At 40.7% G+C, this 245,394-nt stretch overlaps 1 protein-coding gene across 12 annotated transcripts; it reads right to left on the reverse strand.

Annotated features, from left to right (window-relative positions):
• Positions 1-13,494: 13,494 nt before the first annotated feature.
• Positions 13,495-235,769, reverse strand: UNC13B (unc-13 homolog B). Of its 12 annotated transcripts, XM_067744045.1 has the most exons (41): positions 235,442-235,767; positions 181,900-181,929; positions 179,035-179,134; positions 175,032-175,149; positions 173,760-173,883; positions 164,719-164,792; positions 159,171-159,228; positions 120,509-120,743; positions 107,135-107,449; positions 104,981-105,071; positions 53,628-53,675; positions 51,004-51,050; positions 48,552-48,630; positions 46,282-46,356; positions 45,569-45,788; positions 42,872-43,099; positions 42,098-42,239; positions 39,969-40,138; positions 39,402-39,517; positions 38,892-39,055; positions 36,172-36,322; positions 34,668-34,736; positions 33,163-33,252; positions 32,692-32,820; positions 27,139-27,266; positions 26,411-26,496; positions 22,049-22,175; positions 21,819-21,915; positions 21,446-21,589; positions 21,046-21,123; positions 20,498-20,575; positions 20,168-20,256; positions 19,776-19,928; positions 19,527-19,650; positions 19,360-19,416; positions 19,097-19,177; positions 18,029-18,176; positions 16,489-16,545; positions 15,581-15,673; positions 15,241-15,400; positions 13,495-15,076 (listed from the first exon to the last, which is right to left on the reverse strand). In XM_067744045.1, exons 1-41 carry the CDS (start codon positions 235,461-235,463, stop codon positions 14,791-14,793), a joined length of 4,881 nt encoding a protein of 1,626 aa, XP_067600146.1. In that variant the 5' UTR covers positions 235,464-235,767; the 3' UTR covers positions 13,495-14,790. The 12 variants fall into 12 exon arrangements, with proteins under 12 accessions (XP_067600146.1, XP_067600152.1, XP_067600147.1 ...); XM_067744051.1 differs by lacking the exons at positions 16,489-16,545; positions 53,628-53,675 and adding an exon at positions 109,584-117,635 and having other exon boundaries at positions 235,442-235,769; XM_067744046.1 differs by lacking the exon at positions 53,628-53,675.
• Positions 235,770-245,394: the final 9,625 nt, after the last annotated feature.

The raw sequence follows: 245,394 nt of genomic DNA on the forward strand, positions 1-245,394 counted from the left end.
AAAGAAAGGGGCTGAGAAAATACTTGAAGAGATTGTAGTTGAAAACTTCCCTAATATGGGAAAAGAAATAGTCAATCAAGTTGAGGAAGCGCAGACAGTCCCATACAGGATAAATCCAAGGAGAAACATGCCAAGACACATATTTATCAAACTATCAAAAATTAAATACAAAGAAAATATATTAAAAGCAGCAAGGGAAAAACAACAAATAACATACAAGGGAACTCTCATAATGTTAATAGCTGATTTCTCAGCAGAAACTCTAAAAGCCAGAAGGGAGTGGCAAGAAATATTTAAAGTGATGAAAGGGAAAAACCTACAATCAAGATTACTCTACCCAGCAAGGATCTCATTCGGATTCAACGGAGATAATAAAACCTTTACAGACAAGCAAAAGCTAATAGAATTCAGCACCACCAAACCAGCTTACAGCAAATGTAAAGGAACTTCTCTAGAAAGGAAACACAAGAGATGGAAAAGACCTACAATAACAAACCTAAAACAATTAAGAAAATGGTAATGGGAACATACATATTGATAACTACCTTAAATGTAAATGGATTAAATGCTCCAACCAAAATACATAGACTGCCTGAATGGATATAAAAACAAGACTGTATATATGCTGTCTACAAGAGATCCACTTCAGACCTAGTGACACATACAGACTGAAACTGAGGGGATGGAAAAAGATATTCCATGCAAATGGAAATCAAACGAAAGCTGGGGCTTCCCTGGTGGTGCAGTGGTTGAGAATCCGCCTGCTGATGCAGGGGACACGGGTTCATGCCTGGTCTGGGAAGATCCCACATGCTGCGGAGCGGCTGGGCCCGTGAGCCGTGGCCGCTGAGCCTGCGCGTCCAGAGCCTATGCTCCACAACAGGAGAGGCCACAACAGTGAGAGGCCTGTGTACAGCAAAAAAAAAAAAAAAAAAAAAAAAAAAGAAAGCTGGAGTAGCAATTCTCATATCAGACAAAATAGACTTTAAAATAAAAAGTATTACAAGAGACAAAGAAGGACACTACATAATGATCAAGGGATCAATCCAAGAAGAAGATATAACAATTGTAAGTATTTATGCACCCAACATAGGAGCACCTCAATACATAAGGAAAATCCTAACAGCCATAAAAGGCGAAATCAACAGTAACACAATCTTTTTTTTTTTTTTTTTTAGTATGCGGGCCTCTCACTGCTGTGGCCTCTCCCATTGCGGAGCACATGCTCCGGACGCACAGGCCCAGCGGCCACGGCTCACGGGCCCAGCCGCTCCGCGGCATGCGGGATCTTCCCGGACTGGGGCACGAACCCGTGTCCCCTGCATCGGCAGGCGGACTCTCAACCACTGCGCCACCAGGGAAGCCCCAGTAACACAATCTTAGTAGGGGATTTTAACACCCCACTTTCACCAATGGACAGATCATCCAAAATGAAAATAAATAAAGAAACACAAGCTTTAAGTGATACGTTAAAAAAGATGGACTTAATTGATATTTATAGGACATTCCATCCAAAAGTAACAGAATACACTTTCTTCTCAACTGCTCATGGAACATTCTCCAAGATAGATCATATCTTGGGTCACAAATCAAGCCTTGGTAAATTTAAGAAAATTGAAATCATATCAAGTATATTTTCTGACCACAACGCTATAAGACTAGATATCAATTACAGGAAAAAATCTGTAAAAAATACAAACACATGGAGGCTAAACAATACACTGCTAAATAATCAAGAGATCACTGAAGAAATCAAAGAGGAAATCAAAAACTACCTAGAAACAAATGACAATGAAAACATGACGATCCAAAACCTATGGGATGCAGCAAAAGCAGTTCTAAGAGGGAAGTTTATAGTAATACAATCCTACCTCAAAAAACAAGAAACATCTCAAATAAACAACCTAACCTTACACCTAAAGTAATTAGAGAAAGAAGAACAAAAAAACCCCACAGTTAACAGAAGGAAAGAAAACATAAGGATCAGATCAGAAATAAATGAAAAAGAAATGAAGGAAACAGTAGCAAAGATCAATAAAACTAAAAGTTGGTTCCTTGAGAAGATAAACAAAATTGATAAACCATTAGGCAGGCTTATCAAGAAAAAATGGGATAAGACACAAATCAATAGAATTAGAAATGAAAAAGGAGAAGTAACAACTGACACTGCAGAACTACAAAGGATCGTGAGAGATTACTACAAGCAACTATACGCCAATAAAATGGACAACCGGGAAGAAATGGACAAATTCTTAGAAAAGCACAACCTTCTGAGACTGAACCAGGAAGAAATAGGAAACATAAACAGACCAATCACAAGCACTGAAATTCAGACTGTGATTAAAAATCTTCCAACAAACAAAAGCCCAGGACCAGATGGTTTCACAGGCAAATTCTATCAAACATTTAGAGAAGAGCTAACACGTATCCTTCTCAAACTCTTCCAAAATATAGCAGAGGGAGGAACACTGCCAAACTCATTCTACGAGGCCACCGTCACCCTGATACCAAAACCAGAAAAAGTGGTCACAGAGGCCAATATCACTGATGAACATAGATGTAAAAATCCTAAACAAAATACTAGCAAACAGAATCGAACAGCACATTAAAAGGATCATACACCATGATCAAGTGGGATTTACCACAGGAATGCAAGGCTTCTTCAATATATACAAATCAATCAATGTGATAAACCATATTAACAAATTGAAGGAGAAAAAACATATGATCATCTCAATAGATGCAGAAAAAGCTTTTGACAAAATTCAACAACGATTTATGATAAAAATCCTTCAGAGAGTAGGCATAGAGGGAAACTTACCTCAACATAATAAAGGCCATATATGACAAACCCACAGCGAACATCATTCTCAATGGTGAAAAACTAAAACCATTTCCTCTAAGATCAGGAAAAAGACAAGGTTGTCCACTCTCATCATTATTATTCAACATAGTTTTGGAAGCTTTAGCCATAGCAATCAGAGAAGAAAAAGAAATAAAAGGAATCCAAATCTGAAAAGAAGAAATAAAGCTGTCACTGTTTGCAGATAACATGATAGTATACATAGAGAATGCTAAAGATGCTACCAGAAAACTACTAGACCTAATCAATGAATTTGGTAAAGTTGCAGGATACAAAATTAATGCACAGAAATCTCTTGCATTCCTATACACTAATGATGAAAAATCTGAAACAGAAATTTAGGAAACACTCCCATTACCACTGCAACAAAAAGAATAAAATACCTAGGAATAAACCTACCTAAGGAGACAAAAGACCTGTATGCAGAAAACTATAAGACACTGATGAAAGAAATTAAAGATGATACAAACAGATGGAGAGATATACCATGTTCTTGGATTGGAAGAATCAACATTGTGAAAATGACTCTACTACCCAAAGCAATCTACAGATTCAATGCAATCACTATCAAACTACCAATGGCATTTTTCACAGAACTAGAACAAAAAATTTCACAATTTATATGGAAACACAAAAGACCTCAAATAGCCAAAGCAATCTTGAGAAAGAAAAACAGAGTTGGAGGAATAGGCTCCCAGACTTCAGACTATACCACAAAGCTACAGTAATCAAGACAATGTGGGGCTTCCCTGGTGGCGCAGTGGTTGAGAGTCTGCCTGCTGATGCAGGGGACACGGGTTCATGCCCTGGTCAGGGAAGTTCCCATATGCCGCGGAGAGGCTAGGCCCATGAGCCATGGCTGCTGAGCCTGTGCGTCTGGAGCCTGTGCTCCGCAACAGGAGAGGCCACAACAGTGAGAGGCCCGCGTACCGCCAAAAAAAAAAAAAAAAAAAAAAGACAACACGGTACTGGCACAAAAACAGAAATATAGATCAACGGAACAGAATAGAAAGCCCAGAGATAAACCCACACACCTATGGTCAACTAATCTATGACAAAAGAGGCAAGGATATACAATGGAGAAAAGACAGCCTCTTCAATAAGTGGTGCTGGGTAAACTGGACAGCTACATGTTAAAGAATGAAATTAGAACACTTCCTAACACCATGCAGAAAAATAAACTCAAAATGGATTAAAGACCTAAATGTAAGGCCAGACATTATAAAACTCTTAGAGGAAAACATAGGCAGAACACTTTAGAACATAAATCACAGCAAGATCCTTTTTGACCCACCTCCTAGAGAAATGGAAATAAAAACAAAAATAAACAAATGGAACCTAATGAAACTTAAAAGCTTTTGCACAGCAAAGGAAACCATAAACAAGACGAAAAGACAACCCTCAGAATGGGAGAAAATATTTGCAAATGAAGCAACTGACAGGGGATTAATCTCCAAAATTTATAAGCAGCTCATGCAGCTCAATATCAAAGATACAAAAAACCCAATTCAAAAGTGGGCAGAAGACCTAAATAGACATTTCTCCAAAGAAGATATACAGATTGCCAACAAACACATGAAAGGATGCTCAACATCACTAATAATTAGAGAAATGCAAATCACAACTACAATGAGGTATCACCTCACAGTCAGAATGGCCATCAACAAAAGAAATCTACAAACAATAAATGCTGGAGAGGCTGTGGAGAAAAGGGAACCCTCTTGCACTGTTGATGGGAATGTAAACTGATATAGCCACTATGGAGAACAATATGAAGGTTCCTTAAAAAACTAAAAATAGAATTACCATATGACCCAGCAATCCCACTACTGGGCATATACCCTGAGAAAACCATAATTCAAAAAGAGTCATGTACCAAAATGTTCATTGCAGCTCTATATACAATAGCCAGGACATGGAAGCAACCAAAGTGTTCATTGACAGATGAATGGATAAAGAAGATGTGGTACATATATACAATGGAATATTATTCAGCCATAAAAAAGAAACGAAATTGCGTTTTTTGTAGTGAGGTGGTTGGACCTAGGGTCTGTCATACAGAGTGAAGTAAGTCAAAAAGAGAAAAAGAAATACCATATGCTAACACATACATATGGAATCTAAAAACAAACAAAAAAAAACCATTCTGAAGAACCTAGGGGGCAGGACAGGAATAAAGACGCAGACGTAGAGAATGGACTTGAGGACACAGGGAGGGGGAAGGGTAAGTTGGGATGAAGTGAGAGAGTGGCATGGACTTATATACACTACCAAATGTAAAATAGCTAGCGAGAAGCAGCCACATAGCACAGGGAGATCAGCTCGGTGCTTTGTGACCACCTAGAAGGGTGGGATAGGGAGGGTGGGAAGGAGACACAACAGGGAGGAGATATGGGGATATATGTATATGTATAGCTGATTCACTTTGTTACAAAGCAGAAACTAACACACCACTGAAAGGCAATTATACTGCAATAAAGATGTTAAAGACAAAAACAAATGGGAACTAATGAAACTTAAAAGCTTTTGAACAGCAAAGGAAACTATAAACAAGAGGAAAAGACAACCCTCAGAATGGGAGAAAATATTCGCAAACAAGTAAACGGACAAAGGATTAATCTCCAAAATGTATAAACAGCTCATGCAGCTCAATATTAAAAAAACAAACAACCCAGTTAAAAAATGGGCAGAAGGGACTTCACTTGTGGTGCAGTGGTTAAGAATCTGCCTGCCAATGCAGGTGCACATGGGTTTGATCCCTGGTCCGGGAAGATCCCACATGCTGCGGAGCAACTAAGCCCATGCGCCACAACTACTGAGCCTGCGCTCTAGAGCCTGCGAACCACAACTACTGAGACTGAGTGCCACAGCTACTGAAGCCCACGCGCCTGGAGCCCATGCTCCGCAGCAAAAGAAGCCACCACAATGAGCCCGTGCAACGCAATGAAGTGTAGCCCTCACTCACCGCAACTAGAGAAAGCTTGCACACAGCAAGAAGACTCGATGCAGCCAAAAATAAATAAATAAGTAATTTTTTTAAAAAAAGGGCGGGGGCTTCCCTGGTGGCACAGTGGTTGAGAGTCCGCCTGTCCATGCAGGGGACGCAGGTTTGTGCCCCGGGCTGGGAAGATCCCACATTCCATGGAGCGGCTGGGCCCGTGAGCCGTGGCCACTGAGCCTGCGCGGCCGGAGCCTGTGCTCCACAACGGGAGAGGCCACAACAGTGAGAGGCCCATGTACTGCAAAAAAAAAAAAAAAAGGGCAGAAGACCTAAATAGACATTTCTCCAGAGAAGACATACAGATGGCCAAGAAGCACATCAAAGAATGCTCAACATCACTAATTATTAGAGAAATGCAAATCAAAACTACAATGAGGTATCACCTCACACTGGTTAGAATGGGCATCATCAGAAAATCTACAAACAACGAATGCTGGAGAGGGTGTGGAGAAAAGGGAACCCTCTTGCACTGTTGGTGGGAATATAAATTGATATAGCCACTATGGAGAACAGTATGGAGGTTCCTTGAAAAACTAAAAATAGAATTACCATATGACCCAGCAATCCCACTACTGGGTATATACCCAGAGAAAACCATAATTCAAAAAGACACATGCACCCCAATGTTCACTGCAGCTCTATTTACAAGAGCCAGTTCATGGAAACAACCTAAATGTCCATCGACAGATGAATGGATAAAGATGTGGTACATATATACAATGGAATATTACTCAGCCATAAAAGGGAATGGAATTGGGTAATTTGTAGAGATGTGGATGGACCTAGAGACTGTCATACAGAGTGAAGTAACTTAGAAAGAGAAAAACGAATATCGTATATTAACGCATATATGTGGAATCTAGAAAAATGGTACAGGTGAACTGGTTTGCAAGGCAGAAATAGAGACACAGCTGTAGAGAACAAACGTATGGACATCAAGGGGGAACGTGGGTGTGGAGCGGCGATGGTGGTGGGATGAATTGGGAGATTGGGATTGACATATATACACTAATATGTATAAAATAGATAACTAATAAGAACCTGCTGTATAAAAAATAAAATTCAAAACAAAACAAACTGCCTGACTTAACCCTTGGAATAGCTGAAACGGAAAACCTTCCTTGATTGGTCTTGATAACAAAGTCCAATTCTCTTCAAATTCTGTCCGTGGCTTCTAATTTCTTCCTGACTGTGGCTATTAATTCTAGGGAACGTAAGGGATTTGAACATAGCTACTGCATCTCTAGGCAAGGCCATGTAGCTGAAAATTCCTTGATACAGGTAGAGAAGAAAGAATGGTGCAATTTCAGTGAGATTCATTTCATACTCTCCAAAGCCAAGGACATGACTCAGCAGAAGACTGGCAGATTCCAAGACAAAGGACTAGATGGATAAGAAAAGGTATTCACAGAAATAATATTTTCTTTTCCACAGCATTTAGGTAACTGGACAGTTTACAACTTATGTTGTTGAAGATAACTACTGCACACTAAAGGAGAAAATAGTATGTAGGAAATAATATTTGTATCTATGATTCAGGATGATAGAGAAGGTCACAGATGGACAAGAGTACTCAAAAAAACGCTTTTCATGAGGAATTCATCAGATACTGCAAAATGCTGCCACGCAGATTTTATTATATAAAAGATAATAAGAAAACCAGGAACCCATGTTTTATTTATGGACTGAAAAAATTGGCCAGGAATAGTCCATCACAGCTTTTCTCAAATTTTAACATGCATCAGAATCACCTGGAGGCTGGGTCCCTTTCTCCCCCTCCCCCCGCCCCTGCCCAGAGTTTCTGATTTAGCAGGTCTGTGGTGGTGCCCAAGAATTTATATTTCTTACAAATACAGGTGATGCTGATGTTGTTGGTTCAGGTCTAATACTTTGAGAACTGCTAGTTTATCATAAGGTCCACATTATACTGGATACACACACACTTGTTGCAAATTATGGCAATTTAGTTAACTCTCTACTGTTGACTTTGGAAATGATACTCTCCCCACCAACCTAATAGCCAAAAATAACACTGCTCAGGAAGAAGTTATAGCTAGTCAGGTAAGGAGACAATCTATTTTACAGCACAAATATATGTGTTTGGGCATTTGACAGAGGCAACCAGTGACGTATATCTAGCAAGTAGGAAACAACATTGCCTTTAAAAGCCTTTACCTATCTTGAGGCAGACATGAATTTTGTTTCTTGTACTCAAAAAGAACACCCTTTGGATCTCTCTGTACCTTACACATTACCCAGGGTCCCATTCTCATTCTTCTTTTCTCACTATTCACTTTCCCTGAGTTTTCTTACCCATCCTATGGCCTAATTAAAAAAAAAATCTATATATCTATATATCTATATCTATATATCTGTCTGTCTGTCAGTGGTTAGTAACTTTGTTCAGGTTAAGAAATTCCTTTGAGGGTTTCCCTGGTCGCACAGAGGTTAAGAATCCGCCTGCCAATGCAGGGGACACGGGTTCAAGCCCTGGTCCGGGAAGATCCCACATGCCGTGGAGCAACTAAGTCCGTGTGCCGCAACTAAGCCTGCGCTCTAGAGCCTGCGATGCACAACTACTGAAGCCCGCGTGCCTAGAGCCCATGCTCCGCAACAAGAGAAGCCACCGCAATGAGAAGCCTGCTCACCACAACTAGAGAAAGCCTGCTTGCAGCAACGAAGACCCAAAACAGCCAACAATTTAAAAAATAAAATAAATTTATTAAAAAAAAAGAAATTCCTTTGGGAATTTAATTAATGCTATAGACACTTCATAAAAATAAACATATATATGTATACATATACATTTTATATCCAATTCAAGACATTCAGAGATTCTCACTCAATTCCATAGGCGACAGGTTGAGAATCCCTACTTGTATGCTAATGTTTCAAAAATATGTATCTTCAGCCTGAATTTTTATTCTGAGCTTCAGTAGTACATATCCAAATATCTACTTAACATCTGTATTTGGATGTCACACAATTGCCTCAAAATCTACATGTATTGAGGAGTGACTGTTTAATAGGGATGGGTTTTCCTTTTGGGGTGATGAAGAAGTTCTGGAACTGGATAGTAATGATGGTTGTGCAACACTGTGAACATACTTAATGTCACTGAATTGTACACTTTCAAATGGTAAATTTTACATAATGTGCATTTTACAATAAAAAATTTACATTTACAAAACTGAAATTATCTCTATTCTCCACCTCCCACACACCCAAAATTTGTGCTTTCTCTTATATTTCCTGTCTTTGAACATGTTACTAGTCTTACCATTTACCTAGTTGCCCAAGACAGAAACCTGAGAGTCATCTCTGAAAATGCTCTCTTTCATTCTCCCACTTACAATTAATCATGAAGTTCTGTACGTTCTTCCTCATTAATAAAAAGTTAACTTGGAATAGTCCTCTACGACTATCCCCAAAGCTTCTACTTAAGTTCAGGCCACCATCATTAGCCTCACAGTCTCCAGTTTCGTACCTTCCCACCCTCCACCTCAACCCCCCTTCAACTGGCTATTCTTATCTTGCCAGAGTGAGTTATCTTTTTGCTTAAAAACCTACCATTGCCTTCAGGATAAAGTCTAAATTTCTCTTCATGACCTGGCCTCTGCTTACTTCTCTAGTCTTATCTCTCAACATCCTCCTACACAAAGCCAAATGTCTAGTGACATAAGCTACCTGCAATTCCCAGCTCATCACCAACTTTTTTTTTTTTTTTTAAGCCAAGTGCCAAGTGCACATACTACTCCAAATTCCTAGAACTTCATTTCCGTCTGTTTAGACCTGGCTAAGTTCTACAGTTAAGATTCAATTTACATCACCTTGCTCAGGAAGCCTTTCAGATGCCCCAAAGATGATGTCTTTACTATGAGCTCCCTTACTATGAGCTTCTATGTTCACTTGTATCTTAACATTTATACTTTAAGTTGAAGTCATCTGTCTCCTTTAAAGACCACATTATCCTTGAGGGTAGGGACTATATATCAATGCACCTCCAGTACCTAAAACAGTATCCAGCATGTGGTATGTTCTAAATAAATATTTTTGAACGAAGAAGTGATGCCTTAGTGAATAATAGGAACCCTGATATCAGAAGTCACCCAACTTTCCAGTGACTTCCTACCTTACTCTGTTAAAAGCCAAAGTCATTACCATGGGCTCTGACTTCATCTCCTACTATTCTCCCCTTCATTCACTCAGTTCCAGCCACACTTTGAAACCATGACTGGAAAAATATTTCAGCCAAGGAGCCATTTAAGCATGTACAGGAAGGAAGGAACTAAAATATACTGAGCCTCCAGCATGTATCATGCCCTGTGCCAGGCAATTTCATGTGTCATATCATAGAATCCTCACAATCACTCCGGGAAAAGGCATTGCTCTATGGCCATTTCACAACTAAGGAGACTAAGTCTTACAGTAGATTTCTGAATTTGAACAGAGGGAAAACTTTATTGGAAAGAGTCCATAGTGGTAACTTTTCCTTCCCTAGATACCTTTTATGCTGGTTATTCTGTTTGCTCTGCCTCCTCCCAGCCAACTCCCTCTGCCCTGTTCTGGGAAGCTGATCTCTATGAACTACATTACCCAGACTACCTTGCCCCTGGGCTTCTTGAAGGTAGTAGCTGGAGACCAGAGGGCGAGAGGAGAAAGGTTAGGGCATTTATTTCTCTACTTCCATGCCGCCTTGTCTAAGTTCTTGCTCTTGTCAGGCAGTCTGTCTTTCAGATTGTAGTTCTAACTGGGCGCTGGTAACAACACTTCCCTTTCTTTCCCTTGAGGCCTAGGAGTGCTACTGACTCACCACTTCCGGGTTTCACCATTTCTTTCTAGTTTCTGTTAACACTGACCATACCTCTGTAAATCATCCTTTGGTTAAACTCTCTTCAATTAAATTCTTTTGAATGCACAAACTTTTTCCGCAAGGACTCTGACTGATACACTAGGAAAACAATAAATGGCATGTTATTCTTCTCCTTTGGTCTTACATTCATTCCATTTCCAGTATCTACAGTCAAGTCTCCTTCCTCTCCTCTAATCTGAATCTTCCCATACTTCCATGTCTACATGGCCTTCTAAGAAGTCTCTAAATACTCTATTACCTACAGAGCGACGCTGCTGTTACCGTTATTATGCTGAATCTAGTGTGACATTAGCACGCTGTTGTCCTTGTAGTTCTAAGACTGTTTAGCTTTGTTAGTCTGACCTTCCTGGCAGGGCAATAAGCTCATTAGGGGCAGGGAACTTTAGCAATTATAATCTCCAAACAAACATATTTTAGCTCGAAAGAACCTTAGAGTTTACCTTGTCTAACCACCTTATTTTACAGATGGGAAGGTTCAGGCTCACATACGGAAAGGCTCTCTCACAGCTGTACAGTGGCAGACTTAAGTGCATCATCTAGGTTCTCCCTATTACTTCACCATGCTGTGATGCTGTGCTGGGTACTTAGTAGGCACTCAGCATGCTGATAACCCACTCTTAAATTCATACAAGGGTTTTTGTTTTGTTCAGTGCTAGGCTCCATGCCTAGATGAGTACCTGGCACATATTATGTGTTCAGCAAATATTTATTGATTTTGAACCCAGGACACAGCAAGACAAGTTCCTTGGAAGTTATCAGAGCTCAGAGGATCATTTGTAATAATGACAATAATCCCTTATACATGTACAGTATAGTTTTCAAAGTGTTTTCACATTTAAATAAGCCCATTTGACCCCTCTGAAGTAAACATGGCAGGAATTCATAGTCCATTTAACAGATGCAAGCAACAGCCTCTGAAAAGTTAAAAGTCAAGGTCCCCTGAGAAGTATGTAGCAGAGCAGAGACTACTGTTCATGTTTTCTGACTCCCACTTCAATACCATCTTCACTACTCCATGTTGCTTCTTCAGCTTAGCCATTCTGCTTCAAGATATGTGAGGTTCATTCACGGAGCTAGTCCAAATATTCACAATGACTAGGTGAGTTATATACTTATGCTGATAGAAATGATTTTGCTTTTTAAAAAATCCACTATTAAAGGTACTTCTATTCTACTTCTGATTAGATACAGCCTGCAGAATACCCCCAACTCTCGATACTACAAGGCCTGCTATTTCCCACAGAGAGGAGGGTTATGATCTATGCGTTCTGGAGTGAAGGAGACGGCACTTTTGAGACATCACTTCTGGTACAGACCAGAGCCAGGCCCTTTTAAAACCAGCTGTTCAAAGAGAAACAACGCCTTGTTCTTGGCCTGATCCCACCAGAGAGGAGTTGGCACATGATTTCTTCAAGATCAAATGCACCAGGAAGCTAACTGCAGATATTTTGATTGAATTCTCTTATAAAAAACACTTTAATACAGATTTCACCCTGGGTTTTAGCTACTAGTATGATCTCGGATCCTAATCAGGGCATCACAGAAACCAAAGATAACCTAAACATATATAACATATATCCAACCTCTATGGATTTCAGTTTCCATTAAGAGCTCAAAGTATTGGCACAGAAAATTATCAAAAGTCTTATATCAGGGATCTCAAACTCAAGTGTCTACCGCATACCAGGGAAATAATGTAAAGCCCAGAATGACAAAATAAGGAGTAATGGAGTCTATGATGAACTACAGAAAACTAATTTGCTAGTTGCTTCTCAGCTCCAACCACCTGTCACTTTGTGGGAATGTCAGCTAAGAGTTAATAGTTCTTCTGATTATTTCCTCAAAAGCTAGAAATACTCATTTTTAAAACATAAAATCTGGTTTTAAAAAGTTAGCTACTGATTCAAATCTGCAAGCCTTTTGTAAGCTAGTCAGCCAGAGTTTGACTTTTCCTTACGAAGTAGGTTTCTTGCTCCATATGACAGAGGAATGAGAGCAAATGTGCCACTTTCAAGTCAAATATGGTATAGGATTCATGGCTTCCCTCTCAGACAATCTGGATAGTGCTGGAAAAGTGGACAAAACTCCCTGAGTTAATAGGAATGTACCTTAGCTGGAGGTTTTGGGGGTATCTGCTTTATGAAGTAACCAGATAAATGGATGCCCTCTGGGAGGTATTTGGGGCATAAAGATCCCCTTTGCTAGGTATCTGGGCAGGTAAGTCCTCTCTGGAGCATCTAGGAAACCCGTATACTCGAGTATGGGGATGGGGAGTACTGGGAGAACAGTTTACAAGAAAGTATGAAGACGGACAGCTGTTGGGAAGTACACAGAGTGCTAGGAATGCGAGATAGTATGGGGGTACAGTCTCTCTTCAGTGTTGGGAGGGAAAAGGCGATACCCTCTCCTCGGGCGCCACCTTCGGGCGCCTCTTGCTCACCATCGCTCCGCAGCCACCGACTCCAGCGACCGCCATCTTAACGCACCTTTGCGCACAGGTGCCCCGGAGCCACACGATCCGGGCAGAGTAGAGCCCCGCCTCCGGCCACGCCCCTCCTCCCCAAGCCCGCCTCCAACCACGTCCCCTTTCTCAGCAATCTGCCCCCTCTCCCCCAGCGGTTTGAGGCTCCACCACTTGGGGGTGGGCGGTGGCGGGTGGAGAGCAGGAAGGGACCACTTGTCTAAAACCTATCATTATATAAGGAAGTCATTTCTACAGCTTTCCACACTTTAACAGAATTATCAGACCCCAAAGGCTGCTATAAGATAATTTATTACAGACTAGCCAATAATCTCTTGTAACAATGGCACATACAATAATTTAAAACAGCAAAGATTCCTAGTTTCTTATTTCATGTAATAGCCAATGGACAATGCAGAGTCCTCAGGAAGTCCAAGAGGCTGCTACTGAGGTTATCGAAGGGCCTTCTCTGAGCAAGGGGCCTGGGAAGTCCACATGACCCTCTGGAAAAAGTTTGTCTCTGACCTCCCAGGGAGTGTTGAGCCCCCCCCTTCCTCCAGCTGGTACAGAGGGATCACAGTCCAAGTTCCTTCTGTAGGGTTGAAGGTCTATGAGGGGAACTGCAGCTGACCTAGATGAAGGGGAGTGAGGACAAAGGCTGGATTCTTTCTGCAAGGGGGAGGACCGTCAGAAGGCAGTGGCCATAGGTGAAGAGGACTCTTTCTAGATTGATTTCCACAACTTTTGGCTTTGTTCAGGGCTTTTTCACGAAGAAAATACAGTCCTCTCTCCTGGATCCTTCAACTAGCTCTCAGGTGCATACACTTAAGAAGAGCTTCTCATGTCCTGAAGCATCACTCCTCTTCCTAAAGGAGTGAGGTAGGGGGACTCATGGGCAGGTGGCCCCTGGTGCTTGGGTTCCAAAGAAATTCTGCTCAGGGCTCTGAAGCACCATGGGAACCTGGTTCTACTCATGACAGATAATCTGGGCAAGGGATTAGCAGAGCTCATTTCTGAAAGGTTTCTGGTTCAGTTTCAATGCCTTGTACTCACTTGAGCTACTCTACACCAGTAGATTCTGCTCAAGGGACAGGCTGAATTCTATTCTGTGTGCTCCTGCCCTGGCCATACTCCAATCCAGACCACAGGGCTCAGCAATACCTGTAGACTCAAATGATTACTTACCTAATTAGGCACAAGCTCCAGGCCCTCTAAACTTGTTCTTCTAGTGATTGGTATGTACGGATTTAACTGGATAAGGTGTGGTATGGAGAGGGGTAGAGAAGGGTTGTGGGAGTGGAAGAACCTCTGCCAAGAATGGCTGACACTCTCAGAAACGTCTACCCCTCTGTGGAAAATCTCCCTGCCTGGTAACCCCCACAGCCCAGCTCCCAGCATCACAAACCTGCTGGTCAGGGACTCATGACCCTTTCTGTGCAAAGCCATACTCGCATCACCCCAAACTTTTCCTTCAACGTCCTTAACGGAATGAGTCAACCTCTTGACTACGAGGACCCTAAGAAACACAGTAACTCCCACTAGCCCTGACTTGTGGAACTGGTGCCATCTGGTTGGCACAGGAGCCTAGGTGCTCAGCTCCCCTCCTCCACGGAACGAGACTCCGATTTGAGCTTCACAAACTCTCGGGCCACTTCGTCATTGCTCCTCTGAGACAGAATCCGGAGAATGGTCATGCCTGTCTCATCCATGTGGATCTTCCGGCCCAAGGGGCACCAACAGGCACAGCTGCCCTTGGCTGCCACGTCCCTCAGAGGCATCACAGCCAGCCCCAGAACACGATCCTCCCGGGCAAAGCAGTAATCCTTCACACATATTTGCAACTCATAGGCTTCTGGCCCCTCTTCATTTCCCAGGAGGCTGTGAGCACAGGGTAGATGGAAGGTGGGAGACCAGAGCTGAGGGCGTCCTCAAATGAATTCACCCCAGCTGCCATCCAGCCCATCCCTTCTTTCCCCTCTCAATTCTTACCCCCCAGATCAACCCCATCCCAGAGTCCTTCAGGCCCCCATCCCATAACTTACAAGTGAAATGTCTCATTGTACTTGGGGGCCCAGTTGTTGCTTTTTGACTTGGTTGTGAACTTCCTCTTCTTATCACTTTGGTGAGGGCCAACCATGGTTACTTCCACAAAGGGCCGGAACATACCGGCTGTCTGCCACTTGAGGTCATTGGCAGCCACCACTGCACAAACATGGGAAACCTGTGAGAGATCCCATCAAGCATTCCCAGTTCTTGAGCCCCGGGTGGCATTCCCCTTGGAGGAGGGCTAAGCTGAAAGGCTGGGATAAGCAGTCCCTGCCTTTGACTGATGAGGCCACTGGGCAAGAAAAGGTCTGGGGTCTGTAAGCCCATGCCACTCACCTTTCACTGTGACCTTGTGCTCCCCAGTTCCAGGATGTGTAAACAAGTCCACCTGAATAGAGACTTCTCCCACAGAATCATCCACACCGGACCCTGAGGGACAGATGGACAGATGATTCCCCCACTGGAGAACTTTAAGACTTTAGACCTAATTATTCCAGGTAAAACCGTGGAGTTGGGAGGCTACTATCCTACATCCTAAAGCAAGAAGTAATCACCCACAGAAGCTATGGGGAAGTAAGTAATGGGAGAAGGAAAAGAACGGGGATAAAGACTAAGACTATGTATTAAAATACAAATCAGGGTGACAACATCTTAGGTGAAACCTCTTCCAGAACTGCACCTGGAATCTCTCAGATTCCCCAAACCTCTCCCAGCCTGCAGAATTTTTCATTGAAAGTTGCTGGGAAAGGACAGTGCTGCCACCCTGTATTTTTGTCTGAGAATTATGTCCACCCCATGGTGTCTCAGCAGAACAATGTGGGTCCCATCTAGCCAAAAGCAGCACCTTCCCACCTGTGGAGGCCCCTTCTTGGGAGGCTGCCCTGCACAGAATGACTTTTTCCTACTCAAACCTGGACCTCTCTGCAAACAGCTCCCCAGTCCCTCTGGCCAATTTTCAGCCTCCCCTCTGCAGAAGCCTCACTCTATTTTGGGAAAACACCAGTACCCTACACCCCAGATAAAACTTCTTTGTCCTTAGACGGAGGGGTGGGGGAATTCTGAGGACAGCTATTGTTAACCCTGTCTCAGACTGTATGAATACACTGCCCATCTCTGAAACTTGGGATAGAGCCTCTGAACTCTGATACTTGGTTCCCCCAGCCCCAACATAAGCAGCTCATTCTAGTTCACAGGTGACAGTGTTAGCCCATATTAGATTCACATCTGCATGGTATATAACGTACCCTTTTCCGGCTGAATGTCCTCATTAGCAGTAAACCTAATACCTTTCCCATCATGCACTGAGTGAGGACAGGCAAGTCAAGAGGTAGCAGCAGTAGGACAGAGAAAGAAGAATCAGTTAGAGGTCTAAGGAGTTAACAGCCATTCAGAGCAGCTCTACACATATTCTGAGGGAGCACGGAGATGGGGTAGGGTGGAGAGAGAGGTCAAAGAACTGGGGTCAATGCTCGAATGCTCCAAATTATACTTAACAGTTTGAAGATCAACCAAATCATGGACAGAAGCAGTAGAACATACAGAGAGAAGGTTTCTGAGACCCACAGGGCACAAAAGAGAAAGTTGTAGGCTCTAATTTCCTAGGCCCTTAAATGATAAAGCAGTGGGTAGAAAACGTACACTCACAGTTGCATCCTCCCTGCAGTCACCACCCCTGCCTGCTGTTACTTCATGTGTGCCCATTCGAGCGTCTCCTCATCTTTATATCTAGCTTAAAGCTCAATGTTTCCAAAAGGCCTTTTGGATTAACTCCTATCCTCCCTGATGTTACAGGCCTTTACATGTACTCAGCTCTGTGAAAGATCCCTGTCTCCTTGAGCAAGGCTCGTAACTTCTTTTGCTCTGCCTTCTCACTCTGGACTTGAAATACGAACATACGTGGAAAACGGAGCAGTACTGCAGGTCCCTTGTATTTTTCACCTTTCATCAACTCTATTCTAACTGCTTAGATCCCTCTTCCCCTCTGCGTCAGCTCTGTGCTCCAGATCCACAGCTCAGTAAGGCCTAAGCCTTCCCACTCCCGCCTCCACCAGGTTCACTCCTCCAGGCTTCCCTGGAAGGAGCAACAAGAACTGCGCCTTGAAGGTCCTTTCCAGGAGGACCTTCCCAGGGTGAGGGTCAGAATTTCAGTCTGAGCCATGTCTAGGCAGATGTGTTTTGTTATGAATGGGCCTGCCTGGAGGCAAGGAGGGGTTCTGAGAACTGGAAGTCACTGGGAGAAAATCAGCTGCCTGGGTTCCCTGTGCACTAGCACCACCCATGAGGCCGGAGTCTCAGCTCTGCAGAGCCCCATGATCCGCACCCTCCCTTCAACTGCTCCCGTGGTTTGCCTCTCTTAGTCTTCTCCTCACCCACACTGGAGAATCTGGAAAGTCTTTTGCTTTCTCTCCCCTGGACAGCTTCCAACTTAGGCTCCCAAAGCTATGAATCTTCATGAGTGTCTCAACCACTCATTCTCAAGGCTTCCTCACAGATTTTTCCTACCAAACAGGTATACTCCTTGAGCTCAACACACATGCACTGGCCAGATGATGTCTGGGAAAAGAGAGCTCAGGCACATTTCCCAGGTCTCTGTGATTCTCCTGTCTGGTTTGAGTGTGGGTTGGGGGTAAGTACTGGGATCCTGCAAGAAATCCTGGTGTCTGGGTTTGAAGGGCTTTCTGGAGAAGTACTTGGATCCTCCCTGAGGGCTACAGGATACTGACTCCCTAGGGACAGAGATGTATCAGGGAGGGGAGGTGGGGACCCAAAGCCCTTAGGCCTTACCCTGGGCAATCTGTGAGCGCACAAAGGTCTTGATGAGCGTGTCTGTGGTCTGTGTGTACAGAGACAGGGCATAGCGTAGGGACTGCAGATCTGGGCTCTTCTCCAGGAAGGTTTTCTTCAGGCCATTGCCTCCTGCATGAAAGTATTGCTGAAAGACAAGAATAACTGCTAACTGCTACTGCCTCATCCCCTTACAGAGAGGCAGCTCTCCAACAGTGTTACTCAGAGAAATGACATTTGAGCAGAGGCTCAGCGAAGATGCTGGAAGAGGATGGTGAGCCATTCAATAAACAGCAATATCAGGAATACCACACAGAGCCAGAGTCATAGTCTCTCAGGTGAAGAGTATTATTTGAATATCTGGCAGGAGTGGTAAGGGATGGCCACGTTTCTGGACGTGATTCTTGAAGGATGACTCTATCTGGACAAAGATATGTGACAGAAGCATTTCAGGAAGAGAGTAGTCAGAAGTGTTGCTTTACCCCTGGGAACGCTTAGAGCACTTTATACCTATGGCATACCTCTCCGAAGTGCCCTAAATCACAGCCCACACGTACCTGCCTTATTTATCACTTTACCAGGTTATAAGTATCTTGATGCTAGGAACTATATCTGATTCTCTCTGCATCCTTCATAGTGTATAGTGCCCAGAACACATATTGCCTGGTGGAATAAATGAATGTGTAATAGGAAAAAAAATCCTTCGAAAACCCAAATGATTTTAAACATAAGTGAAGAGGTCAGCCAGATGTCGGGTATTAGGATCTGGAAGATTAATTCCCAGTGGAAAATATTCATGAATGACAATGAGGTACAAAGTGAACTAAACTGTCCGCAGAACCCAAGAATAATGTTCTAGGTCTGTGGCGATTCACCCGAGACCACACAGGAGGTACCTTTTTGGTTGGTCCCCAGCAGGAATATGGAATAGCAGAGAAAGATATGGACACAAAAATCACTCTCTTCTGGATGTGGGGTGGCAAGAGCCCAAGGGACACCTAATCTGGCAGAATGGAATGCCAGGACCAAGTGGTAGTAAGATTGTCTAGAGGAGGGGGAGGTCTCCACCTTGATGGTGTCCAGGGCGAGGTCAAGGACAGCACACTGCTTTGGAGTGAGACTCCGGGTTTCCTCTCGCGCCATGTGGTCCTAGAACCCCAGAGAAAGCAACAGCATCAGGACAGCTTATGGCTGTCATCAAAGTCTTTCCCCCACCTGTCAGCCACAGCTACATGTTCCTCTCCTTCCCCTCTGCTTCAGTCTTCAAAGCTCAAATTTCCTTCCTTCCAGGCAACCCCCAGCCTCAGAAGGACCCCACACATCCAGAGTACCTTGAGTTTGGAAAGGTGGCTCAGCTCCTTGGCAGCAGTGAAGATCAACTGGGTGCCCTGGGCAGAGAGCGAATCAGTCAAAAGCAGAGAACTCCAAACTCAGTCAGGAAGCATGGGGGAGGTTTAGGGAGACACAGCAGGACGAAGTGGAAGGGAGGTGTCCTTACCGTCTGGTCAGTAAGTGGGGGCAGAACAATCATCCTCTCCATTGTATTCATTACCACCCGCCAGAGCTCCTTCAGTACCCGCTTCAGGACCGTCTTCTCACACACAGTGGCAAAAAGTGTGAGGCTGCAGGACCAGGCAACAGGTAAGGATGGGGTAAGTGCTTGAGAGCTCCCCCTCCCTGAGAGGCTCCTCTGTGACTGCTTCTGCCCTGTTCGTCCCTAAAGGACAGTCCTCAGTGCTGTACTCACTTGCCATCCAGGAAGTCCATGAGGGGCCGGAGCACACTATCTGCATCTTGAGTCACTGAGGCCCGGGCGCTGGGGGATGCATTCCCTGGGCCCCGCACCTGGCCCAGGATGTCGGCCATTTGTTGAACACACTCATCAATCCGCACCTGGAAACTACACATGTGCCCACAGTGCAGCCCTCCCTGCCCCAAATGCACACTGTCCCTAAAGCAGCACCAGCTATTTGGTCCCACTCCAGCATACTCATGGTGTAGCTCCAACAGGGACAGCCAGCAGGAAGAGGGGGAAGATCCGCATATGTGCAGCTGGGTGGATGAGTGTGGGGCAGGGGATCTGGGACTGGCCAGGCACCACACCTGGCTCTGAGGGCTGTGTGTTCTGGGGCCACCGACCTGTTTCCAAACACCATGCTGAGCTCATCCAGAACCGTATTCAGTTTCACCTGCAGCTCCTTCAGACTGTCTGCAGCTTCAGGGTCCAACTGTATCCACAGGAGGCAGGCTTCGCTAAGCTGGTTCTCTTATGCTTTCCTCCCTTCCTGTGCCCCCACTCCTCCCTCCTAGGGCCTCTACCCCAATGCCTACTCAAATCTCTCAGCTCAAACCACTCTAGACCCCAAGCTAAACTCCTGGTCTATACCCAGTCAGGAGAGGGTGGAGTTCTGTGGCCAGGGAGCTCAGGAACAAAGGGAAAGTACAGCAACCCCAAACCTTAAGACTTACCTCCTTGCCTCCCATGGCCTCAAACATTTTCTCCAGCTGGACCCTCAGTTGCTGCATGTTGTTCATCAGGATGCAAGGCTTTGGGGACAGAGGGAGGTGTTGAGTTTGGCTCCATTCAGCACAGAACTCATCAGGCTAGAGTCCCTCCCTCTCTCACATTACTCCAAAAGCCACAGGGAATTTACAACACATATTACATGTGTCTCTCCCTAAGCACTGAGATCTGGAACCAATGCAGACATCTCTCCTTGAATGAAGACTAGAAGCAAATGTTTCTGCTTTTAAGCTGGGTGGGGGGCCCCAGGTGTTCATGGGATTACCCTTTATAACTCTCTGAATGTATTAAAAAGAAAGAAAGAAAGACTAAGCAAAGGCCTAGCTCAGTAGAGAATAAACTACCAAATGGAGGCACAAAGGAACCCCTCATCAGGTTCTTATTATTTTGTGGCATAATCTCAAGCACAGCCCTGCCGGGAATCACACGTCAGGAGAATCACCCCACCCTTAGCTCTGAGGAGAGCTTCAAAAGCAAAAAGCCTAACCCTCACCATTTTCTCCTTTGTGCAATAAGCTGGGAAGTTCTTTGATAAGATGTCTGCATATTCCATCAGCACCTTCCCGATGGTCTGAGAAAAGAGGAGAAAAGGAAAGGAGAGGGAACCCTTAGCTCTACCCACAGGGATCTTACCTGAGGTTGTACTTCTCATCCCAGAACAGTAACAGCAGGTATGCAAAGGGGAATGTCAAAGTAAGGCACAAATCTCCCTCTCAACCCCAGAACGGCACTGAAACAAACCCACCTGTCTGCCCCGGACTCAAGTAAAGGAGAATGGGGGTAACGCCAGGCTTAACCCAAAGGCCATCACAAAGAGGGGTTGAGCTCAGGCCTGTGGCTAGGCTGTGATGTGATGGAGGTAAGAGGGGAGGGGTAGGGAAGGTCATGGTCACCTTAGCAAATCTCCTCATGTAGTGGGCAAGGATGTTGGGGTCTGGGCATTCCAACTTCCGGATGATCTCAAAGCTCTGATTGAGCTGTGTGAAGACGTCCACCACAGAGCAGGAAAAGAGTGCGTGCTCTGATGTCTGCTGGAACTAAGGAAGGCCACACACAGGGTCATCTTCAGCTGCTACCTTTTCCCAAGTCTGTAAGGTTCTAAAGGGCTCTCTGCCCAGCAGGGGTGGCTCAGCGGCCCGCGACAGCCCTCCTTACGGACTCCACAAGGCAGGGACAGCCATCCTGGTTGAGCCCAGGAACTTCTGCTGATAGCTAATTGCTGGGAGACCTGGCCTGACCCCTGTGAAGCCCAAGCCCCCGACTTACCCCATCCTTCTTATCTCGTTCCAAGGCCCCACGCAGAAATTCCAGGGACACATCCTCATTCTCATCCAGCCACTGTAGGACAAACTGCTCAAACCACCTGCAGCCAGGCAGGAAAATTGGGGGTTGGAGCTAGTGGTTGGCATATACCATGTACCTGACTGTAAGGATACTGGCCTTGTCCAACCCCTAAGCGCCCCTCTTCCCTCTGCAGCCCCCACATGATGACTCACGCTGGGTACTCAGGCACCTGCCCCTGGAGGGCAGGCAGATCCCGCATGTATTCATTGTGGAGCCACTTCACCTTGAAGTGCAGGTTCATGTAGTCAGCACTCTTACACAGCCGGTCTTTCTCATGCTCTAGTGGTACGGAGGAAGGCTGGGTCAGGTCCTGGCAGTAGAGGCCATGGTTCCTGAGCTTTCCCAAGGCGGCAGATCTAGTCAGGTGGCTCTATCAAATGTCTGAGAACAAGGGTGACTCCCAAGCACCTCCTCACAGCCACCTCCCTCTAACAGTGGGTACTCTGCTAAAAGCCTGGCCCAAATCTTTTTTTAGAGACTAAGCGAGACACCCAGATAAGGCCCACAGTCTTCCTGTGCTGGCTTTTGGAAGTGCAAGTGAGGTACTGGCCTCTGGTGAAGAAGAGGAGAAAAGGATGTAGGTGCTAAGGCTGATTAGTGGGGAAACTGCCCAGGACTGGAGAGACATGACGGTTTTCCAGGGCTTTTCTAATCCTGGTACCTGAGCCATTTCCTCAGATGAGATGAGCAGTCGTATATGACATAAATGGGTCACTGACAACCACACAGACACAGGGAAAACCAAAATGGGTCTGAGCTGACAGAACGAGCAGTTGAGCAGCCACGGTGTAACACAATCTTGAAGTAAACTGAAGGGTCCCAGAGCAGAGTTGGGACACTGAAAAATGAACCCTCAAAGAAGTATGCAGACAAGTCAGTTTGGAAACACAGCCAGATGAAAGGGCCATCCTGCTACAGAAAATGGGATGCTTATGGACTTGAAAGGTTATATAGCTGAATCTGCAGAGCCTTCTGGGAAGTCTAGGATAAAGATCACCCACAGCTTGCCCAGAGAGTCTGGCACTGGCCACACCCACAGGCTTTCTTCATTTACCCCCTTTAGAGATGAAGCATTAGTTTGAACAATAAAAGCCAACTGTGTGCTTACATATAACAATGGTGAAAGCAAGCAAACTGGGGAGAGTACTGAGCAACAGAGAAGGGAAGATCATTGTCCTTGGGAACTCTACTGCTCAACTCAGAGTTGCCATGGGTGACGCTCCTCCATGTCAAGGCAGAAGAGCCAGTCTAGGGCAGCCGGCCCTTGTGAATTAATACAGCAGACACTCAAGGAGGAAACGGGAGCCCGGGATTCAGCCTCAAAAGGCTCCCTTGTTCCAGGAATTTCATCTCCTGGCATTGTAGGCAGCACCATCTCAACCCAAAGTTGCATTTGCAGTCTCTTCTATGAAGCAGTGAGCAAGAGAAGAGGAAACAGCAGTAAAACTAGAGGTGAAGGGACAACAACAAAAAGTTCTTACCACCCAGAAAGAGGACTTTTCGTATACGAATGACAGTGGATGCTTGTGACAGAGCAGAGACACCAATGAGCAATAAAGAAAGTGAAAAAATCAGGGACATCAGAGAGACTCTCTCAGGGCTTGCCCCTTCTCTCCCACCCTGCTGTCCTTAAACCAGGCCAAGAACCTAGAAACGTGAAAAGGTACCAGCAGGAGGGCCCTTCCTCCTTCCTGTTCAACAACCCACTAGAAGGGAAGCAATGCTGCCCCATCACTCCAGAGCTCCCTAACTGCTTTCTTCTAGGGACCTTCAAGTTACTGTATTTACAGAGAATTCTCACTTTCTCTGTCAATCCATCATCTGTACTCTGGTCCAAAACCCCAATTTCTAATTAACTTCTGTGGTACAAAAACACTGGGCACACTTTAAACTGTTCTAACAATAGTAAGACTCCCATGGAGTCATGCTCCAGTAGTCGCTTGAGGTTGCTGACGGTGGGGTGTGGTGATCAGGGCTTGGTTAACCTGTCAAAAGGGGCAGAAGGGTATCTAAACCTTCTCCTGCCCGTGACTGCCACAATCCTCCCTCCATTCATCTTTCATCCTTGGAGAGTTCTTTCAACCTCATGATTTCAACTTTCCAGCTTGCTGATATCTCCCTGGTTCTGGTAATGTCTATACGAGGATTTGATGGAACGTTTCACTTTGCCTGGGTTTAACTCCAGTCACCACCTTTTGCCATTTTAACATCTCCAGCTGAAGCTGGAGTATACACACTAATCTTACCCTCTTGTTCAATGCCGAGCATCATCCTCCAGTCTTCCTTCTTCCTCTTTATTCACATCCAACTAACTCACTAATCGCTGTTGATTTCATCTCCAAAACTCCTCCGGAATTTATCCATTTCTTTCTAGTTACACTTTTACCTGTCTAGGTCTCATTACCACCTTCGCTAACATGCATTACCACAATAGTCTCCAAACTGGTCTTTCCTCCTCCAACCTATTCTCCATACTGTAGCCAGAGTGAGTGGCCTTTCTATATTAAAAATCTAGTTATGTTAATCCCTTTCTTAACATGGGATTGTTGTTCAATGCCTCTCAACTGCCTCAGGGTAGAGTCCAAAATCCTAAAAAAGGCTTAAAACCTCCTGTATGATCTAGCTCTGTCCTACTTCTCTATCTTCACCTCTCCTCTCCTCCCCTACACTCTAAAGTGCTAGTCACACTGAACTACTGCTTACAGTTCCCCAAGCATGCCAGCTCTGTCTAGACCCCAGGTCTCTGAACATACTGTATCCTCTGCCTAAAATGCCTGTCTCTCCCTTCCCTGTCACTAATGCTCTCCCTCCCCACCAGCTAAGTTTTATCATCCTTCAGGTGTCAGTTTGTACATCACCTCCTTCAGAAAGCCTTCCCAGGTAGTCCTCCCAGGTCCAGGTTACATGGGTCTCCTCTCAGCACCCTATGCTTATTCCTTTAGTAGCACTTAAAAACTTTGAATTGTAACTGCCAGTTTATAGGTCTGTTGTCTTGACTGATCTGGGAGCTTCTCAAGGGCTGGGGCTATGCCTCATTCATCTCAACTAGCACAGTGCGTGGCCCAAAGAAAATACTCAATACGCCTGGTGAATGGGGTGGGGATTTACTGCAAAGGGGCATGAAGAAACTTTCTGTTTATATGTTAATTGGGAGAGTAGTTACACAGGTGTACTTATTTGTCAAAACTCATCAAATTGTACTCTTAAAGTGTTTTTATTTTATTGTATGTATATTACACCTCAATAAAGTTGACTTTAAAAATACTGGGTGAGTGATAGCGTTTTCACAGTTGGAGTCAACACTATCCTTTTATTAAACAGGTCTCCCTTTCTCTTGCCCTCCACCATTCTGACAATCACTAAGCCCTGTTACAACTTCCTTCCAATGTCTATCAAATCGCATTCTTCCTCTAATTCCTCTGCTCTAATCCCAGCCCCATCCGCTCAGCCCTAAATGATTACACTATCTGCACTCTGCTTCCAGTCTCTCCCTGTTCCATCTGCCCCCGTTTTCCATTGAGGTAAAATCTTATAAAAATACTACTTTGTTAACATTGCATCTCTGCTCATCAGCCTTTAATAAATGCCAGGCAGTATGCTAAGTATGTCACATACACCTCAGTTACTTCATTAGCTCAATGAAATAGATGCTATCATCACTCCCATTTTATAGATGAGAAAATGGGAGCTCACAAAAGTTAAGTAGCTCAGTCTAAGAACACACTGTTGAGTAGGTGGTTAAACTGAGATTTGAAACCAGGTCAACATTAGTTCTTTCTCTTGAAGCAGTTCAAACCTTTTGTGTTTGTTTTAAACATATATATGTTTATTATATACAAACATATACATGTTTTAACATATATAAACAGACAGGAAATGCAGCTAAATAAGTGAGCACAGATGGGTATAAATGGGAAGGTCTGATACAGGTAGGGAGTGATATCTTTGTGGACCAAAGTGGGAAATGAATAGAAGAATAAGCTGAATGAACAAGATGAGTAATAATTGGTCTGTGACCCTGTTCTATAGGAGAAGTGAGGGAAGAAGTATCTTTCTGGCTTTGTCACACCAATCCAGAACAACTTTCAAGGAAAGTCAGGCCAGGCAGTCTACAGCATGAGAAAATAATCCTTACCTATCTATGTATTTAAGGTTCTGAGATTCTGTAAAACTGTAAAGATAAGTTTCATAAGACCATTCTCTAATGAGCGGGCCACTTGAGAACACCCAGCATGGGAAGGGTTGATCTCTGGGCTGGGAGAGTTTTAAATAGGCACTTGCTCTAAAGCTGGAAGGAGGAACCTACATCCACACAGCAATTTCCATTATTCCTTTGGCTGAAGCTTTGCCTACCCAGCGTCTCCTGAGGCCTATCACCCACCATGCCTAAAATCACTCTAGTTTCTCACTGTATTATTCACCCAGAACTTGTAGTTGTCTGGGAGAAGAAAGGGACAGCAAACAAGGTGCTTGGACTAGGGGTCTGCAGCCCACTGCCTTGGGCACACCCTTACCCTCCAGTGCATATTTCATGTCTTGGGCAAAGAGTTGCCACATCACTTCTGCGCTGACTTTTCCCACATTCAACTCCTGAGGAAACCTGGATGATGGAAGAAGCCACAGTCAGAGAACATGGCAAGAGCCATTTGATTTGATTGCTTCCACGGCTAACATGCCTATTTCTTGGAGGTCAGATCGAAGAGAGGAGAAGCCTAGGAAACAGGGCTACTAGGCTCAAACTGCAGAAAAGGGACCCAGGGGCCAGGGGTAGGACAAGTGAGGGCAGAGGATCCCCTCAGGCAAGGTGGCCCTAGGGGAGATGATGCCTAGAAGGCAGGGAATTGTGGCCAAGAGGAGAAGTGTTGGGGTTGGAAGACAGGCCCAGGCTAAATAAGCAGGAGGAGAAAGGGCAAGGAGGTGGGTATAAGAAGGCCCACTTTATTCATAGCAGACAGACACATACACACATGCTCTCTGGATCCCCTGGGACTCCTATGGCAGCCATTCCCAGAGGTCTCTCACTCAAGGGAGGCTGGCTCAGTCTGGGCAGGGCCCCCCATTATGTTTCCACACCTGTCTCCAGAAACAGTTACCCAGACAGATACAAGGGACAGAGGGACAGATGAACGAACAGGAGGAAGAGGTGGCACTGCAAACACATAGAGATAGGAAAGAAAGAGGCTGTTAGACAGATGGACAAACAAACCACTAAACAGATAGGGCCAAGTGAGGTGATACTTACTGGTTCAAAACGAGTGTGTAGGAATTCTTATCTTCCTCTATGATTGATACAACAAGCGTGATGAGTTTGGGCCAGAAATCCAGGTTCCTAATGCTGGGCCCTTGTTCCTCTGGAGGTAGCTCCTGATTCTTGTTCCCAAGGAGATGGTGATAGACAGTGAGAGTCAGAGTAGAACATGGAGAGTCTTCCTCTCTCTCTTCCCCACTCCATGCCCCTTCCTTGAGAATCAGGGACCCTTCCTCTCCTACAGCCTGTCTTCCACAAGACCACACCTGTTCTAGCAGAGGGGTGACCACTGGGAGGTCCTTGGACATGAAGAGTCTGTCCTTGAGAACTTCTCTCCCCAGCTCCAGGGCACTGTTCTGACAAGTTCGGTCAGGCATAAAGATGCCTGTACCCCTTCCTCCTTCTCCCAGTACCTATGGATATAGTGACTTCTTGGCTGAAGTACGCAGCCCTTCCAGTCTAAGTAGGTCTAGTTCCATGTGACCCCCACTGGAAGTCCTTCTCTTCTAGTGATGGCCCTCCTCTAATATCACCCCCTGCCCCACCACACACATGTACATCTCAACTCTGAAAAGCTCCTTCAAGTTCTGCAGGAGCTACGTAACAGACCTAGCATGCAGGTTGGCCCAGCCTTCAGTGAAGCAAAACTTCCCTTAACTTCCCTGAATGTTATTAGGGGGAAGAATTGCATCTAGAAAGTTATTTGCTTAGCTGGAAAAGAAAAGACCATGGAGAGCCAAGAATACTCAATGGGGAAAGGATAGTCTCTTCAATAAATGGTAATGGGAAAACTGGATATTCACAGGGAAAAGAATGAAATTGGACCCCTATCTCAAACCACCCACAAAAATTAACTCAAAATGGATTAAGGACTTAAATGTAAGACCTGAAACCATAAAACTCCTAGAAAAAAACATAGGGAAAAAGCTCATTGATATTGGTCTTGGCAATGATTTTTTGGATATGACAACAAAAGCAAAAATCAGTAAGTGGGACTACATCAAACTAAAAGGTTTCTACACAGCAAAAGAAACAATCAACAAAATAAAAAGACTACCTACAGAATGGTGGAAAATATTTGTAAACCATGTATCTGAAAAGGGGTTAATTTCCAAAATATTAATATATAAGGAACTCATACAACTCAATAGCAAAAAAATATCTGATTAAAAAATGGGCAGAGGACTTAGACATTTATCCAAAGGAAATATACAAATGCCCAACAAGTATATGGAGAGATGTTTAACATCACCAATCATCAGGGAAATGCAAATCAATACCCCAACGAGATAACATACCTGTTAGAATAGCTATTATCAAAAAGAGAAGAGAGGGACTTCTCTGGTGGCACAGTGGTTAAGAATCCTCCTGCCAATGCAGGGGACATGGATTTGAGCCCTGGTCCAGGAAGATCCCACGTGCCATGAAGCAACTAAGCCCGTGTGCCACAACTACTGAGCCTGCACTCTAGAGCTCGTGAGCCACAACTACTGATCCCTCATGACACAACTACTGAAGCCTGCGTGCCTAGAGCCCATGCTCCACAACAAGAGAACCCACTGCAATGAGAAGCCCACGCACCACAACGAAGAGCAGCCCCCACTTGCTGCAACTAGGGAAAGCCCACGTGCAGCAACGAAGACCCAACGCAGCCAACGATAAATAAATAAATAAATTTATTTATTTTTTAAAAAAAGAAGAGATAAATGCTGGCGAGGATGTAGAGAAAAGGGATCCCTGGTGCACTGTTGGTGAGAATATAAGTTGGTATAGCTACTACCAAGAACACTATGGAGGTTCCTCAAAAACTTAAAAATATCACTACCATATGATCGAGCAATCCCACGTCTAGGTATATATCCAAAGGAAATGAAACCACTATCCTGAAGAGATGCCTGTACTCCCATGTTCATTGCTGCATTATTCACAATAGCTGAGACATGTAAATGACCTAAGTGTTCGTTGATAGAGGAATGGGTAAAGAAAATGTGGCACATAGATACAGTGAAATATTATTCAGTCATAAAAAAGAAGGAAATCCCGCCATTTGTGACAACACGGATGAACCTGAAGGGCATTATGCTAAGTGAAGTAAGTCAAACAGCGAAAGACATATACTATATGATCTCACTTATATGTGGAATCTGAAAACATCAGACTCATAGAAACAGAGAGGAGAAGGTTGTTGCCAGAGGCTGAGGGGGTGGAGGAAATGGGGAGATGTTGGTCAAAGCGTACAAACTTTCAATTACAAGATGAATTAAGTTCCAGGAATCACAGGTACAGCACGATGACTATAGATAACAATATATACTGTACTGTATACTTGAAAGATGCTATGAGAATAAAGCTTTAATGTTCTTACCATAACAGAAACAAAATGGTATTTATGTGAGTGAAGGATGTTAACTAACCTTATTGTGGTAGATATTTCACAATATACACGTGTATCAAATCAACACATTGTATGCCTTAAACTTACACAATATTATATGACAATTATATCTCAATAAAGCTGGGAAAAAAGAAAGAAAAGGCCTTGGCTGGGAAGAAACAAAGGAATACAATGGTGGATGGCAAATCCCAGATAGGACAAGTAAAGGTCACCACTGAAAGACTGGAATGGACATTATTTCCCACTGAGATAAGAGCAAAATTGGAATTGCCCAGGAGCACAGGAATAGGGCTTTTATGTAGGATGCCATATATCATCACAAATCTCCACAGTCCTTAATAAACCTGCATTACCAGGAAATTACTAGAAACCAGGACAGAATCCACATTTGGTTGATTCTGCCTCCTTAATATCACTGAAATACATCTTTTCCTTTTACTTGGCTCAGGCTCTTATCATTCAAGGATCTCCTAACTGGTCTTTGATCGTCAATCCAATCCTTCTACCACTCAGTTGTCAGTGATCTTTCTGGAAGGAATCTCACAGTGTTACTCGTCCACCCTTCAAAAAAGGTCCAGCTCCATAGCTTGAAATAAAGGTCCTTCCGAATACAGCCTCTCTCTCAACCTCATACCTAACCACTCCCTTCTGTTGCAGCCATCACCACACCACTACCACCAATTATTTGGTGCTTACTGTATGCCAGGGACTCTGCTAAGAACTCTGCATGAATTATCTCATTTAATCCTCATAACAACTCCATTGGGTAGAAATTATTATCACCTTCATTTTACAGATGAGGACTCTGAAGGACAGTGAGGTTCCATGACTTGACCAAGGTCATGTAGCTATAAACAGCAGAACCAAGATTTGACCCCAGACAGCTGAACTCTAAAGCCTGACACTGTAACTGGCATAATTAAATTGCTTATACTCCTTTGAATTAATAAACTCATTTACAATTCTGTGTCTCCAAACATTCCGTTTGCTCTATATGGTATCCCCCTCCTCCCCAGCCCCTTTCTTTAGCTAATTCATACTCATTGCTCAAAATTTATGTTGAGCTCTACCTTTTCTGAGAAGTATTCCCTGACACCCCTGGTCTGGTTAGATGCCTCTCTCTGGGCTCCCAGAGCACCCTCTGTGAACCTCTCATATACATGTAACAAACAACTACAACTACAATAAAATATAGTAAAAATAAAATAACAAAAACCAATAAATGTAGTAATTTGCCCCCACCTTCACCAAACAATGAGCTCCCCCAAAGCAGAAATGTGTCTTAATCATCTTTACATCCCTAGTGCTCGACCTGTTAAAAGAATGGATAGATGAATGAGCCAATGACTGAAGGTCAGTAGAGGGAAATAAAAGATACCAAGGGTTTACTTCAGTACAAATAATGAATAATGAGAAAATGAGAGTGAGAGAAAGTAAAAAACAGTTAGCAAAATACAAAGGCTAAAGAAAGTCCCTGAATGGTTTGTAAGGTCTCTTTCAAAGTCTAGGTTCATCTCATGCTAGGGAATAGAGACCAAATATTCAGACAGACCGCTGCATACTTGAAAGATAAAAGCTGAGAACAGTGTCTTTCCCCTACCAGAGAGAATCCACAGATGGATGACAGAGCCTCAAGTGTGGCAAGCTAAACAAAGACCCCAGGAAAACCTCCCATGGACTTCAGAACCAGTGGGAGGTTTTACAGACCTAAAAAGGAGAAAGTTGTGGGACTTGCCTGGTAACGCAGTGGTTAAGAAGCCGCCTGCCAATGCAGAGGACACAGGTTCGAGCCCTGGTCCGGTAAGATCCCACATGCCACGGAGCAACAAAGCCCGTGTGCCACAACTACTGAGCCTGTGCTCTAGAGCCCGTGAGCCACAACTACTGAGCCTGAGCCACAACTACTGAGCCCGTGAGCCACAACTACTGAAGCCCGCATGCCTAGAGCCCATGCTCCGCAACAAGAGAAGCCATCACAATGAGAAGCCCGCACACCACAACGAAGACCCAATGCAGCCAAAAACAAATAAAGGAGGAAGTTGTAAAGATAGTACCTGAACAAAAAGCAAATTTGACAATGCAAAGGGGGAGTATGAACAAGATTTTAGTCTTTACTAAGGCGCTCCTGGGAAGAATTACAAATTGGATGTCTTCACCAAAGGGTAAATGTCCCAGAGATTTAGGTTGTCCTCCCATCATTTGCTATCCAAATCCTACTGCCTTTCAAGGTCTATCTCAAATACCCTTGATTTATGTAGCTTTTCCCAATATCTCATCAAGAGTGACTTCTTCCTCCTTCACATTTATCTCTCTTTCAAGTCCCTTCTAACAGACTTTGGTTGGAGTTATACATATGCTTATGTGACTGTGAACTAACTGAAGGAGCACTATGCTTCCTCAGAGCTGGCCTAGAACAAACATTCAACACATATTTGTTGGACTGAAGGGAATCTACTCTACAAATGTGTGCTCAGCAAGACATTCCTAAAATATCAACTGTAACTGAGTAATTAGACCCAGAAGGAAGTCCTGGCTTTGAAATAAGACAAAAAAGGATACCACTGGAAGGATTTAGAAAAACATACAAAGTCACCAGGTACTGAGTTAAGATCCCAGCCTAAACCAGATGAAGTAGCTCAGCCTCCCAGAAGGACAGGGTTAGCCTTGATAGTCAGCTAATGAGTATGTCTCAGAAGACCATGCAGTGCAGAGAAAAGTGGTCAGAGGGAAAAGTTAAACATCCACAAGCCAGTAGCTTAGATCTCAGGGGAAGGGAGCCTGGAACATAGAGGGGTTCACATGAGTCAGAATAAAATTAACCTTGGGGGAAACCAAAGACTCTGGGAAGGACTAAGAATTCACCTACTCACCCCCTGAACTGTGCTCAAATGTAGGTCACTTTTCTTCAATACCAAAGTAAAACTTATTGTTGCCACTTCTGTTCAACTCAGTTATGTCACATCTTGTCCAGTGATTCCTGTCCATCCACAAATGTCTCACGTGGTCTAGATGGTCCCCACTCCACAATTCACTCACTCTCTAGAACATCAAGGACTTTATCCTGAGCTCCCTTCCACCATGACCACAGCAAAGGGAAGCTGAGGCTCCAAGAATGACTGACAGTTGGCCCCACCTGATCCCGAACCTCTTACCAGCTGGTACTGGCGGCTGTACAAGTCATGGCAGTTGTTGAAGATATACTCATATGTTGAATTCAAACAGGCTTTCACACAATCCTTTACCACCTGGCTGGCTCTTGGAGGGCTCTGCAGTTCTTGCACCTGCCAATTAATAAAAAACAATATGGGTCCAGGGTCCTGCTCACCTGAGTGGTCTCTCCTCCTAGAACTGCCCCCAAATTATTCCAGATTCCTTCATCCCTCTGTAGGTCCCTGGACCTTGCCCTGGGATGAAATTGTCAGGACAGCTGATGGGGAGAACTGCCTAGCCCAACCTCCTTGACCCATGGTCTTCTTAAAAGTAACTCAGGAACAGATACATGGAAATGTGGGCTTAAAGGTGATAAATCCTATAGCCTTTGACTATGCCCAGTGATTCTTATTCTCCATGTCCCTGTGGCCAGGTCCCCAGCCTGGCACTGCCCAGCCCAGTTCATCTCTTACCTTCATTCTGAAGAAAGTAATGCTGGTCAGCAAATCCACTGTGGACTTTAAGTCCTGAAGTCGCTCAGGGCTCCCAGCAGGGAAATTATTCTATTGCCAATCAAGCAAATGTAAGAAAGGAACAGAAGAATATGAAAGCCTTCCCTGCCAAAAGCAATGAAATCAGAAGCTTCCCTAAGTGCTACCCACTGGGATCTTCCCTAGTTGAGAGGAACAAAAAAGCTGTAAGACCACAGGTCTCCCTCTCTTTTCCACAGACACAGGCCCTTGCCAAAAGCAGGGGTTAATAATCCCCAGCCCAGAAAGCAACACATCCTACCCCCAACCCTACTTCTACTTCCCATGCAATGTGTGAGCATTTGCACAAATGAACATACACTCACACACACACACACACACACACACACATTTTTCTTGGGTGAAGATTCTTACACCCAAACAGTGAGTTCTTCAAAAGTTACAATCTAACTGTATATCCTGGAATATAAGTGGAGCCATGCTACAGACCAGACTGGGATCCAAGACATGTACTTTCTGTAGAGTGGATCCCAGTTACTCCACCGTTCTGGAGCCAGCAGATGGCAAAGCTCTGAGCAGAACTGCTTTTGGAGTGAGTTCCTTAGGATCTTTCCACCATGCCTCACTTCATTCTCCTTGGCAGGAGTTTTAGGAGGAAGCTGCCAAAGAAAGCTTAGGGATGATGCTGTGCCACTCTCCATTTTAAGGGTTGTTTTTTTAAACCTTCAAATGGCTACTTATATGCCAAATACAAGATATACAGTCAACTCTCCATTATTCGTGCAAATGGAGGGCACTGAAAGTGCAGATAATTAAAATCTCACTTCTTTTTGACTCTGAGATTGTTTTTATACTTACTTTTTAATGTGGATATATTGCCTGTTCTGGAAATTCACAACACTTTAAAGCAAGTAATGAAGTCATTCTAAGAAGGCCTAACTTAGAAAGAATGGAAAAACTGCCCATTTCCCCGTCCTGTCCTACGCACCCACCCTCCTACTACATCTATTTCCTCCCTTCATTCTAGAAATGGACATGACATCTGCTACAAATTACTTGCCCAAGCCAAGATACTCTCTCTCCCCTTACCCAGATTCTCACACCTCTCCTGGAAAATGAGGAGAATATGGAAAGATGCAATAAGGAAATATAATTATCTAATTTTTAAAGGGGCCTTTCTGGAAGAGATTATCCTTAGAAAACTCCTTGATGAATATGTCATCAGAGAGTTCGGTAGAATGACATGAGTGGGGTTAGAAAGCCAACTATCTATAAAAAGCAGCCACACCTGCTACTATTTACACACTGCATGGTCCTTGGAGTTTGAAGAACCACAGGTGTCAGTGACGTTGGCCATATATGTGGATGTGATGACAAAGACCAATTTTCTTTGCCTTCCATCTTTATAGTCATGATTGGTCCACAGTCTCTCTAGACTGATCTTGATACTACCCTTTGTCCCACCCCACAGCCATGTCTTCACTCACCCTGTATGTAGAGAGGTCAATCCTCAGTGAGTTGTGCAGTTGGTCCAGTAGTTTTACAAATCTCTCTTTCTGAGGGTGATAAACAAATAATGAGGAACAGAAATAATCTATTTCCAAGCTCTCTAGACTGTAGCAAAAAGAGAACCATCTCTGGGTGAGAGGGAGACACTGAGCTGGGGACATACCCTGTCCCATATTTGCCCATGAGGAGAACAACAAACCACGCAAAAGAGAAATGGGATAGGTCTTTCCTGTTCCATCTCTTAGCACTTAAACTGGGGAACCTTCTCACGCTGGCAAGAGGAAAGCAAGTCTCTGGGAGGGGAAACAGCTTTCTATACAAATCAAGAAGAGATGACCAGTGCATCTCCATCCCTTTGGGACTCTAACTCATCTTAGTCAGATAAAAGGAAACTCTAAACACATTCTCCAACTTGTTCCTGTGTCTGTGGTGTCCTAACTTATCTTGGAATAGCTCTTAACAGTTAAACAGACACAGCCTAGCAGTGACGACGGGAGAGAGAAATAGTGATGCATCTGGAAGGTGATCAGGGAGACACAAGGGGATTTCTCTTTAAACCACATTCCATATCATTTCCCTTAGTTTATACTTTTGAAATGTTAAAATAAATAACAAATACTATTTAATAGCTTATTTTTATAGAAAAGGTATAATTAAACGTGGAATCATGTTCCTGTAAGCTGTTGGTGCAGCACTCCTAGAATTCACATACTGATAATATTATATATAGCATTAGATATTAGTTAAGTCAATACATAATGTGGAGAGACAGAATGGAACAGATATTTGACTGGCTTAATCAATGATACTAATTCATCTACAGAAAGACTATCAACAACATCAAAAAAGTGGTCAGTACCAAGAAAAAGGGCTCAGAGATCCAGTAGATTTGGGAGTATCAGTAATTTTATCCCTAAAGAGGTAATATTTGTGGTGAGTCTGATATATACCATCCAGTTTACACTGAACTTATGTCAGGTGACATTATGAACAATGATTCAACTTCACAAGTACCTTAACAACAGGAAAGGGCACATCCTGGATCAGGAAAACTGTCCAGACACTAGAAAAGGGACAGGCTCAGGTATGCAACTGGTATTCTTGCTTAGACATCAGTCTCATATGAACTTAAGTGGTATGAATCCGTCACAGAGAGACTGAATAATATTAAGCAGGTTGCTTTGTGAACCTGCAGGACTGAGGAACATGGTGATTCAACCAAGCTGTCGGCCCAGAGAGGTTCTCCCTGAGCACAGGTAGTGCCACAGCCCACAAACCACAGTGGTGCTGTTTCACCTTTTCTCACTTATCCACGTCTGAGGAGAGTCTACTAGTATAGTCTAACTACCCATAAGGAAGTAAGTTCATTATCCAGGTGACAACTATCTGAATTTCAGGCATATCAGCTCTGCAGTACTGACTAAAAAATCAAACTTTGTTAACTGATAACAATCAGGTTACATGTTTTTACGTCACACTCACCCCAAAGTTGGAGGCTGCAAAACGATCAGACGCAGAGACATTGGTGGAGGCGGTTGTGTGGGCATAGTAGGCATTGATGTTGGCCAGTAAGGTGCTCATCACTGCTGGCACGCCAGGACACATGTACTTGGATGACAAACATGCAAAGTGCCTGAAAAACAGCACCTTCAGCCTCAAAGGCTCTTCAGGGTTTGCAGCAAAGGTCAAGTAATCAAAAGATCTCACTCATGTGTATGAAGCTTCCGATCACCTTGGCATACAAGGATTTTCATAATTTACTCACTCAAATATACATCAATGAATGTGTACTATGTGCCAGGCCTGGCACTAAGGGCCAGAATCCAAAGAGGTGACATTCTGGCAGAGAAAGCAGGTGTTAGAAAGTAAGTCAATAACCCAAGGCATGCTATGCAAAAATTCTGTGGACACACACAGGAAGATCACCTAAATTAGAATGGCTGGGGGCTAGAAGGGATTAGAAAAAGGCTTCCCAAAGAAGAGATGGTTGAAACAAGTCTTAAAGGATTAGTAAGAATCAATCAAATGCAGAAGCGTGCAGGCAAAGGGAAACTGTATTGCAAAACAAATATACTTATGGAGAGTCATTCATTTGGGAAACCTCACTCATGGCTACTGTTCAGGTGTTTGATAGAGGAATACTACGAAATGCAAGAGGAGAAGTAGACAGAGAACAGATAATAAAGGAGTTTATCCTAGATGCTATAGTAAGTTTTTAAACAAAGGCATACTGTGATCAGATTAGTCTTTCAGAAAGGTCACTTTGAAGGTAAAAATTAGAAACGAAAACTTGGAGAGAGATAAGACTAAGAGAGAAAGACCAATTGAAGAGTTACTGCAGTCACTCAGAAAAGAAGCAATGAAGCACTAAATGGAACAGAGAAATGGTTAAGGGCACAGACCCTAGAGCCAGACTTTGGGTTTGAGTCTCAGCTCCAGCGCTCAGTGACCTTGGATAAATTACTTCAACTTCTTCATGCTTCAGTCATTTTATCTATAAAATGGGAATAATAATGATATGGGGATTAAATGAGTTAACATTCATAAATTACTTAGACCAGTGCCTGGCACATAAGGAAATGGTACATAGGAGTTGTTGTTGTTGCTGTTATTATTATTATTATTATTACTGAGCTATAGCAATACTGATAGATTAAAAACATATTTAGGAGTAGAATCTAGAGGTTTTAGAGACTGATTGAATGGTGGTAGTATGAAAGAAATGTTTAGGCTGACTCCTAAATTTCTGTTTGGATAACTGTGTAATAAATTGTTCCATTTACTAAAATAGGGAATATAGGAAGAACAGATTTGGTGGAGATAATGTTGATTTGGATTTTGGTCATGTTGAGTTTGCAGTGCCTATGAGAATAGCCAGGAAGCAAATGAAAATGGATCTGAAACTCAGGAAAAGGTCTGGTCTGGAGAAAGAGATCTGGGAGTCCTAAGCTCAGAAGTAGTGACTAGGTCATAGGCTTGAATGAGCTCATCCAGGGAGAGTGAACAGAGTAAGAATGGCAGAGGGCCCATTCTCCAACCTCAATCCTCGACATGTTTCTTCCATCTAAACTAAACTTCTTGTAATTCTTTGAACAGTCTATGCTCTGCTGCATCTTAGCATCCCTGCACATGCCCTACCAGAAATACCCTTCCTCCTTTTCTGTATTTCAAGTGTCAACTCTTCAACAACTTTCTTCAAAGCCCTCCCCTAAAATTTAGATGCTCTCATAATACACTGTGATTAATTCTACTATAGCACTTATTATATTATATTGTAATTGTTTGTTTACTGGTCTGTCTCTCCTGCTAGACTGAGTTCCCCAAGCACAGAGACCCCACCTTATTCATCTTTGTGTTCTCAGCATGTGGCACAACGTGTGACACATAGAAGGAACTAAGTAGAAGTTTGTAGAATAAATGAAGCACAGCCAGGGCACTAGCTACCCTCTGCTTACCTAGTGCTGCTTCCTGTGCAGCTTCCTAGTGCTGCTTCTAATGGCAGCCTTTCCAATACACAGACTACACCTCTTCTCATAGTAGGTGGGAATTTCTTTTATAGGAGTCTTGGTCAACTGCAGGCACAGCTGCTTTCCCTACAGTTCAGTGCTTTTTCCGACTCCCAGGCCAGTTTATGAAAGCTTGTCTGTCACACACATATACCTGAGCACACATACCCTGTCTGCTCAGGCCTGTGATGTTTGGGCAAGTCTGTCCTTGTATACCCTCCCATGCCCTTTTCTCTTCCTACCTGTGAACTCCGGGGTAGACAGACTAATACCTTCCCCCTGAGTTACTGACAAACACACTCCTTTTTTTTTTTTTTTTTTTTGCGGTACGTGGGCCTCTCACTGTTGTGGCCTCTCCCGTTGCAGAGCACAGGCTCCGGACGCGCAGGCTCAGCGGCCATGGCTCATGGGCCCAGCCACTCCGTGGCATGTGGGATCTTCCCGGACTGGGGCACGAACCCGCGTCCCCTGCATCGGCAGGCAGACTCTCAACCACTGTGCCACCAGGGAAATGCAACACACTCCTTTTATACATATACTCTCTTTGCACAGATCCACCCTACCCAGCTCAGAGAGGAAAGCAATGAATCACTGCATACTACCCCACTGAAGACCTATCCACTCTGTCAGTGTACCTCCATTGTTAGCTACTCCAAAGGTTAGCAGCCATTTCCTAGAGCCCCAGGGGAGCCTTACGTCATAGCCTGATATATGGACTCGATGCCATAGCGCATGGCAAATTCATCCACAATTTCTTGGGCAGTCTCATCAAAGTACACCTTCCATGCATCGTCTCCTCGAGCCTCAGGGATGTGGACTCCTCCACTGCCCTGAATGTCTGTGAGGTAATGGAAGAGGTTCTGTAGAAGACAGAGTAAAATATATATTGATATTAAAGAGTTAAATATATGTTGGAGAAAAAAAAAACCTGCTGGTAAAGACCAGGGGAATGTGAATAGGATTCTATAGAAATTCTGTCCTTCAAGTCATTGCTCAGTAACTCCTGTGGCCCCAGTAGGCTGTTCTCACATTAGTGAAAGAGAACTGAGGCTGGGACTGTTATATGGGCTGTCCAGGGTAGCACAGTGAGCCAAGAACAAAATAAAAATAGGCTCCAGATCTTCAACCATCTAGCAATCCTACTTATTGTCAAAGGCCCCTCCCAACACTGCTTTCTGGCATCCCATCTACCAAGAGCTGGCTCACCTCATGGAGACATGTATACTGCACATGATACGGGGCTACCTTCTCCTCCCCCTTGATCTCCACATTGATTTGTAGTCGGATAGCCCCTGAGACGGCTGATTTGTCTGTCCTCTTCTCTAGGAAGGAAAGAAGACTGGATATTGACACCAATGCAACTGCAGACAGCATAGACAGCCCCCAACCTGGCTTAACCCAAGGAAAAGGAGGCACTGACCCAAGTGTTCACCTAATAGGTGAATTAATTTCAGTGACCATATAGTCCACAAATACCCCAGAACTGGCTGGGTGGGAGAAAAGAAGTGCCCAAGGGACTAAAGGCATTAGGGCTGAGTATGAAGATAAAAAGACCTTCTGAAATCTGGAAACTGTCCAGCCAGAGTGAGTTCCAGACACCCCCACTCCTCTGTCCCCCATCTCTATGCATGGTCGGTTCTCTGCAGAGAAGCAAGGCTCTGTATAGAGGTGTGCTTTGGGGACTGAGTGGTGATTTTGGTAGATAGGAGTTTCCCCAGGTTCCCCATTCATGCTCTCCCTTTCCAGAAACTTTCTCTGGTCCTGCTTCCTCACCCAAGTTGTACCAGACGTCCATCTCGCCACTCAGTGTTCGAACCTCAATGATGGTTTGGCCAAGGAAATCATCAGACTCTCGCTTTAGCCGCTGCTTTACTCTTGACTTGATGTCATCATCCTCATCCCACACACGTACCTTAATGCGGTCAGAAGAATTGTGGCACTCACTGTGAAAGAATTAGGAAGGCTCTGTTATGAAGAGACCCAGGAGCCCGTACTCTTATTACTTCCAATTCCCTCCCAAAGCTCTATCAGCTGCACTTGAGGCCCTGCAGAGGAAGAGAAGGAGTCAAAGAACAGTGGTACTCAAGTCCCAAGTGAGTCAGGCTATCCCAGCAAATGGCTCTTCATTCCTTAGCTTGGGTAGCTTTCTACATACCATTATCCAGTCCTTATTGCCCTGGGACAAAAGCGAGGAGGGGAGGAGTAATTAGGGACAATTCTGATTTCCTATCAGCTAGCTGTACCAACAAAACCAACAGAAAACAGCCAGACAGATGCCACAGAGCCCTAGGAAGCAGCTGCTAGTTGCCTCCCCAGAATCCTATATGAAGTCCATAAAGGTGTTAAATGTTCATGGTAAGTCCATCTGGTCATATATGCTTTAGCTTTCTACCTAACACCCCCATCTATCTAAGAATGTGCTTGGTGAATTTCTATCATTCTTTAATATCCACTTGAATGATCATTTCCTCCATGGTGTTTGCTTTGGAGGAGGTAGTTTGCCCAGGTTCCTCCCTCACTCTCTTCTTCCCCAGCAGTTGCTTTCTGGATCCCTGTTGCCTTATCCAAAAGTTGTACTTGGCAGAATCTCCTGCTCCTTACCCTATGTTCTCAAAATATCTTTGCACATTCCATTAAAATATTATAGTATAGCTACTGGTCTTCTGAAAAATAATAGACAAATCATCAATCAGCCTCTTGAAGCCAGGGATGTCTTACACATTTTTCGATACACAACATCATGTATAGTGTCTTATACAGAATACAAATTGCTTGCTAAATGATAAAAGTGGGCAAAATTGACTATAGAGCCAATTCATTTAGAATTAATCATAGGTAATATTCAAGCAGGAACTATTCAGCTTCTTGAAAAACAAGTGCTCCCCCCAGTAACTATTGTCTCTGGATTAGAGACTGATTTTATAGGCCCCAATCCCCTTCCCCAATCCCCTTCCAAGGAGCCAACAGAAAAAGGTCTCTACATAAGCTGCCTGCTTGGCTGATTCAAATTCCTGGTCCTGGGCTTCCCTGGTGGCGCAGTGGTTGAGAGTCCGCCTGCCGATGCAGGGGACACGGGTTCGTGCCCCGGTCTCGGAAGATCACACATGCCGCTGAGCGGCTGGGCCCGTGAGCCATGGCCGCTGAGCCTGCGCGTCCGGAGCCTGTGCTCCGCAACGGGAGAGGCCACAACAGTGAGAGGCCCGCGTACCGCAAAAAAAAAAAAAAAAAAAAAACCCCACAAAGTCCTGGTCCTAGGCATTAGGGGGTGTGACAAAGCATCTGGATTCACCAGACATTAGTCCAAGTCCTCGGCTAGAGCTTGCCATTTTTCAACAACCATCCCTCATTGTCATACGAAATAGTCTATAAAAAAGTGAGATAATGAATAAAGTAGTAGGGAGTGGAAGCTGAGGCAGAAAGAAAAGCAGGGCCCTTAAGGAAAATGGAAAATTCTCCAAATCCCAGGTTCCCATCTTCAAGCCAGAATTATCCAGTTGTAGGACAAAGATGTTCCCTCCCCACTTCCTAGAAGAGCCTAACCCTTCCTAGGCAGGATGGCAGGGCTGGAAGATACACAGTTGGGTGGGCAGTCCCTGGTTCTGTCACTCAGCAGTAGTACAATAAAATCTTTCTAGCACTAAAAAAAGCAGTATGTGACGCCCAAAGCCCCCTTTAATAGCCCTAGTTAAGACAGGGCTTGGGTACAGTAACCCTGATACAATAGCCTATGAGAAGAAACCCAGAGAAAGAACAGCTGCTACCCAATTGAAGCATGTGAGAAATGGGTTTTCTCCACTGCCTCTGACCCATCTCTCTTAGAGCCCAAGCCCAGAACAATGAGATTTAATGCTGCTCCCAAAACATACACAGTCCCAGGTAAGACAAAGCCCACTATGACTTACAAATGGAACTTCTCCTCCCAGACAGGATTCAGGTTCCCAAAAATGGTCTTGGTACGCTTCTTGGTTTTGCCCACTTGCACAGTCACATAAGGGTCACTGGATCCTGTCTTGTCCTTGGCTTGTAGGCCCTGGGCACACACCACTGCAACCCAAATGCACATAGAAGGAGGCTTCAGAGTACACTCCAGAAGTCATAAGCCCTCCAAAGTACGACTCATATTTCCCATCTTAGAGCAGCCTCTATCTGCTCCTTGCACAGGAGCAGATTTTCTCACTCCTCCACATCTATCCTTAGCCCTAAGCCATGAGCCTTTCCCTCAAAGCCTAGCCCAAGAATCCTACCTCCCCACTAGAGCCCTAACTGACCACTTACCCCAACAGGTCCTTATCTGTTCTGATACATGCTTGCTTCAGCCATATCCACCCAGTTAGTAAATCACTGGTTAACTATTCACTAATCTCCTGCCTGTCCCCTTACCCCCACCCTCCCCGCTCTTATAATATCAAACTGTTAACCAAGTCTATAACATCAGACTGTTACCAAATCCTGGTATTATCATTCATATTGTTTGCAGGTGCCAGTCTTGCCTCTCCCAGCACCCCCTGGCATCAGAGTCTAGGAGAGGAGCAGTGATGAATAATGAAGCCCTCCCTCTTCCTTCATTCTGTGCTCCTTCTCCCCAGCCCCTACTCCCTCACACTCAGGATGCTTCTTCCCCAGGCTCCTCCCCATAGCCAAGGCCCTCCTGTCCTCTCAAACTCTGGCCTGCTCACCAGTTATGGTAATCTTGGCCGACCATTTGGAGGTGCCATCCAGCACACTCTGCTTCACTGTTTTCATCTGTTGCACATGGGCAACTTTGCTCACATTGAAGACATCCCGGATAACTTCAAAGATCTCCGGCTTATTCCGCTCTCGGATCTTCATGCGGTCCTTCATGGCCATGATAATGTTCTGTGTCCGGTCCTCCGCTCCATGTTTAGAGCTCTTTTCTGCAGCCCCTGAAGAATGGCCAGAGACAGAAAGTAGGGTAACCAACAGGCCACCTACCAGACCAAGGATCAGGCTGAAGAATGGGGCCTGGGAGAGGTCACTGAGCCATGGGAAAAGCTTAGGAAGACACTGGTATGTCTCTGGGAAAAGTTGATCTCTGTGGGGCCCGCTAGAGTTTAATGCCTAGCTAGTGGAGTTTAAAATGCAACTCAAAGAGTAGCAAAAAGTTGATCATTGTTATGGGGGTGTATTATTCTATTCTCTCTATTTAGATATATGTTGAGTTTTTCATCAAAAAAGAAAAACAAAATATGTAGCTCAGTCTGCACTTGGCTTTGTCTTTCTTCCATCTGCATGCTTGTTGAGAGACACCCTCCAAGTCTAAGGCCAAAATATCAAAATGGGTATCCCAGTTATCAAGGAGGGGTTGTGTATGGGCACAACAACTCCACCAATCTCATCCGAATGCCAAGCCACGATACAGATCTCAGAATTCGTCACAGCACATAGCTGGGTTCTGCCCCATAGCTCCAGTGTCTTTAATCTCAGAAAATAGTGTGGTATGGTGAGAAAAGTATGGCCTTTGGTATCAGACAGACTTGAGTTCAAATCCTGACTCCACTACTCCCTGCTGGGTAAGTAGGCTTCTTCTAAGAGAAGAAAATGTCACTTATCTCTCAGGATTTGTAATAAGCATTATATTAGATAGCATATATAAAGCATCTAGCCCAGTGCCTGCCATCTAGCACTGGGCTAGATGCTTTATTTATTGAGTAATAAACAGTCCCTATTATTGTTACCATCATTATTATCCTGGCAAGGCCAAGGGTCTTTTTCACCAGCCATGACCCCAGCCAGCTCATCTCAAAGGTCAGTAAGCTTCCTCTGCTGTCCTAAGGATTATGGCAGAACAAAGACTCCTCCAGTGTATTTCACCAACCAGGCTTCTCAGGGCAGAGGACCCATCCTTCCTTTATTGATCCTGCAGACTGGCTCTTAACCTCTCTCCAGTCTCCAAAGTCTTAGGCCTTAACTACAAAACTTGGAGCAAAGGACAAAAGTCAACATCTGCATCCTAACCCTGGGAGAATGGAAAGCAAGTTTTCTGTCCAGTGAAGCCTACAGAAGGGCATTTAATTCCACTCTGTGCTTCACAGAAGCCTTAGTCAGAAGATATTTTCTGATAAATGAAAAATGACCTGGGCTGCATCCTACTCTTGCCATTTAGCATATCCCATGCAATGCTATTTACCTGGACTGGGACCTCTGAAAGGCTCTTAAAGGGAAGATGGACACCCTGGCTACAGAGCACCATTTCAGAGGCTTCCAGCAAGCAGCCTATGCAGCCAGTTGCTAGTTCTTGCAATTAAAGCAGGGGTCTGCTGGCACCTGTGCTTGTCGCCCCTCATGATGGATTTGGGCAAAGTCATCACCAGCACCCAACTTCTGCTATGTTCTGCCTGTCTCTTCATGTCTACTATAGCCATGCCACTGGCACCAATCTAGCGTTCTTCAAAGAAAGACATTTTAAGTCAACAATTCCTTGAGGCTTCTTCCTGGGCCCCTTTTATGTCACATATCTTTCCTTGGGACAATGAACTGCTTGTGAGTCTAAAGGCAACCTTCCTTTCTCCTACCACAATCCTTGAAGTTTTCATTGCTATGGCTTGGCTCTGAGTAACACCTGAAGACCTGGAGGGGCAAGAAAATACTTTTCCACATCCCACATCCCCTACCCCTGCTCTTCCTGGGGTCTAGCTACAGCAGTGCAAGCCCAGCAGGAGTGGAGCAAGGAGATAAGAACTTAGAGTGCTACCACCTCCTGTGACAGAGAATTGTTGCTTTTCCTGCTCCTGTTTTCCCCATTCTATGATGGCAGCACAAGTCACATATTTAGCAAGGGCCATGGGAGTCTGGCACATTCTCCATCTGGATCTCTGCCTAATCCATTTGAAACTTCTGTTCTTGGCACTGTTGTCTAAATGCTCCAACTATAATCAAGGAATAAATTTCAGCTTCCCTGAGTCCTAGGGTCTAGACCTCAGGAGGTTCCTCTATGAGGCCTAGAACCTCACAGAACTCTCTCTTCTCATTAGTTTTAAACATGCTCTAGTCACTTGGGCTGATTAAACATGCTCTAGTCATTTGGGCAATATGGCCACCATAGTGTGTACAATACTCAAGCATAGCCTCTGGGATCATCTGAAACCTAGAAGGGATTTTTATCTCCATCAGAGGACCACAGAAAGCTCAACGGATTTTTCCTAAAGGTGCTTAAGAGAGTGCTACAAGACCTGTTATTTGGAATGGCAATGTCTCTTGACTTAGGACCCTACTTTCTCTAAAAAGGAAAGAACTTCAGAATCAGGTAAAATAGAGGGATGATGTCCCGGCCACCCTAGCTCTTTGTTGCCAGACTCTTTTGGAGAGTCCCTGCTGCCCATGTTTGCCACCCATCACCCCACAGGGAGACTCACGCTGCAGGCAGTCGGCATTGAGCAGGTCCTGGCACTTCTCGTGACACTTGACTCCACACTCGCTGCAGCGCATGCCCTGCCGGGCAATGCCCCAGAGCAGGCCTTCACACTCATAGCAGTAGGTTGGGGTAGTGGCCGTCCAGACCTCAAAGTTGTGGGGTGTGGTGCACGAGATGGGATAGATTAAGGCCTGCAGGGTTTTCTTATACACATGGGATTTCTGAAAGACACATATCCCATCACCCACCAGCAACTTCAGTTCTCTGCTGGGAGATACCAGGACTAAGACCCTTGCAGGGCTCTCAAGACCCCGGTTTCTCCTCCAGCAATTGAGGAGATGCTTTAGCTTGGCCCAGCCCACAGCCCAGCCTGGCAGAAAGAAGCCCTCCACATCATGTGCTCCTGGTCATCCAAGATAGGTCTGACCTGAATGCTGGGCCTGAGCCTTGTCCCAGTATTCAGGCTTTTTTAGAGAAACAAAGGGAACTAGGCTTACCATAAAACCCTGACATTGGTGGTCACATACTCCAACGTGAGATTAAGGTTTACTCCTGGTCTGGACCCTTGCCTCGGGGAGCAGTGTAGAGAACTTGATGCTATCTGTTTCATTAACAGAGTGTGCCCAACACTTTTGAATTCCCGGTAAGTTTGGCTACAGAGATGTTCACTGGACCATAGGCCAGTGGACTCTTGAAAGCCCATGGGTCACTTACCAGCTCTTCATCCTTGAGAGAGGTGCGTGTAGCCATTGCAGAAGTAATTCCTGCCTTCCGGGACTGGACCAATGACTGTGAGAGAAGACTTGCTGTCAGCCCTGGCTACTACCAAGGGCTAGGCAAAGCCCTGGGGAGGGAGTTTCAGTGACCAAAGCTATTTGATGATAACTCACTATGTTCTCTCTATTTTTACTGTCATTCACAGGGGATTGCCATGGATAATAGGTAGTAAGAACCTGAGGTTAATATCCAAATCCAAGGCCCTAAGGGACTGTTCTAACAATGACAGAACAGCACTTCTCTCAGGGTACCTATCATCCAAAGAGTTTTTAGGTATCTGACCCCACAGAAACTCCTTGTTTAAAGGAAGGCAAAGGAAAATGAAAAGATTAGAATTACAGTCCGAAAACAGGTCATGAAGAATAGGATAGACACACAACTCTGACAGAGTCACAGTCAAGAACCATCACTGGGAACTATGATTCTATACTATATCCTCTATTCTCTGGTATCACCCCCTGCCCACACAACCCCAGGAAGCTGTGGAGGCCAAAAGCCCAAATGAGCAGGGCACTTGAGAGTGAAAGGGGCAATGTAGCCTCACTGAAATCAAGCAGGGTAGGGGGTTAAATGTGACAGCTATGATGTCCTGCTAGCCAGGCTCTTATATGAAGAGGCCCATGAATCTGCCAAGCCCAAGCTTCAGGGACAGCCCCTGGAGAGGCACATAGTTTCCCTAAAGCAGGGGACACAGGCAGACAGAAGTCACTGTATCAGCCTAAGCGGGCAGAACAGTTGGGATGTGCCCAGGTGCTTGGGATATGGACTCTTATAAAGCATAGAAAGGGGCTCTGGAGACACTTACCATAGCCTGTGCAGAGGAGAGCAGAGAAAGGAACAACATGATGTTAAAGCCCCACAAGGGCATGAAAGCTTTCAGAGACAACTGAGAGGTTTCTTCCCTATAGTCCAAAGTAGGAAACATGTCCCAACCCCCTCTGCCTCTATCAACTAAAAACTGTCTTCAACCCAGACAGCTGACCAGGGCCCAAGGCCTAGAAGGCGAGTTATGCCATAGTGCGAAATATGGGCAAGGTTAAAAGACAGAGGAGGGGAAACAAGAAGTGAATGAGATACTGCTATCCAATCAGTTAAACAAAAAACAGCTGGTGAGCAAGGAGGGAGAAGACGAGAAAAAGTAGGAAGAAAAGAAAGGAAGAAGAGAAAAAAGAGGAGATGAAAGACAATGAAAGACGTAATAAAGAAGAGATGACATCTGAATTTATCTTCATCCAACCAGCTTGATGAAGAGTTGGTGGGAAAAGAGGTGCACTAGAAAAGAAGAAAGAGGGAAAGATATACAAATAGCAGGGGGAAGAAGAAGGAAAGAAAGAAATGATGAAGAGAATATGGCAGAGGATACTTCTACTCAGTCAATTAAGTAGGGAGAAACTGGTGGAGAAAAAAGAGCACAGTATGGAGGAAAAATCAAAAAAGGAGTGGATAGAAAAAACAAAATAGACTGAATAGGGAGAAAAAAAGAAGAAAATAGGAGTAGAAAATGGTAATAAGAAAAAGGGTTCAAGTCTTACTGAACATCTGGCTCTGGGACTCTGAGATGACCTGGGTACCACTCTACCCCCCACTACTCACTAAACTACAGAAAATTCCTTGAGCTGATTCTGCCTTAGGAGATATGAGCCCAGATAGGAGCTTCTGGTCATGCTGGAGGTCTGAGATCAGCTTTAACTCCTAAGCCTGTTTCAATTCAATTCCACAAATTGTTATCACTACCTCCCAGTGCTAGACACAAGGGTACAGAGATAGTCTAGAAAACCTATGCCTTGGGAGACTTCACTTGACCTCCAAGAAGGAGTCACATTTGTCATGCCCATCACACACGAATCTCAATTATCTAGTTCAGGACCAGAGGAAGTTTCCATTACAGGTCATCAGAGAAGGCTATAGAGATACCTAGAGGAGATGGATAACTAGAAGATGACCCTGGAGCCCAGCTTTGAGGGTCCAAGCTATAAATGTTCTAGTAGGAGCTTCAACTAATGAAGAACCTGGGGCTCTGACAAGGGAGTGAGGTAATGTAAGGTCCTACTGAAGCCATCACTAAGTTTCAGTAAAGCTTTAAATGATTGATCGTCAGACTAACACTTGTCACTAAAGGCCCCACTTCCAGTCCTGAAAGCTGGCCAAGTCCCAGTGGGGGATATCCCAAGGCTACAGCCTAAGCCTTCACAAGAGTCCTTACTCACCAGATCGCTGACAAGCGGCAGTGGCTTCTTTCTGCGTAGATCTGGCATGCTGTCAATGCCATAGAGTCCTCCAGCTGGCCTGAGGAGAGAAGAAAACATATCAGTACCTTTAGTCTCACCTTGAGTTACTGGCAGGTTCAATGTTCCATCCTCCTTGCTCATCTTCTCCTCAGAGGAAGATGAACTGACCTCCACCGTGTGCCTTTAAGAGGGGTAAGGAGGACAGAAAGTGAGTGAAATAAAGCCATGGGATGACAAACAATGGAATCTGCTCTCAGTGTCTCCTTCTGAGGTTTTAGCCAAGGATTGAGAGCTCTTTTATCCCACTGTGCCAGTCCAAGGCTCCTTTGTTTATGTGAAGGCCCTTGTGCTCCATAAAGCAAGGTGGGAATTGGTGGTTAAGATAGCTCCTCCTTACACTCAGGCCAGACTAAAGATAAGTCTTTCCTGATCTGCGCTAGAACAGAGCCCACAGGAATAGCTCTACAGAAGAGCTGCTGCCTAGGTGAGCAAGACTGACAAACAATAACATGTAGAAGGAGACCTTCTCCAACCTGAGTAAAAGAGTCACCAGTTCTGTCTATCCAAGCCTCCTGAAGAAAAAGGGTCTCCACGGAAAGGGGAGCCTGCATAATCAAATGGAGGCAGGGGAAGCAGATGAGAGACTTCCAAAAGATCATTTGGGGGAAAAAAGACCATTTAAGCAGGAAACAGCAAAGTGACTCAGAGTCTGGCCTAGCCCTATGGTCACATCAACAGGGACCAGGAAAAAATTACAGCTGGAGAAACTTGAGATCTCTAAAACTTTTATACCTTTTCTATACTTACTAATTTTGTTGCTGTTTGTCTGTTCCTCCATAACAATATGCAATAAAAATATAGAGAATTTCCCCAAAAGAACACCCTTCTCACCTTGAGATAACCTGGATTTCATCCCCAACTCTTCTACTAGTTCACTACATGTCCTCTGCCAAACTTCCTTCCTCTCTTTGGGTCCTGGTGTCACTTCCATAAAATGAGGGGGATGAACTATAAAACCTCTCTGACCTTTTGGAAGCTATTCTGAGCTTCAATTAAAATAACTCATGTACTTGGTTTTAATGAAAGCAACGAGGTGGGGAAAGCAGGGTGGCTGGGTTGTACACCACAGCTGGTCTGAAAAGAGAAATGTCACAGAAGAGTAAGTGTGTACTGCCAGCTATATAGGCCAAAAATGGAGCCACAAATTGGGTCAAGGCCAGGAATTGGAACAGGCAACCCGATATGCTGATTTCTAATAATCCAGCTTCCTGAATACAGGCAGTGAACTTTGTTCTCAATGAGACTACCACACCAACGGTAGATCGAAAGTTGTGACAACTTCCAAGGACTAAGCTGAAGGAAAGGAAAGAAGGCAACAGGGAGGCATTTAGAAAATCACTGCCTGGCTCCATTTAAAAATAGCCTGGATATGTTCCACTGGCATGTATGGATTTGAAAATCATTTGAAGAAAAAAGCTAAAGCCCTGAAGAAGGGCTGTTGAAGAAGCAACGGGCGCCACAAGTTTTTGGCTAATTCTGAAAACTATAAAATGCAGTCCTTAAGCCGAGAAGTTTTTTTTTGCAACAAAAGTGAGCTTTTGACAAAAGAAGGGTGGTTCTTTCACATGTTTAGCTCTTGCTATAAAAAAGACAAATCACAAGGAAAAGGAGCATTTAAAAATACAGTAGAGAACTTTATGATCTAATCTTTTCTCTTCCCTGGTGACAAGGAAGAGGAGGCAGCCACTGAGCATTTCTATGTCCGAAGGCCTGTGTGGGACAAGGAGGGAAGGAAGGTTCTCAAGCTCCTGAGGAGTGTATGTGGCGGTGTGGGTGGCGCAGGCGCTTGAACGCTCTTCTCTCCCAAGCACAGTCAGTGAGTTATAGGCAGCAGTCGAGCAGTTTGAAATGCCTCTCTGGTGCAATCACATGGGTCTGAAACTCCCAGACAGACAGAACACACAGAGCTCCTACGGGACGCTACTTACGTCTTCACTACAGTGGAATGGAATAAGTAGATGACTCACAACAGCTGAAGATCGATGGAGCCCAGGGAGTAATCTAATCAGCAACACTATCAACAGTGGAATAGAAGGAAACTGTCTCTAAACGCAGATGTGTTTCTAGTTTCCTCATTCCCATACATAAAGGGTATATCACCACTATGATGCAATATATCAGAAATTCCAGAGGTAAGGATAGGGGAGCCCCAAAGTTCCCTCCCCTGCAAAGCTCTCTCTTCTGTCTCTGAGGAATCAGTCTGCAGACTTCTGTCTTCTGCCCCAGAGAACCAAGCAATCTCTACAGTGGAATCTCTTCCTTCCCCAGAATCCAGCTGATGAAGCTGTTTCTCCTGCTTCCCAGGGGAAAAACTAGAAGCAGCATAACAGACTGCATAAGATCCACAGAAACCTTGTGGTACAACACTTACCCTTCTGGGAGCCACTGGGGCAAAGAGGTATCACCATCATCTGCAATCTTTAAAGAGAGAGAGAGGAAAAAAAGTTAGATCCTGGGAGAGATGGGAGATTGCCATATTTCTTTGGTCAAGCAGTGAGCAATAAAGTAGGAAGCTCAGAGCAGTGTAGGTCACATACACCATGTGGTGACATAACCAGCCTGATGTGTAAGCCAATTCCATGATCAGCCAGGGCAACAAGCAGGCTGCTGAAATGAGTGGTACTTCACCTCCCTTCTCCCCAGTGAATAGGGAGGATATAAGGCCAAGCTCACAGAGATCCCAGGACTAAGGTCCACTGGGAATGTGAGAGCTGCCAGAACTTTCAGCCCCTCACACAACCCACTGGTATATATAATAGTAAGCCAAAGCCAGGAGAAGGGTCCATGCAGGCTTCCACGCCTCACTAAAGCAAAAGGACAATTTCACATGGAGGCCAGTCTTCTTCCAGCTATATTCCTAAGTTCTGTTGGCTGCCCCAGCGTCAGACCTGGTCTTTCTGGATTCCTATCTCATCTTGTGATTTGACTTGGCCTAGGTTCCTTGAAGCTCTAACTCACTGACACTGAGTACAGTCTACATTTGATAAGCTCTATTTAACAAGAGAACCCAGGACAGATTAGATACTCAGATTATCACTCTGTTGAATTTTATGAGCTCTACAAGAAGTTGAAAATTGAGGCACCAAATAACTCAAGGAAGGAACAGTTAGAAAACACGTTTTAAAGGTTTCTGTAAAGAGACCCAAAGCAAATCCTTCAAGCAGTGTACAGAGAGAGTTCCAAAGCTGCCAGGGCTCTCCAGAGAACCAATGGTCCATGCTGTTTAGGCTCAACAGACCTAGAGCTAGTGGGTCTGGGGCTTCCCATCCTTCCTTGTACCCCTCCACTCCCAACAACTTCCCTGCCTCCTGAGACCTGGGTCCAGCTAACTATCCTGAGCAAATGAGCTCCAGAACAAGGGAGGCAGAAGTAAGCTGTTAAGGTCTGGACAGGGGCGAAGTTTTGGGAGGGCTAAAGATGGGAGAAGTTACAGACAAAATGAGGCGAGAGTACAAAAAGGAGAGGTAGGAAAGGTTAATGAGTGATGTAAAAGTGGGTAAGAATGACGCTGGATCAGCATCAGGCTTCAGATGAACTTCGGATTTAAGACCCTTTTCAGTAAGACCCTTCTCAGGTCGCCTGTACTCTAATCAAGCCTATCTGTCTACTGCCTATAGCCCTTCATGACCACATTTCGCTGCTTCTGCCTGCTGCCCTGGTTCTGAGTGGGATGATGTGGTAGAGGGAGGGCCAGGCCCAAAAGGCAGCCAGAAGTGGTTGAATCAAGTCTCCTAAGCTTCTTGTGAGGGGTAGCCCATCCCTAAATCCCCAGATCCTACCAACCAGAACTTATCCTCCCTTTGGAAACAGTCACCGCACTGAGCAGATCTTTATTTCCTACCTAGAATTAGATGTTTGCCAGAAACCACTGGGCTTAAGGAAACAAAGTCACAAAAAGCCTTTGGCAGCCAGAGTTCACAGGCTCAGATCATACACATTTCCTGTGCTTAGAGGGGACAATGGGTCTGCAGAAGCCTGCAGACACAGCATAGAGCATGCACACGCAGGGCACAGAAGGAGGGCCGGGGGAATGAGAGGAGGTCTAGACAAAGTGCCTATAGGAGGTACATTCATAGACACCACTTGCACCTGAGGAAGCATAGGTGAGCACAGATCCTGCACACAGAGCTACAGAACATGTGCACACACCCATCTGGGGGAGGATTCAGTATTCACTAGGGCCCGAATCACTGGCAAAAGAAACCCTTACTGTCTTCAGGAACCAGTGCTTGGAGGCACAGAGCGTTAGTATACCATGCATTCACATGGCATGGGGAAACCACATCACAGGTCTACAGAAGCTTGTGCTCACAGAGAGGCTAGGAAGCCTGCTCAGAAGCACACATTTCGGCCCTAGGCAAGAGGTACAAAAAGCCTACAGAAGCTCCTGCTCTCAAATACAAAATGTGAATGCATGCTGGGCTCAGCAAGGGTTTACAGCATATGCCAATCTGCAGCAATAAGTAGAAAACGGACACACACTGTGCAAAGTAGGAAAAGAGGAAGGCAATCAGTATCTGGGGGAGTCAAACTGAGCACAGGTATAAGCACACACATGCTACATTGAATGTGCACCATGCTGGCACATACATTCTCACACTGCTCCAGGGATGTCTGCAGGAGCACACACAAGCATGGAGCATGCACACAAACTGCTTTCAGGAAAAACAGACTAGCTGCATGAGCCAAAGCTCACGAGGCACAGATCATAAGCACACGTGCGTACACACACACACACACACACACACACACACACACACACTGTGCTCAGGAGGGAGAGGAGAGAATTGACAACAAAAAGGGCCCTAAAGGGCCAGAGCACAACCTGAAGGGCTCCTCGCTTTCCTTCTGCAAGGAGAGAAAGAGCAGAAAAAAAGGGCAGAGAGGTTAGTAGATTCAGTTGTAAGTCAGCTAAACCTCATGGAATATGGAGAAGAGGGAGATGTCCTCTGAACAACTGGGTAGTTCACAGAGTCCAGCTCCCAGAATCCTTACCTCCTGTATTTGCTGGCCCCTGCTTTTCAGTTGAGAATCCAGATTTGGCTACAAAAACCAAAGGACAAAGTCTACCTGAGAATTTCAGTCACCCTTTCCCCCCTTTCCAAAGTGGTCTGCGTGCAGGGTCAGGGCCACAAGACCAGCTTTGTTTGTTACCAAGGGTCACTCCAACAGGCTATCTGAACTGACTGAACACAGAGTGGGTTCCTTCCTCAGAAGCTCCATGAGTTCACTCTGAATCTGGGATAAGTCCGCAAACCCCAAAGGCCTGGTAGCTGAGCTCTTTCCATTTTGTAATACAGTCTTGGCCACGTGTTTGCCCAACAAGCCCTGGCTTTCCCAGAGCCTAAGTTAAGTTAGGCCAAGTTAAGGCCTAGAATTAAGGCCAGGACCAGGATGCTCAATGGCCATAGATTTGGAGGCACCAACAGGCCACTGCCCTTTCACAAGTCACCATGATCTGGACAATAAAACCATGACTGCAGTCCCAGGCTTGACTATCTACCAAATCCAGAACAATACACCAAAGGAAACTGACACTTCCAGAAGGACCCAAGCAAGCCACAGGAGAGGAAGAATAAAGACCAGAGATTACTCCTTTCCTATTCGTCAGAGACTACACTGCCTTCTAGGCCACACGTGCTTCACGAAGGCTTCCTTCTCTAAGGAAAGTCCACTTACCTGGGCCCATCAGCTCCCCTTTTCTTTTTTCCTCATCCTTTTTAAAGACCCACTGATATTACATAACAAGTAGAAGGGAGAATCATGGAAACTAACTCATAAGTTCCTGATTTTTCAAGCTACTTCTGATGACCTAATGGGTCACCTGACTTGACAGAAGAATGAATTCAGGAACAGGAATCCTCCAAAACAGTGCAGCTTCAGAAAAGTGGGTGAGATAAAAAAGACACTTCCTGGAAAGCAGACATGTCTCTTCTACATCTATTCCCTACTTCCTTAGAGCACTCTATTCCCTTTGAAAAAGAAAACTAGGCAAGGAACACTTTAACTGACCCTGTGACTCAAATTGGAAAGGATTCTCTCTTCCTCCACTATCTTAAATATCAATACATTGTACACATCATGTCAAAGTTACTTCGATTGTGTCCTTCTGTTCTTCCCAGAGTTCCCCATAATGTCTAAAGAAGAAAATTCAATCTATTGACAAGGCCGTCAAGGCTCTCCATGACCTGGCCTCTTGCATCTATTGGGTGAGCTCAGACTGATTCTTAAGACTTAGCTCAAAACAAAATTAATCTGCATATGGGCTCCTCAGTTACTGAGTTATTGTAATCCTGTCTCAGTCCGTGGGTGGGGAAATAGTCTCAAGAGGTGAACTACAGAAACACAAAGGCCTTTTTCTCTTTTCCCTACAACTTCCTCCTTCATATGGTACATCTTTAACTTGTGCTCATCGTTTTACCCCAAGGACCAAAGCTGAGCTGGCTTGAGAGGAGACTGTGTCTGTGGTTAAGAGACCACAGATTAGTGTAGGGAAGTGCATTCTGTGGTTCATATGGAGCTTTAACTTGGAGGCTAGCTTATTGGGTGTGTGTTGTTTGAGGATTCCTTTCATTTTCAGGCACATAAAATGTCTTGGCACCCCTACCGTGGTGCAGGGTGCCCCTTTTGAGAGTGTTTTCCAAGAAGCTTTAGGTAAGGGTGACCAGGCAGGGCCAAATTGTGTTGACGGGCTCCATGCACAATTAAAAGACAACAAAACAGTTCACGTTGACATCAGATGGAGGACGTTTGGTAATCTTTGATCCCCATTTGAGACTTCTAAGTGTCTTCCTCCCTTTCCAACATGAAAATTCAGTAAACTTGAAAGAAAATCATCTGTGAGTTCCTTCAACTTGTAACTCATAGTCATGATAATCCAGAGGGAATATGCACTGGTGACTTTAAAGGCTCCAATCTTTGACAGTCCCAAAGCAGTGCAGCTCTGTAGAAGGTAGTGGAAGAAAGTTTTCTTTCTACTTTGTTGAGGAAATTACTTAGGAATTTAGATGGGTAAAAGGTACCCTTGCCTTATTCCACTTTCTTATTTTCTTAGCCCCCTTTCCTTTTGAAATGTTTAACTGATTTCATGTCAGAGTAGGGAATGCATTCTCCATCCCCATCCTTTGCCCTCCCAGGAAGTCAGTGTATTGATCATCTTTTTGGGCTTCCCCTCCAAAGGACCTTTTTCTGCACTGGAAGCCTCCACACTTAGCTCTTTGTTTTGTTACTGCTGTGTTTAGATTAATTTGGACAGATCTTTGTGCCACACAGGAATTTTTTGTTTTTTTAAGAAAAATCTATAGGTGAAAAATTACTGATTAAACTGTGTGTGCGTCTATATGTGTGCAACATAAAAGTACATTAGCACCTAAGGAACATGAATCTTGGTTCCTGTAAAACTGCAAATTGATATGGTATTAATAACAAAAAAAGACTTAGCTCAAATATTAATGCCTCTATGAAAATTTATCTGCCTTCCTCTCAAAAACAGAATTAGATGCTTCTCTACTATGTATACATGGTACCCATGCTTTTGTGCTGCACACTTCTATGATAGTATGTTGTTAGTATGTTTCATTGTTAATTGTCTGTATAAACATCTCCCTTTATACACTGTGAATTTCTTGAGAGCAATAATTACATATACTATATTATCACACCTTTGTAGTCTGAGGGTTTAGCACATCTAGCGTTTTTCTGTAGTAAAAGGAACTTGAACTTTCAGGACTTAGAGAACAAAAGCCTTTCTAAGAACATGTGTCTTCCCTCCCATCAGGAAACGTGCACAAGCTTTTTAGATAGCCTCATCCACCAGAAGGCAGAGAGCAGAAGCAAGAACTACAATCCTGCAGCCTGTGGAACAAAAACTACATTCACAGAAAGATAGACAAGATGAAAAGGCAGAGGGCTATGTACCAGATGAAGGAACAAGATAAACCCCAGAAAAACAACTAAATGAAGTGGAGAGAGGCAACCTTCCAGAAAAAGAATTCAGAATAATGATAGTGAAGATGATCCAGGACCTCCGAAAACGAATGGAGGCAAAGATAGAGAAGATGCAAGAAGTTTAACAAAGACCTAAAAGAATTAAAGAACAAACAAACAGAGATGAACAATACAATAACTGAAATGAAAACTACACTAGAAGGAATCAATAGCGGAATAACTGAGGCAGAAGAACGGATAAGTGACCTGGAAGACAGAATGGTGCAATTCACTGCTGCAGAACAGAATAAAGAGAAAAGAATGAAAAGAAGACAGCTTAGGAGACCTCTGGGACAACATTAAACACAACAACATTCGCATTATAGGGGTCCCAGAAGGAGAAGAGAGAGAGAAAGGACCAGAGAAAATATTTGAAAAGATTATAGTCGAAAACATCCCTAACATGGGAAAGGAAATAGCTGCCCAAGTCTAGGAAAAGCAGAGAGTCCCATACAGAATAAATCTAAGGAGAAACACGCCGAGACACATAGTAATCAAATTGGCAAAAATTAAAGACAAAGAAAAATTATTGAAAGTGCCAAGGGAAAAACGACAAATAACATACAACGGAACTCCCAGAAGGTTAACAGCTGATTTCTCAGCAGAAACTCTACAAGCCAGAAGGGAGTGGTATGACATATTTAAAGTGATGAAAGGGAAGAACCTATAACCAAGATTACTTGACCCAGCAAGGACCTCATTCTGATTCGATGGAGAAATCCAAAGCTTTACAGACAAGCAAAAGGTAAGAGAATTCAGCACCACCAAACCAGCTCTACAACAAGTGCTAAAGGAACTTCTCTAAGTGGGAAACACAAGAGAAAAAAAGGACCTACAAAAACAAACCAAAACAATTATGAAAATGGTCATAGGAACATACATATCGATAATTACCTTAAACGTGAATGGATTAAATGCTCCAACCAAAAGACACAGGCTTGCTGAATGGATACAAAAACAAGACCCATATATGTGCTCTCTACAAGAGACCCACTTCAGACCTAGGGACACATACAGACTGAAAGCGAGGGAATGGAAAAAGATATTCCATGCAAATGGAAATCAAAAGAAAGCAGGAGTAGCAATACTCATATCAGATAAAATAGACTTTAAAGAATGTGACAAGAGACAAGGAAGGACACTACATAATGATCAAGAGATTAATCCAAGAAGAAGAGATAACAATTATAAATATATATGCACCCAACATAGGAGCACCTCAATACATAAGGCAACTGCTAACAGCTATAAATGAGGAAATCGACAGTAACACAATAATAGTGGGGGACTTTAACATCTCACTTACACCAATGGACAGATCATACAGACAGAAAATTAATAAGGAAACACAAGCTTTAAATGACACAGTACAACAGATAGATTTAATTGATATTTATAGGACATTTCATCCAAAAACAGCAGACTACACTTTCTTCTTGAGTGTGCACGGAACATTCTCCAGGATAGGTCACATCTTGGGTCACAAATCAAGCCTCAGTAAATTTAAGAAAACTGAAATCATATCAAGCATCTTTTCTGACCACAACGCTATGAGATTAGAAATCAGTTACAGGGAAAAAAACCTAAAAAACAAAAAAACACAGAGGCTAAACAATACATTACTAAATAACCAAGAGATCATTGAAGAAATCAAAGAGGAAATCAAAAAATACCTAGAGACAAATGACAATGAAAACACGATGATCCAAAACCTATGGGATACAGCAAAAGCAGTTCTAAGAGGGAAGTTTATAGCAATACAAGCCTACCTCAAGAAACAAGAAACATCTCAAATAAAAAATCTAACCCTACATCTAAAGGAACTAGAGAACGCAGAACAAACAAAAACCAGTTAGCAGGAGGAAAGAAATCATAAAGATCAGAGCAGAAATAAATGAAACAGAAACAAAGAAAAAAATAGCAAATATTAATAAAACTAAAAGCTGGTTCTTTGAGAAGATAAACAAAATTGATAAACCTTTAGACAGACTCATTGAGAAAAAGAGGGAGAGGACTCAAATCAATAAAATTAGAAATGAAAAAGGAGAAGTTACAACAGACACTGCAGAAATATAAAGCATCCTAAGAGACTACTACAAGCAACTCTATGCCAATAAAATGGACAACCTGGAAGAAATGGACAAATTCTTAGAAAGGTATAACCTTCTAAGACTGAAGCAGGAAGAAATAGAAAATATGAACAGACCAATCACCAGTAATGAAATTGAAACTGTGATTAAAAATCTTCCAACAAACAAAAGTCCAGGACTAGATGGCTTCACAGGTGAATTATATCACACATTTAGAGAAGAGCTAACACCCATCCTTCTCAAAGTCTTCCAAAAAATTGCACAGGAAGGAACACTCCCAAACTCATTCTGTGAGGCCACCATCACCCTGATACCAAAACCAGACAAAGACACTACAAAAAAAGAAAATTACAGACCAATATCACTGATGAATATAGATGCAAAAATCCTCAACAAAATACTAGCAAACAGAATCCAACAACCCATTAAAAGGATCATACACCATGATCAAGTGGGATTTATCCCAGGGATGCAAGGATTCTTCAATATACACAAATCAATCAATGTGATACACCATATTAACAAACTGAAGAATAAAAACCATATGATCATCTCAATAGATGCAGAAAGAGCTTTTGCCAAAATTCAACACCCACTTATGATAAAAACTCTCCAGAAAGTGGGCATAGAGGGAACCCACCTCAACACAACAAAGGCCATATACGACACACCAAAGCAAACATCATTCTCAATGGTGAAAAACTGAAAGCATTTCCTCTAAGATCAGGAACAAGACAAGGATGTCCACTCCCACCACTATTATTCAACATAGTTTTGGAAGCCCTAGCCACAGCAATCAGAGAAGAAAAAGAAATAGAAGAAAACAAATTGGAAAAGAAGAAGTAAAACTGTCACTGTTTGCAGATGACATGATACTATACATAGAGAATCCTAAAGATGCTACCAGAAAACTACTAGAGCTAATCAGTGAATTTGGTAAAGTTGCAGGATTCAAAATTAATGCACAGAAATCTCTTGCATTCTTATATACTAATGATGGAAAATCTGAAAGAGAAATTAAGGAAACACTCCCATTTACCATTGCAACAAAAGGAATAAAATACCTAGGAATAAACCTACCTGGGGAGACAAAAAACCTGCATGCAGAAAACTATAAGACCCTGATGAAAGAAATTAAAGATGATACAAACAGATGGAGAGATATACCATGTTCTTGGATTGGAAGAATCAACATTGTGAAAATGACTCTACTACCCAAAGCAATCTACAGATTCAATGCAATCCCTATCAAATTACCAATGGCATTTTTCACAGAACTAGAACAAAAAATCTAAAAATTTGTATGAAGACACAAAAGACCCCGAATAGCCAAAGCAGTCTTGAAGGAAAACAATGGAGCTGGAGGAATCAGACTCCCTGACTTCAGACTATAGTGCAAAGCTACAGTAATCAAGACAATATGGTACTGGCACAAAAACAGAAATGTAGATCAACGGAACAGGATAGAAAGCTCAGAGATAAACCCACGCACCTATGGTCAACTAATCTATGACAAAGGAGGCAAAGATATACAATGGAGAAAAGACAGCCTCTTCAATAAGTGGTGCTGGGAAAACTGGACAGCTACATGTAAAAGAATGAAATTAGAACACTCCCTAACACCATACACAAAAATAAACCAAAATGGATTAGAGACCTAAATGTAAGACCAGACACTATAAAACTCTTAGAGGGAAACATAGGGGCTTCCCTGGTGGCGCAGTGGTTGGGAGTCCGCCTGCCGATGCAGGGGACACGGGTTCGTGCCCCGGTCTGGGAGGATCCCACATGCCGCGGAGCGGGTGGGCCCGTGAGCCATGGCCGCTAAGCCTGTGTGTCCGGAGCCTGTGCTCCGCAATGGGAGAGGCCACAACAGTGAGAGGCCCGCGTACCGCAAAAAAAAAAAAAAAAAAAAAAAAAATAGGAAGAACACTCTTTTACATAAAACACAGCAAGATCTTTTTTGATCCACCTCCTAGAGTAATGGCAATAAAAACAAAAATAGACAAATGGGACCTAATGAAACTTAAAAGCTTTTGCCAAGCAAAGGAAACTACATACAAGATGAAAAGACAACCCTCAGAATGGGAGAAAATATTTGCAAATCAATCAACGGACAAAGGATTAATCTCCAAAATATATAAAAAGCTCATGCAGCTCAATATTAAAAAAACAAACAACCCAATCCAAAAATGGGCAGAAGACCTAAATAGACATTTCTCCAGAGAAGACATACAGATGGCCAAGAAGCACATGAAAAGCTGCTCGACATCACTAATTATTAGAGAAATGCAAATCAAAACTACAATGAGGTATCACCTCACACTGGTTAGAATGGGCATCATCAGAAAATCTACAAACAACAAATGCTGGAGAGGGTGTGGAGAAAAGGGAACCCTCTTGCACTGTTGGTGGGAATGTAAATTGATACAGCCACTATGGAGAACAGTATGGAGGTTCCTTGAAAAACTAAAAATAGAATTACCATATGACCCAGCAATCCCACTACTAGTCATATACACAAAGAAAACCATAATTCAAAAAGACACATGCACCCCAATGTTCATTGCAGCACTATTTACAATAGGCAGCTCATGGAAGCAACCTAAATGCCCATAAACAGACGAATGGATAAAGAAGATGTGGTACATATATACAATGGAATATTACTCAGCCATAAAAAGGAACGAAATTGGGTCACTTGCAGAGATGTGGATGAATCTAGAGACTGTCATACAGAGTGAAGTAAGTCAGAAAGAGAAAAACAAATATCGTATATTAACGCATATATGTGGAACCTAGAAAAATGGTACAGATGAACTGGTTTGCAGGGCAGAAATTGAGACACAGATGTGGAGAACAAACATATGGACATCAAGTGGGGAAAGCGTGGGGTGGGGCAGTGGTGGTGGCGATGGTGGGATGAATTGGGAGACTGGGATAGACATATATACACTAATATGTATAAAATGGATAACTAATAAGAACCTGCTGTATAAAAAAATAAATAAAATTCAAAAAAAAATTTAAAGAAATAAAATAAAAAAAAAGAACATGTGCCTTGCCTAAGAGAAAAGATAGGTCACTTAGTCAATAGCCTGTACCATTTTCCAGACCCCAAAGAACTGCTGTACTAGTCCCTTCAGTTTGTCCCACCCACTGGACAAACATTTTCTTGTTTAAAAAAACTTTTTCTTGTTAGGAATCAAATTTTTTGTGCTTCATAACCGCCTAAAATGCCTTAGGATTTTTCCACTGAGATTTAGTTTTCAATTTAAGTGATAAATGTCTATATAACACCTTCTTTGCAGGAAAATTCCTGACCCCTAAGAATGATCTCACTGTTCCAGATAGTCTACCTTATAAGGAAGTGACATACTTCCTCATTGTTAAAACAATCGTAACTCCATTACTTGGGAGTCAAAAGACTTGAGGCACTCATCTTATCTGAGCATGCATTTCCTTATCTGTAAAAAGAGGATAAGACCAGCAATCTCCCAGGCTTATTGTGAGGATTCATCTCTTAAATACTTATTGAGAACCTACGGCACATTAGGTACTGTTCTCATGCTGATGCAGCAGTGAACCCTGATCTTGAGAAGCTTCTATTCTAGTAGGAGGAGCAGACAACTAATAATGATGATGAAGATGATGATAGTAGCTCACACCAAGTGAACACATTACACATCTGGCATTTTATTTGAGTAAGCTCATTTATTTCTCATAACAACCCTACTGGGTAAATACTATTATAATCTCCATTTTCTGTTCATTAAAATGAAGATAGAGATGTTAAGAAACTTGCCTAAAGTCACAGCAAGTGGCAAAGCCAAAATTTGAAACGGCATTCTGGTTCCAGAATCTGGAACTATGTGTACTGTATCATGTATGATGGGGACTCTGCTGAAAAATTCAGGCAAGGGGAAAAGATATTGCCCTCTGTGGTGATGTTACGCTATTAAAATTTTATAAAAGATTGTCAGGGAGTCCTCATTGATAAAGCGACATCTAAGCAGAGACCTGAAGGAAATGAGTAAAGAAGCTATTCAGAGTGGTAAGAGAAAAGTATTCCAGTGAGAACATACAGCAAGTGCAAAGCCTTAGGTGAGAGCATGACGGGTGTGAAGGAACAAATTTGCCACAGAGTACCATTTCAAATAGGGCTTTACAGGCCCTTATAAGCACTTTGGCTTTCATTCTGAGTAAGACAGAAAAATCACTGGGAGGTCCTGAACAGAGAAGTGATATGATCTGACTCACATTTTATGAGGATTACTCTGGCTTGGGAGAACAGACTGTAGAGGGACAAGGGTAGAAGCAGGGAGATCAGTTAGACTACCACAATCATCTAGACAAGAGAAAATGGTGACTTACATAAAGATGTTAGTGGTTAAGATTCGGGATATTTTTTAAAGGCAAAGCAGGCAGAATTTACTAACTGATTGGATATGGGTTGTGAAAGAAAAGAAGTCAAGAATGACTCTATGGATTTGGGCCTGAGCAGCTAGCTGCAAGAATAGAGTTGCCATTTACTGTTAAGGAAGACTATAGGAAAAGCAGGTTTGGCAGGGCTTTGGGAGAAGGATCAGGAGTTTGGTTTTGGATACATCAAATCTGAGATGCCTATTCACAAGGAAATGTGGATGTTAAGTAGATGTGGAATCTGCTGTTCCTGGACAATATCTGGGCCAGATATAAATCTGGAAATGCTTATGAAAATCATGCGATTGAAACATATTACCTAGGAGGTGAGTATAAATAAAAAGTAGTAGTCGGGATTGAATCCTGGGATACTACAAGGTTGGGAAGATAAGGAGGGACTAGCAAAGATGACTTGAGAAGGAATGGTCAATAATGTTGGAGGAGAACGAAGACAGAGAGGTGTTCTGGAAGCCAGGTGAAGAAAGTATTTCAAAAAGAAGAAATCGGGCTTCCCTGGTGGCGCAGTGGTTGAGAGTCCGCCTGCCGATGCGGGGGACGCGGGTTCGTGCCCCGGTCCAGGAAGATCCCACATGCGGCGGAGCGGCTGGGCCCGTGAGCCATGGCCACTGAGCCTGTGCGTCCGGAGCCTGTGCTCCGCAACGGGAGAGGCCACAACAGTGAGAGGCCCGTGTACCGCAAAAAAAAAAAAGAAAAAAAAAGAAGAAATCAAGGGACTTCCCTGGCGGTCCAGTGGTTAAGATTCCATGCTTCCAACACAGGGGGCACGGGTTTGAACCCTGGTCGGGGAACTAAGATCCCACATGTGGTGTGGCGTGGCCAAAAAATTAAAAAAAAAAAAAGAAATTGAGGCATATGAATAGACTAAAGATCAATGGAATAGAATCGGGAGTGCAGAAATAAACTCTTACATTTATGGCCAGTTGATTTTTGACCATTCGATGGGTAAAGCATGTTCTTTTCAACAAATGATGCTGAGATAACTAGACATACACATGCTTAAGAAGGAAGTTGGACCCTATCTCACACCATATACAAAAATCAACTCAAAATGAATCATAGACCTAAATGTAATAGCTAAACAAAACCATAAAACATTTAGAAAAACACACAGGAGTTAATCTTTGTGACCTTGGATTAGACAGTGGTTTCTCAGCTATGAAACCAAAAGCAAAATTAACACAAGAATAGATAAATTGAACTTCATCAAAATTTAAAACTTTTGTACTCTACTCCATACCCATATTATGATGGCTATTACGAAACAAACAAACAAAAAACCAACCAGGAAGTAACAAGTGTTATTTAGCAAGGATGTGGAGAAATTAGAACCTGTGTGCACTGTTGTTGGGAATGTAAAATGATGCAGCCACTGTGGAAAATAATATGGCAATTCCTCAAAAAAAATGAGAATTACCATATGATCCATCAATGCCACTTCTGCGTATATATCTAAAAGAAATGAAAGCAAGAACTCCAACAGATATTTGTACACCCATGTTTATAGCAGCATTATTTGCAATAGCCAAAAGGTAGAAGAAACCCAAGTGTCCACTGATGGATAAATGGACAAACAAATGTAGTATATATACATACAATGGAATATCATTCAGCCTTAAAAAGGAAGGAAATTCTGACATATGCTACAACATGGATGAACCTTGAAGAAATTATACCAAGTGAAATAAGCCAGTCACAAAAGGACAGATATTGTGCAAATACACTTATATGACGTACTTAGAGCAGTCAAATTTATAGAGACAGAAAGTACAATGGTGATTGCCAGTGGCTGGGGGGAGGAGAGAATGGGGAGTTAGTTTAATGGGTACAGAGTTTCAGCTGGGAAAGATGAAAAAGATCTGGAGATTGGATGGTGGTGATGGTTGCACAATGTGAATAAACTTAAAATGATTAAAATAATAAATTTTATGTTTTGTATATTTTACCAAAATAAAATTTTTTTAAAAATTATGCTTCAAAGGACACCATCAAGAAAGTGAAAAGACAACCTACAGATTGGGGAAAAATATATACAAAATATTTGTATAATTTGTATATAAGGGACCTATAGCCAGAACATATAAAGAACGCTTACAACTCAACAGAAAAAGACAAAGAACTCAATTTAAAAACGGGTAAAGGATTTGAATAGACATTTCTCCAAAGAAAATATAAAAACGGCCAATAAGCACATGAAAAAAATGTTCAACATCATTAGCCACTAGGGAAATGCAAATCAAAACTAGAAGATACCAGTCACACCCACTGGGATGGCTATAATAAAAATAGAATGGCAAGGATGTGGAGAAATTTGAACTCTCATACATTGCTGGTAGAAGTGTAAAATGGTGCAGTCACATTGGAAAACAGTCCAGAAGTTCCTCAAAAATGTTAAACAGAGTTATCATATAACCCAGCATTCCATTCCTAGGTATATACCCGAGAATTGAAATATATGTCCATGCAAAAACTCGTACATAAATGTTCATAGCAACATTATCCATACTAGCCAAAAAGTGGTAACAAAACAAAAGTCCATCAACTGATGGATGGATGAACAAAATGTGCTATATCCATGTAATGGAATATTATTCAGCCACAAAAAGAAATGAAGTACCCATACATGTAACAACATGGGTCAATTTTGAAAAAATTGTGCTAAGTTGAAGAAGCCGGTCAGAAAAGGTCACATATTATATAAATCCATTTACATGCAATGTCCAGAATCCATAGAAATGGAAAGTAGATTAGTGGTTGCCAGAGGCTGGGGACAAAGAGGATTGGAGAATGACTATTAATAGATAGGGAGTTCTTCTTGGGGGTGATGGAAATGTTCTAGAATTGATCGTTGCATAACTCTGAATATACTAAAACCACTCAGTTGTACATTTTTAAGGGATTTTTTTTTTTTTTTTTTTGCGGTACGCAGGCCTCTCACTGTTGTGGCCTCTCCCGTTGCGGAGCACAGGCTCCGGACGCGCAGGCTCAGCGGCCATGGCTCACGGGCCCAGCCGCTCCGTGGCACGTGGGATCTTCCCAGACCGGGGCACGAACCCGTGTCCCCTGCATCGGCAGGCGGACTCTCAACCACTGCGCCACCAGGGAAGCCCTTTTTAAGGGATTTTAAGGATGAATTTTATGGTATATAAATACCTAAAAAGCTGTTATAATAAAAAGAAGTAATCAATTACATCAAGTTGCTGATTGACTAAGAGAACTAAAAATGGACCAGAAGTTTGGCAATATGATGGCCTTGACAAAAGCTATTTTGGTAGTGGCAGGAATGAAAAAATGGAATTTTAATGTAATACATGTGAGAGTACTTCAAATAGTGCCTCTTACGTACCCCGCCCCACCCCCCCCAAAAAGGAAGAAAAAGCATTAAAAAAAAAAAGAACTCAAACTAAAGGTAATATACTACTAATCAGCTTAGGTCCTAAAAGGTCTCAAGCACAGCAGTGAAGAAAGTTTTTTCAAATGTTTTGTTGTGGTAGCAATCACTGTTGTATTGAATCAGTTTACCAGGTTAGGGTGACTGCTCTTGTGGACTCTATAACCCGAGTGTATTGGTGGTGAGAGGCCAGCCTGTGTATTTATGTACCTTCCTCTATTCCTCCTGCTTTATGGCATGGTGCTGGAGTCAGGCTGGACCTAGCACTGAAGAGATGCTGCCACTGCCTGGCAGCCTCTCCACCACCCCCTCTGTAGCCCACAGACCAGACTGGATCTTGGTAAGCACCCAGAACTCTGACTTGATCTCTTACTGGTGTTTCAGAAAATCTCCTTCGTCTCATTATCTCTGCTGCTGTCACAAGTTCCTGCATCGTCCAGCAGGATGTCAGCCCAGAAGGGAAACTCTGCAACTTGAAGAATTGGGCCCCAGAGCTCTGGATGCTCATGCTAACATCAACTCTAGGCAAGGTTTAAAGAGTTAGTAAGGAAGTACTGTTTTGATATTTGTAGTTTCTACTGTTGCTGTAATATAATAATTTCTAAATGCCCAGGGAGAAAGAAAAGGGGCTACAAAGTTAAAAGGAGAGAGAAATCACTTGTAGTTGAGGAATTATAGAAAGCTTCCTGGAGGAGGTGATACTTTGGCTGTATGTTAAAGAATTGAGTAAATTTTGCTAGGTTGATGTGGTAAACACAGTACCTTAGGCTAGAAGGAAGGATGTATATGTCAATATGCTGAAGACAAAGTATAAGGCAAATTTGTGAGACAGCAGTTTCTTTCTAGGTGGAGTACAGTGGGAGAATGGGAGATAAGCCTGGACATGTAAACTAGAGGCCAACTGTAGTGGTCATGCCAAATGAAGGAATTTAGACTTTTTTTGATAAGCTATAAAGAGTAGCTCTAGGGATATTTGAAAGGAACATGATTTTAATTTTTCAATTTAATTTTATGACTTGGTATTATATTCACATGATTCAAATTCTAAAAATTATAAAAGGGTATACAGTAAAAAATCTCCTTCTCATCCCACTAGTTTTTCACCTAATACCTTTCCCCATAGGCAATCCTGTATCAGTTTCCTATGTATCTTTGTGGTTTTTTGTTTGTTTGGGGTTTTTTTTGGCCGTGCCATGTGGCTTGCAAGATCTCAGTTCCCTGACCAGGGACTGAACCTAGGCCACAGCGGTGAAAGTCTGGAATCCTAACAACTAGGCCACCAGGGAACTCCCTCTTATGTGCCTTTGTGAGATATTCTATACATATATAAACAGACATTGTGGGTTTTTGTGTGTATTCTTACCCTCTCCTATTTATACAAATGTCAGCATCTTATACATACTGTTCTGCACCTTGTTTTCTTTAATATGTCAATATATCTTTCCATTTCAGTAACGAGGTACCTCTTCCTTTTTATAGCTGCATGGTACTGTATTCCATAGTTTGGATGTGCCAATAAGTTATTTAAACAGCCTTTCTTAACGAACATTAGGTTGTTTTCAATCATTGCTATTAAAAACAATGCTTCAAAAATAGCCTTGAACATATGTCCCTTCCACAGGTGAAAATGTACCTGCAGGGTATATTCCTGGAAGTAGTGTTGGGGCTCAAAGGGTATACATAATTTTGTTAAATTTTACCAATTGCCTTCCATAGAGGTTATACCAATTTCCACTCCCATCCCACTGGCAATGTATGAGTGCCTGTTCTCTCACACCTTTGCCAACACAATATGTTTCATAATTTTATTTTGCCTTAGAAAGATTAATCAGGTTATATGCATAAGAGGACAACCCCATTTACATTTAAAATTAGATGAATAAAGCATATGCTCTTTGGATAAATTTAATTTTGATTGGGAAAAGTAATTTTAAAGCTACATATCATCTCCATGCTGCCTAGAAAAAAAGTTTTCTCATTTCTTGTAGCCAAAAACCATTCCATTCTCTAGTTCTTAGGTAAGCACCCTTCAACTGGAGATGGAAGAAAGGGAATATGACCTGTGGAGAGCACAGTCAGGCTGGACAGCTCCAAGTTAGAAATAAGGTTCTGTATTGTCAACTCCAGTACTAGGAAGAAGACAGGTCGGGATAAGGGAAATTGCCACAGTGGCCTATGAGGTGGAGCTGCTGGAGAAATGGTAATCTTATCTCAGCAAGAAGCGCATGGAGAATAATTCTAAAATGCCACATAGGATTGCATCAGCCCCCCTAGCTCCTGTGAGAAACATGCCTCTTTTCCCCAGTCCTGCCTCCTACCCCACGCCTACTTTACACCAGAATATCCTAAAAGTCCTGCAGCTGTAAACTATTTTTGCCCAGATGCCCCTCCTTCTTTCGAAAAGGTATTTCTAAAGCTCCCACCAATAAACTGGAAGCTCCCTACGGACAAGAACTCCTTTCCTGTTGCTTTTCAACTCTGTCACTCCAATTCCCACAGGATTCGCTTAACATCGGTATTCCAGTAACTGAGACTGATTCAAGCTGCGGACCTCCCCCATCACCTTGTGAAACTCACCACCAAGCTGGGTCTCATGCTGGCCTGATGAAGGCCCTACCCAGCCAGGTGTAAACCCATTAAACAGAGACTTGAAATACCTGGGTGCATGTCTTCTACCGAGAGATGGTCTGTCTTCTGTACTAGCTCGTGCAAAAGTTTTTTCTGCCTCAGTCTTTTCTCTCTTAGAACATCTTTTAAATTGTTGATGCATTTGTTGAGGTAGACGGTCTCTGCACACATTTGCTCTAGGCTTAGTCTGCCCTGTTTGGGAGATTCAGGCCTGGAACAAGTTTCACTTCCCAGACACGGAGCCAGAGCAAAACCTGGCGATGAATATGCAAGAGGCAAGTTATTGGAAGCCAGAGAGAAGTTGCTGGGATACTGAGAGGTTTGGTCTCCCTGTGTAGAGATGCCCACTCCACCAGACACCACATTGAGCAAGCTCTCACTCCCCTGACTCCCAGGGCTCTCCACTGAGAAATCCTGGGCACCCCCTGAACTCACTGTCCCAAGAAGTCTATCACTGTTCTCTGACTGGGAACCACTCTCAATGCTTTCCAGGTCCTCAGGAGTGATGGACCCACTGTTCTCCAGCTTCTGAAATACTCCGTGCAAAGCTGAACGAAAGTGGTAAATTGCTCGGCCCAGTTTACTTGTGTAAAACTTGATTTCTACATCTTCATCCTCCTGTGAGCCACCCAGACAAGAGGACTTTTCAAAGACATCTTTAAGGACCTGCGCAGCACGTTCCTCCTCTTTATTCAAGTCAATATGAACCATGTCATTGAAAGTCTCAGGTCCTATGATGATTTCCTCTATCACGTTGTCACAGCTCAGAGTTGCAAACCTTCTGGACTTATCTGTCAAAAGGTCCTCTAGCTGCTTTGAGCTCAAAATATCAAGCCCAGCTTCACAGGCCAGGAGTTTGTCCTCTGTCTTCAGCAACCCAGACAATGATAGGCAGCTGCTGGCCTCGCTTTTATTACTGCAGTTGTTTTCTATTTTTGCTGCTTTATATGCTTCAAGTCCTTGGTTACACTGTTTGAAAACCTGGGATTTCCCAGAATCCTCCTCCTTTGAGGTTAACTCTAGGGAAGGTTCCTCAAATTGATGAAGGTTGGACAGAGAAGCCTCTCTCCCTGTCAGTTCACCACAGGCGCCACTGATAATTTGGGGTGTTCCTGATGTTCCTTTTACTTCGTCCCTTGGCTTAGACTCATCACTTGGCTTTGCTAAATCGTTCTTGGGTGGGAAGCAAAGGCCTTGCTGTGCAGGAGTCTGGAGTTCTCTATGTTGATTCTGAGCCCTCATTTGATATACTCCTGTTATTGGTCCTCTGTCCCCTGTTTCCACCTGAAAAACTGGTTCATCCAGGTTTAAAGGATTCAAATTACAATCCTGAAGTTGTTGTTCCAAAAATGATAGAGACTCCTTTGGGGGATTCTTACAGCAGCACTGTGGCCGGCTTGGTTCGTCTCTGGTGGCAATCCGGATCCCTAAGCTCTGCAAGAGGATGGATTTCTGCAATATAAGGTCTCTGTGCTCTAGATGGGCAAGCTTCACAACAGTAGGCCTGGGGGCTGGCGCTTTGCCTGCTCTGTAAGCCTCTTTAATGTACCTATTGCACTGCATGCCATTAACACAGAGGTGTTTGGCCAGGAAGCTGTGCACCAGCTCCATGGTATTTTCCCCATCTTGCTCAGGAAGTCCATACAGATACAGAATGGCTTCCTCACTAGGTCGGTCCACATGGGGTTCCTGGGCCTTTCCCCCAACACTCACCTTGGCCAGGGAGCTGCTGCCCACCTGCAAGCCTTCTATTTCACTCAGAACTGAGTCTACACAGCTAGAGACTTCTTCCACTGAACCCCGGACTTGGCTCAAGTGCTGCCGCAACTCAGCAATTTCAGTTTGGAGACGGCTGATGCCTTGCAGCTCTCTGATGATATAGTCCACTACATCCCCCAAAGGTTCTTGCTGTTCACGGCTACAGCCTTGGCCAGGGCCTCTGGACAAAAGGGGTTTGGCTTGATCCCTCTCTGACGGCTCTTGACAGCTTGTGGTCATGCTGGCAGATGAGAGGTCCTGAGAGCCAGACCCTGAAACACAGGCAGTGGAGCCCAGAGGAAGCTGGCTGCTGGCCTGCTGCCCAAAGCTGCAATGCTGGGCCAGGCACCCATCTCTATCCCCACCAATGGCTGAGGCTACTGACCCACAGTGAGGGGACATGAAGCTGTCCTCTGGTAAGGATCCAGCAGGGCCTGAGGACTTGCTCTTGAAGCCACACAGAGTCTCCACCTTAGCTTTATCTGGGGAAAGCCTGGAGGAGGATCCCAAGGTGACCATGATTTCTTCCTCTGACTCTTGCAACAATCGCTTCATTTTCTCCCTCAGGGTCTGAGTGATTCTCAGCTTCTTCCTCTAGTTTCTGGTCAGGATGGTTAACAGAGATTGTGTTAGAAGGCAATACCCTGACCTGTTCTTTTCAGTCTATTTTTAGCAATTATTGCTGGCTGATGCCTTGGGCTTGGCCCACAGTGATGCCTAGAATGGTCCCATGTGTGGTCTCAAACCTGGCACATGTTCCTGGGTCCTAGTTTGACTCTAATCCTGCAGCTGGTGAAAAAGGAAAATAGTGCACTTGGATCAGAAGGCAGCAGGATAATATGAATCAAGCTGTCAAGCGGGAATAAGAACACTACTTTCTAATACTGTAGGAGTCAACAGTGACCTGCCTCCCACTGCTAGACTTAAAGGTTATAAGCAATCAGTTCTCTCTCCTTGGCTTCCCATCAGAGTTTTGCTGTAAAATCAGATCAAGTCCTTGTGTTCTGAGCAAGTAGCCAAAGTCAACAGGATCGAAACAAACTCCTGGGAAATAGGTGGGGTGAAGTCAGCAAGTGACTGAACCTTTACAAATTCAACATGAGGCTCAGAAATGAACATATAGATGTTTAACCACCAAAGCTCAAATCACATACACAGTAAAAGACAAGACGTGGAATGTTTCTTTTTTTTTCCCCCTCCAGTTTGTTGCTCTGGTGAAGGCTCAACTACTTAAAGGTTTGCTCCTGCCTGTGCTTATAGCACAAAGTGTTTTCCCTTTGTTTAGTGATAGCAACCCTTCACTTGGAGAAAGGACCATGACAAGAAAGTGATTTCCTAGCACTGTCCACTGCTGGAGTAACAGAGGGTTGCTCTAGCCCCGCTGAATGGCCTGGAGAGAACAATGCACGTGGCAGGCGGGGAGCTGATTACATCAGAGAGAGGTCCAGGGTGCTCTACTGTTTTCCAAAAAGGTGAAAAAAGACCTGCCACCAGTCTTGCCCCTAAACTCTGAGCTACCAGTGACTGTAGCTTAGGCAGAGATGACTGTTACCTTATGTGGGGTGGGCATCCATTCCGTTTTTACTGGGAACATGTAGCCTGTAGGGAAGGAGCACAGTGGAAAGTACAAAGGATGAAGCAGAGAGCCCAGGAATGCATGGGACTACCAATACTCTCTGGCTCTGCTGGGTCAGCCCGGGACAGGTAAAATGAGTTGGTGGGAGACATGCTACCCTTCATGTTCTTCAACTGGAGATGGTTTCTCTATTTTCTAGATTTGACCTAGATTTCTAAATCTTCTAAAACCCCTGCCTCCTTTTCTTTTCCCAGTACTCAAGTTAACCCTAAAAAGTAAAAATTGTCTGTGAAGAACATAAGCTGACTGCTCCCACAGCAATTCATTTGCTGGAAAGGCCATCAACTATAGTCTTTGGGTCTGAAAATTAAAAGCACTGTGCTTTTGAGTTACGTCTATTAAAAAAAAAAAAAAGCACTGTGCTTCTGCAGACTAAGAAGAACCAGAAGAACAAGTCACAAGACTTGCGATAAAGATGAAGCTGACCCCTTTTACTGGAAATAACCAGGCCAAGAATCAAGAGACAGAAACTAGATTAATTCCCTTTTCATTTCTTCCCTTCTTCTCTCTAGCTCATGTAAAAACTCTATTTCATCTAGGAATTCTTCATCTGAGAACTCTATCCATCCTGTGAGGCATTGGAGAGGCCTAATTATTGCTTTTTAAGCATTATTGCTTTACTCTGATGTTTTAAGGAGCCAGGATCAGCCATTCCCCTAATGTGGTCAACTCAGTCTAGTCTGTGTGTGTGTGCATGTGTGTGAGAGAGAGACAGAGACAGAGACAGAGACAGAGAGAAACAGAGAATGCTCTATGTGCACAGTCAGAACTACTGGGTCTCGGGCTTAGTGCCCAGCTGCCTAGATAGCAAAGCCCCCAATTCTAGGACTGACTCATCAAATTCTTCCCTCTCTCCTCCCAAAAGTACAAAATCTACATTTCCAAAGCCACCCATTTCTTTTCTCCCCAAGGTGCAAGGTCTGGGTACCCCGATTTGGTCTTGGCACCTGGTATTAGCTTTCAGCAACGTCCCTAGACTGATGGACTAGAGTTGGCAATTAGCCTTTCAAGTTTTTCTCAAAGAGAAAGACCGCTTACTAAACCAAGATGGAAGCTCTGCATATGACCACATGAAGCCATGAGCAAGTGCTACTAGACTGAGAATCCAGAGACATAAGTTTGAGTCTTGCTTCACCAGTGACCTTGGATTAAACACTTCTCTCTGTGCCTTAGTTTCCTCATCTGTAAAGTGGGGGAGATAGTCACAGGAATGTTATAAAGCTAAAATGAGAGACTGGTAATTAGTAAACTGTAAAGCATTGCAGTGTTATTATTACTGACATGGCAAGACCCTGGGACAAAGAAGCAGGAAAACCAATATCTAAGCCAAGTGTGCAATTGCCTAAGTGGTTTGACTTGAGTGAACCATGACTTCTATCCCAGCCCCAGACCCTTACCTTTCCCAGTCTCTTCTAGTGGTCTATAGCAATGCCTGGAACCCTACCATTACAGTGTCACTCTTTGTTAGTCTTTCTTTTTTCTAAAAGTTTTCTTTTTAAGGTGAGAAAAGGGAGGAGCAAAATATTCACTCCCCAACATTTGATTCAGGTGACAGGAGGCTTGCCCTCAGGCAGCCTGAAAGCATGAGGAAGGAGAAAACTGCTACAGGAGGCAAACTTTTCCTTTCTAATGCTAGCGAGACCCAGAACTCATTGCCAGGTCCTCCAAGGCCAGCCCCACTTTGGTCTAGAGGAGACTGTTTTTCAGGAACGAAAATGAAGCTGACTCTCCTGCTATGGCTTCAGTGCAGGCCAGGTTAACTTTGGGCCTATCTGCTTCTGCCCCTCAGATTAATATTCCAGATAGGGTTGGACAGTCTCGCCAAGTTCCCCTCCAAAAATGCAGTGCTTGCAACACTGGCTGGCCAGCCACACAGAGGGCAAATGGCTCAGCCACTGTATTCAGAGGATCCTGAAGGACTAAAGGCAGAGCTGCCTGGTTTCCTACATTAGTGACAAACAGGAAATTTCCAGCTAGAGCTGCCATAGCAACTCCTCCCAGCCTCAAACAAAGATGATTGCTTTCATATTAAACAAACAAACAAAACCCTCTAAACCTTCTTCTGAATTGGTAGCTAGAGCCCGCAGATGAACTCTAAACTTAAGAATCACCTCCGAGGGATATGGGTTCCCTAAAGGCACCAAACCCACTCAGTCATCCACATATTTAGGCTTTGAAACAGGGGACAGAGCTCACTGTGATGCCACACAGTGAGAATCAACCAGTCACTTTGCTCAGAACCCAATAGGATACCAGAAGCCAGAATGGGCTGAAAGGGCAACCTGCAGAGCCAGGAGGTCCAATTCAAGGCCACCTCCTTCTTCAGCCTCTCTTTGCTACTACTGTCCACAAGAATGAAATAACAGGGACCAAAGTGTGAGAAAAACAGTTTGACCTCTAAATCAGTTCGATCGATGTGCCAGGCACTAAGCTATGTGCCAAGGATATAAGGCACAGTTCCTGGTCTCTAATATATTAAAGCTTGGAAACAGAGTTAGGCATATAAACAATCACAAAATAAAGTGATACATGTTATAATAGAACTTGTAATAGCAAGCAAGCATTTAATTCCAGGGGTGGGGAATGGGAAGGTGATGAGAGGCCCAGAAAAACCACAACAGGAAAGGCCACGGAGAAGAAGTAATATTTGAGCTGAGATGGCATAAGGAGGCCTCGGGGCCCAACCAGCTCAAACCTAGCCCTCTAGTTTCCTTCAAGGTACCCAGTGCTGTCACTCTGCTCTATCCTGTTGGCCTATCCACTCAAGTCAACTCTCCATACTTCATATGTACATGCTCTAAAATGACCATACCTTTCTGCAATCTTTTCCTAAGGAATGCCTAAGGCTGGGAAAAATAAGGCAGCCCTTTCAAGGGTTATCTGCTTTTGAAAAGGGAACATAGCAAAACAAAATGAATTAATCAAAAGGAATAAAGCTTCAGTGATGGAAAACTGAGAACTATGTCAGGGAGTAGACCCCTTAAATCACACCGAATCAGCACCAGCCTACCAAAAAATGTCAAGAGGAAAAAAATCCCTCCGCTTTCTGAAATGGCTGATTCTTTCCTCTCTCTCTGACTTATCAGTTAAATGTTATTAGGAATGTGGGTATTCCTCATAAAATTGCTTCTGACCCAAATCTTGGCTTGGAGGAAACAACTGGGAGACCTCTGGGAATAGGCCAGGGCTCTCTGTACATATATCAAGCGGCCTCTCATTTTGTATGAAGCAAGCCCAGAAGGCAAAAAGCCAAGAGCTCTGAGCCTTCTACCCCACACGTCACCCACAGCGGTCAGATCATTCCTGGGCCATTTACCAATTATGTTGTATGGCTAATATGGTGGGAAACGAATTTCTAGGGCCACAGCAGGTAGGGGTACTCTTCAGATATTAATCTTTGGGAAAGAATCAATGCTTACAGATAATCTTGTCAGAGAAAATGATCAGGGTCACAAGGTATAAAGAGTGAGTATAGCCAAAGGGAATAAAGAGTGCCCAAATTAAATGCATAGCAAAGTCCCTGTCCTGTAGTTCCTAGGACTTGCCATCCCTCCTCATCTGCATTAGGAGGAACCCCACTTATAGGCCAGAAGCTGGACATGGTAAAGGAAAGAAAACTTCATGCGTTGTATCCAAGAGGGGAGATAGAACCTCAGGGAATGTACAGTAGCATGAAAGAGGATGCAGCCTTCAGAGGGCTGGTATATCAAGAACTCAGAATGAAAACTGAATGCCAGTCAGCAGAGCTGGGTACTCTGCGCCCTTCCTAGGGCTCCCTTTCAGCAGTACCAGGGTTTATTATACCAAGAGTATAACAAACCATAAAACAAATACAGATGCACCTAGAATCTGATGCTCACGACAAAGACTCTCTTTGACTAAACTTGAGTCAGTCTCCTCTGAGTCCTCTTTCTGACCAGGCTCCTGTCCTTGGGCTCTGTTTAGTCCAATTTCAGCGAGAATCTTGCTGGGTCAGTTTAGTGAAAATTCCCTACCTTTGGTATCTGACCAAATTCCTTATCCCTCACCCTGGGCTGATTCCAGAAAAAATCCTGTCAAGTCAGTTTAGCCAGATGCCTCCCTTTCCCGGATGTTTCCTCTTAATTTTCCATCCAGTGACCCTCACCCTGTTCCTTGACTATAAATTCCCACTTATGCTTATATTCAGAGTTGGGCTCAGTTTCTCTCCCCTATTATAATACCCCAATATAATAGCCCCCCTGAATAAAGTCTGCCTTACCATTTCTAACAAGTATCAGAACAAATTTTTTCTTAAGCACTCATCATGCTCTTTTTTCCTTACTACCTATGACTCTTGTGAGTAGACCAAAAAAGCCATGTGAGCAGGAATCTAGCCCCTGAACACTCTCCTATCCATCCCCCCAAGCCTCCATATTCTTTATCCCCTTACTCTGCTATAGTTTCTTCATAGAACTTACTACCACCTGATAGATCATATATTTTTTAGTTTATTATCTGTCTCTCTCCTCAACCTCTATCCTAGAATGTGAGCAGGGACTCTGTTTTGTTCATTGCTATATCCCTAGCACCTAGTACAGTGCCTGGCATATACGGTGCTCAAACTAAGACAAAATAAATCTTGCCATTGAATAAAAGGATCCGGGACACAAGATAAGAAAATGCTAGAGTTGGAAGAGTTCTTTAGAAAATAGCAAGGCCTGGAATCTCATACTGCATTGTGATCTAGCCTATGGAGTAGTTTTTTTCGTCTATCATACGTTTTTCTAAATTTTAATTTTGGAAATCTTTAGGCAGGGCCGCTATTCTGGCTTCCCCAAAGCATTATTACCCAAGTTTATAACACCTGACCTAGAATGACACTCTTGTTGTTAATCTGTTTTACTTTGGGAGACACCTAAATGGGAGGTTCTTGCTTAAAGACACACAGTAGGTATGAACTCCATTACATTGAAAACTGTGCCTTATTTTTTAGTTCCCAATGCCTAGCACAGGGCATTACTATGCCAAGCATATGGCCTGGCACACAGTGAGAACTCAGTGCCATGGAAAGAATAAATGAGTGATGGCAGAGCTGATTTAGAATCCAAGTTTTCTGCTTTCTAGTCCACTTCTGTTCCCATAACAACATACCGCTTTCAAGTTCTAGGTTTTCTTCCAGACTGATGGCTTACAATCCCCTTTCATTGTAAAACTAAGTTGGAAACCTCTCCCCAAATATACTCGCTCACAGTTTTAGGGGACTCATTCAGGGTAAATAAACACAGTAGTGGCAGTACCAGCCTCTGCCAGACTGTCAGTTAGCTTGTATCTTTCTAGCATACGAGACTGGTAGAAAGAGACCTTGTGTGGCGCCTGTCATCCCCAGGGTTGCCATCATGGGGCTTCCACTTGCCCTCCAGCTGGAAAAGCTGCCCTGATCCCTGTGCTGATTATGGCTCTAGAACAGCACTGTTCAATAGAAATACAATGCGAGCCACATATGTAATTAAAAATTTCTAGTAGCCACATAAGAAGTAAAAAGAAACAGATGAATTTAATTTTAATACATTTTATTTAACCCATTATCTAAGATATTATTCTTTCAACATGTAATCAATAAAAAAATTTTATCAGGGCTTCTCTGGTGGCGCAGTGGTTAAGAATCCGCCTGCCAATGCAGGGGACACGGGTTCGAGCCCTGGTCTGGGAAGACCTCACATGCCACGGAGCAACTAAGCCCGTGGGCCACAACTACTGAGCCTGTGAGCCACAACTACTGAGCTCGTGTGCCACAACTACTGAAGCCCACGCACCACAACAAGAGAAGCCACCGCAATGAAAGCCCGCACACTGCAACGGAGACCCAATGCAGCCAAAAAATAAATAAAGTTAAAAAAAAAAACAAAAACAAACTTCTAAAAAAAATTTTTTATCATATATTTGCATTCCGTTTTTCATACTGAGTCCTTGAACTCTGGTATGTATCTTACATTTACAGCACATCTCAATTTAGACTAGCCACTCTTAAAGTACTCAACAACCACATGTGGCTGGTGGCTACTATACTGAACATCACAGTTTTTAAAGGTTAGGGCGGGGGACACTCTAGAGAGCCTTCAAAACATGGCAGCGGATGCAAAGGGCAGACTGTCATCTCAGGGGCAGTAGAATGTTCTATTCTTTCAGTCTTCCTTTAACCTGTTCACGGTGATCCTAGCTCGAAGCATCATATTTCCATTTTGTGACAGGCTCAATCCTCCTCAAGGCTGCAAAGAACATAGTACTAAGGCACCAATCTGCAGAGGATTAGACCTTATCTCTCTCAGCCTGACCCTTTCTAGATACCCTGTAGATCTGTGTAGCTTCTGTCCAGTACTCTGAGCAAAACCACAAGATAAACCTAGTTACTTCAACAGAAGCTACCCCTTCACAGGGAAGACTTAGAGACCTCTCACAGACAAGAGCATAATCTCAATGCAGCTGGGTCAAAGGTGTGCAATCCCAGACAACTCACACTAGAGGGACACATTACAATAGTAAAATTACATTTGTTTAGAATTTTACAGTTTACAAGGTTTCTATTTTATCATCACAACAATCCTGTGAGGTAGGAGGGAAGGATTACTATTCTGATTTCATAAATGAGAAAAATAAAGCTCCGAGAGACTAAATGACCTGGTCAAGGTCACTGGGTAGAGCTAGGATTTAAAAGGGGGTCTTCGATATACAAAGGTAGTGCTTTTTTCACCATACATGCAGGACACAAATGGACACATTATCTGTTATCCATGTGTGTGCACATTTAAAACTGAGAAAACTTAAGATGACTTTCCTGTTTATATGGAATATGCACACGAGAAGGATGAATTAATACTCACATTAGACAGAAGGACAATATACATACATAAACACACTCTCACACATTGGAAAAATGGAAAGGTTTCTGAATATACACAGCCTATACAAGAATAGGAACGTTACCTGGGTACATGCATACGTGTATGAGATAAAGGGACCTATGTATCTATATACATATGCACATGGAAGGAAAGATGGCTTGTGTATATTTATATAAGATGAATGAATGAGTTGTCTATGTATATGTAACACACAGGAGAGGAATGGACAGGTTGTTTATAAACATATGGACATATCAAGAGGGAGAAACAGATTCTTCGTATACAGGTATGCACATATCCAAAGGGCTGGATGGGTTATTTATATACATACAGGAGAGTACCAAGGAGGAATGGATGGTCAGATTATCAGCATATAAACACGTGCATGTGAAGATTCTACCCTTAGTGCTGAGTATGCTGTTTTTCACTCATTATAATGACCCCCCACCAGCAAGTTGGCTCAAGCAGTTATGTAATTAATGTAGCTGCTCCATATTCCACCCACAAATGCTTTGCTTTTGTCCCTGCTTCTCATTCAGAGTCAGTCATATACTCAATACCACTTACCTTGCTGCTGCAATCAAAATAAGAGTTAAGGAAATGAAAAGAAAAAAAAAACACATTAAAACCACAAATTCTCAAGTTTTAGAAATGCAAGTGCTGTCTTTAAAAGGAAATCCATTCAGAAGCACTCCTTGGTTTGAGAGAGAAGCCACAGGATGAACTTTCTAAGCCACAGCACAGCTGCTTGCCCAACCAACAAACAGAGCCAAGGAGCTATTATTCTCAGCTGCACCCAGCTGGCTGGCTCCCTGGTGCAAAGTTGATGATAGGAAAAATGCCCGGCAGAGAGATTCCCCCAGGGCTGGGCAGGAGTCTTGTTGGCTGCAAATCTAGGAATCCAATCTGGTCCACACTTCTCTGCTGAGGGGGATTCTGATGACCAGCCTGCTGAAGGTAATAGCAGCCAAACTTCAACTGGACGTGGAATTCTAACTCAATCGATTCCGGGTTTTGAGACTGAGACAAAAAGCAGGGCAGCTACTGCTCCTGCTGCTGCTCCTCCTCCTCTCCAGCTGCTTCCTGCCTGCAACCTCCCATAGGGCACCAGCCCTCCTCACACATTCCTGGCGCACACACCCCCTTCCCAGCACACTCACGCACACAAAAATCTCGCCAGCAAGCTCACTCAAACACCCTTGGTGAGTGTCTCTCCCTCTCCCTAAATATAGATCTTCCTCTTTCCCCTCCCCTATTTCTTCCTCTCGTGCTTCTCCCCCCTCCTTTCTTTTCCCCTGCCTATCCATCTCTCTCATGTCTGGGCTGTAGGATATAAAGAGGCATAACACAGAGCCCTACACTCTGAGGAGCTCTCGGTCTCAGAGGCAAGACAGAACACAGCAAGAAACAGCCAGAGTGTAATACAAAGGGAGGCGTCCCTCCTACTGAGACAAGCTCTAGGTTTTTTGGTTTGGTTGGTTTTTGGGTTTTCGTTTTGTTTTCGTATATATATAATGTACTGTCTGCATTTGGCAAAGCTGGAGAACAGGTAAAGTACCAAGGGCAGGTAACATCAAACAACACCATGTTCTCAAAGTACATACCTAGTCCAGTTCTTCCTGAACAGCCACAGCAAGAGAACCAACGGGAAAACGAGAACTCCCTTAGGCCATGCCAAGGCAATGATTAGACAGAAGTAGAGGAAGCTGGGCGGGCTGAGGTAGACCCTCTACTGCAGAAGTCAGGACCACAGAATGTTTTGGAATCCAGAATTAGGAACTAAGTAACCTAAAGTAATACCATATTGAGCTAAAGCGATGTACGGTTTAAGACCCTGGTTTCATAGTCCCAAATTTCCCAGTCCTTTGCCAGTTGCAACCCCACCTCCCTGGAGACTGGTTGGTCAGGTGGTTCTCATGTGGCCCTAATTCCTAATAACTCAACAATTCTAGTTGAATTATCAGGAAATTCTAGTTGAATTTCATCAGGAAATTAAATATCCTTATCTTCAAAGAGCACTCAAGTTGTTCATTGCAACATAATGCCAAACATAAGCCAGGGACCCTTGAAGCCCTGGACCACTGACAAAAACATGAAATATATGATACCTCTCCCTACTCTGCAATCACTGGACAGGAAAAACACTGTTTGAGCCCAGAGAACCTCAGAATTCTTCTCAATATAGGGCTTCAATCAGCCAGCGACAATCCAGTGAAGCCATTCCTATTCTACCTCCTCTGAGCCTGATCTAATAAGATAAGCTCCCCTCCTCTTCCTCAGGCTAACATCAGGTGGGCAAGTTTGATTCACCCATCAGGCCCAAACCAGGCTCTCAAACCTTGCTACTTCTGCTGCCCTGCAACATTCCTCACGACAATGCACAACAGAACAAGGCCCTGTTAGCCAGGAATCAAGCGGTCTATGAGGGCCACCCTGGAATCTGTCATTACAGAACAGGCAGCCCTATATGGTAGATAAAACAAGCTTTTAAATTAAGAATGATTTCCTTGGCTTATCCAAGATCCTGAGGAGAAAGCGTTGAATCCAGAGCCAACATTTGCCTCCCTACTGCCTTCTTCCAATAACATTGCTTCCCCCTCAACCAAGGAAAAGAATTTAGATTCCAAGAGACACTACACAACCCATTTCTTAACCAGCCACCTCATTACGCAGCCAACACTGACAGCAAAGCAAATACCTCCTAACCCAGTCGAGAGCTGGCTGGATGACAGAAGAGATAAGGGCTGACAGTGCAACCATAACCACATCTAAATACAGAAAGGAAAAAAAAAAAAACCTGAAAACTGTCAAATTTCAGTGGAAGTCACGGCAAATTTACTGTGAAGCTCCTCATATATTTCAGCCAGGAGAAAGAGGTAAAGGGTTTAAAACAAGAAATATAGGGAAGACTGATTAAATCAGAATTCCCTCCCCCAACTCTGCAGCCACTCATAAAGAGCTCAGAGCAGTGGCTGTCATGACCAGGTTTGGGTCTGAGCTTCCTAGACTCAAGAGAAGATCAAATTCTCAAGACTGGGAAAGATCCTCAGAGGTAGGACATTGCCCAAAGAACCTACTTCTTCCTGCCTCATCCACCAGTGGCTCCAGGACCTGGCTAGGACCTCCAGAGGCTATAACTGAGGCTAATGTGACTGTCTTGTCCATCTGCTTACTCAAACACATTCAGTTCATCTTCTAAGCAGTTTGGGTTTTCCAGGAAAACAAAGGCTCAGACAGAGAAAACGTGTTTAGGACGCGAGGCACAACAAATCAGCTATCTCTAGTTCCAGTCTTCAAACTTCACAAGAGCCCTCATATGGCTCTGACCATAAATTACCTTTGTATCTTTCCACCTTCCCACCTTTCAGCAAAAGAAAGAAGGGGCATAAGTGGGAAAGTGGTAAACAGCAGTCACTGTAAACTCAGTAAAAAAGCAGGGCTCCTTCTGTCACTGTTCAACCGAGCCCAGAGAGTACCAGACATCATACGACCAAAGGACAATCAGACCTCCTTAGTGGACTAGTCTTTTGGGATAGACGCAATTTCTGTTTCCTGAGCCATGTGAGCAAACTGCAGCTCCCTTGTGTCAGTGGATCTGTCTCTTGGGAATCCTGGGCAGGCCAAAAGGATGGGGGTGCATTACAGAGGTAAGAATTAGCACAAGCACCCACCTTAGCTGGGAAGCTTCCTCAAAGCAGGGCTGTTCAAGAGCTGGCTGGGCAGAATTAGAAAAACAGATTGGGTTAAGAAGGAAAAGGCATTTATCCAGAAGCTGTGAAATGCTCTGAACAGACATTCTCAAGGTCTGGTTCCCAATTTAAATCTTTGCAGGGATCTTCGCCTAGAGACAGATGAGTCAAGATGGAAATTCAACATGAGACACTGACACTCACGCAGAGTTGTGGGAAGGTTCAGAGCTGCAGGAGCTCTAAAGGGGAACCAAATGGGTGGGTTAGTCAGAAGACCACCTGGTGCACAAAATTCATCTTCAGCTAAAGCATCTGAGTGGTGTCACAAGGATACTGGAGGAGGGGCTCGCAATTCTCTCCTCTCATACAAACCAATCTAGGTCTTGTTGGGGCCAGATACAACTGGCTCTGAAGCAAAGAATGTGCCTGCTCCACACCTGGCCTGCCTTTCAGGTGTCACTGCCAGAGAGTGGCTGAGTCAGAACCAGCAGGTGCCTACCTTTTCTTCCAGTGTTAACAATCACATATGCAGGGTGCAGAGGATAGGTGGGACCCAAGTCTGACTTACACAGGAGTAAGCTTGTGATGCTTCCTTCTCTACCACTAAGTAAAGCCAGAAGCACACGAACAGGCCAGTATATGGTCACACAGCTGGGATCTGTTTCATGAGGAAAACAGTTTGTTCTGGTGGCAGAGAAAAGTCTTTTTTTCCCCCTGTAGAATTATGTCCTCTATAAACTACTCAGAAATTACATGCAGCAGAGAATGATGGGCAACGGGAGGTGGTTTTCCTTCTTCCTTCAGGAACATGCCCCCCCCACCAGGGGAGTGAGGAACCTGGCAGAGATGGGCTCACTTTACTGATGTGCTAAGACATAGCTGCTACACAGCCTAAATCAGACTTGACAAGTTGCAAGGCAGGCCTAAGGAGTCACAAACTGCTGACAAACTTCAGTTCTATAACCAGGTCAAGCACCATCTCTGATAGCAAAATCCTGAACCTAAAGAGCTGATAAACTCCTCAGGACTGCCCAGCTAAACAGTTAGGTTTCTAGCCTATACCTCCATAGCTTGTGGTCCCATTTCCATTCGAGGAGCAAATGATCAAAAGATCATATAAGCCAAGCAGTTTACATGTCCACGGCCCTCTTACATAAACCTAGTCAAAGTCATAGCCCCCAGATTTAGGACTAAGGCTGGTGCTGAACTAGTATCTGCTTCTATATGTCCCAGTGCAATCCACAAAGTGCACTGAGCCTGCCTCGATCTCTACACCACAAGGAAGCCAAGGGACCATAGGCTGAGGATTCTCTAACGGGAACCCAAAATTTGACTCTTCATGGGGAAGTGAACCTCTTGTACTAAAAACAGACTATGTTCTAACTGGCTTAATATTGATCAAATATCCCCTTCAGTTCTCTGTGGCTTGTTCTGAGATATACCTTAGAGTGAACCCAATTCTGGAAAATTCTCTTGCTGTAGGCCCCTATTTCTACAAGCTTTTCAAAATATGTCCCTAGCCACTTCCCTGGTAGTCCAGTGATAAAGAATCCGCCTTACAATGCAGGGGACGTGGGCTTGACACCTGGTCAGGGAACTAAGATCCCACATGCCGTGAGGCAACTAAGCCCGCGTGCCACAACTACTGAGCTCACACGCATCAACTATAGCCCACATGCCACAAACTACAGAGCCCACACACCCTGGAGCCTGCACACCACAACTAGAGAGAAGCCCGTGCACCACAACAAAGAGCATGTGCGCTGCAATGAAAAATCCTGCATGCTGCAGGACACGCAATGAAAGACCCGACGCAGCCAAAAATAAAGTAAATAAATAAATAATAAATAAATAAATCTTAAAAAAAAAAGTCCCTAGCCAACATACAAATCTCAAGTGTCTTGGGACTCAATGAAAGGACCCCAAAGAGGAGGGTTTTTCCCTGTAGTATTCTCCATATATTCAGAAATATCTGGTACAAGGCACTGAGTTATAGGAAACTAGTTCATGTGCAAAAGGGGAAGAGAAAACTTAAGGGAGACCTAATCTTAGCTGGGGATCTCTGACAGATTAACAGGGAAGCATAGGGGAGAAAGGGAAGTACTCAACTGGGCAAGTCAGGAGAGAGAAAGAGCTAGATTCAGCCTGCAAGCAAGGGATGCCAAGGGAAAGCCTGTTGCTGGGGTTGGCATTGGAGTCCTAGGCCGCCAGCTCACCCACGCCAATTGCAAACAGAGATGACCTCTCTGCTCAGACACAAGATCCTTGGAACCCCTATATTCTAATTCTCCATCCAATGACAGAATCCCCTGCAAAACCCTTTGTCCCCCTATCTCATGTCACCAAGACTAATCTATGTTACCTTCCTACCTATAAAATCTGTCCCTTTCTCTACAACCCTTAGTCTATGCTTCATTATTTCTCACTCAAGCGGCTGTAAAATATTCATCCTCGTCTCTATTCCTCCAGAACCACCTCCCTCTCACCCCTCCCTATTCCCAATCCATTCTTGACAATTTGTTCGAGGGATATCTCTAAAATGTAGATAGATTTTTGTCACTCATTTTCTTAAAATCCTTCCGTGACTGCTCTCAGGAAAAAGCCCATGCTCACTCCCTGGCATATTATCAAAGCTGTTTCTTGACCTGTCCATGTCTAGAGGGATCCAAAGCACCCTGACTCCCTAAATTTGGTCAAACCGAATCCCTTACACTCACTGAATGTGCCATCCCATTCTTTTTCTTTCCATATGACCCTGTTTAGAGTGCTATCAGAGAGTAAAAACCAGTATGGTGAGGATGCTTAAAACCTCATCAAGGGCTTGTCAGAAAGCAAGACTTGGAACCAAAACAGTAAAAACTACTTTGGTGTCTGTTATGGGTTGAACTATGTTTTCCAAAATCCATGTGTTGAAGTTCTAACTCTCAATACCTCAGAATGTGACCTTGTTTGGAGGCAGGGTCTTTACAGATGTAATCAAGTTAAAGTGAGGTCATTAAGGTGGGTCCTATCCAATATGACTTGTATCCTTATAAAAAAGGAAATTTGGATATGAAGATAGGCATAGAGGAAAAACAGTATGAAGAGACACAGGAAGAAGAAGACCATTCACAAACCAAGGAGACAGAACTGGAGTAGATTCTTCCCTCATGGTCCTCAGAAGAAACTAACCCTGCTAATACCTTGATTTTGGACTTCTAGCTTCCAGAACTGTGAGACGATAAATTTCTGTTGTGTAAGCCGTCTAGTTTGTGGTACGTTGTTATGGCAGCCCTAGCAAATTAATACAGTATTTTTGAACATTACTGATACAATTCTACCAAAAATTTTTAAAAATAAATAATAGAATTAATACTTATTAAGTACCTAAGCGTAATACCAGGCATGATGAAAAGATTTAATCCTTGCCGTTAGGGAGTTCATAACCTAATGGAGGAAATGTTATGATATGAAGCGCTGTTATACCCATATTATGAGAAGTGTTAGAGCTTGTGCTTAGGTGACTGATAGTACCATTTACTGATAAAGGACATACATGAAAGGAGATGGAGGAGAAAGAAAAAACAATGAGCACAGTTTGAACATACTGCATCACGTGCCTGTGAAAATTCTGGTGACAATATCCATGGGCACCTTGTCATAAGTCTGGAGCTCAGGAAAGAGGACTGAGGTAGAGAAAGAAATTTGGGACTCAACAGTGTATGGATAAAAACATGGGTGAGATTATCTGGAGAAGAGAATGCGGTTGAAAACAGAACCCTGGGAATCACCAAGTTTTAAGGGGCAAGCAGAGGAAAAGAAATGCTGTAAGGGAAGCAAAGATGGAGCTGTCCGAAATAAGAAAAGGACTTGGAGGGAGAGATATTGCAAAAGCCAAAAAGGAAGAGTATTTTGGGTAGAAACCAGTCAACAGCTTTTATCTCACTTGTCATAAGAAATGCTCCAGGATGTTGGTTTTCATCCAGAATGCCCTTCCTAACTTACCATCTTTGCCTATTTATGTCTGAATGCCCTCAGGTGTGGACCAAATAAACACATTTCCCTAGCATGCTTGAAGATGACAACCAGCAAAGGGAAACAGAAGCCTACAGAAATGGGGAAGATTATTTGTTACAACTTACCTCTTCCTTCTGGCTTCAAGATGTCTTATTTTATACACTGGGACTGTACTTCAGGACGTGCCTGTTTTGGAATGGTGGTAAATCTCTGCTGCATTGTTTATGGAAAGAACACAACTTGCCACTTACAAGGAGTCATGGATCTCCTTAATGACCTATGCTTGTAAACACAGGAAGCAAGTTACCCCTTGATTTCCATCTTTCTAAGCTATTACTTTATTTCTTGAACATTTCCTGATATTTAATAACAATTGTTGACTTAGCACCCTCTGGGAATTCCTCTGACAAGACTTTTCTGACTGCCTTAACTCAAAGGGCTTGCTCCTTACTTTAAAGTCTTATGACAACTATTTTGTTATAAGCATTTATCATTCCCTTTGCAACCAATTACAGCCTTGTAATATCACTTCATACTTTTAAGCAATTTCCCCACAAAACTTTGCTTGACTGTCTAAGTATCAGAAGCTATGTTAGGGACTGTAATTAGTTCCTGACCTCAAGTGCAATCTAGGAAAGGAGTTAAAGCCTACATATATGCAAGGAAAATGCAAGTAGAAAGCAGAAGTAACAAGAAAATAAGTGGCCAGGAATAGGATCTCTGAATCACTGAACTCTTTTTTTACATAAATGTACTAGGCCCTCAAGGCATATTAAACAGAAGATATTCCAGGTGAATATTCACTCTTAATTCTTTTTTGGGGGGGGAGCACAGGCTCCGGACGCACAGGCTCAGCGGCCATGGCTCACGGGACCAGCCGCTCCGCCGCATGTGGGATCTTCCCGGCCCGGGGCACAAACCCGCGTCCCCTGCATCGGCAGGCGGACTCTCAACCACTGCGCCACCAGGGAAGCCTCTTAATTCTTAAGGGTTCAGACTCAAACTCCTGCAAGGCCTCCTACCTTGATAAATCAGGCTGGGCCATAAAGACATCTTGAACAGAAGAACAATTCAAAAGACAAGTCAAGCAGTTTGCAACTTGACCCTTTGCTCCTAGGTCCACATCCTTTACTAGACATCTGAATTTCTCCCTGTGCAGGAGGAGGTACTAAATAGAATATCAAAGGCCCAAATCAGTTTTCTCAACCTGCCTTTTCATGCCCCAGTTTATTCCAACTGCCAGTTTATTCCTCCAGCATTACAACTGGAGTGCCTATTCTTTGGGCCTGGAGTGAGAGGGCAGCCTTTGCAACTCCTAAAGGTTAGCATGAGTGACTAATATGTATCATAAGAGACCCAGGCGAAATGTATGAGAATTTGTAAGTGAAAATATTTGCATCGTTCAAGGTGTTGGTTTGGAAGAGAATCAGGGAACGCTCTGTGAAAGAGGTGATAGCTGAGCTTGATCCTGAAGGATGAATAATATTTGGATATGTGGAAACGGAAGAGAAGAAAAGGCAGACGATACAGGATGAGCAAAGATATGAAAAGGACAAAAAGGAAGGTGTGATGCTGGAAAGGAACGGAAACTAACATATACTGAATGTTAACAACATGCCAGGTCTTGCTCTATATGTGTTATCTTATTTAATCCATATCTATCCACTGAGGCAAATAATATCCAATTCAGAGATGAGAAAACTAAGTTTCTAAGATACTCAGTAACCTGCCTAAACCTAAGGTTACACAGCTAGTAAGTGGTGGAGCCATATTTCAAATTCAGGCTCTTTCTGATTCCAAGGCTCAACTTCTTTCAACTGTATAATGTGGCCTCTGGGTTAACAAGGGTTAGAAAAGTAGGTTAGAAAATCATGACTGGTCATGGATGCCAAGCTAAAAAGTTGAAACTATAATTTAACTACCAGTGTAAAGAAAAATTAATGTTTTTTGAGGGGGGAAAAGCCTTTCATTCATTCATTCAATCATTCACTTATTCACTCACTCACATATCTGTTAAGACTTGCTGGATGCCAGGCATCAGGGATATAAAGTTAAGTAGGCACAGTCCCTATTCTGTATTTCCATGCTCTTTTCATCTAGCTTTTATTTAAGTTATTTATTGAATTATAACATACATACAGAAAAGTACACAAATCAAGAGTACCTTAACGTAAACAGAATTCAGATCAAGGACAGAACATCATCAGAATTCCAGAAGCCCCACTGCACTTATATCTAGTTACTACCGACCCCCTCACCCCAAAATAATCACTACCCTGAAGTCTGACACCACAGATTACTTTTGCCTGTTTCTGAACTTAATATAAAAGGAATCATGTAGTAGATACTCTTTTAAGAAATACAAAATCTTGAGGGCAAATGCTTATACAATTCCAGGACAGTGTGATAAACACTAAAATTGACTGTATATGAAATGCTATAGAAAGATAGAAAAATGAGTATCTAACTCTATCTGGGGACTTTCCAGAAGGCTTCAAAGTATGTGACATCTAAGTTGAACCCTGAGCATAAGCGGTAGCCATGACTAGTGCTCTGTTTTAGGAAGATAAATCTGATAGTGGTATACACAATGGATTCCAAGAAAAATAAATAAAAGCAAGGAAACCATTGGGAGAGTAATACACTATAGTCTAAGCAGTAAAGAAGACCTGAATGCAGAGAGGAACAAAGAGGAGACTGATAAAAGAAATCACAGAGAGAAAAAGAGCAAGATCTGGCAAACGATCTAATGTGGGAGGCAAGAGAGGAGGAAGTGACTGAGTGGGTGACTGGCAGAACGATGGTGACTTTCATACAAACAGAGAACAAAGGAAGAGGAATAGGCCCAGGAAGGAAGTTTCAAACATTGGGAAATTGTGGTGACAATAACTAGTAAATAACTAGATATGAAGGGTAGAACCTAAGGAAAAAAGGGAGGGTCAGAAGTATATATTTGGGAATCATCTGCTTAGAAAGGCTAGTTGGAAGTCTACTGGCTGCCTAGCACAGAGGCCAAGATCAGGCACAGTACCGGCCACACGGTAGTTCAATTAATGTACGTCAATTAATGACTCTGGGTTAGAGGCTGAGGAAATGCAGATTTGAGATTAAAAGAGATGCCTTCTGTAGAAAGAAGAGACAGAGACAGACAGGAAAGGAGACAGGCAAGGTAAGAGAGGAAGGAAGAACTGGAAGAACCCAAGAAAATAGGAAGCTACAAGTAGGGAGTTGCAAAAACACTGTGGAATGCTGCAGAGAAAAAATGAGCATAAAGACTGAAGAAAAGTGTCTGATGAAAAAAAGTGTTTAAATATTTAACTGGTAATTACTTCTATCTACTCTCTGGCCTACAAGCTCACAAATGATAAGAAAATGTCTTGCAAATGGCCCAACAGCACCCAGTGGTACCCACTTATTAGCTGGCTTGATTTAAAATGGAATAATTGGGCTTCCCTGGTGGTGCAGTGGTTGAGAATCCGCCTGCCGATTCAGGGGACACGGGTTTGTGCCCCAGTCTGGGAAGATCCCACATGCCGCGGAGCGGCTGGGCCTGCGCGTCCGGAGCCTGTGCTCCACAGCGGGAGAGGCCACAACAGTGAGAGGGTACTGCAAAAAAAAAAAAAAAAAAAACACCAGACAGGAGCTCAGTCTGTAAAATCCTCATCTAAGATGGAATAATTATATTAGCTGCTTCCTTTTGGATAACTTTGGCAAAAGAACTTTCTCTTACAGAGCAAGAATTCCTTCACAGCCAGGATCAAATGTTCCCAATCACTGTGTGGTCACATAAGCAGCAAGAGTCAGAGAAAGTAGGAGAAAGCAAGAAGGTCTGCTTTACTTGTTATTTGGAAGCAAGTAATTTTGTACAGAGGTATCAATCAGACTTATTCCATAAAAGTTTACAAAGTACCTCCCTTTATTGACACTATGTCCAGAAAACACCGCCAGCTGGAGCTAAGGCCTGATGCTGGTATCTGACACCCTCCTCGGACTCTAGGTAGGCTAATGATATCACAGCATTTCTCAGAAATGTGCTGATATGCTCCTCAGAAACCGGAGCCAAACTCCAACCTTCAAACAAGCTGCCCCAAATTCCAGTCCCAGATGTGATGTCTTATAATTCACAAAGTTCAGTCACAGCCTAGAGCGAGATCTAAGGTTTATAGAAGACCAATCACTGATATACCCAGATCCAGGCCATAAACGTGTTCAGAATATTTCAGAGGGGGTGGGGAACCTGAGAAATGTTAAGCATTTCTCCTGACAAGTACACAAAAGCAGCTCTTGAAAAATGTTCCCATAGTGCCCAGGGTAGCCTTTGGCCTGCTCCCCTAGACTCCTCAGGCAAGGCCCTCCACTGACACTTTCCTCGCAGGTCCCAGAGAAGCACCAGTACATAGACAGCCTCATCTGAGTGATCCACATGGCAAGTTTTCCCACGAACCCCCATGACATCTGGTAGTCTAGATCCCTGTAAAAGCCTGAAATCCTATGGCACTGGCTCCTTGCCACTTTAACCATCAGACGCAGTTTCACTGGGTTCCCACTCAGCAGCAAAGGCTCCAGCTGTGATCAGAAACACCTTTGGCAGGTTGCTAAGGCCTAGGCTAAGAAGGTCATGAGAAAGCCCTGGAAACCAACACTTCTGTAATAAGAGGCCCACTGGTGACTTAAGCAATGGTTTATAGAGCTTTGCCCTCAAAAATGCATTTTTCTATGATCTCACCAAAACTCTGTGAGAGGGGACAGTCATTATCCCTAATTTATAACTAAGGAGACTAAGAAATAGGAAGTGCTTTATTCAAGTTCTCTCAGATTTTGAGACTAAGCTACTGCAAGAACCCAGCTCTTTCTATTTCTAGTTGAGCCCTAAATTTTATTAGTAATAGAGATAAGAGTAAACAAATACAAAAGACACTGGGCATCATGAATGGGTCTGCATGTACCAACCTAGAGAACACATTTCCCACCAACTAGACCTCGGGAAATAAAGACTCACACGTGAGAAACACTGAAGCTTCTGTGCCATCTTCTTCCCCCTTCTGCCTTGTAAAGTATTCATTTGCTAGGGCTGCCATAACATAATACTACAGACTGGTGGTTTAAGGAACAGAAATTTATTCGTACAATTCTGTTGGCTAGAAGTCCAAGACCAAGGTGTTAGCAAGGTTGGTTTCTTCTAAGGCCTCTCTCCTTGGCTTATATAGGTGGCCATCTTCTCTCTGTGTCTTCACATGACCTTTCTTCTGTGTATGTGTGTGTCCTAATCTCTTCTTACAAGGACACCAGTCAGATTTCAGTATGTAGTTTGGATTTTTCATCCAAATTACCTCAATATATCATACCTCTTTAAAGGCCCTATCTCTAAATACAATCACATTCTAAGATACTGGGTGTTACGCCTTTTAACATAGGAGGCAGGGAGCAGGGGACAACTCAGCCCATAAAAGGCAAAAAAGGTAAAATCAGGGTTTTGGTGGCATAGGGAATTTAAAAGGCAGGGGAAGAAAGGAGATAATTCAGAACCAGAAGCCAGGCACCCTGATGTTTTCCTTTCCTTTGTAGAGAGCCTTTGGAATAGAGAAGGAACATTCTATCCAGCTGGTGGCTTTAGAGAAAGAGAACTAAGCCAATCTCAGCTTTCATCCCTGCTCTGGCCTGTTGCCTAACAGACATGGAGTTCATGAGCAGAAGGATCATTTGAGTCCTTTCTGGGTATTTCTGCTCTGTTCACTGCCGATGGGGGTAGGAAAGGTAGAAGGTTTTTATTCATGTGTGAAAGAATACTTAAATCTTAATTTCTTAAGGATATCATTATTACTACCGACTCAGCTTCATCTCTGCAACTTCTTTCTGCCTAAGATTTTAGTTTTTACCAAAACAGTTAAGTTCCAAAGACTGAGCTAGATTGGCACATTAGAAGAACAGAAAAGGAGGGGCTGAGACTATCAGGCTATAGCAAGAACTGGCAGCTCAAGAGCATGCTTTTATTACTAACCAACCAGGCAAGCTTCTCCCACACCCTATAAAAACAAACAACTTCTTTTTGCTTCAGAGGCTCAGGTGATATTGTCAATTTCCCCACAGACATTTAAGAAGCAAGCAAAGAGAGAATTCAGAAAAGGGAAATTAAATAGACATCAGAGAAGATGAGCATTGGGGATGGTTTCTTAGATGTTAAAACAAGGAGTGTGCAGGAGTGTCGAATATTGCAGCAAGGTCCAATAAGATAAAGACTTAAAAACAAGCACAGGATTAGGTAGCGATGAGCTCACTGACTGACCTTCACAAACATAGTTTTAATGAATTGACAATGAAATAATCTGAGACAGACCTTCCTAAAGCACATTCCTTGGAAAATGATTCCTACAGGATGCTTTTCCAAAACAGAGTTTCATAGTCAAAAAAGTTTAACGCTGTGCATTTTTTATTCCCCTCTTGAAGAAACAAAAGAAGCCTAAAAATTTTAAGTTTCTGAGAAGTCCTTTGATAAAGCAATCTATCGGTGTTGCACTCTACTGGAACTCAATGTTTTCCAAATTTCTTTCACCATGAAACTCTTTATCACATGATAAAGAATCTATTAACATTTCTAGAAACTGGAGTCCTGAGAAACACACTTTGAAAAACAGGGTTCTAAGATTATGGTGGTAGATAGTAGTGTTAAGAACCTAGGCTCTGCAGTTAAATAGGTCTAGATTTGAATCTGGTTCTAACTCTTGCCAGCTAGGTGACCCTGGACAAGTTTCTATCTTTCTAAACCTCAGTTTCTTAATCTATAAAATGGGCCTAATAACGTAAGCCTAATTCATAGAATTATTGTAGGAATTCAGTTGGGTAATACATGTAAAGCACTGACAATAATAGTATTCAATAATGTGATTACTGGGCTTCCCTGGTGGCACAGTGGTTAAGAATCTGCCTGCCAATGCAGGGGACACTGGTTCAAGCCCTGGCCCAGAAAGATCTCACATGCAACGAAGCAACTAAGCCTGTGCGCCACAACTACTGAGCCTGCTCTCTAGAGCCTGTGAGCCACAACTACTGAGCTCCTGTGCCACAACTACTGAATCCCGCATGCCTAGAGCCTGTGCTCCGCAACAGGAGAAGCCACTGCAATGAGAAGCCCGAGCACCATAGGAAGAGTAGCCCCCGCTCGCCGCAACTAGAGAAAGCCCGCACGCAGCAATGAAGACCCAACACAGCCAAAAATAAAATAAATAAATAATAATTTAAAAAATAATGCAATTACTGTGATGATGATGATGATGACCACAAGGACTATGGAAAGTAATTGAGATTAGAAGGAAAACTGTGATGTACATACTAAAGTTTTCGATGAGTGAACAGGGAGTTATGCAAAAGTTGGGATCTAATTTCAACAAGGAAGGTGGGTGTGAGAACGGCTTATGCAAGGATCTAGTAATGGCCTCAAAGTGTCAGAGAGAGCCAGAGAAAACCAAGCCTCACTCCTGACCCAGAAATACATGAGGCATTAAAAAAAGGCACAGTCTTCATACAAAAGGGTTTTAGCGAACTGCCATGTTTCAGCCAGTAGAAAATGTATCTGTTCTGGTCTCAGATATCAGGTAAGGACTCCAAGGTTTGCCAAAGGACAGAAGGGGCCCAGAGGTCTCTTGTCCAAGAGAGGTCTGTCTGGTTTGTGAAACAGTAGTAGGGCCTTTTCTTAGGTAGGGCTTACCATAAAGTTTGAAGTGGGATGCTAAAAACTGTGGTTAAGAGAGGTCTGAAAGTATTGGGGCTTACTACAGGATTTGTATTGCGACACTGTGGTAGTAGCAAAATATTAGAAACAACTTAAAGATCCATCAACAGAGAACAGAGTGTACAAATTATAATACATCTACAGGAGGAAGTACCATGCAGCTATTAAAAGACTGCAGTAGCTCTATTTGTAATAAGGAAAAATCTCCAAGATGTAGCAGTAAATGAATAAAAGGTGAAGGACAATGTGTATAATATACACACGCACGCATGTGCACACACACATGCTTATAAATGCACAGTTTACCTCTGGACTGATTCATAAGACACAGGTAACAATGAGATGGGGGAGGTGGGGCCTAGAGGCCTGGAGTCTGAAGTAGGAGGGAAACTTTGCATTATACATATCTTTTTAATATAATTTTATATTTTTACATTTCTTACTTATTCGAATCATTCTTTAGTGTTTTTTGTTTTTAAAATGTTACAGTAGCAATGGTTAGGGAGAAGGCTGAGAGACTGTAAGAAAAAGGAGGGATAACTGTGGTCTCCACAAGGGCAATGAGCTGAGGTAGTAGAAGTTAAGACAGGCAGCCATGATCAGAGCAAAATCCTGGAGTTTAAAATTATAGAAAGAGGGCTTCCCTGGTGGCGCAGTGGTTGAGAGTCCGCCTGCCGATGCAGGGGATGCGGGCTCGTGCCCCGGTCCGGGAAGATCCCACATGCTGCGGAGTGGCTGGGCCCGCGAGCCATGGCCGCTGAGCCTGCGCGTCCGGAGCCTGTGCTCCACAATGGGAGAGGCCACAACAGTGAGAGGCGCGCGTACCGCAAAAAAAATTTTTTAAAAATTATAGAAAGAGTGCTTTCCTTGTGCAACTAAGCCTAAGACATGGGGTCCTCAAGGGCCCTCCCTTATTTTCCCAAGGGGAATCCATTTTTTAGGGCTTCAATAGTAGCACAAGATGGACGTCTCTTTGCCTGGGAGAGAGTCACAGGTAAGAACAGAACTTGGACGAGACAGCTGATTCGTCCTATCTTAATGATCTTTCTTGAGAAAATGCTTATCCATCTCAAGCTGACTGGCTGCAATCTTGGCTCTCCTGGGACGGCTCCATTTAAACACGAACTTTTTTTTTTTTTAACATCTTTATTGGAGTATAATTGCTTTACAATGGTGTGTTAGTTTCTGCTGTATAACAAAGTGAATCAGCTATACATATACATACATCCCCATATCCCCTCCCTCTTGCGTCTCCCTCCCACCCTCCCTATCACCCCTCTAGGTGGTCACAAAGCACTGAGCTGATCTGTGTGCTATGCGGCTGCTTCCCACTAGCTATCTATTTTACATTTGGTAGTAAACATGTACTTCTAATCTATTTGCTCAGTTCCATCTCTTCTTACTGACTCTCCTCCGTCAGCTTTCTTTAGCAACCTAAGAGCTTCTGCCAAGGCTTCTTCATGGCCTACCTCCATGCCTTCTCCTTCACTGTCCCTTCCACCTGGAACACCCACCCACCTGCTGCCACTGCAGTCTCCGTTTCTAGAGCTAAAAAGTCTCACCTCCTCCCCCAGATTTTTCTGCAGCTAAGCCAAATAAGGTACAGAATCACATCCATTCCACCCACACTACCAACATTACTACCTCAACAGCATTAGCAATGTCAGACACTCATTAAGGACATATGGCCAGGTACTCAGCCAGTCCATATACAGAGGTGACCTATATGACCTCTTCCCTTAAGTTGCTGACAATCTTACAGGAATGGCATAAGGGTAGCTAGGTTTGTACGGCACTTACTCAAAGTCTGTTGAATGCACTATCAGCTAAAGAAGTATAAATGACCTATAAACTTATGGGAAATATTCAAATCACAAATAATCAAAGAAATGCAAATTAAAACAATGGGATACCATCCTTCTGCCAAATTGGCAAAAAATGTCTAAAATGATAATACTCAGTGTTGGTGCAAGACATCTAAATATTGAAAGTATAAATTGGAAAAACCTTTCTGAAGACACATGTAGAAGTTTATCACAAGGCTTTAAAAGGTATATATGTTTTTTTTTAACATCTTTATTGGAGTATAATTGCTTTACAATGGTGTGTTAGTTTCTGCTTTATAACAAAGTGAATCAGCTAAACATATACATATATCCCCATATCTCCTTCCTCTTGCATCTCCCTCCCACCCTCCCTATCCCACCCTTCTAGGTGGTCACAGAGTACCAAGCTGATCTCCCTGTGCTATGTGGCTGCTTCCCACTAGCTATCTATTTTACATTTGGTAGTGTATATATGTCCATGCCACTCTCTCACTCCGTCCCAGCTTACCCTTCCCCCACCCTGTGTCCTCAAGTCCATTCTCTACGTCTGCGCCTTTATTCCTGTCCCTAGGTTCTTCACAACCTTCTTTTTTTTTAGATTCCATATATATGTGTTAGCATATGGTATTTGTTTTTCTCTTTCTGACTTACTTCACTCTGTATGACAGACTCTAGGTCCATCCATAAAAGGTATATACTTTTTTCTTTTTTTTTCCGGTACGCGGGCCTCTCACTGCTGTGGCCTCTCCCATTGCAGAGCACAGGCTCCGGACACGCAGGCTCAGTGGCCATGACCCACGGGCCCAGCCACTCCGCGGCACGGGGGATCCTCCCGGACCGGCGCACGAACCCACGTCCCCTGCATCGGCAGGCGGACTCTCAACCACTGCGCCACCAGGGAAGCCCCATAAAAGGTATATAGTTTTAAACTCAGCAACTTATTTGAATATACTTTGAGAAAGCTAAGTTAAAGAAATAATCAGAAATGAAAAGAAACTTATGCATAATGATACTCATCATAATATTATTTACAACAGTAAAGAAATAAGAGGAATTGTTAAGGAACATCTATCAATACATGATGGAATATTGTAATCTATTAATAATCATTAAATCATGCTTTCAAAAAATATTTAATAGCCCAGAATAAAGCTCACAAAACAATGCCTAAGTGAGAAAAATTCTAAGTCCACACACAGTATTGTCCAAACTCAGTAACTTTATATTAATGTATATATAAATTATACAACATAGCTAATGTTAATAGTTAATATTTTGTTGTTATTGGCTTTAGGTGCTAGGCCTTGGGAAACTTTTTTTAAAGAAATAATTAAGAGAAGATAAAGAAGTACATGGAGACTTCTGTGGAAATGCTAATGGGCTTTTCTGACGTCTTAAGCATCCATAAAAGATTGGCTAAACACTCTGCCAGGTTCTATATTGGGCTCTAGAACACCAGCAATAAAAACCATAGCCCTGGCATTCAAGTATCTTACAAGTACACGGGAAAGATGTAACAGTAAACAAGTAACTCCATTAAATGCCAATTTAGCAAAAGTACAGTGTCTCCCCTTATCCTGGGACTGTGTTCCAAGACCCCCAGTGGATTCCTGTATATATATATACATATAAAGTTTATGTATAAAGTTTAGCTTATAAATTATGCAGAGTTAGAGATTAACAACAATAATTAATAAGATAGAACAATTGTAACACTAGAGTTGTCCCTCAGTATCCACAGAGGATTGGTTCTAGGACCCACCACAAATACCAAAATCCAGGGATGCTCAGGTCCCATAGTTGGCCTTCAGTATTCAAGGTTCTGCATCTGCAGATTCAACCAACCAGAGATTGCATAGGACTGTAGTGTTTATTTTTAAAAACCCACATATAAGTGGACCCGTGAAGTTCAAACCCATTTTCTTCAAGGGTCAATTGTATACTGTAATAAAAGCTATGTGAATGTGGTCTCTCTCTCTCACACAAAATACCTTATTGTAAAAACTTAACGCTTTTTCCATTTTAACTAAGCACTTATCACACACTGTGGCCATAACTCTTTCAGTTTGAGGTATGACAGCAAAATTAGCATGAATTTCTTTTTCCTTTTTTGCAATTTCATGGATAGAAGATTCATCCTTACTATAGATCTTAGCAACTTCAGCATGTGATTTTTTTCTTTCCTTATTAAATCAATAACTTTCACCATTTCACTTAAAGGAAGCACTTTACAGCTTCTCTTTCATATATATGAATTGCCAGACATATACACACTACTATACATAAAAGATAACTAGTAAGAACCTACTGTATAGCACAGGGAACTCTATTCGGTGCTCTGTAATGACCTATATGGGAATGGAGTCTAGAGGAGAGTGCATATATGTGTATGTATGGCTGATTCACTTTGCTGTTCAGCAGAAACTAACACAACATTGTAAGTCAACTATACTCCAGTGAAAAAATTTAAAAAAAAAAAAGAGGAAAGGTAAAAAACCAAAATGAATTGCCAGCATCATCACTCTTGCACTTTGGGGCCATTATTAAGTAAAATAAGGGTTACTTGATCATAAGCACTGCCATCTTGTGAGAGTCGATCTGAGAACTGAGATGGCTAATAAGTGTTTAATGGGCTAGACAAAGGGATGATTCACATCCAGGGTGACATGGAGTAGGACAGCACAAGATTTTATCACACTACTCAGAGCTGCATTCAACTTAAAACTTAAGAACTGTTTATTTCTGGGGACTTCCCTGGTGGTCCAGTGGGGTAAGACTCCATGCTCCCAATGCAGGAGGCCCAGGTTCAATCCCTGATTGGGGAACTGGATCCCCCATGCTGCAACTAAGAAGTCCGAATGCTGCAACTAAGACCCCGTGTGCCACAACTAAGACCCAGTGCAGCCTAAATAAATAAATTTTTTTTTAAAAAAGAATTGTTTATTTCTGGAACTTTCCATTTAATATTTTTGGACGGGGGTTGACTACAGGTAACCGAAACTGCACAAAGCGAAACCATGGATACAGCGAGGGACTACTGTATGCACAGAGTCTGGAAGCTTTACCCAAAAAACTGACACCTGACTGGATTTAAAAGATGTGAATGAAAAGTTAGCCATGTGGAGAAGGAAAAAGAGTATATTCTATGCATGGAAACAGCGAGTGCTTTGAACAAAAAATTTTACATGTTGGAAGTGTTGACTAAACAGAGTAGCAGAAAGAAGTAAAACTGGAAAGGCATATAGGGTCTGTATCAGTGCCTTCCAAATTCTTTTTGGGAAGGATCTGGTTTTTTATTACTAATATGTCATGGACTGATATTTTTGGTCTATACCCCATTCAATGAGACAAGGCCAGTGATCATGTGCTTGATGTCATGGCAATCCAAATTGCCTCTAAATGCTCCCTTTCAACTTCAGCACTTATTTCATCAAAGACTAGAACCAAACAGTTCCTGGACTGGGCTTGTCCATGGACAACAATGTGAGTCACACTGAGCTAGATCAAAAGATTTTATTATATCATGAAGACACTGTGCAATAATTGAAGTGTATATATATATATATATATATTTTACTTTCCTCTTTTTAAATCACAGTTCTACTAGATAATTTACAATCCTAAGAGAAAGGTACTATTTTCTCCCCATTTTCTGGATTAGGAAAATCTGGCTTATTAAGGTCAAAAAACTTTATTATAATGGTACACTGAGAAAAAAATATTAGCAACTCACACCACAGGCAAGAATTAATTTCCCTAAAACAGTAAAAAGCTCCTAGGAATCAAAAGCTCAATAGAAAAATGGGCAAAGAATATAAATAGACTGTTCACAGAAAAGTAATAGCCTTTACTTATATGAAACATGCTTAACTTTACCAATAATAAGATATGCAAATTTAAACTCTACTGAGAAACCATTGCCTAGAAGACTAGCAAAAAATCCAAAAGCTTAACAAGTCACTCTATTGGTGCGTCCGGGAAGAAAAAAGTACCCTCATGATGTTACTAGTAAGAGTATACGTTGGTGATGGTACTGGCACAAAAACAGAAATATAGATTAATGGAACAGGATAGAAAGCCCAGAGATAAACCCACACACATATGGCCACCTTATCTTTGATAAAGGAGGCAAGAGTATACAATGGAGAAAAGACAGCCTCTTCAAAAAGTGGTGCTCGGAAAACTGGACAGCTACATGTAAAAGAATGAAATTAGAACAGTTCCTAACACCATACACAAAAATAAACTCAAAATGGATTAAAGACCTAAATGTAAGGCCAGACACTATAAAACTCTTAGAGGAAAACAAAGGCAGAACACTCTATGACATAAATCACAGCAAGATCCTTTTTGACCCACTTCCTAGAGAAATGGAAATAAAAACAAAAATAAACAAATGGGACCTAATGAAACTTAAAAGCTTTTGCACAGCAAAGGAAACCATAAACAAGACAAAAAGACAACCCTCAGAATGGGAGAAAATATTTGCAAATGAAGCAACTGACAAAGGATTAATCTCCAAAATATACAAGCAGCTCATGCAGCTCAATATCAAAAACACAAACAACCCGATCCAAAAATGGGCAGAAGACCTAAATAGATATTTCTTCAAAGAAGATATACAGGTTGCCAACAAACACATGAAAGGATTCTCAACATCACTAATCATTAGAGAAATGCAAATCAAAACTACAATGAGGTATCACCTCACACCAGTCAGAATGGCCATCATCAAAAATCTACAAACAATAAATGCTGGAGAGGGTGTGGAGAAAAGGGAACCCTCTTGCACTGTTGGTGGGAATGTAAATTGATACAGCCACTATGGAGAATAGTATACGGAGGTTCCTTAAAAAACTAAAAATAGAACTACCATATGACCCAGCAATCCCACTACTGGGCATATACCCTGAGAAAACCATGTTCAAAAGAGTCATGCATCCCAATGTTCATTGCAGCTCTATTTACAATAGCCAGGACATGGAAGCAACCTAAGTGTCCGTCAACAATGAATGGATAAAGAAGATGTGGCACATATATATAATGCAATATTACTCAGCCATAAAAAGAAATGAAATTGAGTTATTTGTAGTGAGCTGGATGGATCTAGAGTCTGTCATACAGAGTGAAGTAAGTCAGAAAGAGAAAAACAAATACCGAATGCTAACATATTCACTTTGAATGCTAACTGATTCACCTTGTTATACAGCAGAAACTAACACAACATTGTAAAGCAATTATACTCCAATAAAGATGTTTAAAAAAAAAAAAGAGTATATGTTGGTGGAAGGCAGATACCCTTTAGAATAATCATTAACGCTTTTCACAAATATCCTTCCCTATCTATTTCAAGGTATACTGTACCATTTGCTTGAAGTTAGACATGGTTATGTAATTTGCTTTAGCCAGGGAAATGTGAGCAAAAGTGACATACTGTGTCTTTGGGGCAGAAGTTTTAAGAGTGAGAATGCAATCTCCTATGTTCTCTCTCATTTGTTATTTTTTCTTTCCCTCTACCACCAACATTGGCAATGTTCTAGAATCTGGCTGATCCCTTAGCCTGGGTTGCAGAGAAGATAACTTAAAGCAGAACTCTTCAACATACAGGATGATAAGCAGCATGAGCAAAATAAACCTTTGTTGTTTTAAGCCACTGATAAATGGTGAGCAGTATTTACTAAAATTACAAATGCATATCCCCTCAGATATACTTGCACACAGCAAAATGACATACATAAAAGGTAATCATTTGCAACATGGTTTATTACAGCAAATGACCAGAAACAACCAAATGAACATCAACAGAAGACTAGTTAAATACTTGCAGTACATTCATACAGTGAAATATTATGCACCTGTTTAAAAAGAAAAACATTCTCTTAGAGCTAATATGGAAGAATCTCCAAGTGAAAAAGCAAGATGTTCCCAGTGTGTATAGTATGCCATCTTTTTGTTTCTAAAAAAAAGGGGGGGATTAGAAAATACATTCATATTTACTTACACCTATAAGGAAATTCTATAATAATAAGAAACTAACAAAAATTATCTTAGGGCAGATAGGTGGAACTTCCAATTACTCAGAAAAAAGAAAATTCTTGGTGCCATACTTAACTTCTTACTGTCTCGCAACCTCAATCAATCTGTCAGCAAATCTCATCTTAAGTATAAATGGTATGCTTCTGCCTCTATCTTAAAGTGCTATCAGATCCGTCTTTAAACTGGCTTATCTTCCTCCTCTTGGGCACATCTAATCAACTTCCAGTTACATGACCTGTGTTAAGAATATATTTGCTGTTGTTCTGGTATTCAATTAAGTTGCAATGGTTTTTGGTTACTCTTAAATAAACCATGCTTTTCTCTAAATGATCCCAAGCTTTGGCAACTGTTTTTAGCTATTCTTTTTGAGAGACTCTGAGCTGCCTCTTAAAAAGTCATAACAAACTGCTCCAATATATTCTTGTTTTTCTCATTCAGAACTTTTCTTCTACATGAAGTTATTTTACTTTCATTTATTATAAGAATTATAAGACCCTTATGCTGAAAAATTAGAAATAAAAAATTGATGGGAAATCTCTTCCTTATAGTAGTATGCCAACTAATGAATGTAGAAAGGATAATGGAAATAGAAAGATACCATTTGGCAACCACCGTTATTGGTGGTAGATTCAGACAGGAGTCATACATGGATACTTAGCCTGTACATGGAGGTTTGATGAGGAACAAGACACTGGCATGGTCTCAGAGTATTGTACCACAGAACACTTACCAATTACAAAAGGAAAAATGGTGTCGCAACAGTAGAGAAACCTGGCTGATACAAACATAACTAGGTGATTTTTTTTTTGGCTATGCCATGTGGCATGCAGGATCTTAGTTCCCCGACCAGGGATCAAATCAGTGCCCCCTGCATTGGGAGCACGAAGTCTTAACCACTGGACTGCCAGGGAAGTTCCTTAACTAGGTGATTAAAGTTAACATTACAGGGGGTAGGACAGGTTGACAACATGTACTTTCCGATGCAGTTCACTAAAATGAGTTCAACATCATTTTTGTGTAATCCCTGCCAAGAAAGTATGGCCTGAGTCTGGACATGAGGAAACACTGGATGGACCCAAAATGAAGAATACGTTACGAAATGAAAGGCCTGTACTATCTATTGAAGATGCGAAAGACTGAGGAACTGTTCCAGATTAAGGGAGATTAAGAGACATGACTGCTAAATGCAACATGTCAGCCTGGATTGTATCCTGAACCAGAAAAGAGACATTGTTGAGACAGTTGGCAAAATTTGCATGGGGACTTGATGAAAGTATTGTCATTGTTGATTTCTTGATTTGGATAGTTATATTGTGGTTATACTGGAGAGTAGCCTTGTTCTTGGAAAATACAAACAGGAGAACATCATGCCTCCAACCTCCTCTCAAATGGTTCAGAAAAAAGATTAATCATAACGGATGGAGGGCAATGAAGCAAAAATGTTGTAAAATGTCAACAACGGAGGCATCTTGGTGAGGAGGATATGGGAGTTCTTTATTATTTTGGCAACTTTTTTCTAAGTTTGAAATTATTTCAAAATAAATTACTTTTTAAGTGTGTTTACACATGTGAACATGCTTGCATTTTTAGTATCTGCCAGGTATTATACTACGGACAGCCACCTGTCATCATTTAAAAATCTCCTTTCACTAACACAACATTGTAAAGCAATTATCCTCCAATAAAGATGTTAAAATAAATAAATAAATAAAATAAAAACCTCCTTTCTGCCTGAAAAGTGACTACTGACACACAGATAAGGACACTTCAAACTTGCAATGCTGCAAATGAAAACTATTTCTATTTTTACTTTTTTACACTGTTTTAGATATTAATGTGTTGATGTTTGGGGCCTTAAATTAGGGAAGCCCGTAGAAACTTCTGAACACTAAATTTCTGAGTAAAATTTCTGGCCCTGTAGAGGTCAGCCAGTGGTACTTGAACTGGCTCGCCAAGGGAAACAACAACTAATCCTAAGAGGCCCTGAAATAGTCTTCTATCCTAAACTCAAAATAAAATGGCCTCACAGGTGATAATGGTACTGAAAATAGCATTTAATTTTACTTTCAGGCTCTTAACCCACTAGGTCTACTTGATTTCCATTAATCAGCATAGAGGGAAGCCAATGGCTACCTGCCCATCTCTTAAGGCTCTAGCTTACTTGTCATGCATTCCCAGAAGCACACTGTAAGATGACTAATCATTGACTGCTTCTTCAGCACCATATGTCTCCCAATTTCAAAGGAAAAACTGTCCCAACTAGAACCAGAACAACAGATTTCCTACCTCCTGCAGCTGGAGTCGAACCTTGGTAACTGCTCGGATCCAGTGCGCTCTGGCTTGGGTAAATGGCGAAGATGCACTCTCCTCGGGAACACTTGTAACAGAGAAAAGAATGTTCCTTAAAAATCAGCCCAGGCCACAAGATGACAGTGCTCAAGGCAAAACTGCCAAATACCTAAAATTAAAAGGTTTGTTGTATTCATGCCTATACTTATCTAGTGATTCAAGCCACTAAAACAGCATAGTCCTGAATATCCAATGTGAAAAAAATTCCTAAAATGACAAGTCCTTTTAGCTTTTCATCTGTTCCCTCTCTTTCTTCCCACTTTTCCACTCACCTGATGAGGCAGCTCATTGGGACAGTCAGGGATCAGGATACCAGAAGCATTGGCAAGGGCCCTAAGTCAATGACTAACATAGAAACCATGCAGAGAGGTGTAGAGTAACCCTCTCCCCCTACCTCTCAAGACCACCAGTCTCCCTTGAGAGTTCTACATAGCATCCTTAGGGCAGAATTTTGTTCCTGCAAAGCATTCCTGCTCCACTAAGCATTTTGGAAGGCTTTCCAATTCCTAGACTACATCAAAGTGCTAAGTAAAAAGGCAGAGCCCTTGTCCTGCTGTGATCTTGTTCCTTGAGCTGCCTCAGGACCACCCTCAGCAAAAGGAACAATAAATATAACAAAGTAGCTTTGAGGCAGAAACAATACCCTGTATTTGAACAAGTCATCATCATCTTAACTGTGGAACAGTGGTTAATTCTTGGTGATGATGCTTCTCCTCTCTCTCACTGGGGTCTACTGACAAGGCAGTAAAAAAGGACCCACCATCTAGACACATAAAATATATGCTAGGCTCTGATGCCACCTAACTGGTTCAATTGTTTTAAAACACTTGTGGGCACTTCTGAAACGGGCCTGGACGTCACTTGCACAGCTAGGATCTGGGAGGACAGAGCCATTAGAGAAGGCCAGGCACCTTCTGCTGCTCGACCAAAAACTCTACCCAGACAACAGTATCTTTAAAGTCCAAGGTCGACAAAGAGCTATCTTTCAGTGGGTCGTCAATCCACTAAAAAAGCTGGTCCAGAACTCAGTCTCCCTGATGTCTTGTCTACTAGATGAGCCACCAGAAATGATTAAAAATCAGGAAAACAAACAGAAAATAAGTTTCTACCTTCAAGTGGTGGAGTAGAGGCATCAACCATTCTCTAACTTTTACCGCATAATCAGCATTCACTGCTCTGATCTTCCCGTGACCTTGAAATTTGAGAATTTAAGTCACACCTAGCCCTTATCACTCTACCCCAGTGGTTTTCAACTAGGGACAGTTTTGCCCCTCAGGAGAAATCTGACAATATCTGGAGACATTTTTGGTTGTCACACTGAGAGTTGCTCCAGGCATCTAGTGTGCAGAGGCTAAGGATGCTACTAAAATCCTACAATGCATACAACAGCTCCCCGTAACAAAGCATTATCTGCCTAAAAATGTCAACAGTGCTAAGAATGAGAAACCCTGCTCTGCCCCAACCTATCAGCAGCTCACTGACCAATTTAGCTCAATAAGAACAATACTCAAACTCTGTACTAAGCCTCATTATGTGACTGTTAAAAGGACAAGTTTAAAATTTTTCTCCTTATGGGTACCAACTGCCAGACATACTGCTAGGCCCCAGGGAGACAGACGGGTGGGTTAGATCTGGCTTCTAGACCAATTCTTTAACTCTTTCCCAGTTTTGTCAGCCAGGGAAAAAACAAAACAAAAGAAAAAAATAATGCTCACAAAAGAAATTTAAACATTAATCGGGTGGGAAGCCTATTTCATTCAAAGCAGCTCCTCTGAATGAAATGACCTGCAAGGCTCAGGTCAGTTCCAGACTCAAAGGCTGTCATATGTGGGGTCAACTAGTGAGCCAAGAACTGCAGACTCTAGAAGGCCTGGTACACTGCAGTTAAAATGTTCTTCAGAGATCCTCAAAATACATTGGAAATTACACCAAAAAGCAAAGGAAGCAGTGCAGAGCTAAGCCTCAGTATCCTGATCACAACCACACCCAGCTGCAGGGAAACAAACAAAAAGCAACTGCATTCTGTTCAACAATACCATAGGGCAGGTACTGAGGAAACCATGTGAGCTCCTCAAGGTAGCCATCACCTACCTCTCCTGGGGGCCTAGGATGTGGTCTCTGTGTAGCACCAGATCTGGGGGTGGCGGGGTTGTAGCATCTTCTTTCGTCTCCTTGGGTTCACATGCTCCTCCCTTCTCCTCTTCACGTGCCACCTCCAAGGCTTTCTCTTGTTCTCCAAAACCTACTTGGCTGTCTCTGGAGAAGCTGCCAGAGCTGTGGCAGGAATGAATCAAGTCCCTCTCCCGGCGGTCATCATCTTGTTCGTGACACTGGTCTAGTTCACTCAGCTGAGAGCTTCCTTGACTCACGTTACAGGAGGAGCCATACCTACTACTGCTGGTGGGGCTGTGAGAATGAGAGGAAGACACATCAGTAAATACATACAAACTAAGGATCAGAACAAAGTAATGGATAAATCCAGGAAATAATGATTCTATCAGTGGCAAGGATCACAAACAGGAGGTTTCTGGGAAGAGAGGACCAAAGTTCACAATCTAGAAGAACTAGTCTCTGTTCAGCAAAATCACAACAGGAAAAATAACACAACATGCTGGGTTCTCCAATAGCACTTAACCTCAACCCTGCAGTTGACTTTGAAGAATTCTTTATCTTAACATGCTATTCTGTAAGTAGGATTAAGAATTATTAAAATAGCCTGTTTATGCCTAAAATTCTCTACTCGGACTTCTTAAAAAACTTGTCCAGTGGCTGTGATTAAAGTTTTCTAATTTCCACAGAATAAAATGGATGGATGAACTCTACTCCCTTTTTCTACTACCTATTAAATTGAGATCCCCTTTTCTTCCTCTCCAATTGTAAATGTAAATGTGTGTTCCTCAGAATGAGCAAAGGAGAGTGAACATGTTCCTTCAATTATCTCTCAGCCATCTGTATGAGGTAATGGAAGCCACTGGGAAATGGAGGCTAGGCCCAAGAAATTCCTCAGGGGAATGGTCTCATCAACATGGATGTTACAGTGGTATCCCTGGCAGCACAGCGAATGTCCCAGAGATGAACCTGCCCACCTATAACTGAGTTGCTCTCAGGACATGGCTCAGTTTCGGGCAAAGTGGACACAGTCCAACTCCAAGATTTGAGTCAGGGCCATATTAATGCATTTCTGTACCTGAAGAGAGGCCAGCCTAACCCTCTCTCAACCACCTGAATTCCCATACCCGGAAAGGAAATTTGTTCCCCTGGTATAAGAGGCAGCAGCTATAGCAAATGTGGCAGTGAATCGTGACCAGAAAGAATACTATTCAAAGTTACTCCCTTAAGCCGTATACTGAATTTGGGGGATTCAGTCCTATTCAAAATGGAGGGACTTGGGGATGATCTATCAATATAAGATCTATCCTAGCCCATTTGGATAGTTCCATCCCAAGTCAGAGGCCCTTTGTTTTACTTCTGGTATTCTGCTGGAAAGCTTCCGTGCAAAAGGACAAGGAATTTCCTTGCCAAAGAGTCAAGCTTTAACTAAAGGGCTTATGCTTACTCTTGGCCAAATGAAGATAAATCATTATTGTTTTCCAGTGATATTTTCCCTATGATTCCTCCCAATTATCTGGTATTTCCAGGCTGATTTCTGATTCTTCATCCCATGCAGGATAGGTACCAAGCCACTGTTCTGAGTAGTTCCCAGCACACATATACACATGAACATGCGTGCGCACATACTCACATAACCTCCAAAGTACTTGACCAGCCTCTTTGGACTGGTTTGGGCCAGCGTTCAAGGCAGCATTCTTAAAATGCCCTGTATGGTGCTTCTTCTTAGGGGAAATAATAGTATCCTTTGCAGGTGGACCCTGCACAATGATCCAGACTGAATAACTACAGCAAACGATAGCCCTGAGCTCCTGTGAGACTGTACTGAAAGCACTTATCAGACACCAGTCTCATGGGTAGTAAAATGCAGAGACTGGAAGAAGCTGTGCAAATCCATACGGAATATATATAGTATAGATTATTCCAAGCCATCCTTTGCATTTTGTATTTTACTTAATACCCTCATTGCCACTGGAGAAAGCATCTTAGAAGACTTGGAAAAGCAAAGCAAAGTAGGTCTCTCCTAGCTATTACAGATGTAAGTGCCAAAGGCCCAAGGAAGCATTCTAGCCTATCATGTGGTTGTAATTAATATATGCCACTCAGTGACTTGCTGCCTCTTCTTGCCCTCCCTTCTCCATTCTGCATTATTCAAGGCAGAGCAAACCAGAGTGAGTAAATCTCATGACCTAGTCTTCCCTTTAAGCAGGAAGCTCCTTGTTCCAATAAATGAATTACATTTGGCAGAGAGAAGATGACAATATCCACCTATTATTTCTTCTTACTTAACCCCTAATTAACATGAAGCTCAGGCGCTGGGAAAGACACAGGAAGGATAAAAAGCAGGCTATGATTAAGCTACCACTAAGTCACTGCATCATAAATGGTCAATTCTTTAAAATCATTTATGATGCTTTAGTTGAGAACAGGCCTTTTGCTGGTCTTTGGTTCCTTGATGTCATGTAGAACAACTGGCTGCTGTACATTTGAATCAGAGTCAATGCTAGCAGGCGCTGTCTCCTCTTCATGTGTTTCTGGCTGGTGAAGTAGCTCAGAGACAGTGCAGTGTTCTTCCTCATGACTCTCTGAAGGACAGGTGGGGTCAGAGAGGTTATATTTGGTACCCCCGTGTTCTCCAGATGCTGGGATTTCCTGATGGTTTTCCACTTCTCCAGGCCCTGAAAGCTCATGAGCACATATACTTGGCCTGGTCTCCAGCTGCCCAGAGGTCCCAGAGGGCTGAGTCAAAACCTTAGCTGGCTCAGCACTGGCCCCAGACACTTGAGAAGACTCCAAAGTTTTGTCAGCCTCACTGAATTTAAGGTCCTGATCACTGCTGATAACCAAAACTGGAGAGGAGGATTCTGCAGGCATTTGTTCAGGGTCCCATTTGTTCTGTTTCGGCCACAGGAATGAAAGATCCAGCTTCTTTGCAAACCTTAGTTTTGAATCACTTGCCACTGCACTACTCCCTTTCCCCTCATTACCTCCCTCAAATAGAGTTGACAACTTCTTAAAACTGGACATTAAACCAGTCTCTGCTGCCCTATTGCCAGAGGAGGAAGGCGAGGAAAAGAAAGAGCTCAGTGGTTTCCGATAGTCAGTAGCAGAGGATGGGAAATGGAGTTTTGGCCAATTGATCATGTTTGGGATTTCAAAATGAGGACTTGGCTGCTCCGTTTCCTTGGGGACTGCGGGTGGACCTTTCTGGGCATCAAGTATCCCATAGTTTTCTTTGGCACAAAGCACAGGTTCCTCCAACGGACAGTGAGAAAGGTACCCTTGGGTTTCCAGTGTGGCACTCTGGCCAACACTTGCCTCACTGAACACTGTAGTATTGGTTTCTAGTGAATTGGTTGCCTGTAGTTCTAAGAAGTCTTGGTTTGTGGAGGCAGATTGCATATCTGGCTCTGGCTCAAGAGGAAGAGGTAGGTGAATTGGAGGAGGAAGCTCTTTGGCAATCCAGGTAGGTTCTGGATGCAACTGTGCTGGCAATGAGATATGCTCTGCTTCCAATGATGCCTCTGTGTCTGTACCCTGCAACATCCCCATGTCTCCTTCATCACTCAGAGACAATACTCCTTGCCCAGTATCGTCCCCTGAGACAGAAGATGCAGCCTCAATTGTTTCAGAACGTTGGGGTTCTGGAATATTGTCAGGAATATTATTGTTTTCCATTTCAGTTGTTAGGTTAGGATCATCCGTCAAGGTCTCCGAGTCTGACTTTGCACTAACCACAGTCATTCTACAGTCACTGACTATAGCTTCTGAATTGAGTGCTCCAAAGGTAGCTTCTTTCCACAAATTTTCGGGAGGTACTGATTCTTCAGTATGTCTGGAACCACCATTTTGAAGCAATGCAGTAGCTGGAATAGATGATTCTTGTTTGTATGTCTCTGGTTTGGGACTTTTAAAAAGTCCAAATAACTCACCTGTGAGAGGCTGAGATGATGCACCAGAAGGAAAAGAGAAAAAGGAGTTTTTCTTTGGAGGTTTAGGAGAAGAGAAAAGCCCAGAGAAAGTTTTAGGAGGTTCAATTAAGGACCCAGAGAAAGATTTCACTTTGGTCACAAACCCTGAAAGCATTTCTACTGAAGATTCCAACATTGATTTGTCTTCCACTTTATCTGCATCTTGACTCTGGAGGTGCCCTGTACATCCTGGCTCCACAGGGGAAGAAGCTGGCTCCAGGATCTGTGTTAAGATCTCATCGGGGGCCTTTTCTAAGGGCAAGTTCAGTGGGTCACTAGTAAATCTTTCACTTTGGTGGTATGTAGTACATGCGTCAAAATGGTTGAGCTTTTCAACCAAATGGCTATCATGTGAAAAAGAGCTGGCTGGTGAGTCACTCAGAAAGGCTTCCTGTATGAAAGCCTCTTCTTCATGGGGAGATACCTCAAGGGTCTCTGGACCAATGAGCAGTGTTTCAGACTGTGCCTGCAATTGTGGTGAATGAGGAACAATGTCTTTTCGTGACTGACTTACCTGGAAATCTTTTAAAGATGTCCCTGGTCCATTACTGGAACCTAGTTTTCCTGGATAGTCGTTTTCTACATTGAGCTCATCTGCAAGGGAGGTAACCTTAGTGATGTTGCTAATGGAAACACAAGGAGCCATTTGCTGTTCATGAACTACCTCCGGGACTATGCTACCTCTAATGTCATTAGAATCTTCTCTAGTCATTGTATTACTCATGTCTACAAAAACACTTGGCTTCTTACAGGGCTGGGAAGTCACTGGAGCAACAGCTGAAAGGCTGTGTTTTTCCCCAGGAGTCTGCTGCTTTTCATCCAAAAAGGACAAGTTGAAGAAACTGAAAGAGCTATTAAGAGAGGTATTCTTCTTGCTGCCTGAGTTAGCAGTGGAAAAAAAGGAAGGAAGTGTGAATAGCCCTTCTCCTTGAGATGTGGTTCTTGGTAGAGTAGTAAAGGCTCTGTTCTCAGATTTTTCGGATCCAGTCAGGAAAGAAAATATACTCTTTCTGGTTGGTAATTCTGGTTGTGATGGAGATGTTGTGGCAGTTGAAAAACTCTGGTCTTTGTCAGAAAAATGATCTTGTTCATTTGAATTTCTTCTGCTCAGAATATCTAATGATATTTTATCACTTCTTGGAACTTCTGTCACTGTAGACACACCACTAGTCTCTACTGAAGAATCTCTGGAGGATTCTTTGAGACAACCTGTTGAGAAAGATGAATTTGGTGACTGGTAGAGTTGGTGGTCTCTGGAGGGTGCCTCTTCGTCAGTCAAATGATCACCCTGGATCTCCCTAACTGATGGTTCCTTTAGCTCACTGTCATCAATAGTAGTCTGCTTGTTCAGATTTCTAACTCGAACCTTCCCTTTAGAGGAAACTGGTGCAGCAGGAAAGTTCCCAACATCCTGTTTAGTTAGATGTGCAGGATTAGGACTTGACTTGACCTCATCCTTATTAGTCATTGAAGAAACAGACATATTTTCAGTTGTCTGTTTAGGAGATACATTGGTTTTAAAGAAATCCCCAAGGGAACCAAAAACACTTGAAACACCAGGAGATTCATTCTTTTCCTGAGATGATATCTTTCTATTTTTATCACCATTCTTTTCTAAATTTGGTGATCCTTCTTTATTCACCTGGGTTTTAAAGAAGTTCAAAAATCGAGATTCCTGTTTCTCGTTTGCTACTGCACTTACTGAAGAGTCTTCTCCCCGACCAAAGAGTTTCAGTGCACTTTTAAATAATGTTGTCTCAGACTCTTTGGAAGACTGGTCCTGAGGAGGCTCACAATTCTTGCATTCATCCCTACTAAACTGTGATATAAGAGGAATTGAAACAGGATCAGCTGTAATCATCTTGTCATCTTCTATATCTGATTGAGCCTGAGAAGTTGTTTGGTTTACCTGGAAAACAGATTTTAACAAATTTTGTTTTTTCACATGAACGCTTTTATTTAAAGGGAATTCTTTCTTCATATTTTTAGTAAATTCTGGTCGCTGAACATTGGATACCATTTGTCTCTCTGAATCCTTCTTGAGAAGACTTTCTTCCTCATTTTGGGAGTTACTCTCTAGTTGCTTACTCAAGATTAATGACTGAAGACCATCATTTGTGATCTCTGCTAAGTTTGACTGCTGATCTATTTTCTGCATGGCTGAAGACTCTAAGGATTCATTCTTATCAAAATTCAAAGTACTTCCAGTTGAAGCACCCAAAGCAGAAAATAACGAAGTCACTTTGTTCAATGATGACATCTCTTCTGTTTGCTGTGGGATGTTAGTCTTATTTTCAGGATGAACCAAAGAGGCAGCTTCTTCAGAAGAAGACTGGATCCACTGGAAACTGGAAAGGTTAACTGACGAATCCTTCGCTAGAGTCTGATTCTTATCTCCCTTTATCATTTGATTTTTATTTAAGACATGATTACCAATCGTTCGGGGCTGATTTCTGAGATCCAATGTACACTCAGAGTCTTCAGAACCACCCAGGCTTTCTTTAAAAGATACAAAATCTCCCTTTGACTTTTGAGGAGTATAGCCTGAAAAATCTAATGGTTGATCCCTTTGGCCATAACTTGACTTTTCAAGTACTTGTGAAAACATTCCTAAATTTAGATACATTGGTCCCTCACTTCTTGGCAAAACTACAGATAAATCAAGAGGGTCATCAATTGGTTCCTCTTCAACATACCACAGTAATTCATCTTCCCTGTCAAGTACTTTAAAACTGTAAGCAGGAATAGTGCTATCATCTAATGTAATATTTGATAGATCATTTGTCTGTAAGTCACAACTCAAATACTCTTCATAAGAACAATCAGGTATAAATAAATATGCATACTGCCCAGTAGAATCAGTAAGGAAAGAATAGATATATTGACCATCGTGGAACATAAAATATCCATAATCTCCATCCTCCGATGGCCACCACACTCCATTTTCAAGACATGACAACCATTCCTGGTATTCATAACAAACACTTGAATAAACAAAGTTTTCATCCATTCTTAATGAGTCTAGATCAGCTACGGGGCATGTACTCTTCTCATAACCTGAAGAACAACTTAAGTCAATGGGCAATTCTTCTAGTGCCTTCTTAGTCTCATTAATTGGAAGATAACCAGAATTTCCATATAATGAGTTAGCTGCCCACATATCACCTCTCAATAAGTAATCTTCATTAAATGCTAACTGGTTGAATGATTCATGTAGTAAGTCACACCAAACGACACTGTTTAGATTTGTTCTCCACTCCAAGATATTTGCATTTTGATCTTTTTGGCAAAAATTTATTGCTGGATTTTCTGAGTCAGGCCACAAGAAAACATCGGCTGATGGAAATGTATTTTGATTCAACATATAATAAACTGGCTGAAGTTTTCTGGAATTTTTAGAGAAATCTTTTATATCAGAATCCCATTCATAAGAGAAAGGATTGTTCATCTCTTCAAAAGCCTGATAGTGGTTTGATTGACTAAGAATGTTAGTATTTAGCACAGGTGAATTTAACTTGTTAGAATTTTCATGTAGTTTTGCCTCAAGAGCATGGTGTGGTGTCTGCCTCTTAGCCAAAGATTTCTCTAATAGGTCCTGCTGAGCAGTTGGAGTGCAGTGAAGTACACTGTTCTCAGAAGAGGGGAAATTCTTTTCACTTCGTTGGTTTTTCCATGTAGGAGGGCAATAATGGCTATCAACCCAAGCATCAGATAATGGTATGTTTTCTTTAGGTAAAGATAAGCAGCTTTTTATGAAGCCAGAAGTTTCCTGTTTTTCATGGTTCCTCTGGTTCTCAAAAGTCACACATGAAGTAACAGGGATCTCATCCAAGGATAAATGTTTTTTTCCATTCAAACCCTTTAGGTCACCTAAAGACATGGACTTTGTTTCATCTGGCTTACAATCAGTCATACTGCTATTTGATTTCAAGTTAAATATTCCAGAGAATAAGCTCAGTGTATTATTCCTGTGAGGAGAGTCATCTTTCTTCACATTTAATTCTTGTTGATTAGACAAGTTTTCAAGAGAAGAAAACCTGTTAAACAGGCCAGAAAGGAGGCCTCCTTGGGTTCTTTTCTTGGAAGCTTTATCTACAAGTTTGTCATCACTCATTTCATCAACCAAGGTGGGTTTCGAAATGGTAGAAGTAAATGCTAATGAAGAGTCTGGTACTGTTGAGGATGTCACTTGTGTAAAATTCTTACTTTCTCCTAAAGAATCTGAAGGTATATGCTCTTTGGACACAACTCCAGGAATGTTTAAGGTATCTCTTTCACAGTTCTCTATTGCTGTGTGGTCACTTGAGTGTAATTCCTCTATACTCCCAAATTTCCCAAGATCATTAATAATATTTGGAGCCGAATAAGACTTTATTTTATTAAGTGTGACATCTTCAGGAGTATTTATTTGGTCACTCTTATTAGACGTCTTTATATCACATTTCCCTAGATTACTATGAATATTTGGAACTGAACTAGATTTTATTGAACTAAGTTTGGCATTTGCATGGCAATTTCTTTGGATCTCTTCATCAGTGGTTACTGCTGAGCCATGAAAACTCTGGTCATTGACAGTTTTATGGCTGTCAGTGAAAGAAAATTTAAACAAAGGGAGCATGCTTCCTTTCTCTCTTACATCCTGCTGCTTTTCAGAATGACTAAGAACTTTGAAAATTGGAATATCTAATTTTCCACTAAAGGAAAAGGAATGCCCACCTTTCTTAGGGCCCCTTTCCCATCCATCTTCCTCCAACTGGTGAATTTTCATAGAGTCTGACAAAGTCTCCTTTGAATAGGTCTCAGGGGAAGTGAGCAAAAACTGGCTAAAGGATTTTCTGAGTGGCTCAAGGAAATCATCATCACCAGTAATTTTGTCCCCCTCTAATGGCTTTGAAGATGGCTCTTTATTTGCAGTTCTGCTGTCAGCTTCACAATGATGTCCTAAAGTATCTTTGGCACATATTTTTCGTTGATCTGGTAACAGAGACAGATCTGTACAGGGTTCTCTTTCCAACGGACTCGCAACATCATCTTTCTCATTTGCAGAATGAGCTAAGTTAGAATGTTCAATGGCTGCTTGGGAAGACAACAAATCCTCACTTAGGGGCATTTGGTAGTGAGGAGTTTCTCTATCACTCCTATCCAAAGTGACAATGTTACTGTCATTGCCAAGGGTATCTTCCCTTTGATTTGACTCCGAACCACACGCAACAAAGTTTTCCTTTCTCGTTGGCTTGCTCCGGTCATCATCTTTTTTGGTTTCATCCTTTTCCAAAAAGATTTTTAATGGATTTAGCATGCTGCAAACAGACTTTATAACTGAACTCTGACTCTGTGAAGCAGAGTCCCTTCCAATAGTTTCTGTTGGATCCTGAAAGTTTAAACTTCCAGTTTTACTGTCCATGTGCTCATTTTCAGAGGTTTTGTCATGTTTGCCAACGTCCTTATTGTCAACTGTTTGAGAAGATAATGGAGATGGAGATTGTATGGAAAGACCCTTCTCTGATACTGACTTGGCTCTGGGTCTAGATGGCGAATTAATCGCCTCTGTCTGATTAAGAGTTTCTGTTTTCTCTGGAACTAAATAAACCAGCTTTTCCACAGAGGTTGTTAGATGCTTTGTGCCTGAACCCACCTTTTCTGTGAGTGAACTGAATAAAGAACCAACAGCACATTTTACTCCATTCAGCTCAGGGAAAGAGATGGCTTTGTCCTTGTCATTCTTGGCAATGTTTAAAGATGGTATTTGATCCCCTGGCATTTTCTGTTCTGCATTATTAACAGTACTATTGTGTTTAAGTGTTTCTTTAGTTTTTGAAAGGGAGCCAAATCTATTAATCTCCTCTTCCTTCTCTGCTAAATATTCTGACACTGTTTCTACCAAACACTGAAGCTCATCCATTGTATCAATACAGTCCTCCTTGGGTTCCTCAATAGAGGAAGGGGTCATCTCTTCCATGGGGCACCCAGACAGATTTCCAAGTGTGTCTGTAGCACAATTCATCCTTTGTGATGCGAATGCAGGATTTGCTCTATAATATTCGTCTGGAAAACCTCCAATAGGATGGACATTGGATGGATGACATGTTGGTGACAGTAAATCTTCCTGCTTATCAGAAACGGGGGAACCCAGAAGTTCATCAGAAGTACTGCTGGCAGAATCTTCAAGAATATCTAATGGAGTGAAATTAGTGACATGCTGGTTTAAGCCAGATGCCTTTTCACAGTCCTTAGAACAACCAGAAAGATCATAATCATGACTTTCCAAGTTAGTGGTCCACATGCCACTCTTAACCACAAATCCATTTTTGTAGGGACGCAAAACTGGGTAATTTTGTTCCTTCTTCTCAACGTGGCAAAGGTTACAATTTTCAGTGTTAGGATATGTACTTTTCAAGTTAGTCTTAGTTCCTGATTTATCATCATATTGGCTTTTTTCACTGCCTTCAAAATGACTATATAAGGGTGTCTTTTTCCTTCTCCTATCTATTGTATCATATTTCTGAGGATATCTAGAGAAAGTAGATGTTTCAAACTTAAGGTCATAATTAAAGGCAGTAGAGAATTCTGTCTCTTGGCTTTGAGATGGTATCTTTTTCCAATTCTTATACTTTGGTTGTATTTGTTGGCTGTAATATTTATCAGTTTTTGAAAGAGTTCTCACATCTTTTACCCCTTCGTCCTTTAAGTTTATGTTACTGTTTTCTAGAGCTTCTTGTGACATCTTCCCCTCTATCTCCTCATATATACCTTCTTGCTCTTCACAGTCAACATCAGAGAAATATGAAATAATCCTAATTTTGTCATTTTGAACCTGTAAGCCTTGTCTGATGTAAAGAGATAAAAATGGAAGAATAGTAAGGCAAGAAAAAAAGGAAAAACAGGGAAAAGGAAGAAAAATTATAAGATTTAGTACATATTCAATGAGAAAACTAAAATTAATAAAATTATCAATTTGATAAAACCATTCAGACTGAAAAGACAAGATAAGGAAATCCACATGTTCTTACATCAGTATTATAGCAATGTAGTCAAAAAGTTTTTCCACATTAGAAAAAGAATACCTATAACAACTTTAAAATACTTCACTTGCTACCATTAACTATTTAGGATCCTTTTGTTTTCTAAGAAAGAAAGAAACAAACAAAATGAACATATTCCATCAATATTTAGAATATATTTACAATGCCAAAGTTTAGAACTGTTAAATAATCCATAAAAATATATCAAGGGATTTCAAGAAATCTAAATTTGTTGATGAATTTGGATCTGAAAAGCCGCCAAGCTGTTAACTTGCTGAAGGTTGTATTTTAGGCAGTACAGCCAAGAATATAGTCAAACATACTACTTTTAAAAAAATATATATGTATAAAAGATAATAAAAATAATCTTTGACTACCATAAGTCAAACCCTGTTATAGTACCACAAAGAGAAAATTATTTAAAGCATCATAATTTGTCGTTTGTGAAATCTAAAGGCTATATGTTTTGAGGATCACAGTGAAATGAAAACCTTTCCCTATACTGATTACAGAATCAGAAGCTACACGCCCAACTTAAGTCAGTGAATACAGAAGACAGCCAACCTTACTTTCACTGAAGTTAGAGACTGCCTATTTCCTGGGTACTGAGGTGGGGGTGGAGAGAAGGCCTGCAGACTCGGAGCTTGTCAGCTCAATGTGTTCTTTTATAGATCTAACAGCCATTAGCATTTATTTAGGAAACAGAAACAACATCAAAGTGGTCACTTAGTCACTAAAAATCGTCAAGAGTGAGAAACAGAATACTAACACAATCTCAGGTATCATCCCAGAGACCCTTAATTACAAAAAGAAAGGTAACTTTACATTGCAGAAATCTAGTATGTATACCAGATTAACCAAGAGATCAAACTAAACGTCAACAATAATGAGACAAGGTAAAATGTGACTGCTGAGGCATTGTGAAGGAAACATCTATGCAGTGTTTTTTGCCAAAAATGTTTAACCTGATTCTAAACATGAAAAAACAATCAGATCAAACCAAATTAAGAGGCATTCTCAAAACTGGTTGGGACTCTTCAAAAAATGTTAGTGCCTCAAAAGACAAAAAGAAAAAAAAAAAAAGTATGGGAATTTTGTTAGGTTATAGGAGACTACAGAAACAGGGAAATTACATGTAATGTACCATAATCCTTAATTGGATCCTGCATCAAAAAGGAAAAAATATATATAAAGAACATTATTGGGACAACTGGAAAATTTTAAATATGGTCTATATGTTAAATAATATCATTGTATTGTCAAATTTCTTGAGTGTGATCATAATATTAAGGTTATGTAAGAGAAAGTCCTCTTTCTTAGGAGTTACATGCTGAAGTACCTCCTGGTAAAGTAACATGGTATCTGCAACTTACTTTCAAATGGTTCAGAAAAAAAAAATGTATGTGTGGGACTTCCCTGGAGGTCCAGTGGTTAGGACTCTGTGCTTTCACTGCTGAGGGCCCAGGTTCAAGCCCTGGTTGGGGAACTAAGATCCCACAAGCTATGTGATGCAGCCAAAAAAAGAAAATGTGTGTGTATATAAACATATATTAGAGAGAATGAGATAAAGTAAATGTAACAGAATGTTAATACAACTGGCAAGTCTAGGCAACATGAATATGTGTGTTCATTGTACTGTTTCTCTAAATTTTAAGTCTGATTTTTTTTAAAGTTGGGTGAAGAGTAGGGAGCATATATGTATGTATTTGCTTTTATACTCATAAATATATGATGATGGTCTACGGAAGGGTAATAAGAAACAAGGGTGGTAAGAGAACTAGGAGACAGGAAGGTGATGCAGTAGAGGAGGACAACAGGTGTGGGTGGAAAATTCTTTGCTGTATAGTACGTAGCACACCTTAATATATTTTTACATGTAAATGTTTTATGTATTTAAGAAATTAATAAAAAGGTTTTCTTTTTTTAAGTCCAGCAAAAGTACTGAATCTGCTATAGTGAGATCATGTTGGTTTTCTTCTGAAGTTCCCAGGGAAATATTTAGGTAGGAAGAATTATCCAAGCATGTAACATCTGTGATTTTCTTTTTTTAATCTTGGTGAAAGGTGTATCAAAATCACTGGCTGGGCAGAGAGATGAGCAGGCTTTTTTCAGCCATCCACCCCAAGTGGGCCTGCCCTCACCTGATGATCATAAAGAAAGTTCTTACTGATGGATATGCATAAATGTGAACATATGGAAGAGGAAAAAAAAAGACAGAATCTACATAAAATGGCTGCAGGTTGATCCACCATACTGCTATATTTCCTCTGTCACCTCAGGTTAAGGTACCCAAATCCTTGATGTCAGTTGCATCCTGGGACCTGCATACTAGGAAGAGAAAGTGCTTTGTTCCCAATACCCACCTGAGGGCCCGCCGCTCTGGATAATCGAGGTCATAACTTTGCACAGAGTCATTGCAAGAGTCCCGGGAACTGCCCTGAAGCAGCAGCTGCTGTGGCAATCGCGCAGGCACAGGGAATTGGTGCACAGAAGCATTGGGCTGGGAAGTCGTATGGTAAAGAGGTGGGATGCTATTGCTGGCCTCACTGCGATAGTCACTATCTCGGTCATCAACGGCACTATCAGGATCTTCAAAAGCTGTGGAATAAGCAGAGTCAGTCAAAGCACCCCAGCTTTACTTAGTTCTTCAGAATTTTTTTCTGCTTCTAACTGTTGTAGCCACAAGCCTGGACCTTGAGAACAAGAGCAAACTGAGCTGCACATGAGCCCAGTGACCTCAAGTCATGCAAAAAACTGTCTCAATATCCACAAGTCTCTCTCCTTATCGAATGAGATAAGACATTTGGTTTAATTTTAGTGCTGATTCTTAGAGGAGTTCCAAGTTGCATTTTCCCAATGCAGAATTCTCTGGAATTCTGCTTCTCTAAGCTATCATAACCCTAGTAAAAATCTGCTTTTAAATGTCTTAAATAGATTCTGCCCCTGTACTATTACCAAAATGGGGCAAAAGGGGGAGAAACAGTTTTTCCATCTCTTAGAAAAGAGAAATTTTTGTTTAAAGTTAGCATGGTGTTTTCAGACTCTAAAAACACATGGTTGAATCAAATAAGCAGGTCCACCATCGGAAGCTGGTCCAAGAAATCAGGAAGGTCAAAGCCAAGACTTAGAAGTCAAGTTAAAAGTTCTAGATGCAGCTGAGAACAGCAGCAGTCTTACTGTCTTGCTGCAACATTGGGTTTTTCTAATAATTTCTGTCGAGCACCCACACTCTGGGCTCAGAATTCCCATCCCAAGCCTGGGCTGAAGAAGAGGAAAACATGTGCACTGTCAATGGGGTCTTACTGACAATGCAGCCTAGTTTATCTAACAGCAGTGACTACAATTTCATAGAATTATTTCTGCTTTTCAGGCCAGCACCTGACTAGCTACAGTTTTTTCTTGATGTTAGCTAAAATGACCACAGTTACAAATCCTGCTCCAAGCAAAAGTAAAAATATGCAATACTGTGCTTGGAAAAGGAATTCAACCTAATAGTGTGCTGTAGTTTATTTTATATAGAAGTCATTTCTGATACCATATCCATATGTGTATAATTAATAAGGTCCCATATGTTCTTTCTTGCCAAGTTTCTATTAGGCTCACAATAAGGAAAAGGAACATTCACCATCCAAAATGGAGATACTTTTAGCAGATGATGGACTCCTCATATTAGGAATTTTAAAAAAATCTTGGTAGCAATGTGGACAGTGGAAGCCTCCTAATGACCATAAATTAGGCTTTTACAAGTAGGAGATAAGAACATATACTGACACAGTGGAAACAGAAAAGAGTTAATGAACTAGAGAAAAAAATCCAGACAGAAATAATACAACCTGGGGACAAACGGAAGGTAATAGGGAAATGACCCCTTGGCTTCTACATCAGACAACTTGGTAGATAATCCCACTAAAAGAGACAGGGAACACACAACATGTGGGTTCCAGACAACACTTGGGGTTACAGCTGGGAGTAGGGGTAAGAAGATCTTACAAGCTTTTCCCACTTGAGTTTAAGGCAACATGTGAACATGAGAAAAGAAGAGAATGATCAGAACTCCAGGGGAAAAAATCAGTATGAGAAAGAGGCTAAGCTTCAAATGGTCAGGAACAATACCAATCAAACATAGGGGATGCAAAGCATTCTGATTACAAAGCACTCTGATCACACATTAGGAAAGAGAGACTTTGGAGGTACTGATTTTAGACCTTGATGCATTTGCTGTTCTGAAGACTAGAAAGGATCAAGGGACAAAAACCAGTATGCCATTCAGACTTAATTCTTTCTGAACTCATGGAAGGAGTAAGTGTGAAGAAGTCAGCGCTGGATTATTCATGCATACAGATGAGGGGGCAGAGGCAACAAAAGAGACAAAGCCAAAAGTGTATTTAAACTCTGGTAGGAGAATATGCTATTAGTTTATAATCTAGAGAACCAAGATTTAGTCTCCAAAGAAGCAGCAGTGATAGACAATCCTACTGCTTATGAGTCCAGAAGAGGGTAGCTCAGCCAGAGGTAGGAGCCCAGGATCCAGAGCCAGAAACTACCTGGATAGACCCTTAGTTTCTCACTGCATCTGACCTACTACTCCTTAATAATGCTCTGCTTTATTCTGTTAAGCTAAGGGGGGGAATATTCCAAAAATTCCTAAAGGCGGACACATTTCCACACTGAAGGAATAAAGGGCAAATACTAAGAAATAAAGTGTCAGGACTTCCCTGGTGGTGCAGTGGTTGAGAATACGCCTGCTAATGCAGCGGACATGGGTTTGAGCTCTGGTCCGGGAAGATCCCACATGCCTCGGAGCAACTAAGCCCGTGCACCACAACTACTGAGCCTACGGTCTAGAGCCTGTGAGCCACAACTACTGAGCCTGTGTGCCACAACTGCTGAAGCCTGCACACCTAGAGCCCGTGCTCCACAACAAGAGAAGCCACCGCAATGAGGGGCCTGCGCACTGCAGCGAAGAAGCCCCCGCTTGCTGCAACTAGAGAAAGCCCACGTGCAGCAACGAAGACCCAACGCAGCCAAAAATAAATAAATAAAAATAAATAAATTTATTTTTAAAAAAAGAAACAAAGTGCCTGTGGAAAGAAGAGGCCAGCAGTAGAAGAAAAGAGAGTATGAAAAGTAGGAGGGGACAGGAAAAGGGAAATACGAGGAAGTGAGGTGAGACAAAGGACAGGAGCAGAAAAAGGGTAGGTCAAGGGCAACAGCCAGCTTTTCTCCCCCTATACCATCCCTAGTTTCCTCATAAAGTAAATCTCCTAGCACCACCAAAGTTGATTAGAAACTAAAGAGGCAAATTAAGGAAAAGCCTTGAATGAAAGAATTGTACTTTCAGTGTAGCAGCGACAGTCTGTTACTGGCTCTACACTCTACCCCACAGTAGTATTTCACCTAGAACAGAAAACTTCTGGCTTCACTGAGAAAGACAGACTGAGTACAGGTTTGGTTACTCAGCTTAAGGCGGACTTGTGAGCTAGTTTGAGGGCAAAATTTGAAAAGTCCCTTGAAATTAAAAGGCTGGGAAAATTTACTCATTCAAATATTTATTGAGTACCTATCAGTGAAGGCTAAACAACACAGAAGACTCAGCATATAGAGTCAGTCTAATAGCAGAGAGAAAATATGGATACAAATACAAGGATGTATCTATCATGAGAATAGTACTAACCAAGTGCTGTATGAGTTGACGGTCAGGTCATTTCCTGTTAGGGTGAACAAGGAAATCATTATGGAAGATATGACTCTGAAAGACTGGAGGGTTTTCAATAGGTGAAGATGGGGGGTGGGGGAATACCTTCTGGAATCTGGACAAAAGCAATGGCATGAGTAAAGGCCTGATGGTGGAAAGGCTATATATATTTTGGTAAAACATTTTGTAGCTCATTTAGCAGGTACATGAAAGGACATGGAAGGGAATGAGAGAAAATAAACCTGGAAGAGTAGGATCGGGAAAGTAATTTAATCTGGGGCAAACATGGGCCCCAGGCAGAAAGCAGGCACTCAAACAAAACAGAATGAAATACTGAACAACAAGGCTCTCTAGTATGTGGTGCTCCTGGATTAAGTCCCCATCTTTAAATCCAGAATACAGGGAGAATTTTCAGAGAAGGAAACAGAATTCAAACCTTTTTTTTCTTTTTTCATGGCTTACTTTTTTCTATTTGAAAACCTTAAGTTATCTGAGCTCTCTTAGGCTGCCTTTGAGTAGTTTCCTGGTGCAAATACCCAGGATTCAGATGACAGAAAGTACATGCCCCATAAGAAATTCTAGTGACAGGACAAAATTTGGCCTCTCTTAGTATCTATTGGATATCTAATCATTGGGACTCAGTCAACCCACCCACCTCCCCTGTCAGATAGGTAACACAGACAGTAATGTCAGCCTAGGGCTGTGAATCTTGTTGGAAAGAACTAGATGCCCACTCTCTAAGCTCAAAGTTGAACAAAGTTGGGCTTCAGCCTAGCTGGCCTGCTCCAAGGAAAGTCAAACCACGTCCTCAGCCTCTTGTTCACATCACAAAACCAGTGACCCCTCCTAGGATGAACTTTCTCTTTCTAGTCACTGCACTCCTTAGCTAAGAGACCAAAGGAGAGAGTTTCCTCCAAAAGGTAGCTGACGGTACTACTTGGCTCTGGGGAAGAAAAATCAGGAGATCCTGTCAGGATTATAACTGAAACTTTGGTTTGAAATGAAATCTCTCTCTCTCTCTCTCTCTCACACACACACAAACACACACACAACACACACACACACACACACACACACATACACACACACACACACACAGTCTTCAGGAAACCAGCCTGAAAGGATATAACTTCCCACTGCAGGTAACTGTCTCCTGAGATTCAAGTAGGGGAAGAGGAGGGAATGGAATTATATATGCTTATATGCATGAATATCCAGCTTCATAGTCAGAGGGGGTATGTTAAAGGGTATGATCAAGAAAATTATAAGGTATTCAAATTCTTACGTACTCTGTTGGTCTCCCCAGCCCAAATAGGTCCAGTGACCTAAGAAAACCACAAGTGGTAGCAAAGAAGAAGAGTGATAGACAATTTTAGGACAAATTCAAAGAACATTTTCCATCCCACCAATTATTATATACCTTACCTTACTTGAGCCTACCCTACTTGTATTCCATTTATTTTTCATAACATGTAGAGGGCATATGCCTTCTACCAAGCAAAGTACTCTTGCTCTCTGCAATTCACTGTATAGAGAATAACAAAAAACTACTGCTTCCGGGGACTTCCCTGGCAGTCCAGTGGTTAAGACTCTGCACTTCCAATGCACGGGGCACGGGTTCGATCCCTGGTTTGGGGAACTAAGATTCCACATGGCACATAGTACCTCCAAAAAATTAAAAAATAAATTATAAAAATAAAAACTACTGGGCTTCCCTGGTGGCGCAGTGGTTGGGAGTCCACCTGCCGATGCAGGGGATGCGGGTTCGTGCCCCGGTCTGGGAGGATCCCGCGTGCCGCGGAGCCGCTGGGCCTGCGCGTCCGGAGCCTGTGCTTCGCAGCGGGAGAGGCCGCAGCGGTGAGAGGCCCGCGTACCGCAAAAACAAACAAACAAACAAAAACAAACAAAAAAAAACCCTACTGCTTCCATACTCTTTTAAACCTCCTTCTGGCTGAGGTCTCTCTTAGAACAACATCACTGAGGAGCTAATATACTGTTCCATATTCAAAATGAGAAAAATTTAATCAGCTTCTAAGAAACCTTTCCTTATCTCTATGTTCACCAAACCTGAATCTACTGCAATATATCTATGAGAAGCTCAGACCTGGTTACAGTGGGAAAGTGAGTGATTCCCTTACCCAAGAGTGATGACATCCAATTTTGCTGCTCTCTATTGAAAGTTAAAAGGCCAAAGAATGGGCTTCCCTGGTGGCGCAGTGGTTAAGATTCCGCCTGCTAATGCAGGAAACACACGTTCGAGCCCTGGTCCGGTAAGATCCCACATGCCACGGAGCAACTAAGCCTATGCACCACAACTATTGAGCCTGCGCTCTAGAGCCCGTGAGCCACAACTACTGAAGCCCACACACCTAGACGCCGTGCTCCGCAACAAGAGAAACCACTGCAATGAGAAGCCCGCGCACCACAAGTAAGAGTAGCCCCTGCTCTCTGCAACCAGAGAAATCTTGTGCACAGCAACAAAGACCCAATGCAGCCAAAAATTAATTAATTAAAGAATCAAAAAATTAAATTAAATTTAAAAATTAAAAAAAAAAGCCAGCGGGCTTCCCTGGTGGCGCAGTGGTTGAGAGTCTGCCTGCTAATGCAGGGAACATGGGTTCGAGTCCTGGTCTGGGAGGATCCCTCATGCCGCGGAGCAACTGGGCCCATGAGCCACAACTACTGAGCCTGCGCGTCTGGAGCCTGTGCTCCGCAACAAGAGAGGCCGCGATACTGAGAGGTTCGCGCACCGCGATGAAGAGTGGCCCCCACTTGCCACAACTAGAGATAGCCCTCGCACAGAAACGAAGACCCAGCACAGCAAAAATAAATTAATTAATAAACTCCTACCCCCAACATCTTCTTAAAAAAAAAAAAAAAAAAGCCAGGGCTTCCCTGGTGGCGCAGTTGTTGAGAGTCCGCCTGCCGATGCAGGGGACACGGGTTCGTGCCCTAGTCTGGGAAGATCCCATATGCCACAGAGTGGCTAGGCCCGTGAGCCATGGCCGCTGAGCCTGCGCGTCCGGAGCCTGTGCTCCGCAACGGGAGAGGCCACAACAGTGAGAGGCCCGCGTACCACCAAAAAAAAAAAAAAAAAAAAGCCAAAGAATGGTATTAATCTCTAGTCTTCCAATATGTAATAAAACACTGTAGCGGGGACTTCCCTGGTGGCGCAGTGGTTAAGAATCCGCCTGCCAATGCAGCAGATATGGGTTCGAGCCCTGGTCCGGGAAGATCCCACATGTCGTGGAGCAACTAAGCCCATGCGCCACAACTACTGAGCTTGTGCTCTAGAGCCCGCAAGCCACAACTACTGAAGCTTGCGCACCTAGAGCCTGTGCTCTGCAACAAGAGAAGCCACCGCAATGAGAAGCCAGCACACCATAACAAAGAATAGCCCCTGCTCAATGCAACTAGAGAAAGCCCACATGCAGCAAAGAAGACACAATGCAGCCAAAAAAACAAACAAAAAAAAAACCACTGTAGCCTATTGGGCGCGCAGAGATAGCCACTTTTTTCTGAATTGCCTATAAGCTTTTTAATAAAATCCATTAAAACACAGAGGCTTTGACAGAAGAAAACTGAAAACAATTCCTACTCATTTTTCAAGATTAAAAAATTCAGTATTAATTAAATTTAAATCCTATCCCACAGCTGAACTGAATTTGAGGCAACTAAGGTGACAAGGAAATCACTAAAAATGGGCCTTTATCCCAAGAAACAAGGAATAATGTGGCTTCATAGTTAAGAATATGGATACAGAAATCAAAGCTAAATTCTTCTGGCTCTGCCATGTACTAGCTATAAGATCTTGAAAAGGTTATTATAGATGTTTCCTCATCTGTAATTTGAGAATGATAATAATATGAGTCTCATTGGTTTCTGTAAGGATTACAAGAGAAAATCCATGTAAAGTACTTAGCACAGGTCCCCAGAAAAGAGTAAGCAATTTGCATTTCTTGTTGTTTTGTCATGTTGCCAGATTTTTGCTTGCCTTATAGGTTCCTAACAAATAGGTAGCAGGAAGATCAGCACACTCCAACAGTTGTAATGCCAGCTGAAGGATCAACAACGTCTGGGTTAAAAAGTCCTCAGAGTTCTGAGGGTGCAGCTACCTTAATTAAATGTTTGCCCTAAGACGCAAAATTCTGGAAGCACTGAATGATTCCAACACAGGCTGGTTTCACTACCTGAGTTAACTCCCAATCCTGGGAAAATGGGATTACAAATCAGTCACAGGCTGTGTAACTACACAGGGAGAGTTTTCTTCCTATGTACTCACCTTTTTCCTACCACCTATATCTCTTTCTTCTCATGTTAGTTTAGTGTGCAATTTTTAAATTTTTAATAATTTATTTAACTTTCTAACCATGGAGTGGAGGATAAAAATTCTCCTAGGCTATAGTGCAGTTGCCATAGCAAACATTAGAGGGTAATTACCTTGTTTCTTTTTAAAAGAAAACTGAAAAATAATCACATAGAACTTCAAAATACACCTATCAAGCTAGATGGCTTCAGGCAAGTGACAATGCTGCGTCTCACTGAAACTCTGGGCCCAAAGAGTGCTCTCTTTGCATTACACAGCCTCATTCTTGAACACCCAACAGCACTGCATAGCAGTTTCTTGTACATAGTAGGTGTTCAATAAATATCTCTTGTATGAATAAATCAAACGAATAATCTGATCCCATCTACTGGGTCCATCCCTAAACCATGAAAATAACAACAGTTATGCTCTCTGACTAACTAGTTCCCTATTCTCACTTCAGCCTGGTACCATTGTAAGAGAAATAACACCAGTTTAATTAGGCCAAGTTTCCTTCCTCACCCCAAAAAAGCACTAAAACATATCAGTAGTCAGTAGAACAATTACTGTGGATAGTTAGGTTTTGCTAGGCATAAGAACCAAGAAAAGGAGGGCGGAAATGTTCCAGGAAAAGAAATTATACATTCAAAGGCCCATTCAGTGAACTGAAAATAGTTCCAGCGTTACCTGAATGAGAAGCTGAAGGGTTATGGAAGAACCTGATCAAAGTGAGTCTTAAGTACATGTATGTTTAGAAATTTAGTAATGTTAGGAGTTTGTAATTATCTGGAGGATAATACAGAGCTATCACAGCTTTTAAGCAGGGGAGAGACAGGATCAGATTTGTCATTTTAGAAAGAGAATGGTGGTACAGTGTGGCCACTGGTTGGTACAGTAGGTAGACTGAAGACGTGTCAGGGAGGCTAGTAAGAGGCTATTGCACTGACCTAATGATGGCTTGAACTAAGGAAGTAGCAGAGGGAGCAGAGAAAAGTAGATACATTCATAAGATACGTCGGAGGTAAAGTCAATACGGTTTGATAAGTAACTGAATGTGGAAAGTGAGGAAAATAAAGCCTAGATAATATTGCCCAGGTTTTTAGCTTGAGCTACTGGGTGGATATGACATCATTCATTAAAAGAAATACAAAAGAGGGGAAGGTTCAAAGCGGTGATGATGAATTTAATGTTAGATGTATTTATCGGCTTTGTGGTAACTATGAGACATCTCAAATGACTATGTCTGGTAGACAGCTGGATATATGAGAAAAGAGATGTGGAGCAGAAGACTTGGATGTTTGCAGAACACAAGCTCCCATGAGGACAGGAATTTTTCTTCTTTGTTCCTTGCTATATCCTTAGTGCCTAAACAGTGCCTGGTACAAAGCAGAATCTCAACAAATATTTGTAACTGAATAGATAAAAATTAAATAAAAACAATGAGGTAGAGAGTATAGGATAAGAAAAAGACTGTGTATAGGAGAAGGGGGGAAGCTATAGAACAGCCACATTTAAAAAGCAGACAGACCAAAAAAAAAAAAAGAACTGACAATATAGTGTTGGAGAGGCTATGGAGCATCTAGAAATCTCATACGTGGCTGGCAAGAATGCAAAGTGGTAGGCCTCTTTGGAAAATAATCTGGGCATTTCTTATGAAGTTATACACACACCATACAATCCAGCAATCCCCTTCCTATATATTTACCCAAGAGAAATAAAAACATGTTCATACAAAATCCTATATACAAATGTTTACAGTTGCTTAATTCATATTCACTAAAAATTGGAAACAGAAGTATCCTTCAGCTGATGAATAGGTAAACAAACCATGGTACATCCATACAGTAGAGTACTACTCAGGAATAAAAAGGAATAAACTAGTGACACACGTAGATGAGTCCCAAATGCATTATGATAAGTGAAACAAGCCAGGTTCAAAGCTACAAATTATATAATTCCACTTATATGACTTTCTGGAAAAGGCAAAACTTAGGGACAGAAAACAGATTAGTGGTTGTCACAGGCCAAGAATGGGAGAAGTTGACTACAAAGGGTTTAAAGGAATTTTTAGGGTTGATGGAGCTGCTCTATATCTTGAGTGTGGTTACAGTTACATGACTGTATGTGTTTGACAAAATTCATAGGACTGTACACTAAAAGGGAGAATTTTACTATATGTAAATTATACATTAATAAATCTGACTTTTAAAAAAAGGAAGAGTCCACAAAGGAGTCTGCAAAGAAGCTGGAGAGGAAGAAAACCATGGCATTGTGGTCCCTGGAGTCAGGAAAACAAGGTTTCAAGGAAGGAGTGAGTGGTTAACAAGTAGCAGTGCTACAGAGCAGTCAAAATAAAACTGAGAAAGTCCTACTGAATTTAGAAACAAAAAAGTTACGCATCATTTTTATGACAAATTTTAATGAATGAAAGCTAGAGCACAGTCTGTTCAGAAGCAAATGGAAGGAAGCATACGCAGTGGAAAATGGAGACATCAAGACATTCTACAATTCATGCAGTAAAATGTTCAACGTAAGCAAGGTGGAGGGTATTACTTATCACAGGACATCAAAAAGGTAGTAAGCAGAGAAAAGATACTGGCCAAACGAGCTGCAGAAAAACCTCCAAGTACATTAAGAGCGTATTAGAAAACCAGTAACATTCTCAAACTGGGCATTCACACATATCAAATGAGTGTCAAACTGGAAATTTTAATGAACAGGCTAATGTTTCCTACCTCCCTGGAGCTTCAAACCTCTTCAAGCTCACATACTTAACAAATGAATAACCAATTACCCTCTAGCTCAGTGTCACCTTATGCTAAGAGAAAGGCTGTCTAGAAAACTAGAGCCTCTACTGGCAATGACATTTTATTTACAATGTTATGAGCTCTCTTCAGATATATTAGCATACCAAGTATACGACAAGTCCAAAACCAAGGAACTCTGGATACTTCAAAACTATTCCTAAAATTCCTCTCTACTTTATCTCCCGTGTCCAATCTGTCAACAAGCTTAGTAATTAAGTCTATTTAAGTCTCCTTCCTACTGTCCCTTCCTCATAGGTTTTACTCTCCTTATCAAAGAACTTATTACCTCATGCCTGAATTATTACAGATTTTTGATTGGACTTAAGACCTTCTAATCTCTGTCCCATTCAATCTACTTAGCAGACTGCAACAAGACGAATTTTCCTAAATCCAGCTTCTAATCACATCATTACCCTTTTAACAACTTACAACTCTTTATAAAGGAGTATATTTATCTTCCTGGCTTTCAAACCCCTCTATAATCTGATACCAAATAAATATCAAAGCTCACTGTTAACCAGTCCCGCAAAACAAAGTTTCTGTTATGACAAACAGATTGTCATAGTTCCTATGCTTGCCATACTCAGGAGATGGAGAGATGAATAAGCCCAATTTCTCCTATCTGTCCCCCAACTTCTGAAGCTGGAATATCCTTCACTTCTATTCCTTCTTGGTGTAATGGAAATGGTTTGAGCTTTGGAACCAAATAAACCTAAATTCAAAGCCATCTCTTACTAGCTGTGTAACCTTAGACTGGTTAACTTCTCTACACTTCTCTTCATCATCTATAAAGAGTGAAGAGTAATACCACTTACCTCTCAGGTTTGCATAAGCATTGAAAAATCACAGCATTTAATTACCATGTTCTAGACAAATGGTAATTACTCAATAAATATTCCCTATCCTCCCTTATATAACTGGAATTCATTCATAAGTTCCACTTAAACAACTCTCCTTAAACAATGAGCAACGACTCTAGTACAGTGTCTCTATTAACAATCAAAATAAGAACCGTCCGTCTCTTTCTTAAAAGCTAAACATACACCAACCCATATGATCCAGCCGTTCCACTCCTAGGTATTTAACCAAGAGAAGTGAAAACACACGATCATGTGAATGTTCATATTAATTATAATAACTGGAAAAAACCCAAATGCCTATCAACAAGTGAATGGATAAACAAAACGTGGTATACCCATATAATAGAACACTACTCAATAAAAAGAAACAAATTACTGATACACTCAACAAAATGGAAGAATCTCAAATCCTTCTGCTGAGTGAAGGAAGCTAGACACAAAGGACTGCATGGTGTATGTTTCTATTTTATATAAAACTCTAGGAAACCAAATTTAATCTATAGTGATAGAAAGCCTATCAGTGGTTGCCTGAAGCCAGGGGTTGGGAGAAGGATGAATGCAAAGAGCATAAGGAAATGTTTAGAGGTAATGGAAATGTTCTGTATTTTGATCATGGTGGTAGTTTCACTGGTATATACATCTATCAAAACCAATCAAAATGTACACTTCAAATGGGTGAATCTTTTGCATGTATATTATATCTCAACAAAGTTGATTTTTTAAAAACACCTGCCTTAGAATTTGATTCATTTTATTGCTTGCCTTAGTCCTATGCATCCCATCCCTAGCCTAGGTTGTAAGTTCCCTGAGTGGAAGATCCAATCTTATACTCCCTTTTGGTCCTTCCAATGCTCGGCACAGAAATCCTATACTTGAAGAAGTTAACAACTGAATAAAAGCAGGTTCTTCTTAATCTTAGAAAGCAGTGTCTTTAAATTTTAAGAAGAATTACTTGAGCCTCTTGTTTAAAATGTAGATTCCTAGACCATACTCCCATAGATTCTAATTCAAAATGCCTGGAGTGGCTTGGGCATCTACATTTGTTGTTGTTGTATCTGCCTTTTCAATAAGCAACTAATGCCAAATGATTCTTGAATTACATTTTGAAAAACACAGCTACAGGATTTGCTATATGAAAAAAACCAGTCTCTCAAACAGAAGCACAGTGCTCCTGCGCTGATGGAAGGAGACAGCCAGATGAGCTATCCTACTGAGCTTGGAGACCAGCTCACTGCGATCATACAGGGAAATGAAACAATTCTAGCAGGTCCAGGATCCAATTAAAAATGAATCCTCTTTCCAGTAAGGCAAAGGTTCTGCACTTATCCCTGTTGACTAGGCTACAGCAACACAGGCTTCTGCCTATTTCATCCTGTTTCTAGTGGAAAACGTAAGAAATCAGAAATAGTCACATTAAAAAAATAAGGTCCATAAGTATCAAACAAAACACCCCCAAACAACTATTACATCACCAATTAATAGTCCAGTGATGGTCAATTTTTCTATGACAATGAAATGACAGGAGATTTGAGCCCTAGACTTGAAGTGAACAGCCATCTGTCTAGAATAGCAGTGACAGGACTCACCTATCAATTACTAAATTGTAGTAATTACCAGGTAGCTCACAAAGGACAATAAAGTCAAACATTAGAAATTATTCCCTTCCTTTTTCGAGACAGTAGATTTCTTTCCATGGAAAACAGTAAAGAACCTATAATTAAGAAAAGTACTTCAAACCTGACATAGGGGAATAACAAAAAGAAACTATTGACCAAACTTCCTTGTGAATATAGATACAAAAATCCAAAATAAAATAGAAGCAAATCAAACATAGCATTACATCAAAAGAATGCTTTAAAAAAATACTTTTACCATAATCAAGTAAATTAAAGGAAGGCAAAATGATTTATTAATAGAAATTGATTAATGCATTCATCGCTGTTTGTAAGTCAAAGGAAAATACCCATGAATAACTAGGCAAGTACTATTAAGGCATTTTGAAATGTTCAACATCAATTCATTTTTAATATGAAAGCTCTACTGAGGTATAAAATGCAGAAAAGTACACAAATGATAAGCATACTGCTCAAAGAATATGTGAACACACTCAAGTAACCAGCACGCAGATCAAGAAACAGTATTACAGCACCCCCAGCAGACCTCTTGCTACCCTTTTTCAGCCAACTTGTTATTTCCCTCACTTCCTCCAAGTCTTTACTCAAAAGTCATCTCACTGTAGCTTGTATACTAGCCACCTTATTTAAAATTGTAATTCAATTTCAGTTCTAGCATTCCCAATTGCTTTTCACCATCTACTCTTTTATTGGTCCACTCTCTTAACATCCTGTATAATTATTATGTTTATTGTCTACCTCCTGCCACCCAGGATCTTCGTCTTTTTGCTTCCTGATATATCCTAAGCACCTAAAACAAAAGCTGGAATGTGCCCAAAATTCTCTGTAGAAGAAAAGGACTCAGCGATACAGGGACACGGGGAGGGGAGGGTGAAAGGGCAGTATGGCTGGATGTGAGAAAAGGAGTATCAACACCAGGAATATAAACAGGTACAATCTTTCTAGTGTATAATTTGGCAATATCTAACAAAATTTTAAATGTGCATATTCCTTAACTCAGTAATTCCACTTAACAGAAATGCATTAATTCAACTAATTTTACTGAGCGAAGTTACTGGGGATACACAGATAAGCATTTTCCCTACTCATGAAATTTATGGTCTAGAGAAGAAAATAAATATTAATCAAATAATCATACATACCGAGTAAGTGATGTAGGAAAGGTAAATACATAGAGGTACTAAAAGAATATATAATATGGGAGGGGGGATCCATTTGCACATTTACAAAATCGAGGAAGTTATTATCATAAAGTCGGAATAGTAGTTATTTTTACAGAGGAGGAGACTGTGATTGGGAAAAGGCATGTGGAGGGCTTTCTGGGGTGCCTGGCAAAGGTCTATTTTTTGCCTTATATTAACTCATTAAAATAAATATTTGTTTTATGAGGTTTATATATATATATATATATATATATATTCATTCTACAATTAGATTTTTTTAATGCATCAAGCAAACTGCTCACATCACTACAACCACCACCATCTGGTTGCTTCATTCTCCTGCATAAAGCCTTCAAAGGTTCCCCATTGTCTTCAAGATAAAATACAAACAGCTTGCTTCGGCACTCAAACCCTTCCTGACATGAGCACTCTGTGCCTCTCTAGCCTCATCTCTAACCCCTTCCCCACTCTTATCTCCTGCCTTCAAGCCACCCAGAATTTAACATACTTAAGTTATGCTTTTTCATCTTAGTGTCCTAGTACCATGAACTCTTTTCTCCTTTCCTTGACTGACTCTGACTCATCTTTTAAAGCTCAGTTTATTTTGGAGTTTTGCAGGGAGGGGAGAATGGATAGGTAGAGCACAGGAGAATTCTAGGTTAATGAAACTATTCTATATGATACTATCGGGGTGGATATGTGTCATTATGTATTCCTCAAAATCCATACAATATGTAGGGATGTAATGCACAACATGATAAATATAATTAACACCACTCTATGTTATATATGAAAGCTGTTACGAGTAAATCCTAAGTTCTCGTCACAAAAATTTTTTTCTTTTATTTTGTATTTATACAAAATGATGGACATTCACGAAACTTATTGTGATAATCATTTCAGGATGTATGTAAGTCAAATCATTACACTATACACCTTAAACTTATACAGTGCTGTATGTCAATTATATCTTAATAAAACTGGAAGAAAAAAAGAGAAAAACCCCATAGAATGTATAACACAAAGAGTGAACCATAATGAAACATATGGACTTTGATTTTAAACTTTTTTTTTCAATTTAGATATCATTTTCTCTAGGAAGCTATTCCTAACCATCCCAAATTTGGATTAAGTTTTCTTCCTCTATACTCCTCTACCATTTACTTATCACATGGTACTAGCTACATGTTTCTTCCTCTCTGGACTTGAGCTCCTTAAGATCAAGGACTTTTAATCTCTATACCCCCAGTGCCTAGCATGATTCTTGGCATGAGGAAGAGGTGTCCAATAACTGTTTGTGTAATGAACAAGTCTATCAATTGTTCATGTCTATCATAATTCTGTCAATCATATTTTATCAATCAAATTCATTTCTTACCACTTTGTACCAATAAAATCTATAATAAGAAGCCATAAGATGACCATGCTTTTATGGGAATAACAGTCACTCATATATCTATCTAACTATCTATATATATATACACACAACACACACTATGCCCAGATTAGGTACTTAAATGTTGTAATCAAATAAAACTTTGATACATTAACCTGACATTTTTAACATGCATAATTGTGTAACATAGTAATTGAACAGAAATGATAATGAGTTGATGTAATGACTGCAATTAGCCACATCAAATTCTTTCTGGAAGATGGCAGGATAGAAGTAAATAAATAAGTGAGTCAGAAGACTACAATTAAGATTATTTTTAACAGCCAAACCATATTGTTATAGTCTCTCTTTTCTTTGTTAGTTTGCCAGCACCTATAATTAGCATCAGTATCAACTGCTCCCACCAATACCACATGTACAATGTATAACTCATCACCCACTCTTACTGACAGAAGTCCTAGACCCACTGCACTGCCCTACTATTAAAATAAGACTCCCTACACTCTAAGGAGGCCGTAACTAGTATATTTTCCTGTCTGAGAGTCCGAGTCCTGGACGAAACATACCAGAAGATATGGATTACTACTTTACTCCCACTACCCAGGAAAGAGTAGTTCCAGCCAGGAAGAGGTTCCTTGGCCAGGAGTGAGAGAGTGGAGTGGATTACCTTTTGAATTCTCCTTTCATACTTTTCATTTATCCTACTATGAATATCTTTCTTTTCAACCGGTACATTCTGATTAGCTTCTTCAAAAGTCATTTCTAAACTCATCTCCCTGGAAAGCCTTCCTGAACAAACTACATGCCATTCTTAACCATTTGCTTCTTTGCCTCCTTAACACTTCCCTCTCTATTTCCAAGGTATTACTACTGAAAACAAACTGAAAGGAATTGTCCAAAATTTTAAAATATAAGCAGAAACACAAGTTGATAAACCAGAGAAGGAAATTTGAACAGGACACCAAACAAAGAGGAGGGCCCAGTTATCAAGAGACAAAATAGGAAGTCAGGAAATAAAAGGCCCAAGACGGTAGAGGAAGAAAAGACAGGCTAAGCAGGCAAGCAGGAAGAAGATTCTGAGTGAATCGCGGCACAGGAACAGTTGCTTGTGGCTCTCTGCAACAAGATTAGTAGGAAGGCTGGTTATAACTAAAGGCCAAGGAGGAGAAAGCACTCTCATACTTTGCTAGTGGCGGTGAAAATAGTACAGCTTCTAGAGAGGACAATTTTGTAGTATCTTCCAAAATGTTAAATGCATTGTTAAATGTAAAATGCTTTGACCCAGTAATCTCACTACTAGCTATTCATCCAATATGTATACATGTATGAAATCATATATGTGAAATGAGATCAACTGCAAGCACTGTACCAGCATATATTGGAAGCAACTTAAATGTCTGTTAATAGCAATTCCAATCCTAAGTATATACCCAATAGAATTGAAAACAGGCATTCAAACAAATACTTGCACATAACTATTCACAGCAGCACTATTCACAATATCCAAAAGTTGGGGTAAAAAACAAATGTCCATCCACTATGAATGGAAAAACAAAAGGTGGTATATCCATACAATGGAATATTCAGTCATTAAAGGAATAAAGAACTGATATGTGTTACAATCTGGAAGAATCTTAAAAACATGTTAACTGAAGAAGCCAATCACAAAAGGTCATGTACTTATGATTCCATTTACATAAAATATCCAGAATAGGTAAATCCATAGAGACAGAAAGTAGATTAGTGATTGCCCAGGACATGGCATTAAGCAGGAACAAGGAGTGACTGCTTAAAGCCCACAGGGCTCCTTTAGGGGTGATGAAAACGTTTTGGATTCACATAGAGGTGAGAGCCCCAGAGCGTTGAGAATGTACTAAATGTCACTGAATTATACACTTTAAAATGGTTAATATTATGTGAATGAATTTCATCTTGATTTCTAAAATGTCCATGTTAATAGGGACTGGATCCCTACACGTAGTATATATCATACATTGTTAAGTGAAAAAAAGCAAGGCATGTAACACGGTGCAAAGCATACTACCATTTGTGAGGGTGGTAAGTATATGTATATACTTACGTATATATACAGTAAATGGCAATAGTGGTTGCTTCCGGGCAGAAACTGAATGGCTAAAGGATAGGGCAGTGAAAAAAAACTGTGCCTCATAGCATGCACTGTATCTTTTGATATAAAAATGAACCTTATGCATGTGGTTCTTTGGGAAAAAAAATAATAAAGTGGGACAGGAGGAATTAGCCCTAGGTTTGAGGTAATCAAGAATCAGTTCTCTAGGGAACACCAGAATGATTAGGATGCTTTAACAAGAGCCAGAATAGGAGACTCAGATAAAAGTGGTAAATAGTGGAAGAAAAATGGCGAAGAATGAATATGCGTTAGACCTCTGTCTTCTGGGATCTGAGAAATGAGAAGGGGTAAAGAGGAAAGTGATGAGGTGGGAGAATCTGCAGGATAGAGGCCAGCTGGCCATGCAATCCTACTTTCCTTCAGGGCATGTAGTCCTTGATAAATAAGTGAAAGTAATCAGTGACATAAGGCTTGCTCTTCTGCTTCCACTGTTCACAGAAATAGGTCTTTAGTCATAGCCACAAAAAGTTTAAGTGGCACAAAACTTTCAATCCTACAGCAGATTTAAAAGGAGAGAGGACGCTATGTGACAAGGACACTAGGTATCTGAAATAAAAGAAAAGGCTCCCAAAAGAGTGAATCTGCCAAACTGGGCCAGCTGTGAATATCTTCACTCTTTGAAGAAAACTGTGTACAGCAGAGGGACTCAGTTCCTTCTGCAGATTAGCAAGTACAACTTTGACATCACTCTACTCCCTCCAAGCCAACATGCTCAGCATATAATTTGGCATTTTTAAAATCCTTTCCCCATACTTTTCATTTATCCTACTACGAACAAGCTCTCCTTTCAATCAGTACATCTCAATTAGCTCCTTAAAAGTCATCTCTAAACTCATCTCCTTGGAAAGCCTTTTTGAACACACTTATGCCATTCTTTACTATTTGCTTATTCCGTGCCACCTCAGCACTATACTCTCTCTTTCCAGGTTATTACTGGTCATTAGTTAAATAACACTCAAGGTCATTAGTTAAATAACACTCAAGGTGCTACATTTGTGTATTTGTCCTCTTCTCACCTGTGTCTAGTTTATGAGCCAGGTCTCCAGACTTTCCCCCCCTCCCATTAATTCTTCCTTGGACCCCACAAATATACTCTCTGGTCTATGTATCTACTCAGTAAGAACAAGAATACTCCAAGAAAATAGAGAAACCTTTAGGAAGGAAGAAACAAAAAGATGTGATGGATAAACTTGTACTTAGGAGCTTTGGACTTCTTTTCTGTAAAGCTTGTCTGGAGTCTCAAAGCTTTACAAGAGAAATTAAGGAAAATATGACAATTCTTTTTCTGTCTGGCATCTGCTAAAAAGTCTTCATTTCTACTAAGGATAAACATGAGCACCCTCATGCTTATAAATTACCTTACAATATAGCTGACAAAGCTTTAGCTATTGTCGACCTCACATCTCAGTTACCAGAATATGAGTGTAGCAGCCTTAAATACAGAAGGATCCCAGGAATCTACAAGCTCTGGAGAAAATAAATTTCCAACCCTCCAAAAAAAGAATGCTATCATCCAGCAAATACTACAAATTACACTCTTTTTCAATAATAACTGTTTTCCTTTTTTTCCCCCAGAAAGGCCAAATTGTTTTTCCCTAAAATCCAGGTAGGATGAAGTCTCTCAGACACAAACAACCAGGCTTCATTCCCTGGTATCTAACACATCAGAGAGTGAGACTAATAGCTGTGCAGATTCCAAAAGAAACAGAAGACCATGTCCCTACCTCCTGCAATTCACCAGGCTTGTGGAGAAAAAAAAATCCTGTCACTCGGGGAGCAATGGAAAGTCTAAGAAAGTTTAGAGTACATTACTAAACTCTATTGGAAAATAATGGGTGATGGGCTCATGGGTAGTAGTTCCATTATTATGCTCCAAAACTTATATATATTACATGTATTCTTTCACATATTCAAATAATGCATAATTAAAATTTTAATTTAAAAAAATTAAAATGTTGGAAGAGTACACACTAAACTGTGAAAAGTAGTTATCTCATAGTAGATTGGACAGGGGGTATTACAGAGAATTTTTTCATTTTCTCTATTATACATTTATGAATCATTTTAAGATTTTTGTAGTGAAAATGTGTTTCTCTTTTTTTAAGTTTAAAATAAAAGGCACTGATTTAGTATGCTGGAAAAAAATTCTTCACAACACCATGCGAAGTGACTACCAAGAATTCAAACTCTGTGAGGAAACTAACACATTCTATGAAAATAAACTGCAGGAAGTTCTTAACCCAGTAACAAATGTGTGAAAGTCATTCTAGGAGGGTGAATGAGGACAGAGGAAATATTCCTATTGTATTCAAGGCCAGGATTTCAGGGAAACAGACTTTTGCCCTGGAAAGCAACCCAGAAGGTAAGCCATCTACTTCCCTATGGTTTCAATAAATTCTTAAAACATAGTAAGAATCCAAAAGGGTCACTGATCAAGAAGTATTCAAATCTCAAATATAGTCAGCTATGAAAATTTTATTGTAGTAAATGGTACGCAAGACCAATACAAAGGATGGAAAGAGTAATCAAAAGATATCTCTCATGTATATATGTATGTTTAGACAAGTGTAAAACCTCTCAAATGACTCATAAGAAACTGCTAATGATGACTGTGAGGAGAGGGTTCAAACGGCTGGGTACGGGAATGGGAGGGACACCTTTTTCTGTATTCCTTTTAACATTAAAATTTTTGGTACCAGTATACATACTATCTATTCAATGAATGAATTAATTTTAAAATAAAAAGGCAGGGACTTCCCTGGTGGCACAGTGGTTAAGAATCCACTTGACAATACAGGAGACAGGGTTTGATCCCACATGCCACGGAGCAACTAAGCCCACGTGCCACAACTACTGAGCCTGCACTCTAGAGCCCGCAAGCCACAGCTGCTGAAGCCCGCGCACCTAGAGCCCGCACTCTGCAACAAGAGAAGCCACCGTGGCATGTACATATATACACTACCAAATGTAAAACCGACAGCTAGTGGGAAGCAGCTGCATAGCACAGGGAGGTCAGCTCAGGGCTTTGTGACCACCTAGAGGGGTGGGATAGGGAAGGTGGGAGGGAGGGAGACGCAAGAGAGAAGGGATATGGGGATATATGTATAGCTGATTCACTTTGTTATAAAGCAGAAACTAACACACCATTGTGAAGCAATTATACTCCAATAAAGATGTTTAAAATAATTTTAAAAATTTAAAAAAAAAAGAGAAGCCGCCGCAATGAGAAGCCTGCGCACCTCAAGGAAAAGTAGCCCCTGCATGCCACAACTAGAGAAAGCCCACGCAGAGCAACAAAGACCCAACACAGACAAAAAATGAATTTTAATTAATTAATTAATTAATTAAAAAATAAAAAGGCAGTAGCCAATGTGTTTCTGAACAGCAAAATATTGGGCTGGCCAAAAACTCCTTTGGTTTATAAGTAAAAATAAAAGATAAAGTTTTCATTTTCACAAAGAACTTTATTGAACAACATATTCACCCTTTTATTCCACTACCTTCTGCCATTTTTCAGGCAACTTATAATTCCATCTTCCCAAAACTTTTTATCTTTTTGAGCAAAGAGCTGTTCTAGGTGCCTTTTACAATCTTCCAGGAAATTGAAATTTTTTCCATTAAGAGAATTTTGTAAAGACTGAAGTAAATGGAAATCCAAAGGTGCAATGTCTGGTGAATATGGTGGATGAATCAGAAATTCCCAGCCAAGCTGTAACAGTTTTTGCCTGATCATCAAAGAACCATGTGGTCTTGCGTCGTCCTGATGGAAGATTATGTGTTTTCTGTTGACTAGTTCTGTACACTTTTTGTCAAGTGCTGCTTTCAGTTGGTCTAATTGGGAGCAGTACCTGCTGGAATTAATTGTTTGGTTTTCTGGAAGGAGCTCATAATAGAAGACTCCCTTCCAATCCCACCATATATACAACATCACCTTCTTTGGATGAAGACCAGCCTTTGGTGTGGTTGGTGGTGGTTCATTTCTCTTGCCCCACAATCTCTTCTGTTCCATATTATTGTACAGTATCCACTTTTCATCAACCATCACAATTTGTTTTAAAAACGGAACGTTTTCATTACATTTAAGTAGAGATTTGCATGCGGAAATATGGTCAGGAAGGTTTTTTTCGCTTAACTTACGTAGACCCCAAATATCCAAGCGATTAACATAATCAAGCCGGTGCAAATGATTTTCAACGCTTGATTTGGATATTTTGAGTGTGTCCACTATCACCCACGTGGCATAACACTGATTGTTGTCAATTAATGTCTCGATTTGATCGCTATCAACTTCAACTGGTCTACCTGACTATGGAGCATTGTCCAGAGAGAAATCTCAAGCATGAAACTTCACAAACCACTTTTGGCAGGTTTGATCAGTCACAGCACCTTCTCCATACACTGCACAAATCTTTTTTTTTTTTGCATTTCAGTTGTGTTTTTACCTTTCTTGAAATAATAAAGCATAACATGCTGAAAATGTTTTCTTCCATCTTCAATATTAAAATGGTTACCCAAAAATTCACCAATTTTGATGTTTTTTTAAAAATGCACGCTGATATGACAGCTGTCACAATACGATCTAACAAAATTGTTTTGAAAGAAGTTAAAGACAGCTAAGCACTACTAGAGCCATCTTACGGAACAACACCAAATGAACTTTTTGGCTAACCCAATAGGTCCCATGAGATTTTTGCCATCAAGGGGTTGTACAGTGGCAAGAACATGGACCTTAGAGTCAAACAGAAGTTTTAACCCCAGTTCACCCACTTCCTAGAAATAAGTGATGCAGAAAAAGATAACTGGTTGGGAGATCTGAAAAAAATCTCTCCGTGCTGCTCTTCCCAATACCATGTAAAGTGGCTACCAAAAATTCATAACTAACAAGGAAACCAATATATTCTGCAACTTTTAATCACAGCTGACTTGAGAAAGCAGAATTTTAACCTAGAGGGCAATAAACAGAACCCTCAAAATCCATGATATATATTGAAACTCACATTATGACAAAAACGACTGTGAAAGTTATAGAGTTAAAACATTTCTTTTATGAGGTAACACTGCAATGGATAGAGCTAAAGGTCAGCTGGTGTAGGGACTAAACAGCCCACTTATAAAGCCTTGAACTTATGAATCGCATAAGTATTATATTATGGTTTTGAGGAGTGGATAAATTTGTATTTAAAGGCAGGGTGGCAGTGTCCCAGAGGAGACTGAGGTACAGGATTGAGTTTAATAATTTCTCCGGTCTCGGGCTTCTCTGGTGGCGCGGTGGTTGGAAGTTCGCCTGCCGATGCAGGGGACGCGGGTTCGTGCCCCGGTCTGGGAAGATCCCGCGTGCTGCGGAGCGGCTGGGCCCGTGAGCCATGGCCGCTGGGCCTGCGCATCCGGAGCCTGTGCTCCGCAACGGGAGAGGCCACAAAAGTGAGAGGCCCGCGTACCGCAAAAAAAAAAAAAAAAAAAAAATAATTTCTCCGGTCTCCCAGGACTACCTTGGGCACCTACACCCCAATTTCAGTGCAGGGCATTGTTTAGAAAGTTAATAGAAATCCTAACAACTCAATATCAGAAAAACAAACAACTTGATTTAAAAATGGGCAGACATTTTTCCAGAGAAGACATACAGATGGCCAACAGGCACATGTAAAGATGCTCAACATCACTAATCATCAGGAAAATGCAAATCAAAACCACAGTGAGATACCATCTCACACCTGTCATAATGGCTACTATCAAAAAGATAAGAAACAAGTGTTGGTGAGAATGTGGAGAAAAGAGAACCATCGTGCACTGTTGGTGGGAATGTAAATTGGTGCAGTCACCATGGAAAACAGTTCCCAAAAAATCTAAAAAGAGAACTACAAATGTTCCCCAAAAATCTAAAAATAGAACTACCAAATATCTAACAACTCCACTTCTGGGTATTTATCCAAAGAAAACAAAAACACTAATTCACCATGTTTAAGGCAGCATTATTTACAATTGCCAAAATATGGAAGCAACCTAAGTGTCCATTGACAAATGGTGAAAGAAGATGTGGGGGGTATGTGTGTGTATACACATATATATGGTGTGTATATATTTACACACATACATGCACACAATGGAACATTACTCAGCCATTAAAAAGAATGAAATCTAGCCATTTGCAGAAATGCAGGTGGACCTGGAGGGCATGATGCTAAGTGAAGTAAGTCAGACAAAGAAAAACAAATACCATATGATTTCACTTATATGTGGAATCTAAAAAACAAAACAAATGAACAAGCAAAACAAAAACAGACTCATAGATACAGACAACAATCTGGTTGTTGCCAGAGGGGAAGAGGGTAGGGAGATAGATGAAATAGGTGAAGGGGATTAAGAGGTACAAAATTCCAGCTATAAGATAAGTAAGTCACAGGGATGTAACACACAGCATAGGGAATATAGTCAATAATATTATAACAACTTTGTATGGTGACAGATGGTAACTAGATTTATTGTGGTCATCATTTCATAATGTATAAAAATACTGAATTGGGCTTCCCTGGTGGCACAGTGGTTGAGAGTCCGCCTGCCGATGCAGGGGACACGGGTTCGTGACCCGGTCTGGGAAGATCCCACATGCCGCAGAGTGGCTGGGCCCGTGAGCCATGGCCGCTGAGCCTGCGCGTCCGGAGCCTGTGCTCCGCAACGGGAGAGGCCACAACAGTGAGAGGCCCACGTACCGCAAAAAAAAAAAATAAAACCAAACAAACAAACAAAAAATACCAAATCACTATGTTATACACCTGAAACTAATATAATATTGTACGTTAATTATAATTCAATAAATAAAATAAAAATTTTAATAATTAAAAAAAGAAGTTCTAGCAGACCATGCTAATGTCTTTTTAAAAATTTATTTTTATTGGAGTATAGTTGCTTTATAATGTTTTAGTTTCTATTGTACAGCAAAGTGATCAGCTATAGGTATACATATATCCCCCCTCTTTTTTGGGTTTCCTTCCCATTTAGGTCATCACAGAGCATTGAGTAGAGTTCCCTGAGCTATAGGTAGGTTCTCATTAGTTATTTATTTTATACATAGTATCAGTAGTGTATATATGTCGATCCCAATATGTCAATCCCAATCTCCCAGTTCATCCTACCCACCCCCCTTGGTATCCATACATTTGTTTATCCATACGTTTGTTCTCTCTGTGCCTCTATTTCTGCTTTGCAAATAAGATCATCTATACCAGTGGTCCCCAACCTTTTTGCCACCAGGGACCAGTTTCGTGGAAGACAATTTTTCCACAGACCGGTGGGGGGATGATGGTTTTGGGATGATTCAAGCACATTACATTTATTGTGCACTTTATTTCTGTTATTATTACATTGTAATATATAATGAAGTAATTATACAACTCACCATAATACAGAATCAGTGGGAGTCCTGAGCTTGTTTTCACTTGCCACTCACTGATAGGGTTTTGATATGAGTCTGCAAGCAATTGATTTATTATGGTCTCTGTGCAGTCAAACCTCTCTGCTAATGATAATCTGTATTTGCAGCCACTCCCCAGTGTTAGCATCACTGCCTCAGCTCCACCTCAGATCATCAGGCATTAGATTCTCATAAGGAGCGGGTAACCTAGATCCCTCACATGTGCAGTTCACAGCAGGGTTTGAGCTCCTATGAGACTCTAATGCTGCCACTGATCTGACAGGAGGCGGAGCTCAGGCAGTAATGTGAGTGATGGGGAGTGGCTATAAATACAGGTGAAGCTTCGCTTGCTCGCCTGCTGCTCACCTCCTGCTGTGCAGCCCAGTTCCTAACTGGTCCGTGGCCCAGGGGTTGGGGACCCCTGATCTATACCATTTATGCTAATGTCTTGAAGGGGCCTGCCATGGAACAGCAACATGACACTGCAAAAGGATATAGAGGATAGGCTGGGTTCTGTCCCTTCAAAAGTTATGGTAAGGGATTCTTTATTCCTTCAAGAAAGATTTACCTACTACATGCTCTTGAAAGCTAATACTAGTTGTGACTGTGAGGTCACTAAGTTCTCTAACAGATGGATCTCTTGATAGGCAGGGGCTATCAGCATGGTGGCTACTGTCATCTGGAAAATAAGTAATACAGAAAACAAATTGCTAAAGAACAGACCACAGGATCTGGTACCAGCCAAGCTTCCTTTTTATCTGGAGCTGTGCAAGATAGTTAGGTCTGATGGTCAGAAGTGTCAAGTCCTCTCAAGCTGGTAAAGTTGGTAAAGTGCTAGAGTGACAGATAGTGACATAGTTTGCTATACATGATCATGCCTTGACACAGTGAGTATTCGTCAATTGGGTCCACTCCTTGTGGCATGGACCCACCAGAAAGAGGTGGACAAAATTTCATGTTCTGGGCTTCCCTGGTGGCGCAGTGGTTAAGAATCCGCCTGCCAATGCAGGGGACACGGGTTCGAGCCCTGGTCTGGGAAGATCCCACGTGCCGCAGAGCAACTAAGCCCATGCGCCACAATTACTGAGCCTGTGCTCTAGAGCCCACGAGCCACAACTACTGAGCCAGCATGCTGCAACTACTGAAGCCCGCGTGCCTAGAGCCTGTCCTCTGAAAAAACAAACAAAAAAAAAGCCTCTATGTGATAAGATACCAGCAGGAGCAAAACTAAGTACATCTATTGGTGGAAGAAGTCAATAGTGGATGAAAGAGGCTGAACCAGAGCAATCTCTCACATCCAGGAACTGGACCCTGAAAAGTACTCTGAGGTAACTTCTGGAGAGTCATAAATGTACCTCAATGAGAGAACAAGCATTCACCTACCCAAGAGAGGACAGGAAGAATCAAGCAGTATCAACCAGACAGGCAGCAACAACCAAAAAGAGATGCTCAAGACCTCTCCTAGGAGGACTGATGTTACTGTTCTTAGAAAACAGAAACATCTTCAGAATCTCAATGTATGTCTTACCTATCCACGAAGACTGCTCCAAATACTGACTTGGTGTGAGAATAAGACATTGCAGTGAAGTGACTGCTCATGGCATAGGTATGTCTTTGTGTAGTATCATTCACTGAAATATCCCACATGGCCTCTAGTCCTTGGTCTTTAGTACACAGAAAACACCTGAGACCTCTCTTAATCCTGCCCAAGTGGCTTCATTAGAACCAGAGTCTCACTTGCTACTTCTAGAGAGCCCAGGACTCATTCTGCAGCATGTGCGACTTGTTAGAGCATGGGAATCTCAATAGGGACCCATTGGCCTAGAGATAGCATCCAGCCATTCCCTCTTTGGAGTCCTACTGTTCACTAGCACCACCCAGAAAGTAGACACAAGGTCCCAATGTGTCTACTCTGGTCAACCTTGTCTCCTCTCACTCAAGTCAAGGAAGGCTTCTCTTACTCAGGAATAGGGAGATTATGGTGAATCTCTGCTTCCTCCCATAATAGTTATTCAAAACATTTTGAACATTCCCCTCAAGTCCTAGGCTTTCAGTTACTAAAGCCCCGAAGACCATTTCTTCAGCTCTTGCCTTCCATATCTTTCCCTGAAGTAATGGGAACAAGAACTAGCAATAACACAGGGGATAAAAAAAACCATGTGGACATAATGTAATATCACCCTATGACATATCTACATATATTACAGTTACCAAAGGAGACTAAAATATCCTAAGATAAATGTGAATGCGAAGTGTTTTTACTGAATGTTAAATTCACCATCAGAAATGTTTGGCCCCAAAGAAAACATTGGGAAGAAGCATATAGTTCACCCCAATACTTTTAAAGAATCTCATCATTTTTAAGACGTAACTGGGGCCAAAGAAACTTTCATATCAAAGATAAGAGTAAGAGTTTCTTTAGAGCAGTAGCCCAGTGATTTCTGAAAATATTTTGAAGACATGTCACGAGTGAATGCAAAGAACTGACCCTAGCGGAGAAGATAGTGGAGGGACCACCCACATGAAGAAATCTCAGGACTAGGAAGTTATAGGGTCCCATGATATTACAGCTAAAAGAGTCCTAGAGATCATTTAGACCAACTCTCCCATTTTACACATCAGGAAATTGAAATAGACAATGGAAAGACTTCCAAAGTCTCTCAGAGAGACAGCAGCAAACCCACATCTAGAACAAGGATTCAACTATTCCATTACTCTTGTTAATAACCTTTAACTATTAAAAGTAGTACATTGTTAAATATTTAGAAAATATAAGAAATGCAAAAAAGGGGTTTAAAAAGTCATAATCCCACATATCAGAGACAAATTTGGTTAGTATTTTAGTGCTTCTCTTTCTAGGTATTCTCCTAGATTGTATAGATAATTTACAATAAGTATATTAGTCTGCTCGGACTGCCATAACAAAATACCATAGACTAGGTGGCTTAAACAACAGAAATTAATGTTCTCAGTCTCTGGAGGCCAAAAAGCCAAAGATCAAGATTCTAGCAGAGTTCAGTGAGAACTCTCTTCCTAGCTTGCAAATGGCTACCTTCTCGCTGTATCCTCACATGGCACAGAGAGCATTGTTGTCTCTTCCTCTTTTTAAGAGGGCACCAGCCTTATCAGATTAGGGCTCAACCCTTATGACTTCATTTAACCTACAACTCCTCTTCACAGGCTCTATCTCCAAATACAATCACACTGGGAGTTAGGGTTTCAACATATGAATTTTAAGGGGACACAATTCAGCCCTAGCATTCTGCCTCTGGCCCCCCAAAATTCATATCCTTATAACATGTAAAATACATTCATTCTATTCCATCAGCCCCGGAAGTCTTAACTCATTCCAGCATCAACTCTAAAGTCCAAAAACTCATTTAGATATCAACTAAATTATATATGAGTAAGAATCCAGTTATGACTCATCCTGAGGCAAAATTCCTCTCCAGCTGTGAACCTGTGAAACCAAACGTGTGCTTCCAAAATACAATGGTGGGACAAAAAGATAATCCTACTCTACAAGGGAGAAACAGGAAAGAAGAAGTGACAGGTCCCAAGCAAGTCCAAAACCTAGCAAGGCAAATTCCATTAGATCTTAAGGCTAGAGAATAATTCTCTTCTGTTCAATGACACACCTTCCACTGGGGTGGCACTGTCACTCACTCAGCTCTTCAGAGTGGCCCTGGCCCCATAGCTCTCTGTGGTGGCCACCCTCTGAAACAAAAGGAAACATCTCTGTGCCTTGGGCCTGTGCTCAGACTGGCAGCCCTGATATTCTCCAAATCACCTTCCGGGTCACTCTTGCCTTTCCTCAAGAATAGCACACGTGGGCTTCCCTGGTGGCGCAGTGGTTAAGAATCCACCTGCCAATGCAGGCGACAGGGGTTCGAGCCCTGATCCGGGAAGATCCCACGTGCCGCGGAGCAACTAAGCCCGTGCGCCACAACTACTGAGCCTGCGCTCTAGAGCCCATGGGTCACAACTACTGAGCCCGTGTGCCACAACTACTGAGGCTGCGTGCCTAGAGCCCGTGCTCTGCAACAAGAGAAGCCACCGCCATGAGAAGCCCACACACTGCAACAAAGAGTAGCCCCCGCTCCCTGCAACTAGAGAAAGCCCACGCTCAGCAATGAAGACCCAATGCAGACAAAAATAAAATAAAACAAAAAATAAATAAATTAAACAAAAACAGCAAACCATTTTAAAAAAAAAAGAATAGCACACGTTTACAGTCAAATAACTCTATGATCTAGTCTTGTAGAATCCAAGACATCCAACAGCCTTCCTTCATTCCATTCCTCTTTCTCTGTCCCCTTTAATTGAAACTGGCAATGTCTCTGCTGGTATAATTCCATCTCTATTCCTGGCTTCTGCTGATGGCTGGTTTAGTCCATGAGTCACACCCATGATCTCTTTAGTGTTTTCTTCAGAACAAGATTTCTCATTTTTCACAATATATAGGCTAAGGATAGGCTAAGAATTTCCAAATCTCCAAGTTCTGGTTCCTTTTTACTTAACAATTCCTTCTTCAATTCAACCCTCTACTCTTGCATTTTATTACAAGCAGTATGGAAGACCCAAGCCACACCTTCATTGCTTAGCTTAGAAATCTCCTCTGCTAAACACCCAATTTAATCACTTATAAACTCTACCTTTCACAAAACACTCAAACAATTCAGCCAAGTTCATTGCCACTTTATAACAAGGATCACCTTTCCTCCAGTTTCCAATAAACCGTTCCTCATTTCCATCTGACATTTCTCCAGAACAGCCTTTAATATCCATATTTCTGCCAAGAGTCCCTTCATAGCAACCTTGGCTCTTTCTAGCATGCACCTCAGAATCCTTCCAGCCTTTTTGCCCATTACCCAAACTTCCAAAGCCACTGTCACATTTTTAGGTATTTGTAACAGCAGCACCCCACCTCTCAGCACCAAAATCTGTACTAGTCTGCTCAGCTGCTATAACAAAATACCACAGACTAGGTGGTTTAAACAACAGAAATTTGTATCCCACAAGTTTAAAGGCTAGGAAGTCCAAGATTACGGTGCCGGCTGATTTGCTTCCTGATGAAAGTTCTCTTTCTGGCTTGCAGATGGCCACCTTCTTGCTATGTCCTCACACGGAAAGCTCTGTTGTCTCTTCCTTTTCTTAAAAGGGTATCAGTCCTATCAGATTAGAGCCTCATTCTTATGATCTCATTTAATCTTTATCATCTCCTCACAGGCCCTATCTCCAAATACTGGGGGCTAGAGCTTCAACATATGAATTTTAGGGGTATGCAAAAACTCTTAAGTTACATATGTACATACATATATACATATACACATACACATATACAGAGGGTAAGAGTTTTATATACTTTTTAACTTAGTTTCATGAAAATTTCCCCAATACATTATTCAAAGCATATTCAAATCTTATGACTATTATCATTTACTGTTGCTTAACTATTAAGTCATTTTCAAATTTTGCTATTTAAATAATTTTGCAGTGAACATCTTTCTATACAAATTCTTGTCTATTTCCTGATTATTTAGGACAAATTTCCAGAAATTCAACTGTTGAATCAAAGGTCATGAATTTTTAAAGGCTCTTGGTATGTATTGCCAAATGGCTTCCCAGAAACCCATACTAGTGTACACTGCCATCTGCAGTAGACATTATAATTAGAATAAAATATTTTTCTGATTGAATAAAAAATCAGTGTCATAAATGACTAAAAAGGCAAGTTTTTTTTAAATTAAAGGAGTTAAAGATTCAGGACAACCAAATAAAAATGTGTGATTCTTGATTAGATCATACGCTGGTGGGGAAGGATGGCTATAAAAATACTTGGGGGACAATTGTGGAATTCTGAATATGAACTGTATATTAGATATTATTGTAGCAATGTTAAATTTCCTGATTCTGATAATGGTATTTTAGTTATATAGACTGTTCTATCTCTTAGGAGACACATGCTGATGTGTCATAAAGTCTGAAGCTTATATTCAAATGATTCAGAAAATACTCATTTGTATTTTTACATATGTATATAGGGGGACAGAAATGGGAAAGAGTGGTAGCGAGGAAGAGAAGCAAATGTGGCAAGATGTTAATTACTGAATCTAGTAAAGGGTAAATGCCACTTCCATTTTTAAACTTACAGTTTAAAATTTTTCAAAAAAAATGTATTAGAGAGCGTCTCCCCACAACTATGGTGCCTGCTGGCAGCTGGTGGGGGACTCTGACCCCCAAGGAGATGGGAGGAACCCCAGAGTGAGCCGGTAGGATGTAGGGGGACCAAGGGGAGAGGAGAAGTGGAGGCCAGACAAGATCAGTGCCCCTGAGGCCAGGGAGATCAGGAGAGGCAGGTGGGAGGGAGTCTGGCCCACTCAGGCCACGGAGACTGCTGAGCTCCCAAGCTGCTTCCCCACAAGCCCCGTCCAGGCCACGTGGGTCCTGGAGGCACAGGAAGGAGGCCGAGGGGAGAATAGGAGAGGTAGGCGGGAGGGGCCATCCCGGAGGAGCGAAAGAGGAGAGGAGGGCGACTGCCCCGCCCAATCGGGCCCAGGGAGCCTACTGAGCTCCCAGGGCATCCCCTGCCCTCCAAGCCCCCTCCAGGCTGTGTGGGTCTTTCTGGGCATAGGAGGGAGGCCGGGAAGATCAGGAGAGGCAGGCAGGAGGGGCCCTCCCAGACCCCAGACTGGAATGGCGAGAGAGGAGGGCGTTTGCCCCACCCACTCGAGCCCAGGAAGCCTGCTGGGCTCCCAGGTGAGGTCCCCTGCCCTCTGAGAGCAGGGGTGGGGGGCACACCTGGGCCCCTACTGTTCCTTGAGCCTAAACCCCACTCCACACAGCCCCCAGAGCCTTTTCCAACCCCGTGAGTCCTGAGCATTGGCCCCACCCCCCACCCAAACCTCGCCCTTGCTTAGGCCCCACCCTCCACAGCCAAGGCCTTCCCCCACAACCCTTTTTTTTTTTCTTTTCCCTCCTCCTCTTTTTTACTATTGTGGTACTGATGTACCTTCCGGTTATTGATTCATCTATATTTTTATTTTTACATTCTTTCTAACACATCTGTTAGTTTCCTAGTCTAATTTTATTTTTTAGTTTGTTATTGTTCTCTTTTTTTTTTTTGCCAGCTCAGGGTCAGGCAGAAGTTCCTGCGGTGGGAGCTCCAAGTCCGAACCACTGAACTAACAGAGAACCTCAGACCCCAGGGAATATTCATCGGAGTGAGGTCTCACAGAGTTCCTCATCTCAGCACCAAGACCCAGCTCTACCCAACAGCCTACAAACTCCAGTGTTGGAAGCCTCAGGCCAAAAAACCAGTAAAACAGGAACACAATCCAGCTCATTAAAAAAAAATTTTTTTTAATTAAAAAAAAATGAGACAGCAAAAAAATGTCACAGATGAAGAAGCAAGGTAAAAACCTACAAGACCAAATAAATGAAGAGGAAATAGGCAATCTACCTGAAAAAGAATTCAGAGTAATGATAGTAAAGATGATCCAGAATCTTGGAAAAAGAATGGAAGCACAGACTGAGAAAATACAAGAAATGTTTAACAAAGATCTAGAAGAACTAAAGAACAAACAAACAGAGATGAACAACACAATAGCTGAAATGAAAAATACCCTTGAAGGAATCAATAACAGAATAACGGAGGCAGAAGAACAAATAAGTGAGCTGGAAGACAAAATGGTGGAAATAACTGCCAAGGAGCAGAATAAAGAAAAAAGAATGAAAAGAACTGAAGACAATCTCAGAGACCTCTGGGACAACACTAAACACACCAACAGTCGAATTACAGGGGTCCCAGAAGAAGAAGAGAAAAAGAAAGGGTCTGAGAAAATATTTGAAGAGATTATAGTGGAAAACTTCCCTAACATGGGAACGGAAATAGTCACCCAAGTCCAGGAAGCAGAGAGTCCCATACAGGACAAACCCTAGGAAAAACACACCAAGACACATATTAATCAAACAAACAAAAATTAAATTCAAAGAAAAAATATTAAAAGCAGCAAGGGAAAAACAAAAAATACCATATAAAGGAATCACCATAAGGTTATCAGCTGATTTTTCAGTGGAAACTCTGCAGGCCAGAAGGGAATGGCAGGATATATTTAAAGTGATGAAAGGGAAAAACCTATAACCAAGATTACTCTACCCAGCAAGGATCTCATTCAGATTCGATGGAGAAGTCAAAAGCTTTTCACACAAACAAAAGCTAAGAGAATTCAGCACCACCAAACCAGCTTTACAACAAATGCTAAAGAAACTTCTCTAAGCAGGAAACACAAGAGAAGAAAAAGACCTACAAAAACAAACCCAAAACAATTAAGAAAATGGTAATAGGAACATACATATCAATAATAACCTTGAATGTAAATGGATTAAATGCCCCAACCAAAAGACACAGACTGGCTGAATGGATACAAAAACAAGACCCATATATATGCTGTCTACAAGAGACCCACTTCAGATCTAGGGAAACATACAGACTGAAAGTGACGGGATGGAAAAAGACACTCCATGCAAATGGAAATCAAAAAATGCTGGAGTAGCAATTCTCATATCAGATAAAATAGACTTTAAAATAAAGACTGTTACAAGAGATAAGGAGGGACACTACATAATGATTAAAGGATCAATCCAAGAAGAAGATATAACAATTATAAATGTTTATGCACCCAACATAGGAGCACATCAATACATAAGGCAAATGCTAACAACCATGAAAGGAGAAATCGACAGTAACACAATAACAGTAGGGGACTTTAACCCCCCACTTACACCAATGGACAGATCATCCTAACAGAAAATAAATAAGGAAACACAGGCTTCAAATGACACAGTAGACCAGACAGATCTAATTGATATTTACAGAACATTCCACCCAAAAGTGTCAGAATACACTTTCTTCTCAAATGCATATGGAACATTCTCCAGGATAGATCACATCTTGGGTCACAAATCAAGCCTTGGAAAATTTAAGAAAATTGAAATCGTATCAAGCATCTGACCACAACGCTATGAGACTGGAAATCAATTACAGGAAAAAAAACTGCAAAAAATACACATACATGGAGGCTAAACAGTGCACTACTAAATAACCAAGAGATCACTGAAGAAATCAAAGAAGAAATTTAAAAAATACATAGAAACAAATGACAATGAAAACACAATGACTCAAAACCTATGAGACAAAGCAAAAGCAGTTCTAAGAGGGAAGTTTATAGCAATTCAATCTCACCTCAAGAAACAAAAAAATCTCAAATAAACAATCTAAACCTGCACTTAAGACAACTAGAGAGGGCTTCCCTGGTGGCGCAGTGGTTGAGAGTCTGCCTGCCGATGCAGGGGACACGGGTTTGTGTCCCGGTCCAGGAAGATCCCACATGCCACAGAGCGGCTGGGCGCATGAGCCATGGCCGCTGAGCCTGCGCGTCCAGAGCCTGTGCTCTGCAACGGGAGAGGCCACAGCAGTGAGAGGCCCGTGTACCAAAAAAAAAAAAAAAAAAAAAAAAAACTAGAGAAACAAGAACAAAGAAAACCCAAAGTCAGTAGAAGGAAAGAAATCATCAAGATCAGAGCAGAAATAAATGAAATAGAAACAAAGAAAACAATAGCAAAGATCAATAAAACTAAAAGCTGGTTCTTTGAGAAGATAAACAAAATTGATAAACACTGAGCCAGACTCACCAAGAAAAAAAAGGAGAGGATGCAAATCAATAAGATTAGAAATGAAAGAGGAGAAATCACAACTGACACTGTAGAAATACAATGGATTTTAAAAGACTACTACAAACAACTGTATGCCAATAAAATGAACAACCATGAAGAAATGGACAAATTCTTGGAAAGGCACAATTTTACAAGACTGAACCAGGAAGAATTAGAAAATATAAACAGACCTATCACAAGTAATGAAATTGAAACTGTAATTAAAACTCTTCCAACAAACAAAAGTCCAGGACCAGATGGCTTCACAGGTGAATTCTATCAAACATTTAGAGAAGAGCTAACATCAATACTTCTCAAACTCTTCCAAAAAATTGCAGAGGGAGAAATACTCCCAAATTCATTCTACAAAGCCACAATCATCCTGATACCAAAACCAGAAAAAAAGGTATCACAAAAAAAGAAAATTATAGACAAATATCACTGATGAACATAGATGCAAAAATCCTGAACAAAATACTAGCAAACAGAATCCAACAGCACATTAAAAGGATCATACACCATGATCAAGTGGGATTTAACCCAGGGATGCAAGGATTCTTCAATATACGCAAACCAATCAATGTGCTACACCACATTAACAAATTAAGGAATAAAAACCATATGATCATCTCAATAGATGCAGGAAAATCTTTTGACAAAATTCAATACCTATTTATGATAAAAACTCTCCAGAAAATGGGCATAGAGGGAACCTACCTCAACATAATAAAGGCCAAATATGACAAACCCACAGCAAGCATCATATTCAATGGTGAAAAGCTGAAAGCATTTCCACTAGGATCAGGAAAAAGACAAGGATTTCCACTCTCACCACTCTTATTCAACATAGTTTTGGAAGTCCTAGACACAGCAATCAGAGAAGAAAAGGAAATAAAAGGAATACAAATTGGAAAAGAACAAGTAAAACTGTCACTATTTGTCGATGACATGATACTATACATAGAAAATCCTAAAGATGCCACCAGAAAACTACTAGAACTAATCAGTGGATTTGGTAAGGTTGCAGGATACAAAATTAATGCACAGAAATCTCTGGCATTCCTATACACCAACAACGAAAAATCAGAAAGAGAAATTAAGGAAACACTCCCATTTACCACTGCAACAAAAAGAATAAAATACCTAGGAATAAACCTGCCTAAGGAGGCAAAAGACTTGTACTCAGAAAACTATAAAACACTGATGAAAGAGGTCAAAGATGACATAAACAGATGGAGAAATATACCATGTCTTTGATTGGAAGAATCAATATTGTGAAAATGACTATACTACCCAAAGCAATCTCCAGATTCAATGCAATCCTTATCAAACTACCAACAGCCAGAATTAGAACAAAAAATCTTACAGTTCGTATGGAAACATAAAAGACCCCAAACAGCCAAAGCAATCTTGAGAAAGAAAAACGGAGTTGGAGGAATCAGGCTCCCTGACTTCAAACTATACCACAAAGCTACAGTAATCAAAACAGTATGGTACTGGCACAGAAACAGAAATACAGATCAATGGAACAGGATAGAAAGCCCAGAGATAAACCCACACACATAATGGGCACCTAATTTACAACAAAGGAGGCAAGAACATACAATGGAGGAAAGACAGCCTCTTCAATAACTGGTGCTGGGAAAACTGGACAGCTACATGTAAAAGAATGAAATTAGAACACTCCCTAACACCATACACAAAAATAAACTCCAAATGGATTGAAGACTTAAATGTAAGACCAGACAGTATAAAACTTTTAGAGGAAAACATAGGAAAAACACTCTTTGACATAAACCACAGCAAGATCTTTTTTGAAAAATGGTTCTGATGAACCTAGGGGCAGGACAGGAATAAAGACACAGCCGTAGAGAACGGACTTGAGGACACGGTGGGGAAGGAGAAGCTGGGACGAAGTGAGAGAGTAGCATTGACATATATACACTACCAAATGTAAAATAGATAACTAGTGGGAAGCAGCTGCATTGCACAGGGAGATCAGCTCAGTGCTTTGTGACCACCTAGAGAGGTGGGATAGGGAGGGTGGGAGGGAGGCTCAAGAGGGAGGGTATATGGGGACATGTGTATGCATATGGCTGATTCACTTTGTTGTGCAACAGAAGCTAACACGGTATTGTGAAGCAATTGTAGTCCAATAAAGATCTATTTTAAAAATAGTTTAAAAAAATACATATATATATATTAGAGAGTAGTCAAAAGACAGGAATAGTCTATGCACATAAAAACAAATTAGCTGGTAAACATATAAAAAATGTAAGAGAATTAATAAACGTGCTGATTATTATAGTCTCTTATTTCCTCCTGCCCTCTAGGCATTTGCTCTTTAATCACTTGAACTGCATTTCATCAAATGGACCCAGGAAGGAATGGCAAGAGAAATATCAATCGTTCTATTTCACTTCTCATTAGCAGTCCTGGAAAAAGATTTAAAAGATTAAAAACTCAAAATTAGCTCATTACAATGAGTTTTGGAAATGACGTATAGAATTTAATTCACAACTTGGTCTTCAATTCAGATTCTTGTGGTCTCCCATGACCCTAAATATTTGATAAATCCTAGTTCCTAAATGACAAAAACAAAAGTAATAAGTCATATGAAAAATAGGTTTTCCTTAAATAAAGAAAAAGTGTTGACCTCTGCCAGTGGTCTTACTTTTATCAGGAAAGTAAGTAGCCAATAGAATGGAAGGCAACCAATGGATTTATAAACCATGAATGGAGGTTTTCCTTTTCAGAAACAATATGAAGGAAGTAGTATAACATAGTGGTTCAATGCATAGGCTATAGAGTCAGATTGTCTATATCTGAATATTTACTTCACCACTTACTACCTATGTGATCTGTGGCAAATAACTCCATCTCAGTTTCCTCATCTTAAAAATGAGGAAAACAGTAAAATCTATGTCTTAGGGTTGTTGTGAAGATTAAATAAGTTAGTATATTTTAGCTCTTACAGCAGCATCTGGCATACCATAAAACCTCAAAATACGTTAGCTGCTGTGGTTCTTATTATTACTAGTATTACTACAATAACTACTACCACTATCACCACCACTATCAACCTGCAGTTGCTAAAAGTTTGGCATTGATTCAGAAACACTATAGCAAAACAAAAGAAACACAACATATGCACACCCACCCCCACAGGTTGAAAAAGTGAAAGAGAACTGATTTCAAGTCAGTCCTTCAGTATCTCTTCAAGCTCTTCTGAGAGAAGCTGAGAAGATACCAATATACCAACAATGCACGGCTCATTTCAAGAAGTAAAATGTGTGGTCTGGATAAGTTAATCTCAGAAGAAATGACAAGTTCTCTCACTCAGTTAATCGTTTATCAAACTTTACTGAGGCTTACTATACTATGTATCAGGTATTGAGCCAGATACTAGGAATACAAATGGAAGATTCTATATCTTTAAAAATTTTGCTTTCTTGTCAAAGAAATATACATAGATTATAACATATGATAGGTTATACGATGGAAGCAGAGAAAGATCTAAGCTAGACTGTGGAGAAGGAGGAAACAGCATGAAGATTTCCCAGAGGGGGTAACATTTAAACTGAGCCTTAAAGGATAATAACAGATAAATGGGGACAGAATGGGAGAAAACATTCCTCCAGGGGTAAAAGCAGGCAAATGGAGAAAAAAGAATACCATTGCCCTACCTATAGCCACACAAAACCAAAAGATCTCTTCTTAAAGCTAAAGGACAGATAGCCATTGGCAGTATGGGCCTGAATAAGGTATATTTCTGGAATATCTCCTGTTTATACATACCACATCTCCAACCTCCCCAACTCAAAATAAGCCACATTTAGAGAACTGACAGAAAGTTGTGATTAAGAAGATTCAAAGACAAGTTTCTCACTTACAACACTGGGCGGCAGCAGTAGGCAATGGTTTCCTCTGGCTTTCTTCTTGACTAGAATACTAGAGGCAGAAAGGATAAACAAAAACAACAAACAAAAAAAAAAAACATAGTAAGAGGCCCAAGTAAAGAAGGAGAAAAACAAAACAACAACAAAAAAACTATAGCTACCTATAAAAAGGTTTAGCATTTGACTAGAGTCAAATTTCTTATCAAACAGAAACCGATCATCCTGCTGCTGATTTCCCTGTGTGATCCTGACATACAGGCCAGACTAACAGATATGGCATTGGCCCAATGCAACAGGCTAAAGCAGGATAGCAGGAAGGCTGTTCTGACCAAGGGCACCTGGGCACCATTCCAGCTCTACCAGGCAGCTGTAGAAGGCTTAGCCTTAGAAGTTCAGAGGACTTAGAAAACTCAAATAATATACAGATTTCCCCATTTGGGTGGTAGAACTGAAAATCTCTCTGAGACTTGAGTTTTCTCCATCTTTAAAAAGATGAGGCTTCTTCCCTCACAAGGTCACGTGGGAAGTGAAATTACTTACATAAGCATCTGGTATTTACTAGTGTCCCCTTCCCAGTTATACTCTAACCTCCCCAACACAACCCACCACTATCACCACCTAAAAACAGAGTACTGAAGCCATAGAAAGAAAGTTCTATAAAAGGGAGCCACATTAAGTTCAAGTCTTGAAGATGGACAAGATTTGGAAAGGCAAAACAAAAAGAAAAAGGTATAAACAAATTAACACAGGTACACAGAGTCTGGAAGAAAAAATGGCTTGGTTCAGAGCCCATTGGAGGATTGGGAAAACATAACTTGGTCTAGCAACTTGCAAATATAACTTGCAAATATGAGTTTTCATCCTGACTCTGCCATTTATTAATAAATTGTAAGATTCTGGGCAAGACAGAGCTTCTCTAACACTGAAGGAGTCATTCATTCAACAGATATTTCTTGAGTGCCTATTATGTGCAAGGCCTTGTTCCAGGCACTGGGGGAATAGAGTTTGTAATCATGGTAAAGAGTTTAGATTTTACTCTAGTCTATTGAGAAGGTATGTAAAGTTTTAAACACTAGAGGGATATGACTTCATTATACTTTAAAAATCACTCTGGCTGCTGTGTGAGAAGAACTATAGGCAACCAGAGGGGAAATAAGACTAATTATTGCAATTATCCAGATGAAAATTGATGGTGGTTTACACATGAGTGTTAGTGGTGAAGGGCATTTCAAGTGGTTGGATACAAAATACAAAACACTTTTTGTAAATAAATATACTTTTATATATAAAGTACTTTACAAGAAACAAACTACGATACAAATATCAGAGGTAGACAGTGCTATTACTACTTCGGGGAAGGATCAGGCACAGTTTAAACAATATAATAGTATTAGTAAAACTATCAATCATAAAAAAGTTCAAAACTTCTTAAAGGCTAAACAACCCACTCCAAAGTAACAAAGGGACTTGGTTATAATAACTATTATAAATAATGGTGATTTTTATAGGCAGTACACAGGCACAAGAGTGACAAAATCATAAAACTTTAAGCATTAAACTAGAAGAATTCAGACTTAATAGATGAGAGTAGATATTTCCAGCAGACGTATTTAATGAATCTCTTTCAGGTCCAAAGCAGAATGCTGAAGACCAGCTAGAGCCTAATTAATAATATTAAGAGAGCTAAGGAAAAAAATCCATAATACCTATGTACAAGAAAATAAAAGTAGTAAAAGTAAGGAAAATTATAGGCCAATCTCATTTATGAATACAGATGCAAAAATCCTAGATTACCAAACCAAATCATATGACATTTATTTATCATAAATAAGTCTTTATATTTCTGTGTGAATATGTACGTATATGCATGAATGCTGGCATATAAATTTTCATGTATCATGACCAGAAGGACTTTAAATGAAAGGACAGTTCAATATCTGAAAATCTATTCATGCAATTCACCACACAGACTAAAGGAGAAAAACTATGTGATCAAACAATGCAGAAAAGATCTTGATAAAATCCCTTACTTTTTCATGACAATATCTTAGAAAATCAGAAAGAAAATAGAATTTCCTTAATCAGATAAAGGGTACCTATTAAAATCTACAGCAAATATCATACTTCAAGATTTATGAAGCATTCCCCTTATAGTCAGGAAAAAGACAAGGCTTCCCCACTCTCACCATTAAAAATTACACAGGATGTTTTACACAATGAATTTTTAAAAATAAGCGGTCACCAAAAACAAGGAAAGTCTGAGAAAATATTACAGCCAAGAGAAGCCGAAGGAGATATTACAACTGAATGTAACCCAGTGTCCGTTATGGGGTAATGGAACTGAAAAAACGCATGAAATAAAAACTAAGGAAATTTGAAAAAAACTAAGGATTTTTATTTAATAAAACAAAAATAAATAGAAATATAAAATATTAACTTTTAGTTAATAATAATATATCAATATTGGCTCATTAATTGTAATAAATGTACCATATTAATGTAAAATGCTAATAATAAGGAAAACTAGAGGGAGGGGGCGGGTAAGATGTGATATGGAAGCCCTCTCTACAAACTGCTTAATATTTAAGTCTGTTAATAAAAACATATGTAAAAATTTCACTTAAAAAATAAGACATAAGGATTGAAAAGAGATAAAAACTTATTATTCAAAGATGCAAAAACTAAAAAACCCAAAGGAATCTCTAAACTAGTAGAATTAATAAGAGTTGGTGAATAAGATCAATACTAAAAAAAAAAAAATCGAGCAGCATTGCCTTATATAGATAGCAATGACCTATTAGAAAGTGTAATTTTTAAATATACCATTCACAATGATTAGGAATAAACCTAACAAAAGAAGTGTAAAAAGTGAATGGAGAGAATAGGTTTTCCTCCTAGAAGACTTCTCATCTTTTGATGCTTAACTATATTTATTAGGTTCCTGCTTATTGTCTGTCTCCTCCTATTTGATCCAAGAGGACATTGGTCTTTGTTTTAACTTCTGATGTATACCAAGCACCTACGACAGGGCCTGGTACACAGTGTTCAATAAGTTATCTGGTGAATAAATGACTAAATGAATGTCACCAATAAATGGACAAATGCAAATTTAAATGATAAAGCTCTAAACTCATTAGATTAGCACAAATTTTAAATCTGGCAATAACAAGTATCAGTAAGGATACAGAGCAGCAGAAAAAGTGGAATATAAATTGGTATAATTATTTTAGAGAACAACTTAGCAACATCCAGTAACGTTACACAGAGCACATTCCACAACAAAGCAATTCTATTTCCAGGTATATAGCCAGAGAATCTCCCATACATAAGCAGAGAGAAACAGGGTCAGAGATGTTCACTGAAGCATGCATTTATAATAGTGAAAACCTAATTTTCCATGAGTAGGAAAAGTAATAAATAGTGATACATTTCCACTCTGTCAAGTGGTAGATCCCTAGGCCAGTCTTGACCCAAGAGGCTGCTGTGGATGGGAACTGTTGCACACCATAAGAAAAAAAAAGATAAGATTCTACATTGTGTTTTTAAAATGGTTTTGCAGCAAGTATGACCAAATTTTGATAATCATTGAATCTTGGAGATAAGTGTACAGGTTTCATTTTACTAGTCCTTCAACTTTTATATTTGTTTAAAATTTTTTCATGATAAAAATAGAAAAAAGAAAGGAAGACGCTCCCACTAACCAAAGATGAAACGAGTTTAGTATCAAAAAGAATAAAGATTGCAATGGATTGAAACACAAATATATCAAAATCCATAAATTGATAATAATATCCCACTAAAAAAAAGAAAACAACTCACTGGTCACCTTGAGAAGCTGCTTATGCAACACTCATTATTTTGAAAATTGCTAAAGAGAATGTTTTTCTTGCACGGACTTTATTTCAAGTGAACCAAACAGCTGATGAGGCAGACAAATCATAGATAATAAATGCTGAAGAGATGATATAATTAGAAAATCATCATTGTGCAACCCTAATAAAATAATGATTATTATTTGCTGCTAAAACCATTAGGTAAAAGGCTTGTGAGATCACTTTAAAATGGATGAAATAGGCTGACACCAAGTTGAATCCACTGTGTAATTTTAACATCACTAAAAGAGAGGCAAGATATAATCTGCCTACAAAAAAACAAAAAAAGATAATGTTGTGAAATCCTAATCCCCAGTACCTATGAATGTGACCTTATCTGGAAATAGAGTCTCTGCAGATGTAATCAAGTTAATCCAATGACTGGTGCCCCCACAAAAATCAATGGAAATTTGAACACAGACACAAAAAGAGATGACAACGTACTGTGAGGACAGGCAGACACAACCCAGGAAGGCATGTGATAGTGGAGACAGAGACTGAAATAATGTGTCTATAAGCCAAGGAACAGCAAAGACTGCTAGGAAGCACCAGAAAGTAGAAGAAAGGCATGGGACAGCTTCTTCCTCAAAACCTCCAGAAGGAACTGATCCCACCAACACCTGATGTCAGAATTTTAGCCACCAGAACTGTGAGAGAATAAATTTCTGTTGCTGTAAGCCAACAGTATGTGGTACTTTGTTTTGGCAGCCCTGGGAAACTAACACACACATCAAATCACTGCATTTTGGCTTCCTGTACTAACCTATGGATATTGACCATTAATTGACAAATCCAATGGCTCCACTTCATTACTCATCTTCTTTGCTCTCGGTAATATTTCACACTGTCAAGAATTTCTGCCTCAAAACTTTTTTTTTCCTTTGTTCCATAAACCTTTTTCTGGTTCGCCTACTCTCTCTTTCAGGCAGCTCTTTCTCAGTCTCTTTTGTTTCTCAGGATTCTACCTTTGATGTTTCCCAAGGTTTTGTCCCTGTTCTTCAATACTCTTTCTACATACTTTACCTGAGTGAGCTTGCTACAAATATCTTGATAAATCCAAACTCTATACCCGACCTCATCATACCCTGAGCTTCAGATTCTCACATTAGGTTGCTTACCAGATGTTTCCTAACAGGTTGCTTACCAGACAAATTTTCTAATAGCCCAACATGCCCTAAATTAAAAACCTTATCTTTTCCCTCCACCACCACCAACAAAAACACTCCCCATTCTTGCTGGCCCAGGTTGAGCTGATTGTGTTCTATTCTGTGCACAAAACTCATCTCTGGAAATAAGTTAGGACAGCAGGACTAAGCAATGCAATAGTCTAAACATTCCTAAAAAGAGCACATAATAAGGATACATATCCAAAAATCTGGGAACAAGCAGGAAAAAAAGGCTTCTGCTCATCTGTGTAACAAGAGGACAGATTCCCTAGTATAAGCTTGCTCCCCAACAGTCTAGAGCCAGACTAGGGCCAATTCAGCCACTTCTGGGGGACAATGGGAAGAAAAGAAAAAGCAGACAGATCTTTCTAATAATAGGCAATCTTCTAGCTACCTTTTTTCGCTAATGCAGTTTAAATTCTTTCATTCTTCAACATGTTCCTGAGTCACTCCCTTAAAGCGTCCTATAAAGACACTCTTTACATTGTAAAAAACAGTTCCTACCTCATTGTCAGTTCCCAAGGCATTGATTTGCTCCAATTTGTAGGTCCAATATCTGGCTTCCTCCTCTGGGATATCTATCACAAAAAAGAAGAAACCACATTACCAGGCTAATAATTTAATCATAGGTTGATAATACTTTATTCAATCATACAATCTAAGTTAGAAGGGTGGTGGTGATGGACTAATTTTACTGATGGCTTGGTTCTTGCCATGAACATTATCTTGAATCTTCACAAAAACCAAAATAATATATTATTATTCCCAATGAATGAGAAGACAATATTGTTAAGATGTCAATACCTCCTAAAATGATTGAAAGATTCAACACAGTCGCTATTAAAATCCCAATATTTTTTTTACAGAAATATAAAACCCCATCTATATGGAATCTCAACAGACCCCAAATACCCAAAATATTCTTGAAAAGGAAGAACAAAGCTAGAGGACTCATACTTTCTTATTTCAAAACCTATTAAAAAGCTATAGTAGGACTTCCCTGGTGGCGCAGTGGTTAAGAATCTGCCTGCCAATGCAGGGGACACGGGTTCGAGCCCTGGCCCAGGAAGATCCCACATGCCACAGAGCAACTAAGCCCATGCACCACTACTACTGAGCCTGAGCTCTAGAGCCCGCAAGCCACAACTACTGAGCCCATGTGTCACAACTACTGAAGCCCACGTGCCTAGAGCCCGTGCTCCGCAACAATAGAGGCCACAGAAATGAGAAGCCCGCACACTGCACCGAAGAAAAGCCACTGCTTGCCACAACTAGAGAAAGCCATGCACAGCAATGAAGAACCAAAGCAGCCAAAAATAAATAAATAAATTTTTTTAAAAAGCTATAGTAAATCAAAACGGTATGCTACTGACATAAAGACAGACATATAGACCAATAAAAGAGAATAAAGAGCCCAGAAATAAGCCCTTACATATATGATCAAATGATTTTTTTCAAGGGTACCAAGAACATTCAATGGGGAAAAGCATCCTTTCAAGAAATGGTGCTGGGACTTCCCTGGTGACGCAGTGGTTAAGAATCTGCCTGCCAATGCAGGCGACACTGGTTCAAGCCCTGGTCCGGGAAGATCCCACATGCCGCGGAGCAACTAAGCCCGTTGCCACAACTACTGAGCCTGCACTCTACAGCCTGTGAGCCACAACTACTGAGCCCATGTGCCACAACTACTGAAGCCCATGCGCCTAGAGCCCGTGCTCTGCAACAAGAAAAGCCACCGCAACAAGAAGCCCGTGCACCACAACAAGGAGTAGCCCCCACTCGCCACAACTAGAGAAGGCCCGTGCACAGCAACGAAGACCCAATGCAGCCAAAAATAAATAAATAAATAAATAAATTTACTTTAAAAAAAAAGAGAAATGGTGCTGGCACTACTAAATATAAAATGGACAGAAAACGGGGACCTGCTGTACAGCACAGGGAACTATATATTTTGTGGTAACCTATGAGGGAAAAGAATCTGAAAAAAAAGAGATGTCTATGTATTTTAACTGGATCACTTTGCTATACACCTGAAACTGACACAACATAGTGGATCAACTATACCTCAATTAAAAATGCAAAAATAAATAAAATCTTATTTTAAAAAAAAATAAATTTTTTTAAAAAAAGAAAGAAAACATAGGCAGAACACTCTGACGTAAATCACAGCAAGATCTTTTTTGATCCACCTCCTAGAATAATGAAAATAAAAACAAAAATAAACAAAAGGGAACTAATGAAACTTAAAAGCTCTCACAGCAAAGGAAACCATGAACAAAATGAAAAGACGACCCATAGAATGGGAGAAAATATTTGCAAACAAAGTGAACAAAAAGGGATCAATCTCCAAAATACACCAACAGCTCATGCAGCTCAATATCAAAAAACAAACAACCCAATCAAAAAATGGGCAGAAGATCTAAACAGACATTTCTCCAAAGAAGACATACAGATGGCCAAGAGGCACATGAAAAGATGCTCAACATCGCTAATTATTACAGAAATGCAAATCAAAACCACAGTGAGGTATCACTTCACACCAGTCAGAATGGCCATCATTAAGAAATCTACAAAAAATAAATGCTGGAGAGGGTGTGGAGAAAAGGGAACCCTCCTATACTGTTGGTGGGAAAGTAACTTGGTACAGCCACTATGGTGAACACTATAGAGGTTCCTTAAAAAACTAAAAATAGAGCTACCATATGATCCAGCAATCCCACACCTGGACATATACCTGGAGAAAACCATAATTCAAAAAGATATATGCACCCCAATGTTCATTGCAGCACTATTTACAATAGCCAGGACATGGAAGCAACCTAAATGTCCATCGACAGATGAATGGATAAAGAAGATGTGGTACATATATACAATGGAATATTACTCAGCCATAAAAAAGAATGAAATAATGCCATTTGCAGCAAAATGGATGGACCTAGAGATTGTCATACTGAGTGAAGTAAGTCAGACAGAGAAAGACAAATATATGATATCACTTATATGTGGAATATAAAAAACAAATGGTACAAATGAACCTATTTACAAAACAGAAATAGGGTCACAGATGTAGAAAACAAACTTATGGTTACTAATGGGGCGGGGAAGGATAAATTGCGACCTTGGGATTGACATATATATAAAATAGATAACTAATAAGGACCTACTATATAGCACAGGGAACGCTACTCAATAATCTGTAATGACCTATATGGGAAAAATCTAAAAAAGAGTCAATATATGTATATGTATAACTGATTCACTTTGCTGTACAGCAGAAACTAACCCAACATTGTAAATCAACTATACTCCAATAAAAATTAATTTAAGAAAAAGAAAGAAATGGTGCTAGGATAACTGAGTATCTACAATGCACAAAATGAAGGTGGACCCTTATTTAACATCATATAGAAAAATTAACAGAAAATGGATCAAAACCTAAATGCAAGACCCCAAACTGGAAAACTCTTAGAAAAAAACATAGGGCCAAAACTGCACAACCCTGGATTTAGCAGTGATTTCTTGGATAGGACACCAAAGGCACAGGCAACAACAACAAAAAATAGACAAATTAGACTTCATTAAAATTAAAAACTTTTCTGCATCAAAAGACAGTATCAACAGAATGAAAAAGTAACCCACAGAATAGGAGAAAATATTTGCAAATCATATATCTGATAAGGGATTAATCCCCAGAATATATAAAGAACTCCTAAAACTCAACAATAACAAAAACCCAATTCAAAAATGGGCAAAGGACTGCTGGTGGGAATGTGAATTGGTTCAGCCACTATGGAAAACAGTATGGAGGTTCCTTAAAAAACTACAAATAGAACTACCATATGACCCAGCAATCCCACTACTGGGCATATACCCTGAGAAAACCAAAATTCAAAAGGAGTCATGTACCAAAATGTTCATTGCAGCTCTATTTACAATAGCCCAGAGATGGAAACAACCTAAGTGCCCATCATCGGATGAATGGATAAAGAAGATGTGGCACATATATACAATGGAATATTACTCAGCCATAAAAAGAAACGAAATTGAGCTATTTGTAGTGAGGTGGATAGACCTAGAGTCTGTCATACAGAGTGAAGTAAGTCAGAAAGAAAAAGACAAATACCGTATGCTAACACATATATATGGAATTTAAGGAAAAAAAATGTCATGAAGAACCTAGGGGTAAGGCAGGAATAAAGACGCAGACCTCCTAGAGAACAGACTTGAGGTTATGGGGAGGGGGAAGGGTGAGCTGTGACAGGGCGAGAGAGAGTCATGGACATATACACACTAACAAACGTAGTAAGGTAGATAGCTAGTGGGAAGCAGCCGCATGGCACAGGGATATTGGCTCGGTGCTTTGTGACAGCCTGGAGGGGTGGGATAGGGAGGGTGGGAGGGAGGGAGACGCAAGAGGGAAGACATATGGGAACATATGTTTATGTATGACTGATTCACTTTGTTATAAAGCAGAAACTAACACACCATTGTAAAGCAATTATACCCCAATAAAGATGTTAAAAAAAAAAATGGGCAAAGGACTTGATAGATGTTTCTCCAAAGAAGATATAAAAATAGCCGAAAAGCACATAAAAAGATGCTCAATCATTAGGGAAATACAAGTCAAAACTACAATGAGATACCACTTCACACCCATTGGGATGGCTACTATCAAAAAAACAGGGGAAAAAACCCAAAAAAACAAAATAACAAGTGTTGGCGAGGATGTGGAGAAATTGGAACCCTCGTACACTGTTGGTGGGAATGTAAAATGGTACAGCTACTATGGGTAACAGTATGATGATTCTTCAAAAAATTAAAAATAGAATTACCATATGATCCAGAAATTCCACTTCTGGGTATGTACCCAAAAGAACTGAAAGCAGAATCTCAAAGAGATATTTGCATACCCATGTTCACAGCATTATTCATAATAGCTAAAATGTGGAAGCAACCTAAGTGCCCATCAATGAATGAACAGATAAGCAAAACGTGATATACACATACTAGGGAATATCATTCAGTCTTAAAAAGGGAGCAAATTTTGACATACGCTACAGCATAGATGAACCTTGAGGATATTATGCTAAGTGAAATAAGCCAGTCACAAAAAAACAAATACTGTATGATTCCAATTGTATGAGGTACTTAGAGTAGTCAAAATTGGAGATAGAAAGTAGAATGGTGGTTGCCAGGGGCTGGGGGCAGAGGGGAATGGGGAGTTACTGTTTAATGGGTATAGAGTTTCAGTTTTGCAAGATGAAAAGAACTATGGATATGAATAGTGGTGATGGTTCCACAGCGTTATGAATGTATTCATACCACTGAATTGTATCTTTTAAATGGTTGAGATAGTTAATTTTATGTTACATGTATTTTACCACAATAAAAAAAGAGTAAAGAAAAATGGTACACATACCCTCATTGTATATATTTAAGATGGACTATAACAACTTCCAAAAAAAATGCAACATCTTTTAAAAACATCAAATGTGGGCATCCCTGGTGGCACAGTGGTTAAGAATCCACCTGCCAGTGCAGGGGACACGGGTTCGAGCCCTGGTCCGGGAAGATCCCACATGCCGCGGAACAACTAAGCCTGTGCGCCACAACTACTGAGCCTGCACTCTAGAGCCCATGGGCCACAACTACTGAAGCCCGTACGCCTAGAGCCTGTGCTTCACAACAAGCAAAGCCACCGCAATGAGAAACCCACACACCGCAAGGAAGAGTAGCTCCCGCTCGTTGCAAGTAGAGAAAGCCCGCGTACAGCAATGAAGACCCAACGCAGCCAAAAAGAAAAATAAAATAAAAATTTAAAAATCATAGTTGATTTGGCTCCAGAGCCTGGGCTTTTAATTTAAACTGTAATATATTTAACCACTCCTCTTGTTGGGTACTTAGATTGTTCAAAGTTTGTACTATTATAAATAGTACTGCAATAAACATCCTTGTAGCTCTGTATTTTTCTCCTTAAAACTATTTTGAGGGGTGAGGTAAGTAATACATGCACAATGGTTTAAAAAGTTACTCAGGGAAAATTAGGTCTCCCTCACAAATCAGTTATCTTTCTTTCTTATAGGGTACCACAATTAATGCTTTCTTGTATATCGTTCCAGGGGCAGTCTTTGAATCTATAAGCATATATGTAGACCCCCAACCCCTATTAAAAACACAAATAGTAGCATATTCTAACACATTCACTGTCCCTTGCTGTTTTCTACTTAACAATGTATTTTGGTGAATTTGTTCTACATCAGAACTTATAGACTGCAGCAGAGCAGCTCTTCCTCCTCTCTCACTTATTTTCAACAAGTGCAAAGTAAACCATTTTATGGCTGAGGAGTGCTGTACAAATTAGGTAGTAAATTACTTGAAGGTTTTATTATAAGACTTTGAAATATTGCCACCAATTGCTGAAGAGCGGTTTGAGGGGAAGGAGGTGAAATTTTGGATAGGAGGGACAAAGGAGAAAGGACTGTATTTGATTCCTTCATGTGGATTACTAAAAAGTGTACCTGTTTAAATGTCACCAAAGTTGACCTGATCCATATTTTGTCTCAGTGTTTCTCTTTTGTGCTGAATATATGGGTACGTTTGATTTTCTTTTTTAATTTTTTTTTATTATTTTTTTTTGCCAAATCAGAGAAAAAAAAAAACCATTTAAAGTCTCTAGAGATGGTCCTAAGAGCACACAGCAAATGAAGAAATATATATTCAAGAAAATCTACTACAACTTTAAGAATAGCCAATTTCTGCTGTATTTGAACCAAGACCCATCCCCACCCACCCCCCTCCCAATTCAACAAGACAGAAACTCCATTCCAGACTAGTATAGCTGAGAACACAGCATTAAGAATACAAGCAACTAAGCCACAAGCAAGAACTCCAATTGCTTTTCTCTTCACCTGCAACTTGGCCTACAGACACACAAGAAAGTCTTCTTTTCTATTTTTCTGAAGTAATAGTTGCTCTGAGTTTAGTTATTTCTGAGCTTACTGGAAAATCATGCCATTTTTGCTCAAATCACCATAAGGTACAAGATATAAATAGACTGAAATCATAAGACAGCAGCAACAACACTAGTATACATGAATATCAGTAAACAGTCAAAATTAAAACTGAATAAAGTTAAATTAAACAAGATACCAACATTTAAAAATTGGGAAATTACAGGGGCTTCCCTGGTAGCACAGTGGTTGAGAGTCCGCCTGCCGATGCAGGGGACACGGGTTCGTGCCCCGGTCTGGGAGGATCCCACATGCCGCGGAGCAGCTGGGCCCGTAAGCCATGGCCGCTGAGCCTGCGCGTCTGGAGCCTGTCCTCCACAACGGGAGAGGCCACAACAGTGAGAGGCCCGCATACCGCAAAAAAAAAAAAAAAAAAAAATTGGGAAATTACAAAATGTTGGCAAAGATATGCAGAAAAGAGACACCTGAGACATAGTTGGCAGAAATATAAACTGGTACAATCTTTTTTTTTTTTTTAACACAAGCAACTTGGCAGTACTAGGAAGAGTAACGATACACATACCTTGTGACCTATTCTTTATTTAATTAATTTTTATTGGAGTATAGTTGGTTTACAATGTTGCGTTAGTTTCTACTATACAGCAAAATGAATCAGCTATACATATACATATATCCCCTCTTTTTTGGATTTCCTTCCTTTTAGGTCCCCAGAGTAGACTTGCCTGTGCTTTACGCAGTATGTTCTCATTAGTTATCTCTTATACATAGTATCAGTAGTGTATATATGTCAATCCCAATCTCCCAATTCCTTCCACCTGCCCTGCTTTCCACCTTGGTATCCATACTGTTTGTTCTCTACGTCTGTGTCTCTATTTCTGCTTTGCCAATAAGATCATCTATACCATTTTTCTAGATTACACATATATGCATTAATATACGATATTTGTTTTTCTCTTTCTTTCTGACTTACTGCACTCCATATGACACTCTCTAGGTCCATCCACATCTCTACAAATGACCCAATTTCGTTCCTTTTTATGGCTGAGTAATATTCCATTGTATACATGTACCACATCTTGTTTATCCATTCCTCTATTGATGGACATTTAGGTTGCTTCCATGTCCTGGCTATTGTAAGTAGTGCTGCAATGAACATTGGGGTGCATGTGTTGTTTGAATTATGGTTTTCTCTGGGTATATGACCAGTAGTGGGATTGGTGGGTCATAGGGTAGTTCTATTTTTAGTTTTTTAAGGAACCTCCATACTGTTCTCCATAGTGGCTGTACCAATCTTCTTTCCCATCAACAGTATAGGAAGGTTCCCTTTTCTCCACACCCTTTCCATTATTTCTTGTTTGTAGATTTGACCTATTCCTTAAATTCTACTTTAAGCAATTTATCCTAGATTCATAAATGGGCATAGATAAAGCTATTCATTACAGTGGTATATCAAAAAAAACTGGAAACAACCTACATGTCAATCAATAAAGGATTGCAAAAAAAAAAGGATTGGTTAGATAACTTATGACATAAAGCAGCTGTTGAGATCAGCAAGATAGATCTTAAAGTATAACATGAAATGATCTCCAAGATAATATGCTTTAGTTTATACAATACTATCACCATATATAGTACATAGAGTATGACCCAAATTTTGTCAAAATAAATTTCTAGAGAAGAAATTTCTTGTGCCTAAACCAAGACACAAGAAAGTTAACAGTGGCTTATTTCTGGGGAATGCAAAGGAGGTCAAAAGAAGGAGGAAGAGAAACTTAACTTTTTATCCATGTACATTTCCATGCTATTTGAATTTTTATAAGGAACATGTATTTTTGTGTGATTTTTTTCTTTTTCCTTTTTTTTGGCTGTGTTGGGTCTTCATTGCTGCGTCGGCTTTCTCTAGTTGTGTTGAGCCGGGGCTACTCTTCGTTGTGGTGCATGGGCTACTCATTGCAGTGGCTTCTCTTGTTGCGGAGTACAGGCTCTAGGCGCAGGCTCAGTAGTTGTGGCTGGCAGGCTCTAGAGCACAGGCTCAGTAGTTTCAGCGCACAGGCTTAGTTGCTCCACAGCACGTGGGATCTTCCCGGACCAGGGCTAGAACCCTGTCCCCTGCGTTGGCAAGTGGATTCTTAACCACTGAGCCACCAGGGAAGCCCTTTTTGTGTGATTTTTAAAATTACTTTGTAAATTACTATTCTATTTATTAGTGCTACTTCAATGCTTAAATTAACAAATCACAAGGTATATATTCACTTCAAGGCAATAAATGTTAAAATATTATCAAAAGAATAAATCATTGATATTCTCTGACAAGCAGGTATTTTATTATAATAAATAGTTATAAGAAACTAAATGACTTGAAAAGAATGCTTTCAGTGTGGATTCTTTAATGAGCACCATTCTAGAGTCTACTTTGCACATTCCTGAGCTAGGTGTTACAGGGAATGGAGTGGAAGACAGAATGCCCTGAAAGGATATGGCTGACAAAAGACACAGTAAGACAACAACTAACAAACAATTTCAAACAATGTGGTAAAAAGTATTAAATGTTTTTTAAAATCTAATCAGACTCACCAAAAGGCAACTCAAATCTTGCATCCAGCAAAATTTTATGGGGAGTTGGGTTTTTAGTTCCACAGATCTCATCATCTTTCATTAATGTCTCTGCCTCCAACGTGGACCATTCCCCAGGCCCTTCCTAGAAAAGAGATCTAAGATTAAACTTCACTCTTTCATGACTCCCCTCTTGGTTAAAGGGCCAGGTCTTTTTCTCTCATTTTCCTTGTCAGAGAGCTTCTGAGGGCCACTCACATATCCTAATGAGGCAAACACATCAGAGTCACCACCTGCCTCTGCTGTATGTGGCTTCTGTTCTCCCTCTTCGGTGGGAGAGCAGCTTTCACTGTGCTCAGCTTTCTGCCAGCCCACAGAGGATAGAATTTCCAGAGCGCTAAACTCAAAAACAAAGCATCTCCATGGATCAATATTTAATCTGTACAATACTTAATGACTATGTCACTTAATGTGTCACTATTGCTAATCACTAAAGAGCTAGTAACATGGCTAGTTAAATTGACCTGAACTGGGACCACAGTGAAAATATTCAAAGTGAGTGTCACAGGGAAATTATGCTGACTTATGTTCTAATCTGGTAAAGTGGAGTGGAAATTGAGTCTTGAAAATAGTGTATTAAGACAAGTGTGATTACCAATTGCCAAGCCTGTAGTTCCTTAAACTCTGTTAGGGTTATATGTGGAAGAAGGAAGACTGAAATCAGGTCCCTGGGATAGGTGACTCAAAGAGCTGGCTGAGGAAGTTTAATGGGACTCCTCTCAGAACAGTGTCTTAGAGGGAATGCAGAAGCCACAGGTATCCTAGATCGATCCTCTCTCTCTCTCTCTCTCTCTCTCTCTCTCTCTCTCTCTCTCACACACACACACACACACACACACACACACTCACTCTCTCTCTCTCTCTCTCTCTCTCTCTCTCCCTCTCCCCCCACCCCTCTCTCCCCCTCCCTCGCACTCCCCTCCTTCACCCTGCTGATCCCACCCACCCCACCACCACCACACACACACAGAGTACTCAGAAGGGGCTATCTACCTGATAAGGCTAAATAGGTACTCTGGCACCTCTGAGTTCAGTCACAGGGCAGAGGGAAGGCCTTAGATAAAACCCCCTGAACCTCTCGGTGACATTAGGAGTAAGCTGGTTTTATGTCCTCTAATTAGGAAGGGGGCAGAGAAATCTGAGATATATGGATGAACATTAGCTGAATGGAGCTAGGATGCAGAGAAGCAAGGGCTAGAACCCTACCTCCAAATGGGCAATGCACTGACTGACCTCATCTGACTGACGAATTGTCTTCAGTGCAATCCACACAGTCCCCACCATGGTGTCCCAGATCAGTCCTTTGTTCCATACTTCCACACTTAGACCCAGGTCCAGACGACTAATCTCACTGAAGGAAAGAAGAAAGCCCTTTTTTAGAAAACCAGGTAATATGAAAGAAACATCTACATCTCCTGTTTTGCTAAACCTTGAGTATGTCCTGATCAGGATCCTGTCATCAGGGAAAAATCAAAATGTCCCTAATCCTGCAACCACTCTTTAGGTTCCCAGAAACCTATGTAGGGTATGCACAGAAAAATGCCTCTGTCAGTCTGTCCCCTCTCCTTTGGAGCTACAATCATTGTTAGACTAATACAGTTTCACAAGAACAATGAAGCCAAGCAATGAGGGCATTACTGCCAGGAATGTCTGCCTACAATCTCCAAACTTAAGCAACAGTTTTATATGTTTTATTGTAATACTAGCACTGCCTGCAACTTATACCTCTGGATACAGGGAACTATGAGGAGAAAGCAAGGCTTCTTTATGACAAATATGAAAGGGAATCCAAGCAAAAGTAAAAGGGCCCATGAGAAGATCTAAGTTTGATGGGAACTTGTGGTCAGAGGCAGGTGAGGGATACTGGAGTGTGCTAGTTCATTATCAGTTAAAGCAGGTACTGTCACTGATAAACAAAATGATCACAGGATAATGATAAACACAATGATTTTCCTGTAATAATAACTAGGAAAAATTATTTAAAAAGAAATTATTCCAGGGAGCCAGGTGACCACTAAGCAAAAGCAGTGTCATACATGGAAGAATATCAGCTTGGAAGTGCTAACTCAAAAATAATTATGGACTTAAGGTGAAACAAGCAAACGCTTATGTTAATGCTAAAAACATTCTCCAGAAAGCTCTTATGGAAACACAAGGTTATTTGAGGGGAAATGCAAGAAAGATGAGAAAAGGCCAATTCCAGCAGGAAAAGCAGAAAGGTATTCTCAGGAAAACAACAGCTATTCATCACATGTAGAAGTTTCAAGTGTGTGCTTTAGAGATAGCTTGGCTTCCCTGTTGTACTATTAAGATACATGTTCTCAGATTCACTAGTTTGGGATGTGGCCTTATAGCCATAAAATTCATATCAAGTGTGTTGAAAACAAGTGAAGTAAAGCAAATTTGCCCCTTTTACATAAATACAGCAGAACAGAAAAGTACTGAGTTCATTTTTTTCATTTATGTTCACTGACATGTACAATTCATATGGCTTGGTACATTGGGGAAGACACACAATATAGGACCTAGCTCCCATCTCTAAAAACTTCCAAGCTATCTGGAGAGCTGTTCAAAACCAAAAAGTAGGTGACCAAACCCAGCCACTATGTTAGGGCATTCACAGGGGGGAAACTGAGCTTTTGGCCCACAGTTTCATTCAGCCTAATTAACTGATTAGCCTTGGGAAAATATATGTAACAACCCCAAATCTTTTGAATCTGGAAAAGAAAAATTGCTTGGGGATACGTACACAATATTCCCAAAGCAAGTCCTAAATAGCGTCTCAAGCCAATAGCTAAAAGAAACAGCCAGAGGTCTTTCTTTACAGCTTGACTTGGACAGATAAAGAAGAAAATCTGTTCTTCAGGGAACTCTGGGGAATAAAGCCCAAACAATGAGGATATTTTCTGTGAGAAATATCTTATCTACATCTGCTCAAATGGCCCAACTAAGAGAAGTCAGAGAGCTCTGTTTATGCCTCATCCCCAGAGCTCTGGGGAAGTTCCTGTTCTGTTAACTCAATCAACAGTATATGTGCACACATGTATACAAGATTCTGAGCGAGGCAAATTCACAGTAAGTGAAGATGCCCTCCTTGCCCCTAAGAAATGAACAATCTAGTCCTGGAAATAGGACAAAGAAATACTAAAGATAAATGAGAAGTACCAAAATGAATATTAGATACTACCACATAATACAATAGGGAGAAAAAAAAAGGAGAAAGGGGAACAAGTGACCAGCAATGGAGTTACCAGTGACAGAAGAGCAGGATAGGAGGAATAAGGAATAGGAGCAGTAAGGTGGATAATGTAGCTAATAAAACCTGTGTGCAGAAGGAGAGAGGACAAAATTCACACAGCATCTCAAGGTGGGAGACAGAAGAAAAGTCACACATATCACAGTAGGGTTGAAAGAGTAAGTGCTATGGGAAACTGGAAAATAAATAAACAAGTAAGAATAAAGCTACTATGCTGATGAGAGACTGCAGAAGATTGATATGTTTCACATGCTGGGAACAGTTATAACAGCGAGTGATTATTACAGCCAACTGGAAATCAAAAGAAAGCAGGATTGCTAAGTTTATATACCACAGCCAGAACTGTGGTATGGCTAACAGGGAAGAGACTTGAAAAAACTGTTCATAGCTGACTTTACACGAGTGAAGAAAAAACAAATGGTCTCACTCTGATGTCAATATAACAGATAGGAATAAATGAGGTTCATAATCTTGAGAGAGGGGCAACCAGTGAGAAATCTGACACCACTAGCCTCTTCTTGAAGCCCCAGTTCTTCAGCTTCCAGGACACTACTATCTCGTTTCTCCTTCTTGCTCTCTGTTCACTCCTTCCTAGTCCTCTTTATCCCCTCTTTAAATGCTGGTGCTCTCCAGGCTCAACCCCAGGCCCTTTTCTCACCCAACACACTCTCCCTAAGCTTTCTCATCTATGCCTATGGCTTCAACTGACCAAAATATTTCTCCAACCCCGGCTTCCATGAGTACCAGGTTCAAGTTTCTAACTTATCTTCTGTAACTTTCTTCTTACCTGTCCTATAAGAACTTCAAATATAAGCTTGTTCATAACTGATATATTATTGTCTCCTATCCTAATGAGTAGCTCACCACTCACCCAATCATCCAAGACAAGTCTTGGTTCTACCTCCTTAACATCTTCTATCCATCCTTTTCTATCTATCCTTCTGTTACTGTCTTAGCCCAAACCCTCATAATCTTAACCTTTAACTATTATAATAAAGTTTCCTAAATGGTACTATAAAAAGCAATATATTAAAAGCCCAGAGGATTGGAATGTTTCCCCATAAAAAGAGTCATCCTATATCTGAAATGGACTATAAAACTCGCAAAGCAATTTCACTTCAATCACAAATTTCACTGCAATTTTAATACATTTTCTTGGTTGACCCCCTTGTGCCCACCTTCCCAAAAAATAAGCATAACCTTGTAAGCAAGAGTAAACCTTTACAGATAAGGAAACTGACACTCAGAGAAGCTAAGTGATTTGGTCAGCCCTTCAAAATGATATTGTACATTTTTGTTCCCTTTCCTAGAGCAGAAAAAAAATTTCTGAAATTTAAGAGGAAAAAAGGAAATAGCAAGTTTTTAAAGCCAGAGCTTACAATCATAATATACTAAACTTTGTGTCATATGCAAGCAATTCTACTAATATTTACTCATTTTTATTAATTAGATGAAGGTAGAATTTTACTCCGTAAAGCAAAAGGATTATAAGCACAGACATCCTCATCTTCGAAAGCAGGTGACTTGGAAACACAAACACAGTCCTCACATGCATAACCACATTCCTTCAAGAAGCCTTCTGAGAATCAAAGAAAGATTAAGTTAGGTTTAATATCATGCTCAGTATGTTATACTATACCTAATTCTGACCACTAGGAAAATCTGACTAGGTAGTGTTTTCACCCATGTAAACTGAGCGTTTACTTGAATTCATAATTCGCCTCTGAAAATAGATTACAAATCGGGAGACAACAAAACTGCAGATGTACTTTACCTACCACACACCTCATTTGTTCCTTTCTCTAGTTTTCAAAAAGAATATTTAACATGCTATTAAAATGTGTTTTTAAATATTTAACGTATTTTATAAGTCTTAGATATACACAAAATCTTCAGCCTCTACTTGTTTAATCCAATGTGATTACCTTGGAAATATTGTCAAATGTTGTAGGCATGCTGCTGCTGCTGCAAAGTACTTACAACATAAAATCTTGTTCCCAGGAAGGTTGATCGCCACGGACTGCTACAGTTGTGCTCTTCACATTTTGCACTTTCAGGGTCACATATGTGTTAAATTTGTCTTTGAAAAAATGCAAACCAAAGATATAATACTTAGTGCTCAGATGGTTATCCAGTCTCACAAAGCCCTTGGAATTAAGTAATGTCCATATTACAGTATATATAAGAAAAAATGGAATTATATATTGTACAATATAGCATCATTCTAAGCAGAGAGGTACAGAAAAATTAGAAAACACACACTATTTTCAAAAGCATAATCTACAATAGTGTTTTTCAAATTTAAGGACTATATTTTATATTTGACCAGTAGATACACATATATATACATATAAACAAAAACAAAAGCTTTATGAAATATAAGATGTGATACATTGATATTTTTATTCTAATTTTTAAAATATTAATCATAATTAACTAAATTGACTTTATAGCCCACCTGCAGTTTGAAAAAATAATAATCTAATTGATCTTACAGGAAAGATAAGATATGCAAATTAATAAAATGTATAAAGAAATAAGTACCACAGAGAAAGCGAAAAAGTGCTAAAGGAAGGCAGAAGAAGAAAGAGTTACCTCGATTTGTTTACAGGGACAAGAATTGAGGAAAACTCCTCATAAAGGAAATGGATTTCAAGCTTTATCTATTCACCCTGGCCTAAAGCACAACTTACATTAAAAATATATATATTATCACAGAGTCAGAAAAAGGAAATTCTCTAACCCGAGAGTATAAATTGAGTACCAAACAAAGGTAGGCGGTCTGGATCTCAAAACTCAGAAATCTGACCTAAGACTTAACACAGCACATTTTGTTACTTCCTTTGTATCAGCCATGATGAGGGACACTGAATTGAGAGTTCACTTCTCTATGTAAGAAGTTAATCATAATTTTATAAAATGAAAAAAAAAGACTATCATTTTTGACTCATCAAATTGCCAAAGATTGCTTAAAACAATTACCTATGTTAAAGGTGTGAGAAGATGGGCACTGTCATGCACTTCTAGCAGAAGGTAAATCTTTCTCTTAAGTATCATAAAAAACTATGTAGTCTTATACCTACAATTATTCTACAATTATACCAAAGATATATGAGGATATAAGCCCACCCACATGAGGGAATTCCCATCCATATTTGGTAGTAGCAATGCAGTATACCCCTAAGCTGTTTTCTATCAGGATTCTGTACTCCATTCCCCATGTCCAACCATAGCTGACCAGACCAAAAGGAGATGCCACCCAAAAGCAGCCAGCCAATTCATAAGCTGACCAAAAGCTGAGACCAATATGATTCCCTCTCAAAAGATTTTCAGTAGGGAAAACAAAGAAATAGTAACAATTGATTGGTGCTGAAGCTTGAAGGAGAGGCATATAAATTCTATTGGAGCAGCCACTATGGGGTGTGTGCAAGACAGGTAAGCATAAAAAGCCTGCTGGATGAGAAAGGAGAGCAGAAAAGCTTTTCAGAAAGAAGAGAAGCCCTAACCCAGAGCCACTGGAGAGAGCAGTAGGCCCAGAAACTGCTTCAGTTCCTGTTGCACCCAGATTTGGTTTTTCAGATTTTCTTGGGTTCCCAATCGTGTTTTTTTCCCCATAATCCACAGTACCCTCCTTTTGCCCCCAGAAGGAACTAGAGTAAGTCTTTATAACTAACTTGACATTCAGTTAAGAAAATGTGTATTAAAGTAAGGAGATACCATTTTCACCTTCAGATGAGCAAAGATTAAAAAGTTTCATATTATCTAACGCTGATAAGGATTTGGGAAAACAGACACCCATATGCTTTTGGTCTGAGTATAAGCAAAATTTTTCAGAAATGCAATTTGGCAGCAGCTACCAAATTTGTTTAAAATACGTACCTTTGGCCCAACAATTCTCTACTTCTAGACTCTAGCATACAGATACATTTTCAAAAGCAGGCAATGTTAAATGCACAAGAACATTTATTGCTTATAATAGCAAAAAAATTGAAATGACCTGAATATTCAATAAGGGACCTAGAGTACAACAAAATTCTGGACACTTTTTTTTTTACAGTAGGTTCTTGTTGGTTATCTGTTTTAAATATAGTAGTGTGTGTACAACTCTTTGAAAGAAAGAACCAGATATATGTATACACACATATACACAAGAAAAGACTTTCATGGTATGTTGTTGGAAAAAAAGCAGGTTGCACAAAGACATGTGTAGCTGATCCATTAGTGTATACATGCACATACACAGTAAAACTCTGAAAAGGTATATAAAGCCTCAAAATAGTTACTTTTGAGAAGCAGAATTGAGTTGGCCAAGAGGTAAGGAGACTAACTTTTCACCGGATTGATATAGATTTCTTTAATGTTTTACGACAGCACTGTTTTTTTTCCACTTTTTGAAGTGTAACTGGCAATTAAAAATTGTATATATTTAAGGTGTACAACTTGATTTTATATATGTATACAGTGTGAAATAATCACCACAATCAAGCCAATTCACATTCCTCACCACCTCATAATTAGCATTTTCTGTGTGTGTGTGTGTGCGCGTGTGTGTGTTGAGAACGCTTAAGACCTACCCTCTTAGCAAATTTCAAGTATACAATACTTGTTAACCATAGACACATTGCTGTACATTAGCTCTCCAGAAATAATTCATTTTGCATAACTTAAACTTTGTACCCCCTTGACCAATCTCTTCCCATATTGATTTTTAATTAATTTAATGAACTTAGTGAATTTAACTAATTTAATCAATGAATCAAATGAAATTAATGATTTTTTGAAAGAATGTTTTTAAATCACAGCAAGTATGGGGAGAAGAACATAATAATTAAAGGCTGGCCTTACCTGGTGAACCCTGGAACTTGGCTCTTTTAACTGCAAGAGAGAAAAAAAGGACACCGTGAAGAATTCTTGCAAGTTAATTTATTTAACCAGCATTTATTGAGTAACTACTATGTGCCACTAGAGTTAGGACTAGATTTTTAAGTCTAAGTCATTAGAGAAAAGAAGCTGGGACTTCTGATCAAAGCTTGAATGCAGAGAGTTAGAAGGGCCCTTAAAAGTCATCCAATCTAATCTCATACTCCATGCAGAAATCTCTTACAGCTTCCTGACAAAGAGGTAGAGGGAACTAAATTACTCCTACGGCACCCAATTTCATGTCAGATAACTTTCTAAGGTTTAAATTATTTATGTTCCTTATTTAAAACCCATCATAGGAACTTCCTCATTCCACTCATGCCAAAAGAAGACCTTAACAGGCCAGATCTGGACAACAGTTTGTTTTTGTTTTTGTTTTTGTTTTTTTTGCGGTACGCGGGCCTCTCACCGCCGCGGCCCCTCCCGTTGCGGAGCACAGGCTCCGGACTCGCAGGTCCAGCGGCCATGGCCCATGGGTCCAGCCGCTCCGAGGCATGGAGCGGCTGGGATCCTCCCAGACCAAGGCACGAACCCGTGTCCCCTGCATCGGCAGGCAGACTCTCAACCACTGCGCCACCAGGGAAGCCCAGGACAACAGGTTTTAAACAAGAGTGAGAAGTAACTTCTTTCTGGGAATAAGCAGATATCAAGAAGAGTTCCTGTCCAAATTAAAGGTATCCAAACTGGAAGAGAAGAGGTAAAATTGTCATTATATGCAGATGACATGATACTAAATATATACTGAAAACTCTAAAGACTCCACGCAAAAACTATTAGAACTGATAAATGAATTCAGCAGGGTAGCAGGATACAAGATTAACATACAGAAATTGGTTGCATTTCTTTACACTAACAATGAAATATCAGAAAGGGAAAGTAAAAAAACAATCCCTTTTAAAATCACATCAAAAAATACTTAAGAATAAACCTCACCAAGGAGGTGAAAGACTTATACACCAAGAACTATAAAACATTGATAAAGGAAATTGAAGAAGATTTAAAGAAATGGAAAGATATCCCATGCTTTTGGATTGGAAGAATTAATATTGTTAAAATGACCATACTACCCAAAGCAATCTACAGATTTAATGCAATCCCTATTAAACTAAATTACATTTAGTTTAATAGAACTAAATGTAAGAGCTAAAACTATAAAACATCTAGAAGAAAACATAGGAGAAAATCTTACTGGCCTTGGGCGATTAGGCAAAGATTTCTTAAACTGGATACAAAAAGCATGAAGTTTAAAAGAAAAAAATTGATAAACTAGACTTTTTCAGAAGTTAAAACATGTATTCCTCAAAAGACTCTGTTAAAAAGTTATAGACCAAGAGGAAATATTTGCAAAATGTATCTGATAAGACTGATAAAGGACTATAAAAAAAATCTCAAAACTCAATATTAAGAAAGCAAAGAACCCATATTTTTAAAATTGGACAGAAGATTTGAACAGACACTTCACCAAAAAAAGATACACAGGTGGCAAATAAGCACATGAAAAGAAGCTCAATATCATTATTCATCAAGGAAATGTTAATTAAAAACATAATGAGATAGCACTATATACCCACTAGATGATCTAAAATTTACAAATCTGACAGAACCAAGCATTAATGAGGATGTGGACCAACTAGAACTCTCATATATTGCTGATGAGAACACAAAATGAAACAATCATTTTGGGAAACAGCTTAGAAGTTTCTTACAAAGTTAAACATATTTATCATATATTCCAGCAATTAGTCTTCTAAGTATTTACCCCAGAGGAATGAAAATTTATGTCCACACAAATACTTGTACATGAATGTTCATAAGAACATTATTGATAACAGCCAAAAACCTAGAAAGAACCCAAATGTCCTGATAAACAAATTGTGGCATATCTATACAATAGTATACTACTCAGCAATACAAATGAAAGAGTTACTGATACACACAACAAAAAATGAATCTGAGAAGCAAATTTTGCTAAGTGAAAAAGCTAGACACAAGACTACACGCTCTATGACTCCATTTACATAACATGCTAGAAAAAGCAAAACCATAATAGAAAGTACAGCAGTACAAAGAAACTCAAGGAAACATTTTGGGGTGATGAAACTGTCTGTATCTCAACTATGGTCGTGTTTACATGACTATATTTATTGGTCAAAGATCAAAACTCCTAGCAGCAATCCCACACTTAGGAATTTACTCTATAGATAGATTCCACAGGTACAGAAAGAAGTTTATACCAGTTAATAAGTTGAAGCAATGTTTATAATAGCAAAAGATTAGGGGATTGATTAAATGTTAAATTATCTAAATGTGACAAGCAAAGCTTTAGAATTTTCCGAAGAAAATATAAGGGAATGAATATCTCTGTATGATGGGTGAATGGATGGATGGATAGATATACAAGTTTTAGAATAAAAATCATGAAAGGAAAAACTGCATACCAACTTTGAGAGTGATTATATCTTGGGAGAGAAGGGATTGAGACTGTAAAGGATGCTTCAACTTTATCCATAATATACTATTTTTTTAACCTTAACTAATATGAAAAACATTAACATGTTAAATCTAGCTGGTGAGTACATGATTATGTAATATATTATTCTCTATACTTTTTTCTTTAAAAAATTTTTTATTCTTGCATATGACATGGTCCTCTATGTTGAGTAGATTATATGATCATTTATGTAGAAAATCTAAGAGAATCAACCAAAAAGCTTCTGGAACTAAATAAGCAATCATGGCACGGTTGCAAAATACAAGGTTACTGTACAAAAGTCAATCACTTTCCTATATATAAACAATGAACAAGTGAAATTTGAAGTTAAAAACACATTACCATTTATATAAATCTAACAAATAGGTATAAATCTAACAAAATATGTATAAGATCTCTATGAAGAAAACTACAAAACTGATGAAAGCTATCAAAGAATGAAATAGATATTCCATGTTCATGGATAGGAAGACTCAATATTGTCAAGATGTCAGTTCTTCTCAACTTTATCTTTAAGTTCAATGCAATCCTAATCAACATCCTAGCAAGTTACTTTGTGGATACAGACAAACTGATTCTAAAGTGTATATGGAGAGGATAAAGACCCAGAACAGCCAACTCAATACTGAAGTAAAAGAACAAAGTTGGAGGACTGACACTAACCAACTTTAAGACTTACTGTAAAGTTAATAGTAATCAAGACAGTATAGTATTAGGAAAAGAACAGACAAACAGATCAATGGAACAGAACAGAGAGCTAGAAATAGATCCATGTAAATGTAGTCAACTGATCTTTGACAAAGAAGCAAAGGCAATACAATGGTAGTAGCAATGATAGTCTTTTCAATAAATGGGGCTAGGAGAAATGGACATTTACATGTAAAAAAAATGAATCTAGACAAAGACTTCACAGAAATTAACTCCAAATGGATCATAGACCTAAATGTAAAACATAAAACTATAAAACTCCTAGAAAATAACATAGGAGAAAACAGATGACCTAGGGCATGTGATGGTCTTTTAGATACAAGAGGAATAATTCATGAAAGAAATAACTGATAAGCTGGACTTCATTAAAATTAAAAACTTCTGCTCTGTGAAAGACAATGTCAAGAGAATGAGGAAACAAGCCACATACTAGAAGAAATATTTGCAAAAGACTCATCTGATAAAGGACTGCTATCCAAAATATACACAGAACCCTTAAAACTCAACAGTAAGACAACACACAGCCTGATTTTAAAATGGGCAAAAGACTTTAACAGACACCTTACCAAAGAAGATACAATGATGGCAAGTAACCATATGAAAAGATGTTCAACATCATGTCATTAGGGAATTATAGATTAAAACGACTATGTATAAAATGGTGTTAAACAAGAAGGAAAAACTGCATTAAATGGATGAGGTGGCTAATTGCCCTTTGGGCTCCCTAGTACCAAAATACTCTTCCTCTTCTGAAGAAATCCCGAGAGAGACGGGAAGCAGAACCCTACGACTCACTGCAAAAGCCAAAGGCAAAAGACCTAGGTGTAGCAATCACATGCTCCCAACTTGAATCTTGAGGGACTGAAACGAAGTTGCAGAGCTGGTTAGAGAAAGTTGCAGAGAAGTTGGGATTCCAGTAGAAGAGCATGAATGTCTAAGGCAGTGGAGTTCTAAAGGACAACAGTTTACATCCAGTAATGTGAGAACACCAAAATGGACCATTCCTATTCTTGGATATTGGGGTTTTATGTCAATTTTCCTTTTTATCTCCATTTTACAGGTAAGAAGAAACTTGAGCTCAGAGAGGTTGTGTGGCTGGGTCACATTAAGAATCAACTGGGAACATCACATGGATTAAATAATGGCACTAGATAAAGGATTCAGGTCGTCTGACTCTAAGTCTAGTTCTTTCCATTCCACCAGAATGCCACCATGGAGGCAGCTGGAGGAGGAGAAGAAAAAGAAAAAAACATAGTCACTACCCTAAGGAAGGTGAGAGAGACAGCAAAAACAATGCAAGCACATGGAGGAAAAGAGCTAAATATATAATTCACTGTCAACTTAGAAACCAAAATGTAATGTTAAGATAAAATATGCCAAAGAGAAAGGACAGATGAGTACGGTTGGGATTAATAACCAAAGCTGTTATCAAATAGATAGAAGTAGAACTGGGATTAAGGAAATGGATAAAACATAGATAGGCAAAGAGAAGAAGGAACAACATGAGAAAAAGGTACAGAGCAGTATTTCAGTCCAATGAGAGGCAAAACCCATTAGCCCCACAAAATCTCTAAGAGTTTGAGTGCCAGGTCCTGGGGGCTAGTCAGGCAAAAGGCTAAAACAAGGGTATTGTGGTATCCTAAATCCAGAACTTTTCCTATTTAATTTCTTCAAGAATAAATCTTTCTAAATCTCCTGCTTTGGAAAGACAGCATAAGGGAGGACAGAGGATACCAGGAGAGTCCAGAAATGAAGTAGATACATTTTGTTCCTTTTCAGTTTTTCCCAGGCATAGCCCATCTTTTTTATCATCACCTACTCCTCAACGAAACTGCACCAATATGCCTTCTCTCCCATCACTGTGTTACAATAAAGTCTTAACCTTTAAAATTACAGACTCCTTTGATAATTTAACAAAAGCTACACACCTGCTCTCCAGAAAAATGCAGGTACATCCACAAAACACTGTGCATATCAAGGGGAAATCCATGCAGGTTAAGATCATCTCCTAATAAAAATGCTTTTATTACCAATGTTGTTCTCATTAAATTTGTTTTATTAGTTATTTTCCTATTTTATATCTACAAAAGTCTGCTTTTACTAATTTGTCTTAGGTTTATTTGCTCTATTTAAATGGACTAATTACATGGTGTTTGCTCAATAAGTATCTCTTTGGAATTGGATGGAATCATTGCTAATTCAGGGTCTTCTCTAGCCCTTGAATAATAAACACAGGCCCTTGAGAGAAATCATAGAGGAAAATGTTTTTCTAAGTATTTGTCATTATGAAGATATACCATCTAAAAACTGAGTATATTCCAATATTTCAATGATAACTTTTAAAAAGCTACATTAAGCCCATGGGAGTGGAGCAAAAGCTGCAGCTGCTAATGCCTAGGAACAAGGAGGTCTTGATTGTAGACTTGGTTCTGACACTTCATTACATGGGCCCTTAGACAAAAAGCATAACTATCTTAGGCCTCAAGGTTTTCAGATAGAAATGAAAATTCTGTCTGTTCTGGAAAATGAAGATTTTTGTCAATCCAGTTTCTGTAAAATGAGGGGAAGAGGAGGTAAAAGAAATGATGTGAAAGGACACTGAAACATAAAATATTCCAGTTACCATTTTTAAATTAACTATTTTCATAAATTACAATGTTTTGATGATCATATTACATGCACCAGATTTCAGTAAAATTCCGGCACAATTCACTTTTAAAGAAACATCAAATTGTGTTTGGTGTTACTTGCAAAATAAAATCCTCAGAATCCTGGTAGCCTAGTTTTACTAATTTATTCTGAATTTGGATATTAATACCTAGAGAGTAACAAAGACTGCTTCAGCTGTCACTACTTTAACCTTAGAATACTGTACTAAATTTGACATCCATTTTATTTTTCTTTACTGGTCATAATGTGTGCACATTTAAATATCAAATACTCTATAACTAGAATGTTATTTTTAAAATCTTGATACCCAGGCAAGAGACGCCTGCCTAGTTCATCAGTGCCTTGACTACTCTTTTCTGCATCAGTTGAAATAACAAGGTTTTTTTCTCTTTGATTTTTTAATGTGGCTATTATATACATGGGTTTTCAGATGATAACCAAATCTTTTTAAGTTTTAGAATCAGATTGGCAAGTTCCCAAAAATTAATGTTGCGACTCTGATCAGAACTACATTTAAATCTACAAATGAAGAGACTGTATGTTTTTAAAATATTTAGGTTTCCTATACTTGAAAATAGCATGTCTCCCCATTTATTTTCTCCTTTAATATCTTGTTTTATAATTTTCCACAAAATGGTCCCATATATCTTTTGTTAGATTTCTCTATGGCACTCTTTTTTGCTATTATAAATGGTATTTTTATTGCATAGAAATGCAGCTGACTTTTGAAAATTGATCTTGTATCTAATAATTCTGCTAAACTCAATTCTATTATTTATGCCTTGATTCTCCAGTTCCCTATGTAGAAAATCATATTATCTAAAATTATATTTTTTTCTCTCTTTTTAAACCTAAAATATTTTGTTTGTCTGATATTATTGCATGGGCTAGGCCTACCAATAAACTTTTGAATGTAAATAATGATAGCTGGCATCCTTGATTTTTTTCTGATTTTAAAGGGAATATTTTTAAGGTTTCAGTATTGAATATGATATTTGCTATAGGTTTTTCGACTTTTTATTTTGAAATAATTATAGATGTGCAACAGACAGTTGCAAAAATAATACAGAGAGGTGCCATGTAACCTTCACCCAGTTCCCCCTAGTAGTTAAATCTTACATAACAAAACAAGGAAAGTGACATTGGTACAATGTGTATGGTTCTATGCCATTTATCACACGTGTAGATCCATGTAAGAACCAGTGCAATCAAGATATAGAACTACTCCATCACCACAAAGATCTTTAGAGTTATATCTACCGCCTCCCCTCAATATCCCTAATCCCCGGTAACCACTAATTTGTTCTTCATCTCAATAATTTTGTCATTTTGAGAATGTTATATAAACAGATTCATACAAAATGTGATCTCTTGAGATTGTTTTTTTCCCACTCAGCATAAGGCCCTTGAGGTGTATCCAAGTTGCATGTATCAATCATATAATTGGGTTATGCTTTTATATCTGCTCTACCAAACTCTGTCTTTTAATTGGTATGTAGACTATTTATACTGTATGTAATTTTTTAAGTGTTAGGGCTTAAGTCTGCTATTTTGTGGGGTGTTTTGTTCTCAGTGGGTTTTTTTTTTTTCTGTTTTCTTTTTCCTGCCTTCCTGTAGGTTACTTGAACATTTTTCAAGAACTGTATTTTGCTAATCATCAGGGAAATGCAAATCAAAACCACAATGAGATATCACCTCACACCTGTTAGAATGGCTATTGGCAAAACGACAAGAAACCACAAGTGTGGGTGAGGATGTGGAGAAAAGGGAACACTCGTGCACTACTGATGGGAATGTAAATTGGTGCAGCCACTGTGGAAAACAGTATGGAGGCTCCTCAAAAACTTAAAAATAGAATTACCATATGATCCAGCAATTCCACTTCTGTGTATTTATCCAAGGAAAACGAAAACACTAATTTGACAAATATATGCACCACTATATTTATCGCAGCACTATTTACAATAGCAAACATATGGAAACAACTTAAGTGTCTATCGATGGATGAATAAAGAAGATGTGGTGTGTGTATACACACACACACACAATGGAATACTACTCAGTCATAAGAATAATAAAATCTTGCTATTTGCGACATGGATGGACCTTGAAGATGTTATGCTAAGTGAAATAAGTCAGAGAAAGACAAATACATATGATTTCACTTATATGTGGAACATAAAAAGCAAAAGAAATGAACAGACAAAACAAAACCACAGATACAGGCAACAGAATGGTGGTTGGGGAGGCATAAAATGTATGAAGGGGGTCAAGAGGTACAAACTTCCCATCATAAAATAAATAAGTCATAAGATGTGATGTACAGCATGATTACTATAGTCAATAACATTGTAGTATATATTTGAAAGTTGCCAAAAGAGTAAATCTTAAAAGGTCTCATCACAAGAAAAAAATATTTTTACAACTTTGGATGGTGATGGATGGTAACTACACTTACTGTGGTGATCGTATTGCAATGTATACAAATATGTTGTACACCTGAAACTAATATGTTATATATTAATTATACCTCAATTTTTAAAAAAAGAACTGCAAATTGATTTATCTACAGTATTTTTAGTGTATCACTTTGTATAGCTTTTAATGGTTACTCTAGGTATTATACTTTACATATATAACATCACAGTCTATAGAGGTCAGCATTTTACCAGTTCAAGGAAGTACAGAAGCCGTCTCTCTTTAAGTCCCTTTTACTCTTACTCCATTTATAATATAACCAACTTAAGTAATTCCTCTACAAAGATGAGAGCCACTAGGACAGTACTTCAATTGTCAAACATAATTTAGAAGCTCAAGGAAAGGAAAGTCTACTGTATTTACCCATATTTTTTCTCTTTCCATTATTCTTTCTGATGTTCCATGATTTCTTCTTCTATCACTTCCTTTCTGTTCCAAGAACTTCCTTAAGTCCTTCTTTTTTAAAATTTTGTTACGTTTATTTTACATAAATAAATAAATAAATAAAAGACTTAAGTAGCAAGTATTTATTGAGCAGTCATCTCTGACAGGCCTGAGCCTCGGGGTCAGCGATATCACTGCCCTCTGCAGGTTTTCCTGAGATTAAAGGAGATGATACCTGTAGGCCCTCCCTACAGCCTGGCATATTCACCAGGCTCAGCAAGAAAATGTGAGCACGTCCACAGTGGCTGTCATCATCAACTTTGAAGTCAGCCTTTTTGATGGCTGAGTGATGTTCATTACCTGATCTATTAGTAACAGGTGTCCCTGTTTCCCTCCCAATCTAGTCTCTACAGCGGCCTGAATGACCCTATTAAAAACTATCCAAAACACATCATTCCTCTGCTCAAAACCTTGCAAAGGTTCCTGTTTCACTCAGAGTAAAGCCAAAGTCTTTACAGCCGTGTAAGGCCCAACCTGATCTGTACCACTACTTCCTCCCGCCACTCTGACCTCATGTCCTACCAGTCTCCCCTGACCAGTCTCTTCCACCACACAGGCCTCCTAGCTCTTTCCCTCCTGGCTCTGGGCCTCCCTCCTAGCTTTTTCACATGCTGGAAATACTCTTCCTCCAGATAGCCACATGGCTCACTCCCTTGCCTCCTTCATGGCTTTGCCCCATTTCACTCCTCAATTTGTTCCAGTGGCATTTCTATCTAATGTCATCCCCCATTCCCCTGCTCTACTTTTTCCTCATAGCATTCACCACTCTCTAACATAACTATTAAATTCATTTATTCTTCATCTGTACTTCCGTCTCACGCCCTACTAGAATGTACATTCCAAAAGAAACAGGGATCTTCCTGTCTTGTTCTCTGTTGTGTCCCAAGAACCTAAAATAGTGCATCGCATTACAGTAGGCATTCAATATATGATTTGGGGACGAAAATCAATGCTTTTTTTTCATTTAAAAAAAAAAGGTTCAATTCCCTACTGTTGAGTCGTTATCAGCTTTTTTCGACTAACATCCGCCATTGATTCAGCGCCCACCTGGGGCCAGGTGCATGCGCTCTGCACACACTCTGAGGTCCCCCTCAGTCCTCTCAGCCGCCCTCTGTGACAGAGACCTCTTTGTAGAAAGGTTCGGGGAGGCTCAGGGACCTGCCTCATCTTCGGCCTGTAGCATCTGCGGCCCAAGCAGTAGGTACCCTTAAGCCATTAGGGTAGTCTATTATTTTTCCTTCATCTAAGAAATACTGATTTCTCCTTTATTCCTGAAAGATATTTTCACTGGGTAAAGAATTTTGAGCTGACTGTCCTTTTCTTTCAGCCTTTGAAAGATGCTGTGTCACTTCCTTCTGTTCTCCATGGTTTCTGATGAGCTATCCATGGTCATTCAAATTGTTTTTCTCCTATATCGGTAAGGTCTAATTTCTCTCTTGTTGCTTTCAATATTTTTCCTTGTCTTTAGTGTATAGAAGTTTGATTATGATGTGTCTTGGTGTGGATTACTTTGGGTTTACCTGTTTGGAGTCTGCTCAGCTTCTTACATCTGTAGATTTATACCTCTTGCCAAATTTGAGAAACTTTCAGTCATTATTTCTCGGGATACTTTTTTATCTCCATTCTCTTTTTCCTCTCCTGGAATTCTTATGACATGAATGTCAGATCTTTTATTATAATTCCACAGGTCTCTGAGGTTGTCTTCATCTAATTTCTCTCCCCAATCTATTTTCTCTCTTGTTCAAACTGGGTAATTTCTATTGTCCCATCTTTGTGTTCACTGAATCTTTGTCCTCTCCATTCTGCTATTAAGCTCATCCATTGAGTTTTTAAATTTTGGTTACTGTATTTTTTTAGTTCTAAAATTAACAATTGGTTCTTCTTTATATCCTTTATTTCTTTGCCAAGAGTTTCCAGCTTTTCATTTATTTAGTTCAGTTACAAATGTGTTCATAATTATTCACTGAAGCATCTTTATGATGGCTGTTTTTAAATCCTTGTTATATCATTCCAACCCTTGTGTCATCTCAGTGTTGGCACCTGTTTTTATTTTTTAATTGGTTTGAGTTTACTTAAAATTGCTGGTATATTTTGGAGAAAAGAATTGGTCAGAACAGCTTAAGAAGCCTGGTAAGCGGAGAACTCATCTTGTTTTATTTAGATTGTTTGCTCCTAACCCTCTCTAGCTGGCAGTGAAGTAAACTCTTACCCCAGATGCTCTTTTTCTTTTTTTTTAATTGAAGTATAGTTGATTTACAATATTGTGTTAGTTTCTGGTGCACAGCAAAGTGTTCAGTTAAATATATATATTCTTTTTCATTGTAGGTTATTACAAGATATTGAATATAGTTCCCTGTGCTATACAAGAGGACCTTGTTGCTTATCAGTTTTATATATAGTAGTTTGTATCTGCTAATCCCAAACTCCTAATTTATCCCTCCCTCCCTTTCCCCTTTGGTAACCATAAATTTGTTTCCTATGTCTGTGAGTCTATTTCTATTTTGTAAATAAGTTCATTTGTATCATATTTCAGATTCCACATATAAGTGATATCACATGGTATTTGTCTTTCTCTGATTTACTTCACTTACTATGATAATCTCTAGGTCCATCCATGATGCTGCAAATGGCATTATTTCATTCTTTTTTTTTTTTTTTTTTTTTTTTTTGGTGGTACGCGGGCCTCTCACTGTTGTGGCCTCTCCCATTGCGGAGCACAGCCTCCAGATGCGCAGGCTCAGCGGCCATGGCTCACGGGCCCAGCCGCTCCGCAGCATGTGGGATCTTCCCAGACCGGGGCACGAACCCGTGTCCCCTGCATCGGCAGGCAGACTCTCAACCACTGCACCACCAGGGAAGCCCTATTTCATTCTTTTTTATGGCTGAGTAATATTGCATTGTGTATATGTACCACACCTTCTTTATCCATTCATCTGTTGATGGACATTTAGGTTGTTTCCATGTCTTGGCTATTGTAAATAGTGCTGCTAGGAACATACGGATGCATGTATCTTTTTTTTAATAATTTTTATTCGAGTATGGTTGCTTTACAATGTTGTGTTAGTTTCTGCTGTACAGCAAAGTGAATCAGCTATTACATGTATCTTTTTGAATTATAGTTTTCTCCAGATATATGCCCAGGAGTGGGATTGCAGGATCATATGGCAACTCTATTTTTTTAATTAATTTATTTATTTGGCTGTGCTGGGTCTTAGTTGCCGCGTGTGGGATCTTCACTGTGGCGTGCAGGATCTTTAGTTGAGGCATGTGGGATACTAGGGTCCCCTGCATTGGGAGCGCAGAGCCTTAACCACTGGACCACCAGGGAAGTCCCTTGGCAACTCTGTTTTTAGATTTTTAAGGAACCTCCATACTGTTTTCCATAGTGACTGCACCAATTTACATTCCCACCAGGTTCCCTTTTCTCCACACCCTCTCCAGCATTTGTTATTTGTAGACTGTTTAATGATGGCCATTCTGACCAGTGTGACGTGATACCTCACTGTAGTTTTGATTTGCATTTCTCTAATAACTAGCAATGTTAAGCATCTTTTCATGTGGTTACTGGCCATCTGTAGGTCTTCTTTGGAGAAATGTCTCTTTAGGCCTTCTGGCCACTTTTCGATTGTGTTTTTTTTAAATTTTATTTATTTATTTTGGTTGCACCAGGTCTTAGTTGCAGCAGATGGGCTCCTTAGTTGTGGCTCATGGGCTCCTCAGTTGCGGCTCAGCAGCTCCTTTTTATTTAGTTGCAGCACGTGTGCTTCTTAGTTGCAGCTGGTGGGCTCCTTAGTTGTGGCATGCATGTGGGATCTAGTTCCCTGACCAGGGATCAAACCCATGTCCCCTGCATTGGAAGGCAGATTCTTAACCACTGCGCCACCAGGGAAGTCCGGTGTTATTTTTTTGTTGTCAAGTTGTATGAGCTGTTTGTATATTTTGGAAATTAAGCCCTTGTCAGTTGCATCATTTGCAAATATTTTCTCCCATTCTGTAGGTTATCTTTTCATTTTGTTTATGGTTTCCTTTGCTGTGTAAAAGCTTGTAAATTTGATTACATCCCACTTGTTTATTTTTGCTTTTATCTCTATGGCCTTGGGAGACTGACCTAAGAAACCATTGCTATGATTTATGTCAGAGAATGTTTTGCCTGTGTTCTCTTCTAGTTTTATGGTGTCATGTCTTATTCTTAAGTCTTTAAGCCATCTTGAGTTTAGTTTTGTGTAGGATGTGAGGGAGTGTTCTAACTTCATTGATATACATGCGGCTGTCCAACTTTCCCAACTCCAGTTGCCAAAGAGGCTGTCTTTTCTCCATTGTATATTCTTGCCTCCTTTGTCAAAGATTAATTGACCGTAAGTGTGTGGGTTTATTTCTGGGCTCTCTGTTCTGTTCCATTGACCCACATGTCTGTTTTTGTGCCAATACCATGCCGTTTTGATTACTGTAGCTTTGTAATATTGTCTGAAGTCTGGGAGGGTTATGCCTCCTGGTTTGTTCTTTTTCCTAAGGATTACTTTGGCAATTCTGGGTCTTTTATGGTTCCACATGAATTTTAGGATTATTTGTTCTAGTTCTGCGAAAAAGGTCATCGGTAATTTGATAGGGATAGCATTAAATCTGCAGATTGCTTTGGGTAGTATGGCCACTTTAACAATATTAATTCTTCCAATCCAAGAGCATGGGATATATTTCCACTTCTTTCAATCATCTTCAGTTTCCTTTGTCAATGTTTTATAGTTCTCAGCATATAAGTCTTTCGCCTCCTTGGTGAAGTTTATTCCTAAGTAGTTTATCTGGCAGGTTGCATTTTTATTTATTTATTTTTAAATATTTATTTTATTTATTATTTTTTTTGGCTGTGTCGGGTCTTAGTTGCAGCATGCAGGATCTTCATTGAGGCACATGGTCTCTTTGTTGCAGCACATGGGCTTCTCTCTAGTTGTGGCATGCAGGTTTTTGCTTCTCTAGTTGTGGCGCACAGGCTCCAAGGCAAGTGGCCTCTGTAGTTGTGGCTCACAGGTTCCAGAGTGCATGGGATCTGCAGTTTGCGGCACGCAGGCTCTCTAGTTGAGGCACACAAGCTCAGTAGTTGTGGCATGTGGGCTTAGCTGCCCTGAAGCATGTGGGAACCTAGTTCCCAGACCAGGGATCGAACCTGTGTCCCCTGCATTGGAAGGCAGATTCTCTACAGCTGGATCACAAGGGAAGTCCTGGCAGGTTGCAATTTTAAAAGTTACTGTTTTTTTACATTCCCTTTCTGATATTTCACTGTTGGTGTAAAGGAATGGAGCCAATTTCTGAATGTTAATCTTGTATCCTGCTACCTTGCTGAATTCATCTATCAGTTCTAGTAGTTTTTGTGAGGAGTTTTTAGGGTTTTTGATATATAATATCATGTCATCTGCATATAAGGACAATTTTACCTCTTGCCTTCCAATCTGGATAACTTTCATTTCTTTTTCTTGTCTGATTGCTGTGTCTAGGCAACTGCTGATTGTCTAACACAAATCAACAAAAATATTACCTTGAAACAATAGTTTCATAATAGTCTAAAGAGTATGAATAGTTAATATGAAAGGGTAGATCTGTTTTAGATTACGCCTCCCTAACAACATTTAACTATATGAATGCCAACGCATCACTGAATATTCCAGGCAGGGTATTAGTTGATCTCAAAGTGGATGGATGCCTTATTAAAATGGAAAGCAAACTACAGCCTGAAAGTAATTGGTCTAGAGTTTCACTATGAATAGAGTCTGAAGAAATAAAGCAGCAGGCAGGGGTGACTGCAGGTAGACTCATAGGAAGTACTGCCCCAGAAGGAAAGTGTACAGATCGGAAAAGTAAAACCTTTCTTCTAACCACAGACTTTTAAAAGTATAATACATAGCTACCTACTGACTGGAAGAGATAACCAGGATGTATTGTCAAGTAAAAATATGATACACTTTGTATAAATATAATTTTACTTTGTGAAAGCAAACCAAAAACCCCATACCATATACAAAAATTAACACAAAAGAGATCAAAGACCTAACTGTAAAAGCTAAAACTGTAAAAACTCTTAGAAAACAACATAGGTGTAGGGGACTTCCCTGGCAGTCCAGTGGTTAAGACTCCATGCTTCCAATGCAGGGGGCACAGGTTCGATCCCTGGTTGAGGAACTAAGATCGACATGGTGTGCGGCACAGTCAAAAAGTTTTTTAAAAAGAAAAAAGAAAACAATATAGGTGTAAATCTTTGTGACCTTAGATTAGGCAGTGGTTTCTTATTTATAACACCTAAAGTACAAGCAACAACAAAAAAATAGATAAATTGGACTTCAAACTTAAAATTTTTCATGTCAAAGGACACTTTTAAGAAGGTGAAAAAACATAGAATGACAAAATATTTGCAAATCATATACAGGCATACCTCAGCACTGTGCAGATTTTGTGTTTTTTAAAATTGAAGGTTTGTGGTAACTTGCATCGAGCAAGTCTATCGGAGCCATTTTTCCAACAGCATTTGTTCACTTTGTGTCTCTGTGTCACATTTTGGTAATTCTCAAAATATTTCAAACCCTCCACCAGCAAAAAGATTAGAACTTGCTGAAGGCTCAGATGATGGTTAGCATTTTTTAGCAATAAAATCTTTTTAAATTAAGGTATGTACATAACATTTTAGACATAATGCTACTGCACACTTAACAGACTACAGTATAGTGTAAACATAACTTTTATATGCACTAGGAAACAAAAAATTCATGTGACTCACTTTACTGTGATATTCACTTTATTGCGGTGGTCTGGAACCAAACCCACAGTATCTCTACAGGGTATTGGTGATACACCAGTATATACATGAGGTATGCCTGTAACTGATAAGCGTTTTATATCTAGAATATATAAAAATTCTTACCACTCAATAAAAAGACAACCCAATTTTTTAATGAACAAAGGAACTGAATAGGTATTTCTCCAAAGAAGAAATATAAATAGGCAATAAACACATGGAAAAGATGTATAACATCATTAGTCATTATAGAAATGTATATAAAAACAAAGCTGTAAATCAAAATTGGTATTCGCAAATGAGATACTATTTCACACCCACTAGGATGGCTAAAAGCAAAAAAACAGAATAACAACAACTGTTGGCTTGGATGTGGACAAACTGGAATCCACATAACACTGCTGGTGGAAATGAACAATGGTACACTTTGAAAATCAGTTCACAGTTCCTCAAAACATTAAACACAGACTTACCATCTGGCTTGTAGGAGCAGTTATATATCTGAGGGAAATGAAAACATATGCACTCACAGAAACATGCACACAAATGTTTATAGCAGCATTATTCACAATATCCAAAAGGTGGAAACAACCCAAATGTCCATGAACTGATGAATGTATAAACAAAATGTGGTATAGCCATACAGTGGAATATTATTCAGCCACAAAGAAGAATGAAGTGCTGATATATGCTACATGGCTGAAGCTTGAAAACATGCTAAGTGAAAGAAGCCAGTCGCAATGGACAACAGTCTGTGATTCCTTTTATATGAGATAACCAGAATTGGAAAATCCACAGAGCCAGAAAGCAGATTAGTGGTTACCAGGGGATGGAGGGAGAGGGAGTGATTACTTAGTAAGTATGGTATGTTTTTCTCTAGTTTGAAAGAGAAAGGTGGTAATTGCACAACATTGTAATATGCTAAATGCCACTGAACTGTTAAAATGGTTAATTGTATGTAATGTGAATTTTACCTCAATTTTTTTAAAAGTCTACACCAAATACTGTATACAGATATTCACAGCAGCATTATTCATAATAACCTAAAAGTGGAAACAACCCAAATGTCCATTAACAGATGAATGAATAAACAAAATGTGATACATCCAAACAATGGAATAATATTCAGCCATAAAAAGGGACAGAATATGATAAAACCTACAACTTGAATAAACCTCAGAAACATTACACTAAGTGAAAGAAGCCAGCCGCAAAAGACAAATATATCGTATAATTCCATTCATATGAAAAATCCAGAATAAGTAATTCTGTAAAGAAAGAAAGTCGATTAGTGGTTGTCTATACCTGGAGAGGTTGGGAGAAAATGGAAAGAAGTGATAGCTAATGGGTAAGGAGTTTCTTTTGAGGGTGATAATAATGTTCTAGAATTGACTGTACTGATGGCTACACAACTCTGTGAATCCAGTAAGAACCATTGGATTGTACTTTAAATGGATGAACTGTATGGTATATGAATTATATCTCAAGCTGTTAGAAAAAAAGTAAACCAAAAAACCCTAATAGAGGGGCTTCCCCGGTGGCAGAGTGGTTAGGAATCCGCCTGCCAATGCAGGGGACATGGGCTCGAGCCCTGGTCCAGGAAGATCCCACATGCTGCAGAGCAACTAAGCCCATGCGCCACAACTACTGAGCCTGCACTCTAGAACCCGTGAGCCACAACTACTGAGCCCGCATGTCACAACTACTGAAGCCCACACACCTAGAGCCTGTGCTCCACAAGGGAAGCCACTGCAATGAGAAGCCCGTGCACTGCAACAAAGACCCAATGCAGCCAAAAATAAATAAATTTTTTTAATAAATAAATAAAATTTATTAAAAAAAACAAAAACAATAAAACACCCTAATAGATGTGTAAATATGCTTGTATAGTTGTTGTGAATAGGAAGAAAGGTATGGAAAGATACATACCAAGTGGGCTGTTAACATTAGTTACCTCAGGAAATGAGATGGGGACAGATGTGAGGTTATCAGGTTTTCACAAGTTTTTAAATCTTTATTCACCATTATATTGTTCACTTATTAAAACTTAAATTTTAAAGTCTGAAGAATTTTGAGTTTGAAAAACATTAAGTATATATTTAAAATAAGAAAACACTGTAAGGCTCTACACTATAAACTATTCCCACAAACTGTTAAAACATAACAGATTGGGGCTTCCCTGGTGGCGCAGTGGTTGAGAGTCTGTCTGCCGATGCAGGGGACATGGGTTCGTGCCCCGGTCCGGGAAGATCCCACATGCCGCGGAGCTGCTAGGCCCAGGAGTCATGGCCGCTGAGCCTGCGCGTCCGGAGCCTGTGCTCCACAACAGGAGAGGCTACAACAGTGAGAGGCCCGTGTACCGCAAAAAAAAAAAAAAAAATAACAGATTGATCAACAAACTTGCTATCCGTCTAAATATGAAGCTAATTTCAAAGTAGTATTTTCATAGTCAAAGCTGAGAGGAGCTACAGCTACAGCACACAATTCCTCATCATCTAATTCCATGCTACTAACAGGTGTGAAAAGCAAGGAGAAAAGTAAAAGGTGCAAAAAAGGAGATAATCATGACTGAACACAAGCTCTTTAAGACTCCACCAAGCCGCGGAGCAACTAAGCCCGTGCGCCACAACTACCAAGCCTGTGCTCTAGAGCCCATGAGTCACAACTACTGAGCCCACGCACTACAACTACTGAAGCCGACGTGCTCTAGAGCCCGTACTCCACAACAAGAGGAGGCACTGCAATGAGAATCCCGCGCACTACAACAAAGAGTAGCCCCGCTCGCCACAACTAGAGAAAGCCTGCGCATAGCAACGAAGACCCAACGCAGCCAAAATGTAAATAAATTAATTTTTTAAAAAAATTAAAAAAGACTCTGCCAATACGAAAACCCGAGAAGTCAGGGCTAAAGAGAAAATGGACAGGCAGAGCATTTGGCTCCAGACTGCTTACAATTAAAAGCAAAAATAAGAGAAGATTATTTCTTTTTTATTTACGCTATGCCTAATCCTCAAAAACGCTATAACTTCAGTTCCTGAGTTTCCTTGACCTTGCTGAAGAATCAGATCTACAACTGGCACCCTTGAGATTACAGGAAATAATCCTATTCACACTGACTCTGCATCCAGTGACCTGGTTCCTCAGGCACTGGGAACGGCTAACCTGCCTTGTTCTAGCCTGTCCTTCTTATGAAATAATTTCCAAAGACTTGCGGCACTAGTTCCCCGGTTTGTAACCTCCTGTTTTAGAATCTAGCATTAAAGAAGTGTCACCTGTCAAAATCGATAACCACCATTTCCTTCTTATTTAAAAGTTAACATTTTAGGGCTTCCCTGGTGGCGCAGTGGTTGAGAGTCTGCCTGCTGATGCCGGGGAGACGGGTTCGTGCCCCGGTCCGGGAAGATCCCACATGCCGCAGAACGGCTGGGCCCGTGAGCCATGGCCGCTGGGCCTGCACGTCCGCAGCCTGTGCTCCGCAACAGGAGAGGCCACAACAGCGAGAGGCCCGCGTACCACAAAAAAAAAAAAAAAAAAGTTAACATTTAAAACATTATATAAAATCATATATAATCCTACTGCCCTGTTTTCAATCTGCTATAGTGTATATATATATTTTTTTAATATAGTTGCAATTATTAATTTGCATATTTTGTTGTATTATACTTTTACATTTGTCAAATATTTGGACATAAAGATGCACTAACTGTGACATCTGTCAAACAACTGAACACAGGAGTTGACTCAGGTGTTCTTACTGGCTAGCAAGATGTCCTTTTCCTTCCCTCTCCTTTATGATAAACTGTCAAGTGGCAGACCATTTTCTAGTGCAGCAAAGGTAGCTACACCAAGCAGATCCATTCTCTAGGAGAAAGTGGGACTATTCTGGCACAAAGCAGCAGGGCAGCCATACCAGATCTGAACCTGACATAGCAACTTTGCCAAATACAAATAAAATTCTACACAAAGAGAAGTTTCCGCTAATAAGATGATTTGCAGCCAGGGCTCCCTCTTCACTTCCTGAGGTTGCTGGATCACTTAACTGGCAATCAGGGCCTTATATTAAAATCTAAGTGGAGGCTTCTAACAGGAAATGGAGAGTGAGGCCATCTAAGAAATACCCTGTTTCTAGAGGGGAAAAAAGCCACATATGAATGAATATCTCATTATTCTTGGGTGGAAAAAAAATTTTTAATTGTTTTTTAAGAAGACCATGAAATGATTCTAAAACAATGTAATAAGAAAATAGCACTCAAAAGTAAACACTTTTAAAATTACGCATTGCAAAAAACAAAATTTAGGCAGTATTTCACAGCTTCTAAATATTTAAAAAATGGAGTCACAGAAGCAAAATGAAAGACTAAAATAATAAGGAAGCCTGCTGAGAGGCAGATAAAGAAAGGAAGCTCAGTGAGATAAGAATATTAAGGTAAACATAAGAAAAATTATAGGGAGTTCTCTGGTGGCCTAGTGGTTAGGATTCTGGGCTTTTACTTTCGTGGACTGTTTTGATTCCTGTTTGGGGAACTGAGATCCTACAAGCCACTGCACAGCCAAAAAAAAAAAAAAGGAATAAAATAATGATAAAAATTTTTTAAAGGAAAATTATAAAAATTCATTATAAGTAGTGAGAGAAGAGTCAACTTTGAAGAAACCGAAGTGATGATTTAAAGAAGAAATTTAAGAAAATCTCCAAGAATGAAAAAGGAAAAAAAATGAAAAGATTAATATAATTTTAAGGGGTGAGGGGACGGGTGCGAGAGTAGCAGAGCTCTAACACATTGATAATTGGAGTTCCTGAAGATGATACAAGAACAAATGGAACAGAAGTAATATTCAAATACAAAAGAAAGTTTTCTTCAGATGAAGAAAGAGCTCAAGCGTATCAGATAAGATTAATAAAAAAAAAAAAAGAAGGGATCAGTACCTAAAATATTTTAGTGAAAAGCAGCATCTATAGACATTCTTCTAATGACAAAATGACAAAAAATGGCAATCCAGGAACTCTATACCTAGCCACTTGGCATTCACCTATGAAAAGGAGTCCATTATGCTCTTGGTGCCTTGCTAAAATAAACACTGTATCATTGACCCTGAGCTAAGGAAGGCAACCCAGTGCAATTCTTCATGTATTTAAGTACCTATATCTACAACATGACCCCACCATCCTGTCCCTCTTTGATTAAATCAAGGGTGATCATCAGCCCCAAGGGTAGTCAATCAGTAGACTACATAGCATCTCAACAGATGTTTTGAAAGAAAAACTATGCTAGAAATAAGCATTTATAAGGGATAGTGACTGACCAAATCAATCAGCACCTCATTTAGGGAAGAAAAATGTGAATCACACAGACAAGTCTGAGAAAAAGTGAGGACAAAAGTAGGGAAAAAAAAATCAAGGAGGAAAAACCAAACACTTATTATGTCTCCACTCCACACTGACAAATTCCTGAGGTTCAAGTGGTAACAAGATAGCATGTTTATTACAATTGCATTCATACTGAACAACCTTTTAATTCCCCAAGTAAGCTCTATTCTCTTGAGAGTCTGATTCCTGTTCTTCCTAGGAAACCTAGAGGTGTGGCTTTGCCGGTTTTCACAAGGGTAGGCTTACACTTGACAATTATCTTCATATCTTTACTCCTTATGTATCCAGAAGTGAGAAGAAAAACTGCATTTGAGGGATCTCTAGTAGTTCGATTATGGTTGGAACTTAAAGAGTGGGGACAGAAAATGGCAAGAGTGAAGGTGAAAGCCAGGGATGACCATCAAGTGCCTTGGAAACCAGTCCAAGGAATTTGGAGATCGACTTTATCCTAAGGGATTTTAAGCAGAGTAGTACCCTGATCAGATTTATATTTTAGAAAAGTAATTCTGGCTGCAGTATGTAGAATAAACTGGAGAGAAGCAAAAACCAATAAAAAGGCTATTGCAGAAGTCCAGGTGAGAGAGAGAGAATGGTAGCCTATACCTAGGTAGGAAGAACTAGAAGGGAGATGAAGCTAAGAAGAAAAAGGGATGACATTTTTGACGTGAAACCCAAAGACTGAGAAAGCTGGAGCAACCACTACAACTCATGGCTATAATCTTGTAGAACCGGAGATGCACTGAATGCTGGCCACCCTATACCCACAGATAAGATACAGCATAAAGAAAGCAAGGAGGAAAGAGATGAGGGGGAGAGAGTAACAAATAGTTTCTACTTTAACACCTTGCTTGCCCTTGCAAGTACTAAACAAGTTCGCCTTGGGAACTCCCTGGCGGTCCAGTGGTTAGGACTCGGCACTTTCATTCCCACGGCCAGGGTTCAATCCCTGGTTGGGGAATTAAGATCCCACAAACCGCATGGCATGGTCAAAAAAAATTTTTTTAAAGTTCCTCTTAAAGAAACTTCCAATGTGAAGGAGGGGAGACTGCTGTTTGTGGTAACAAAATGTATAGTACTTACTGATTGACCCTTTAAACTATACACACATATAACTTTGATAAAAATTTCTTTTTAAAAAAAGCAATGTCTGGCAGGAAAGAACAAAGCAGAAAAAAAGTTAAAATACAGATAATAGATATATGAGGATTAAGTTAATAAAGGTAAAGCACTTAGGTTCTGGCACATAGTAGGCCATCAATAAATGTTAGCTATGATGATAACTGTTAATGTTGTTACCAAAAATGGCAGAAAGCAATTATGCAAAAAAGAAAATCCATTAAAAACATAGGCTCCTGTCCTTAATAAGGACATTCACAATACACTTCATTTCCACATGTTCAAAATATTCATTCTTCAACACCAAACATTAATATTATCTCTCTTACCAAATTTCCCAATTTTTTTCCAACATACTATCAGTCAAAGATAGTCTCCTTGCTCCAAATTCCCACAGCAGTTTATATGCATCTCTTACTTTCTACCTCCCCCTGGCAATTATTTATATCAAAATCTTAACTCCTATAATGGGCAAAAACTCTTTAAGGCCAGAATTCTTTTTTTACTCATCAGATTACTTCTGTAAAATTCCTTGAATGTAATCTTGGTAAGGGGTCCCTGAGACAATTCCTTTTTTGGAACCCATAACACTCCCCCAAACAAATACCATAAATACTTCTCTGCAACAAGACTTTCCTTGGTAACCAATTTGGTAACTACAAATTCCCTCACATAATTAGAAAATATGGGCGTTACATATAAAATTGATTGATGCAATGTAATTATAATAAGGCAGTTGTGAGTTTAGATGCCAATGCTACACCTAAAATATAAACATGGAATTGGCTTTTACTTATATATTTTTAGGAATAATGGATTATCCGTGCCCAATCCTTGAATGCATAGACATATTAAAGAGTAAAGGCCACATCTATTTGGCCCCATAAAACATAAGGACCAATGGCCATTTCTCTGGGATAGTTAGAGACAATAGAACTAGTAGCTGAAGGACTGAGGTTCTTTGGGGACCCAAAGGCTGTCAGAAGAACTCTACCCATCATTCTCTGATGTTGATATACAACGAAACAAACCAAAAAAACCCCTCAATTTTCATATTTGGCAAAGGAATCCTCCCTTTCTTCCCCACTAGACCTTGGGAGACAACATTAAAGCTTGCTTATGCTTTATCCAGATTTTGTAAGTCTGTATTCTCTGTACAAGGGGCCACTAATTTAGAGGCGTTAAACATTAGTCTTTATTCAGATTATCCCAAATGTACATTGTGTGTCAAGTATACTAGGCACTAGTGGAATACAAATTTCTGTGGGAAAATAGATGTAGAAATAGAAAGTTACAACACAAATGCTACAATGGAGATAAATACAAGACACTGGAATGGAATAGGATTATAGTGATGATAGTGAGAACTGCGAAAACTACAACTAACAGTTTTGAAAACACAGTGCCACTTAATCCCTTAAATGCTGATTTAATCCCCACAGAAATTTTATGAGATAAGCAGTGGTATTATTTCCATGTTACACATAAGGAAACTGGGTTTGGGAGAGGTTTATACAATTTGCTCAAGGTTACATAGCCAGTAAGTAACAGAGCTGGGGCTCAAACTCAGGCAGTTTGACTTCAAGACCTATCTACATTCTTAATCACTATGGTAAGTTGCCATTCTCCTGGTCTGGAGAGTATAGATATCTTTCTAGTAGGTATCCTTGTTAGCTTCCTCCATTTTGATTAGAAGAAGCTTAAAGAATTTAGTAATCTTTTCATTTCTTTCCTCAGACCTAGAGAAGGGCTCAATAAGTGACACCATTATATGAAATGCATGTACACTAGAGGTCTTTCCTGAGGAATTAGATGAGAGGGTTGCAAAGGTATATTGACCTTTACATGGATATTTTAATTGGATCTGGGTTTGTTTTTTTTTAAAGGGAACCTTTATATATATTTATTTATTTATTTATTTATTTTTGGCTGCATTGGGTCTTTGTTGCTGCGCGCGGGCTTTCTCTAGTTGCGGCAAGCGGGGGCTACTCTTCATTGCGGTGCATGGGCTTCTCATTGCAGCGGCTTCTCTTGTGGCAGAGCACGGGCTCTAGGCACACGGACTTCAGTAGTTGTGGCACGTGGGCTCAGTAGTTGTGGCTTGCGAGCTCTAGAGCTCAGGCTCAGTAGTTGCCGCGCACGGGCTTAGTTGCTCAGCGGCATGTGGGATCTTCCCGGACCAGGGCTCAAACCCATGTGCCCTGCATTGGCAGGCGGATTCTTAACCACTGTGCCACCAGGGAGGCCCTGGGTTTTTAAAATATATTTGTCCCTCTCTTTTGAAGCTTTTCTGCCTGCTGCTAATGATGTTTTCTGTGTGTGTGTGTGTGTGTGTGTGTGTGTGTGTGTGTGTGTGTGTTTGGCAGGGGGGAGTAGAAATACTGTATAAAAGAATTTCTCGTTACCAGAATGTCAGCTCTCCTAACTCAGGAATGTAATAGATTTTAAAAGTGAGAGATATATACTGGGAAGCCACTGGAAGGTCAGGGTAGACAGGTAACATGATCTGATTTACATTTTTAGAAGACAGCTCTGATTACTCTTTGGAGAATGTACCTCAGGGGAGCACAAATGGAAGAAAGAAAATATATATATTGGATAGCTATTGCAGTGGTCCAGATGAGAGATGATGGTGGCTTGCACTAATGTAGTAGAGGTAGAGATGGTGAAAAAGATCTGAGAAAATAAAGTATGTGAAGGATTAAGAATTAGTTTCTGGAGCCAAGGCAGAGCAGATGAGCATTAGCAGTCTCTGGTACGCAGATGTTTTTACATTTTAGGTTCATTACTTCAATATTTACTGAGGGTCTACTGTCAGGCACTGTGCCAAGTAACACAGAGATAAAGATACCCTCTCTGCCCTCAAGGATCTCAATCTCAAACTAGTATAGGAATGGCAGCACTAGACAATGTGCTGTTGATGCCTCAGATTCTGTTTGACTCCAATCAAAGCTGAATTACATTCTCCAATTTCAAGATCAAATCAACAATTTGATTTGCATCCAGGACCTTGAAGGGTTACAGTACTCAACATCCAAAAAAATCAAAACCAGCAAAAGACCTGATATTCTCAACTCAGTCCCCAATTGTTTGCCTAGACCCATCTTAAACTCAATTTCCCAAACTGTAACTGAGCTCCTTGGTCTTCATTTCTTATTTTCATGGATCTAACTCATCCCTGCAATTTGATGATTGGTGCTGTTTCTCTAAATCTAAGTAGGCAGACTGAAGGAATTACAAAATTATGAGGCTGGCAAATAGTAATTCTCTCTTTTCTGTACTCTTTCAACAGAGCACTGACAATGCCTTCTCCTTAGAAAGTCCCTGTGGCCTTAGGGATATAAGCAGTGCTAAGGCCAGAAGAAAGGAATCGAGGTAGTTTCTTAGGCCTGGATCTGCTCTAGGATTTAAAAGTGCAAGATAAAAGCTGGGTGCTGAGATTTCCTCAGTTCCCTACTTTGCTCACTGGAGAAGGAAAGCAGAAAGCAGATATAGGATCAGGAATCAGGACAAAAGACCTGGCTAAGAATAAAGAGTGTATATTAACCTGAATAATCTGCTGGATGTGTCTCTCTTAAGACCCCTAAATACAGTGAAAGGTATATAAAGGGAAAGCACAGAAATGTTCAAGGCAAAGGAACACTGAAAGGAAAAGAGTAAAGTGGGAAGAACTTAGGAAAATATACTCACAATGGAGAAATAACTAGCATAAGCTCAAGACTTAAAAACCAGCTTAGAGAAACTAGTGATTGTGAAAAGGGAATAACTGTGTTGATAAAGATGCCCACTAAGTGTTTTCATGGAAGATATACAAGAAAAAAAATTGGACAAAATTCTTAGAAAGGTAGAGAACATTTATAGGTATGAATGAATATAAAAACACCTTCAGTTCTTACCTTTGCAGGCTTCAGAAATGATGGCTAAGAAGCAGCTTTATACAAATGTAGAATAACGTAGAATAAACTTAACATATCAAGTATATACTTTTTTAAAAAAACATGAAACCATTTCATGAAAGGAGAAAAAAAGCATGCTCCAAAAAAAAAAAAAAATCTACAGGACATAAAAAAATTTTCTTAATAACAACCAAAAAAATACACTAAGAGGCCCTGAAGAATTAAAAGCAGAAATTTTTATGATAAATAGATTTGAAAGAGATTAATACTATAAAGTAAAATGGATAGTATGTTGTGCAAACTACAAGGTGTTTTATTCATTCAACATTTTATCGAGGGCCAATTATGTATAAGAGACTTAAGGGAGGTCAGAAAAGTGACTATGACATCACCACTGCCCTTAAAGAACTGAGTCTAGCAGGGAAGCAGCCATATTATCCAAACAGGGAACAAGAACTATAAGAGAATTGTTGACACATATTTGTCTCTACTTCCCCACCTCCCAGTGATTCTTAACCATCCTAGTCTGGCTTCCACTCCCACTACTCCACTGAAACTGCTCTCGACAAGGCCAGTCAACTCCATGCCACCAAATCCAACGGACACTTTTCAATTCTCATCTGACTCTATTGTAAATTGACAACTCACTCTTTGAAATAGACTCATCTTGACTTTCATGACATCTATTGATTTGTGTGCTGCATATGAGTTTGCTCCTTTACAGTCTCCTTTGCCATCACCTCCTCCTCATCTACCAACCCCTCAGATTGCTGGAGTTCCCTTGAGCTTGGTCTCATACCCTCTTCTCCCTTTCTATTTATTCTCTAAATGATATCATCTACTTCCACAGTTTAAAATACAATCTCTATGGTTACAATTTCCAAATGCCCATCTGCAGACCAGTCTTCCAGGTTTCTCAAACTTAATATTTCTGTAAGTGAACTCTTGATTGATCCTCCCACCAAGTCTATTCTTTCACCCAATCTTTGGTACCTCAGTAAACAGCACTGCCATCCAGCTGCTCAAGCCAGAAACCTATGAATCAGCTCTCAAGGACCCCTTCTCTGTCACCCTCCATTTCCAATCAATCAAGTCCTGTCAATCCACCTACTTAATAGTGCTCAAATCAATCGACTATTCTGTATCTCCACTTCCATTAACCTAATAGTTTAAGCCGTCCTCATATGTCACCTGGTCTACTGCAGTAGACTACTAATTAGCCTCCAATTTTCAATCCTGCCCTCTCCAATGTATTCTACACCCATTCTACCCCATGAGTTTTTTGGTTTTTGTTTTTTGGGTTTTTTTGGGCATACCACATGACTTGCGGGATCTCAGTTACCTGACCAGGGATTGAACCCAGGCCATAGCAGTGAAAACCTGGAATCCCAACCACTAGACCACCAGGGTACTCCCTATCCCATGATTTTTTTAAATGTAAATTAGGTCCTTCAATGGCTGCCCGTTAGAAATCGAAACTCTTTACCACAGCCTAAAATTCTGCCTGATCTGGCCCTGCTTACTTTTCAACTTCTCTGGCTTTACTCTCTTCCCTCTATTCTAGCCTATCATTGGGCCTTCTTTCAGTTCCTAGAATACTATAATCCCTTTTCACCCACAGGATCTTCCAATGGAACCATTTCCTCGATCTGGAAGGCTCTTCCTCCACCCCATCCCCAATAGTCTACTGATTAGCTCCTTCTCACCTTTCAGGTTTTAGTTTAAATGTCCACATTTCAGAGAGGCCTTCTTTAACCATTCATTGCAAATATAAAACCCTCTTACTTATTCCCAGTTCTTTTTCTTTAAAATATTTATGACGATTTATATTTACATATTTATTTTTGATCACCTATTATCTTCTCACCCACTAGTCTATGACTTCCATGAGAGCAGGAACCATGTTCTGTTATCTACTACTCACTCAACCTGGCACCCTGTCAAGTGTCTACAACATAAAAGGCACTAACAAATACCTGCTAAATGAATGATAAATGGACGTACGAAAAGATGCTAAAAGGGACCTAAAGAAAAAAAGATTCTGATTTTCAATTGGGATTTTCTTTGGATTTAGTTTGGTTTGGGTTGTGGAGAGGGAGGCAGATATAAGCAGGATCACAAACAGGTAGTCATTCTTCAGCTGGAAAACGAGAATACAAGTAAGAGCATATGCAAAGGCATAGCACTATGGAAATGCATGCCTTCTATAATTAAAACAGTATTTCACACACCTCCTTGGGGCAGAGTCCCAAGTGAGTTTTCTATAAAGTCCTGGAACTCATGGTGCTTTTTACAAAACACTAAGAACACTTTTTTTTTTTTTTTGCGGTACGCGGGCTTCCCACCACTGCGGCCCCTCCCACCACGGAGCACAGGCTCCCGACGCGCAGGCCCAGCGGCCACAGTTCACGGGCGCAGCCGCCCCGCGGCACGCGGGATCCTCCCGGACCAGGGCACAAAGACGCGTCCCCCGCATCGGCAGGCGGACTCTCAACCACTGCGCCACCAGGGAAGCCCTAAGAACACTTTTAAGAATTTACTGAAATTACTGTAAGGAGGAATTCTAACCACAAGGATATTAATCACAGTTACATTTGTATTATCAAGAAAATGAAAATATCCTAAATTATACCCATTCATAAGGAAAGATTTTAGTAAATCATGGTACATACAATGGAATATTATGTAAACATTTAAAACAATGATATAGACCTATCTTTATTGACATAAAAAGATATCCAGGGCTTCCCTGATGGTGCAGTGGTTGAGAGTGCGCCTGCCGATGCAGGGGACACGGGTTCGTGCCCCGGTCCGGGAAGATCCCACATGCCTCGGAGTGGCTAGGCCTGTGAGCCATGGCCGCTGAGCCTGCGCATCCGGAGCCTGTGCTCCGCAACGGGAGAGGCCACAACAGTGAGAGGCCCGCGTACCTCAAAAAAAAAAAAAAACAAAAAGATATCCAAAGTTACGTTAAGCGAAAAATCAATAAAAGCACATGTAATATCCCACTCATGTTACATTTATAAACATATAAATACAGACTACACATACATATATATTTGTTTATATTCATAGAAGCTGTCATATAAAACAGCTAAACTTTCCTACAGGAAAAATAATAATAAATACTTACTGATTGCCACTATTGGCAAGATACCATTCTAAGTGTTTTCAATGTATTTTGCCATTTATTCCCTACAATAGCCTTATTAGGTATATACTAATATTACCTCCGTTTTATAGATGGGAAAACATGATGGATAGATTAAATAACTTTCTCAAGATCACACATCTAAGTTACTATGTCAATAAAACAGCTTCTAAATCACTGAGACACAGTAATACCAAAAGTCATAAAGTGATTTTTTTAAAAATTAGACTCTAACAACTGCTATCTCTAAGAGACCTGCTTTAAATCAACATAGTGAGACCAAAAATAAAAGACTGTAAGGTTAGATACATCTGAGAAATAAGAAAATTAAGAGCCCATATCAAGGCATTAGACAAAGTTTTTTTAACTAAAACAAGAGATAAACAAGGTCATAAATATTACAGGAAGAAATGCCTACTACATTTTTTTTAATGTTTAAATTCTTTGCTTTTGACCTGGCAATTCCACTCCTAGAAAGGTATTATGGTTTTTTTTCTATTACAAAACTAGTATATATTCATTGTAGAAAACATTAAAAAAGATAAACCTTTTCCAAAATTCTACCATGTTACCTAAAGTAATTATTTTAACATTACTATATATATATATATCTCTCTCTTCAGTTTTTTTCAATTAATATACAGTATTTCTACTTTACTGACCTAGTTTGGAACTTACTTTACTTAGTTGTTTTGCAATCTGTTTTCCCCATTAAAAATATTTTATAAATGTTTTTCCATGTTATTAAGTATTCATTTATAACATGGTTTTTATTAGTTGTTATTATAAACTGAATGTTTGTGATCCCTCAAAATTCTTATATTGGAGTACTAATCCTCAGTGTGATAGTATTTGGAGGTGGGGCCTTTCAGGGTAAGTAGGTTTGGATGAGGTCATGAGGGTGGGGTCCTCATGATGGGATTAGTGTCCTTATAAGAAGAAAACAGAGGGCTTCCCTGGTGGCGCAGTGGTTGAGAGTCTGCCTGCCGATGCAGGGGACATGGGTTCGTGCCCCAGTCTGAGAAGATCCCACATGCCGCGGAGCGGCTGGGCCCGTAAGCCATGGCCACTGAGCCTGCTCATCTGGAGCCTGTGCTCCGCAACGGGAGAGGCCACAACAGTGAGAGGCCCGCATACCGCAAAAAAAAAAAAAAAGAAGAGATGCTGTGACAAGCCAAGGAATGCCACAGATTGCCAACAAGCCAGCAGAAGTTAGGGGAGACTCATGTAACAGGTTCTCAAAAGGAACCAACCCTGCAGACACCTTGATCTTGAACTTCAAGCCTCCAAAACTGTGAGACAATAAACTTCAGTTGTTTAAGCCACCTTGTTAGTAGTACTTTGTTACAGCAGCCCTAGCAAACTAATACAATTGTAAATAATCTTTGATGACTATCCTTACAGATAATCAGGAATGTGTAAAAACTGTATTTTCCTAGGATCAAGTCCTAGAAGTGGAACTGCAATTAAATAAGCAGCACAGTTTTATGGCTCTTATTATAGCTAATCCTTGAACAACACCAGAGTTAGTGGCCCTGACCCTCTGCACAGTTGAGGTCACTCCCTGTGTGCAGTCGTTCCGTCTGCGAGGTCTCTCCAGGAGGTTTGGTACCATGTATTCAAACTGTGGGGACTTCCCTGGTGGTCCACTGGTTAAGACTCTGCGCTTCCACTGCAGGGGGCACGGGTTCAATCCCTGGTAGGGGAACTAAGATCCTGCATGCTGCACAGCTTGGCCAAAGAAATTAAAATCTGTGAATCATGTAGTACTATAGTATTTAGTACTACTGAAAAAAAACCCACATATAATGAATCCCAGCAGTTCAAACCCGTGTTGTTCAAGGGTCAACTGTACATAACATCCCATGTGACTAGTCTTTTCTCAACAGGCTCTCATATATACTTTAACTTCTCTCTAGGATCCCCAGAGGAGGTTAGGACAAGAATTACTAGTCCCCTTTTATATACAGGAGAACAGGCTCAGAAAATTCAGTGCTAGTAATCAAACCTAGCCTTCTTTTCAAAAGACTAGAGCGGCGCTGTCCAGTATGATAGCCTGCAGCCACATGTGACTATTTAAATTTAAATTAATCAAAATTAAGTAAAATTAAAGATTCAGTCCTAGGTTGTACCAGCCATGTTCAAAAGCTCAATAGCTACATGTGACTAGTGGCTGCCAATGCCAAAGAGCACCGATGTGGAACATTTTCATCATCACAGCAAGTTTTATCAAATAGCACTAGATTAGAGCCTACTGAGAATCTAGAATGCAGGCTTACAATGCTTAGCACAACAGATCTTTGAATAAGTACTAAAACTGGTTAACCGGGATCTTCAAGAGATTGCTCATGATGATTCAGCAGAGGACATCTCTAACACAATAAGGGCAGGAGCCAAGCTAAGACACATTGAAGCACAACTATAACAAAGTCCATCTGAGAAACCACAGGAGCCTCTCAAGGGTAATCACAAATGCTGTGACTCATCCTAGAAGAGCAGTGGGCAAATAACATGCATAGTAAGGTGGTAGATTCACACGTACAAAGAAAAATGTCTAGGTTGAAGCTCTGGTTCCATATTATAAAAACCGACGCTCAATAATTCTACTTTCTGGTTTTTTAACCTATGTCTACACTGAACTGAATTTTCATCTTACTGGAAATCCTGGAAGATCACCTAAGTAGGTTAAGCCCTAGTTCTCAGAAAGTTCATTGTTCTCTAGACCTCAAAACAATGTGCTATTTTTAATAGATACCATTGAGTATTTAATCTGTGCCATGAATTGTACACTAAACTTTGTAAAGAAATGTGTGTTATTATTTAAATATTTTAAACATACAGAAAAAAATTATGACCACCCCTGTACCTAACAGCTAGACTGACCAGATCTCAACATTTTGCTATATTTGTTTCAGATCTTTTTTTCCCCCAAGATTTAATAATACATTACAGATACAATGAAAATACCTACTTAATCCCATTCCTTCCCTCCCTCCCTCTCTTGAAGTATCCATTATCCCAACAGTGATATGTGTCATTCCAGGCCAAAATTTTTTTACTACATATATTTGTGTCCATAAACAATATATAGTACTGTTTGGATGTTTCTAAATGTTAAATATATGGCATCAAACTGTATCTGTCTGCAACTTGCTTTTCTACCCTTTTTGGTTTGAGATTTATCATTATTGATAAATGAAGCTTAGTTTATTCATTTAACTTAGTTCAGTTTAGCATTCTATTTGATGAACATACCACAATTTATTTATCCAAACATCTACCGCGGGACTTTTAGGTTCTTTCCAAATTCTTGCCATTCAGATAATGCTCCAATGAACATCCTCCTGCATGTCTCCTTTGACATAAGCACATGGATTGGAACTCATTAGGATGTAAAGTATACGTATCTCAACTTTACTAGGTATTGCCAAATTGCGCTCCAAGTGGTCATATAATCATTCACTTCCACCTACTGCGTATAAAAATTCCCCAAACAATACTTTCCCAAAAAACCTTTATGTGTTAAATAATTTTCTAAATAAGAAATAATTTTCCATGTGCAATAACATTTTGAAGTAACAAACCAGCTTTCAGTTTTATAGCTCTTGGAATAAAGACCAAATCTGTATAAATACAACAAAATCCAACAAGGCCAAAATATCCCTTATGACTTCTCCAAGGCTGTCTTTCTTTCAATGCCTATCTATGAAACAGGAGCTGTGGTAGGCACTTAATCCTAACAACATTATAGAAAAATGTTTTTCAAACTTTTTTTTAACCCAGCCTATAGTAAGAAACATATCTTACATTGCAACGAAGTTCCCATCTGCTTACATCCATGTGTATTAATATATATGTATACTATGAAACAAAAGTCTCACAGAATAATACTTTCCCTTATAGCTGCAACTCTATTCTCTATCTTTTTCCCCTGATGCTGGTCACTCACTAAGCTGATTTCAAGACTAATGAATTGTACCTACAGTTTGGAAAAAACACTGCAGTACAGTGTACAACTTCCACTTTACATATTAACTAAAACAGAGGTTAAATAACTTACCCAAGTTCTCGGACTTAAATAAACAGTGAAATCTGGAATTCAAACCCAGTTTCAAAAGCCACACTTCTTGCAGTCCACAGCATTCTCCCTGCAATACACTATTAGTACTAAATCCACACCAACTTAAGGAGCTAATCCTTCAATTTATGCTCACATGAACCAAAGCAAAGAAAAATAAATTCTGTAAAAATATGGTGATATGATTAAACAAAAGTTGCAAACCAGTAATATACATATGATTTCATTCATGCATTATATTCCTGAAAGAGTCAAATATCAGTCCTAATCTTCCACGTTACTATGCTATTTACCATAACTTAAGTATAGGTGAAGTATAAATATGCTACCCTGTCCTTGGAAAAAAATAACTTAATTTCTCAAAGAATCAAAAATTTACTGCCTGTGAGCTCCTTCTCAAACCAAAAGACAAACAACTTACTTACGTCAAACTTTAACTAACAAAGCCAATGACTAATTCTAAAGTAAATACAGTCCAGGTTATAACCGAGCATGTGCAAGTGTGCAAATGTATCTTTTTCAATGTTTTCTAAATAAATAAACCTCAGTTGGAATTGAGTTTACGTCAATACACAACCAAATTTCTATGGTTACTATTTATTAGAAATAATTCCAGCTTGGTTATACATGGATAGCACAAGGTCAGTCTAGCCATCTATCCACCTAATTCCTCCATTAGGCAGCTCATTCAGGCTACAGTAGAATGTAAAGAAAAATTCAAACATTATTTGATTCATTTGGCTTAATGTTTTAACTTCAATACCTAAAATTATTATAGTAAAATCTCTTATTTTGCACATATATCATAACTACTTCTTGGTCTTTATTAAAATCCATTAAATATCCCACAAGGGAGCCCACAGGTTATTAATTGCTCATAAATAGCTGATACATACACACACTAAATCAAATCAAATGTTTATTGAGCATTACTTATTATGTGAAAGATTCTGTGGCCCTGTATAAAATATCTCAAACTAGCTACAAGCTAGAATTACTCATTAATATGTGTGTGGGCGCACATCCACACGTGCTTGTGGTATAGTTTTTAACAACTCCCTTCTCCAGTTGCAACAAAAAGTATAGACCTAGATCTCAAGAAAGGTAGAGAACAAGTTTTCTGGATGTTATGGAAATAGCATTTACAGATCATAGCAAGAAACACCAGTTAACACCCTGACAGGAGAACAGAGGTTGTAAGTGACTTTAGACTGGAGTTCTGCTAGAAATGTCTGGATCATTCCAACCAAAGCAACAGCTACTGACACCACAAAGACATGTTATGCAACTAATCCTCAAATATCAAATACTGGATTATTTCATTTCAATGAGTTATTATGATTTCATTACAGTGATCTCTTTTGGTTTTCTTTAATAAATTTATTTTTTTAATTTATTTTATTTTTGGCTGCATTGGGTCTTCGTTGCGGTGCGCGGGCTTCTCACTGTGGTGGCTTCTCTTGCTGCAGAGCATGGGCTCTAGGCGCGTGGGCTTCAGTAGTTGTGGCACGTGGGCTCTAGAGCGCAGGCTCAGTAGTTGTGGTGCACGGGCCTAGTTGCTCCATGGCATGTGGGATCTTCCTGGACCAGGGCTCGAACCCGTGTCCCCTGCATTGGCAGGCGGATTCCTTTTTTTTTTTTTTTCTTTTGCGGTACGCGGGCCTCTCACTGTTGTGACCTCTCCCGTTGCGGAGCACAGGCTCCGGACGCGCAGGCTCAGCGGCCATGGCTCACGGGCCTAGCCGCTCCGCGGCATGTGGGATCTTCCCGGACCGGGGCACAAACCCGTGTCCCCTGCATCGGCAGGCAAACTCTCAACCTCTGCGCCACAAGGGAAGCCCTAATTACAGTGATCTCTTAACTGTAAGCAGATCGGCATTATTGATGCAGCAATTAATGCATTCCCTTCCTTGTCTATTTTGTTTTTTTCAGAAACATTTTCGAATAGCTTATAAACTGCTATCACAACTTCAAATGAATCATTACGTTGGCACCTCTTCGCTTACTAGAGGTTTAGCTTACTAGACATTCTACAAGATCCTTTCCAGTTTCCAAAAATTAAAGATATAAACCCAGAGAGGCCTTGTCAAGCTCTACTCTATATGGTAATATTCCACTAGGAAAAGAAAAAATGTCAGGATAAATTGCATATAAAGTATGATGCAATTTTATGTAAAATAAAAAGTTTATATATATATATATATATATCTAAACACATACTACAGAGAAGAACGGTAGAATTATAATTTTAATTTTTCTCTTGATGTATTTTCCAAAATTTTTAAAGTGATCATATATTGCTCTTATAATGAGGAAAAATAATTGTCACCAAAGCTTTCCCTACCATCCCCCAGATGAAATCTGTTCCATTTTAGTTTTCCTCTAAAATGTCACTTATCATATTCTGTTCTATATCACAGTTACATTCTCTTATATCTGTCTTCCCTGTTAGAATGCAAACTAGTTGAAGAATGGACCGCATCTGTTTACCTTTGTAAGCAACATAATATAGTGTATACAATAACGCCTTATATGTGTTCTTTAAGGCTGTATTGTGCTTCAGCTGAAAACAGTAAGGCATATTAAGCTAACTTCATAGAGAGAACAGGACAAACTGTGAACTTTAGTCTTCTTGAAAAAACTCCCGGGGCTTCCCTGGTGGCGCAGTGGTTGGGAGTCTGCCTGCCGATGCAGGGTATGAGGGTTCGTGCCCCGGTCTGGGAGCATCGCGCATGCAGTGGAGCAGCTGGGCCATGAGCCATGGCCACTGAGCCTGCACGTCCGGAGCCTGTGCTCCACAACGGGAGAGGCCACAACAGTGAGAGGCCCGTGTACCGCAAAAAAAAAAAAAAAAAAAAAAAAAAAACTCCCACTGAATCCACAACAAAAACTAATACAAGCATGTACCAACATGAGTTCTCTTAATCAGATATATTCAAGGCTAGTAGATGTTAAAATTTTCAAGCATCAACTGCCTAAGAACAGCAGACCAGCACTTTGCCAGACCTAGCTAAGAAAGAAAGTCTACAATTCTATTTCTTAAGGTGACTTGGTATATAATATCCCAAGACAATGATTACCTTTCTCATTTTACATGACAGGTGGCTGTATTTCAGGTATATTTTATATCTTAGGTCAGGCTTTATGAATAGCTTCCAACTCCTAAATTTTCAAAACAATTATATCTACCATTCTGCACTGTCCATTTTGTTTTATTTTTTAACTGCAGAGTACTTTTATATTTACTGTCAATTTGACCCTCACTCCAACTGAGACTGGCACAAGTATTATCTCTACCATTTGACAAAAGATGATTGAGTGGAGAGACTTCTAGATAAAATTTTAGTCATTATCTAGTGAGACTCAAAACGGTTCTCCAAAATCCAAAGTCCTGGATTTTCCATTATTCCATATTTCCTCCCAAGGGGGAAAAAAGGAATTTAAGTTGTGAACACTATTAAACTAGAACCATAATGAACTCCCCAGTCTATAAAACACCTGCTATAATGTTGCCCCTGAATACATCTTAAGCAACAGAAACCACTGCTATAGTGAGACTCATTCACAGCCAATAGTGCACAAAGCCATCTTCCCCTAAACATTATTTATAAAATAAGACTCTTTTCTTGCTCCAAAGCAGTATCCTATATATCAATTTTGTATTTTATCATTTATAGTTAGGCAGAAAAATCTAAATTCAGCTCTACAGTACATAAAAGTACTAATTTCTGTGGACCCAGTGCCCTCATCTATAAAATGAGAATAATAAAGATAAACTAACAAGGTTATCGTGAGAATTAAATTATTAATCTTATCTGCTTATTAGCAGACAGCTTGGCAAAGAGTAAGGGCTCATTAAATGTTAGCTTCAGTATTTCACTGATCTAAGATGGTGGGACATTTTCTCATATTTTAACAACTCTGAAATTAAAATGTGTCTTACAATCAATGATGTGTCATAGCTCAATCAATAGTATTTTTTCTTAATGGTACATAAAATTATGCTTCTTACAATCTCTGGCACCTTATATTTGATGAAATATATTAATATTATATTATATGAAATATATTATAATGATGCTGCTGAGTAAATGTTTACCCTGCCACCATTCCTCTACCCAAAAGATCCACAAAAAATGGACCAAATCTACATCTCTAACCCTGATCTTCCAAGTCATGTTTCCATCTGTGACACGTGGACAGATTGGCAGCACCTCAAATTTAACAGGTTGAAAACCAGTCATCAACTCCCCAGAGCTGTTATTCTTTGTTTCCTATCCCAATTAATGACACCTTAAAGAAAAACCTGTACCTGAAACATTGTAAATCATCTATACTTCAATAAATAAATAAAATATCCTATAGATATTGTTACATACCTACAAGTTCAAATATTAAAAATGTTTCTGCAGCTTAAAAAAAAAAAGAAAAGAAAAATCTGACTCTACCTTTACCTCCTCCCTCTTCCTCTCCCATCTGAGGCCTTTCCTGTCTCTCCGTTGGAATCAAAGACTCCATCTCTGCACCCGTTTTATTTTGTACCTCTATTTCAGAAATTACCAAACTGTATCTTGCAACACATTTAGTTGTACATATGGATGTTTCCCCACCTTGGCTCTCAGTTTCTTGAGGGCAAGGTCCATTTCTTACTCATTTTTATATACTCAGGGGAAATAGTTCAATGCCTCACCCGTAGCTAAGTGCTCAATAAATGTTTATGGAAGTGATCACATCCTCTTTGTTTATAAGTTTGTTATAAGTTTCAATTATATGTAATTTAAGCCTCTATAAAGAGAGAAAAAGGGACTATCCAAGAGTAAAAGTTCCTTTAGCTTACAAAGGAATTTCACACACATGATCTCATTTAGGGTTTAATTCTCAACTCCTAGGTACACTGAACAGATAGTAACACTTCATTTTTAAATTGTGGCTTAATAGTCAAGACGCTTGCCAAAAGTTTTCTGTGGTAGAAAAAAGAATTCAAACTCAAATCCAATTACAAACCCCATGCTTTCAGTTTATAAACTTTTATCCTTCTGCCCTTCCCCCTCAGTGTCATTCCCACTAACCTTCCACCCCAACGTGGTCTACCAGGCCCTATAGTTGGGCCCTACCTATCTCCCTTGTCCTGACCCATTTTTTCCCTTCCTCTGAGCATAGCAGCTGTATTTGCCTTCTTTCAGCTCCTCCTTCTCACCACAAGGCCTTTGCACATACTATTTCTTCTGCCTAGAATATTCTTCTTCTTCCCTTGTCTCACTAACTCCTCCTCTTCTTCTAGATCTCAGTTCAATCTTCACTTCATTAGGTAATCCATCTCTAACCTAAGTAGGTAACTTTCCCTATCACATGATCTCATAACAACACACACTCTCCTTTATAGCACAAATCATGGCTGTATTTTTTTCCTAATTGTAATTTTACATTAATTTGTATTATTCCTATTTGCTTAATGTCTAGCTCCCTCACTAGTCTATATAACTTCCAAGAAGGCAAGAAATTTTTTAAAACCACAATTCTGCCCCACGTACCGGGCACAATAGCTGTTGAAAGAATATCCCCAAGCTTGCTAAATCATCCGAACCCCCCTCACGTTCAGCTAATTCTTGCATTCTACTTTACAGAGAAATCAGTTATTTTCTCTCCCTACCCCCAACTCATCTTTTTATTTTAATTATTATTATTTTTATACAGCAGGTACTTATTTGTCATCAATTTTATCCACGTCAGTGTATACATGTCAATCCCAATCGCCCAATTCAGTACACCACCATCCCCACCCCCCAGGGTTTTCCCCCCTTGGTGTGCATATGTTTGTTCTCTACATCTGTGTCTCAACTTCTGCCCTGCAAACCGGTTCATCTGTACCATTTTTCTAGATTCCACATACATGCGTTAATATACGATATTTGTTTTTCTCTTTCTGACTTACGTCACTCTGTATGACGATCTCTAGATCCATCCACGTCTCAACAAATGACTCAATTTCGTTCCTTTTTATGGCTGAGTAATATTCCATGGTATGTCCTGCAATCACTTCCCACTAGGCTTCAAAGTCTGATTCTCTAGGAATTCCTCCTCCCGTTGCCGGATCCCCAGGTTGAGATGCCTGACGTGGGGCTCAGAACCTTCACTCCAGTGGGTGGACTTCTGTGGTATAAGTGTTCTCCAGTCTGTGAGTCACCCACCCAGCAGTTAAGTGATTTGATTTTCAGTGATTGCACCCCTCTACTGTCTCATTGTGGCTTCTCCTTTGTCTTTGGATGTGGGGTATCTTTTTTGGTGAGTTCCAGTGTCTTCCTGTCGATGATTGTCCAGCAGCTAGTTGTAATTCTGGTGTTCTCGCAAGAGGGAGGAGAGTACGTTCTTCTACTCCGCCATCTTGGCTCCTCTCCTCCCCCCAACTCATCTTAAGTTTCTCCTTCTTATAGATCCCTTCCCATTGGGCTACAAACATTCAAATTTCCTTTTTCTTAAGACCACTCTCACCCCTCTTTTTTTTTTTTTTTTGCCACACGCCTAGGCATGTGGGATCTTAGCTCCGCAACCAGGGAAAAAACCTGCACCCCCTGCAGTGGAAGAACTGGAAACGTGGATTTTTTTTTTTTTAAGATTTACTTGTTATTTGTTTATTTTATTTATTTTTGGCTGCATCTGGTTTTAGTTGCGGCACACGGGCTTCTCTCTAGTTGTGGTGTGCAGGCTCCAGGAAGCATGGGCTCTGTAGTTGTGGCATGCGGGTTCCAGAGCCCGTGGGCTCTGTAGTTTGTGGCACACAGGCTCTCTAATTGAGGCGCGGGCTCCCTAGTTGTGGTGTGTGGGCTTAGTTGCCCGCAGCATGTGGGATCTTAGTTCCCTGACCAGGGATCAAACCCGCATCCCCTACATTGTAAGGCAGATTCTTAACCACTGGACCACCAGGGAAGTCCCTCAACATTTCTCTTGATTGCAAAACTTCTGAATGAGTAGCCTACACTTGCTGATTCCACTTCTTCACTTCCCAAACACTCCTTTTTTTTTTTTTTTTTTTTGCGGTATGCGGGCCTCTCACCGTTGTGGCCTCTCCCGTTGCGAAGCACAGGCTCCGGACGCGCAGGCCCAGCGGCCATGGCTCACGGGCCCAGACGCTCCACGGCATGTGGGATCTTCCCGGACCAGGGCACGAACCCGCGTTCCCTGCATTGGCAGGCAGATTCTTAACCACTGCGCCACCAGGGAAGCCCCCCCCAAAGACTCTTAAACTGCTTTAATATGATGCCTACTCTCACACTACTCTAATGAAACTTGCTCTAGTTTTCAAATCCAATGACATTGTTTTTCTTTATTCTCAACCAGTATCATTCATCTCTATCATTTGATCGTTCCTTCTTGAAACTCCCTTTAGTCTAGGCTTCAGACACTGACATAGCACCTCCATTTTCCTACAGTTCTGATCACACCTATCAATTCTTCTGCCCATTCCCATAGGTACAGCATTAGCTAATTTTTCTCCTCTATTATCCTCTATGTACAATTTTATTCATGCTAATGGCTTTATTACCAAATAACTACAACTCCCAAAATTTATCTCTAATGCAGGCTTCTCTACTAAGCTACAGATCTACATTTTCAGGTACCATTTTCAAGGGTGATCTGCAACAAGACAAATACTTCCCAACTCAACATATTGTTTAAGTAACTTATCTTACAGACACCATGAACTCAGCTGAACCTAACAATTTTCCTTCCTCTCTATATATTTTCTTCCTCAATTGAGAAGTCTAGGATGACTTTCTGACTTAGATAAATAGATGTCACAGAGCAGGATGAAGGTCATTAACACTATTTTCATATTAAAATAAGTGCTCACTCAATGCCTGGGATAGTGCTAATCATCTTCCCAATTATCTCAGCAATACTTTGCTATAGCTATTTTCACCATCTCTAGTACTACCACCTTAGTACAAGCCTTTATCCATCTCTCACCTGAACACTCCAAGTGGACCCCCTGCTTCCACTGTTGCTAGCCATGGCCTCCCACTCCAGTCCATTCACCACAAACTGGACATTTGCAAAATATAAATCAAAGCATCTTTGATTTATAGTCTCTGCCTACCACTCTTCCAGTAACCCCTTGCTTTTCTCCTTCACCTCAAAATATTTGCTTCCAATTCACTTTGCATGAAAAACTTACCTCAGGTCTCTGATGGATGGTTCCTTCTCATCAATCAGGTCTCAGCTCAAATGTTACCTCCTCAATGAGGCCTTCCTTGAAAATCCTCCTTCAAATAGCTCTCCCACTCAGATCACTCTCAATCCCTGTATCCTACTTTCTTACCTTCACTGTACTTATCATTGCCTGAAATCATATTATTTTTTATTTGTGTATCTCCTTTTAATAGGAGCTTCATAAATACTTTGAATGGATGTATAAATTTTAAAGATGTAGAAATTAAGGTTCAATGACGTTAAGTAACATATGTAAGTTGTGGAGCTGATATATTCACCAACTGAGGTCTGCCTAAAACCAAAACTTTTAACATCTACCCTATATCACACTAGTAAAGCATAGTAAGAGTGAAAGCTAGAAAGACAGACTGGGGAATATAATCAGATAGTCAGATAATGAAGTTTGAAATTATAAAAGCAGAGCACCATTCCAAGGAGTGACATGCTCTATGATGTGATCATGGGTTTAGATGGCTGAAATGAGGTGGACAGAGGTTTATATCTGTATCATTCACCGCCCTCTCCTTGGCAACCAGACTTCTTGTATCCATTTGCAGATGAAGGCTCTACAAATCTGGCTCATAACTAATAACAGTAGACAGAAACACAAGTGAGCTAGCCCTTTGAATCATCTTTGTCCCACTTTGAATCACATGTAAAAGCAATTACCTTCCCACTGCCCAGCCCCTCCTTAGTTGCTAGGCAGATCTTCCTCATTCATGGCCCTCTGGCCTCTTCTCAATATCACTCATAGTAAAACACTATGGAAATTAATAAAGCAAACAGTTGTAAGAGAAAATTAATAGCCTAACACAATCCACAGGCCTATTTGTTCTCCAGTCTCAAATAAGTACTAAGAACTAAATGGACAGAAATAGAAGAAGTAATAGAATTTTTAAAAAGATTTTTTTTTGGAAAGCTGTACTTCCTAGTGATTAAGAATTGATTTTTCCCTATTTTATATATTTAGCAGAATACAGTTTGTATACATACACTGTAACACAAACTTTCTCCTGTCATATTTTTACCACATATTTTATCACTATGGGGTTCACTAGCACAAAAAAAAAGAAGTCCTGATAACTCATTTTCCTTTGATGTCATGGGCTGCTCTCAAATGTTCAGTGGATAGTTGCTTTTGGAGATTACACCTGAGAATTACCAGTTCATTTTTACTGAAGAGACAAATAGAAGAATGAAACAATTTCCTTTATGAAGCTGAATACAAAATTCTACCACATGCCTACATTTTTATTTCATTTCTCAGTAATCACAGAAAGGATCACAACAAAGCATGAAATGCAGAGCTGGTTATCTAAGCTTCCTCATCAGAAGCAGCTACACCTAAGTATTCTATACAGAAGGAAATAAGTTATTTTTCAATAGCCCTAGGAAAATGGAGCTCACTGCTCTTCTGTGACAGTTCAAATCTCATCAAAAAACTTGGTCCTTTAGTATCCTCCAATAGTTACCTATTAGTTGCTGTTGTTTTCAGTATTATGAAGTCATGGATTTAAGCATAGTTGATATGCTTCAATTCTTGTGGTTGTTATCCTTATTGATATTGCAACTTGCCCATCTTTGGCCATTAGGAGCCTCTCACTGATAATATCTTGATATGTATCTTTTCAGCCTTTTCCCCCATATAGTTACATACCATTTGACCATTCTCCTCACCCCTTTTTTCTTTTTTCATTGAGCTCCATTTTCACACACATTTTCTCATGTCAGTAATTTTTTTAAATTTTTTATCTTGCAATTTCAGACTTACAGTAAAGTTGCAAAAATAAAAATATGTTAACTGATCTCTTTAGAAAATATTCTTTTTTAAAGGTATGTAATGCCACTAAGTTCAGGGGCTATGCTGTTATCTTGTTCAGCATCATAAACATGAACTCAACATTTCTTTCAAAAAATGGGGGCTGAGCTTCCCTGGCGGCGCAGTGGTTGAGAGTCCGCCTGCCAATTCAGGGGACACGGGTTCGTGTCCCGGTCCAGGAAGATCCCACATGCTACGGAGCGGCTGGGCCCGTGAGCCATGGCCGCTGAGCCTGTACATCCGGAGCCTGTGCTCCGCAATGGGAGAGGCCAAAACAGTGAGAGGCCCGCGTACAAAAAAAAAAAAAAAAAAAAAAATGAGGGTCACAAATGATGTGAGGCATCATTTTGAGCATAATGGATCTCGTCAGGTCATTAAAAAAAAAAAAAAAAGACATTTCCAAGCCTACAGGATTAACATGTAAAAAGTATGTATTAATGCCTGTGAAGTAGTTTGAGAACCTGGCCAAATTCCCTTTTTTTAAAAAATGAATATTAGGAATACAGTTACTAGGAGGTAGGTTTTGGAAAACTGTTTTATATTATCAGCTACAGTTGAACATAACCAATGACCAAGAAATTTTAATCCCAGATATATATATATCAGATAGACATACAAAGGTAGAACTAAAAGATACAAAGTACATTTGGAGTGGTATTATAAAATCATAGTCCAAGATGGAAAACAAAAATGTCCAGCAAAGGTAAATAAACTGTGGCATATTCATACAATGAGATACTACACAGTAATAAAAATAAACTACTGCTAAATGCATCAAGAGGAAGCATCTGACAAGCATAATGTTAAGCAGAAGCAGCCCAAAAGAAATATCTTATAATTCCATTTATGAAAAGTTCAATATGTCAATAATACCTCAATTTTAAAAAGCTCAAAAACAGGCAAAATATACTCTATCTTGCTATGAACCTAAAACTGCTCTTAAAAAATAAAGTTAATTAATTTTTAAAAAACAGCTAAACTACAGTGTTAGAGTAGGATAATGCTACCTTTGGGAAGATGGAAGGGAGTAATGACTGAGAGGAAGGGTACGGTGGGCTTCTGGGGTGTTAGTAGTATTCTATTTCTTGACCTAGGTGGTGGTCACATGAGTGTGTTCACTTTGTGGTAATCCAGTGAGCCATACAAGTTAAGATTTGTGTATTTTCTTTTTTTTTTTTTTTTCGCGGCACACAGGCCTCTCACTGTTGTGGCGTCTCCCGTTGCAGAGCACAGGCTCCGGACGCGCAGGCTCAACGGCCATGGCTCACGGGCCCAGCCGCTCCACGGCACGTGGGATCCTCCCAGACCGGGGCACGAACCCGTGTCCCCTGCATTGGCAGGCGGACTCAACCACTGCGCCACCAGGGAAGCCCGATAGATTTGTGTATTTTCAAATATAAACTCAAAATGGATTAAAGACCTAAATGTAAGGTCAGACACTATAAAACTCTTAGAGGAAAACATAGGCAGAACACTCTAGAACATAAATCACAGCAAGATCCTTTTTGACCCACCTCCTAGAGAAATGGAAATAAAAACAAAAATAAACAAATGGGACCTAATGAAACTTAAAAGCTTTGGCACAGCAAATGAAACCATAAACAAGACGAAAAGACAATCCTCAGAATGGGAGAAAATATTTGCAAATGAAGCAACTGACAGGGGATTAATGTCCAAAATTTATAAGCAGCTCATGCAGCTCAATATCAAAAATACAAACAACCCAATCCAAAAATGGGCAGAAGACCTAAATAGACATTTCTCCAAAGAAGATATACAGATTGCCAACAAACACATGAAAGGATGCTCAACATCACTAATCATTAGAGAAATGCAAATCAAAACTACAATGAGGTATCATCTCACACCAGTCAGAATGGCCATCATCAAAAAATCTACAAACAATAAATGCTGGAGAGGCTATGGAGAAAAGGAACCCTCTTGCACTGTTGGTGGGAATGTAAATTGATACAGCCACTATGGAGAACAGTATGGAGGTTCCTTAAAAAACTAAAAATAGAACTACCATACTACCCAGCAATCCCACTACTGGGCATATATCCTGAGAAAACCATAATTCAAAAAGAGTCATGTACCACAATGTTCATTGCAGCTCTATATACAATAGCCAGGACATGGAAGCAACCTAAATTGTCCATCGACAGATGAATGGATAAAGAAGATGTGGTACATATATACAATGGAATATTACTCAGCCATAGAAAGAAACAAAATAGAGTTCTCTGTGGTGAGGTGGATGGATCTAGAGTCTGTCACACAGAGTGAAGTAAGTCAGAAAGAGAAAAACAAATACCGTATGCTAACACATATAAATGTAATCTAAAAAAAAAAAAAGGTTCTGAAGAACCTAGGTGCAGGACAGGAATGCAGACGTAGAGAATGGACTTGAGGACACTGGGAGGGGGAAGGGTAAGCTGGGACAAAGTGAGAGAGTGGCATGGACACATATACACTATCAAATGTAAAATAGATAGCTAGTGGGAAGCAGTCATGTAGCACAGGAAAATCAGCTCGGTGCTTCGTGACCACCTAGAGGGGTGGGACTGGGAGGGTGGGATGGAGACCAAGAGGGAGGAGATATGGGGATATATGTATATGTATAGCTGATTCACTTTGTTATAAAGCAGAAACTAACATGCCATTGTAAAGCAATTATAGTCCAATAAAGATATTAAAAATATAATAAAATAATTAAAAAATTAAAATGAATGACTAATCAAAAAAAGATTCGTGTATTTTAATATACATGTTATAAGTCAATAAAAAAAATTTTAATATACAACTATCAAATCTTCTCTGAACTTTATTAAAGACAGTCCACTATAAGGTATGTATAAAACACCTCCCAAACTTAAAGAATCTTGCTTTAAAAGTTAGAAAAAATAGTGCGGTATTTCCCTGCTCTAGCAGGAACTTAACTTACTCTGCTTATCCCAAATCAGACCTAATAATCCTAATGGATTCTGAGTTTATCTAAGAAAGGAGATATTTTAAGACCTGTGTAGATTGCTTGGGCTCTTATCTACTACATAACAAGCACAGAGAAGGTACTCAACAAATATTTACTAATGATACACAGCCCAAACTTTAAACAAACTCACATAGCAAAATCTGAAATACCTAGCACTGGTAAAATAGGATAAACACTCAGTCTGTTGGCCTAGAGTGCAACTTCCAGAAACCCCACCTCTAGAAACTAAAAAATTTACAGAATGTACCGCTTATAAGGAAGAACACAATTTATGACACTATCTTTGGCAGAGGAAATTGGTCCTTTCCCCCTTCTGCCTAGCTCAGACAAGGCACAATCAACTTCCTGATGCCATAGCTAAGCAAAAGACACCCAGAAGCAACTCTGCCTGTAAGGGCAGGGACTACCTGAACCATGATGTGATGAAAACGTAGCAGCAAGGATTTAGCTGAGGCAGATGACAATGTTGGAGAAATAAGATGAGAAGAAAGCACTTGAGCAACCTGTTCTTATACCTAAAAACTCTAAAATCATTACTATTCCTACTTTCCAGAGTGGCAGTAAATCAAAATATATCTTTGGAGTCTCCCCAGGCTAGAATAAACCCACAATCAATAGGTGTCCTGAGTGTCCATCAGAGTTCACCTCCTAAGAGTTTCCCAGTAGTACCTGTTCAGTTAGTTAGATGGCTGATATGTAATGATAAATTATGATAAGCTTTTCTAAGGGCAAGTCACAACATACATTGACTTGGTATAGTTCTCATCACTAGTGACATTGTTTTGTTCTGTTTTAAAAACACAAGTAATAAATGTTCAATATAGAAAAAATAATTTTTAAATAATACAAAGAAGATAAACAAGAAAAGTACATGAAAATCACAGGTCAAACTTAAAAGAGCTGAGGTCTTTGGTATTTCTGGTAAGCAAAAAATATTACCTACTGGTGAAGGATCTGCTTCTAATAGAAGATTACTGATATGAGAGATGTTGAGGCACTTGGTTTGCTAATGGGTCCAGGTGAGTGTAATTATTATGCCAAGAAAACAGCAATGAGCAAATCACACAGAAAGACCAGGTGGAAAGCTGACTGGCGATCTCCAAACATAACAAAACCATCTACAGGGATGTTCATTGTAGCATTGTTTATAGTAGCAAAATTATAAATTATATTGTTTATAAAGGCAAAATTTATAATAGCAAAAAAAATTCTGATCATCAATATGAAACTGGTTAAATTATATATGCTCATATGGGGAGTAAGAATAGGGAATGGAGACAGGAGAACTTTTTCCTTTCACTTCACATCCTAAATTGTTTGAATTTCTTATCATGCATATACATTATCTCTATAATAAAAACAAAACAATGAAAGCAATGAACAAAAAACTTAACAATGGTGTTGAGTGGGTGGTAGGACCATGATGATTTTTATTCTCCTTTTTACACTTTTCTGCATTTTCTCAATTTTCTATGATTAACAATATATTAGCATATATTGCTTTTTATACCTCCAAGACTATTTTTTTGTTTTTGATTTTTTAACAAGTCAAGTGTAGTCACTTCTGGTTCAAATTAGGGAGGGAAATCCAGCGCTCAGTTATAAACACTGTGGCAGTTACAAAGAAATACGGAAAGACTCAATTCTCAAAATGCTTATTTGTTTGGAGAAAACAGTCTTGAACACCAAGACAACAAAAGTTAAAGAAAATCATTGATTTAATTTACTGGAGTTGCTTATGTGGTACTGGCTCCTATGGAAGCAAAAAGATATCAGTATTGTGAAGAAAGCTGTGCCGAATGTTTGAAGAAAGACTAAGTGAATTCTATAAAAGGGGTTTTTTTAAAATTCAAGTCTAACGTCCCACTCAACGTCAAAATTCCTTTTACCACTCATTCAGTCTCTGCTTAAAGTATCCTATGTCAAAAAATCCTCAAAAGTAGTTCATGCCATTAGTTAAGAACAACTCTGTTAAAGTTCTTCCTTATGTTAAGCTAAATCTAATTTCCTATCATTTTCAATCACTGGTCAACTTGTCCTAGTTCTGTCCCCTGGAGCAATAGTTTAGACAATTTTCATTTACTATTATGATCCTCCCCCCTCTTAAATCTTCTCAAGAACTAAACCTCTCAATTCCTCAAATGGTTTCTACACCATTATTCTAATTATTCTTCTCTGAAGAAATTCCAGTTTCTCAGTGTGCCTCTTAGAATCAAATACCCTGACTGAACACAAAATTCCAGAACTGATCTGACTAGTGCTTTTATCTCCTTTGTTTGGGTCACCATGAGCACAGCACAAGACTAGTTGCTAGGTGGTATACAATTCATTGTCAATTTAGTGGCACTGTTCAGACCATAAGTAATTTATGTTTTAATGCATTTAAGAGTTTAAAGAGTGTAAAGAAGAAAGATCACTGTGGACTGAGGAACTGAGGACATTTTCAACAACAAAAGTTGAGACTGTAAGCTGGGAAATGAAGAATACATTTTTGATAAGCGGAAAACACAAAAAGACTATTTCAGAGAGTATAAATGTGGAACACTGCCAAGGCAGGAATGAACAAAGTTAGTGCTAATAAGGATAGGCAAGAACATAGGACCAAAAGGAGGGCTGGAGTCAGACTATTGAGAGCCCTTAACCTGCAGGGAATAGGCATGATTAAAGAGTTAGACCAAGAAATTGACTTCTTGATTGAGATATTTGGAGATGATTAAATCAATACCAGTTTGCCAAATTCTACATCAGGTTAAATACTGTTTGAAATTTTTTTCTAAATTGAGGTATAATTTACAATGTTGTGTTAGTTACAAGAGTACAGCAAAGTGATTCAGTTATAATATATATGTATTCTTTTTCAGATCTCTTTTCCATTATAGGTTATTATGAGATATTGAGTATACTTTCCCATGCTATACAATAGGTCCTTGTTGTTTATTTATTTTATGTGTAGTAGTGTGTATATGTTAATCCCAAACTCCTAATTTATCTCTCTCCCCCAATCCCCTTTGGTAACCACAAATTGTTTTCTATGTCTGTGAGTCTATCTGTTTTGTAAGTTCATTTGTATCATTTTTTTAGATTCCACAAATAAGTGATATCATATAGTATTTGTCTTTCTCTGTCTGATATACTTCACTTAATATGATAATCTCTAGGTCCATCTATGCTGCAAATGACATTATTTCATTCTTTTTTATGGCTGAGTAATATTCCATACTCTGTGTGTGTGTGTGTGTGTGTGTGTGTGTGTGTGTACATATATATCTCACATCTTCTTTATCCATTCATCTGTCGATGGACATTTAGGTTGCTTCCATGTCTTGATGATTGTAAATAGTGCTGCTATAAACACTGGGGTGCATGTATCTTTTTGAATTAGAGTTTCCTCCAGACATACGCCCAGGAGTGGGATTGCAGGATCATATGGTAACTCTATATTTAGTTTTTTAAGGAACCTCCATACTGTTTTCCACAGTGGCTGCACCAATTTACATTTCCACCAACAATGTAGGAGAGTTTCCTTTTCTCCACACCTTTTCCAGCATTTATTGTTTGTGGACCTTTTAATGATGGCCATTCTGACTAGTGGGAGGTGATACATCACTGCGGGTTTTTTTGTGGGTTTTTTTGATTGATTGATTTCTATTTTTGGCTGTGTTGGGTCTTTGTTGCTGCATGTGGGCTTCTCTCTAGTTGTGGCGAGCGGGCTTCTCATTGCGGTGGCTCCTCTTGTTGCAGAGCACGTGCTCTAGGCATGCGGGCCTCAGTAGTTGTGCCTCGATGACTCTAGGCATGCGGGCCTCAGTAGTTGTGCCTTGTAGCTCACGGGCTTAGTTGCTCCACGGCATGTGGGATCTTCCCGGACCAGGGCTCGAACCCGTGTCCCCTGCATTGGCAGGTGGATTCTCAACCACTGTGCCACCAGGGAAGCCCTATCACTGCAGTTTTGATTTGCATTTCTCTGATAATTAGCAATGTTAAACATCTTTTCATGTGCCTATTGTCCACCTGTATGGCTTCTTTGGAGAAATATCTGTTTAGGTCTTCTGCCCATTTTTTGATTGGGTTGTTTATTTTTTGTTATTGAGTTGTATGAGCTGTTTGTATATTTTGGAAATTAAGGTATTGTCAGTCACATCGTTTGCAAATATTTTCTCCCATTCTGTGGGTTTTCTTTTCATTTTGTTTATGGTTTCCTTTGCTGTGCAAAAGCTTTTAAGTTTCATTAGGTCCCATTTGTTTACTTTTATTTCCATTACTCTAGATAAAAATATTGCTGCAATTTATGTCAAAAAGTCTTCTGCCTATGTTTTCCTCTAAGAGTTTTATAATATCCGGTCTTATATTTAGGTCTTTAATCCATTTTGAGTTTATTTTTCTATACGGGTTAAAGAATGTTCGAATTTCATTCTTTTACATGTAGCTGTTCAATTTTCCCAGCACCACTTATTGAAGAGACTGTCTTTTCTCCATTGTATAGTTTTGCCTCCTTTGTTGTAGATTAATTGACCATAGGTGTGTGAGCTTATTTCTGGGCTTTCTATCCTGTTCCATTGATCTATATGTCTGTTTTTGTGCCAGTACCATACTGCTTTGTTTACTGTAGCTTTGTAGTATAGTCTGAAGTCAGGGAGCATGATTCCTCCAGCTCTGTTCTTCTTTCTCAAAATTGTTTTGGATATTTGGGGTCTTTTCTGTCTCCATACAAATTTTAAGGTTTTTTTGTTCTAGTTCTGTGACAACTGCCATTGGTAATTTGATAGGGATTGCACTGAACCTGTAGATTGCCTTGGGTAGTATGGTCAATTTAAGAATATTGATTCTTCCAATCTAAGAACACAGTATGTCTTTGACTACATGGAAAAAGTTTCTAATTCAATTCTACTCCAAGATGAACTGAAATTGAGTTGTTATATAATATCATTACACAGGTTTCTTTCTGAATATGAACAACATTCCTAACTGCCAAAATATAATACAAGGAATGTCACTTTTAAAAGATTTATTTTTCAGGGCTTCCCTGGTGGCGCAGTGGTTGAGAATCTGCCTGCCAATGCAGGGGACACGGGTTCGAGCCTTGGTCTGGGAAGATCCCACATGCTGCGGGGCAACTAGGCCTGTGAGCCACAACTACTGAGCCTGCGCGTCTGGAGCCTGTGCTCCGCAACAAGAGAGGCCGCGATAGTGAGAGGCCCGCGCACCGCGATGAAGAGTGGCCCCCACTTGCCACAACTAGAGATAGCCCTCGCACAGAAACGAAGACCCAACACAGCCAAAAATAAATTAAATAAATAAATAAATATTTTTTAAAAAAAAGATTTATTTTTCAGCTCGGTGCTTTGTGATGACCTAGACGGGTAGGATAGGGAGGAAGGGAGGGAGGCTCTAGAGGGAGGGGATATGGGGACATATGTATGCATATGGATGATTCACTTTCTTGTACAACAGAAACTAACACAGTACTGTGAAGCAATTATACTCCAATAAAGATCTATTAAAAATAATAATAATAAATAACAAAAATATTTTAAAAATAAAAAGATTTATTTTGATCCATTTCTGTAAGTTTCTCCAGCATGAATACCTTGCCATTTAATATGACTACTTCTGTACAAGGTAGCCACTTGTTTCCATAATTAATAATCTTCAGGATCTACATTCAAAAGACAATGACCTGCTGGTCTCCAATCCTCCAGGTTCAAAAGGAGAAATATGACTAATGTAACATTAAAGAGAAAGAGTTTAGCTAGCTAACAGAATTTCTAGAAAATGAAAGCTTCCTGATATGAGAACAAATGAAAACAGCAGCAGCTCCTTCTCTAAAGTTTAAATTCAATTAAATAGGAATTTCTGGTTCAATAATGCTCCTGCCTGAAGAATCTTTCATAAGGGCTAGTTCTGTAATACAGTGTGGCAGCAGAGATTTAAACTGTCCAATAGACATTGCAAAACCCAACCTCTCCCAAATCCTGCTACTCAACAGCAGGGATCTAAAGGAAAAAATAGATTCCCAGCTGCTGAGAGAAAATGTCTTACTAAAATCAAAGCAAAATTCTCATTAATGAAAAATCAACCATGAAAGAAGAAAATTTCTGTGTGTCTCATAATCCCTGGAAAGAGCCAAATCCATTCTGGGTTAAAGCAGATTTAACAACAGTGGAAGAGAAGAGAGGAAATCAGTTCCATTTGCCAGAAGCTGGGGGAAACGCTTAACAGAGATCACAACAATGCTTCTAATCCATAGAGCCAAAAGAAACATGAACTCTATCCAGTAAAAGGTGCCAGGAAAAGGTTCCTGTGGATAAATTCTCTCACTCACAACGAAGCCACCTTATTCCACCTAGCTCAACACAGATGTGATAGGCTGTAACTTGAATTTCCCAAGATCAAATCCAATGGGTAATCCAAACCCTGCTTTTTCTGATCAGATAATCTCTAAAATCACAGTCCCTGCATTCATTCAAAACCAGCATTGAGCTTCTACCACGTCAGGCACCCGGAATACAAAAACCATTAAGAAACAGTCTCTACCCTCATGGAGCTTAGTCCATGCACCTTGCCTCATCTTAAATCCCAAAGCTCTTGCCTTAAATATTTTCTTAGGTGGGTCAGTGGAAAGGCAATAAAGGACTTCACCTTTAGTTACTGTGATAGAAGTAAATAGATAAATCATACTTCTTATGCTCTGCTCCAAAAGGAGAGAAGCCGACACACCTTTCCAAGTCGAATATGAGCACATTCTTAGCCTAGAACCCACAGAAGGAGCAGGGGACAAAGACAAGCAATAAAGGGGTGCAAGCCAAGAAATACGCTGAAAGAAGGGATGTGACAGGTGTACCACTACACGTTCAAAGCGTGATTAAAAAGAACCTGCTACTAAGCCGACTGAGGTTTTACCGTGCAGGGAGGAGGAAGAAAAGAATAGGGGGCTGCCCGCTATGAACAGACACCAACTATCCGCGGTCCCTAGCTCGTTCACTCTCGCTAGAGGAGAGCGCCAGACACTGTTTAATAGGATCTGGGCCTGCCAGCCAACAACACTGTCACATGGACACCGGAACGGAAAGCTAACAGTCCCTCATAGAAGCGCGAGGAAAAACAAGAGAGAATGGAAAGAACTCTTTAAATGTTCAAAAATGAGTTAACATAATGGTTCCCCGAGGCACGGATGGGACGTAAAGTTTGGAAAAGGTGGTAACCCGACGCCCACTGGAAGCCCGTGGAGACCCCAGGGAGACGTCCGCCCTTGCACCCCAGTCCGCGCACTCACCGCGCACACAGAGCAGCGACATGGCCGAGGCGCCGGCGAGCCTCCGCCGCGTCCCAGCCCCGCAGCTGCGCCGGGCCGCTCCCTCTTTCCTCTCAGCAGGTGCAGCAGCTGTTCCCGCTATCGACCCCACGGGTCTCGCCGCTCCTCATGGTCCCCTTCGCAGGCAGCCTCCCGCCGCTCCCTCGGACCCGCTCCAATTTTCACCGTCTGAGCGGGCTCCCGATAGTGGTGAGTACCGGCCGGCAGGCGGGAGACTGGGCGCGGCACCGCGGCGCCATCGCTGAGAGGAAAGAGCGACCGGGACACCCTCCCCTCACTCCAGCCGGGATCCGGGAGAGCGCCGGGACAGAGCCAACCCGTTGCGCCCCGCCTCCCAGCCAATCAACTCACGCCCAGTCCGCCGACCCCGCCCCCTCACGGGCACGTAGGAGGTGGGGTCCCCTTCCGCTTTTCTTAGTGAAAGAATGAAGGCGGCTCCGCACACTTACTAGGCTTGCTGCAGAGAGGGGCGGGCTTCCCCCTCACCTGCGTGGGGCGGGAATTGAAGCCTTCTGCCCCTCTCACGTGGGCGGGGCTTCCACCCAAGAACAGGTTCTTTTCATTGAGAATATCTATCGGACTTCCTTCTGAGTCTATCCCTTGCAGCTTACTGTAACAATTTAAAAAGATCGTACCACACTTTGCTGTACACCTGAAACTAACATAATATTGTAAATCAACTATACTTCAATTTTAAAAAATGGACTTTAACAAGAAAGAAAAGCTTTTGTAACTTTGTATGGTGATGGATGGTAACTACACTTATTGTGGTGATCAGTTTGCAGTGTATACAAATATCAAATCATTATGTTGTACACCTGAAACTAATATAATGTTATATGTCAACTATACCTCAATAAAGAAGGGGGCTACTGTGCTTCCCTAGTGGCGCAGTGGTTAAGGATCCGCCTGCTAATGTAGGGGACACGGGTTCGAGCCCTGATTCGGAAAGATCACACATGCCGCGGAGCAACTAAGCCCGTGCACCGCAACTACTGAGCCTGCACTCTAGAGACCCGGAGCCACAACTACGGAGCCCACGTGCCACAGCTACTGAAGGCTGCACACCTAGAGCCCACGCACCACAAGGAAGAGTAGCCCCAGCTCTCTGCAGCTAGAGAAAGCCCGCGTGCAGCAACGAAGACCCAAAGCAGCCAAAAAAAAAATAATAAATAAATAAATAGTTTTAGAAGAATGGGCTATAGTTAATTTTTAAATAATAATAATAAACTTTAAACAAATGTCTCACCCTCCTTAAAAAAAAAAAGAAGACGACAGCCTAAAGGAAGATGTCTGGAGACCTCAGTTCTCATCTAGACCTGTTTTCATGGTCTCCATTGTATTTCCAATGTCTGTATATAGTATATAGTGCCTAGTGTATAGTAATCAGTCTGTAAATGTTGTTTTTTTGGTTTGTTTGTTTGTTTGTTTTTGCGGTACGCAGGCCTCTCACTGCTGTGGCCTCTCCCATTGCGGAGCACAGGCTCCGGATGCACAGGCTCAGCGGCCATGGCTCACGGGCCCAGCCACTCTGCGGCATGTGGGATCCTCCCGGACCAGGGCACGAACCCGTGTCCCCTGAATCGGCAGGCGGACTCTCAACCACTGCACCACCAGGGAAGCCCCGTAAATGTTTATTTAATGAAGGATGGAGAGAAGATAGTCATTTTAAACTGAGGACTTCTGGCAGGATGATGTACATACATGCGAGGAAGTGAAAAAGACCAGAGCAGAAAACAGGAATGCACATAATATCATGTACAGATCCAACATCTCATCCACCCCAAATTTTGGATTTAATTGGTTTGTGGTAGAGCTCAGGCATCCTACCTTTTAAAAGCTCCCCAGATTATTCTGTGATGCCGGAGTTGAGCACCATTAGACTGGGTACTTTCTAAGTCCACATTAGATCAGCTCAAGTTTCCGTGTTTGTAAGCCCTTGGCCCAGTTGGATTCTGGCTGTCAGACCCAGGGAGGGTCTATATTAATGTAACACCGTCTTTGCCCTCCAAAAACAAGCCTAGTTAGCATATGACTCCTCTCACTGGAATATAGCATTTGGCGAGAGTGACACTCCAAATGATATAAGTAGGAACCTGGAGAAGGAAAGAAGACTTGGCCTATGCAGTGTTTGTCCAAATTTGGAGAAATACCCTGAGAAAGATTTTGAGCAGGGCAGCTGAGCCAGGCTAGTTAACAAAGATGCCTGACCCTAAAAACATTGGGCATTCTCTGGGCTGCTGGAGGTTGAAATATCTAGCTATTTAGCCCAGCTGTCCTAACCTCAAGAGCAAGGGACTAAAAAGGTGTTAAACTTCTGCATTCTGGAACTAAGAATGGAGACAACAAAAAACAAACCTCTTATGGAACCAGGGATTCTCCTAGGGGATGCAGAGGCCATCCAAGAAAGGATGGAAAGTCAACCTCACTTGGAAACAGTATAGAGTAGTGGGAAACAACCTAGTAAAATTGTGAAGAGCGTGAACTTTGAAACCAATCAGATGACCTATTGTCATATAACAAATTACCCAAAACTTTAGTGCTTTAAAACAACATTTATTATCTCACAGTTTCTGAACAACAAGGTCCTACTGTATAGCACGGAGAACTATATTCAATAACCTATGATAAACCCTAATGGAAAAGAATATTTTAAAAAAGAATGTATATGTATGTATAACTGAATCACTTTGCTGTACAACAGTCATTAACACAACACTGTAAATCAATTATAGTTCAATAAAAAAATGTTTAATTAAAAACAATTTTAGTACTCTTTTTTTTTTTTTTTTTTAGTGCTCTTGATATATATACCATGTTGACTTCAAAAAGTCTATACAAGCATGTTTCCCATCAGCAACCTGGGAGTGATATACTGATATGTACTGTGTAACACTGAACAGTAACATTTAAAAAATCTTTGTCAATTAAAGATATTTCAATATTATCTCAGTTTCTATGGGTCAGAAATCTGGGTATGGCTTAGTCGAATCTCTGGTTCAAGGTTTCTTACAGACTGCAAGCAAAGTTTCAGCTTGACTGCAAAAGGATCCACTTCCAATCTCACTCCTATGATTGTTGGCAGGTCTCAACTTCTCCTGGGCTCTTGAACTGAGAGCCTCAGTTCCTTCTTGGCTATTGGCTGCTCTAAGTTCCTTGTCATGTGGACCTCTCCAACATGGCAGCTTGCTTCCTCAAAGCATGCAAGGTGAGAAGGCAATAAAGTCTACTAGCAAGAGGGAAGTCACAATCTTTTGTAACCTAATAACAGAAGTGCCATCTCCTCGTTTTTGCTGTATTCTATTCATCAGAAGCAAGTCACACTCAAGAAAAAGGAATTCCACAGGACATGAATACTACCAGGAGGCAGGATCATTGGGGGGCCATCTTAGAAATCTGCCTATCACACCTGGGCTTGAGTCCTAGCTCTGGTACTTGTGACCTTGGGCAAGCTACAGGACCTCTATTTCCCAGGAAATAATAACAGTATCTACTTCATAAGAGGGTTTTGAGGTTTAAATGAGGAAATGCATTTAAATTACCTGGTACAGGGGCTTCCCTGGTGGCGCAGTGGTTGGGAGTCCGCCTGCCGATGCAGGGGACACGGGTTCGTGCCCCGGTCTGAGAAGATCCGATGTGCTGCGGAGCAGCTAGGCCCATGAGCCATGGCCGCTGAGCCTGCGCGTCTGGAGCCTGTGCTCCGCAGCAGGAAAGGACACAACAGTGAGAGGCCCGCGTACTGCAAAAAAAAAAAAAATTACCTGGTACATACTAAATGCCCAATACATGTTCATTACTGCTTAGGTTGTGGACATGAGGGGGGATTGCAGCTGGGAGGTGAAAAGACATAAGCAGAGCAAGAGTCAGTGTCTGAAGGTTGTGATGTAGGCTTTGAGGCACCCCAGTTTCCCAGTTAAAAGTTCAACGAAAGAAGGCACTAAGGTCCTCTGCTCTCTAGGCACTTGACCAGGACCAGTTATAATCATCAGCAAGGTAAGGATATCTTCAGAAGCAACTCAGAGATAAAAAGCCAGAGCCTTCTTGTCCCACTGTCTTCATTAGTTTTTCCAGTACACTACTGGAACGTTCTTCAGCATTTGAGTGGAATTCACACTTAGACTTAGCTGGCAGGTAGCTGACAGCTAAGACTCTTTGAGATCCAGGAAATGAGGAGGAAGGAGAGAGAGATCAAAGAAAGTAAGTAATAAAGGAAACTCAAAAATCTCAAGACAATAAAGCCAAAATACCCAGGGCTGGCATTGCTGCTGTCTTTTTGGAAACTCTCAGGCAGAAGGAGCAGAGTAAGAACTCTGTTGCAGGGGAACCCTCTACTGACTTTTATGACCACCTTTAAGTCATGCTCCAAGACTATTAAAGTTTGCCCTTCTTGCAAGTTCCATATCTTTGGGAAATGTTTCCCAATGTCTTCACAGAGAAATTTAATATAAATAACTCAATTCAGGACTCCCCTGGTAGTCCAGTGGTTAAGACTCTGCACTCCCACTGCAGGGGGCATGGGGTTTGATCCCTGGTTGGGAAACTAAGATCCCACATGCCACACAGTGCAGCCAAAAATAAATAAATAATAAATAAATAAATAACTCATTTCAACAAATATTTATTAAATACCTTTTAAGTCAGGCATAGAGGATACAAAAGTAACAAATCATAGTTCCTATCCTTGAATAGTTTATAAGGTGATAGGAAAGATCTATGACAGATAATAAGAAGGAACTAAACTAGGGCAGTAAATACGGAACTGAGGGGGAAGGAAAGGGACAATCCCTCTAACACTTCCCTCGTGTTAAGGAGCCAAAAGTGATATAACTTGGCACACAGTGACTATGAATATAGTAGAGAATATCCTTTCTTTTGTAGCCAACAACTGGGTGAGAAGGCAAAGGAGAGAGTTTTTGTTTTTTGTTTTTTGCGGTACGCGGGCCTACAGGGCACGAACCCGTGTCCCCTGCATCAGCAGGCGGACTCCCAACAACTGCGCCACCAGGAAAGCGCAGAGGAGAGAGTTTTAAAGTCAGATTGGGGAATTCCTCGGCGGTCCAGTACTTAGGATTCTGTACTTTCACTGCCTTGGGCCCGGTTCAATCCCTGGTCGGGGAACTAAGATCCCACAAGCCGCAGGGTGCAACCAAAACATAAATAAATTAATTAATTAAAATAAAGGCAGATTGGCTAGGAAGATGACGATGCTACAGTTAATGTAGTTTTGGAAAGAAAGATGTGTTTCCTTTGGACACGTATATTAAGTTTGAGATTGCCTAGGATAACCTTCAGATATACCCATTAGACAGTGATGCATAACTGACCCTAAGAGAGCAGTCCAGGCTAGAGATAGAGATTTCAATCAATAAAGGTATAACTATTTTAATCCCTATTTTGTTGATAAAGAAAATGAGGCAAAGCCAGAATGCAAACCCAGCTGTATCTCTCACCAGAGCTCAAGAAGTTAGCCATAATGCTATATCATCTTTCAAGTACCAGAGGAATTGAGCAGAAGCTATGGAAGGAATCAAGATAGGCTTCACAAGGGAAGTAGCATATGGAGGAGATGGATCTCAAAATATAGATAGCACTGGACATGAAATGATGGAAGAAAGGGCGTTCTATACACAGAGAATAAGTGGCACAAACAAATCAGGAAATGAAAACGTTCAACCTGTACAGGTATTTAAGAAGAAGCTGCAAAGAGCTTGAGAGTTGGCACTATAAGGTTGCCAGGAGACTACAGAATGAGAAGGGAACAAAGGTCGGCTTGCAGAGGACACCTACCAAGAGTAGGGAGACAGGAACGGAATGGTCAGAGAGGGAAAACAGGAAAATAAGTAAACCAATTGTATATACTTCCATTATAAATCTTATCGTATGGAAGAGTAATTGCACATCTGTCTTTTCTTTAGACTCAGCACGCCTCAACAGCAAAGGATGTTTTCTCTATCTTTCTGTAACACATAGCACAACATTTGGCAAAGGTGCCCCCAAAAGATTTGTTGACTAGAATAAATGAATGAATGAATGAGTGAGTGAGAATGTTTTAAGGATTAATTATTGTCAAAGATAAAGCTGAGGGGGCTTCCCTGGTGGCACAGTGGTTGAGAGTCCGCCTACCGATGCAGGGGACACTGGTTCGTGCCCTGGTCTGGGAAGATCCCACATGCTGCAGAGCAGCTAAGTCCGTGTGCCACAACTACTGAGACTGAGTGCTAGAGCCCACGAGCCACAACTACTGAGCCTGTGTGCTGCAACTACTGAAGCCCGTGAGCCTAGAGCCCATGCTCCGCAACAGGAGAAGCCACTGCAGTGAGAAGCCCACGCACTGCAATGAAGAGTAGCCCCTGCTCGCCGCAACTAGAGAAAGCCCAAGCACAGCAATGAAGACCCAACGCAGCTAAAATTAAAATAAATAAATAAATAAATTTATTTTAAAAAAGATAAAGCTGGATACCAGTCAAAGTGGTAAGGACAGATTTCAATCAGTACTATACTTTTGCAATAGGGAAAATAGTCTAGAGTGAACTGAACTCAACTTCAATTGTACAGAGATGACTGGGAGAATGATGGAACAGGGAGGAAGTTGGGGGGTTGGGCTCAGCAGAGTCAGAGAAGTGAAAAATTACAAGACCTAGGAAGGAAGGGGATTGGTCCATGCAAAACCCAGCTGGGTTTGCTAACTGGTGCTTATTGAAGTCAGGCTCCTACCCTCCCACAGAGACTGGGAAACAGGGGCCCTATCTTTAGGTGTTGGCTGGAACAAACAGTATATCTTTTTGGCAGCCTTGAGTTTTCTCAGGCAGTGCTTTAAGAGTCATCCTTAGGGATGCAACCTTGCACTATTAGAAACTATGTTAGTGTTTTTTCAGCGTTTGTAGGCTGAGGTTGAGGACAAGCCAAGAAGAGGGCTCAGAGGAGCCCAGCTAGAGTTTGGTTAACAAGAGAATCTTTGTCATTACTAAATATTGTTGAATGCTGCAGAGATTTCTTTTCAAAGGTTCTATTGAGATATAATCTACATATCATAAAATCCACCTGTTTTAAGTGTACAATCCAATGATTTTAGTAAATTTTCAGAGTTGCACAACCATTACCACAATCCAATTTTGGAATATTTCCGTTGCCCCCCCCAAAGGTCCCTTGTACCCATTTGCAGCCATTCTGTGTTCCCATCCACAACCCCAGGCAATCACTAGTCTACTCTATGTCTCTATAGAGTGGTAAACAGTTTTTGGCAGGAAAGAGCTCTCTGCAGGAGGACCTTTGTCTTGCCACTAACCTTAAACCAGGCACCCCCATGCTCTACTCAACTTCGGCCCTAGCACAGCTTTCAAATCTTTTGATCACAGAATACATTGCCTAACCTATTGGTGCTTTGCATAGATCAAAGAAATAGAAATAGAAAATAAGTAATTAACAGATGACCAGATCTCTTCCCTAGCTTCCCCTTCAGTGATCGCACCAACAAAATATATGAACAAACTGTGTGACAAGATAGCATCTACAAGCCTGTGAGACAAGCCTGCACACAGTGGGGGACAGCAACGACTCTGACCCCCTATCTCAATGATTAACTGAGATTACTTCCCTTTTACCCTTTAAACATTTTCATCACTGAGCAGAATCTTCAGAGGTGGTTTTTGGGAGACACTGAATCCACCGTCTCCCCAGATTGCTGGCATTCTGATTAAAAGCAACTTTCCTTTCTACCAACATTTGCCTCTCTTGAGTATTGATTTTTTTAAAAAAATATTTATTTATTTATTTGGTTGCACCAGGTCTTAGTTGCAGCAGGCGGGCTACTTAGCTGCAGCTTGTGGGCTCCTTAGTTGTGGCACACGGGCTCCTTAGTTGTGGCACACAGGCTCATTAGTTGCGGCATGCACGTGGGATCTAGTTCCCCGAGCAAGGGTCAAACCCAGGCCCCCTGCATTGGGAGCACAGAGTCTTATCCACTGCACCACCAGGGAAGTCCCTGAGTATTGATTTTTGAGCGGCAAGCAGCCGGACCTGATTTGGTCACAATTTGCTTTTCTGTACCTTTCATATAAATGGAGCTATACAATGACACAAAGACCTATGTCTTTTGTGTCTGGCTTCATTCACTTAACATAATGTTTTTGATATTTATCCATGTTGCAACATTTATCAATACTTCATCCTTTTTACTGATGAATAACCTTCCATTGCATGGGTAGAATTTTGTTTATCTATTCATCATTTGATGGACATTTGAGTTTTTCTAGCTTGGGGTTATTAAGAATAATGTTGCCATGAATAATCACATATAGGTCTCTGTGTGGACATAAGAAACTGTCAAACTTTTTCAAAGTAGTTACACCATATTTCATTCCCACCAGCAATGTATAAGGATTCCAATTTCTCCATATCCATACCAACACTTGGTATTACCTGTGTTTTTTATTGTAGCCATTTTAGATATGTATGTATGTAATAGGATCTCATGATTTTAATTTGCATTTCCCTAAAGGCAAATAATGATGGGCACCTTTTCGTACGCTTCTTAAACATTCATGTATCTTCTTTGGTGAAATGCCTCCTATTCAAGTATTTTGCCCATTTTTAACTAGGCTATTTGTCTTCTTATTATGCTGCAGAGATTTTGAGGACTTGGGCAAAGGCCTTTGAATTTGGCAATTTGAGGTCATTGCTATGGTAGACAACTGTCATTTGGGGAGTTTCACAATATCTCTAAACACATGGTTGACACTTTTCTAGGAGCTAGAAGTTCATTTTCCCAGTTTCCCACTGGTTTCCTTCCCCCACCTCAGGCTTCAAAACAGAAGAAGCCAGCATGAGGAGGTAGGTGCCCTATGGGATACATTTTCTGGAGAAGGCAGTGTTTGGGCCTCCAACTTTCAGAGTCAGTAGCGATAGATGGTCTGGTCTAAGTAATTGATCTCTGTGACATTTGTTGCGCAGTGGGGTCTTTGCTGGTGCAGTTCTGTGGTATAATTTGGGTACTTCTTGTTCTTGACTGCTTAGCCTCTAAGCCTCCCAGAGATTAAATAAACTTTCCAATAACCCCAATTTTTTTCTTCTTAAACTAGCTAGAGTGCTCATTTGCAACTAAGAATCATGACTAATATAACAGGTGACCTTTGAAAGGTTTCAAAGGCAGAGACACCCGTTTAAAATGTCCAACATTTAGGAGAAGATTCATTAACCTATAACAAATTCAAAAGAAATTGCAAATTAAAACAGCAAACCAATGACTTTCAACCTATAAAATTAGCAAAATTAGAGAAAAGTTATAAATCCCAAAGCAGCAAAACTAGAGTAGAGGGACTTCCCTGGTGGTCCAGTGGTTAAGAATCCACCTTCCAAAGCAGGGGACGTGGGTTACATCCCTGGTTGGGGAACTATGATCCCACATACTGTAGGGCAACTAAGCCTGCACACCGCAACTACTGAGTCCGTGCACCACAACTAGAGAGAAGCCCATGTGCTGCAACTAGACAGAAGCCCACGCAACTAGAGAGAAGCCCACGTGCCGCAACGAAGACCCAACGTGGCCAAATAAATAAATTAAATTAAATTAAAGGAAAACAGCTTGAAATAATTTGCTTTGTTTTTATTTTTTTAATTTTTTAAAATTTTAAAATAAATTTATTTATTTATTCATTTATTTATTTTTGGCTATGTTGGGTCTTCACTGCTGCATACAGGCTTTCTCTAGTTGCAGGGTGAGTAGAGGCTACTCTTCGCTGCAGTGTGAGGGCTTCTCATTGCGGTGGCTTCTCTTGTTGCAGAGCAGGGCTCCAGGCGTGTGGGCTTCAGTAGTTGCGGCACACGGGCTCAGCAGTTGTGGCTCGCGGGCTCTAGAGTGCAGGCTCAGTAGTTGCAGTGCACGGGCCCAGCCACTCTGCGGCATGTGGGATCCTCTC

The sequence above is a fragment of the Pseudorca crassidens genome, chromosome 7 (assembly GCF_039906515.1).
Source record: "Pseudorca crassidens isolate mPseCra1 chromosome 7, mPseCra1.hap1, whole genome shotgun sequence".
NCBI lineage: Eukaryota > Metazoa > Chordata > Mammalia > Artiodactyla > Delphinidae > Pseudorca > Pseudorca crassidens.

What these genes read in the sequence shown, in the direction of transcription:
- UNC13B (XM_067744051.1), bottom strand. Translation starts at nt 235,463, where the DNA reads ATGTCGCTGCTCTGTGTGCGCG. An exon ending in CATGAAATATGCACTGGAGG is followed by an intron (nt 22,176 to 26,410) that starts GTAAGGGTGTGC and finishes CCGTACCACTAG; the next exon opens with AGCATGAGAAAGACCGGCTG. An exon ending in TACAATGAGACATTTCACTT is followed by an intron (nt 15,077 to 15,240) that starts GTAAGTTATGGG and finishes CTGTGCTCACAG; the next exon opens with CCTCCTGGGAAATGAAGAGG.